Source organism: Pleuronectes platessa, chromosome 17, assembly GCF_947347685.1.
Source record: "Pleuronectes platessa chromosome 17, fPlePla1.1, whole genome shotgun sequence".
NCBI lineage: Eukaryota > Metazoa > Chordata > Actinopteri > Pleuronectiformes > Pleuronectidae > Pleuronectes > Pleuronectes platessa.
The window spans coordinates 11,394,635-11,669,820 of NC_070642.1; the positions used below are offsets into that span (position 1 = coordinate 11,394,635).

The following is a 275,186-nucleotide window of genomic DNA, read 5'->3' on the forward strand; positions in this document are numbered from 1 at the left end:
CTGCAGTCGCTCTCGCAGATGAATGGGGGGGGGGGGGGGGGGGGGTGAGGAAACAACCTCAAAACAAATAAGACACAAACTAATCAGCACTATTTAATCTGAACACAAGGAAACGGGTGGAAATGACTGAATTGATGTCATGAGTGGAGAATCCGGAAGCAGATCTGTGATTCCTAACTTATCTGTTTATGCCGAATGCGGAAGTCGCTCTGCATAACACGTTTGTCCCCGAAAAAGATTGTGATGCTTTAATCACGATCAAGAGAAGTGCTGTACAGCTCTGGCCCCCCGCGGGCTCCTTTAACAGCTGGAACATCTGCTCACTTGATTCAGAGTCTTATTTGTATAATTCATGATATTGAATATGAACACACAGTGTGTATGAGGCTGTTATCCAGTATTCAGAGACCCTGCCCTGCTCTGGCCTCGGAGTTGTCTTATTAATTAACACTAGATGTCAGTAAGAAACCCACATAAAGGAAATAACTAGATGCCGAAAATGAAAAACTCCAGACACACTCAAGTTCAAGTCTACAGCGACACGATTAAACAGCAGCATATAACTATATAACAGGAGTTGTCAACATGTTACATTTTCCAAATTCGTCCACTAGCTTGAGCATATGGGTAGTCTTTGTTAAGTCTAATGTCTTCGTGGACATTTCTCTTGTGTTGTTTGTTCACATAAATAAGTCTTAATGTCAAAGATAGGATATGTCAAACTATTCCAATGGGGTCACTCTTTAGAATATCCTCGACTGTGAAAAAAAGCAGAACCTCTGGTGTAAAACTAACCCATGTTAAGGTGAATTTAACTGTAAAACATAAAAACATGTTGCATATGACACGTAGTTGAAATGAAGTTGTTTTGCAGGATCTGTTTTTCGACCTGCCCCTCAAAAGAATGTAATAAAAAGAACAACCTCCACAGTCAGGGCTGCAGGGACATGTCTACAGTATGTATATATATATATAGTCCTTCCCCTCCCCCTCTAGCCACACAAAAATCTTGTTAGTCCGGATATACTCCATCTCTTTAAAGATGGAAAAACTAGCTATGGAAAAGTTATCAGCTCAGATTAAGATTTGAGTTTTGGATTAGTGGGTCTATTTTAAAATCAAAGACAAAAAGACAGGTGAGCATGTGATAAGTCCACTAGTCAAAACATCGCTGCAGTGCACTGGATTAGATTACAGGCCGTGCTGTCAGTGAAAGCCTTCTGCGGCTTGTGGTGAGAGCAGAGCTGAGGAGCAGGAGGAGCGGACAGACATGAAAGGCCACGGCGTGATAGGACGGGAGCTCTGGTCACGACACAGGCCCTGGTTCGTGTGGTGCGTTATATTCACGAAGAGCTGATACAGTTGTCTGCCCTCTTATCAAGGCAGGTAATGCCAGCTATTTATAGATAATCTATTTAATGAGCACAGATGATCCTCTACTATTATATCAGATCCACAAGGAGTGGTGGGCATTCCTGTATCAGGTCTGATGTCGTTGAGATCATGTTGGTGTGCGTGTTGTGTTTCCGATGTGGTCGACGCTCACTTTTAACACGTCTATTTTTCGGAGGATTTTGTTCAAAGTTCATTGGTTTTCAACACGTGGTCCAAAAGAGCTCAGAAACCCCTCCTGTCTCATTTGACCTGCAGCCAAAAGTCCTGATATAAAAATGTTGCGTCAGTATGAAAAACAAACATCCTCCACCTTTCACTGCTGCAGGTGGAACATTGCCGTGCCTCCCTTTCCCTATAACCAGTGAAAGAACTTGTTTGTCCAGATCTACATAACAACTTTCAAGTTTGAAAAAGTACCTAAGGAAATGAAAGGAAACGTTAACAACTAAGATTTTGGTTTAAGATTTAGTTTATACTTCAGATCTATCTATTTTACAGTAAAGACACACTTCTTTGTCAGCTTTTGTGATGAATAAACTTTGTAAAATGTACATATCTGATTAAAATGAAAACATTTATCCAATTATTTTCCAAATGGTGACAAGCGGACCCAGTCGTGAACCAGCTGATCACACATGACCTGTCAGGGTGACCCTGCTGGCTGGATCAAAGTGTCAACAAACAACCAAATTGTACTTTAATACATAGAGTACATTTGAAAAGAAAAATAAAAAACTTTCTTCAACATGTCTATTTCCCACGTTTCAGGGGGACTGACCTGAAGTGAGAAGAGGGATCCTCACTTGTTAACGTCTTGCCATTGGATCTTTGAGTGGTGGGGGGCTAGAGGTCAGTCCTCACATGCTCTGGCATCCATGTAGGGGCGGGGGGGGGGGGCAACTCCCCCACAGGTCAAATGTGAGGCCCTGTGTCAGGACAGACAGAAATACTTTATTAGAAATACGTGTTGTTCTATTTCAAAACAAATACATGTAGTTTATAGGTCTTGGCGTCATGGCGTGTGGATCTCAGACATATCTTAGTCCCATTTGTCGTCTAGATACATCTAACAGATATAAATAACACATGAATCTTATATATCATGCATAGAAGGTCATAGAAATAAATATGTCAGATTTGATATATATGTTAGAGGGGTAGAAAGCCTCGCTCCTGTTATGGCTTGTTTCCTGTGACTGGTCTGATGCAACGTCTGAGTGCGTAGCTGTTAATGCTGCGGCCCTGAAACGCTCAGGGAAGTTGCATCAGCCAGAGCGACTAGGACAGACACGTAAATCTATCCAAAGTGACGGGGCAGGCGGCCACTCACAAAACGACTCATTTTGACTGACGTCTTATTGGCCAATCACCTTAAAATGTCGGTGCGGCGCTCGAGTCCGATTAGACCAATAGAGTACCTAGTTTCACTAGAAACCCCGCCCAATTTGGCGCACAGAATTGCCATTGGGTGAAATGTGATCTGGGGCGGGTGCTGTTTAAATGTGATTGGCTGTAAGCGCTCCACTGGACTCGCCCGCCCGACCTTCACTGTATAAATACATGTACGCAGCTGCGCCATGTTGTGGAGGAAACATCGAGAGAGAGGCGGGAGCACAGAAGAGAGAGACACACACCAGGGTTAAGATCTAGAAACTGCGCCATCTCTAAACCACTTTGTTGTTAACTTGTATTCCTGAGCTTCTCCTCGACTCTCTCAGTAGCAGCCGGCGCAGAAGCTGGCTGCGGCGGTTCCCCAGCTTTCCTCCATCGTCGACCTGAAGGCCTCAGAGGCTGCCATGGATTTTTAAGGCATAATGCGGTGCATCTAAGGCAATGGCAATGCATCATGCAAGGCATCACCACCCGCGAAACTCCATCTTCGCAACTGCCAAGCAGTTGGGCTCGAATACCGTCCGCGGTATCCCAGCGAGCCAGCCGGTCCCCCTGCTCCTGGACAGGAGGAAGCTAACGCTAGCAAGCTAGTCACCCCCCGCCCATCGCTTCATCAACTATCGAAACAATGAAGCCTAAAGACATCGTCGCCGGGAAGAGCAGCAGCAGCCTGTGGATCTTCGGGTACGGGTCACTGGTGTGGAAGCCTGACTTCAAGTTCAGGAGGAGCGAGGTCGGTTACATTCAGGGCTACAAGAGGCGTTTCTGGCATGGAGACAACTTCCACCGCGGGAACGACGAGTTGGTGAGATGCTTAATGTTTTTATTTTATCACTATCATAAATGGTCGAAGTGTTTTAGCTGCTTCTTGTCAGTACAGACCGGAAACTAGGCGTTGTCCGTGACGTGACGCATTTCTCTTCCTCTCTCTCTTTCTCTGCAGCCCGGAAGAGTGGTGACGCTGATCGAAGATGATGACGTAAGTGGAACACTTGTTTCCTATTGGTTCGTGGTGTCTTAAACCCACAGGGACATTCCACCCTGAAGAATTCTCCTCCTCTCTGACTTGACTTAACATGTCTTCTGTCTGTTTCCACAGGAGAGCACATGGGGCATGGCGTTCGAGGTCACCGGCTCCCAAGTCGAGGAGTCCCTGAAGTACCTCACCGTGCGCGAGACCGTCTGCGGTGGCTACGTCACCAAGATGGTGGATTTCTTCCCTCAGGGGGAGAACCAGCCGCCGGTCCAGGCGCTGGTGTACATCGCCACCACCGAGAACGCCCTGTACCTGGGGCCGGCCAGTCCGGAGGAGATCGGCGCCCTAATCGCTGTGAGCCGTGGGAAGACAGGCCACAACCTGGAGTACCTGCTCCGGTTGGCCCAGTTCATGAGGAGCTGCTGCCCAGATGTGGAGGACCACCACCTGTTCTCCATCGAGGCGGCAGCGCTGGCAGTGGTGTCCTGTCTGATAGCAACCAGTAGCTCGTACCCTTTGTCTGAGTAGCTTAGAGTGGATGAGCCCCAACACACAACCGAGGCTTTTCATCAACATCCCAGCTAACCCCATGTATTGCATTGTGACGGTTCAGCTTAGAAACACCATCCAGTGTACTGACCTCCCATTACACACTACTGACATGATGTCAAAGGAACGCACATCAAGTTCTTTTTACATCATGTTCACATTGCACCTGCTCATTCACCTGCAAAGAGCACGATCACTGACTTGTTTACTGTAAACATCTGTTTTAAAGTCACCATACTGTTTTTATATATTTTATTTCACTTGCACAAACCTAAGTCCGTCCAGTACATTCAGACAGAACAGCAAATGAATGTGGTAGTTCATGCAATTCACCCAATGGCTGATGTACTGTGGTAAACACCTGCAAATGTCAAATAAAAAAAGTAAAGGTCACTCTTGTCGTTTGTGGTTTTTGAGCTTTACAGTAACTGCTGTGTAGCTGGTGGGCTGCGACTTCAACAGTTAACAACTATCTTTATAATCAACTTTATCTTAGGCTGATTGGTATTAAAAACACTATACAGTGTTAAATAGGTTTTGATCTTCAAGTGAACCTACATTGCTGGGTTGATTTGTTATGGTGAGAAGGTTACTGGCAGTGGGTCCTCACTTCCATATATGGAAATGCAAAGTAATCTAGAGCGCACGTGGCCTCAACCAGTAGCTAAGATCCCCTATAAGGTCAGACAGATCAGCACGGGATGATGACAAAGAACAAATCATTGGTCTCACTATATTTTCTGTGTATTTTTACATTAGTAGTAATATTTATTTTCTATTTTTTTTTAAATCCTCCAACTTAAAAGATACAAATTCCAACTTAAATTGAACAAATTCACACTTAAGTCAAAGCAGTCGAGCTGTTCCTTTCTTCAAGTGTTAGGAGAAACAAAGCAATCACATTTTTGCAGGAGTGTTACTCTTTGCTCAGCAGCGTCATCCAGACACCCTGGACTTGTGCACACACACACACACACACATACGTCGGACACTCCCAGACGTTGGCTGGAGCAGCTTGTACCTTGGACGTGAGTCAAGTCTGAAGAGTCTATCTAGGTGCAGTGGCTTATATAACCACTGGACCGGGAACGAGCCCCAGACCCGGAAGTCCTGTGTTTATGTCAGAGTGCAGGGGGGGGGGCAAGAACATGCTGCTGAGGCTGCTCATCCAGGTCCTGCACCAAGTCATGTGAACATAAACTGAACGGGGTTTCCGCTACACTTCAGAATATTCATTTCAGATATTTGTATGTTTTTGCTAAAGGATCAGTTCATTCAAATCACATGAGCTCAATCTGTTTCCATCTAAGTACCATCGAGGTGACTGGAGTTTGGCTTTTGCTGCTCAAAACACTTAAAATCTGAGAACAGCTTTCATAGGGACGATTTCTTTTAAAAGAAAGCAGTTCCAACACAAATCATCCACACTGAGGTGGGTTGATTGTCCTCAGGAGCAGGGACATTGCTTCATGAAACGCTGCAGTTGAAATCTGAACAGCGAGAGCAGGACAAATGAAAGATGAGATGTGACCCGTGGGTACATAAAGAAGTCTCATAAATGGAGGTTTTAGTTTTGAAACTCGTAGAGCCCCGTGTGCAGGGAAATTTGCCAAAGATGACAATATTATGTTTTTATAAAGCCACAGTCAATTCAATGCTTCTGAGATAGTCTCAACAGACCATTTGGAGACAATTCCAGCAGCAGCCAATGATTCAGGAGAAATAGAAGAAAGTAATATGACCTCACAAACTCTTTGTCACCTCTGTGCTGTATGAAGAACAGGGTATTTCAGTCACTGACTCCATATAACAGTTATATTACATGAAGCCTTGTTTAAGTACTGGCCTCATCAGTTATAATATATCATGACCGAATACATATTTTAAAGTGGCCTTGAAAATCTCCACTGAACCATCTTTATAAATAGTTTTCATTGACTTTATCTACAAATAGAGGGTTTCAGTTTCAAGCTCCAAAGGCAGCGGTCCGGATCCAGCCTGATGGACTCACGCCTCCATGAGGCACCAGTTATTAAAGAACTCTCCAGATTATACCTTTGACCTGTTCAGAGTGGATTTGCTCCCTATTTTAGTCTTTAAATAAAATGTGTTCATGTTCCCATTATTTTTTTCATTCATTGCTAACAGAGCTTATTAACCCACTGCCCTGTACTGTGCCGAACAAACTTGCAGATACTGTATAAACTAGAATACCACCCAACATAAAAACACATTTAAATTCCCCAGATCCAGACTTTTATTTGGATCTGCACCAAATTGCACACACACTCACAAATAGCAGTCTCATAGACGGGAATATTTTTTCATCAAGATCCATGAAATGTATTGACCAGTAGTTTTTGTGTAATCTTGCTAACAAATAATCCAACCAACAAACAAACAAACAGGGACAGGGGTGCATTATTTCCTGAGTAATTCACAACAATGCCCAATCTCACAATGTAAGTGAAACTAAATTCTGGATCCACACCAACTTTTTTTGAGATTTTCCAGACCCATGCCAAATCTTTCCACCAGGTAAGGTGGTAATCCGTCCTGTAGTTTTTGTGTAGTTCAGCTCACAAACAAACAAACGCAGACGAAACATGACCTCCTCCGCAGAGGCAATCAACAAAACCAGTCAAATAAAAACAGGAGACAATACAGATTTCGGCTGATTAAGCACTCCATTTATTTCCAGTTGGCTCCTCCTGTTAGTAAAATGGCAGATGCATTTCTTCATATGTACACATGACCTATAAAAATAGACAGGCGAATGAGGGACAAGCCAGAGGAAAAGTTGCTCTCATCATTATTTACATCAATATAGAACATCATATTTTAATCACACTATTAACACAAAAACAAACAATGGACAAACCTATAATATAACAGATGTAGTGCTCATCGTAGGACACTGCTGCAAACCTTTCTTTTTTTCTAAAACATCGATGACATCAAAGAGAACCACAGACGCCTCATCACAAACAAAGCAACTTCTGAAAAATAAAACATGGCTTCAGTACAATTTACACTGTTTACAGCTGAATATCCTCGTTCACCATAATCGTGAACTGCCCACTTAACAGAAATAACTTAAATATTAGAAAACCAATGATCTGAGTGAATTCATAAATTGACCATTAGCAGCGTTGCTGTATCAACCAGAACCCTTATTTTGGAATATCATTTTTTACATTATCCTTTCATTCATTTTTCTATCGGGCAAAAAATATATAACATCAATTCTTATTTGCATCTGCGCTGTGATACATTACTGTTTTTTTTCCAAAACGTTAAGACCTGTCATGTTGATTTGGGTACTTGCATGTTTTCTTACAAAAATAAGAGCTTTAGTAGAAAAGCTGTTGTTTGGTAGACTGGTCAGCTGTGGGTTCACTTTACGCTCTATAAAATGCAGAATCATTCACCAGTTTGCACTGAGCTTATCTACAGGACAATTAAATAACCTAATGTACATGTATGAGGGTCAATAACACCAAAAACAAAGAAAAGGAAAACGGAAGACGTGGCTCAGTGCATTTGACAGAAGCTCTGTTGCCTCACCATGCTGGCAAACACAAGGAATCCAAAGCCCTTTAAGCTACGCGTGTTGGTTCACGTCTCTGTCTGTATTGTTACTGCTCGGCGGCAAATTGAAAGAGCTTCCTGTCAAGAATAGAAAAGTTCAGTTTGTCTTCTCGAAGAAAAAAAAAGCACTTGGAAATACTGTTGTCACGATGCAAACCAAATAACTCAAGGCAGATTTCCGTCCACTGACCGGGACACATTAAAAATGAACCTGACACGAGACACGGGGAGGCTGGTGGGGACTGTACCTTCAAACGAATGAGTGTGTGTGTGTGTGTTGGTGAGAATGTGTGTGTAGAGGGTGGTTGAGCCAGCACACACAGCATGGTCCTCCAGGTAGTGAGCCTCAGTTACTATAAACACTGTTTTATTGTAAGTTGTAGGTTGTCTGTACGGATCACAGTGAGAGAAGGTCAGCTATCTCTGTGTGGTTATGTGTTTATTTTCTATAGTGAGACACTTGCAATAGTGTGTGTGTGTGTGTGTGAGTGTATCATCGCACCCCAGGACCACCGGGACCCTTGCCCTTCCTGACTGCACCGGGACTGCTGTGATGGTGGCTTTGGGCCAACTGTTTGTGGGGGCTCAGGGCGGTGGACGTGCCTCCTTTGGCCTGGGGGGACGAGCTCCTGCTGGGGTTGAAGGCCGGGCTGGTACCAGACCGGCCCAGTGAAGGCTGCAGGGGGCTGGAGGCAGCGAGGGCTGCTGGAAGGCAGGGAAGTGACAATGTCAACTTTATTTATAAGGCACATTTAAAACAACTCGGTGGACCAAAGTGCTTTACAAAGTAAAAGGTACAACAAGAAGATAGCAACACATCAAAATACCAACAATAAAAATGAAATATGATAAAAGAAAATAGAGAATAAAATAAAAGTCACAGGGCACAGTTACTCTCATAGAAAAAGAGGCTTGACATTCCTCCAGAATTTTAACATTAAAAGTCGTTTTTATTCTGAAAAACATGAGCATGTGTTGATTCAAGTTAAAGGTTCCTCATAGGGGTTAACGGATTCTGATGGTGAGACCGAACCTGCGATACAAATGTCAAAAATACAGGACTAGGACTGATGAAACGAAACTCATTAATTTCCCTATTAACTCCAAAACACATTTATATATGTTTAAGTATTAATACACCTATTTTGGTCCCATCTAGATCGAGTGGTCATGCCTGCAGTAAAAGTTAGGCCAGTTTAATTGGCTCAAGTCAGCAGTGTGGAAACACTGTGGTTCTCCCCACAATACCCAACCTCCAATGTTAATCAATACAACTAAATATTCACAAACCTCCGGAAACACTGTAGCCGTAAGCAGCATAAGCAGCAGCTGATGCAGCTGCCGCACCAGCCATCGCTCCGGCCATTGCTGCCGCGCTGCCTGCTGTCGATTTGCGGCCACGTCCTTTTCCTCCCGACTTGGTCCCGCTTCCCGATCCTTTGGGCCGTCCCCTACTCCGCCCGGATCGGCCCCCCCTGCCAGGACTGATGTTGTCCGAGGTTGAAACACCTAAAGACGGAAGGAAAACACATTAAATGACAATTGCCACAATGTCAATGGTTTTTAAGGGCCAACTGTCAAATTCCTACTCCCAGCAAATAGGGGGCAGCATTTTTTCCTGGAAGTTGAGAACTATTATCAGAAACAATGAAATGACCAAAGAAATCCAAAAAACGTAAATCCATTCCCCCCGAGAAACGTACATGATAAACAGCTTTGATTTTAACCAAACCTCTGAAATAAGAACCCTTTGTCAGAGAGTTAGTGGCATGGGGCCCCGTTAGGGAGGTCTTCGGTACATAGCCCATCATAGAATTCAAGGCTTTTTCACGAAATCTTGGTTTCTATGGATCAGCCTTTCCCGGGGCCCTCTCTCAGCTTGGGGCCCCAGTCACTTCCCTGCTCTGCCGACCCTGTTCCAGCTTCCCTGTGTACAACCATGTTCTAACCGTCACCCTCATGTTTAGCTACCGTTAGCTTGAATAACTCGGAACTCAGCATAGCATCAAACCTGCGTGGATTGGGGCGGTACAAGGTGGCATAACGAGACAGGCCAGGGCTCGCTGGTTAGCATTCGAACCTCAAAAGATATCTAAAAAACAGTAATCTTTCAGGCAACATCAAAACTTAATGTCTATGTTAAAAATCTTTAAACGTACACATTGCCCCTTTAATACTTTAAATACATTTTGAGTAATTGATCCGTTTCGAGTTCGTCCGGATGATGTTCTGTCTGCCCTGGCCTTACCCGAGTCCATTTTACTGTAATACAGAAGAATTATTACACGTTAAACTATTACTTATCATTACCACAAGTGCAGGCTCCAGCAAAAACAAGAACCATCCTCTCATTTTCCATACTGTTTGCACAACTGGGGCCAGCGTCTGCCTCACTGGTAATGTGCCTAATCCTGACCCTAGCGTCTCTCCACTCGTCTGCATGTTTTACTCCACAGGCTGCGGTTAGGAACCCCTCTATGGGGGGAGCTGAGTCCACCCTATCGCTAACACGCATAGATGGATGGGAAAAAAAGTCCACAAATCCCTCACTCTTCGTCTTGCCCTCCCTCCAGAGCCCTTAATCTCACTCTTCCTCTCTTTTCACGTTGTGGTCCAAGTTCACAGATCGCTCCCTGATTCTAACCGGTCACGCCGTTTTGCAAACCTTTCATTACGACATTATCGGCATCTTTGAAAGCACAGACTTTCTCCCAGCTCGTTGGGCCTGGTTAGCAAGGGCCATCAATAATCCTACTGGCAGCAGAACATGGGTTTCAGTGAGGCAGCATGTATTTAGGAGGGATTTAGCTTATTGCAAAGCGTCCAATACACAGACGTAGGAGGAAAAAAAACTATACATTCAGTGTTTATCTTGCTTTCATGGTACAGAACATCCTGACAAAATAACACCCTCATAAATCCAAATAATCAGCTGCAAAATACATATGAGATAACAGACTATTTGTCTCAGTGGACAGGAGCCTATGCATGTTTTCTTGTTATACCCTTGACTTTGTAAAGCCCTTTGGTCAACCAAGTCGTTTTTAAATCTGCAATATAAATAAAGTTGACATTGACGTATTAAAACACGGGTCCTGATAGTGAGGGGAACATAACAAGTCTGACTTCTGTGTGAGGCGATGACCTTCTTGTAAGTCGCTCCGATTTGCTCCTCCACCCTCGCTCTAACATGATAACACTATCTCATCGATAACACACAGGTTATGTTCTGTTTGGCAAAGTTGGAGCTTGTAGAATTAAGGGCAGCTGAAGAGATTACATGTGCCGAGATTATCTTTATTTCCACCATCAAATAGGACCATGTGGACAGTATGGGTTATACTATTTGTGACGGGGTATAGGAATGTCCCGAAGTCCACGTGACTTAGGATATGTTGACTTTTAGCTACCACTTTGTGTGGATTCAATGGTGGAAGAACTTTGTTCAAGTGAAAGTATAAATACCACAGTTTCTATAAGAAGCACACCACAGCAACAGTTGCAGTGGTAGTCAGCAAAATAATTTCAATTTAAAAGCTGTCAAGTACGACAGATATGAAGGAATATCAGAGTCCAACACTTATTTACACTTCGCCATAAATGCCAGTCCAGTGGATTCATACAAAAAATACTCCACCAAGAGAAATGACAAAAACCTTTCAATAGAATTGCGATAGAAGTAGTGTTAAATGAACTTGAAATTGTATGTAATAAATTAACATATTTAAAATTCAGACAATTAAATTTAAGACGATTTAAGACCCGTTGGAAAATCCCTAATTGATTGTGGATTTATTAGACACTTATAATTTGTTTAAACAAGTGATGATGTAGCTGTCAGATAAATGTAGTGGATTATAAGTATAGAATTGCAGAAACTAAAATTCAAAGGTCAAATTTAATTAATTTGTTCTCTCACCATTCATGTTGTCTGAGACTGATCCTGACACGGAGGAGGGGGAGTTGGTGGCGCGCGACTGCGGCGCAGAAGACACCGGGTCGTCCACGATGACCAGCATGTCGCTGCTGCTCTCGTCCGCGTCGGCGTCCGGCGGCAACGAGCCGGGCTGCAGCTCGCTGCTCAGGGAGATCTGGCCGTGCACAGGAGCACACACAGACACACACACAAGCTAGGGGTCAGCACCGGAGGGAACGCAGGAAATCAGGCCGGTACAGTAAAGGGAGGAGAGCCGAGGAACGTTGCAAGGAACAATAAGGAGATGGAGGATAAAGGATCATCAGGATGTCGGGGAAAGACGGAAGAAAAAAGGGAAAGCAGGAGTGATAGAAGAAAGTAGAAGGAAAGAAAGAGGCAACACGAGGAAGGAAAGGAATCAATAACAGATGTAAAGAGGAGAGAGGATAAGAAAAGAAAAAAGGGGTAAGAGAAATTAAAAGCACGAAATGCAGAATAAGAGAGAGTTCGTGGATATATCATTTAATAAACCATTGACAATCCCCTGTATCATCGATCACAGTCATATACAGCAGTTCCCTCCTCAGTCGGTTGGGATCCCCTCACCTCACTGAAGGGACTGGGCATGGCCGAGTCCATCTCCACGCTGATGAAGGAGTCGTCTCCGTCCGCAGAGAGGTTGGAGTTGTCGGCCGAGGGTGCGTGGGAGATGACCAGGTTCATCTCCTTCTTCCTCTTGATGTCCGACTCCTCGTTCTTCTTATGCTGGTTAGAATCAGAAGACGGGAGCAGGAGAGACCACCGAGGGCCGTGTTAGTTTTGAATTTGTTTTATTCCATTTCCTTCTTGCAGACACATCTCAAATCCCCTAGTCTTCTCTTCAAGGCCTGTATCGAGTGCTTGGCCTGTCCGTCTGTCCAACAAACTCAGCGGCCATGGGCCAGATTGCTGTGTAATCTGGTCCGGGTACGGTCCCCAGAGGCGGATCTCTAATGATTCCGTCGACCTCCTGACCTCACATCAAGCACTAATTTGGCCCGTGACAAGGAATCTCAAATGAACACTTGGATTTCTATCAAATTCACTGTGGATGACTGTGATCCCCCGAGAATAAATGCTTTTGGGGGCCACCTCCTCATCTTTCCATTAGGCCAAACTTAAAAACTTAAGACAAACGAAATAATAAAATCTAAGAGTCGGATGGCAAGTTTTAAAATAAGTCTTATTTAAATGAAGAAACCTTTTTTGAAGAGAGATGGAAGGAAGTTTCCTTTTCATCAATTTAGTTTCTTCTTTTTTATTCTCAACATTCTTCCTCAAGCTCACACACACATACCTTCTCAGCGTACTTCTCCCTCTTCCTCTTGCGCTCCTTCACCTTGCTGCACTCCTCCTGCTGCCTCTTCTCGTCCTGTCTCTGCCGCACTGCAGGAGGAGACACAACGCATTATTTTAGATTCTTCATTCCCCTGTAAGGTTTGGCTTTTGTGTAAAAAAGATATATATGTATGTGTTATGTAAGTGTGTGTGTGTGTCTTTAAAACTCACATTTCTTCTCCAGCTCGTCATCGTCCAGCAGCAGGCTCACCACCTCCTTGGGTTTGAGTGCGTCTGGTTTAAAGTTTCCTCCAGAAATCACCACCCTTTGGATCTTATCACACAAGAACAAACAGCCTTAATGAACTTGCATCATGATGTTCACTGTTTAAACACTGTCTTACTTATATGGGCGGCCTTTTTTAAACACTCAAATTCAAACTGTCATAGTGGTTTTGTGTTGTGTTGTGTTGGCTTGTGTTTCTGACCTCGCTCTTCTCCTTGGCTCGCTGCAGGATCCGCTCCTCGATGGTGCCCTGGCAGATGAGGCGGTAGACGGTCACCTGCTTGGTCTGACCCAGCCTGTGAGCCCTGTCCATGGCCTGTTGGTCCACTGTGGGGTTCCAGTCACTGTCGTAGAAGATAACCTGGAGGGGGGAAGGGAAACGTACATGTTCAATAAAAGACGTCAAGAAAACCACAACTTTGGTCCGGTTTCACATTTTTCTCTTTCAGATCGTTGTTGACTACGTGGTTCGATTTTGATTATTGCGATAATGCGAGGGAGCCACTCCCCTTTCGGTGACCTCTGAGCCTAATTACAGCAGCGTGTTACCCTATGTGAACTGGCCTTTAACAAGACAGATGTCCCGTGTTAACCATCACTTCAAACTCATTGTCAGGGAAAGCTAATCCCACTTGATCGGGGCTACAGGGACACAAAGGGACATTATGCTGAGAGATGTTGATGAGCGCAGAGATCATCATTTATGCATGCGTGTTCACCCCCCCCCCCCCTCGGTGCACACACATCCGCACTATATCCTCATCACTTCAACGTGGTATTACTTCCGCCATTTTCACCCCAGTCCATTTGTTTTCGGTTGGTTTATTTGTAAATTGCCAGGATTACACAACAAGAACAGAACGGATTACCACTTGGTGAAAGGCTGTGGTACGGCTCAGGGAAGAAACCATTAATATTGTTCCCCTTTCCTTAATTAACGTTGTGATATGGTGTTTTTCCACATATTTACTGTTGTCCCAGGGACTAATTCAGGGCTGTTGATGAAAACGGTAAAATCATAATAATCTATGAATAACATTTTTATAAATATATATATTTAGAGAACTGATATCTATGAGTGTCATAAATCTGCTGCAGCTCAATTTAATTTAAAGGCACTGTTGGGCCTAGGCGAAAGTATGTGCTCTAATGATTGCCATTCTAATTCAAACGTCCTGAAACACTCTATTTTCTGGCTCTGTTCATTCCAAGAAAAATACTTATGCTGTTATTTATGTGCTATATAAACTTCCTTGAGTGTGTCAGTGACTCACGGTGTCGGCGGCAGTCAAGTTGATGCCGAGCCCCCCGGCCCTCGTACTCAGGAGGAACACAAAGATATCCGTCCTGTGAGGTGGTGGTGGTGGGGGGAGGGGCGGAGGAGAGAAACAAAGAGGGAGGGAGGGAAAGGCAGAGACACACATTACTCAAAAGGATATCGTTTACAAGTGGGGTTAGAAAACAAATATCCATAAATAAAAAGGCATTAAATGAAGTTATAGGGGAATTTAAGAGCCGTCCTTGGGCATGAAATCCTATTAAAACTTATTGGAGTAGAGTGGCGTGGGAAACGGGACGTGCATTTGATACCAACAGTAGAGTTCTGCATCTACAACAAGAGTCAGGATAATGACATGCCTCAGCTGCGGGCTAATGTAAAACAGAACCTGTGGAATCGATAGAAAAATCCAAACGCACACACGCAAGACTAAACTGTTCTCTTATTGCTGCAATTTTCGAAAAAGGGAGATTTGCAGATAGTTTGTGAAAGAGGGAGTTTGGTTTCATGCACACGGTCGATTGCATCTACCCACCGACTCTGGAAGTCAGCCACCATGTCTCTGCGCTCGGAAATCTTGGAGGATCCGTCGAGGCGCATGTAGGTGTGCTTTCGATAAACCATGTACTCCTGGAGAAGAAAAGGACAAAATAATTAGGAAACCCGATGAGACAGATTTACAGCGTTGACCGTGCCAGCGTGTCCGCCGTTTGCCAGAACTCAGATCGAGCACAGTCCCGGCTCCGAGGACTGTCTCCAAAAAGTTAATATTGAAGAATGTTTGCAATAATAAAGTGGTCACATACAATCAGTGTGACGATTTACTGAAGCTGCAGTTGTTGCTTTTCAACCTTTTCTACTTTCCCCCTGCACAGAATTCACAACTAAAGCTTTTGAATTGTACCAATGAATTAGAAACCGACAAACCAAAGACTTGAGGAAACCGGAATCTCAAGCTGTTTCTGCTCAGGGTCATTAGAAACTGTATTGTGATTTTAATAAGTTCTAAAACATGCAATTCTCTTCAAGTCACTCTGAGGAGCAGATACATCCTGAAGGTCTACTTCTTAAGTTCCAAGGGAGAGATATGTGAATCCTTATTGTTAGAATTTGTATCCAACAACAGGATTTGTCTCCAAAATATAAAAATCCTACATTTCATATGTATATTTACTGGAGCTGAAACCTCACTACCAGCCCACAGAGACACTGAGAACTGCAGAAACGGATATTTTATCCCCCCCAAAGTCTGCTAAGCTGTGCTCTGTGTGCGTATTTGGGTGTGTATTTGTGCGTGGGTGTTGGGTCTAATGGGAAGAGGTTCTCCATCGAGGGGGTCAGGGCAGCAGCAGTGATGAGGTGCCGCGTTGATCTCTCTTTAACCGCTGCCCTGAACCCGCGACCTCCTGCCTTACACATGTCAGTGCCCCTTGACCGATGAGCCAGTCACAATTACTGCCGCACATCACAACGCACCTAACACAGTCATTACCGATGATGTCAATGATTTCAGCGACCTCCTCCAGCCGGAGTCACGGAACTCGGGACCCGCCCTCTCCCCTGTACGTGTGTCTGGCTCCGCTCCCGCCAGCCCCATCTGCTCCGAGTGAACGCTACATTAGGGACCACTAGCCGCAGAGCTCGCCAAAATGCTGCTACCCTTGTTGAATCAGGTTTTGATATCTCGCCAGCAGGATGCTGCTCAGCCCTCCTAATCTACATCCAAGTCATCGGAATCAAAGTTTTAAAGATCTCCCCTGTCATGTTTAAAATCTCGTTACAGCTTTGCGTCACTTCTGCTATACGCAATGAAATCTATACCTCAGCAGCTGGCTAGTTTCTCTTTCATGTTGTTTGAGTTGTTAGTTAATCACAAGTGACTCTGCTGTAGTGTACTTCTGCAGTTTGTAATGTGTTGCAAATGTTTTACATCAAGATGCGGGTCCACGTTAACCTTTAACAGACCAAAATGTTCCTCTTGTTCAACTAACTGTCAGCAGCCTATTATAATCCTATTAGCAGAAAAGATCGTTACGGGTGTGATATTTGACAAGCAACCTGAAGTGATGTATGGGAGGAGGAAGACGTGGGAATACAGACGTTTGTTTAAAAGTGCTAAGAAACGTCCTGTTTCGGTCTCTGTATTTCTACTCTAGGTCTTTGGGGTTGGAGCTTTAATGTGCATGAAAACCACCTCTGAGAATAAACAAAGAGTGGCAGCCAGGTTGAGCTCAACTTCCCAAACAATAACGAGACCCACACGTCCCAGAACTGTGTGGTCTCATTGCGTATTGATTGTAGTTATTAGGTCGGGAACACAGCGTGCGTGGCCGCGGTCTGTTCCCTTCCTCATAAATGGAATAACAATTGAAAGAAAAGAACGTCAAGGGCTGGCTCTATAAATAAATGACTCAACAGTTCAACAAACTGTTGCAACATATTCAACGAGCCAGATCTCTGGGCGTGTTGCATTGTGGGTAACATCTGTGGCAGATATTGCCACGGAGGAATGCGTAGAATTAAAAAAATTATATATTTTCTTCAGATATATTGATTATAGGAGTTAGATGCCAATACATTAAATCTTTTATGTACAGAAAATTGTTCCTAAAATGTCATGTCATGGCAAAAAATGTTTAATCGAGAGTTGATATTTAACAGTTTAACCTTAAATAAAAAGGAATACACAAATACAACCAAATATATAGATCTGAATTAATAAAATATATAATTTTTTAATGTAAACATAAATGTACCTCTTTTGTGCCTTGTTTATTCTTTAGGTATTGAATGAGAATGATGCTAAATTGGTCTTTAAAGTAATTGCAGATAAGCGAACAAGCACATAGTGGCCGGGGGGATAATATCGAGATAGGAATTTATGATACCACATAGAATTAAATGGTTCACCATTATTCTCATGGAATTATGGAGGGAAACCTTTGTCTATGCCTAATAGTATTCATCACTATATCACATGTTTAGTCTTTTTCAGTCAATGCACAGCCTCACAGTAATTACTAATCAGATAATTAATTACATCAATTTGTCCAGATCCTGGATAAGCAGCAGAATGGATGGATTGATTAGCCAATTAAAAATACAGAATTCTCTCGAGAGCTGCCAAAATTAGCCAATTGATTGATTAGATAATTTTTCAGTCGTTTCTCAAGGTCAAGTATCAAACATTTGCTGCTTTCAACATTTTTATTTTAAGATTTGGAGCCTTTTCCTTTTGCCAAATAATATTGTGAAACTGAACGTGTCTTGTAGACTTTTTGAAAACTGCCCAGTTCAGATTAGTGTGCGTCTCAAGGTTGACAGCCGCAAAACAAAAACCTCAATGACTCATGAACCCAATAACATAGCTTTTCATTCGCTGTCACAGATTACACATTATGTTTATACCCACAACAGGGCAGATATATATATGGTCAAATAATCACAATGTATTAGACTTAAATCCATGTTGCATAAGCATAATGAGTCACTGTATCCCACTTTGTTAGTTGATTGAATTCAATCAGAGCTGTAATCTAAGCTACAGACTTGTCGTACAGTAAAGTGCCTCCTACGCAGCCAGACACACAACTCAAGCGGGAGGGCAGTGACTTGGCGGTGCCGCTCTCCAGTCGACCGCTGCCAGAGCGAGCCAGCTATGTTATTTTTCCTCCGGGCCACCCGGATCCCGATGATCCATCACTTGACGACGTGATGTCACCAGAGGAACGGGCAGCCGACCGGCGACGAAAACAATGACGCTAATGACAGAGATTAGCATCGGCCTCTCCTCCGCTCGTTCACTCGGCCACAGTCTCGTGTTCGAGGAAATCAACTCCATCTGCAGAATTTGTTATCCCCCACGATGAGCGAGATGATATGTTCGGAAGACAAGTAAAACCAGATTGGACGAATTTAGCGTATGATTTCATTTGTGGGTTTATTTAACCCATTAGAGCAGGCGATGCTGTCACAGCCCCATTCACTGTATGAGGTCACTTATAAACACGGCGCTGCTGTATTGCCCCATTAGGACAGGAAATCGTAGCTCGGAGGGACGACTGAAGGTGGAAGTACGACGAACACCAACACTGAAAGTCCGGCCTGCTTTTTCGTCCTGAGCATTCTCACCACCGCTGTTTTCATTTAGCCTCAAATCACAAGGCATTGCCACTGTTTTCCAGACACACAGGAAGACGATCCTTAACCACCTGGGCTGGGTCCATCTGCCATCAAAAGATATGGCTGTGAAACCACGGTACAGTGCTGCACCACTGTGTGTGTCTGTGTGTAAGTGTGTGTGAATGGGGGAGGAATTCCCAATGACATCATGCCAGAGGCCCGTTGGCTCCATAGAGATGTTTGCAACAAATATGGAAGCAACAACGGAACCAGCACCAGGCTGTCGACCCCACCATCACCGGCAGAAGTAGTTTGCGCCATTGTTTTCGGACGGAAAACAGTGATGGAGATTTTAAGCTAAAATTTTGTCCCAGCTTAAATCAGATGAAAACAAACAGAGACGTGTAAAAAACAGAGAAAGTGTCTTTGAGTGTGGTGGAGTGGTTTCCTCCAACGTGAACTCAATAGATCTTGTTGATAAAAGACCTCAAATTACACCACTGCCTCTCTGAGCTTACATCACTTATCTGTGTAGATAAAAGTAACAAGTCTCGTAGCAAGAAAGAAAATCATTCTGTATTTATCTTTATTTTGTCCACATCTTCCGTCCCCTCATCTAGATTTGTCTTGGGTTTCCCTGCGTCATTTGCATCTCCTCAAGGCCCTTGCCACTCCCAGCTCCCCCCTCTCCTCCCCCCTTCCAGCCATCCCTCCCATCTGGCTGCCGTCCCTGCAGATATGAGCCCACTAATTTGCCCTGACCTGTTAATTAGCCGTCTAATGAGAGCACTGACGAGGGACAGGCAGGCTGATTAGAGGAGCCCGATAGCTCGCCAGCTAAACAACTTGCTTGACGGATAATATGCAAATGACACGTTCAAATGTGTGGATGAGGCAATTTGATCTTTTTTTTTTATTTATATGAATGCATTTTTGATGATTGCTATGTGTAAGTGTGCACTAGCAATTCGATTTTTTGTCTATTATGATAAAATAATAAATCAACCGAGAAGACCAATGAAGAGTTGAGGAGAAATAGAAAAAAATCACAACATTAAACCGTGCAGTGAGTGTTGTGATGTCAATATGATACCTACTTAAGTCTTTCAATATCAATACGGACACAAGATCACAGCAAAATCCAACAAACATGATGGAAAGTATTGGAATAATAAGCCTGCTCTCACTAGTTTGACTAGGCAGACCTCTGCCAACAAGATGTAATGAGTCATCTGTTTCCTAATCTATTCTAGTGCACTACAGTGATGTGCTGGCAAACAAACCATTGCCTCTGCTGATGAGTATAAATTAATCATTTGTAACTGTCTATGCAGGCTTCAAACATCTTTTACAGATGGGTTTTGTGGTGTCCATTGACCTTTCAGTGCAAAATAAAGTCAAATTTCACTATTAGCAGTCATGCTCCTTGTCTTGTGGATGCGATTGAAGCCAAAAAATGGTTGACACACCCACTATACCTGCAGAGAGTGGAAGCAGAGCACTGCACACACACACACATTGACCCAATTCATAGGAAATACAGTACTTGTTAAAACATCATCTTTCTTAAAATATTTTGTACTGGAGGTAATGACAGGATTTTGTGATTATCTTCTGGTATAGATATACTGTACAACACTTCCTGTGTGTGTGCGTATATGTGTGTGTGTGTGTGTGTGTGCGTGCGTGTGTACATACCTCCAGCAGGTCAATCATGCGCGTCATTTGGGAGTAGATGAGGACTCGGTGTCCATGCGCTTTTAGCCGACACAACAGGATATCCAAGGTGTGGAGCTTTCCACTTTCTGTGATCAGACTCTCCTTATCTGAAACAGAAAGAGACAAAGATGTGAATGCTCTGAACAACCTGAAGCCTGAGACTCTGGTGCCTGCAGCTTTATTTTTACAATGACAGAATGTCCGGCACAACATGGTTTGTTGTGGTGGTTGTGTCCAAATGTGTAAACTTGCACATCATTATATTTTTCTCATGTAAAGTAATCATCAACCAAACACATTTTCATGTTATTTTGTTATTCCTGATTGCATCTGTCACGTAGTCTTCAACATAACATAATGTTTTACATCTGCTTACTGGCACGATACATGAAAGCAGCCCACTCAATTCAGAGGTTATCAGGTCTTTCCTAATCAATACAAGTCTTCAATAAGACTGTATTCCCTTGGATACAGATCAGCCCGAGCACTGATCCCCCTAAATCTGCCCCTGATCGGCTGATTGTTTAAATAAGGCTTGTGCCCTTATTGATTGGACTGCTCTCTGAAAACGAGAGAGACCGAAAGAACATTTTGAGTAAAGTTGATTTACACTCTGTTCATCCTTTGTGCCGATGTGTGAAACAAACAGGCCTAGCAGTTGGTGTCGGTCACGTTACTTCCAACAACACGTCAGGTGCTGTGCAGCCTTCAAATGATTGACCATGGAGGACAAATGGGGAGCGATCTGACCCAGGGTCTGCTGTTGAAGTGGCGCCCTCCTTGTCGAGCTGATGAGGAATTAACGTCATCCGACACAATAGGAGAAAGAGAAAAGCACCAGGGCTGCCATCGACCCGGTGACAGGCACACTATGGTGTTTGACCGAGGGGTCGTGACCCTGAGTGGGGAGAACCTAAAGGCCAGGTCCAGGGTCAGGTGACAGGGTCGGGCCAGGGCAACTAGAGAGTCCCTATGGGAGAGTCGGGCTTGGCCGCCTTGCGCTCGACTCGGACACTCGTTCCCAAGCCCCCTTTTGTACAGAAAACACGGGTTTATAAATATTTCCATGTCTTATTTCCTTCCTTTGTCAGTGTGATGTAACCAACCACGTTGAAATCACGTTCCACTCATCCAAAACACAAGGTCGGATCATTTAAACTCGGAGGAGGCCGGAATAATATGAGCATGACAAGGTTCAACCACAACATCAGCGAACCACTGAAATAAAACAATTTCTCTAAGAAAATCGAGTTTGCACCATGATCCAGCAAAACCCACTGGATCTCACTTGACTTTAAACCGCTAACAGTCGATGCTAATGAGCACTTAGGCTGAACCCTGACCCATGACCCTTCAGTTCCCCCCCCCCAAAAAAAGGTCAGGCCCTGCCGAGGTGTTAAAGAGGAACTAATAGAAGAGACGAACACTCTGGGGAGGTATTGGGAGACCTCACCTCCAGGTCACTGTGGAGTGTTGTCATCCCTGAAAGACACACAGACCTGAAGCTCGTGAGAAAGTGTTGACACGAAGAGGTTTGATTCAAAATTGTATTTATATCTTTAATTTCGCTTTTTTTGGTTTCCGACCAGACAGCTAGTTCACTGCGGGCAAAGTAGATGTGCTTTTCATTATTGGGAAACTGAGATGAACTGGGGTATGATTCTGAAACTCCACAGAAAAAGCAGAAGTACAAGAAATTGGAGGGAGAAAGCGGAAGCGGGACAAAGTGAGATAATAAAATATGATAATAAAACCGTAATAGCAAGAGACAATAAACTAAAGATACAACTTTACTGCAGATCTATTGGAAGACACACAGTTGTTAAGACATTGCTGTGGCTCAATCTGGTGCGTACCAGGAGACCAGCACACCACAAGCCCAGAGATACAAAAACACTGGACCCCACCATCAAAGGCCTATAATTGTCGTTGGCGTCAAGGAAGTGGATCGGTTTTGAAAAGTAAAAGGAGGAAATAGTGATACATACAGGGGATTAGACGTGCGCATGAGAGGAAAAACGGTCCAGACAGAGGGGGGACAGACGGAGAGCGAAGGGGGTCTGTGGTGGCTCCGGCTCCGGTGAAGCGGTATTAGCGCGGTGGTGGCGGTAATGTCGCGGCTTCGACCAGACGGGGGCCCTCTCACCACAGGTGCCAGTCTAACCAGGGCCGCTGCTGAGTCAAGGGCACCGAGCAGCGCTGCGGGCCCACGCTGCCAACCACCCAGATGCAAACCGCCGCTTGGCAAAGGTGCAAATGCTCATATAAGCATCAATCTGTTTCTGTTTAGCAGATTTGATTTAAGCCTCCAGACTCGGGTGTTATGTTTGAAGATGGGTTAAAATAATAATCGGTGGATTTTTGTGGCCTGACGAGACTAAATGTTGCATTTATTTAAATTAATTCTAGAAGGGCATAAAGTTGAAATGTAAAAATCCTGCATTAAGCAGTTTGACAGTATTATTTTTGTATGATTACATGTCCCTCAGGCTCAGATAGGAGCAGCTCTAATGTTTGACCACACTGATCTGATGATATATCCAATGATTTGATCTGTGACGGCATCATCTGATCACCAACCCATTTGAATGTCAGTGGTATTCAACAAACATGGAAATGATGAGTATAAAAAATATGCTTAATAATCAAATGAAGATAGGGAAACAGATGTCCAAACGAAATGGGCAGATTGGTCCAAAAAAGAAATAAAAGAAATAAAAGAAAACAGAAAAATCCCACCCCTGCAACTCTCCAAACTCCCTAATGCCCGGCGATGTGGCTCACACAGCGAGGTGGCCGGGTTCAAAACATTTAGTGCCGCATACAGAAAATCCCTATTTCTAAATAGCGCTGCCATACCCTACAAAGCCAAGCCAAGAGAATGAATAATAGTGATTTAGGGAGGGCGGATTTTGGTGGTCTGTCTCATTCCAGCATAACACTTGTGGCTTACATTATAAGCTACATGTGGCTGCAGGGAAATGCACGGCCATTGGTCACAAATGAGAGCGAACTGGATGTAGTGACCACGCATGTAACGTGATTATGAATCTGAAGGGATTACAGTGGATGTGTCTATACATGTAACTTGTGATGCTTCAAAATACACTGGCCAGTTGAGATTCAGTAAAAAAAAAAAGAACCCTGTGATCTCACATGAGTGGGACATTTAAGATCACATATCTTTATATGAATTACTTATAGCGCAATAAAGTTTGGTAAGCTGACGAAAAAAAGCACCAAACAAGAGGGGGAATAAGAATTAATCATATCAACAGAGAAGTAAAAAACAGGGGGGGGGGAAGCAAAGGTAATAAAAAAGAAAGGGGGGTCATAGTGTTTGTCTTAGAGAGATATAGATATTATCTGACTGTTGTATGTGTATGTGTTTAGGCACGTGTACCTGTGTGTGGATGAGTGGAAGGGTGATTGGGTAGAAGGTAGGAGAAGTAAACATAAATGTAGAGGGTAAAGGCAGAAACCCGGAGAGAGAGAGAAAGAAAAGAAAGACAAAAGGAAAAACAGAGGTGGAGAAGAGAAAAGGTTTTCACTGTTCGGGCACCGGGGACAGAGGGGAGCCGGGGTGGATCCGGAGGTGAACGAGAACATAGATCTGTCTGAGTACATGTGCGGCAAACCTAAATGTGGGTTCAAATGCACTGAAATGGAAACACAACAACTTAATGATCACACACACCGACAAGGACAGCGTTAACACCACACCCCCCAAAAACATGAGCAAATCCCATGTGTTGTCACACCACTCTGTCGTTGCTATGGATACACGTATCAAGCTCTTCGCCACCTGCCCCGCTTTCACAGCCCCCCCCCCCCCCCAACCAGTCTGACTGCGGTATTCCCCCTGCCCGCCCGCCCTCCCCATCTCCTCCGATCCGTACCTCCTGCTGACAGATTAGTCTGCACTCCCCTGTCCTTCATCTCTCCCCCTTTCTACCACATCCACTATGCCTTCTCCATCCTCCTCTCTTCTACCACTACCACCCGGCTGTCCCCCATGCACGCCCTCTCCCCCTCCCCTCTACTGTCTGTCCCCCGGCAGTGTAATCCAATCCCTGTAGGGCCAGAGCCAGGGGCCTGACACGGTCCTGACCCAATTAGAGGCCTGCTGCCAGCTAATTAACCCCGGCCCAGCCCTGGTGCCTGGCGCCTGATACTCCCAAACCAACTACTGCGCTAATTTCATTAATACGCTGCTGCAATATTCTGTCCTGTCCTGTGCTCGCTCCCCTCTGCTGCGGCTGCCAGAGCAAAAGTCAAGAGCGGAGCAACCCATCGACAGGCTGGGGCGGGGGCCAGATGCCATCGAAAAAGAGGAGACAGGCAGAAGTGAGACCGAGAAGCAAAGGAAAAAAAAAAAAGAGTCATCAAGAGCTGATAAAGAAGATGGATGGATGGTTATGTGAGAAAGAGAGACAGATGGGGGGCCAATGAGCAGGTCGAATCAACGATCGGACTGAGCGCCGGCCCCTCACTGTATAATGATACATTACACTGCGCAATCAATAAGTCAATGAGCAACACTTGTTCAGCACCGCGGATGATGGAAATATTAGCCTGACACTACTTGGCTGCTTCTGCGCGTATTGACAAAAATCAGACTTAAACTTAATTTCCTCGCGGCGGCAGCATCAGGACTGCTAAGAGCCAGATGCCAGGAGGAGGCTTTGGAAACAGGCCGACAGAAAACAGGAGACTGTAGTTCCTTGTGAGGACTCGATGAAGTCTTCACAGGTGCGTCACCAAAATCTGAACAGTAGCTCCACTCTGAGGAGCCAAACAGACAGACATGCATTTCACAAAGCCACAGAAATGTGACCGCGTGCGGCGGAAAGTGAAGGATGGACTCTGTGTGTGTATATATATATATATATATATATATATATATATGGAACATATACATTATCCACATACATCCAAGTCTGCCCTCAAAAATGCCAGAGCAGCACTTCTCCTGCTTCTCTGAAAGCCGGGGAAGAGACAGACAGTCTGATGCGCACCGTGGAGTCTCGCGGGGGGGGGGGGGGGACTTGACCACACCACGCCACAGCGCCCCACTGTGAACTCTGTCATTAAGATAGATCACTGCTGGTCAGCCTTGCCCAGAAATGACTCGACACGCACCGCAGATGAAAGCGAGCTGGCTGAGAGACATGGATGAATTAGATATTACTTGGCTTCCATGTTAGAAGATCTCATCAGAGGAGCATAATGCAGCTAATGTCTCCCCCTTCAGTCGACTTTGGGACTTTCTTACACGCCAGCGAGCACTAGTTTTCCTTCTTGATGACATATTAGCAGCCATAAATTAGACTGGGGATATCAAAACATCTGCGTCCCTTTTCTTTTTCTTTCGCTGGGGGTGGGAGAAGGAAATAAAAGCTGCAGTCCGCAGACAGTGAGCAGTGCCAGTTTACTGCAGATTGAGGGAGGGGGGGGGGGGGGGGGGGGGGGGCAGAGTCAGGCGGTGGTGTGGTGAGGCTGCCTGTCTGTGTTGTTTTGCGCCTGTCTGTCAGAGGCCCGGGGAAGTTTCCTGCCATTTTGCTGGAGAGCAGGGTTTCTTTGAAGGGACAGGAAGGCAGGACTGCATTTCCCACAGCCTGATGTGGGCTGCAGGGCCAGACCTGACTGCCCTCCACCACCACCACCACCACCTCTCTCACACACACACACATGCATTCAAATAGTTTGCAAAAGAAGCACACATAAATACCAGGTTCTTTACCATCTCCGTCACACTCTCCACAGCGGCGGCAGTCAATTCCCGGCTCACAATAAAATGTGCTATAGTGAGAAGGCCGTCATTTTGTGGAACGGCTCCTTCTAATTATTCTAAGTGACACAGGGGCCACACAGACGGCGAGGAGGGTTATTTCTGTGGGACTGGACTGTTCTGCGAATAATCCTTCAGCCGAATCTATTCCCTTTCAAATAGATCCTCAACCTGACACAAAGTGACACAGTGTGAAGCGGCTCTCTGTTTCGAGCCGGCTGTACTTTCATGTGAAGTTTCCAGAGGGAGGCGGCCGCAGAAGTGCGGCAATCTAGCAAACAAACAGGAGCGTCTCTGTAATTACAGTGGAAACCTCTCTCTGCTGTCGCGTCCTGGCGGCTCAGACTGGGCGACTGCATGGGTACAAATCTTGGCTGACAGGACCCTGAATGCTTCTCGCTTTCTCAGGAGATCAACACGGATGGCGTCTCGGAAGAATATATGGCAGTATCACCTCATCTGTGTTAATATAAGTGATTCCATTCAACCTTTTTTTTTTTTTATTAACAATGGCTTTCCTTCAGTGAAGTCCTACCATCACAAAAACATCATGAATAAAAAACATATCTGAGGCTCAAGACGTTGCTGCTTCGATTGTTTTTTCCTCCTCTGTGGCCGAATTCCTAATAAGTCTTCTGATTAGATTCCTCCGTCGATATCAGCGGGCAGCCGTACTCACGCCATGGCGCTCAAAACAAACAGTCATTCAGCTCTGCCATTTGTTCTAAAGGTGTGGGGCTGGGAGTGCGGTGGAGAGGGAGGGTGGGAAACTTCAGCTGAGCTACTGTACATATCTGGGCCTTGATGTGGCAACAATGTGTTCGGCGGAGGACGGGTGCCGGAGTGTTGGGTCACTTCCTTCCTACTGAGGCTGAGAAAGAAGTGGGAGACCAGACGGACTGAGAGGCTGAGGCCAGATACTGATTCCAGATCAGTGCGTGGCCCTGTCTGTTTAAGGAGAGACGGAGGTGAGGCTTGTCCTCGGCCTGTGTGTGAGGGGAGGCAACGCCGCCGAGCGTGGGAGAGTGTGCGAGGGAAGAGGTGAGAGACACCTCGGGCCCCATGTGAGCACTGTCCAGTTCCCTGAATGGAGTCAATGGTACACAGACACACACACAAACACAAGCACACACACTCTCCCTCTCTCTCGCCCTCACACACACACACACACACACAAAAGTACGGACGGACGGGACCATCTATTAGTGTTACCTAACGAAGTACTTGAACAATGACCAGTAGCTAAACTTCCTCGCTTTGTCTGCCTCCGTGTAACTTCACAAGAGCTCAGACGGTTCTCACACAGACACACAAATACTTGTTTTGTTTGTCACTTTTGCACACAAACACTTTCACAAGCACATGCACACAGGCAGGCGGTAGAAAAGAAAAACCGACTATTAGAATATTGCAAACTGTGAGTGTGTATCCACAGGATTTAAAGGGTTCTCTATCATGTTTGGGTATTTAACTCTTTCAATATTATAAGAGGAAAGAAGCTGCAGGTAATGGGTCTTAAAGTAAGACAATCGACAACCGTTGTGCACTGCAGGCTTATCAAACAACGACGAAGAGGAAACACGTCACACGTGTTTTGTGCTGGGAACCAGTGTTACCACACAACACAAAAAGAGGGTCGTCATCAGAATCCCTGACAGAGACAGTTTATCAGAGGTGGAGAGGCTGAGCGGGTCAGTGAGAAGGGAAGTGTTGTCTGTAAAACTGAAATGGCCTCTCTCACCCTGGACATCCATCAGTCATCTGAATCCTGGCAGCGAGTCAGCCCCCACTCTGCTCCAACTGAACCTTAACTCAACAAGCCGAGCTCCTCTGATAAAGCGCTCGCAAGCACACACGTACGCCCACGTACACACACACACAATTATGTATTCACACCTTAATGGGAATCGCTGGTATGTGTTTATGCGAGTCCAGTGCTCTTTATCTGAGCCGTTCCATTAGACTGTAGGTTTTTTGGCTGCCTGGCAGACGGACAGACAGAGACAGAGGAGGGTGATGTACCCGGCTCTGCCCCGCTGACCCTGTGGACCGGCCTCTGTGGATTCTCCCACGGGCCATTACCTCTCCCTTCGCTCCAAAACATGGATATCCAGCGTTTGATAAAACTGGTCGTACAATCAGACGATAACAAACATGTTGACGGAATTTTAGAAATATTGACCTTTGCAGGCTTTTACTAGGGCAACACAGACTACAGCTGTGGACATACACTACACAATCAGTCACTATTGTTTCAAGGACACAAAGAAAGTCCTCACAGGTGCATAGAAACCCACAGCTAACTTGCAGTACGACGACATAGGCCAGAGTGCAGAGTGAACCGACCTTTAGTTATTTATGTTTGTCCTGATAGTCACTTACGAGTGGATGCTCATTTATTTGTTTCCCTTTAGAGAAAAATTGTTAAACAACACACACGCATACACAAGCACATGCACACACACACAGCTCCTACCAGGTATCTGAATGTAGGACCATCCGTGGCGAGGGTAAACTGCCATCGCGCCCCCAGGGCATTGTGGGTGGAAGGTATTGGCCCTCGCACGCCAGTCCGACGCGAGTTCCGGGGAGCCGTAGAGGAAGCAGTGTTTGAAGACCGTGCCCCCCCCCACCGCGTGTCACCAGCCACTCGTAACCAGCACTGCGGTCTGCACAATAACGCTCCATGGGAACTGCCGTCACCTAGGAAACCAGAGGGAAAAAGGTTTTCTACATTTGAAATAGATAAAAATAGATAATATCCTGCAGAGACGAGATAAGGAGGATGACATTTAGGACAACGTGTTACAAATATGTTGACATGGGAAGGTTTTGACAGGAAGGTAATCATATTTTGACGCATTCTGTCATTTCTAATCTTTCCTATTATTTCGCATTTGACATTTTTAATTATGTATGAAAACAAAAACTGGAAATCTTCCCATCTAAGGATTTGCATTGTAGACGGAGTGAAAGCTCCACATGAAGGCTTGTTTCGATGAATCAGCAGGTTCTGTGTATAAGTGTGTGCGTGTGTGTATAACAGGAGGGCAACAAGACGTTGAGCGACCTTAGCTAAAAGCCCCTGTTTGTCTAAATGCAGCTGGAGGTCCCTATGGTCACCCTCACCCACACACAATAAGAGCTAGCTTCTCATTGTTGAAAGCCTACAAAGGGAATGTGCACAGGGCTCCCCCTTTCCTTTTCCACGACCACCCAAATGCTCGTCCATCTCACATAGAACATCGCACACATTTACTCAAACTGTCCACACAAACACAGAGGACGTGCATTAGGGCCTTTCTCAAGCTCCTTGTCACTCAGACACACACACACACACACACGCGCGCGCGTACCCTGGGCGTAGCGGCGAGCAGGAACTTCGGTGGTGGTATGGGCCGGTGGGGCAGGATCTTGGAAGTGGTCGAATTTCTGTTAAGGATTTTCACGTCACCGTGTCCCACCATGCCGGGCGTGACTGCTGTGAACACCAGATCCTGAAACAAACAAACACAAAAAAGGAATTACGATCCTGCTACATACTCCTGAATCATTACAAACTTGATTGATTATATTGGTGTGAGAATTGATTTACAATGACAAGTGATGCCTGCGTTGATTTGTGTTAAATAAAAGAAACATCATAGTCAATACTCAATAGAAAATAAGACAAACAGCTAAACCAACAGAGGTTAGTGAGTGCAGCTCAGCATATTTAAGTTCCACTGGCTACCAGCTTTAAATGTGATGTAAAATTTCAGCTAAATGCTTAAAACATTATGTAAAATGTACGATTAAGCAGCTTATATGATTTAAGTTGCACGTGTCACAGTAGCACAGGATAAACATCTTCTATGGCGTAATCTCACATTTGGGCAGGACATGGTGTGATTTAAACATACATTTTTTCAGAAAAGGTTCATCCTGAACAAATAATGATGAATTTGTTATGTACTAAGCAGGGGTAGGTGCCAAAAAATGATATCCAAAGTTTAGGTTCACGTTACAACAGTGGTGGATACACAGTGCCACCTAATGGTAAAAGTTTGAAACAACATCTTCCATCTCTCACCCCCAACGCTTGTTAGCAAGAAATTCTTTATGTTTTTCAGAAAGTTTGAACAGCCGGGGGGAAAAAATGCAATGTTTCAGAAACCATTGATTTTTACTGAGATATGATACTTGGATGCTAAAAAGTTGGAACCCTCGAAAGTTTCAAAGTCATTGGAAAAACAGGAAGATGTTACAGAGCTTTCGAAATTGCCTTCTTTTCTCAGTATCTAAAAATGAGCAGCAGGAAAGCTGACAGCAATACTGAGCACACCGCGAAGAAGCAGCCAGAGAGAGATGCAGGGAAGAAAGAGGAGAGATGCACAGCATGCCAGCCACACAGCATCAGAATGAAAAGTGAGGAGTTGAAATAGAGTGGCAGAAACTCTGGGAGCGAGTGATTTCTAGGAACTCAGCTGGGAGCCTGGGGTCAGCGTGGCGACACAGGGAAACATTCAGAACCAGCTCTCCAGGTGTCTGCAAGTTTCTCTGTCTCTTTCTCCGTCTTGAACTTTCTTCTTATAGTTTTCTGCTCCTTCTTTCTTGCAGCCGCTCCGGGGGGGGGGGGGCAGCTGCCTGACTCAGTGGGATGAGGCCAGCAGAGGAAGAGGAGGATGAAATTACCCTGACGGCCTTTTCTCCTGAGTACTTTCCACCCAACAAGTTGAGTTAGAATCAGCGGAGGATGATAATGTTATACATGTCTGGTTTGCAGAGGGAAAGGTTCCATGAGACGATCCTTCACTGATCTGCTTTCAACCAGGCAGATGAGCCAAAACACGTTTGAAGCCGTGACCCAAAAGAATATCTGCAGGGTGCAGCTGCTTCTCTCTTTTTTTTGGGTAGTCTGTATATTTGTGTCCCTTTCCCACTAACAACTCCATTTCCACATTGCCAGGAAGTATATCTGCTGTCTCAACATAATCCTGTTGTTCTCGGCTGCACGATCCAAAACATACGAGTGCAATTGAAATCAACCGTGGCGTGCTCCATTTGATCCCGTGTGATACCACCCTGACTGCTAAACTACAAGAAGGCTATTGCCAGATTATCAGTGGCTCCCAAAACAATGGTGCTGCATAGGAGCCATTATTTCTCTAATCCACACCAACTTCAACTTCTCCTACAGTGTCAGTGTCCTCAGAACCCACTTCCCCTTACAGCGGCATTGTCTCCGAGGCCCTGAGGGAAGAGTGGTAAGCCAGACTGTTTAAATATTACACCATAACACAAACGAATGGAGGTGAGTTTCCACCACGAGAGGCTTCCCCTGAGAACAAGGATTGTAGAGGAACTCGGCTCCCCTACATGCTTTTCCAGTTCTAGGTAAAATATTTTACCCTCCAGAAACTCCCTGCTACGCGATGGTACATTCTGAACATCGCCGATCACTAGCATTGTTATACACCAGGTATTTCTGTACAAACTAATGTTGTTTGTCCTATAATTTGTGGCCAACAATTATCAGGTTGACTCAAAGCCAAATAAATTCTGCTCTTCCCAAGGCTTCATCCCTGTTGTGGAAACACAAATCACAATGAGCCGGAGGAAATTTTTTCCCCTGGAAATGGTCCTGGATATTAGTTCTTGAGAAATTAAAGTTCCTGGAACCGTGAGTGGAAAAGCACCTCCGGGGGATTGTTGTGATTTAAATAGCTGATTATTAAGCTTCGATATGTGTGAGAGATAAAAAGAAAGTGGATGAAAATAGCATCCAAAACAAAAGGGATTCCATATTGATGGGAAAGAGTTCGAGCGGCTTGACATATTTTGTTAAACTTGTCACAAGTGTTTTTTAAAGAATTGCTGTTAATGTATTTTGAATTTATCTTTTGGCCTTTGAAAGAGACAGTGAGGGAGGGACAGGAAACAGGGCGAGAGAATAGGGGAATGACATGCAGTCCATGTTCTAGCTGGGTGGGCAACCTGCTGCTCAATATGTCTGGTATTCACTCTAACCATTCGTTTATCAGGTTGTCCAAAAGACATTTGATTTTCCATCTATTTAAAATGTGTGTCCTGATTCCTGGAGCTTTCCCCTTCATGTCTGACAGCAGTCGCACAGACAGCCTCTGGCGTGCACACACCCGGGAGACATACAGAGCGAGGCAGGACAGTGTTACTGGGTCACGAGGCTACACAGGGATTAGGTTCCACACTGGATCCCAGCGGAGGGAGAGGAAGCGTGGGGCAAAGAGCACGCTGTGTGGCCCAACACAGCCTCAAACCCTGGGGGAAATGTCAGCACAGTCAGCGCCACATGCTGCTGTCACACGCCGATATGTACCGCAGATGGCTACGTGAGTTTCCCGTGTGTTGTTTGAGCGCATCTTGTGTGTTTCGTACCTGGAGGACGGGACTGTTGTGCATGTTGGGGAAGGCGGTGGGTCTGTTCAGCCACAGAATCAGGTCCTTGTGAGACAGACACATAATCCTGGACTTTCCACTGCCTCCGTCCCCCTCGCCAACGCTGACTTCCTCCTGCCTCTCTTCTTCGAGGCCGAACAGGCGTTGATGGTGGAGCCGGTACGCAGCTTTCAGGGACAGAAAAAGGGCTAACCATCTGTGGAGGGAGGGGCAGGAGGAGGAGAAATACAATCACAAAGAGAACTAGAGAGAAAATACTTTTTAAAGAAGCCATCGCTAAGATGTAAGGCTGGATCTTATTCGATCGAATGTAATAAATATATAAAACACAGTAGGATTGAATAATTATGAGAATCTGTACTTTAATCTCTCCTTCTATACAAGGAGATCAGAGTGTAGCCCCTCCAGGCTTGGTGGACAACAATCTGTGTATAAGGTTTGAAGTTGGAAACTTAAAGCCCACCTCGCTAAGGTGCCTTGCAGCATAAGGTTGCACATCTCAGAAGGTGACACGTCGATGAAGCGCAGGAAGGAAAAACAACTTCCTTTGTCATCACCTGGGAGAAATACAACACAGAATGAAGAAACACGGTTAAGATGAAATGTGGAAATACTGGAGGAAGGACGAAGCGTGACACTGGGGTTACATCAGTTCTACTGTGTTTTCAAACTAAAACACATCCGTTTTAATCCCCATCCGTGCTACCACATCTGAAAAGCATTTTTCAAACAAAAACATAGCAGTATTGATGCAGCCTGAGTTTTGAATCTTCAAATAAAAGAGATCATCCTGGTTCTATGAAGAGCCTCGTATGAGTCTGGGATCACAGCTGGATTTACGCTCACCTTTTCTGTGAAAGAGAGACTGCTGGATGTGGTTTGGAGAGAAGGGGGACAACAGCACTTGCAGTAATCTGAGGAGGACGAAGAGAGAAAGTCAAGGTCACACCGCTGAATATGAGGGGGGGAAATAAGAGACTACATTTGGGGCGATAATCTGATCCACGTCCAAAACATAACTGCGTGAAAGCTAACATTTGGATAATTGGGCCTTTTGCGAGGTCCCAAATCAGCAAAAGAATTTACTTTGGTGAGAAAACAAATACAGTGGATGTCTGTGAACGTGTGGGTCGGTGCTACAGTATCTGCGCTGTACAACTTACTTGTTCTTGGCCTGGTTGTGTGCGTGGAGGAGGCCGTGGCGGTAGAGGAACTTTGACATGATGTAGGGTTTGATGGACATGTGGAAAGGCGAGCGGGTCTCCTGGCGCTCAAACAAGTCCGGGTGATTACACACCTACAGAGAAACACACAGAGAGAGAAGTAAGTCACACGTGCAAAGGAGGAAGCCTTCTTCACGCTCCTGTTTATTCTGGGACAGCCAATTCATTTTTTAAGAGAAGAGTTACGTTTCCACAGACAGAATGTAGAGCCTTCATTACAAGTTCCCCTGTTGAAATCCACTACAGCTACAGATGTATCTAATAAAAGTGATCAATCATTGGGACAAAATAATCTCAACTTTATAGCGGTTCTCATTTTATTTATCGTGTTGTTTTTTTTTAGAACTGGTCACCGAAAGGACAACCCTACCTTCCTGAACTGCATGACCAGGTTCATGAGGGACGAGGTGGTGTTGTGAGACTGCTGGGCCGTGCCCATGGAGGACTGCAGCAGGTCCTCGATGGAGATCTTGTTCCTCAGAGCCTGGTAGAGGAGCCTCTGGCGAGACGTCACCTGGCAGTAGGTCAGGATCTCAATCTGCGTGAGAGGAGGGTTGGAGAGTGAGCCAACTGTGCTGCTATTGTCTTTGCTGTGTGGTGAACCAATGTATACTGCAGTAAATGTTTGTTTGGAGTTCAGATCTGCAGTCACTTCACATTTTCATAGAATGATTAGTTTGTTAAAAAAAAATCTGTATGTAAACGAGACAGATATTCCTGTTCCTGTTGAGGAAAAAGACGGATGCTTCAAATAAAAGTATTAAAACAAGTTTGCAGCGAGAGCAAAATATTCTGTTTTTTGATTCACTAGCACGATCATGTTGCGCCTCCTTGAAAAACACAAAACAGCATTTTCACATAAATGAATTTATGGCAGCTGCCTTCATGGTCACATTGACCCACATTCTTTAAACGCACATTGAAATCTCTGGTTTATTGTACTGTCATGTTTTATTAAAGGCAGTGAAACTGAGCAAAAACATGTCCTGTGAATCGTCAGTAAAGTCGAACGGTTCCTATTGGTTTCAAACGGGCCAGACAAAACACGAGAAACCAGCTAAGGCGCAGAGGAAAACTGAGGTGGCTGGCAAGGCTGCATGTGGGCGCGGAGCAGAGTGAAAGAGACAGATGTGGGGGTGTGGTGAACTCTGCCATTCCTCTGACTCTGCGTATCGAGACTCCCACAGCGCGTGAGTGAGTGTGTGTGTGTGCCGCATCTGACAGCAAGAGACCCCGAGTCCAGCATCTGTCATGAGGATCTGCCAGCACAAGCATCACTCAGGGGCGCATTACAACACGTCCTGTGTCAGGGAGGTGTAGAGGGAGACAGATGGAGGAAGGGCGCCGGGAAGAAGCGGGGCTACTTTGGTGCTGATAAAGTGCCATAGGGCATTTTTCAGAAAATTTTCTTCGTACCCTCCTTTTTGAACATCTAACATACTACGTTGTTTTTATTTGTTTGTTCTTGAAATATCAAATTTTCTTCTCTAGGACCTAATCTAGTGAATTTCCCCCTCAATTTATTTCAAAGAAAAACCTCTTTTAGTCTTGAAAAATACATCTGAAAACTGAGAATAATCGCTTTGGCTCCCGTTTCAAATGTTGTACCAGCAAAATGTGCACTTCTGGATCAGACGCTTGTTTTTCTGCGATTAGACAAACAACCATGTGCTCTTCTACCTTGTCCGAGAGCTCGTTTTCCACGTCCTTCTTGATCCTGCGCAGCATGAAAGGCTTGAGGATCATGTGCAGTCTGGAAAGTTGGTCTGAAAAACAGACATCAAACAACTCTGTTTAGCTACAAAACATATTACGCCCCAGTGAACAGGAAAAGAAAGAATCGGTGCTGGCACACCAATTGTCAAATTTCCGCTCAAATGAGGTGGAAAACATTCGGTGTCGTCAGCCGGAGAAGAAAGCAGCCAATGGTAACATTTCTTTTTCTCAGTGCTGAGAGTTGGACTCACTCTCGTCGATGGCCGACTTGTTCTCAGCGTGGCTCTCGATGTCCTTGGAGAACCACTCGTTAAACTCATCGTGGGAATCGAACAGCGTGGGCATGATGAAGTGAAGCAGCGCCCACAGCTGAGAGACAGTAAAAACACACCCTGGTCAAAAACAACAGCAGTTGTGTCTTGTGCAAATCAGCTCACAGCTACGCACACAAACACACCGCCCACCTCGGCCATGGTGTTCTGGATGGGCGTCCCGGTGAGCAGGAGTCGGTTTCGACACTGGAACTGCAGGAGGATTTTCCACCGAACGCTACAGACGGACAGAAACAGTGACTGGTGATCTGGTGCAACAACTACATGGGTTTATCATCATTGTACTGAACAGAGCTACAATCCCACACATCACTCAGAGTGCAGAAGATGGGTTGTATGTGTGGGAGTACGTTTCTCAAAACACTTTCTGTCTAGATTAGTCGATTCTGGCCGGCGTCCAGTCAAGTAAAAACTTTTGTATACATTTTTTTCCAGACATTCCAAAATGTTTCGAAAGAGGTTTTCTGAGTGTTCCGACCAATTTTATCGCAAATAGTACTCCTTTGAATTACTGATAATAATTCCTAAACAATACATTTCAACAGTTTTGAGGACGAACTAATGGGCTCTGTGCATTTTCAACATTTTCACTTTCAAGTGAGACTTGAAATTCATGTTTACATCAGTATTTTGTTATGCTAATGTTTTACCTGGTGCTGCTTTTCAGTGCCTGGGCCTCATCCAGGACCATGTACTGCCATTTGACCCTCTGGAAGTATTTGACGTCCTGGACCACCAGCTGGTAGCTCGTGATAACCACGTGGAATGGTGCATTTTGTGTGTAAAGGGTTTTCTGCACAAATACAAATGGAAGGAGAGACAGAGGTGTGAGAAGAAGAATATGAAAGAGCTAATTCCATAGTCCAAACAATCATAAATATATTTTTTAACTTCGTCCTCACCTGGCTCCAGAATTTCCGAATCACCTTGCGATCGTGAGGGTTTCCCCAGTATGGCAGCACCTGGTGGAAATATTGGTAACTTTAAAAACAAGTGGGTTCACTCTGTCAACAAATTCGGCTTTGCCAAAATCATCACTCATGTAAATCTTTTTCACCTAAACTATATTCAAACTAACATCTTCCCAAACCCCTTTAGTGTTACACTGAGCAGAGTAATACAAACAGAGCTCGGGTGATGTTCCCAGAGGAAACATTTAGGCATGGCTTTCACATATGAATCACTGCTTCACTTGTTGAGTTGTTGATGCAGAATGTGATGTGAAAAGATTTACACATCATTGCATCACTCAACACAAGCTGCCATTCCATTGTTTTCAATCAGTCCGGCTTCGAGAGTTCAGGAAGCTTATCTGCAGATTGTGTAATCGGGTCTTTTCACACTTCATTAGTGAAAAAGACGGGAATTGATTTACTTTCATGCTAGTGCACAAAGTGGGCCAAGTTGAGTGCTCTGCACAAAAAGGGGTCATTTGTTTGTGGGTACGTGTGTGTGTGTGTACAGCTGACATATTGATGTGTCTGATAAATAGTATTTAGTCTGGAAGAATGCTCAGAATGCAAAAGAAGGCAACAGCCACTCAAAGTATCAGCTCCTAAGTTAGGCGTCAACATGAGCAATGCTTCAAATGGGCTGATTCAACACTGCCCCCTAATGGTTAGTTATAGACATGTTTGCACCTGACGACTAAGTGTGTTGCTTTTAGAAGTTTGACAGCATTTCTCCCTGGAAGAAAAAAACACTGCGTTCATTGGAGGACTGCAAAAGAGCAGTGGGAATTATTATCCCAGGATTTCTTCCAGCATGTTTTTGCAGGTGTTTCCGTTGGCGTGCTGACTCAGCAGCGCCGCAGGTCCTCACCTTGAATTGGGGCACGAAGCGGGTGAACTCCTGATGCCAGTTGTTGAGCGTGGACGCAGGAGAGATGATAAGAAATGGGCCCCAGATGTTGTCTTTCTACACAGGAACAGAGGAGAGAATAAACCGTCAGCCGCCACAACAGCTGGTCTTTGTGTGCGCCGGTGTGAGCAGCACCCAATAACAGGAAACCCCGGAAGAACGCAGCAGGCATCTTCCTGTCAGTTAGAGCTCGACACTGAAAAAGCTCACAGTTCCAATGAATTCCAAGTTCTCTCCCTGTGGAGATTGGGGACCACAGGATCTAAAGAGCTTGCACATCAGCTGTTCACAACAATGGCCGAAGTCAACGGACTTACTCAGTGAAATATTCCAGCACCTGCAAAAAAGCTCAGCCAGAAAACTGGGGTCTCTTTAAAGGATGCAGGTGCACAGTAGAAGCAACCGGTCGCCAAATGTTGTATTAGTCAGCATCAAGAGAGCAGACAACTTAATATTCCACAGAGTTCTTTGGAAAACGAGGTGAATGAACCCATTTGACCCGGCGCTCTCTCACCTCTGCTAGGTGAGCCAAAAGGGCAATACTCTGGACCGTCTTCCCCAGCCCCATCTCGTCTGCCAGGATTCCATTGATTCCCTGCAGAGACAAAGAAAATGAGTACTTTTACATGTACAAATAGTACAAGTTATAAAAAAAAACATTTTAAAGCCAAAAAACACAACTAATAGATTCAGAAACTGAACTGAGCAGTAATGCAACAGGAACTGCAAAGACGGTATTAATGTTATATCATGTTTGCGGTTTCAGACTTGAACTCGCAAAATGTCTGGACAATTGGGTCCAAACTTTCTCATTCTCTGCAGAACTCAGCGGGAGATTGTTCGGGGCCGACAACTTCACAAAAACAAGAGAATCTCTGCAGAGTTCGGGTGAGGGGTGGCGCCTGGGTAGAGCGAGCAGGAGGCAGGATGTATAATTTCTGTCATTGTATTCAGTTCTTATCATCAAAAGATCTTATATCTCTTATGTATCATATATTCCTATAAGTAAAACACAGACCAGGGACAGACGGGAGTACCTGTTCATAGAGGTTTGCCAGCCAGTTCATGCCTTTGAGTTGGTAACCCTTGAGTTTGCCATCAAAAATAATGGGCTGAGGAACTTCTTCACCAGCAAGGATGGATGGGTTGGCAAGGCTGTAGCTCTCTCCAAAACCAGCGCCCGAGGACGGGCCAACGGCCGAATGCAGAGACGCACAGCGGCTGTCTTTGGCCTCATCATCAAACATTCGCGTCTACAGGGGGACATTTAGAAATAAGAACAGAATAGGAAAGGTAGTGGTAGCAGAATGTGTGTGTGTGTGTTTCAACCTACTTTCTTCTGATGAGCCTGGTAGGCTTCTTTGGCGTTCCTCAGGGCCTGAGCCTTGTAGTATTCACTATCTGAAATGACAAACAATCAACGTGTGTATAAAACTGTAGAATTCAAATTAATCTGACATTTCTTTCCAAAAAAACATAACCTGGAATTCTACAGCAAAGTATTAACATGTATTTCCTAACTATTCAGAAAAATTCTTGTATAACATCCGTGTTAGTAAAGTATATATTGTAGCTGCTAGTAGTCAGTGATTTGTTTGTTGACACCACCAACACAACGAAGGTTACAGAGCCGTGCCTACCATAATCTTCCTGTCCCATGTTGACCATTACGCCTCCTCCGATATCTATTTTCCTCTGACCCGCGCTGTCGTCCAGCTTTTGAAGAATTTCCTCCTGCGCCTTGTCTCCTCCTGGACCCGCCAGGCTGGCCTTACCGCTCATAAAGTGAGCGTACAGCTCCGTCTGGGTGATGAGGAAATTTAGTTTGCGCTGCTGACGCTTGGCCTGAAAAAAGGCAAAAGAAACATGGATGCAATTATTGAAACAAAATATCAGTTGGATAAAGAAAAAGACAAGAGACACCTCTGGAGAGAGAAACTGTCTCTCCACCTACCTCTTTCATCTCCTCGTCCAGCTTGCGTTGCTCCAGCGCCTCCTTCTCTGCCCTCTTCCTGTGCTCCTTCTCCACTTTCTCGTATTTCTTCCAGTAGAGCATCATCTCCTTGGTGAGGCGCCGGGCCCGGGGCAGCGTCTCCTTACAGTTCTTCTGAGCCTGGATGGCCGCACGCCGCACTTCCCGCATGCACTGATGAGCCAGCTGGTGCAAGCAAAACGGACACTAAGTACTCTGATGAAGCTACAGTTCAATCTTTCATATTCAAGAAAAGTTAACTGTCAGCTGAAACTGTTTTTATAGTTTTTCCGAATAAAGCCCTAAAAAGTTAGTTCCATCAACACAGCAGTGTGGTCGTTCGACTTACCTTTTTAGCATTGGTCAACACTAGGTTCTTAGCAGAAGTCTTCTGCTTGAAAGTCTGTAAATCAAGTACAAATAGGAGAATTCAGATTGTGATATAAATGTACCGAGCATTTCAGCACAACACAAACGTCTTGTGCATTCATGTTTGACCTCTGTGTTTCATTAGCCTCATGCACACTAACCTTGGGGATCTCCTTTTTGGCGATGGTGAGCCAGACCTTACGTCGTCGTGCATTCAGCTGCTCGATGGTCAGATGTTTCTTCTTCACCACGGGTAGCGGTGCATCATGGGAAAACTTGGCGAAGACTTTGGTTATGTAAGGTCGGCCCCCTTCATCCAGAAAGTCTCCCTCTCCTCGTTTCTTCTTCTTCTTCACTTTTTTCAGTTTGGCTGAAAGACCAACAGTGACATCAACAAAAAAACTCTAATTCCCAGAATACATTGCGGAGATTTTTTATTTATTTTTTTGTCCTTACCCTTAAATTTCTTCTCATCTTTGATTTTCTTCTTCTTGGGGCCCAGAAGGTGGCGCTGCTGCTCGTAGAAGGGGTCATGAGTAGAGAGGAGTCCAGTGCTGTAGTACTGATACTGGTGAAGCTGAATGCAGACAGGGAAAGAAAAACACAACGATGACACTTCAAAAACACACGTCGGTTGTTTTCTGGATATCTCTTAGCACTGTGTTAGATGTTCTGTGTACCTCCCGCTCCGTGTGGAACTTGCTCTGATGCTGCCTGGTGTGGCGATGCAGCCTCAGCATATCATGCAGCTCCTCCCGAGACAAACAGAAATCAGAGTCATCGGAGTCGGTGTCCGAGTCTGTGGTGTCGTCACTCAACAGGACGCTCTGTAGGAGGAAGAGGGTAGAGAGTAAGAAAAGGTGTAAACAGAAGAGGGAAATGTTCTAAACAAAATAGTACAGTGGGGAGAAAACGAAGAGTAGGGCTGTGATTTAAGCCATTTCAAGTTATTTGTTTAATCTGACTGAAAGCTTAAATCTGCAGAATGTTGTGTTTATAAAATACCTTGAGCCATTTCCTGTTTTTCTTCAGCTTGGAGAAGTTGTAGAGGCTCGTTTTATCAGCCTTTGGGTCTACGGGGGTTTCAGGAGGAGAAAAACACTTTGCGCTTATAATCTGAGTGAATAAAGACACATTAACCATATCTACCAGGCCAGGGTGAATGAGTGCAGTACGCACTGGCGTGTGTAGTAACATATTATAACATGTGTCTGCATGCGTCTTACCTTTACCTTGAAGCAGAACTCCATTGAGGGGCTTGCCCTCGGCCAACCCATCCCCCTGTTCACACGACTCACTCTTCACTGTCAAGGCTGCATGTTGAGCGGAGTGGTCCAGAGACAGCCCCGTCCCCAGTGCATCATCGCTGTCGTCACTGTCATCACTAGAACATGGGAAATATGTCACTGTAAGCCCACCATTTACATCCTGTTTCTACTATTTATTCTTTGGAGATGTAACTGTCAAGCATTCTAACAGGGGGATATACTGTGGTAGATAATTAGATACTACTTTCATGATGTAATATAAAACAGACAAGAGTGCCACTCAGGCTGAAATCCCATTTTCCTTCATTTATAAGTAAAAGTAAAAATAAGTAAAACAGATAGGATTTAAGATTACTAAATTGTTTTTTATCTATTTCGCTTTGCAATCCTGCAAAAGCAAAATTGCATTTACAGTTAAATTATAATTGAAACTGATCCCAGAATGTGTCCAGTGGTTCGGTGTGTAGGAGGCCCACCACAGACTCCCCTCCGCCTGTACCTGGTGATGTCTCTGTTGAAGATGGTTGCGGTCTGGCGCAGGAAACTGTCCAACCTCAGGGATCGTTCCAAGCGTTGCAGGTAGAGAGGTTTGGCCAGGCTAGAGCTCCCAGGCGCCCCAACCTCCAGCTGGCCATCCTGCTCTGACGCCATGCAACCCAGACACCACTGCCCAGCAGGGCAGCAACTTTTACTGAAGAGAAAGAGGAAGCAAGATAAGAATGAGATGCACAGGTCCCTGCTACCTACATGATGAGTAGTTGCTAGTAGCTTAAATTGATTTATGAAGGTTCATTAAGCTTAAAATAATTGGACATGGACCATGTGAAGCTCAGAAGCGAAAGCCATGTTTTGACAGATTTTCAAGAAAGTCATATCTGAGATATTAGAGATGTTCTTCTTCTAGCCTGGTTCCAAAACCCTCAAATCATCAGCGACAGCTCAGATGTTGTCAAAGTAATGAAACAGTCATTTATTCCAATTCACCCTCCTTCCTTGGCTGCACGTGCAAAGGCAGCAGCTCATGGTGTGTAAAAAACAAAATACAACACACACGGTGGACCCACCTTCTCAATACAGGATGTCATGGCTCCTCATTCCAAGATTAATTATCAGACAAAAGGTGAAAAAGCCTAAGAAACAAGACAACACACAGTCACACACTGAAACTGCAAATGTTTTTATTAAGGGCATTTGCTTTTTCACGTGTTACGTGCTTATAGGGAGCTTGGTTCATTGCTGCAATACTGACAGTATGTGTTCAGAATTTCCCATAAAAGAAGTTTCTATAAAACACATTTTGATGACCGAGGTTTAATAATATATAGTATACCACTCATATATAGTAATATATATACATATTATATTATGAAAGTGTACTTGGTTGTGCAAAATATTTATTTTTCCTTATTTACCAATCCCATACACGTAGTTATTGTACTAGAGTATTATAACTCAGCTCCATATTATTGTATATTCCTGTAATTTCTGAGTAATGATTGTATCGATGATTTTAACTCTCCTAACTGTGCTATATTCAGCTGTCTGTGCAATATCAATGGTTCATGTGCAACCCATTAACTGAACATATTGTCACGCTGCACAATTTTGTCCTTTTTTTACACAGTTTAATTCAAATCATATTTTTTATATTCCTTAGACTTCAGTATTGTTAATTATTAATTACTGATGACTAGTTTGCCTCTTGCGGCTGTGAAACTGCAAATGTCCCCATTGTGGGACTAATATAGAATATCAAATATAAATGTCTAATATAAGTGAACTGATGGTTGTTTCACTGACATGTGTTATGTTAACTTGTCCTCTGTAATTACTACTTTCTGAAACACGATCACGTGGAAGAATGACAACAACTGAGGCCCAGCAAGAGTTTAGTTTTTCGGGTTTAAATTTAACAAACGACCCCGACAGCTGCATCGCCCTAAATAACACTTTTGCTATCGTTATGTTATCATTAGCTTAGCCGCTAGCTAGCATTCGCCGGGCTTTGCTAGCTAACCTTGGATGGTGCAGTGGGGGGGACTGCAGCTGCCGGGCTAGCGACCGTTAGCCGCGTCGCTATGTGAGCTACATCGGCTCATTCAATGATAGTTAAGGGTCAAGGTGGCAGATCACTGGTAGAAGTCGACCACACTTTACACACCGGTGTTGTTTTCGCGCTAACGCGTTAGCCTTCGGTGCAGCACGGCTGCTACCTATGCTAACTCTAATGTGGCCGCTCATCACCGACGTTAGCTTATGAAATACTAACGCGTTTGACCTGGACCATTAATATGAAGTATTCAAATCGGCCCTGTCTCTTTAAGGCCACCGCCTCACTTCCTAAACCATGTATTAAGAAATGATATTTGTTTCACGGCGAATCTGTCGCTAAGTCGACGCGGCCAGCGCCAGGCCCGCCGCCCGCACCTCTCGTAGCCTCGCTGCGGACACGAGCAGGGGGGACTCCGGCTGCCTGGTGGAACGAGTGATCCCCGTGTTTTAATTCTTTCTCCCTCCCGGCCATCTTCCCCCCCCATCGCCACAACAACCGCGGCGGAGTGTCTCACCTCGGGCCCCGTGTTCCCCCCCTGGTCGCCTCTCTCGTCGCTGCTGCCGACTCTCGGTTCTCTCGCTCCAAAATGGCGGTTGGAGACGCCGGGCGAGTCCGCGAGCTTTGAGTCGGCAGCGGCAGCGGAGAGGCGGCCACTTTCTGTTACTGAGAGAGCAGAGACACGACGCCATGGCGAGGGGACAGCAACGAGCAGGCGTTTTAATCGATCCCCGAGACAGGGACGCTCGCTCGGCGGCGTCTCAAACGTCGCGACGGTGACAACAAACAAAAAAAACAACTTTTACTGATAGACACAAACACACGTCCGCCATGTGTGTTGTTTTGAGCTGCGTGTGCACATATATTACAGAGGCATCGATGAGTTTCCGATGTCGATTAGTCGCGTCTGCTCATTGCGAAGATTACCGAGCTACGTCTGACGTCACCAGAAGGGAACTCCGTTTAAGGCAGTTCGATTCCCACAGAATATGAATATTATAAATGTATCCCCCTGACTTCAGGCGATGTCAATAAAGTTAGTATATATATTTTTTTAAATGACACACTTTATTTTCTCTATTCATTTCATTAAAAGTTAGTAATATATCGCAGTAATGATAGTGTTGTAGATCAGAGAACAGATCTGAATCGAGCAGTGTTCCAAACTATTCCATCTGTAATCCCAAAGCACCAATTAACATGATCCACTTGTGTATATACAGGATGGCTCATATTCAGCTTCTTTTCCAGATGTTTTCTCTTCCTCCACTGAACAGGAAACGACCTTCTGAGGAACTGTGAGGAAGGTAACCTCTGAAGAGTCCTCCAGGTCATCTCTGGATGTTGTACAGAAAGAAATCTGAGAAGTCAGAATTTAACTTTAGCCTCAGCGTAAGCGTTTGGACTCCCTTCGTTGATTACAAGGCCGAAACACTTGATGACGCTACGGTGAACAACTCAAGTTATGTCCCTAACATCTGCTGGTGGTCACTAACACTTGCTTACATCTAATTATTGTTGGTAAACTGAATTGTGCAGAAGACCTTCAGACTTTCAAGGGGTATTCAACATCTTGTCCGATGTTTTCTCTTCCTCCACTGAACTGTAAACAGCCTTCTTGGGATCTGTGAGGAAGGGTGTCAGTGAAGAGTCATCCAGGTCACGGTATCTTCAGACATTCTAAAGTGAACATAGGCATTTGGGCTTGCTTATGATTCTTAAAGCCGTCAGAACTGAAGATGTAGTTTTGGACGAGAGGTGAATATTCTTTAAGCACAGTTGCCTATGTTCACTTGAATTGATTTTATTATACTTCAAACAATCAAAATAATGTACTCCATTAGTATTGACAAGCTTTAATGTGCCACAACGGAGCTGTAGCAGATATATGAAATAACAGTTCGTTAATTTATCGCACTGAATGCCACATGAACCCAGAGCTGGAGATCGGAGAGTGATGAACGCAGCTAAGACGACACAGAAAATGTCCAAGTGCATGTTATGTTTTAAATGGACCAAACAAGTGCATAAGCTAATGTAGTTAGTAGATGTATAGTGCAGTCATATCTGAATCTTTTTCTACCACGATATTCAGAGGTTCAGGCACATGTATGTAATGTACAGCCCTGGCGTTATTGTTTCACATAACATCATCATCTTGACTCATAGCCCACCGTTTCAATTCATGTCCACATTTCACTAAATGCTCCCATACAACGTGCAAAGGTCTTAAATTCGGCTTCAAAGACGACCAACAAAAAAGGTTTATTGTGTAGAGAAAGATTGAAGCGTGCAGTTGGCAACAGCAGGAATTCCCACTGTGCAGTAATTAGAACCCCCGAACGGGTCTGCCCTACGGATGATGCTGTTTCATTGACACAAAGATTCACTCGTTCATAGCCAGCTGGACTTTTCCTCCTCGAATTTAAGCGGGTCGATGAAAGGCTTGTCGATGGATTTGATCATCAGTTCGCCGCAGTACACGCACTCCGACGCAATGATGTCGTCAATGTCTGATTTGATCTGCTCCCGGCTCGTGCCCGCGTTGCCCTTTCCCAGGCTGGCAGTGTCACCTTCGTCCTTGGTCGCCGCCCGCTGGCGAGACTTGGACGTGAGCGTGGTCGCGGACAGCTTCTTCTGGAGCTCCTCCAGGCGACCCTGCTTGTAGGTCGACATATGAGGAGTCACTTCCTAGAAAGGGGGAAGGGGGAAAAAAGAAGCATATAGGGATTGTTATTACGCTGGGAGTGTTCAGAGAGGTTTGAGTGAAGTTGAGTGATTTTCTATGAGATGGTTACCTGGAAGAGGCAGTCATAGTGGAACATGTGTCCACACAAGAACAGGTAGAACTGCCTGTTGAGCAGCGGGAAGTCACAGGCAGCACATTTCTCTTGGGAATCCACCACACCGTATTTGTTCCTCATTTCTTGGATGTCTTCTCTTATTCGCTTGGCGCTCTCCGTAGCCTCCTCCATTTCCTGCTTCAGCTCCTCGATGTGCTGGTTGTACTCCTCCAGGGAGCTGCAGATGGCCTCCTGAGAAAACGAGGAATAGAACGACATGACGTACAGTGCTCACTGTCCTTACAACACATTAGGGTAACTACTCTGTTACAAACCTTAAAGTGGTCAATGGTGACAAAGTCCGGGAAGAAGGGCAGGATGTCCTCGATCTTCAGCAGGTCGCAGCTGGACAAACAGTTCATGGCCTTCTTCACGTCTTTCTCCTCCTGGACAACGTGCCGGGCGATCTTCAGCCAAAGCTTTTTCCTCAGTTCCTCGTCATCCTCCGGCAGGTCAGCGCATGACTTGGCCAGGTCTACATCAACCTATGGGTGAAAAAATACATAATTATCTAAGGTAGTGGCATTGAAAAAAAATTAATTTGCGTAATTTGTGATTATCTATTTAGATGCATTGATTACTCACCTGTAAAGCAAGATCCACTGCCTCCTCATACAGTTCCATAATCCTATAAACCAGGACACAGGCGCGGAGGTAGCCATGTTCAGCGCACAACCTGAGAGCATACTTCAGGTCATAGTGTATCTCTGAGGCGTGTTTACCTGCCTGCTCCAGATACGCCAGCAGAGAGTCCGGCTTGTACTTGGCATAGAGCGACAGCAGGTAGTTGTGGATCGCCTCCTCGGTCACATTGAGCTCGTACACGCAGAACTCCATGTAGCGGATGGTCTCACTGATCTGCTGAGTGCTGCCCATCTGGCTGTAGTTCATAAGGGCCGGGATGAGTTTCTTTGGCTCCAGCTTCTTGCCCATCTGGATCCACGCGTCCACCACCTTTTTGGGAATGTGCTGCATGAGGACGGGGGAGAACTTGTAAAAGAGCTTCTCGTCACAGTGCTTGGAGAGCACGTCCAGAGCGGCGCTGTAGTCGTCGTGTTGGCAGTAGTGGGAAATCACCCTCTCGTAGTCCTGCATGACGACGGAGAAGTAAACCATGTCGTCCACATTGCCGTGGCTGGCCAGCAGGTCGTAGATGGTGCTGCGGTTGTTGAAAAGGCACTCCTTGTGCTTGGAGCAGCTGAGGAAGTTGCGGAACTCATCACGGGTCTCCTGGAAGATGATGCTGTTACCGTCGCTCTCCAGCTGGCCGAGACTGTTCAGATAGAGCTCTGCTAACCAGGTGACCAGCAAGGTGATCTGCGTTCGCTCGCTCTGTTTCAAGTTATTCAGTTTCTTCAGTAAGAACTCCTTCAGGGCTTCCTCTTGTTTGGCTTCGATGAACTTAAGTGCTATTTCCTCAAAGTAGTTCTGTGTCAGCGCGTAGCACTTGGCGCTCTCCAGGTATCGCTTATTCTGGAAGCAGTGCTCAGCCTCCTTCGCCAGTACCATGTCCATGCACTCAGGTCGGTCCCGGCAGTACTCCTTGGCCAGATCAAATTTATTCATGCTCATGTACATCTGCCAGACGTCCCTGGCCTCGCGCTGGATGTGATAGCGGAAGACTGCCCGCTCGGTGTAGATCCACACCAACCCACCGACTGGGTCCTTAATCATCCTCTTGAGGGAGCCAAATTTATCTGGGAACACATCCTCATAAACCACCTGTCCATTCAGAGTGCAGATGGCCTTGACTCGGTCATGGAGCAACAGCAGGAAGTGGAACTGTGTCAGCACAATGGAGATGGGCTTCTTGAGAGTAATGTCAATGTCCGAGGTGTAGTCCCATACCTGAGTGATTGTGAGGGAGAAAATAAAGGAGAAATATGAGAAATGAGGGTAGAACTTAACATTATTGAAATATCTGAAGATTGTCCCACGCACACAGATATTTACCTGCACATCACTTAGCAGAGAATCAGGCCTCACATAGTCCAGCTGACCATAAAGAACCCCATTACCCATCATCCAGGCAAACGCCTTGGGGGAAGTGCGCAGCTTCGAGGTGTAGAACGTGATCTCGCTGTAGCCCATGTTGGCCGGGAACTCCTGGAAACTGGGCAGCAGGTCCTGGTTCTGGTTGAAGATGGAGCTGAAGCCCAGCTGCTCTGACCCCTCGGGTATCTTACCCACAAACTGGAACAGGCGTTTGCGCGTGGTGGCGATGATGAAGTACTTGTTCTCCAGGCCGCGCTCCACCTCCAGGCAGCAGATGGGTGCTGGCTTCCCATCCTCCTCCAGGGAGTGGACCTGTCTCAAGATAACAACGTGATATTGTTCAGGATAGGAAAAAATGCAGATCGGTATATTCTGCTGTTAACCAAACAGTATCACCAAACATAATGTCTTAATTTTAATGGTAAAATAGTGCTTTCTCAGATAATCAGCCATTCTCTGACCTGTCTGAAGTACTGGTCTGGATTGGTGTTGAACAGGCTGCCCTCGCTTGCGGAGATCTCAGCCTCAAAGATGATGCCTTGACCGGTGCCAACCAGGATGGGTCCCGTGCTGGTCTCGTTGCCCAGCAGCTTGTTCCAGCCAACGCTCTCGATGAGGTGGCCTCTCCAGCGGGACAGACTGCGCACCTTCTGCGTGTTCCTGTTGAGGTACAGACACTCGCTGGTGCTCAGGCTGATCAGCACATGGGCGCCTGCAGTGGGAAAGTATGGATGGTTGTTAATAAGTCATAAGCACGACACCATCAGAGTAATGTGATGAATAATGCAGTAGTAGCAGAGTAATACAATAACTAGTGGTCAGCACTAAGTTCTGGTCTGAATCTTCTTGAGATGTGTTCACTCAAACCCCATTCAGAGTTGATCTGGGGAACATTGGATCACATTGTTTTTGCTTTATGAAAGCAAATGCCTCTTTGGCCACATATGAGGGATCAGCTGACGTCTCTAAAACAAAACAGTTTCACTAGGAATCAAACATATTTTTAACGATTCTCTGTGTCCATAAGTTGATTTGTTGACTTCTCTCTCCCTGCTGCGCTCTCTTTCACTTGATCTGACACACATATTAACACATAGACAACAAATACGTCTGTTAACTCAGACTGGGTCAAAACAACAACATTTGATCTTGACAAAGAGAAATCAGACACTTGGTCATCTGCATATAGAGCAGGAGAGTGACATACGATCACAAGTGGTAACAGGAGACACATTCACTTGTAATAGGTCTTCTCAGCATGGATACTAGGTCTGAATAGGACCTGAGGCATTTTTGCTGGATCGGGTAGAGATTATATGCATATAATAATATAGCATTATCAAAGGCACAACTTTAATGGGTGGTAATATTCAAAATGGTGTGTATTTGAGTTCTAACTGAATACCCAGACATAGACAATATGTGGTTTTACTCCTCTAATTATAAGAGCAGTGTTTGAAATGAAAATCTGAATAAGCAAGGGTGGTCACCTGTGGGGTCCAGGAACAGTTTGTGCACTTTGCTGTCGTCTTTCCTTCCTAATTCGGTCTGATTAGGCTGATCTGGCTTGGCCAAATCAATCCTGCACAAGAGAGAACATGGAAAACATTAGTATCATCAATGGCAGGCTTCAACAAACAACGATGACTACAGAGGAGCACTAATCGCAGTGACGGGCAGTCAGAACCATGTTGTTTGAGAAGTGTTATTTGCCTCAGCAAGGTGTCCTTCCCCAGGCTCATGCACAGCTGATTGTTGCAGACTGCAAGATGGTTTATCTTCTCCGGGGGTGTGAAGTCGATCCTCTGCTTGTTGAATATCGGCTTCTCTTCCTCCAGTCTCACGTTCACAAAGCCTGGTGTCAGGGAACAAGCTGGTTATCAGTGTTATCGAGTCTTTCAACAAAATGGCGTCAGAGTTTTAAAGATTTATCAGCGTTAATGATCCGGAAATGGGTCCCTGTCTGTATTCGATGAGCCTGGAGCATCTCGACCCACCTGAGTGTGTTATCCCGATGTTGGCACTGGACAGGCGGCTGTGCTGCTGCGCACTCTGCCTCGTGTTCTGCGAGTCCTCGTACTCGTCGAGAATCGAAGCCATGGTTGAGTCTTCACCTTATTTCACCACCTTTACATAAAATCGTCTCCAGACGAGAAATCGGGGCAGAGTCTGTTCTAAGACGACATAGCTAAACTAGCTAGATAGCCTAGCACTGTTTACTTCCGTCCAGGGCTCACCAGCGCATTTCCTGTCGCCGCATCCGTCTGCAGTGACCAGGGAGATGTCGACTAGATGTTACACTGCAACATAAACAGGAGAATACTTCAGTTTTCACTCATTCAGTCCATCTTAACTGTTAGCTTAGCTTCCGACTGCACAGCACAGGGTGGACTCCAACAGTCAGGTGACACTAGGAATCATGTGATCACATTTGGTGTAGTGCCCGTCTGTGACACTGGGGGGCGACAGCCACCCAACTTTAGAGCAAGGACTGGAAACAATCATTTAAAATAATATTAATTATAATTATATTTTACTTGATATAGAACCTCTCAAAACAGAGTTACAAAGTGCTTCAGCAATACAACATTTAGTAAGTGAGGATACACGAAAATAACTAATGAAAATGGTCATAAAGAATAAATAAATAATAAAAAATGAAAATTCTAGAAAAGTAACTCAACTACATTCAATTCAATAAAAAAATTTAACAAAAAAATAAAAGGAAAATTGAAAACTTGACAGTTGAATTAACGTTCCCTTAAAAACACCAATCTCAAAATGAGAAAAGATGATTTATACCAGATTTAGCTATCATCTAACAGCCCTCGGGCAGGTACATACTAAATGTAAAAACACAGCAAACACAAAAACATTCAACAGCATCAACATATACACACAACACCATCACAGCAGTCTCTCACAAATGTTATTATAAGAACTTAAATTTAGTGCATGGTTCCTCCCCCCCTCCCTATCTATCTATCAATCTATCTATCTATCTATCTGTCCACCTTTTGGAAAGTCAAGGAACTTTGTGTGCGTGTGTGTGTGTGTGTGTGTGTGCGCGCGTGTGTGCGTGTGCGTGCGTGTGTGTGTGGGCGCGTCTATGTAAATCTGCACCTGTGTGAGCACCACCCCTCTCCTCTTCTCATCCCTCCCGGCTCATGTCTCCAGTCAGTCCCAGTAGAGCAGAGGCTCAGGCAGAGGGAATGTGAAGCACACCGAACGCACAGCTGATCTTCACACTGACACACTCATCTGAAACAGAAGGAGCAGGGAGTTTGAGGCCTGAAGTTGTTGGTTTCTTTCTGTTCGTGTGCTGCTCGACATGCCACCTCACATGGATTACTTCTACCACGAGTCCCGAGTCCCCTCCGCCTGCGGGCTGACCCGGGAGGACGGGCTGGAGCCCGGCGCCATCAGCTGCATGCTGATCGGGGACGGAGCCGTGGGCAAGACGAGCATGATCGTCAGCTACACCTCCAATGGTTACCCGACAGAGTACAAGCAGACTGGGTTCGACGTGTTCACCGGTGAGTGGTCTCAACTCTCACATCATCGATCACCAGATTGTACCAGTACAAGTTTATTATTATTACTTGGTAATACCAGTATGGAGCTGACATACCTGTATTATGAATTCATGAGCTGCGATGTGTGTGGCTGTTGAATACCAAGTAATGCAACATTTTAAATTACTAGTATTGTAAAGTATTTTATTATGAAAAGACGTTCTGATATTGATATTTGCTGTTCCCAGACTATCATATGATAACTTTTAGAATTCAAATAAGAATGTTATCCTAATCAAAGTGAACTAAATTTGAACTGTCCCTGGTTTCCAACAGGTCAGGTCCAAGTGGAAGGATCACCGGTCAAAGTGCAGCTTCTGGACACTGCTGGACAGGTAAGACAAATTAACCATCGTTATTATAAATAAGGTAAAACAATGTTTGTCATAGGCTGGGACCCAGCCATGAAGAGCCTTAAAAGTAATTAATTAAATTCAAAAATCAATTCTAAAACAAACTGGGAAAATATCAAATGTAAAAACAATGTAACAACCACATATCTCTTAGTTCTAGTTAATAACCCAAGAAGAATTTATGTAGACAGGTACCACCTTTTAAATTTAATTTTTTAAGAATGAGAATATCTCAAGTGGACATCTATTGGTTAAACATAAACTATAGCGTCAGCATTGTTAATTTTAAATACAGTTTCGTGCAATGTTAGATGAGATGAAACTACGAAGATGGAAATGGTGTCACATGGTTGCTTAATCCGGCATGTGACTCAGCAACCAGATTTCACCATCCATCAATATTAGAATGGATACTAATTTTTCTCTGAGGTTTTAATGAGTCAGCGACTCTTCCCATTTCTCGATTCTGTCTGTTCATGGTTCGCTTGACACTTACTCATATTCTCTGTTTTGATCCGTTCAGGAGGAGTTTGATGAGTTCAGAGCTCTTTCCTACGCCCACGCCGACGTCTTCCTCCTGTGCTTCAGCATGGTCAACCCCACCTCGTTTCACAACATCACCAAGAAATGGGTCCCGGTGATCCGGGCTCACAACCCATCTGCGTCCATCATCCTTGTCGGGACCCAGTCGGACCTCCTACTGGACGTGAACGTCCTCATCAACCTGGACAGATCTAACGTCAAGCCCGTCCTGAGCTCCAGGGCCAGAAGCATGGCGGAGAAGATCAGGGCCTCGGACTACATCGAGTGCTCGTCTCTCACGCAAAAGAACTTGAAGGAGGCCTTCGATGCGGCCATCTTTGCCGCCATTAAGAACAAAACTCGCAAGAGCAAGAAGAGGAGGTTTTCTGACAGGCGCACCAAAGCGTTCTCCAGTGGCAGCTGGAAGAAGTTCTTCTGCTTCATCTGAACTCTGTTACCTGTCAACCCTGTGGGTTATGGACTACAATTGAACTTATTTAAGTGTTTCACTTTCACTTGATGTTACAGGTACCACTTGTGGTAGTTTGACTTCTTGTCCTTGCAAGATATTTGGCTTCTTTCACACCGGGATGCCAAATGGAGCAAACCCCAACAAGTCATGGGCACAATGAGCATTGGAAACAAATATCAGCTGAGAGGGCAGAGAGGATTCTGGGTCTGGTTTCATCCTCCTATAAGTTTTCATGACAGCAGTAATATTTACATTATATTCATGTTATGTTCCAGAGCAACAGTAGAGCAGCATCTGCATATTAAATGACTGTATGTATGCTTCCATGTGTGTTAAAGAGAAAAGGGGCTGTGAAATGGGACTTGAGAGGAAGTGAATATATCAAGTGAACTCACTCCAGACCATCATGTAAACGCTATGAATTTGCATGATGAGCTTTGCTACCGACCCCGACCTTTTAATTCAAGCGAGAGAGAAACAGAAAGTGTCGTGTTTGAGCAGAAGGGCGTTAGCCGCCTCTGTTGTGTTCTTGCTGTCTGGCTGCTGCAGCTTATTTATATGCAGCAGCTGCAAGTTCAGGTTGCAGTGCGAGGTGACACATTCTTACCTGTGTGTGAAAGCTCTCCCGGCTGGTTTTGGGAGGGTGTTCTCTGGCTTGTGAGTCAAACAATTGACAATCCTGCCACCCCAATCGGAGTTTAATCAACTCTTGATGTGACAAATATATTTCCTCTGTGTGAATCCTCTGATGTGATCCCAGGAACTTGTTTGAAAATCCTCTTGTGTGCTGTGAAAGGTTTGCACGGGAGCAGTAACCTGTGGCTTTTTGTTCCCGGCTCTCATCAATCTGCATCTGTAAAAGCAAGCCCTGCAGGAGTCCACCCTGCAGATCCTCCCACCACCTCCACCAGCCTCTTTGTTTATATGCTCAATACACTCCTTATCTCCTGAATAGCCCAGTGTGTACCGAGTGTGAGGATGCTAAACAGCCCCTGTGTTAATGTAAGTGTAGGCCACGCACTTTTTTTTAAACAAAAGGCTTTGTGCTTGTGACAAATGTGCCAAAAGAAAATCTTATATTGCAATGTAGTGTAATGATATCTGGTGAATATACAAGTGTATATATGCGACAAGGTTTAAATACGCTTCTTGTGGAAGTCATTTTGATGTATATTATATTCTGTTTGTAAAAACGGTTAATTTTTCATGTTTATGTTTATGAAATATTCACAAATACATGGATTTTAAATGCATTTGTCTGCGCCATAAACTCTGTTTGTCAACTTTTGTATCACTGTCCATCTCCCTCTCTAAACCTGTTTGTCCTCTTTTTTTTTACATGTCGGAGTGATGCAAATAAATGAAGTGCAAATACAGCTCCTTGTTATGTATATTATTTTCAGAACAGCATGTGTTCAGCAGTCATAATCACCTCTCACATCTGATTGTAGCAGCTACTTTACATTCAGGGAAGAGCTTTCAAAAAGAGACACCAAACCTATTGGAAAAGCAACAAGCACCGTTCACCACAGGGAGTCAGAGTAATCCTCACCACCCCACCAGGTAGCTTTCCTGAAGCGGCTCCCGGTCCAAGGATATGATAAGTAGCCTCAGGCCTCCAGCCGGGCCGTGGGTCGACCAATTCTAATGCAATCCACATGACCTGCTGATTGGGTCTGGCAGTGCCATACTGCGACTGATTGCTGTGTCTGGTTCTGCCTCTTTTTCTTAAAAGGGCTTGGATTGAGTCAGATTCACTTCTTGAGAAAAAGCAGCTGCATGGTGCTGGTTTATAACACTAGCGGCGTAAAGGCACATTGCTCCATAATAAAGATACACAGCATCGGGGGCTTTTAAAAACTGATTTGGAGTCAGATGGATAAAAATGGATAGGGACGGAGGATTCTTAACAAGACAGCGAGACACATAATAACAGAGCATCGGGGGTTGCTGTGGACCCGGCAGCTCGGCAGTGCATTTGTTCTGGGAAGGGTGGATGAGTCACAGATGAGCGAGAGGCTTGAAAACACACCCCGATGCATCAGAAATCTGTTTGCCATTAGTCAGTGAGCCCTCCATCATGCTGTCATGTGTCAGGGCTCTGTTTGAACGGCTGTTATCAATGGGTTAAAGCAGGACATCCTGCGTCTCAGCACGGCGACCTTGTATGGAGAGGTCACGGAGAGGAGCTGGTGTTTTGTCATCCAACACTACCGAGACAAGTGGACTCGTGATGAACTTTGATTTGACTCCGAGGGATCGGTCATGGACGTTTGGAAAGCTCAGGGAGGAAGATCAAAGGTTGACAAGAATATAGAAGTTGCTCTGGTCAATATCTTTAACTTATTTTTAACAGTTGATCAAATGGTTGTGTCTACAAGAGCTCAAAGAGAGTTATCACCGGGCTCTGCAATTTCCCTCACTTTCACCAAATTGTTTTGGTTTTACGGCCAGTACCATAACTCAAAGCTCTAAAAACCCATTAATACCTTCTCAATACTAAATAACAGACAAAGTAAGCAGTTAGCTGGGGGACATACCAGAGCAGGTACTTGCTAAAGAGTGATGACGTTTCCCTCAGGAGTTGGTGGAGACCAAAGCAGAGACAAAATGCCCCCAAATGACAAGTAATGTATTCCCATGACTGTAGGATACACAAATAAGCCGATGTTTGCTCACGTGTTTTCCATAAAAGCTTAACAAGGTGACAAGTTCACTGTTGTGATTGCAGCTCCTTGCATTGCTCCCAAGTGGTCGAAAAAGGTCAAACTGAAAGATAGATAGATAGATAGATAGATAGATTACTTTATTCATCCCCGAAGGGAAATTAAGTCGTCATAGCAGCCGGTACATTTGAATACAATAAAATACAATACAATAGAATAAAATAAAAATATTGAGGTAGAAAGAATAAAAACAGAAACACAGGATAAATAGGTAGATAAGGTGCAGTGGCAAGATGATGGTAATAGTACACAAGTAGACACAAGGTTCTTAACACCAGGTTAGGCACGCAAACTTAAAATGTCCATTCAAGGTTTAGACAAACTTCCTGGTTCAGTGATGACTTCCTGGTTCAGTGATGACTTCCTGGTTCAGTGATGACTTCCTGGTTCAGTGATGACCACTTCTTGTGTCCTAACCTTTCCCTTTTACTTCCTTTTAAGTTGCTGAGCTAATCTGGACATAAACCATTGCTCTGTTTACATGGCTGATTGTCTAGCTGCTCCTGTTTCTAGCCCCAACATACTTTGCAACAAAGTCATTATTTTCCAATAATTTTGTAATTATTTACTGATTGACATTTTGGGCAGATTAAGACCAATAGTTATAAACTATGAATATCAAAGGAAGCCAAAGGACAGCTGTTTTGCTGATATATAATGGATGTTCAGTCTGTGTGAGGTGACATAGGCCAGGAGCACTATGGTTATTAACTTCTTGAAAGATAAAGCAGCTGAGGGTCAACACAGGTCATAACTCTCCTCGGACGAACACACTTCACGTCTTAATCATGAGTCCGCGGCACTCAAACAGTTTTTCTCTCCTTCATTCATTCGTAGATAAAACGTAGATGCTTTCCAAAGTTATTCTTTTTAATGCAGGAAAAAAAATTATATCTTGAAAAACGTTATTCAACAGTTTAGTATGGATGTGGTCACACACTCACACACATGATGCAAGCACAACACAGACGCTCACACAGGCTCTGCAGCCACAGTGCGCTCATTGAGCAATCGTGGAGTCCATGTCAGACAGGTTTTAGGTTCCCAGGAGTTCAATGAATTGTTTTTTCTTGTTGCATCGTTTCCTCCTCCTCCTCGGCTTCTCTTCCCAGGGTTAGTCATCTTATTATTCTCATCTCAACACTCTCGGCCGGTCCTCCTCCCAGGATCCCCTGCGTTGTAGCGATTGTGTCAGAAGTAGTCAACCTGCTCTTCCTCTGGCTCTCGGCCAGTTTCACTCTCGCTGGGTTTCACTGTAGTCACAGATTGGCAAGGAGGCCTGGGAATCAGCAGGTGCACCGACAGGTCTGCCTTGACAGGGGCGAAGCCGATTGGCTGACTGCTGCTGCTCCTGGGTCATCCAAATTGGCAGTTTGAACAGTTGGGCTGTTGGGGAGACTTGGCACCACGCACAATGTCCTTATTTTACACATTTTCACATTGTTGTTATGGTCGTTTTTCCACTTTCTCTGGTTAAAGGTGCGTTTCTGAGAAACATGACAGATGCGTGTGACATAACGATTGTGCAGCACTGGGCAAGATTTAGATGTAAGCAAAAAAAATGTTTATAAAACTGAAAATGTTTTTTGTTGTTGGGGTTTACAGATGAGTAACTTCATATTGTCACCAGCACACTATTGTTTTTTGTATTTGGTTTCATCCTGCATATCACTTACTATGTCATATGTAGTTATACGGTTCATTAGCATAAGAAAAGCCGACCTGTCACTCACAGTAGCAGTTCACATCCATTATATTTGTGAAAACATAAACTGTCAGTTTCGGTGTCAAGCTAAGCCAGTGAGAATCGTCCCAGTTCCTGACTGTGACTGTGCCTGGAGGCAACAAACGACTATTTCTGTCCCCACAGAGCTGTTGTTCTCCTACCTGAGTCTGCAGGGCTCGCCATTCATGCAGTTGAGTAATATAGACTGCACAGTGAGGCTGATATGCAAACAACTTCCAACATTTGCAAACTGAGTCGACATCTGCACATGGTCCAGATCCTTCCCCTCCCTTCTCAATAAAAGACCCTGTAATGTCTGTCTCTTTTAGAAATACATCTGAGCCCCTCGCAGCACTATCAGATGCAGCTCTATTACACATTGCGTCGTGAGTTTGAGCTTTAATCTATATCTTCAGTCGTCGGGGGGGACATAATGAGTTCACAGTGGCCATCAGTGAGCACACATGATCAAAGAAGTGCGAGGCGCTAAGGTACATGCAGCCTTTGAGACGGGACAGCCGAAGAGCACGTGCAGCTCTCGGGGGGGAAGGACCGTTGCATTAGCACTTCCATTAGGCCTGGTTTCAGGTCTCATTATGACCCGTAGACACGATGGACACTCCTCGAAGCTCGGGACACAAAGGACACTCAGGCTGTGAGAAAGTACTTCACTCAGCTGGTGTGTGTGTGTGCAGTTTCGAGGAGAAATTATGCCGTGACTCCTTTAGTTGACTGACTTGATCCCAGTAAAGGGATTGGCCATGTGACCATAACAAAGGACATACACGATAAAACATGTAATACAGTTGTAGCGAAAATGCCAACCTCACACATACTCATGTATAAGTATATATGTGTGTATTCACTTTTGTTACTTTTTTAGAACCTTTTCCAGCATAAACATGGACTTGACCATTAGACCCGGTGAACTTAACAAAACTTAAGTTCTAGGCTCAATAATTGCACTGAATAATTGTGACAAATAATGATCATACTGTAAAAACGCTCAAATTGTACATATTTAACGTCCATTGTGTACTTATATTTTTTGTGTTTATGATATTTATAAACTGTTGCCTATTTTTTATATTTTATATGAATGCTTTTGCAAAAACATACCACAGCGAACCCTGTATATGTGTTAACCTACTTGGCAATAAACCTGGATTCGGATCCCGATTGTGATTTTGTAATATCACCTCAATTGAATCCCATCGTAAAAACTTGACTACGCCCACCACTCGTTCACATGGCGCAGTTTGATGTGGTTGTTCACTGCGCTCAGCCCTCTGAATGTCCGAGTTCGCCTCTGTGATGAAAGACAGCCAGACTGAATTCTCTCTGAGTGGTGGTTTACTCACTGAAGGTGTCGCAATCTTATCAACACACTGTCCTCTCTGCAGGACACATCAGCCAAAGTATTGTCTCTCTGATCACCGGCAAACGGCGGCATTATCTGACCAGAACAGAGAGCGGGAGTGATCTGAACGACGCCTTCTCTCTGATTTGATATCAAAGGGCCAACGTCTATCTGTCCTGAATGGTTTAGTTCGAGGGGGGTGGGGGGGGAGTTGTACGGGCAGACACATCAGTCATCGTTATCAAGTGTGAGATACACATTGGTTGTGGATTAAAACAGCCCCCAAAAAAGTGTCTTTGATTATGTAACCAATAGTTTATCTTCCCAATCAACTCCCTCGTGACTGTCTTTTAGTTTATAGCATTTAGCAGCACATGGTGTGTGACCTGTTCACAAGATAGTGGGAGGAATTTCCAACGATTCGGATTGTTTGTTTATCTACCAAGACTTGAATGAGGGATCTTACCCAATAAAGATCCAATAAATAGTGATTAGAAAAAAAGTACTTTGGCCTAGAGAGCATTAAAAGAAAGATTCAATAACATATAATTACCTCTGCCACAAGGTTATAGTTTCAACCCTGTCTGTGTGTGTGTTTTAAAAAAAAACAAGATTACGCAAAACACACCAGACAGATTATGCAAAACCTTAGTAGGCGGATGTGGTTATTCTTCAATGAAGAACCCAGTACATTTCGGTGCAGATCCTGATCAGGGGCAGATCCAGAAAAAGTCTATCTCTGTTTTTAAATTTGAATTTTATTCATTTGTTTGTTGACATGATCAACATTTCCCCAGAGAATAATTCATGGATCTTGATGAAAACAATCAGGCATATTTAGGGGAATGATATCTATGAATGTGTGAGAGTTGGTGCAGCTTGATAGAATCTGAGGGTACTGTTGGGCCTTGGCAGACGCATGCTCTCCACTGAGTCCGATCCTATGCTGATCTTTCCAATGTTATTTCCAACTGTGCTGTAACAACAAAGGCAAAGTATTGTAGCACTGCAAGATTTAGTTTGGTTTCATGCTTTTTAATCAAGCTGCATCTTAATCCGTAGCTGAGCCGCAGAAGAGATGGCGCGATGGACCGCGGGGCCGTTTAAATATGAGTGAACGTGTTTGTGTTGAAAAATGACAGTTAACCATGTTTAGAAGGCAACACTGGCTCTCATTTGCATATGGGAAAAGGTGGGATTTGATTGGAGGCGAATCTGTGCATAGGGTGTGTTCACGTCTGGGAATCAAGGGGGTGAGGTTTTCTCACAGTGGCACTGAGGGATGAAGAGAGAGACAGGGGGGGGGGGGAGTGTTGTGACATCTGTACAACACACATTGGTGGCAATGAAGCAAGCGTGTGGTGCAAGTCAACACAACTCCTCATGTACTGTGTGCCGCTGGTGCACATGTACAGATATACGCACGCACGGTGTCCGCACACACACAGACACACAGCGGTGATGTGATAGAGACGACACAAAAACAATGCACATGAGTGTGCAGTCAGACACACAGATGACTATTTGCCAGCACACGATGGAAGGGTTAATGACACTACGTAGCGTTTGCTTCTCTCACGTTTACGAGGGAACTATAAGTTTTGTCTGAACACGTTCAGCAGAGAGTGACTGGTTGCTGTCCGGTTACTCACAACAGAGAAAATCGGCTTAGTCAGGCCTGTTTGTGTCACCAGCAGCCAAGGAGTGTGCCTCTGTGATGGGGGATCGCATTGTTCATAGGAATCGGGATTACTGAATATCAGTGTGAAAGGGATAGTTCACCCAACAATGAGAAGTCACTCATCATCTCCTCACCACTATGTCCATGGAGGGGTGGGTGTTAAAAAAAACATAACTTGCCTCCATATTGTGTCTGTAAGCCCCCCCGGAACTCAAACTACTCAATTTTAGGCTAAAAACATGTTCTGTGGATTCGAGTCAAATTTCAATGTCTAGGCTTATGGACACTTGGATGACACCACAGGAGAACTATGGAGGCTCTATGTGTTAATGTATATTAGTAAATGGTCACCATTTATTTTATATGTGATTTGTCTACAACACTATTTACCCCTGAAACTCCAAAAGTGTATTTGTGGACTCCAACACTTCACCCACCCCTCCATCGGTATAGTGGTGACTAGATAATGAGTGAATTCTAATTTTGGGTGAACTATCCCTTTAAAACATAATGAGCCAACATCACTGGGATAACACACAATACGCAGTAAGCAGCTTTTTTATTTTGTGTTAACCTTTAGTTCATTGAGAATGTTGTAAAACTGTTTTTAATTATTTGCTTAGAAAGGTTCTATAAATAACTAGTTGTGGTTTTAAAAGATGAAAGAATGAGGCTGGTTGCTGTGTCAGAGTTACAAATTATTACTTGAAATCATTTCTTGATTTTAAAAATTCTACTCCTGCAACAATGATTTTATTTTTCACTCTATAAAACTAAATTAAACCTGATGATAAGGTTTTTTCACCTAACGATTCATCAAAGTTGAGAAGCTTGTGTGTTTTGTAGCTACTAGATACACATAGCTACTAAATTATTATATTCAAGAAAATATACAAATATTTTTCTTGGAAAAGCGCTAAAGTCGTCGTGGCATCAAATTGAAATTATTCCAGTAAATGACTAAACACAGCACAGAGTACTTGGTGTACTGAGGAACCTTCCATCACTACTGTGTCATTAATCCATGATGCAACAGTAACTTGCCGCGGGGCTTCCCAAGAGTCAGATCATGAGACAACCTCCTCCTGCAGGATGCACTTACATTTTCACACATTCACATTCTATTACACTTTATTCATGTTTACAGAGAATTTGGCCGTCACCATTGATATGCAGTAAATCTAGGAATATATTTTTATATAGATTTAGTAATTTTGATGTCAAAGTAAGATTTTTGGGTGGAAATTTCTTTGAATCAAAGGCAAAGTTCTACAATTCAGTCTGCAAAATTTTGGTTGTGTGGCACAGGTTGCTGTGTTCTGTGAGAATTCAATATTTTAGCTGTTCTGGGGTCTAACTCTATTCTTTGCAATAAAGACAGGAGGGGAACCAAATTGATTTGCGGTGACTCCCCTTCCTTCAATCTTTCATAACCAATCACATTAAATCTACTGTTATAATTATATCAAACCCCTTCTGTTCGGGGCCATTATTAACTTCCTATTGCTAAATGATTTAGCCTAGGCTGTGATAATTGTCCATAGCTATGTTGTTCATTTCATTGCATCTCAATAAATACTTAAATTGGACCAGTCTGACTTTTCTCATATTTAGGATAAACCAACACGCCTGACAGTTCCCACCTTTCATTTGAAGTGTGATATACTCTTCTTATCCTCTTTCACTCGTCCTGTTCCTCATCTGTTCCATGTGACGTCATGTCACATGTAATTGGCATGTGCTAACCATGGGGGTATTTCCGAACAGGTGACATAGCAACACTAATATGTGCATCTCTTCAACATCAGATTACAGAGCAGGCCAACGTATGCATGACACACATAGAGTATCTGCACATACCTGTCTATTATCATGCAGGTAACAGCGCTGTCATTACGTCAGCAGCTGGGAGTCTAGGGGGAGTTTCTGTTGTTGGAATGATTCACAATCATAAGTAACACAAAATTATAGATGAGGATGACGACAAAAAAAACATTAAATGACATCAGCAGAGTCACAACAGTTGACGGGTTTGTTTGTGGTCGGCTTCTTCTTCATGATTTGACAATGACACAAACTCTCCATGAAATCAAAGAGCCTCTTTAAAGTGGGACTTGTTTGCAGAGGGCCCTTTTTCAATGTATTCCCTTTTATGAAAACAACATGATTTCTGACTCAGACACTGGTAATGAACACTGGTGAGTAACACACACATGCGCACACACACACACACACACACACACACACACACACACACACACACACAATCAGAGGGATAAACAAATATGATAAGTCCAGATCGATAAAAGCATCATTGTGTTAAAATAAAATATGGCCAAAATATTTGAATATGGCACTTTAGAGCAGTCTAGAGCGGCCTTCACACACACACAGAACGAGAGAGAGAGAGAGAGAGAGAGAGAGAGAGAGAGAGAGACACACACACAGGCTGGGCTCTTTTCTATCGAGGCACACATAGAAACGGATGTGTGTTTGCAGCTCTCTGCTGTCAGCTCCCTGACAGACCTGTAGAGCCGGCTCCCTGCTCTCTTATCTGCTGCCAGCTGGTCAGACGAGAAGTTCGTCTCACTTACCTCACATGTGCCAGGTGACGCTGCACGGGCGTGGCCTGAGAAGGCATTTTCATTTGTTCAATTCTACTGAAATCTGCATTCAAAGCAATTGGCAGATTTGAAAACTAAGAAGGAGGCAGCTCGGTCGTTACTCACAACAGTAACTCAAACTCTAAGTTTCAATGAGCACCATCAGTAGCCGGCAGTTAGCTGGATTAGGTGCTAAAAGCCTTGAGTAAATACATTTTGACAGCCTCGTCGCTTAGGCCCAACAGTGACTCCTGTCAGAGGACAGAAAGAAGTTCCTCCCCGAGAGGGAAACTGGTTTCTGAGCAAATAAGAGCAAGTCTTCCGCTGCCGAAAAAAGTGGTTGCAGAAGCAAAAGCAGTAAAAGGTCACTGCCTTCAGTTCAGAGGTTGACAGATCACCTAAGTAAAAAAGTCTTTGAACATATATTGATGTATTACCACCAAAAATGTAACTTCCTGTGGCTCAAAGACCGTCGATAGAACAAAGAGGGGTAAGGAGGGGAGTTAAAAATGACAAATGGTTTGATATCTTGGACTTTTTTTTATCTGTAAAGCAGCTGCAGTGCTCATTCAGTGGGTCATGTTACTACAAAGGTTCCGCGGAGGTTCATAACTGCTCCTTTGTGCCGAGACCGGTTCTGCAATGCCACCCAGCAGACCAGGCTTATCCTCCGACCTGCAGCTCAGTCTTATCCTTGTGTTGTATTCAAACATGCAACAGTCACTTTGTGGTACAACATCTGCTGTCATTTCACTATGTTGCTATTTTACTGTGAATGCTGCTGTTTTGATCATCCTGTGGATTACTTGTCACAACTGTATCTGCACATTGGCCATAACGTGTTTGCAGTGCTGAATCTATTTAGCATCTTTCCAGTTTGCACTACAATCATGCACTGCAGTTTATATCCTACCCACCCTGTGTCTTTTTGACTGAATACTTATATGTTGTGTACTTGTATGTTAACATATAAGTTCACACTGTTGAACTTCTGTTTTCTGTATAGTTGCAAAACCATTATACAATAGTTGAGATAGTGAAAAGGAACCGGCCTTTTTTATTATTTGGCTTTTCTTACACCCAAATCTTTTATATTTTATTGTCTTTTTCTATAGATGATTTTTTGTATAGTCTTCTTACCCTTGAATTGATAAGGCTGCACTGGTGGGTCCACGCTGGATTCAGATCATAAACAAAGAGACAGAAAGGTGGTCAGGTACATTTTGAGCGTTAGGAAGAGGAACAATAAGGTTCTGCAGTTAGAGTCCCCGAGGTAATCTCTAATGACAAGCCGCCAGGGTAAACCGATAGGGAACCACACATTATCGCTGGCCTCACATGTAAGAAATATATAGGTTTCCCCCACTAACTATGAAGAAAAATGTCTACCTGTCTCCAAGTCCTCAAAAGGAGGATATATCTTTCATGTGAATATGCAAATACAGGTGTCCTGTTCTGCATGAAAATACACTTCCATGAAAGACCACCCAACACTGTGTACATGTGCGTACACATTCACTGAGAGACAAAAAACGACAGGTAAAGAAAAAAACTGTGACGTGAGCAGAGAGGCAGGGAGATTCAAATCCAAACAGACATCGAGTTACACCTGCCTGTCGGGGCCGGTAGGTAGAGCGCATAGACAAACGATGTTGAAAACAATAAGCACAACGCTTTCTTCCTCCAACGCCTGTGAGCCAGGAACCATGTACACAAGAGCAACAGCACAAAGACACAACACTGCAAAAGATCTGGCCTGTATGAAAACAATTTTCTGCTTTAAAAGTTAATTTCTATAAACTTTAATGGTGTATTTACATATTTTCCAGACATCCAGAAGATACTGTCGCCCCCGATAAGAAATAATCCCTGTAGGAGCCATGAATGTAGTCACTTGGAATTTATATTTCTGGTAGTGTCGTTAGATTTGTTATGGTCTGGTATGATATTTGTTATTGTTTTTATATAACAATGTATATAATGTAATAATAATGTAAAATATAAAGATCCTTCATCTAGAGAGTGAATGGATCTCCGCTCCATTTTTTGTTGACCGCACCTCGTCGATCGCTGAGATTATTTTGCATATAATTTGTGCATGTTAAAAATGTTTGTTGCTGCGTTTATCGTTTATTTTTTTCATTGTTAAAATCCCATTTTTGATGTGCTCAGGATCTCGACAAATCTCTTTCATAGACAACTCAGGCCCGACTTCAACTGCTCAGTGACTTTTTGTGGGGTTTATTCCCTTAAATCCCCCTTTAAATCACCGAATTATGTTTTTATGCTTAGATTTGTCCACAGATTAAACAAAAATGATATTACATGATAATTAACAAGGTGCAGACAGGCTAGTTATATGTTATTTGCCCTATTCCGGGTTTGTGTGTGAATGTGTGAGAGTGCACTGCAGGTGGTAAAGGGGCAACTCCCTCTAATCCCTCCTCTCCCACTCAACCACGAGATTCTCACACCCTAAAAGCCATAAGCTGATTTTACACAGTCACCATTAAGATAATGGAGAAGTACGAGAAACAAGCCCGCATGTACTGGGCAATGAAAACCCGCAGTGACAAGAGGGTCAACATGTGTTTGGTCTATATTAGGTATCTTAAGTGAAAGACATCAGCAGATACAGTGGATATCCCAGTATAGGCGGACCAGAAAGGATAATGTGGAAATAACCCAATTTCTATAAAAAGGATAATTAACAGTCTGTCATTAATCTATACCTGAGGATAGTCTCAGTGTTTTTGCAGGACCAAACCTTCACCCTACCTATGATTTACACAGGGGGGATTTCTGCTGGTTTATGGGGCCTATTCAGAGGCCCTGAGGTGTCACCCCCTGGTCACTCCCAGGTCCCCCCCCCCCCTCTTGCCTGGATCCTGGCGATTTCGCACCTCCAGGAGGGACCATTATCCCGTCAGAGGGCCACTCTTCACAACAGAGTAAAGGCTTCGCCCCATTAAAATCACACCCCTCTGCTTGGTCTATCGTCCCGTGGAGCACGGAGTTCACACACAGGTTTGACCCGGAGCCGCAGATGGTCGCGAAGCATTAGAGTGGATGGAAAAAAACAAGGCCTGAACTTTGAACTGCAGGCAGTGGAAAGCCATTACACTCTCAGTCACACAGTTATGAGTTACGACCGCAAGTCAATTTTGTGAGGAACGCTTTCTCACCTCGGTGAAAAATACTGAACACATAATCAGTGTGAGTGGTTTACAGTGAAAGCTGTTTACACTTGTACTTCACTCAGCTCTGCTAAGCTTCTGCCTCTTTGCTTAGGTGCCATTCATTGAAATTTACATTAGTTTCAAGTTAAAACTAACTTTGTTCAAATCGTCACTAGGACAATTAAACAAGAAGGTTGCCAGACAAAATGTAGTGCCCAGTGTTTTATTGTCATCCCTGTGCAACCACACTTATTCTGAATCTGACCCTACACGTGCCGCCATTGTCATCTGGTCCGTGCGTTCGTCTCTAGTTTCATTTCTGAAAACAGGTTTGAAGATATCAAGTCACAAGGAAGGAAACGGACGACTGAGGTTAACGTGACCAATTGTATCCGTAAGATAAAGATAGAGTTATGAGGAAGTGAAATTATATCTGATGAGGAAGATGTCTCTAAAAATACACTGTGCACACAGCACGTCTGACATTATACATCTTATTCAATACATAAGCAGTATGTTTATGTAATTAATACTGATCAAGCAAAGACAAGGATTAACTAGCTGTTCAGCTTAAGTGCTTTGGTCAGAACTCAAACCCCCCAAAAATGTAACTTTGATAAATACTGTAATACAGTTTGATTTTGTTTTCTTTAGTCTCATTTACACAGTAAATGAGCTGGAGTAGGTCCGCTTCTGCCCCCTACTGTGAAAGGAAAGTACAGCTTGACCAGTATCATATTCTAAGCCCCCATTGGCTCCATATGATAATAATAATAATAAGCAGAACAGCTATTGGATGGATTATTCAAAAAGATTTTTATCAAAATATACAGTATGACAATGGTGTGACAAAGGACAATTGTTAAATACAATTTCTTTTAATACAGTGTACTTAAAAAGTTTGGCTCTTTAGGTAAAGTTAGACTAGTGCTATTTGTACACAAGTTATTCAAGTAACTACAGGATTAAGTACAATACAAAAAAGGTTAAGACAAAAAAAGGAGAAAATACATAGAAAAATTTAACTGTACATCAAATTAAACTAAACTAAATAATGCTCACACTCTCTGCTTTCGTCCACGGAAAATAAAATTACTAGAGTGAAGAAACACTGAAAGTATGTTGTGCAGCCAGAAACTCTGTTGTTATACAAGTTGGGTGTCATCAGCATTTGGAAAGAATTTCTTGACAGCTTCTGTAAACCTTCTCCAAGCAGTTCAGTCGAGGCTTCGAGCTCTGAAAGAGGAAGAGGCGATGGTCATTAGAAACAGGTTTCTCCGTCTATTAAATACGTCAACAGAGGAAGAAGAACTGAAATACTGAAAGTAACTCGCCGAAAGCAAGTTTCTGTACACTGCTCATTCATCCTCACCTGGAACAAAGGCACAACGCTGGACACTGCATTAGGTTCTGACGGGTCCTTCAACAGCACACAAAGGTAGTAGATGATCTGATGCTGAAATAAAAAAACATCAGACATCAATCCATCATTTAACAAACGCAGAAACTGAAATAACTTCAAGAATGACGAAACAATAAAGATGTGATTAATAAAATAAAATAAAAATGCCCTTATTCACCATGTAAATTGCTTCATTGATGACGATATCCTTGATCTTGCTCTTCTCGATGAAAGTGGTGGTTTCGCGGCCCGAGGCGTAGCTGGAGGTTACCTGAATCCCCAAGGACCCGATGACGAGCAGCGACTCGTGGTCCACCTTCACTAAGTGGATGTGAAGCATCATACCCACCAGGGTGATGATGATGGCACTGGACAGCACAGCAGTGTTCTGAAAGAGAGGGAATTTCACTTGTTACAGCAAGCAAAAGGTTAGAGTGAAGTACAATGTACAGATCATTTAGAGTATGTTATCCAACACCTTCTCATCTTGGTGTGGTTTATCACAATCAATATACCATACCAATGGGCACCTGAAGCTATTAAGAGTTTGATAATAAAAGGTAATAAACAAATAATAAACACCCAGCTGGTTGTCGGGGTGCTAAGCGGGCAGCAGCATCCCCTATTGGCAGTAAACTGTGACTGCAAGGCTAAAAACTTTTCCTTGATTATGAGCGTATTGAGACATCAATATATAGATTTTCTCTCAGCAACCCCCCTCCCAACTCTGACTTCCAGCACGGCAATTAAGCTAAAGTAATCAGAGCTGTATAATATGAACAATTAGAAGTAATAAAACATGAAAGCTGGTATAAAAAAAAGTTTAGAAAATTCTGAATTGTATAATTTGATCAAATGCTAGATGCATAGACGTTAAAAGTCCAGAGTGTGAAAGGGATCTATTGGCAGCAATTGAATATAAAATAATACTAGTGATGTTTTTACTAGTGCGTTTCATCTAAATTGTACCACTCGTTTTTTTATTTACCCTAGAATGGGCACATTATATTTAAATGCTGGATATTTACATCAGGAGCGGGTCCTCTCTATGGTGACGGCCATGTTGTTTACAGTAGCTAAGGTTTCCCCAAGTTCTCCGTCATGTTTGAAAGGGGAAAGTGAGGCTGCAACAGGCAACTCCATCCCTAGATGTCAGTAAACTCTACACACTGAACCTTTAAGATGTCAAAGCTTTGGTTCAAGTAACCCGATCACAGTGGTTATACTGAACAACAGGGGGTATCATGGGGGTTCTGAGTCTGACCTCTGTGAAGAAGAACACGATGTATGCGACCAGCCACACGGAGCAGGTGTACACCAGCACCTTCCCGATGGACACTTTGGGGGAGCTGACGGTGAACTCCCTGCAGAAGCTGGAGTGGGTCTGGCAGTCCAGGGAAATGGTCTTCCCACTGATGTCGGTGAAGGCATCATCTGCCATGGTGAACGCGACAGAAGCCCAGGAGGAGAGCAGGAGGAGAAACGCTGCTGGGAGGTCCGGGACACGGTCAGCTGGGCTAACAGGCTGGCGCTAAGCTAAACGTTAGCTCCCGGTTGAGAGGTCGGAGGCGAGGTGGGGTCACACGGCGGTGTTTCCTTAGCGACGGTGCAGGAGGCAGCGATGTGTCCTTCCGTGTCGAGGGTTCCTATGTTCCAAGCGCGTATCGGGGCTTGTGTTGATGACGTATGCGGTGACGTTAAAGCCCTTGCGAGCCGGCCGCACCATGTGACTGGAGTCAGGAAATGGTTCGTGTTTGGCTTGCGATTCGAAATAATAGGGGCAGCGAAACGCAATGGACCCCCCCCCCCATCACATTTTGTGGACCTTTTTTTGTTTGCAAAAAATAAGAAACCTCCTTAAATACAGCACTGTGGAAAAGTTGTGATTTTTAAATAGAAATGAATAAAATGTTCTTTCTACAATGTGTAACCCAAGCACATTCACATCACAACCCTCTGCCCAATTTGTTTCCACTTTCCCCTTTGACCCCGCCATTGTATCATAAAGACAGGCACCATATTAATAAGTTCATGATTTATGGATTAGCATCACAAACATCATTCATTCATTTATTCAATGCTCAGCCTCAATGCTTCATGAAGCTTCATGTCGCCACTAGCAAGAGGACACGTGTGTGTGTGTGAGCTGAATGTCCTGTCAAATACTGAATAACAACACAAGCCGCGTGTTAACTGCACAAGCACAAACACGTCGGTGAGAAAAAACAACACAAAACAACCTCCACGTTAGCTGCGCGTGTTTTAGCACACGGGGCTGCCCGGTTGAATACAGTTCAATCAAGTTGAATAAATAATAAGGTGCAGTTTTCCCCGGCAAACAAGTGAATTCCGGAAAAAAAGCAAATCTACAACCAAACAACATGTGAACAAGTAGTTTTTATTAATCCACTGTGTTGATATTACGTACTGTTTCCGCCCACCCGAGGAAATATCGGTGTAAGCCGGGATAAAAATTGAAACGTACCTCACAGCAGCTGGAAGGTGCAAAGGATTGTGGGTAGTCGTATCCTCTCCTAATATGCCTTTCAAATAATTAGAATAGCTTTTATAAAAGTACATTTTGAAACCACGTGAGGCGCGTTAGTTACTATGTGAAAAAAAACCGACGAGAATAGTTGATAGAAACAACTAACGCGTTCGTTTTGAGCACATCGCCTCCATTACCCAGAATGCAATGCGCATTCTGTGACTTTTGACCTCTGGATCAAAACAAGCCGATCAGCTGATGTAAAAGCAACAACATCTATAAGGTCTGAGGCAACAACAGCTCGGCTAGCTTACTTTATATGTGTGTGTGTGCGTGCGTGCGTGTGTGCGTGGGTGCGTGCGTGTGTACGTGTCCTGTTTTAGACCGTGCTGAGGCAGCGGTTCACTTCCGTCGGGCTCGTCACCGCTGCTGGGTCGGTCGCTTTCAAATGAAGGTTGCTCGTTCCTCCACAAGTGAGTGTATTTGTGTTGACAGCAGGAGCCAGCGACTGTTTATTGCGGAGTTTCACAGCGTATTTATAAGACAGTTGTGTCGATCACGACAAGCTAGTTTCAACTAGCGACTTGGCATCGGAGCACTGAGGGGAAAAACAAGGGATGGGATGCAGGGCAGCTACTGTTAGCTAACACACTGTTGTTGTGCCAAAACATAAAAGTAATCACCGGTCTGGACAAGTGTGTTGGAAGCTGTTTGCCTCACCACACACTGAATCATCCCCCCCAGTGAGCAGTGACAAGGTCAGTTCAACATCTTCTAGTGATTACAATCCTGTTACACTTGAGTGGATCAACTTTTTCGGGAATTTTAACATAAAATGCTCCATCACATCTGGGCGTAGATATTTGCTGAACCGTGCCATGACCTTGTGTCTTCCACCTGCACTGCTCTCACAATCCTAGACCCTCTCCGTGACACTTAAAGTCACCACCAAAAGCTTGTGTCTGGGTCCGTCAGGTTTGAGATGAGTGGTCAGGGTCCAGCTGTAGATAAAAGGATGAACCCGGTCCCGGTCTGCCAGGAGAGCTATGCCTGCGGGGGTTCAGATGAGGCTGCGTTTGAGTGCGATGAGTGTGGCAGCCTGCAATGCGCCCGCTGTGAACTGGAGCTCCACCGGCAGGAGCGCATGAGGAATCACGACAGGGTTCGAATTGCACCGGGACACGTCCCCTTCTGTGACTCCTGCAAAGGTGACAGCAGCTGCTCGGCGAGCGGCGGACGCCTCAGGGCCGTGGTTCGATGCCAGGGCTGCAAGATCAACCTGTGTCTGGACTGCCAGAAACGCACCCACAGCGGAATCAACAAGAGGAAGCATCCCCTGACGACCTATCACACAGTCAAATCTCCCCAGGAGAACAGCGAGGCCGCAGAGGAGTCGGAGATGGAGATCCTGAAGGCCAAGCTGGAGCAGGTGTGCAGCTTCCTTCTGGTGGACGACAACGAGGAGATGCAGGTGAGTGGGTGTTGTTATTATTGTTTTGTTCTCATCCTGCGCCTGTGACGTTCTGACAATGTGGCTGATCTTGTGTGGACTCTCAGGTGAAGGACGAGGAGGACTTTGTGAGTAGGTTGGGCTGCAGAGCGGATGAGCTCCTCAAGGTCGTCTCTGTCTTCGGGAACACTGGGGAGGGCAAGTCCCACACCCTGAACCACACGTTTTTCCTCGGGAGAGAGGTGTTCAAGACATCACCCACCCAGGAGTCCTGCACTGTGGGTGTGTGGGCTGCCATGGACCCTGTGCACTGGGTGGTAGTCATCGACACAGAGGGACTACTCGGGGCTGGTATGGAGCAAACAAATAATAGATTCTCAAAATCATGAAATAAGGGCCATAGACGTCTGTTTCCCACTGGTAACTGGCATTCATTACTCTCTCCACATTGGTCACCAGGAGCCAATCAGGGTCAGCGAACCCGGCTGCTCCTCAAGGTCCTGGCGATCTCGGATCTGGTCATCTACAGGACCCACGCTGACCGTCTCCATGACGACCTCTTCAAGTTCCTTGGCGATGCGTCCGATGCCTACTTGAAACATTTCACCAGGGACCTGAAGGCGACCACCAGCCGCTGTGGTCTGGACGTCCCGTTGTCCACCCTGGGCCCTGCGGTGATCATCTTCCATGAGACGGTCCACACCAAGCTGCTAGGATCAGGTACAAATATCCCTCACTTAGGATTTGGACTGTACTGGAAATTATAGATGATGCTCCAGTTACACTCCCCTTTGCTCTCTGTCTTCCCCTCCATCTCTAGACAAGCCGTCTGAGTCAGCTGACCGTCTCCTTCAGGAGCGTTTCAGGAAGCTGGGTCTGTTTCCAGAAGCCTTCAGCTCCATCCAGTACCGCGGAACTCGGACCCACAACCCCCCCACAGACTTCAGTGGCTTGCTGAGCATCCTGGAGCAACAGCTGGATAACAACACCACCCGGTCACCCCGTTCGGCCAGTGTCATCTATAAGGCTCTCCAGGTGGGGATGCTTGCTCATATAATGAGATGTGGTTTGTAGAGTCATGTATTTGAGCCAGAATCACTTTAAAGTGAGCATTGCTGACTCTGCCTGTCTCTCCATCTCCCCCTCGCTTCCCTCCTCAGGCCCTGAGTGAGCGCTTCAGCGGGGATATTTCAGATGAGCAGATGACCAGTAACTCCTTTTTCCCAGATGAGTACTTCACCTGCTCCAGCATCTGCCTCAGCTGCGGGTACGTGTCTCCCACTTATTTATCACACGTGTACTTCATGTAGCTAAAACAGAATATTATCATTAAATGTGATTAAGTATCACAGACTTTTGTCTCAGACCTGGTGTGCTCTCACGTTCAGTTCAGGCTGTAAGAGGAGCATGAATCACCTAAAGGAAGGGTCCGAGCACGAAGCTAAACAACGCTGCCGCTACTCTGCACAGTACGACAACCGCATTTACACCTGCAAGGCAAGTACAAACCCACAACGCCACACACGGGTGTGTTGAAGCTTGCGTGTGTCAAAATTCTGAGTGTCTGTGCTGAACTCTGCAGGCCTGCTATGAGGGAGGGAAGGAGGTAATAGTCGTTCCCAAAACGACGGCCTCGTCTGACTCACCGTGGTTTGGCCTGGCCATCTACGCCTGGTCCGGGTGAGTCCATCTGCCACGTGGAAAATGATTGTAAATGGTTTCTTTCCGCGCATTAGAGGGATTTAAATACATCCCTGTTCATAATGCTAAAATAAATTTAATTGTGGTCCGGCTATTTGATGAACTGGAACTATTTCTCCATTCACTGTTGGTTTTACTGAACTGTGTCCACATATTCTGTCCCCCTTTTTTTGTCTTCGTGTGTAGGTATGTAATCGAGTGCCCCAACTGCGCAGTAATCTACAGAAGCAGGCAGTACTGGTATGGAAACCAGGACCCAGTGGAAACAGTGGTCAGAACAGAGATCCAGCACATCTGGCCTGGGGTAAGGCCTCAGTGGAACAGCCTAAATGAGATTCTCCTTAAACCAATTAAACAAAGTTGCAAGCCAGGAACTGAAAGGTTTTTAGGTGGAACGAATCACACATCCACTGTCGGCTCTGTTTGTTTTAATTCATGCTAGTTGGTTGTGTTACCATTTCGAACTGGGCATATTAAATCAAAAGTGCAGATTAGTGAAAGATAAATGCCGGGAATAAATCCTTGCACATGTCAGCTGGTGTCTTCACGCTGTTGTCTCTCTCTCCGTGTGTTTCTCAGTCTGATGGTTTTTTGAAAGACAACAACAACGCGGCTCAGAGGTTGCTGGATGGAGTGAAATACATTTCTCAGTCAGTGACGGATCTCAGCTTCAAGCCTGCCAAGGCCGTCACCTCCTGGCTCACTGACCAGATCGCTCCCACCTACTGGACCCCCAACTCCCTTATCCTGGTACCTGACTGAAATAACACTAAAACGCTTTTTCATAAACAGTTTAAGTCAACAGTTCAGGCTCTTGTTATTTGGCCTTCTTACTAGTATTATGGCAATTTCCACCTGAAAGCCATGATTCAATATCTAAAACAATAGTGTGAACATGAGGAATATTTGTTGCTGAGATGCAGCAGAGGTTGAGGGGGAAGTTATGAAAGATGGTTTTAGGTGGTGGAGGCTTTACCCACATGCACGTGCAAGAGATACCCAGACTGCTAATTACACAACAGTTACATCCTGTGGCCCCTCAACAACCAGAACTTGGTGTACTGTCCATATCCTGAAGCCTGTCTTCTTTCTATCTTCCTGAACTGTATCTGCACCAGGACAACTGGCAAAAGACTCATGTGATTTTTTTCCCCCTGTGTGTTCTGTATAGAAATGCCATAAATGTGCAGAGGAGTTCCAAGCCAACGACACCAAGCACCACTGCCGGGCCTGTGGAGAGGGGTTCTGTGACGCCTGCTCCTCCCAAACCAGGCCGGTCCCGGAGAGGGGCTGGGGTCTGGCACCCGTCCGAGTCTGCGACGCATGTTTCCGCAACAGGGGAATCCCAACTGGTAGGCCGAGGAATCCAGTTTTTAAATGTGTGACGTGATGTTTCTCATTGTGAATGTGTCTGATTTGACGAGTGTGTATTTTCCTGTTGCAGAGTTGCTGGACGCTGCCCTGGAGGAGGAAGGAGGCACAATTGCCAGGAAGGTCGGAGAGGCCGTCCAGAACACTTTAGGAGCTGTGGTCGGTGCTATCGACATACCACTGGGTGAGAGTGAGACCTGTCTGTACTAAATAATCAACTGAGTGTAATCGATAATAAATAATTAAATAATAATTTTAGATTTTAATGTAACTTTTTATATATCAATTTAACAAAACTTTTTTCAAGTCATGGAAAAAATAATCTATCATGAGTTTCAGTGTTAGAAGACTCAGGGCTGTGAATATATAACCTACATAGATGTAAGCATTGATGGTGAAACAAAATAATCCCTAAAGTCATCCCTAATACAAATGTAGAATAACGGGGTCGTTTTTCAGAGAACTAGTAGCAAAGCAGAGATGTCGGGTATTTCCCAGATTAATAAATCACAAATTGCTCTTTTTTTATAACAAACCCTGCCTGCTCAGTTACATTAACAATCAGGTTCTCTTCTCTCACGTGTCCAGGCCTGGTGAAGGACGCTGCCCGCCCGGCCTACTGGGTCCCAGACCAGGACATCCACTCCTGCTGCGAGTGCCAGAAGGAGTTCGCCCCACGTCTCTCCATCCACCACTGTCGGTCATGCGGCCAGGGTGTGTGCGGCGACTGCTCTCAGGAGCGCCGCTCGGTGCCCTCGCGTGGCTGGGACCACCCCGTCAGGGTCTGCAACGGCTGCAACCAGAAACCTGGGGATCTCTAGCAGGACCAGAGCGGGGACCGTCTAGCGATGCTGACTTCTGCGAAAACTGGAACTGACACCGTGTAGACTCTGGCTAATTTAAGACTTCATATGTTTTCAGCGGCTTCTCTTGGCTGCCACCTGTTTGGACTGTGTTGATTGTTTTTGTTTTTGGTAACGCTGTCCTCGCGTCATTTCAGCTCCTCGATGTTATTTCACTTTAACATGCCTATATTTTACACTGTGAAGAAAGACAGAGTGAGACTTGAAAATCAAGCCTGCAGGAGAGGTAAAGAGATAATAAAGACAGTGAGTATCGTGCAGTACATGCTCCAACAATGGAGTTCAGGTAAAGTCCCATTGGCCCCTTTTAGACCCTTTCAACCCTAGACCTTAACCCCTTTGACAATCCCTTCTGGTGTGATTAAACTAGTACTGTCTGGGCCTGCATGTGTATATCATATAATAACAGGAGTACTAACTGATTCCAGTTAAGCACTTTGAGCCGAAGAACGTTTCTTCAGGAGACCTGGAACCGGCTTTGAAGGAAAAATGATCCACTTCAGATGATTCTGATCAAAGATCGACTGTAGTCTTCCTCTGCTCCGGCCCGACTAGCTTTTAGCTTCTCCTGCCTCTTTGGCTTCAGCAGGATGAAAACAATCAGAAGCCACCGATGTACTGTAGCACCGAGATGCATTCCAACTTATAGAATTACATAGTATAATAACTACTTGTATAACCCCTTCATCCTTTGTGATTGTTGGTAGATATAATGGACGAATGATATTAGAGCACCCTTATTGACGCTGTTGACTGTTTGGAAATTTTACATAGAATATACATATATGGGGAGAAGAGTTTTAAAATGGCCTTGTTTGTTTTTAAAATATCTGAACTTATCTGTTAACGAGACAAACCTGACTGCAGGGGGATTGCATGCAACAAAGATAAATGCTTTTCGTGCGTGGCTGGCTCACAGTAGCAATAAGATACAGAGGGGACTTCAAACTTCATCTGTTTTTGAGGCTGGCCCCTCGAAACGTTTATTAGAAGATAGTTAATCCTTTACTCTGTCAACTCAGGCTGTGTAGAAGGTCAAGGAGGAGCTTTTAATGAGCTGCATGGTGTGAGATCATATCTGAGGCGTTCGGCTGACGACCCGGGCATTGAAAAGTCTGTTTCAATTTTTTGAACCTGAATTTCTTTTTTCCCCCAGTACCTGACTTGAAGAATTTGTTTAAGCTGAGATAATAGACTTTATCTTGAATAGGTGAATACACTACAAATATCACATGGAACAAAGGCATTCATGTATTCTCATATGGTATGTATTAAACTGCAGAGACTCTTTTTGTGAGTTTGTGTGTCATTTACAGAACAGAAAATAATTCAATATTGTACTTGATGTAGTGTAAAGTACTGCGTTTAATGGTTTTTTGACAGCTTTCCGAAAAAGTTGCATCAATCTACAGTATAAACACGGCATATTATTTTTCAAATTCAGATCAGGAAATATCATATAAGTACACTTCTTATAAAAAGGTTACAGTGAGTAAGGTCTAACGGTAGAAATCGTGTACACTTCTATTTCCTTTTGGCACAAACACGTCTGTTAAAGTAAAATTCCCCTGAGACATAAATGCAACTTTTCTGAAGTCATCTTCAAATTCAAAAAGGTCACAACAACCTTGTAGAAATCCACTGCATACACGCCTTTCAGTTACACAGTAAGTATAAGCCTTGTATGAGAATATACCGTTTGTGCATTTGGCAAAATGCTAAGTTTGTTTTTAGAAATCATCTGTGAGAGGAAGCGTTTTCAGTGTTTTCATGAAAATCGTTGAGCTGCTCGCCTCCCTCCTGGTAGTCGGTGTTGTACGGGAAGTAGTACAGGTCGTGTTTGACGGCCATGAGCAGGCCGGGCAGCCCCCTGCAGCCGCCCAACTTGGAGGAGAAGACCACGCTCGGGATCAGGTCGTTTGCGGCCGGGTGGGGGGACGGGATGGTCCGGAGCAGGTGTCCGTCCTTCAGGCTCCATAACCTTGTATAGCAATCCTGACCCACTGTGGAGAGAGCAGTTTCAAGAGGAAAGCTTAATACTGGGTTTCCACCACATGAAACTTTGCACTCAGTTACACCTATTTGACCAAAGTAAACCTGGTGCCAGCGCTTGTTCTTACCACAGGGACCAGGGTGTAAATTAAGTCTTGTGGGAGCTTTGTTACCTTCAAATAGTGCTTGGTGGGTTGGTACATTAAAAATTACAGGAACTTATAGAGTGGGGCTTTCGGTGCTGAAAATGCGTGATTGGTCGGGTACCACAGCTCTTTATTTCAGCTGCACAATCTATGTTATGGCGCAGTTCATTACTTTGAGCCAACATTTCTGGAGTTTTAAATACACTTTGTGACTAGTACTCGTCTCATTTCCAATCAACAGCAGCACGATTTTAGTCTCCTCCATGTTTACTGGCATTTTAGTGTTCCTCGATTTATACAGAACATTTAAACCACCGACTTGTGGACTGGAGTTGAGCAGCTTGTCGCAGCATTAGGTGTTGGTACATCAGTAGGTGTTGGTACATCAGCAGCCATTTGCCTAACCACCCCTGGTCGTTAGACAGTGGTGGAATGCAGGAGCCATTTTAGTTCCTTGAAAAAATGTCTTAGACTTAAAGTTCCAGGTGGTTTTCTTGAAGAAAATAGTCCTTTCTTGATTCTTGTTGTCCTGGGTTTATACCCTCATGGTTGAATGCACTTATTGTAAGTGGTTTTGGATAAAAGCGTCAGCTAAATGAAATGTAATATAATGTTTTGATCAAATGGTGACTACAGTGGTGATCACATGGGCAGAAGATGTTTTGTGTTCCCTTACCTGCCAACAAAAGGCCCTCTGGTTCATTGACATGAATAGGAAGGTAGGCATGCTCATTATAATGCCCTTTGTACTCCTGCACTGGTTTTGTCACTCGCACATCCCACAGCTTGATCTGTACGTAAATGAGGAAAACAAAGTTAAAGCATGAAAAGTATCCATTTTGGGTTTACATGTTTATATCTTATTTTGGAGGGTCATGTTCTTGAGTTTGAATTTGGGAAAATGTTATAAACTTCCCCCTAAAAGGTTCCTTTCTGTCCTTTTATCACTTTGACAGGTCCCAAAACACAGAATAAACAGTGATGTGTATTATAACAACCACAACGTTATTACATGTCAACTTGTGTGGCAGGTGCCAAACCTTTCCTCTTGGGACATTATCCTCATTTCAAAACTAAAACATTTAACTATTATTCTAATAAATATAATTCGAATTTCACATGCTAGTCATTTGTGTAGTGTTTTTAGAATAGTTTTCAACCCTGACCTGGCCCAGCATGTCCGCAGCCAACAGGTAGTTCTCATCCTGCATGACGCGGACGGAGGTGATGGCCGACTCTTGGTGGAAGCGGCTGGCCTTCCAGCTCTGATCCCTGCGGCCGCGCTGCCGCAGGTCGATGCTGAAGATCTCCCCCGATCTGCAACCATTAAACAGCACGGGGACCTGAAGAAAAAGAGCAATCTTTTTGAATTCCTTGGTTCTCTCCTTCTGCCTGGGGTTATTCTTAGTCGTGTCAAAAAGAAATCTATTAGAAAACATTTCCAGTGAAGTGAAGCATAACTCTCGCTCACTTTGATGTTATAATTTACTCACCCTGAGGGCAAACTGCTGAGCCAAGACATCGCTGCCTACGCTGAACGTCTGTGTTCGTCCCGTCTCTGCATCTTTCACAATAACCCTACGAGACAGGCCTGGCAACACATGCGAGGAGACAGTGATTTAAGATTTAGAACTTTGTTTCTATGAAATCAGTGTAGCTGTCTTTTTTAAATCCTCTACCATAATAATCAGCTATTAGTTTACTCTCTACTCGACTTGAATACTGCTATCTATCTATCTATCTATCTATCTATCTATCTATAAGACAGTCTTTCAATCATGTCAGAAGCATATGTGATGTTAAAAGAACTCTGAGTTAGATTTTCTGTGCCTGTAGCCCGTGAAGAACTACTGATATATTCAAGGATTTGTTTAGTTTTTTTCCAAATAGAGTGAAATGATTTGGGAGATTAAAATTGTTCAATGACTACAGCCAACATCCTCCACAGGTTCCCGTCATTGTGGCCGAAGAATGACTGTTATTATTATATTTGATTATGCGTTGGGAGGACGGTGGCAGTGGAACTGACCAGTGCTGAAGGTCTTGTCAAACTGTGGGTTGAGACACCAAGCACAAGACCAGGCTGAGGAAATCTTAAAGCTGCACAGCATCCCGGGCTGGTCTGAGAAGAGAGGGGGAAGAATTAAAAGGAGGAGAAAGGTTAATGTGGGGTAAACCAAACAATACAAACATGAAATATGTCGGTTCTGATCACCTTCTGTCCACAAACATTACTGACACAGTTCACTGGGAAACCAGTAAGGAGTCACAGATGAAAAGGGACCATCATTATCCTAGTAAAACTATAATTTCCTAAACAATTCTATATGAAAACCATTGATTTGAAAGGTCTACACACAGCGACTCACTAGAGAACCTGTTTAATCTCACCTGGGTTGGAGTTGCTGAAGAGGGAAGCAGGAAGCAAACTGACACAGCCGGGGGTGTCTGCCACTCCGACCAAACACAGCCTGAGAGTCAGCTCAGTCAAGGGAAACAGAATCACAGGCCACTAAATACTGAGAAGATACTTGTGGACATAAGAGGACTAAAATGTTAAAAAAAAATGTGTGAGTTACAATATGGAATCTATTTTAACAAAGGTGTTTAATGTAGATCACACATAATGTCATAATAAATACAGATCCTCCCTTTGATCATACCAGCGCTTAAGTTTCAAGACATAAATGCATAAAGCTCTACTAAATCTGAAGGAGGATACAATACATGGGAGTCTGGGTAGTTCACTGAGGCCCAGCAGATGGAATTCACCTGAAACACATTTAGCCAATGCAAGTGTTAATATTCACTACAGCTGGGATTAAAAACACACATTTACAACATACATTTTTGTCAGAAACTGACAATACTGCCATTTACTAGATTCATTTATATACTTTGATGTTAAAAAAAAAAGTAATAAGCAGGGAACACCGAGCATACAGCTCTAATGCAGTGTCCCACCTTGCGATTGGTAAAGTAGAGGTTATCACACATCTCCACCGACAGAGAGCCCCGGCTACTGCTGCTGAAGTTCATGATGCCGTACTTACAGCCTCCGTGAGCGACATCGTTGACTGTAAACACTCGTTCACAAGCCGAGTCCCCCTGAGACAGACAAGGAACGCGAGGGAGGATTAAGCAAAAGTAAGTCATGGACACCTGCACGTGCATCAGGACAAACAAATAAAATGGTCTCCATATGAAGTTATGCATTAGCCCTGGGGTGTTCTGTTTGTGTCTGTGTGTGCGTGTTCTCACAACTATAATTCTGAAGTTGTCAGTGTTGGGGTTGCTGCTGTCTGAGCTCTTGATCTCTACTTTGTGGCGTCTCATTCCGCTGACCTTCACCTCATGGATCAACCTGCAGACACACAGTAACCATGGTAACTACTGCTGCCACTGTCTGCAGACAATCCGCAGAACAAGAATTATTGACTCGCTCCCCTTCAGTTATCTGACAAGTCAAAAGCTGCTATTTGCCAATAGGCTGAATATAAATCATTTTTGTTGCTGGTGCAACTGTTAGTGAAATATAAGCATATAACTCAAAGTGTCAGGCATCCAAATACTTTGATTATGATTCATCATGGCTTTGTTTCTATATGAAAGATTTGAAACCCACGTCAAAAATGATTAGTGTCATTATTAGTGGCCAGCAACTCTTGAAAGAAACCTATCGCTACACATACAGAACTGATTAGCATTGAAGTTAGTCTTTGTTTCACTGGGGTTGTTTTCTGTAATGCATCACAGCTGTGGATATTGAAACCTATGGGATACAAGGGGAACAGTTATACATCCTTGTGTGCACACAGCAGTGGGGAACAATACCTGCAATAAGAGTTCTCAGGTAAATAGCCGAGTTGTCTTTTCTGCAGGAGCAGTGACGAGTTCAGTCCTGCTCTTGGCGCTTTCTACAAAGAAGATTATATCATTAAACAGAGACAAACAACATGTCATGACCTATCTGTAATCATTTAACAGCAGAGAACATTCACTACTTCTCTTGAATTAAACCAGACGACAGGGAGTCCACTTGCTTGACTAAAATCAACCAACACTGAAATCTCACTAACCTTCTTCTGAACGTGTGTAATTGAGTAAACAAAGGATTCACACACAATTTGCAATATGGCAGTTTCTCACTGTTGAGGCCAACATGACCCAGCTCAGAAAACATCCTATATTTGTCCTCATATGACCAGCTTCTACATTGATGCGGATTCAAATATAGCTTTTTTAAGTTTATATAAATTGCTCCTCGCGAAGGTAACACTCACGGTAAGAGAGGGTGGGTTTTCAATATAAGAGAAAACATATAGAAAGATGGAGATTTTTCCCCCCTTTCAGCAGACTCACTTTTTTGGGCTTTTCATCCTCTGCGATCATCTTATTTCTCTGTTTCTCTCTTTCTTTCCCTTGCAACTGCTCTCTGGTCAGCGGGTTACAGTTGTTGTGTCCCGGCAGCAGGCGGAAGTAGCGGTTTTTCTCCGAGTCAAAGTAGAAACCAGGAAGCTCTTCAACAAAACAATCACACACACGTTTTGCCCCAAACCTCACAATTCCCATCACCCAGGAGTATTTCCCATTGAGATGTTGGTTCAAACACAAAGTGTGTGGTCCTATTTTTTCTGCTGATGCAGGTTTTGCCGATGATGCTTTCTCATGTGATATGGTTACCAGTGTTAATGAGCTTTTGTATTAGTTACTACATAAACTGTACTGTACAAACCTCTCATTGGTCCAATGTAAATGAGATAGTCTCCTATGTATGTGAGAAGGGAGAGGGCTGATGCACTGACCTGGGGCAGCACTGCTGGACTTGGAGGAGGAAGATGAAGATGATGAAGATGATGGAGATGAGGAGGAAGCAGACGACGAGGCAGCTTGGTTGTCACACCTCCTCTCTGACGCTCTATTTGAAGGCCCTGCATTTCTGTGATCATACCTGCGAAGTGAAAGGCAGAGAGGCTCGGGGATAAACAGTCGCAGCACTGACTTACACGTCTCACATTCTTCAAACCAGTGTCACACTCAACGCACCAGTCTTCGTCCTGTGTAGATCTTTGCCGGTTGTCTCTGCACCAGCCGCGGCGGTGACCGGCCCCCTGTCGCCGTCCCTCCCGCAAGGTCCACTTCCTCATCCCCGCTGTTTGTGCCCCGAGATCAGAGGTCGTCACACCGCGGTGTCTGTCATCCACGTCACCGTGTGTGACCGTATGACGATGTTTGAGGACGCGTGTTTACCTGTTAGCACACGTTAGCTGGCCCTTAGCATTAGCACTCGAGCTAATGTTAGCTAATAGCCACACACCATTCTCGACCCTGTTTTCTCGACACGTCAGGCGCAGCACATTTAACAGACGTGTTTATAAACAGGGTTTAAATATGTCAACAAATGCGCCTGGAATTAAGTGTTAACAACTTCTACTTCCTGTTCAACTGGGACAGGTTTACAGTTTTAGCCTCTCAACAGCTTACTACTGTATATGAAGTTCCGGCCATTTTGTCCCGCCTCCTCGCGTCATTCATTGGCTCACAGTAGCCTTTGACGTTGCACGCCTTCATTGGATGGTTGCTTAGTGAGCGATTCATATCCGCACAGGAATACAATAATAACATTGATTTAATTTAATTTAAGTGGAATATTATGATAGAAAAATCCGTTTTCTCTGGAGTCTGTACATTTTGTTTCGAACATGTATGACTTAAGAATAATCAAAAATAATGGCTGTAGAATCAAGTGGTTGAGTATTGTCAAAACAGCCGTCAAATCCATTATAATACACCAAAAGCTACCAAAATAACTCCATGAAGCTGCCCGCAGTGTGTGATCATGATGCTATTTCAATAGATCATAGCTAAATCAAGTTTATTTGGTGAGATCATTAGAATCTAAAGACGGGGGACATTGGTTTTGACAGATATCTGTTAAGCCACGCCCAACGTCTTGATGCTGGGGTTGTATTGGTGGGGGAGCACATTGCCCAGGACCGCATTGGCTCTGGTGTTTTTCTTTTTTTCCCGCAAGGGTCCCAAACTATACCGAGATTTGGAATATTACGTTACAGTCCTGCAGGAAAATGGCGACTGTCATTCAAAATCCTCTAAAATCGTAAGTAATTCTTTGGAAATATTTCACGCAATGGCTGCTCAGTTTGACTGCACGCGCGCGTAAGAGGAGTCTAGGGTTAAATCGGATGCACGTTAGTATCAGAAAATCAACACTCTTGCTCTGGACAGCCTTTGCGTGCGTGTATGCGTGTGTTGGTGTGTGTTGTGTACAAGTACTTGTTTACTGTGTCGGGTAAAAAAAAGCATGCACTCGGCTCCAGCTCGCGCGTAAACATCTCCATTCACTCTCGTGGACGTGGTTCCACTCAGACAGAAAGTTGCCATCGTGCACGTTTCTGCAGCACGAACGCAAAAGTTTGCACGCGGGGCTCTTTGTCCGCGCGAGACGTGCGAATTTGAATAAAACAATTTCACGCGATTAGCGTCACAATGCGCACGACGAGAGGAAGACGGTGGCGCAGCGCGCGGCTCGTGCTGTCAGACGGACGCACACAAAGCATAGAGCAGATTATTATCATGCAGCACTGACCTCCTTTCATGTATGGTAGACCTGCCTGTACCAGTGATGTAATGGGTCTGCAGTCTCCCTTCAGTTGATAGTGTAAATGAATGCACACGTTTGGATTTACTAGGAGCATCTACCTCAGAGCTGCATGCATTATATGCTCTGAAAACAACGTTATGTTGATTTCATGATGTCAAGGGGTTGCACTAAATACATGTATCTAAATCAAGATCAAGATTGTAGTATATTGTAGGCTGTTTTTTAGTATATGCTGGCTTCAATCACACATTAAAACCAGTTAAATAAACCAGACTGAAAGATGTAACGTTTACTAGTGCTGCTAATAGATGCACTGTATGTGTGTGTGTGAATGGATGAATGGTAAAACTGAACTGTGAAGCGCTTTGAGTGGTCATCAAGATGAGGAAAGCTCTATATAAATACAAACCATTTACCATTTACAATTGGTCAGAATCATGTTTTCACCGGCCTTGTGAGTATGAACAAATTGCCTTGTTTCACTATAAATTATTCATGTACTATAAAAGTAATAGAAGAGATTTATTCTAAACTTTCAGCTCAGTTTCTATGAACTAATGCGCGTTGGTCTCTTTGCTTGATCTGTTTGGTGGGTGTGTTAATATTAATGTTTTAAACAGAGCATGAATTGTCCAGACTTAAATTATTTAGTTGTATTTTCGAAATGTGAAGTGGTGTCAATGACTGCGACACCATCTATCTGCTTTCTCCCAAAGGCAGTTCCATATTGTTGTGCCATCATACAGGTTTTCCCTCCTGGAAATACTGTACAGCTCATTGTTTGCAGCGAAAACAAATCAGACAAAAACACCCTGTAATCTCCTGTATTCCATCGAACCGGATTAGGCTGCCGTAGAGACTGTCTGTAGGTGTGTATGTTTGTCTTTGTTTTTGTCTGCAGTTGTGCATGTAGAGCAGATTATAGATTACTGATGGACCCAGTATTCTCCTGGGTCCATCTGTTGACAGAGAGGTAAAGAAAGACAGTCTGATGCAGGGTCAGAGGTGGAGGGAGGGAGCGAAGGAGGGAGGGAGCCCCCCCCCCCCCCCCCATCTGCCCTTCATATAGGCTATTGCAGGACTTTCCCTTCCTTCCCATCCAATATCTGCACACACACACACACACACAAAAAGGGGAAAACATTGACTTCACACACCAGAACAGACAGACACGCATAAGCGCTTGTCCGAATCACAAGAGTCTGGGAGTGTACGAGGTAATATCAAGTAACACGCAGTGGGAAATGATGTTGCCGTCCACTTTTTTCCGGACCGAGCAGTTTGTGTGAGTTCACTGTCTCGTTGAAACAATGGGGCGTGCTTGTCATCGGTCCTCAGGATGTGGCCGGTAAATCATGTGCACTCAATAAGGACATGGTAGTGATCCGGCCCTCCTCTCCTGCCGCGCAGCGCTCAGCTCCGAAAAAGATGAATAGCAACCATCAGCAGCTGGCAGTAAACACGTCTGGCTTCCTCGACTCATTCAATCAGATTTAAACTCACATATTCACTTGATTCATTTAAAGCTCTGGTTTCTTTTTTCCCCTTTTTTTTTTAACTTCACAAAGACGTCTTTGTGATAAGAGGCCGTGTGTGATGGGACTTAATGAAGGGCTGACATGAGAAGTATTCAAATGAGCTCCGTAATTCATATGCAGGGGAGTATTTATGTGCATACTATTATATATCCTTTAAGCTATTTCTCTCCTCATTAACTTTGGATTTACAGTGAACCAAAGACCTCAGGTGGAAACTGGTCCGACCGCGTTTGCAAAAGGATTGAAATCAGCGGGGTTACACGGACAAGGGGAGGAGGGTCAGTGTGTTTGGGGTTGTGTGTTTTTATTGTGTATATTTGTTACATGCATGGCCGCTTGTGCAAAGGCGCGCCCCTCCCCCAGTGTGCGTGAGAGGGAGCGTGAGTGAGTGATGGAGGTTGGGGTGTGTGGGGCGTATGTGTGTGTGTGTGTGTGGGGGGTGTGTGGGGGTCTGCCTGGCTGAATTTACTGCATACATTTATACTACACCCTCAGCACAGGGGCAGAACCCTGGCCTTTGTCTATCTGAGGGAATGGGAATGTTGGGGAATGGTTTCCAGGCACGGGGAATTAAATGTCCAGGAACATGGTTTTTCTTTTTTTCATTAAGAAGGCAGCCACATGTCTCTCCCTATGTTTTTTGTATGTGTGTGGAGGTGAGGTGTGACTGCATGTTGTTCCAGTATAAATAAGTAATCTGGTGCATTGGAGACACATATTTCCTCCATGTTACCCCATGCTAAGTTGAATGTATCGTTCAGCCCCCGGCTCCCATCCCCTCCCCTCACCCTCTACAGTAACACAACAGCAGCATCTGAATCAGGGTTTCCCCTTTTGCACCACCCTTTCCTCTTCAGCTGCTCGCTCTACCTCTCCCCCCCCCCCCCCCCCCCCCCCTTCTCTGACTGCGCCCTGCACCTTTCCCTTTTATTCGCTTTGTGTGTCTGTTTGCACACGGACAAGGGCTCGTGCACAGGCCTACACACATCCGTGAGTCGGGGAGAAAATGAGTGTGACAGGGTTTGAAAGGGAACACGTGTGCCCCAGGATACATCGGACCCCTCCTCCCCGGCCTCCTTTGCTCCCCCCCCCCGTGTCTCCCTCATCTCTGCTTCAACCACTGCTTTGCCTACTAAATGTCACAAAGACGCCTATCAGTGCCCATATGCCGTTGCCCAACCCTGCACTTCCTCTGGGGCCCCTTACTTTTTCCTGGTCCAACTGACTGACCAAACTTTAACCACTCTCATTATCTTGTGCCCGTGCATTTTGTGATAAAAACAACACCATTCCCCGACACTATTAGTTGTGTTTCTAAAATGTTCCTGACAGGAAAAGGTGTGTCGGTGAAAAGTAGTGTGTGTCAGTTGAAGGGAAATCCAACATTACCAGAGGCTGTTGTAGTAATTCAACTTTATGTTCGGAAACATAAAAGTTTCTCATGTTGTGTTAAAACTTGAAGAGACTTTTTTTCCAATTGTATTATTCTGTCAAACCTTCCTCCTTATTTATGTATTAATTTATTTGACAGCCTCCTAAGGGCTTAAGATTGTCTTGCTGATGCTATAACCACAGCCATCGACTGAGATGTTGTTTCAAAGCAGAGAGCTCATTAAAACGATTGACAAAGGTGTGATATGTGTAACTGTGGGGAGCATGACTGACAAAACATCTCCTGCTTGTGGGCAAAATGGTGATGTGTTTTCTTTTCTAAATAAAATTGAAAGTGAAGCAGGGTTGCTCATTATTTTCTCAACTAACTGGATCGTCTAAAATGTCATACAGTTATAATTTATCACATCTCGCTATCAATCATATTTAAAAAAGAAAAGCATTAGATCTACAGGATTAGAATCATTTTTCCAGTGAAATTTTCTCTCAACTGACAAATCAAATAATCAAGCGTGAAAAAAAACTAGGGGGTATCCCATTAAACTTTTCGAAACTTGTTGAAGTAGGAGTGTAAAGAGATGCGCATGAATGTGGAGAGAAGTATGACTGATTTATCATACTTCTAAAAAGTTCTCAATGTGATTAATTATTGTATTTAGTCAGTTGTAACAGAACCTGTGGTAAAACAGTGACAGAGATATGTGGCAGTTGAGAGAGGAACGACAGCTGACAGGCAAACAAAAAGTGTGTGTGTGTTCATAAGCTCTTCTTTGCTACTAATCTGAGTCTTTGGAAGTTTGTGACCTCAATGGTTCACCTGAAGTTCAGTGCAAATTAAGCTTCATACCTCTCCCTCAAGTTGGGAATCCATTCTTATCTATAAGGCTACTGATAGGGGGGTTTCTTTCGGATTCAAGATTCCTCTCATGGAACGCCCCTCCTTGATCCATATCAGTCAGGCTACAAGTGGCCCCTCCACTGAAATGTCTTTGTTACCTGGAACAGGAGCTCCAAAAACCGCCAGAGCTACAGCTTAGTCGTCCGCCCTTATCTTGGAGGACCTGAAAGGGATAAGGATCCTTTGACATAGTGAACCACCACATCCTGCTATCGTTTCTCTACAAAAGGGGGCCCATTCTTGTTTTAAATCCGATCTAAATGCCCAGATATCCGCCAGCATAGCTTCTCGAATCACCACTATGCAGATGACACAACAACTCTTCCTGTCATTCTCGCCCAGATGACCTCACAGGCTGGACTCTAATCCGCATGGCTGAGGGAACGTCACCTCCAACCAAGCCTCTCTAAGACTGAACTCTGTCATCCCAACCAAGCAATTCCTCCTGCCTGACGTCAATGTCAAAATCACCTCTTCATCCCTCATCTCAACCAAGGCCACGAGAAACCTACATGTCATATTTTGCGACAGGCCTCTCGTCTCCACTACCGCAATGCCCTTGTGGTGAGCTTACCTTCATACGCAGTGAAACACGTACAAATGTTCCAGAATGCGGAGGCACGTCTGGTCTTCAGTCAGCCGAACAGGGCACATCCGTCACTCCGCTGCTCATCAAACTCCACCGGCTACCAAAGGCTTCCAGAATCAAATTCAACACAGATCGATGTCTGGGTCTGCACCCACCTACATGAACTCAATCCTACAGCATTAAGCTCCTTCAGGGCCAGTCCATTTCCTCCAAGGAATGTCGTCCAGCACTGCCATCTTTGTACACAAGGAAAACACAACTACCCCTTGAAGACTCATCTCTACTGAGAGCCCCATGTCACCTAACACCTTAGCCAGTACCTCGTGGAGCACTTCCTAACCTGATCCTTCATACTTTTTCTTACAACAGAGTCAGCACCTATTACTTAGTTCAAGGTCTCCTGCTGTACTGATGCTCAGTGTCCCTAAGTACCTCCCGATGTCCAAATAGCAAACAGAAGGTATGAAAAGCAGAAAGAGCTTTGTTCTCCTTTGTTCTCCTCTCCTTTTTACCTGGAAAAATGGACCCGTGAACCATTAGCATTAGGTGAGGAAATGGCCCATAATTGTTTAGTTAAGAGTGACCATCAACCACAGAGCCTTTCTCTTTGTTAGTATGTGAGCAGTTGAAAAAATCATGGTGGCGCAAACACACACACACACACACACACACACACACACACACACACACACACACACACACACACACACACACACACACACACACACACACACACACACACACAAACTCATTGCAACTGCAGATTCCATCAGTATCCAGGAAGCTGTTGACCAGGAGGAATGCATTCCCCGACATGCAAAACTCGACTTACATAAGCAAAATCACTACAAACAGCCATACAGCGGACTAATGGGTGCAAACAGGAGCACAGCACACTGTCCAACGGATGAGGCGAGTTCAGAGGGGGATGGGGTCAGGGGTTTAGGGTGGGATGTCCAAGGGCCGACATGTAACTCATAGACAGATGGTCATACACGCTCATGCATATGCCCACGCAGGCAGTGTGTCTGTGGTCTCTCTGACCCAAACACAGGAACATACCACAAAGACAAATTCGCAGCAGGCAAACAAGCAGACGCTAACATTTGCTTATGTAAGAGTTTATGAAGCTGCCGGAGGATGTTATACTCGCGCTTTGTAGCTGGAAATGGGACATACAGGCAGAATGGGATGGCACAGGGAGGAAAATAGGGAAAGACGGATGAAGACAGAGATGTTGTCGGTCCTCACACACACACACACACACACACACACACACAGGCACACATGCTTCAGTTCAGGGAACAAAGAGTGGCAGCAGGAATAACACTTTACCTCTGGGAATGTAAGTTATGTGACAAGCGGTCTCTTCTGGAGATTTGGATATGACTAAATCACGGTGACAGCCAGTTTGTCATACTTTAAAAAGATGTAGCACCAATAACACCAGCTGCACTTCTCGTTTCTTTAGAGTCTCCTGACAGAAAAAAAAGGCTCAGTATGCAACAGCCACGTGTTTGAGCCCAGACATTATACATACACTGTGGCACACAGAGCCAACAGAAGTTTTACTTTCCACCTTTACAAATGCAATATATCACTGCTGCGATAAATTGTCAGAATAAATACATCAGTGATTTGGATGATATCTGACCTCCATCACCACATTTCTCTTCTAATCCTGATTCATCTGCGAATCCGCTCAAAAACTAGATTTATACCCAAAGCAGTTGTTTTCTGGAATCATGCTTTTTGTTAACAGTAAGTTGAGAAGAATTTGTAGATACCACTGCATGAGCAGCATGATGCTAGGGCCAGGAGACAGTTGGTTTAGTTTAGTTTAAAGACTAGAAAAAGGGGGAAACAACTAACCTAGGTCCCTCCGATGTCAGCCCCAAACTATAAATAACAAACTTAACCCCTCTCTACCAATAATATGCCATGCAAGGTAGATGAACAGTCCTATTAAATCATACAGCCACGTGCTAGTCCCCTTTCCTCCAGCACATCTCATCGCCTATACCTCCAGCAACAAATCACCCATTCATCTCTGATCCTCGTCTAAATGTAGCAGCAGCTAAAGCAAAGGTGCAATTTACATTTTCAAGCGTGAAGCGGACCTTGAACCGTGCTGCATGTGCCCAAAGTTTCCATTTTCCCTCTTTTGTATTCACATTTTTTAAAAGTAAAGTACCTACAATGTCACCCTCTCTCCTTCATCTTTTGCATGCAACACCTGGTTCCCTCTGCCCTCTCACCCTTCTCCCTTCCCCCCATCCCTTTCCTCCAAGCTCGCCGCTATCCCTCCGCTCCCAAACACTGCACATCTTTGTGAGATTCAGTGTGACCAGAATGCTGGTCTTTGTCCAGCTTGGCATTCTTTACATATCTGTGCAGAGAATCCACAGAGCACCAATCTCTGCTCGGAGTCGTAGAGACAGGATGTTGGGCCGGCTGATGGACGTGTGTGCACATCAACAGAGAGAGTATCCCCAAGAGCAAGAGATCCAAGAGCCTTGCTCCCTTTTTTATTTAACCTTTTCAACCCCCCCATTGCCTTATCTGAGCTTAAACAAAGACAATCTGTTGAAACCACATACCAGGAATGAATCCTGGTTCATTATGTCTGTCTCTGATTATCTCAGCTGCAGAAAACTCGCCTGGACTGAGGAGGTTATTAATGGCTCACATCTTGGTCAATAGTAATGTTTCTGCTGTGTGGACAGACCATAACCTCTCATCAGTCACGTGTTATTGTTATTAAGTATCCAAAACATAATGCTAACATTTAGCTGATACATGACACAGAAAGCAGAACTCGAAGTTGCCTGCAGCATAAAGCTCCGATCATTAGGAAATATACTTTCGAGGGTAACTTGAGTTCCGCAAAGAAATTTATTTGACTTTACCTCAGATGTTGAATGAATGGGGGAGCTGTTGTAGTAAACTAGTAAACGATAATTAGCCTGACATGTTACATTAAAGGATTATCTTCTGTCTGAGAGTCTGTCTGCCACATAGTTAACCTGCTTCTTGTTTCTCTGTGTTCAGGCTCGGTGACCAGTTCTATAGGGAGGCCATTGAACACTGTCGCAGCTACAATGCCCGACTGTGTGCCGAGCGCAGTGTGCGCATGCCCTTCCTGGACTCGCAAACGGGCGTTGCACAGAACAACTGCTACATCTGGATGGAGAAGCGCCACCGCCAGCCAGGTGAGAAACACAGCAAGCGCTAAAGAGTTACTCCTACTTTTATTAAAGGTTCAGGGGGTCGGATTTAGTGGCATGTAGAGAGGAAAACATGAAAGAGGGAAAAGCCCCCACCCCCTCTAGAGCCAGTGTGTCTGTTCTGGGCCACTGTAGAAACATGGGTTTTATATAAAGCACTTTTTCTGTTACACATCATTCATACACTTTCCCATATTGCCCAAGGACACTTTGGAATGCAAACTGGAGTAACCAGAGATTGAACCCCCAACCTTCTGGTTCTCGGATCCTAACCTATGTAAAACACCTGACATGAGGGTAGTATCAATCCTCTGATGTTACTCTCAGACAGAAAGCGCATAAGCAATAGAAGACGGATTATTGACCTCCTTGGATTACACAAAAGCAAATCAACCCCTCTTGTGCTTTTGATGATTTATGACTATACCTACGTGCTGACTTATCCTGAGACACGCAGTCAGCATTCCATTTCTTCACATCTGGGTCGCCTGTAGGGCCGGAGGGAATGAATCTGCTCTTCACTGAGAGCCGGACACAAATAGCCTGCTCTCCATCTCATATGCAAAGCCCTTTAGGCCACACCCTATACTTTGTGGCAGACCTAACATTATATGCATGTATTATGGCTTTATGCCTCCCTTGCTTATCCTTGGCTTTGTTTCTTTGCTCATGGACTCATTAAATAAAACAGATTTTTTCAAGCTAATTGTAGATAAGGATTGAACACAAGGGCAGGCGCCAAACTATTCAATTAAAATAGAGGAAGCCTGGTTTGCTTCAATAGTGGCAATTATTACAATGGTTAATTGGAGTTGACATTTCTAGAATGATTCTATACATGTGATAGTTTCCTAAATGCTTGTGTTACACCATAAAAGTTGGACTTTTCTTAATATGTGAACCATCAGACTGACTTTTGGCCTGAGATCTGGACATATAAAATGTCCAAAAGAAACGGGATAGTTTCTGTGTGTGTATGTTTCTATGTGTATGGAGTTTCAGTGAAGGTTTTGTTAAAACTGGCTTGCCAATAGTAGTTAAAAGTCTTCCTGTGTACGTGTGTGTGCGTGTGTGTGTGTGTGTGTGTGTGGCCATCAAGGCCAAGCAGCGGGACAGATGTATACCTACCCCGCTCGATGCTGGAGAAAGAAGAGGCGACTCCACCCTCCTCTGGATCCCCAGCTCCGCCTGTGTGAGCTTCGACTAGGTAAGACAAACAACACACACACACACACACGCCACACACACAGCCCAGCAGCACATTGACATGCATACACAGTGAAAAGCCATGGCCTCAGCAGTGCTGACCATGAAACACGGTGCGCCCTCTCGTGTTTTGCATTCACGCTATGATCACTAAAACGCATATATATGTGTCACGTCTGTGCCCTCAGTGCTGGTGTACAGCTGCACAGATCTTTAGGCCGAGTGGCATTTATGCTCACTATCTGACCATCTGGCTCTGGTTAGCCCGTCTCTCTCGCCAGGTCTCTAGGTTCATTCTCTCCCCTGAATCAATGCCTCCTCTCACTGTTCTCTGGCAGCAGACACACACGCACACGCACACACGCACACACACATACACAGAAGTGCACATGCATAAGCACACAAACAGCCCCACACATGACTCTCGCTCTCCGTTATAAGCACAGAAGCACCCTAGCTGGGCCTCTATAATCATTTATCCATGCGCCATCAGAATGTAAGTGAGTCCTATGAGGTTGAAGTGTGTGTGTATCTGTGTGTCGTGTTTGTGCACACATGCATGCATACGTGTGTGTAACAGGGGATTTTAGCAAAGGAATCCCCAAGGAACCTGATATGGGGGGGACATATAGGCAGGTCTTTGTTTCTGCTTTGCCATACCATTGTCCCCCAACCCCCCCCCCCCCCGCCGTCTCCCAGACGCAATTTAATACTCCACAGCTTTAAGCAGAGGACAGAGTCAAATTCAGGAAACAAGAAGAAACTCTCCAGAGCTGCACCCAACCAGCAACCAAAGCACATTAAGAGAAAGAGAGAGAGAGAGAGAAACCTAGAGACATTATATATACTGGAAAGCCTTAAATGTAGAAGTCTACAGTTTTGTTTTTCTGAGATCCAATTCTGCCGTTTGGCTCAGATATCTATCATAACACGACAGAAGAATGTGAGTGCTCCTCTCTCTGGCTTTTTGGAAATGCTTTATGTTTATTTAATGCTTCCTGGGCAGAGCGGTCCCTCTGTGTGTGTGTGTGTCAGTGTGTCCGTGAAGATACGCAGAGACTCTGTCGTGAGGTAACTTTGAAAAGAGTTTGAAACCAAAACTCAACTCCTTGTTTTTGTAGATCCTCCTTTCTTTTTTTTCTTCTGCATGTCACAGCTCAAGTCAGGGGCCGTACCTCAGCAGCCATTTTGCTCTCCACTCGTCATTCATTGCAATCAGAGGCTCAAAAGGGTGCAGGCAAATGCATGAGGGTAGACGACACAGAGGGAAACTGTCTACACACATTTTTGTGACGTTGGCGAGGAGGGGTGCCAGTCGACTGATGTTTAGATTTAGAGGAAATTCAGATACATTGTGTGTGTGTGTGTGTGTGTGTGTGTGTGTGTGTGTGTGTGTGTGTGTGTGTGTGTGTGTGTGTGTGTGTGTGTGTGTGTGTGTGTGTGTGTGTGTGTGTGTGTGTGTGTGTGTGTGTGTGTGTGTGTGTGTGTGTGTGTGTTGTGTGTCTGGAGTGGAAGATGTTTTTCTTGCTTATTACTTGCAGAGCAGAACATTCAGCTCCACTTATTCTCTCCCCCGTTTTGCCCCAGAGAGTCAAAGGAGAGGTGAGGGGGGGTTTAAAGGGGAATAAGGATGGGTAGGAGGACGGCAAAGAAAACGGGGGAGAGGGAAAGCAAAGGAAAGAGGGCTTTAGTGTAAAAGAGGAGGGAGGAGGTGGGAGGATGTCAGATGAGAGCAGAGGTGAAGGAGGAGGCATGTAGTGTGTGTGGTGCAGAGAGGAGGGAGCAGAGGAGACAAAGCGGTACAGCAGCTCTGTATTCAATAAGAGTGTCTTACAGCCGCGGCTCATCCGCTCCCCACCCTCCTTGTCACATCCCTGCTTTCATTCTGTGTTTATCCGGGTATTAGGAGTTCAAAGACGAAGACAGAGACTCGTTGCTGCAGGAAGTTCATCTCGGAGGAAATGAAAAGAGGGAGGGAGAGAAAGAAAGATAAAGCAGAATGTAGGAGAGAGCGAGATATCATTCAGGCTTATGTGCGATGTTTTTTTTTTTATTTTGCTTCATTATTTCCTTTATTACTAAGCACCAGGTGCCCCTATTTTTTGATTGTATGTTGAACCTGGCAGGCTGCCTTGTCACTATTAATAAACTTTATTACCCTAAACAGAAGGAACAGTGACTCCCTGTCCACATTGATGCTCATACCTTTGTCTTGCTTTGGCCTTCACGCTAAATCTTGTTGACCCAAACCGGAGCTATTTGAAAGAGCTCTACGGTTAGGATAACTTTAAAAGTCCTCATCATGGGATTCTACAAGTGTTCTGTAGAGGAAGTGTATATATATGTACATATGTGGTATTTAACAAGCTGTTTTATATGCTCTGCAAACTAGAACAAATAAATGACACTAGATACGAGTGGTAAATTTGACTGCACATGCACAATATTGCACCCACACACGCACCTACCAAATCAAATTTTCTCGTCTTCCTCAGAAGCTGAGCTTGCCCCAAAGCGGGAGGTGCCCCCGGGGGAGGCCACAGCCTTGGAGGCCCTCCTCAGGGGGGACAGCCTGCTGGAGAAAAAGAACAGCATCTGTAAGGAGGAGGAGACGTTGCTGGAAATACAGGTATTTGATCTGATGTTTTTTTGTGTATCAGACATCACTAAGTTGAGCTTTGTGTTCTGTTTTAGTAGCTGAAGACAGTTAGTAAGTAACTGGAAAGCCAAAGTCACTCCTGGTTTTAAGTCTAGATTTTAGGAGACCAGAGGGATCTCACTTTGACCTTAAGTAGGTAAAGTATATTATGTATGACAGTAAGTCATTAAAATAATTCTAAAATAAATTTTGTATTCTGTGGATAACCAGGGCTTGTGTCAATTTTCCCACAATTGTGTGATGTTTGACATAAGTTGTGTAATAGTCTGGTTACTATGACGTTTGCACACTGATTGAAGAAGACAAAAAGATTTAAAAAAAAATCTAGATCTTAAAAGACTAGTATAGTTTTGATTTTCACAATGTTATGTTTTTGGAGGAAACAGTATTAGCACTTAATTTATCTCCCATTCAAAGTTCATATAAAGAATTTTTTTTTAAGGTAACATTTGCTGCTCTAAGGGCCTTTGATGAGGAGTTTCATTTAGTTATGGGTAAATTTGAGGAGATCATCCAATCCCCACCTCTTGATAGCTTGATAGTGAACAATGTCACATGGGTCCTTGAATTGATGAGTTTTGTGTAATGTCAACAGTAATTTAGTCAGATTGTGTCGTCCTGTCCTTGGACATTGATTCCTCTTTTAACCACTCGGCACAATTTCTGTCGAACTTGATCCTTAGTTTCTTTGCTGCTGTTGTTCATGACTGTCCCCACTTCCCTCAACAGGAGTCGGAAAGTCATTGATACCTCCATGTTGAACTCTACACCTCCTTTTCTAACCTGTTCATGCCTAACCCTGTCTGTCCTGTTCGTTTGCTCCCTGCAGAGAGTACTGGATGCGGACGAGAATGGGGACGGTTTCAATGATGAGGACGACTTCGAACTGGACACTCCAAAGAGAAAGAACAGAAACAGAGGCAAAGTGAGTTCCAGAGACAAAGGGACACATTTTATTCGGTGTGTGTGTGTGTGGCATAAAAGAGAACAGTAACATAATCTCATTAACACACATGAATTGAACTCCATGACAGCAAAGATTAGTATCCATGTGGCGTTCTACACTAATAACTGAGGTCAATACCGGTCGTTTTCTTCCGGAAGGGGTCAGGTGATAGGTGCCTGACTAATCAGTAAAGGCTCTGTCGAGACTACGTCATTTCAGTTCCTGCCCGTCCAGACTAAAACACAGCCCCGGAGATTTCAAATTAAAACAGGGCCAGCAGCTATTCCAAACTTCTCAGTTTAATCAGCTCGAACACTGTGGACGCCAGTTGTATCCGTATCAAAGTTGAAAACGCAGTTGTATAGATAGTAAATGGTAAATGGTAAATGATTTTGTATTTATATAGAGCTTTTCTAGTCTTGATGACCACTCAAAGCGCTTTACAGTACAGTTTTACATTCACCCATTCACACACAGCAGCTATTCCAAACTTCTCAGTTTAATCAGCTCGAACACTGTGGACGCCAGTTGTATCCGTATCAAAGTTGAAAACGCAGTTGTATAGATAGTAAATGGTAAATGATTTTGTATTTATATAGAGCTTTTCTAGTCTTGATGACCACTCAAAGCGCTTTACAGTACAGTTTTACATTCACCCATTCACACACACATTCATAGAGTGCATCTATTCGCAGCACTTTAATATTCTATGGGGGGGCCATTCAGGGTTCAGCATCTTGCCCAAGGACACTTCGGCATTCAGATGGGTCAGACTGGGGATCGAACCGCCGACCTTCAGGTTGGAGGACAACCACTCTATCCCTCAGCCATAGCCGCCCTATAGTAGCCTGCATTTGTTGATATTTGCTTTCAGCTAAATAACATCAGCTTTCTACAGTGTTTAAACATCGTAAATGAGAGTTTTAATGCTCAAACGTTGGAGGACTAAATATCCGATGTCTGTTGTTTCATTTCAGAACAGATCAAGTCGCAGGAGAACAGATCCCGTCAACACCGACGACCAGGACAAACCTTTCGTCTGTGACAGTAAGAGAAAAGAGAACTTGACCCTTTGTCCTTCATCTGCCATCATGTGTTCAGGTCATGAGTTTCTTTATGAGTCTACAATCACTGTCTCTCCTAATGCTCAAGGTAGTGGAGATACTCTCCTCAGGCTTCGGTCTTTATTATCTTAACCTTATTCCTTGATGGTGTATTTTCAGGAAATCTTTCTCTACATGCCTGCTCAGCATTGTTCAGCAAACCTATCAGACGAGTCATTTTCTCTCTCCTTCCAATGATAGCCCCTCTCCTCCTCTGTTTCTAAGAGCAGTCCTCTGCAGCATGAAGAAAGAGTCTGCTGTTAATCCAGACCTGACTAGCATGCCACTTACGTACTCGGATAAATCCCTCCGGGAAGGGATTGCCATGGGGATGCAGTCAGAGACAGCCACACTGACTGAGTCTCAACCAAATGAATCTCGTCCTCATTTTGTGTCTTGTTCTGTCTTTCCTTTATCGTTTGCTTTTGTGTCTTCTCTGTTCCAGATAGACACAAACAAAAGCATAACTCAAAAAAGGCTGAAGAAGGTATCTGACCCTGTCGCCATCTTGTCTCTCTAGGGGTCTCCATGAACTCTTTATGATTGCCGTTTTTGCTCATAGGTATTTGCTGTGGGAATGGCTTACTGAATGCTAACCCTTTACAGATATCTAATGCTTCTTAACTGCTTTATGCTAGAACAGGCATCCCCTACTACAATGCAAGCATTGCATGACACTAACGCTTCTCCATGTGCCTTAATGCTTGCTCATCGCAAGGCATGCACCAAATGATGCTTCAGCAGGAGCTCTGGCTAATTGCGCACTGAGGGATGCATGCTTCTTAGTTCACTCTATAGCTGTGATGTGATCCACATATGTAGCCATTGTAGAAGTGTTTTTAATGTTATCTTTTTATTCTTGTGAAATTGGGAAGGAGGAGGGCAGATGTCAAGTAATAAACATATGAACAGCTTTCCAGCCTCGTGATATTTGATCACTCTAACTCAAGATGACCCAGAAATGGCGGCATAGCACCACAATAATGCACCAGATGAATAATGACAAACTTCTACAATGGCTACAGCTCTTGTGTGCTCACCGTGAACAATCCTCAACAATTCTCAAATCTAGTTCAGTGTTTGACTAGATATATAGTCATATGTTTATTTTTAGCCAACAAGGTGCTTTCTTCTTTTATTTTTTTGTATAAATTATATTATAGTGAAGATACCGTAATGCAGTAACAACAGACTAAATTTAACCGACAGTAACATTAGCAGTGGAAACATCAAGCAAAACTAACCCAAAGAAGTCACTTAAAAGAGTCAAAGCTGATATTTTTCATACACCTTGTTGTAACACACAGTAAGTATTTATCTGACAAATCCCGGTGGTCTCCAGTTTTTGTTCATGTCCGCTGTTTGATTGTCTTACTGTGGATATATGTTTATGTTTACATGGACACCAATATTCCAACTATTGACCTTATTCAGAATACGGCATTATTTTTGATTATGGTGTTAACATGATTTGCTAAACGAATATTACATTGATATTCATGTTTAAATGTTACAGAGAATAGCCTGATGGACTCAAGCTATTAGGTCCACTATGCTCATTACATCCCACTTTATTCCACCAGTTTTAAAATCTCAACCTTAATGTTCGATGCTGCCATAAACCAGTTTTGGTGTTTTCTCTCCAGTTTTGGTAAATCCAAAAAAAAAATGTTTAACTCTTCTTTCTAATTTACACAAGTCAAGTCATATGTTCACAGCTGAGGGGGAAAGTACTTCTAACCTGTTAATATACCTGAATGGGGAAAACTAATAGCAGCTTGGCGTGGACACATTGTTGCAGTCACTATCCTATTGTGTTACTAGTGTGCACTAAGAGTGAGTTGAAGTCGCTGACTTTTTGTTCGACACCTTGCACAAAATCGCTTTTCATTAGCCATCCTTGGAAAGCTGATTCTGAGCAGACTCTGAAGTCCACTGTACTCGCTCCTCACAAGGCTTTGCACCTTTCTAATGGATCTGTGATGTCTTATCTTTAGTCTGTGGGAAGCGCTACAAGAACCGGCCCGGCCTGAGCTACCACTACACCCACACTCACCTGGCAGAGGAGGAGGGCGAGGAGGAGAAAGAACCAGAGATGAGCCCATCTCCTCCACGGAACGCAGACAACCACAAACGTAAGACGCTACACAGGGCCCCGGAGGCTTTCTATTCACGCTCGCTAGAATGTCCTCATGGTGTCCGAAAACTTTCAACAGCTAATATATCCTTGTCTGTTCTTGCCGACAGCTCAGAAGGCCGCAGACGGTTCCATCATCCCAAACGACTACTGCGACTTCTGCCTGGGAGACCAGGACTCCAACAGAAAGACGGGCCAGGCCGAGGAGCTGGTGTCCTGCTCTGACTGTGGACGCTCCGGTGAGTCCCAAACTTTTCCCATTGAAACTTCTGGCTCTTTGTTGACGTCGGCATTTCAACCACAGGTAATAACTTTGTTTTCCTGCCCACCAAATTTGTGAACTTAAAAGAATGCCTTACGAGTGACGATACCACTCTTAATTATAATAGTTCACTATGTTGTCAAATACACTAATATGATTTATTGCCAAGAGTTAGGTGGAAAAACTGATACTAATCCCATGGCTGGGGATAGTTGGCTTACTTTATCTTAGCATAAAGACTGGAAATGGGGAGACAGCTGGCCTGGCACTGTCCAAAGGCAACAAACACACCTAATATCAACTTTAAATCTCACTGTTTGAAGGTTCAGTGTGTAGAATTTAGCGACATCTAGTGGTTTCCCCCTGTTTCCAGTCTTTAGATAGGTTAAGATTGGGCTAAAATAATCTAAGCTAACCCTCACCTGGCGCAATATTTAGCATGCAAACATTAAAGTGACATCCATCTTTTCATCTCCCCTTTCCCTAGGGGGGGATAGGAAAGTTATTTACTTAGTTTCTTTTCGTTAATTTGTGTCTACTGCATTTCTCATTTTTATTTTCTCTTTACCTCCTTTTACCCACAATCTGTTGTTCATGTGTATTCTTCGCTTCCTTGCGATGTTTATCTTTGCTGCATGGACATATAAAGGTGTTTATCCGATGCAGTTTAAGTTGCGGCATCAATAAATGTACATATTTTGGTTATGCAGGCTAGCTCGACCTTTAGCGTTGCCACAGTGTCTTTTCAATGGGTTATCAATGAGCCTCCTAGACCCTGACAGTTGAGAGCCTACTCATGGAACTCTTTGAAACCTTCCATTTAGAATAGTTATCGATCCGTAGTCTCCGCTGCTTGCTTCCATCGTGCATGCTTCTCCATGTCAACCTCATCCATCAGCAAGGTCCTCTCCTTTTTGACGGCCTAGCTTCACTCTTTGGTTGCTCAGTTTTCATGCATCACCCCACATCGCACAGTTGGCTGCCTTTTTTTTTGGTTTCCTTTCCCCGTTTTTTTTTCTTCTCAGACTATGGTCAAAGCCACACTTGCTGGACATCTCAGCGAAGCATTTTTTTTTTTTCCAATCAGCTCGACCAAGAGCAGGGTACACAATTCAGCGAGTGCGATGTTGTTCTTGCTGCGGTAAGAGTGTGTGGACTTGTCTGTGTTGCTCTGACACTGATGTTTTCATGGTAGCTGGAAGAGGAGGAGCGAAGAAGGACGGGAGGAAGATGAGTGCTCTCGAAGAATTGTTCGGCACGGCGTCAGACAGCGAGGCCTCCACTTTTCATGGCTTTGAAGAAACAGAGCTGGAAGACATTTTGTTATCAGAAGATGATGATGATGATGAAGATGCTGTGGCTGACAGCTGATATCAGGACAGCTTGACTAGTTGGACCTCGTGGCGAAATTAAAATCATTTCCTGATTAAACCTTTTCTTTGGGGGAACGCTGACGGCTGAAGGCACAGACTGGACTACAAGACACAGGATTATTCTAAAATCTTTCGTTCATGCATAAAGCCCAACGCTTCTTGAAAACCTTTTCTCTCATGGATATAGTTACTTTTTTACCGCTTTTTAAAAAAGACATTTTCCATTTTTCATAAAAAAAGCTAACTTCTTACACTCGACTCAGATTATCAAGATCATAGGTTAAACTCCTCTGGCTACGTCCTCATAAATTCTGGACTTTAAAGTTTAGTAGCTGGCATGGTGGATTAAATTACATGACTGGCCACTAAGGGAGGGATGAACCTGGACTGTTGAGTCCCTCCAATGGCTAAAGAGGACAGGTTGCCGAGAGGTAAGAGCCAACTCTGCACCCAATTGCTCCTCTCTTGTTCAAGGACTTCGATGGTGAGTGGAAATACTTATTGTCAAATTGCCTGCAGCTAAGTGCTATCCAATAAGATCACCTCTATTAATCTATTGCTTCCCAGCTTTAATTCCCCCAGTTTGATTTTAGAGACCATTAAATTCTCCTAAGGTCACATTTATTCACTAATCGGAGGCTGATGGGGAGTGTTCATCGTTTCTGGCTGCTTTCCCAGTCTCGATTTAAATCATCTCATCCCGGATTGTGGCTCATTCACGGCTCATTGATATCCCATTGATACCGGGGCGGGGCAGATAACAGTGATCATAAGATGCTGACGGTACCGCAACTTGAGGGAGGCTATCAAAAGTGTTGACAATAGCTATAAATGATGAGGTTATAAAATGTATGTATTTACCTTTTAGGGAAGATGATAAAACACTCACACACTCACACCCACACACACACACACATATACACACACAACCACTTGTTTGTTTTCCCAGTCATACAGTATCATCACTTGTCTTTTGTGGCAAGATTGACTCTGATATTGAAAGCCATCCATCTCTATGGACTGTCAACACTCTGGGTTGATACTTGAGGCTGACAATACTTTGTGTTTTCTGAATCAACGGAGAAATTATGTTTTTCTGGGTCTCTCTGTTCATCTCAACCAGGAGAAAATATCGTTCCAATAACATACACATCTTTAAAAGATATTCCAAACTAATCATTAGCCTTAGAATCCAATGACAAACTCTTGGCATAGTAGAAAGACTATTTATTCCTGTTCATTAATCTAGAAAACCGAGTCCTGAAAGCCTGAAGCCAACAGATACAGCTGCAGATTATATAAATAAGCTTTTTATGTATAATTTAAATGTGTGTCCATCCAGTCGGACTTCTGGCACACATCTATAGATGCTTACATAAGAAAACACCACTGACTTTGCTTTGTAAACACTTTCATTCCTTCTCTCATCACTGTTCTCGCCCCCCCATTCCTTTTGTAGGTCACCCAACGTGCCTGCAGTTCACCGACAACATGATGACGGCGGTGAGGACGTACCAGTGGCAGTGCATCGAGTGCAAGTCGTGCAGCCTCTGTGGAACCTCAGAGAACGATGTATGTATAGCAGGGGGAAAGGCTTTGGATGGGATTCCAGTGTTGGGAGGGTTATTACTAGGTTTTCCTTTTGAATTTCATGTGATCTGGATTTAATTTGATGTGTTTTTCTTTTAATGCTGTGACCTTTCCACAGCCAGCGTTCAGCCTGTCACAGGCAATACAATACCGAATTTGTGCCAGGCTGATATTTTTTTAATATTTGAAGCGAAATGTTTTTTCTGTTTCATTCCATTTCTACGACTCGGTCACTGACTCGATAATGTATTTTCTTTTGGGTTAAAGCTGTATTTTCATTTATGATATTAAACATAGAGGCTACATAAGTTCCAGATTCATAAGACTGATTTACAGGGCGGTAAAAGTGATCAAACCATATTTGATTGATAATGGTGTAAATATTTATAAAAAGGATATTGCAAAAAAAGTCGGATAATGTTTGGTCCTATGCCAATAAACAAACTTTTCAGGTCTGTTTTAGTGTCCAGGTCGGGGTGTTTAAAGAGGCTTTGAGGGCAAAAGGGATCTGGGGGCCCTACACTGAACTAGAGCCATATGACTTTAGTGACATGGGGTCTGTTGGGGGGTTTCTGACCATTGTGTCATTGCAGTCTCTTGAAATAGCCAATCACAGAATTTAAGGGGGCTCTCATATTTCTCTAAAAAACCACATTGCTGTGGACTAATTCAATCAATCGTTCTCGGGGGGGGGCCCAACGCCCCCTTTCAGCTCGGGGCCCCGGGCAGTTTCCTGCTTCACCTACCCTGTTGCAACAGCCTCGTGCCCTGAAAAAGAATAACAGTAGGACTTGTTTTGCCCCCTGTGCACATTTCATATATTATTTATGGTTTTTGATTGTGTGCTGCCCGTGTAGGACCAGCTGCTGTTCTGCGATGACTGCGACAGAGGATACCACATGTACTGCCTGAAGCCTCCGATGCATCAGCCTCCGGAAGGTATAACAGGTTTTACTATACATAGGTGGACAACGACTGTAGATTTGAGAGAAGCTACAAACAGAGGCTATATATGGAAAAGATATTGGATCTCAGTCTCTCTCTCTCTCTCTCTCTCTCTCTCTCTCTCTCCCTCTCTCTCCACAGGGAGCTGGAGCTGTCACGTGTGTCTGGACCTGTTAAAGGACAAGGCCTCAGCCTATGGAGAAGCATAACACAACGTCCTCAACCATTTCTCGACACGCACATACACAAGACATATATTTGTCTGCACACATATAACTGCCCACACATAAGCAAAAGCTTTATCTCATATCAAACACAACACACACACACACATTGAAACACACACACACACATACACACACTCCAGTGCATTAGCAGGCTCAGGGCAGTTTCCTGTGTGAGGCGCAGGCATCCTCTACCTCTCATGAAGCCACAGCAACACGCCAGATGCGAGCGCCACGACACGACACGCGCTCTCGACCAGAAGTCAGCGCACATGCCATTCAGTCATCCCTCTACCTCCCCACTCGGCAATCAGCAGACAGCAAGAGTCCCAAGCAAGAGTAAAGAAAAGGTGGATGCACAAATCGGCCACAATGTTAGAAAACGGGGGGAAATGAAAGATGAGAAGCGAAAGTATTTTGTAAATCGCACAACTGATTCTTACCATCATCTGAACAAGTGCCCTGTTTCGATATTGTGGCTGAGCTGTGTTTATTCATTTAAAAGCAAACATCAGAATTCTCTGGATGCCCCCCCACCCCCCCCCCCACCCCCGATTTAAATGCATTGGAGTACAATTTAGATGACGTTTCTCTCAGAGTATTCAAGCTGTCTCACTTGCCTCCCTCGCTGCTCGGACTCTACAGCGGGGGAACCTGAGTGGGTTTTGACTGATTGTTTGTTTAAATCTCTCCTTCCAGCTCCGGCCCCTCTCTCGTGTTTAAACTTTACGGTGACATTCCTACAGTATATGTCCTTATATCTGGACAGACTCAGTGTTGGTCATGCCGTCTTTCACAGTATTTGTCAGGCCGGGCCGGAATTTACGTCCGATGCTGAGGGGAAACGCGGCGATAAAGCGGCCTCCACTGTCACTCCGTACGGATTGTGTTGACATTTTCAATCCGCGTCTGTTTTCTGTATCCTTGTAGTTACTAGGATACCACGGTGCTCACATGTAACACTTTACACAAGATTTAACATGTCTTTAAATAGAATGAAACATGTATTCATGCGTTGCTGGTAGTGCACCAATGTTTCTGTTATGAAGATCATGATTACTGTAAATCAGTGGTTCCCAGACTTTTACTGTCACGCACCCTATGGACAACACAAAGCTGTCATCTGGTAACCATACTGGTGACAAAATAAGAACTGTATTGAAATAACAATATGAAGATGAACTATATTTTATTGTGTTCAAATGAAAAAACAAGAGCCTTTTCACTGTTTGTCATATCATAAAACCTTGGCTCCAATAAAGTTAATGTTCCAGTGCTGAAATGGAGTTTTTGTAACCCGTAACACCACATCAAGTCGTTTGGAGGGTTGGAAGTAATTCGATTACAATTAGTTTATTTCATAGAAGAGCACATAGACATGCTAATTAATCCTTTCTTCTGACTCTTGTTTTTTTTTTGTGGTTTTTAGAAAGGTCACGAAAAAAAGTCTAGTTTTCCAGACTCTTTGTCTACCAAGGACTGTGAGTTCACCGTTTACACAGCTTCAGCATGAGGAACCAGAAGAACCCTCAGTAATGTGCATACCTCTGCGGAGGGCCAACACTAACCACATTTAAATTCACTAGATCTGGATTTTCATATGAATCTCCAAACAAACTGCACACAATCGTAGACATTAGCCCCCCTAAACATGCTTGTATTTCAAGATCTGTGAATTATTCTCAGAGAAATCAGGGAACATGTTGCAAAAACTCGCTATGTTAAAGGAAGTGACAACTCCACCAAGTTTTTAACTTTTTTTGACAGGGGTAAAAATCCAAAAGCTACAATTGGACTATTTATATTGTAAATTTCATGATTGGGGTCAATTAATGTTGTTAGTTAAACTTGTGTTGGGAAGATAAAATACTGTGCTGTGAAAAAAGGCTCTTCACCTTTGCACATTCCACCTGGGTCCTATTCGCCCCTCCAAAGGGCCCCATGCCACGGTTTGGGAACCACTGCTGTAAATTCATCAGTTCAACATGTGTTCATTCATTCAATCTCCATTCATCAGGGTTGGGAGGACAGCCTCCATGTCCTGAGGAGGCAGTATTTACTGGTGTGTTGTATCTGGAAGTCGGCACAGTTAATGTAATAATATTTTTACAGTTTTTTCCATTTTCATTCTGCCGTTTCTACCATAAAATAAAAATCTTCATCGATTCAATGTTTTGTTTTTGTAATGTGCAATTAATTTGGTAGCACTAACTCAAAACATCCCATAAAACATGTTTGCTCATAAACATCCGTATCGTACACATGGTGTGTAAGCCTTGACAGGATACCAAATTCTGCATTTGGGTGTTTTGCTATTGTGAATTTGTATTTGATCTTGCTTTTCCACCGACAATCATGAGCTTAGATATATGGTGTTCATAACATACAGAGGTTCTTTTTTTTTTTTGTATTGTGTTATTCCATTGCAGGCATAATGACCCTGTGTGTCTTCCTTCCTTCACTCTTATTTGATGCCATCACCAACAGTGATTCAAAATGTATGTTGTATTTTGTTAAAGTAAATGTTATGTTTTGTGCCGAATTAAAACACTTTTCAATCGTTTGCTTCCTCGCCTGGCCTCCATGGACTGGAACTTTCCACATCTCTTGCCTTTTCAGATATATTCACAGAAATACTGCACTATTTACAGTGCTTCTGTTCCTTTTCAATAATCCAGTACCAGGAAAGCTTAATGCTGTATAACTGAATGTGTGTGTATGGCTCTGGTCAAGATTTCTATTTCTATTTCTGATATGAATCATTCATAAGTGAATGGGCAGATAAGCCCTCATTTACCCCCAATGACATGGCTGCTGTGTCTTTGTCTGATCTACATTAACTACAACAGCAATACAAATGTGTTAAACCTTCAGATCACAAGCACATGACAGAAACACTGTTGAGCTAATCCAGTGGCTCAAGATATTTTCCACAACTTTATGACGAGAAAAGGCTTATTATAAGTATTCTTTAAAAAACACATCACTTAGCCTGAAAAGTTATGTTTGTTTTTACATCTTATGACCACTAGGGAGCGCTATTGGACTGTGGTAGATCTCTGGATAGTGTTAGATGAGGTCATGAATTGTATTGTCAAGTTGACTGTAATCATTGCCTAGACTCATAAACACATACATACATTTTTATAAATTAAATAGTTTGTATACATACCGTTGCTGTGACATCAAGTCTCTGTCAGACCTGACAGCAACAATTAATAACCTTTAAACCCATCTGCTGATGATGGATGGAATATTCAGAAGTAAAAGTTCACGTACTGCAGGGTAATTTTTTCCTGTGAGAATACGTTTATGTCCAATTAAATATTTGTACTAACTTAACCTGTATTGAGGTATTAGTATGTTTTTAATTTTATGTTTTGTATTATGTGCGGGTTGTTTTTCATGTGAGACATTACTTGTTGCTTCCACAGATAATATTTCGTCCATGTCTTTTGTATTTATGTTGTGTGTTCTAAACTGCACTGCACAACATTAAATTCTCCATTACAAACTAATTTCCTGAATTAAAGTATTGAATGTGATTTGTTAAACAACAAATAAATAAACGAAATTTTAATTTTAATTTTAATTTTATTCAAGTACTGCATTTTTGTACCACACACACAGTTTTCTATTGGTTGATTATAACATTTACCACAGACTAAAATGAAGTCAAAAGATATTAAAAAAAAAGTTTTATAATGACAGTAAAAGTATTAGGGATTGTTTATGATTTACTGGGACATCACAGGAATATGCAATACAGACTGAGGAATACCTGCTTTACAGCTTAATGCCAGTTGTGTCTTTTTGTATTACACGTCTCTGAGTTTTACAGTAATCAATGCAATCTTCCTATCTTTACATTTATTATAGCATGTCTATAACTTTCACATCGTGGGAAAGTATTGATTCATGATTGTAACTGGAGTTTTCTCTCTGTCTCTGTTGGTGTGTTGGCGTTTTTGTCTCAGCAACCGGTCGCCATCCCGGTGACGATGGACAGGAAGGAGGTGGTGGCGTAGCCGGGATTCAGGAGGACCTGCTCCAGCATCTCTTTGCCTTTCTCTCTTGTGTTCATCGAGCACATGGCCTTTCCCCACATGCGCACCAGTGAACCCCCTGCAAGACAACACCAGCATGAGCATCTTCAAAAGCTCACACAAAAGCCAATATAAAAAACACATGTTATGAAACGTGTGTGTGTTTGTGTGTGTGTGTGTGTGTCCACCCCACCGAGAAGATTGTTGATGTTCTGCATCCAGGAGAACACAGACAGGGTGTGGTTCTCCTCATCAGACAGATCGGGGATGTTAGGTGCAACGTCGGTGACCTACACACGCACAAACAGGACAGGGAACACAAACAAATAAATAAGAGTATACAAGCTGTAAGAAATGGCTTGAAAACCAATGGATGGAACATGTTGGAAGTTTGTACCTGTAGAATTCGACCTGGCAGAGGGTTCATGAACACGGCCGATCTTTCCAAATTGGACTGGAAATATGCCGCTGATACGTACTCTGCTGCGTTGAGCCAGCACTGAGCGAAATACACCTCCGTGGAGGAGTAGTGGCTCTGCCTGAAGGATGGAGAGAACAGGAGGTCAACATGAGAGATGTGAAGGAAATTATTCCTCCCCTTACTGAGGGATAGATGAGAAAATTCATACATTGTCTGTCATTGTCTGACTTAGAAACACTGGTTGTCGTGGTGAGAACACAAAGATGCCCAGAGTGATATAAGAGATTGAAATATTAAGATATGAACTTGAGTAAAAAAATGTAAGTGTTGACAGACCGATTGACAGATAGAGGGATCGTTGTATGGACGGACAGACGGACAAACGGATGGATGGATGAATGTACAAATGGACGGATGGATGGAAAGATCTGCTCGATTTACCTGGCATTACAAACTGCAGAGGCATGAGATGAAGCCATTTGGGCCGCCCAGTAGAGACCGAGCAGAGCGTCTTTCTTCTCAAGGTCGGGCAGAGGAGACTCGGACGCAGACTTGAGACCCTTCAAACACACAGAGAGTGAGTCACTATGGTGCACCAGTACAAATCCATCATAGCGTTTAGGGAAACAGATGAGACAGGTTGAAACAGAGAAAACCCGACTTTTAGACCCACTCTGCCTTATTAGATGCATTTGTAGCACATTGGTGTGAGTGTGTGTGTGTGTGTGTGTGTTTTATTTACTCTCAGTGAAACTAGATTAAATGGAGCTGAATCTGGATTTGTTGTATTGACTGAACTCATTGACATCAATATTGGTTGCCTGCTTGGAAATGGATTGAGTTGGTGGTCTATTTGCTTTTGCACTGCTGAGTTTGAGCGTTTGAGATACTGAGTCAAAGTTTGTTGCCTTCGAAATAAAAGACCACACGTGACACTAAAGCACCCCCCCTCCCTCATTTCAAAATCAAACCCCGCTGCAGTGCACTCCACATACCTGGAAAAAGGCATCCCACTTGGGCATGACCTCAGGGAAGCGAGCTGAGCAGTCGGCATAGGTGGTGCAAAGGTCCTCGACCCCCTCAGGCATCTGCATCTTGACCTAATGACCAGAGCTTATTCGTTAAAAAGAAATCATTCTCCTCGTCATAAAGCGTGTTCATATGCATGTGAGGACATAGAAATAACAGCAGATATCCCATGAGATGTGCACGAGTACCTGTAGTCCAGGTCCCATAAGGCCTTGCTGTGCAGCAGAGAGGAAGGGCAGTGCTGAGACAAAGTAGTTCTGACCTGGAGAGAAGCAAAAGGGCAGTTTGTGTTTCGCTCTCTCTGTGTGTGTGTATTAGTGATTGCGTTTGTGTGTGTGTGTGTTTGAGTGAGTGAATGTTACACTTACAGGCCCACCAGCTCTGAGTAGAGATGCACATGGTATCTCCTGTTTGCAGGCCGCAGGTTGAAGCGCCGGTCGGGTCTCCCAGACGCCCTACGGACACACGACATTACATCATCAGCTTGAGTCTGGATTCTTTGAGAGCTGGTGTCATGACATTACTTTCACTCCCTTTGGAGATCTGACATCTTGAGAGTTCTTAATAGCGCTCTTTATCCTGTGGTCATTTTGGAAAAGTAGACAAATTCTGAACCCAATTTTTTTTTTACTTTACAGGGAAGAATTATTTTAGTTTTCTTTTGGAGAAAGAACGTATCTTTCAGCATACCTGACGTGAGCATCCATCCAAGCTGCAATGGCAGTCCCCAAAAAGGGCTGTCGGTCGCGTTTGTCCCCATGCATCCCATAAACGGGTCTGTAGCAGCAATCAGCAGGCGATAAAGGCTCATACGGTGAAGAAAGTGCCAGGGGTCAGGGGTCAGGACGCCATTCTCTACCGGCAGGTCTGTGAGTTGGCCGGCAGTGTGCGACCACAGGATGGGCATGCCATTTTCCAAGATGACGGCGGAGCTGCCGAGGGACGCGGCGCACGCCAGGAGGAGGCCGAGGGCCGTCAGACGCTGCATGACTGAGGAAGGCACGGCGCAGAGAGGGATGGAGTCAAGAGCTAGTACTCTGTACTGAGGGTCGGCAAATAGATGCACAGCTTTTATACTCTGCGTTGGCTGTCAGATTATTTGACCCGTGCAAGACAACAAACACACACACACACACACAGACATCAGCCCATGTGACATGTGGTTCACTGGACCCTCACACTCAGATAAGACCTAAAGCTCAATACTTTTTGAACTTCTTGGAAACAGAGGGTCCCCATTGTGAACATAAAAATACAAAGAGAAAAGGATCAATATGAGGTGAAGGAAGACCTTTCACCAGGTCTTGATAAGTTGAGTGGGGGTTTTGTCACATCTAACGTTATCAACTCACAAATAAAAAATTATATTTAAATTGAGAGGTGATCAGCAAAAGGACCGAGGCTTTAATTGTGATTCCTGTTGTATAATCAAGATAACATCATTCGTCTCTTTAGCTTCTGTCTTACAATAAATACTGTTGATAATGTTCCTTTGTGCTGATTCGGTCAGTCAATTCGACACATTCTGCAGACTGTTAACAGGAGGCGAAGCCAAACCTGCGGAACACAGAGCTACATAGTGATCAGTGTGTTCTCCTCATCTCTCAAAGAGGTGAGCAGAATATTAGACTCCAAGACTTCATTAAGCTTAGATAACACAAGTTACCCTTGTCCTGATTTCACCACTCACTTACACCTGCAAACGTTCCACGTGACTTTTATCTAAGGTTACAGCACAGAAGCTCGTCTGTTCTGAGCCACACGAGCTCCCTCATCTGTGGTTGGTTAGCATTGGTTTGGCATTTTGTTTGAAAAAACTGTTTTTAACCAATTGTAGCTCTTGTTCGACTTTTGATCTGCAAACTAACGCCGGAGTCGACGAACCCACCTGAACCTCGGCATGACAAACACACATATCACACAGGTCACCGCAGGGGTGAAAGAAAGTCTCAATCGAATGCAGTATGCGTAGTATTCACAGTAATCTTGGTAAAAAATGTCTAAGTGTTGTTGAGTTACAGTATATCACTTTACGATATAGATCAGATCAGTGATCAGAGACAGAAGACATATAAGACATTTAATTTAATAATTTTTTTCAATTTATTTATTTATTTTTGTTTTTAAATTTACGCAGTGTAAGATATTGTGCAATTTATCATTATTGTTATTATTGTTTATTATTGTTGTTAGAGGACTACCAGTAGTTAACAAAATCGGCTTCTGACGCCTTACAAGAATCTCAGTGTGGGACACATTTAATTTAATATAATTCTGAAAATTCTGTGATCTAAATTAAATTACATATTATTCCAATCAACTAGCACAAGGAGTAAGGGTCACTCATTACTCATTTATCAAACCTCCGGCCTCCTGAACTTTTACTTTGAAGGTGAGCTGTCTCTCTGTCCCCCTCTAGATGTCCTGGTTCAAGTTTAGCTTCTCAGGTTGACTTCCACTTCATGCACAGACCAGGTGAGGCTTCACTACTGCACGAATCTACATCAACAACAAATCCCTGGATCTTTGCTGCTTAATTTCCAAGAAGTCTGCTGCTGCTTGTTTTCATGTGATGTCCTGAGGCTGCCCCCTGCTGGCTGCTGGGTTCCTCTGCTGCTCTAGCTTGCTTTTTGCAGCTTGTGATTAACTAAAGTTGTCCATAAAAGAACATCTTTATTATCGTTCAAGGGCAATTTGATGTACAACCAGCACGACAAAAATAAACCAATATATAAAATGTAAATAAAACACAATATAAAAACCCTTTAGACTAAGTAGCAGGGGAAAATTAGCTTTTATTTAATGTTGTAATCATATACTACTGATTTTATTGACTTTATAACAATGCATCATATTTTGTGTTGTATGTGTTTTCTAATTCTGAATTGGCAAAGTTCGCAGTGTCCTAACTGAAGCTATGAAATACATTTATAATAGAATATTTAGGTAAGTTTCTTGTTTTAAGTTATTTTTGTGTTTTGTAAATGTTTTAAAATAGTTTTCAGACAAAAAAAAACTAAAAATAAGAGTTTGATATCTTGTTTGAATGTCTCTTTAAATGATATGGTTCATTCTTGGCGTGACCTCATAGAGTGTCGATACAACAGTGTGATCTTCATGTGCTGCAGACGTCATGTGACCGTGGGAGTGGCAGAAAATCCGGAAACAAACAGCCCAGCGCAGCAGAAAGTCAAGAGAAAGGTAGAACGGCTAAAACTCTGAACTTCTACACACAGATCGACACATATGTTGACATTGATGCTGTCGCGCGTTACACAGGATCTCATGATACGGTTTCAGATCCAGGAACAGAGAGAGGAAAATAATGTGCGCTGACAGAAAACGTTGGAAACGAGCTGCGTCTTTGGTTGTGACCTGGCGGCTGATGCATGTTGGAGTCTGTCAGTGGAATCAATCCATGGAATGCGACTTTATCTCTGATCAACGTGACAAAGATCATTACTCTTGTCACTGTGTACTCTAGTGATTTCCGCATTGCCCTTTGCTTGTCTAGTAAAGGGACACATGTTTGCACACAGGGAGGCGATCGAGCTGGAAAGCATCGATAAATCATTGGTTTATATGTATATATTTGGAAATAATAATGATTATAACCCTCTTGTGCCATTGACACGTGTGTTTAGCCTCAGTCTGACAGATTCTTAGCAGAAAACTCCCCGTAGTTTCCAACCAGCTTCCGCTCGAATCTTTTGATGCGCGACTATTAGCGATGTTACGGTACGGGGGCCTGGCGCGGCCAAAAAACACAAAACTCGTATGTCAGGGAAGTCCAGTTGACCGTGTCGCAATCACATAAGTTCAAATTTGGTACATTTTGTATTTTTTTGTTAATCTTTGTGATTATTTAGTGTGTTAATGTCACTGAATATCATGTTTTTTTAATTGTTCTACTTCTTATGCTGCTGATTATCACAAAATAATCCACATATTTCATAACTTTAAAAAAACTGTTAGAAGAACATTAAACCTAACTAAACCTAATTAACTATTTCAATTATATTATACAAAATAAAAAAATGTCCATTCCTGCAGTTAGTCTAATGCACTCCTGTTTAAAATGACCCTGGTTATACCGTATTCAGCAGCTAAGGAAGTCTGCAAGACCCAACCCTGTTGACCTACATTTGACTCTTTGCATAATAAATGAGATGCAGCGCACCTTGAGACAATGGATCACAACTGTGGGTAACTTAACACGGCCAAACTCCGTGTTCAGCCTGTTTCACCAGAAGTCTGGTTGATATTTCGGCTTTCAGATCAAAAAATATGTTTACATTGGGGTCGTATTTTTGAATGGTTTGCTTTTAGGTAATAAGGTAAATCTTCTTTAACTGTTTCAAATACACTGTCCTATTGCCCTGCATTATACTGAATGGCCATGGCAGCAAATCACAGCATTCTGATCCCAAACTCTTGCCAGAAGAGTCAAGGCTGTTTTGAGAACCACATCCTTTTGGTGTTGAAAATTAAATAACAAACATACATGAACTACATCATTAGGACATTTATTTATATGTTGCTGCCTTATTGCCTCCTTTAAAGCCATCCATGGAAGCACAGCCACTAAAATGCTGAGGTAACAGCTGTTTCATGCAATTTATTCATTTTTATTTAATCAGGCAGCATCCTTGAGATTTTTAATACATTTTTTCAAGAGAGACTTCTTGTGTAAAATGGAACCGGTATAAAATGTTGGCCGTTCAAATTAATAAAAAAAAAAACCTCACACATGTTGCACTGGCTTAAATACAGTATGATGTCATTCCATCAAGTTTCTCTCAGCATCCTCAACCAGACCCCCAGCATCCCTGGTACCAGATACACCAGGAAGACACTGTTTCCGATGAAGCCATTGCAGTAACTTTGATAATCTACACAATCAGTGAATGAAGTTGTCAATGTGTCGTCATTGTGTCTCCACAGCTCTTCGTCATGGCCTACCAGGCGGGGACTCCGGAGGAGCTCAGCGCCTTAGTCAACGACATCAGCGCCAACATACAGAAGATCACACTGCTGAGTAATACTACACACACACACACACACGCATACATTAACACAAAAATTACACATGCTACACTGCTGCATTGCCTTAAATACTTAATAATAATTAAGTAATAATTTATTTATTTTAACTTTTGATATTTGTAATGTAACGTATGTTTTAAATGTTTGATATTGGTATTTAATGTTTGTTTTAAATGTTTGATATCTGAATGTATGTTTTAAATGTGGACCCCACTAAAAGTAGCTCTGTCTTAGGGTAGAGCTAGGGGGATCCTTCTAAATAAACAAATACACGCACACACAAACATGCACTTTGCTGACTCCAGATTGCAAATCATGGTATAAACATGGAGACACGTCAGTAGATAATCATGCTCTCTTTCCTCCTGACCAGCCTCCGAGCTGCAGAGGGCAGTGTCTCTCCTGGAAACGGAGCAGGACAGCGGTCAGCTACGACACACATTGTGAGTTACAGTGGCCGGGTTGTGGGTTATCTGTTATCGTGTAACCAGCACGAGGACTGTTGCAAAAACTGAGCATTTTGATTGTTGATGTTGATATTGGCGGTTCGAGCAGCCTAATATGAAAACTGCTGAACTCTTTCAACATCAGAAAAATCGGTCCTCCAAATACTCTCTGTAGTCTGTCGGTGTTTCGACTAAATTAAAATGACCCCCGACGTGATTTGTTCTCCCGTCACCAGGCAACAGAAACAACAGCAGGGCAACCACCTCGCCAAGGAGACCGACCGACTGATGAAAGTCTTCAGTGCACGTCCCATTGGCCCCGATCAAGTACGCAAATCGTCAATAACTTCTTTCTCAACAGCTGCTTAAAGTCATAATGTCCCTTTTTTTTCTTCTAGTTACTACCACACGAGATTCATTAAAGGACGCAGATGTTAACCCTGTGGTCACTCTGGTAATGTGTGTTTCTGTGTGTCTCTTAGCGGCAGAGAAAAATACAAAGAGAGCGCCTGTTGAACGACTTCTCCGCCGCCCTGAACAGCTTCCAAAAGACCCAGCGGCAGGCGGCTGACAAAGAACGGGAGTTTGTGGCCAGAGTCAGAGCCAGCTCCAGGGTGTCGGTGAGTAATCTGCTGCATCTGCAATGTCACAAGGGCACAGAACACAGAACACAGAAAACCCTGAAAACGGTCAGATCATAGAAACTATGCCAAAGACGGGTTTTATATCACAGTTTCAGGCCAAGGGATGACCTTTCTTTAAACTATGCATAAAAATCATGGCTGCCTCGCGTATCTGCGTCTCTTTTTGGATCTTCAAGTGTTTATGTCCTGAGAAATTAACAATACATGTCCGCAAGATGCAATAAGCACATGAACGGTAGGGGGCAGCGCGGAGGCAGCACGTAACCATTAGTGTCACCACGTTTTTTTTATTTACAGAACGCTAATCCAGAAGATCTATACGATGAGGTTTTTTCTTACTCAAGTGCCTTTCAGTTAGAGGGCATTACTTATTAATTCCACTTTCAGATTTTGCTCTGCTTGTGCTCCAACTGTGCGTTTGCGCTCTGAGATTCCCTTTGCTCCAGCTTCAGCTCTTCTCCTGCATCTGTGCAAGTGTGCTCTCAGATTTCTCCTCTGCTCTCGGATTTCTTTTATGCACCAAGTCTGTCAAAACTATTCCCCAACCAATAGAATCCCAGATGTAGGGATGATGATTCAAATTGATGAAACTGTCCTGCAAGTATATTTCTGGCTTGAGGTGGAATGTAAGAATCTGGCAAAAGAGGCTGGATATTGTGCAAATCCAATATATAATGGCTACACAACTAACATTGTGATATACTCAATGATGCAACACAAAAATAACTAATTGATCAAAGACAACAAAATGTGTCAGATCCTCTTTAACAGTACAGATTTGTGCATATTTACATTCTTGTAAATGTGTCAGAGAGTAGAAAGCGGGTGTTTCTCTCTAAAACTTTGTGACTCACTGCTACCTAGATTTTCCTCCTCGATGCAGCCAACCAATCATAGAAAAGAACTTATCATGACTCAGTGCAGATATCAGTGTCTGCATACCTGCCGGCAGATAAGAAAAATAAACAGTCTTTTATATAAGATTGCACAGGCTGTAATTTCAAACGTTTCTCATTTCATTTTCTAGAGGAGTGTACAGATCGAAATGTCCTGCGAGTTTATAATTTGTATCGTCTCATATCAGTTAATATGAATGAGTCATGCATTTCTAAATGTGTGCTCCGTCTCCCGATGTGCAGCGACACACTGGCTGACACCAGAAGCACCTCAAGTTAGTCAATAGAAAATCACGACTGGAGAAATCTACAAAATGGAGTTGGTAAATCACAGGATTAAAAACTTGAACTGCTTGATGAGCGATGGAAGAGGATGAAGGAAACAAATATTGTACAGAAATAAAAAGCAAAACAAAATGAACCACCCGTTACTTGAGGATTCTCCCTCAGCCAAAACTAATACACATTGGTATCTATTTATTCATCTCTCGTTCTACTTAGATTCGTTTTATATCCCTTTTCTCTCTTTTTGTTCCATTTTGGTTATTACTGTCTTGTAATTTAAATCTCTTACTTAAGCTGTATAATAGCAATAATGATGAATGGTTGTTATTATTATCATTATTATAATAATCATCAATCTTGGGTTAGAAGTAACTGCTGTAATGATTGGTTATGGTTTCATCATTTTTGAAAATCAGTAGTGCCATCTATTCTGAATTTAGGTGTAATGTTCTACAAAACACGAAACCCTTCAGTGTCCTTTTCTTTTGAAATCAATGTATTTCAGTGCAGGAAGTCCAAATAATACAGAATATCATATGTGAGGTGCTACTGATCTTGTGTATTTGTCAGACTCTTATTAATGTGTCAATTACTCTAATTACATTTCTGCCTTAAACAGGTGTCAGCAGGTTATATATTCAAATGTACTTGAACTGAAAAGTTTCTCAGCACAGTTCCACAAAAAGCTGTCGGCAGTTTTTATTTGTGACTGTTTTAGAAACCTGTTCCCTCAGGGGGGGGGGAGGCAGCTTGCTTGGCAACACTGTTCCGTTCCCTCACCAATTATCCCAGTGCACAGAAAAGTGTGTGTACCTGCTGCTTTCATACTGAGGAGCAGGAACAGTTCCGTACTGCTCTCCATGTTGCTGAGGAACATAGATGGGAGGAATAATGGTCATAATGAAAACATCCCTATAACACCCTGTACCTTCCTTCAACAGGGAGGCCAGCCTGACGACAGCTTTGGAAATGTGGCTGCGTTCACAAAGTCAGTCTGCCGATTCTGATTATTATTATTATCATTTATAAATATTCCTATTCTTATTGCATCTATATTTGTTCCCTGCAGCGAAACCCAGGTGCAGGCTCAGGCCGAGGCCATCACCGAAGACGACCTGAGGCTGATCCAAGAGAGAGAGACGTCCATCAGGCAGCTGGAGGTACAGACGAGAATTCAAATGTCTACAACTGCACTGCCGCGTAAAAAACTCTGATACATGAACACATGTCGGTTCACGTGAGCATTAACTGTCTCTATGCTCCCTGGTTTAGTCTGACATCACAGATATCAATGACATCTTCAAGGACCTGGGGATGATGGTGCATGAGCAGGGAGACATGATAGGTGAGCGTCCCTCCCCTGCACATACTGTACATTACCTGGTCTGTTTTTCCTATGATATCACTTTTACAATGAAAAGTCCACCTGCACATGGTGTGGCTCCATATTTTTGTTGTCCTATTTTCCTGTGCTTACATGTAGGTTTCAGTGTCTTTTTCTGGACCACTATTTGCATCTACCGTGTTTATAATGGCACTACCCCATGTATTCATTTCACATGCCGCCAGCTGCATGATAATCTGTGCATATCTCCTGTGCGCTCTGCAGACAGTATAGAGGCCAATGTGGAGAGTGCCGATGTGAATGTCCAGAGCGCCACCCAGCAGTTAGCACGGGCTGCACAATACCAGGTAAGTCATGTGAGGCCGGAGCCAGAACAGGAGAAATAATAGAAGAGAGTAAAGACGGATAGAAAAAAGACAGGATTGAAAGAAAAAAGGAGAAAAAGAGCAGACAGGCATTTAAGGCTTCATCCACATTACTACATTTGTTTGAAAAAGGTGTTTCCAACTAAAACGATCTCACTCCACACAAGCATTTTGGTGCCATGTCAGTTTTGATCCCCGGCCAATCTGACATATGGTCATATTATCCATGTTGTGTTCTACAGCTGGTAGCCGTGGCTAATGCTTGTTGTGTCCTTCCCGAAGAGGGTCAAGTGATAAGAGTCTGACCAATCAGCGAAGGCAACGTAGTGACAGCTAAGACCTAATCAGAAAGTGGTCGTGTCTACGTCATCATTGTCAAACATCTCAGTTTCTTCCCATCCAGACGAAGAATATGAAGCTATTATAGCCACGCTTCAATTTGTCTCGCCACAGGAAGCAAATGTTTTATTTGACCCCTCTCTCAAACACATTGGAATTGCATAGGAGGTGAAGTTTTGCAACTTAAACATATGATCGAGCCCTCAAACCTGGAATAAAACGGGGTCAGTAACATTTCCAAACTTCTTCGTTATAACGGCTCTAAGACTCCAGGCATATCCATAGCAGAGTTTTCAAAATAATACGTAGTGGTGTGGATGTAGCATAAATGTTTAAATGTCAGAGAAGTTAGTTTAGATCTATCTAAAGGAAGAAATTAAGTCTGAGGTCGCAGCGTGTGTGGATACATGAGTAACTGCAGCCTGCACGTGGACTCATTGTGTAACCAAGTTTTTATTTAGTCTGCTTATTAAAATAAGACTTGAATAAAGAGGCCATATAAAACGTCACGCTATGTTTGAGTCACTTCAAAATGTCAACTTGCTTGAGTGAAACTAAATTTATACACTTTTGTGCTTCACTCCCACAGAGGAGCTCACGGAAGAAGATCTGCATCCTGGTGGTAGTGTTGGCGGTAGTTGCCGTGATAGTAGGACTTATCATCTGGGGAGCCGTCGGGGGCAAATAAAAGGCTTCTTCTCCTCTTCAGTCGTCAGCCTGGACAAAGGAGGAAGTATCGTCCTTTCACTGCTGCGCCTCCCATATTTCTCCCCTCTTCTTTTTGTTAAATCTACCTGTCTTTATTTTTGGAATGCACATTCTCTTCACTTTAAAAAAAAAACTAGCGCTGGTAGCTTTATCGTTACAATTGGCTTTAATTGAATTTGTTTGTGTTTTGATTTTACCAATTATTTTCTGTAAATTTCAAGATTTTTATCCTCACCCGTTTGTCCCGTGAAACACAGAATTTTCATTATCTCCATTGAGCTACATGTTGAATAATGTACAGAATAGACAGAGCTTCTTGGTGCAGTGGAGCAGCACAGAGTGTCCGGAGGCAGGTACGAGGTATTTAACCTACAAGATCTGCTCCTATCAATATGCCACATTCCTGCAGCAATATGCCACATATCAAATGCTACGTGTTTCTCTGCAGTTTCACTGTGAATCAAGTGCACTATGTCAATTTCTTGCACAAACACAAACGTAAACTACATTTATCTTATCCTGACCCTGCGGCCTGGGACAAATCAGTTTTTTTTCCTTCTTTTTTAAAATCTTGTGTACTTGAGTTCATCATAAATGAAAATGTATTGTTATTTTCTGTTCAAATTCATGTTGTTTTCTAATGTTAAATGAAGAAATACTGTTCTTGTGATCATTACTTTAAGTTGCACTCCACCATCAGACTGCAAGAGTGGGTAAGTGGTGTGTTTCCTTTGGCTGCACCAACTGTAAGTGTGTAGCTCAGAGATGCAAAGCATAATATCAAGGAGAATGTTTTTTTTATAAATCAAATAACCTGTCGCAGATGACTACACTCAGCAGAGGGTGACAAGAGGGTCACTCAGATTTATTTAAAACCCCTGCGATACCTCACAGGCGTCCTTGTGCGGCTGTAGCTACAGCAATCAGGGGCGCTCCTGAGAAAACACCTCTGTTTGCATGCTCACAGAAAAGCTGGATAAACTATTTTATTATTTATACAAATAAATCAAAACCAATAAGTAAAAAGTGCCATCAGTTTGATCTAGAAGTAAAAAATGATCATCACATAATGTTTGTTTTAAATATTGACATTTAGTCTAATAAATAACCTGAATGTCCTGAATCGTAAATGAGAAGGGTGCTTTTTACCCAATTGTAATTTTTACATAATTATGATTCTTCAATAAAAGTATTTAGTTGTAAAGCTTGCTACTTCTTTGAGTTTAGGCTATTTTATGTTGTTCCTTTGGTACTGGCGTCATTTTTTGTTAAATTAATGACAGGCTGGCAGGTTGCTTACATGTTGCTTTACATATCATTTGGTTCTTATTTATTTAGGTCCATGTCATTTGAAAAAAAATGGTTGATTGGTTAAGCGGGAACATGAGGCCTGTTAGTTAAGTATAAAGCATCTGGGAACATTGTTGACCATCAAAAATTCCATTGAGCATCTAATTCAGCTTCTTTGGCACCAGGACAAGGTGTTCCCCAGGAGATAACACCAGAGGACCAACAACAGAGCCCTGTGGTACACCTCTGGAGACCTTGTCTGTAAATCGTTTTGAAAAGATCAAATCTGGTCTGAAAAGAGTTAACACTCACATCATGTGTCATCTCCTTGTTTACCCGTTAGACTGAAGGAAATAAATTCCAGGCAGCAATGAGAGGATGAGATCATGGGGGCAGTTCAGGCATATGTCGGCACAGACGCTGTTGGAGTTGGATGTGGAAGCAACAGACTGCCGTGACGCAGAAGGCAAAGCTTTCCTTGGCAGGGTGAGAGACGAGGAGGATTTGGCCAACGTGTTGCAAATGCATCACTCGGGCAGAGATCGGGTTGAACTGGGCGTCAGTAGGACAGGGACTATTTTCGGCTGGTTACACACACACACACAAAGTGGCAGGTTGCTGTAAAGAGCTGAGCAGGATTTTCCCTCCGAACAGATATGTTACAGCAAAGGAGGCAGAGGAAAGTTTGAACGGGTGAAAAGTTACTGCAGGGGAAGCTGGGTGTGTTTGGTTTGAAGTGGATAGACGCACAGTGAGTTATTAGGTTGTTTTTCAGTTGATGTAATTTTCCTCAACATTTATTTTACTGCCTTATTTAAGAAAAACGAAGGTCCCCGAATGATTCCAGCAAACAAGAATCAAGGCTGAGCGTGTTGATGACTCTCCTCCTTTATAAAAGCTCAACGTGTCCGAGGCACAGAGGCTCTTTTGCCTGGTGGTATGGAAAAATCACAAATAGTGACAGAATTTGGACTCACAGGTGAGGCTTTACACAGTCACTTCATTCTGCTAGGATGAGGATGAAATGGAAAAATAACTTATCTGGACAAACCAAGTGAAGTCAGGTCCTTTAGTTGGGTCACTATTGGGTTGGATGGGGAAACATAATGTTGTTTCTATTCCTCCTGAATGTGTAATTAGTGTCAAAGCAGAAGATGCAGAAGCCAAGATATCCTCACCGTTATTTCCTAAAAGCTACAAACACTGGATCCTAGATGGATGGATAGATGGATAGTTATTGGATACTCAAACCTCCTGAAATGTTTGCATCAATCATGATCATGTAAATTACCATTTAGCATTAAACCTAAAGACATATTTATTTCTGCCAACAGGGGGCAGTACAGAATCACTTACATAACCACCAAGTCCATTATAGTCCAATATAACACTGTGTAGTGCTACTCCTGTTTTTTTTTTTTTCTCTGATGGTTAGTCAGGACTATTTAATTGACATATTACGCAAAATTTAGGACGTTTTTGTAAAATATCCATTTAGATTTTCCATAATCCCCATTAAAAATATAAGCAAATTAATTAATTTTATATTATATAATAAAATCAGACTGCATCATACCTTTATCACAGCCAGTCAGGTCTTTGACCAATGTCCACACTTTTCTTCAAAGTTGCTGTTGCTCCGTTTCATGCCCTTCAGCAGCACATCCTGCAGAAGTGTCCTTGAGCCAGACAGTGAATCCTTTGTCTGCTCTGGGATCCAGATCAGTGATGATCCTCACCAGGTGGAGGGGTAATAGCTGTAAAGAGAACATTATTTTTTCAGCTGGGATCGAGATAGCAGTGACCTTGTCCTCATCATAAGTACATTTTAGGTTTTACTCTGCTCTGCCCCTCCCATTTTTGAGCTAGCCAAAACCCACAGGATTTTTCTAGTTAAACGAAAATGCATTTACCTTGGAGTATGTTAAATCCACATGTAATTTGAAGGACCACTGAACCTTGCAGAGTGATATATATTCAACACTGTAGAGGACATTATACTGACCATAGACTGTATGTAAAGATGGAGGACGCGTCTCCACTTCCTCCCACTATCACGAAATGAAGCCAAAATATCCCGGACACAAATGCTACCTACTTTAAAGCCAGAGTCTGCACAGTAGCGATCGGTGGATGGAGCAGCGCGGTTCTGCTGATTCAAGCACTCGACCAATCGTGAGCCAGATTATTTAAACGTGTACTTCGACTTTTTAGCTTGGTCCATGTCCCATCAGCTAACATGGGAGAGGCGGGATTTGCAGCGGGCCACCAGATAGCGATCGACGCGCTTTGGCTTCACTTTTGAGGGGAACAGTCATTTCATCCTTTAAAAAAAATACCTGTGTGAATGTTGTTCAGGTAAATAAATAAGCACAAACCTTTCTGTCTGTTAAATGTGTCCTTTCTTTTGACTTCTGCAGAATGAGCCTTTTCATAACCTTTTTTATTAAGATTTAATCAGACTGCATATGCAACTGAAAATCTACAAACCTAAGAATCTAAATAAACTTTATGCTGATGTTGGTTTAGTTCCTATCGGGGTTTTAACACCAGAGCCATAGTTCTTATGCAAGTGTGACAAAGAAACTTGAAATGAAAGCAATAGCATCACCTCCCTCTAAAAAAATCTAATCTGCAGATCAGATCAATGCACGTGGTGATATCATGAAAGTTTGCCTTGTTGACATCTTTAAACCTCGTAGAGTAAGTGAGCATCCCGGTCTCCATCCCTGGTCCTTGACTTGTAATCCGCAGGCCTGATCCAGGACCCCAGAGGGCAGCATACCTCCCGGCTACCCAGGAATGTCAACTTTATTTTGGAGTCCAGCTGCGGACCAGCAGGAGGAATGCAGCGTGTTTGCTGTTAAAACGTCGTCTCTGTGGTGTACTCTCTCCGAAAAGAAATATGCAGAGAGAGTCATAAATAAAGATGAGGTACAGCTGGCCCCGGTGGGATGACAACTGGCACCGGAACAGAAAAACATGTTGGCAGGTATAAGCAGGAGGGGTTTGTCAGATTTAGAGGTTTGTGTGTATTCTGGTAAATATTGATGTTTTTCTGAAGAGGAAGTAGCTCTCAGGTATGTGACAGGATGTTCCACGCTCAAGAGGAAACCGCAGCACCCACCTGCCATTTCAAAGTAAGAATTCAAACACCGAACCAACCTTGGGTGCACCTGTACGCAACTGTTTACTACCTCTGCACAGAAAAACAAACAAATAACTGACACGGGCTAAGTAAAGATGGTTCCTGGGGCCACTGCTGCATGTCCACGCCTCTCTTAAGCTCTCCCATCCTGCACATTCAATTATCAACTTTATGCAGTAAGTAGGTGTAATGTTGTTTTACTGTTTTATCTATTTAAAAGTATTTCCGCAGTGTTGATTTTAGTCAATCACCTTGACACCTACGTCTTGTCGATAACAGCGCCACCTGTTGCCTCTCTGCTGCAGATGCCACTGTCACCTTGCTAAACCCACCGATGAACAACATGTCCACAGCGATGACTTTTGATTGTGTATTAGTTGACTTATGGAGTCTGTGTAACCTGTTGTATGTTGGTGCTTATGAAATATAAAAAATTCAGTGCACACGCACACATAAAGCAACTATTCATATCTGTTGTCCAATGAGAAAAAGTCTCTACCAAAGCTCAAGCCACAGCTACGCCCATGATCACAGGGATACCACTATATTTTAATCCAACTGGGTGCGTTCCAGTGAAAAACCTCACCCACTTTGCATTAAAAAAAAATTATATCCTTGATCCCATCTCTCTTTAAACTGTTTACATTCTCCTACATAAACCATTTGTTCATAAATGTGTAGCCATATGGTTTAAAACCTGTAGTTGGATCTGTGAACTGACCTTTGGGGTCAGACATGTGATTTATTGGTCAAATAGGCAGTGCACTGATTTATTCCCTTGAAACAGCGAGAAAGGAAAGGAGGCTCCCACCAACATGTCTCCGCTCACCTTTTTTAATTTACGTCTTGTGTGAACAAGTTTAAATACCATTCTGGTTTGCTCACCTCAAATCATCTCCTATACATGTAGGAGATGATTTGTATAGGGCAACGTAACCAAGAGGAAAAATGCAGGAAGACAAACTACGGTGACCTTGTGCATCGCAACCGACGTCATAACCTCCAACCGCCTCGCCAATGGTGGGAATGGAGGATGGAGGGAGGCAGGGAGGTAATTGAGGAATGGAAGTGTGTCTCCTAGGTGGCCATGCTGTACTCTGGAAGGATGTGGGCATCGGTCAGACCACACACACATGCACACAAACAGACACACACACACACACACAACAGAGTGTGCACACTAGTAGCAAGGCCTTCCCAAGCTTCTGCTCTTGTTATTGTTATGCACTGGTGTGTGTTTAACTCTGAGGCCTCACCATGGTGGAACCAGAGGAATTAGACTCTGGGTAAGTGCAGGGCTCGGCATTTGATTCTCCGTTTCTGTAACGGTGGGTAATAAATTGTGGGCATTTGTCATCGTGGGGCTGAAGGAATTCGTCTCTGGGTTCCTGTTGAACTGCTCTCACATTTCGGATGAATTTGGACCAAGAGGGAAAAACATGCCTGCAGAGTTAGCAACACGATGTTCCGTCCAAACGACATCGTTTTAGGCAATTAGGGAAACAAATCAACTGGGTTTGTTTTCCTTCCCTGGTGCTAGCTGCGTGCAGTCGAACATGTTGGACTGAGCTGGCTGAGAGCAAACATTTAAATGGAGTAATGTAATGGAAAAAACTGAGAAAAAGATGACCTGCTTTGTGCTGCATGTATATTGAGTATACATGGCAATATAAGATATTATCTGGAAGTTATTGTTAGTTACACATTCAGACAAGTTAATGAATCATTGTAGAGCATTGAAATATTTCTGTCAAAAAGTCATGGGAGAATCTGACTACAGTGGCATCAGCCATCTTTTTGGAAGCAGCATCTCACCTGCTGACAGGAAGAGACTGGACATTGGGGGGCCAGATTGACCCTTTGACCCAGTGGAGTTGCTGGGAGAGGAGAACGAGGGCAAAGCTGTCATCTCTTATGAAAAACCAGTCCCATCCATGGTCAATCCCTCCTGCTGCTGTTAGACTGTACAATCAGCTCAGCTCCCAGTGCGACCATGTGCACTCTATATGTCTCACGCATACTTTCAAGATTTTCTATCTGTGCAATTTCCATTTAATTTCCATACAGTCTTAAGATTGTCTTTACATTGTACATATATCTATTTTGTTAGTTTATTTTGTGTAAAATGTACTTTTTTACTTATCACCTTTACCGAGTGTGTATTTATATATTCCCTCTTTGCTGCTATAGCACTGTAAATTTCTTGGGACATAAAGGATTATCTTGTTTTATCACAGTATTCCATGGCTGACGCAAATGTATAACAATCTCCCATATATGAATTACCCCAAATAGTTGGGAAAAACTGGTTAATGTAGGTTCCCATCAAAATCTAAACATTCACATCAGCAAACAGATTAGATTGATATAATTTATTTATTAGTGAGCAGCACCCAGTAAACCTTAACAAACAAGGCTATCTTATGAACCTTAATGATTGAGGCACAGTAAAGAGAGATCTTATCGACCTGAGCCTTTGTCCTGATGGTGTTGTGAAAAAGTAGCAGCTGAGTGGGACTGTGATGGTCTCACAGTTGAGATCAGAGAGGTTTGGTGTGGGGAGACTTAATATGTTTCCAGCAGTATGGGTTATATCACCTAAAAATGTGTTAGAAAGATGTTTTTGAAGTTGAGATTATTTTCAAAGTTATTTCTCTCAGTGTGTCGGACTTACCGGAACTGACCAGGATTGCAGACCCATTGTTTACAGATCCTGGCCCTGAGCAAATTCTACCTGTTAATCAGCTGCACTGAAAGGAGTTTGACGTCAGCAGCGGACAGAGCTAACAGAACGAGAGGTGCGAAGACCGTGTGGACGAGTATTTGAGGAGGCAGAGGGGGCAGTCCGGGTCAGAGGTTAAGAGGGGTTGATGGGTGGAGCGGCAGCGGTGGTCGGGGTGGAAGCCGCTTGGCAAACACAGCCTGCTGTCACAAACACATCACGTATATGAATAACCACACGTCTGTGAGAGACGCAGAGGACGGAGAAGTGTGTGAGCGAGGGAGAGGAAGGTGGAGAGGTGGACGGAGAGGTGGACGGAGAGCTCCCGGGAGGGAAAGGGTGAAGGAGGGAGGCCCTCAGTTTTCTCGCTGTTGTGTGATATGTTCGTCATGTTTTCACACCGGGGGGGTTCTCAGACTGCCCGTTTCCATTTCACTGTCTGGGATTTGTGTTCAAAATGTCCAGTGTTTGACGGATGGAACCAAACAACTGATCATAGATGCAGTGAATAATAAGGGTCAGATTGAACCGAGAGGAAATGACCATCACAATATATCCTTCATCTCATTTGCTACTTGAAATGTAGGCAACTCATTGAAGAAGTTGGCATCACACGGGTACACATTTTTATCTTTTTGTATAATTTCGTTCTTAAACTCATGTTTTTTATTTCAGTTTCTTAAATTGGTTTCTAGAATTGTGGACATTTTTAATCAATTTGACCTTTTTACTGTATTAAAAATCTGAAAAACTACAACAACAATAATAATTACAATAAAAATGAATAAAACAATTATCTGAATGAATAGGACAGTATTTAAAAATGAGAAATGATACGATATGAGAGAGATGATATCACTTTATATCCCGATGCATTCAACAAGATGAGATGAGATTGTCTGTCACTAATGATATGACATGATAAAAGGAAAATATGAAAATCAGACAAAACTGAGAGCTGTTGGTAATAACATGAGGCAACTAAGTGGAAAAATTAGATAATATAAAACAACATGACAGAAGTGTGAAGGTGTGAAGTTAAAGTCTGATTAGATGTGTTGAGGAAGTAAAATGAGACAAGATGACTACAGTTAGATTACACTTACTTTACATCACATTTAGTGATTAGAAAATAAATTACCTGAGTGTTTATAATGAGATGAAATAAGTCTTCATTAAGGATAAGATGAGACAATTGGATGAGGATATGTTCAATAAGAAATAATAAAGAAATAATTAATTGGATAAAAAGGTTATAAAAGATACGACATTTCTTGCCTTGACAAGAATAACTGTTTCAGTTTCGTCAAACTGTTTCACTTGTTTAGATTTTATTTGAAGGTTCAGACGGACTCTACTCAACCACAGATACACAACAAGCTAAACACGACTTCACCCAAATCCGTCCCTGTGTCACTGACCGGTTCAATCCGACCCTCAAAGGCACAAATCTGCCACCACATCAAATGTTTTCCTTTTAGATCTCAGTAAAGGCTTTTGCTCTTTGCCTTAATTTATCCTGGGAATATTTGCCAAGCACACACGCTCTCTTTTCATCAACAACCCAATTCACACACACACACACACACACAATTACACACATTCATACCTGGCTGCTGCCCCTTGCAACCACAGTCCTTTACTGTTGATCCAGGGGGCAGCTCCAGCGGACCAATTTGGACGTTACAAAAATGTGCTCAAGGGCATTTCCATGGCGTTAGCTGAAGCAGAGGAGAGCAGGTCACATTCTCCGCCACGGCCTCCAATTTTCGTTGCCGAATCTGGGATCTGAAATCTCACTTCTCGTCAGGCTTAACTTGTTAAGACTTAAGGCTTCTGCGTATTGGAACTAGACCCTTTGTGCAGCCTAATGAACATTTAAAAGAAAAATCCAGGAAATCATTAAAGACTTTAATCAGTCTCTCTCTGAACCCTTTCTATTGCCCCATATCCAGTTTGTCAAAGCAACTGACACCATCGCCACATGATGGCTTTTTAGTTCTTCACTATCAAATCATCAGTTCACTCATGATGAATGACACCGAGTTTATGTCAGTTATTTTATTCTCTTTTAGTCTTTTCCATTTAACTTGGCAGTTTCAACCCAAGTTAGATTCTTGGACACTGCATATCAAATATCTCAAAGATCGCTGCTGTTATTTTAGGGAGGTCTTATTCCTTTCATATTTACTTGGTCATTTTCCAGTTGGTTTGGTTTTAATAAATTATTTAATCATATAAAAACGGGGTGATTGAAACATGATACAAACTCAGGATTGGTTGAGCATGGCTCCATCCTCCTGTCATCTGTGCAAGATGGCAGCTTTCACATCTGGGAGGAAGGGCAGACACATCATCAATCTTTACATAAAGTCAATAGAGTCAGATTGAATCCTATGTCATAGCATTCCACAAATTCACTCAAAACGACAACTGTGTGATTCAATCTAAGACATTGAAATGAATGGCTAAAATTAGCCATATTCTCTGTTTGGGAATCAATCCACTAGTTATTACATTCTGACCAATAACACATGGAGGGACTGACAACCATACAAATGTGGCTGTACGCAGATGCACCGTGGAAAAAGAGATTTCTCTTTAAAAGTGTGAGCTTACCATCTAAAATGACATTTGTCATTAGGAGCGACATTATATAATTACTAAAGTAAGTGGCAGACATTATGGATGTTCATCCTCAATGGTTGGACTGTGGCTCAGTGTTCCAGGTGAGCAGTTGGTGCTCACCTCTTCATCAGAGCCCTCCCTTCATGCGACAGCATGTTGCTCTGCTCAGACCGGTCTGAACTGCCCCTCGCTGGGACACGGCCGCTTCAGCATCAAACGATATTTTTAATCAAGTGGTCAAAAGCTATTGCACAAACATTCTAAAGTAGCTTAGGTCAACAGTGTCCCAGAGCCTGTTCTGTTAGCTGGAATGCTCCTGTACACTGCGAACAGGCCTCTCTTTGTGCTGCAGTCCAGCAGTCTCACGCCACACCGCACCGCTCAGGAATCCTGTTTGTTTTCTTTCAAATTTCTCAACCTAGTTGAGTTAACCTGCGTTGCTCGAGTGTGTGTGTGTCCGTGTGTGTGTGTGTGTGTGTGCGTTTAAGTTTCAAGGTGTGCGCCAAGTGTGCATCTGTGTTGCACCAATGCAACATCAGAACAGGTCATTGAGCATTGGCTCATTCTAAGCTGGTGCCAAAGTTCACTCGCTTTCAAGTGGAACATACTGGTAAAGCATTTGAAAGGTTGAGTATATCACAGACTCTGTGAATCCGGCCAGCTGCAGAGTAGCTCGTTGATGTGAGGAGTTACAGATAGATGCCTATTTGACCAAACTCCGCTCTCTGCTGCCAACAGGCCTGGCTTTTAATTCACATTAAATTTAGTCACAGTATTTTCTTTAGCAGAGCTGCAGTGGTATTTTAATGAATATGTCTGATTGAAATCCCAGGATGTGAGGACTTGTATACGCTTAGTTTCCCCGTCATTCGGGGACAAGAATCTCTCTTGAATTTGTGGCTGTACATTTCTGGACTCCCCTGCACTCGCTTTCTAGTCAATCCACTTATCTAACCAGTAATCTGCAATTAGCCACAATACTGCAGGATTTTTAACACCCTCAGTGCTGACCGGACAAGGCTTCTCATTAGTCCTCCTCCCTTTTCTCCCCAGTTCTGCCGTTGGCTGAGCAAACCAGAGGAATTCATTATCCCGGAAACTTTCTACAGATCAGAGTAAGCCAAGCAGAGCAATGCTATTCGTCTTTCCTGTGCCTCCTCACAATAAAAGCTGCACACAGTCGGCCTATTATTTCTCCCACAACTGACGACCACTGTTCTTCTTGTCATTTAGTGCAGCTCTGGCTATCAGGAAGCCCCTGCTTTTTTAAACTGAATAGCCTGGCACTGTTTGTACCTGGATCGGATTCTTTCTCTGGAGGGAAAATGTCAAACACATCCCAGCTTTGTTCCGATGGTTAAAAGACAGGCTGAACTTTTCACCACCCATCCAGAGGCATGTAAATGGGTCAACCTGGCTGGGCCAATAGGCTTGCATATTGACTCGACCCATCCAATCAAATTAGTGCTTTGCTGTTTTGAAACCAATCCAGTTTAAAGTATTAGTTTGCGGTACTAATGTTAATGCAAAAATCAGAAAATGCTGACATCATACACTCGTCCTTTCCTTATCACTTTTAGCTATTTCATGGATAGCCCTATATGGTATTCTGAGTACTATCCACCCATTATCTATTATCCTTTAAGGGTCATGGGGGGAGCTGGAGCAAAGTACACAAGACATTGGGCAAAATACCTTTTTATAAACTTTTTATAACCCATTTGTTTGTGGGTGTTTCTTAATCATTCTTCTGTCAAAAGATAACAGCTAGTTTGTCCACGCGTCCGTCTGTTGTCTTACATGCCGTCCCCGCCCATCCCCCGGCCAGAACCAATCACAGCTCACACCGAGCGGGACGTGGACAGGTCACAAGTCCGTGACAGACAACTATTCACTCTCGAGTTCACACCTACAGGCAATTTAGAGGTGAAAGTTTTCCTCACCTCTGCGACTGTGGGAGGAAACTGTGCAGATGTTGACAAGAGCTCCACACAGATACGCCCCATGTACGCATTGGAGGAGATTTACATATTGTTGAAATTGGAGATGCGGTGTAATTTAAATTGAAAACAAATTGAGTTCAATGGAGCGACCAGATGTAAAACCACCGAAACACACCACATAGTTTGCTGAATTTATTTATTTTGCCTTGCTTTAAAGAAGAATAATGAATTGAGGTGGGGTCAGCTCAAACTGTGGTCCAACTGGCACAGGCTCGAGGCACAAGGGAACAGAAGGGTCAATGCACTTCTGTTAAAGTGTGGATCTTAAAGAGAGAGAATGAAACCCACCTTGACAAGTTCAGGTGTTGGAGGATGTGTCCTCTCTTCCAGGTCCACCGTTATCTCCACAGTCAATCCAGAGAGCCACTCGACTCATTATTGGAAAAAGGATAAAAACAAGAGGTCAAGGCCGCTCTGCTACTTTTATACTAGCAGCCACTAATCAGTTTACTCTGATTGCACATTGGAAGATACCTGACACCTGTGTTGCTCAAAGAGTCTTTAGCTCCGCCCTCCCCTGTAACAATGTCCTGATGCATTGCACTGCACACTGAACCGGATTCCACTCAAAGCAAAAAGAATGAAAACGTGCCAATCAGAATGCAGCACAGCAAACACAAGTCAGATTCAATAGTGCAGACACTGCCATGACATTACATATAAAAGCAAAATATGAGTTTTATAATGTAAAAAGACAGTTTGAACATTACTGTATATAGTGTAGTTTATATAATATTGCTTAGGAGTTTTCAAGATGGTACAACATTGACTCTCTCTACATTTTCAAATGTCTTTTTAAAGTCTGAGTTTTTCCTACATGTGTACAATGTTTTATTCACAATTCCCTTTATTGATCTTTTTGAAACATTGTTTTTTTGTTCTGTTTTTATCTCTGCCTCAAGGTGAAAGGCGCCTATAGGTAAACTGTATTTATATTATTTTTACTATTATTATTATTATTATTATTATTAAGGGGGATATAGCAAATACGTAGAAACATATTTTGGCAGGTGAAAGTTGAGGTCACGTGCTAGTTGATGATCCTCATTTCCGCTAAGGGCCATGTTTGATTTGGGACAACACCACCCTGTCAGAACACACACCACTGAACGCGTTGTGTGCACACCGTCATGTGACTGCACTGAGTGAAGGATCCAATTTGAGACACAGCCACAGTCTTTGTGCTCAGCTCCCCGTCTCCTGGCATCGGCCTCAGATCAGTTATGAGAGCCGTATAGATTTTCACTGCTCTCAGGTGACAGCAAACCTCAGATTGTTCAGATGTATCCAGAGTATGTTTTAGAAACCTTTTTTAAACTTACATTATTTTTAAATTAAAGATGATAAAGGGTTAAGAATATCTGGTGGATGATCTGATGCACATTGTTAGGATTTGTCGTTGTTGTTGTTGATGACGACGTATTTCCGAGCATCATTTTCTCGCCTGTCATTGAAGCAATTCGCCCTCTGATGTCTTTGACTCGCTTTCAAAAGCGTTTTACTGCCACATTTCCAGTAACCTGAGGAAATGCCATTTCTGGGCTGTCCCACCAAATGCCACATATAGGCGGCCCCTTCTTATACTGCAGTGTAGGCTGCTCTGAAAAGCCCCTCCAAAGGGCGGTGTGTCCTGAATGTCCCGCACCTGCATAAACACAGCGGGCCAGGAGAGCTGCCTGCCGCCCCGTCAGCCACACTAAACCACACGTCCAAAAGGCAGGAGAAAAACATACCTGAGAACAGTTGCCGTGAGAAGCGACGGTAAAGTTGAATACAGTCAACCACAAAAGGTTGCAGGGTAAGAGAGGTGCAATCTTACATTTACATGTGCTGAGTGAACGCCAGTATGCAAAGTGAGGCTTGGCTTTGCACGACAGTTAAAACATACCAGGTGGAACAGACACTATTATGTACGTGTGGAATAAAACCAACGGCCATTTTAGGATTTGTTGAGAGAAAAGATACGGAGCAGTTGGACGAATGAGACAACGAAAAGGAGAGAAATGTCAAAACAGAAATTAGATCGGGTGAATATAGAGAACGTTTTGGAAACTTAAGGGATAATTACACAAAAGAAAAAATGTGTTGCAACCAGAAGGAGTCTGACACGGGGCCCCTGAGACAAGCTGCGTATTGACGCGCCGTGACAGAACACCTACCTGTCAGACATGCCCTACATAGGTTCTCCTCACAGGGGACAAGGCTCCATATTCACACAGCATCACACAACACCTCGTCGTTACGTAACCGTCGCACCCTTCAATCATTGTGCCGTAAGTGAGACCTCACAAGGGGGCCCCCCCGGCTCTGCTGCTTTATAGTACAGGACGCTCCTTCTTAGCAAGTGGGGCCTCCGCGTTTTAATCCTGCTGGACTCTGAAATGCAGAAATGCCCTTAAGAAGTGGTTTAGTCCAACGTTTCCCAGATTTGGAAATAATACCCGGGTCTGTTGACCTCCTCCGGGCTTGCTGGAAAACAGCAATTTAACACTACAATGCTCTGGCAACAAAAACACTGTGTTCTTTGTGTTGTCACATCAATAAAATGTGTTGCATCAATTGTATAAACTCCCAGTTGGCTGCCACTGGTTTTGACACAAAAGTGATAATTCCTTCCTGCGTCATCGCCTCGTCCTCCTCTGCTGCCGATGGATTTATGCGCTGCCAGCGACTGGACACAGCTGGAAAAATGGCAGTGAGCTCACAGCTAATGCATGAGCCACATTACGGCGCAGCACACGTAGATGATGATACTTTCACTGGAATAAACTTCTGATAAAGTAGAACTGCTGAAGCAATATGCGGGTTCCTGTTGCTATGATGTTTTTTGGGCTATTTGTGAAAGTTTATTTCACAAGTGACAACCTCAAAGTATACGAAGCAGCTATTCAACACTTTGCAAATAATATTTTGTTTCTGTTGAATATCTGGCGGCTCATTGTAAATCAGTTACTTAATTAGCACGTCTGAAAGTAACTCAATCCACCCACACTTTACATCTTGTCCATTTCATTCATAGACTGTATATAAAGATAAAGAACATGACTAGTCCCCAAAAGTGAAGCCAAAGTGTCTTGATAGCCCCCTGGTGGCTTGCTGCAGTATATTTCATAAACCCTGCTTCCTTCATGTTAGTGAATGGGACATGGACCAAATTAAAACATCAAAGTGCACGTCAATTGAATTAAAATGTTCATGTTAGGTATTTCTTCATCACACTGATGTTTGTTCAAGTGCTCAAGTATTTTGTTAAGTTTGGTTTTAATTAATTATTTGAGGCTATAAAATGGGGTCAAACATCGTGATTGACAGCTGAGACTGACTCACGATTGGTCGAGCAGCCAATTTCTATTTCGCAAGATGGCAGCTTTAATGGGATATTTTGGCTTCGTTTCTGGATAGTGGGAGGAAGTGGAGACACATCGTCTGCCTTATAAAACTGTCTGTACAACCGACAACAGCTTTACAAGCGGGCAAGTGCTGGACTATTTCTTAGGACAATGACTTCACATCTCCTGGCTCTTTACACCTTCACATCTAGCACACAGACATGACGGCGGTATATCAGTCTGCTCATTTAATCCTATTGGCGAGGGGGCGGATGAACACATCAACTCAAATGTTAAGCTACTCCTTTAAGATTGTGGAAATTATGTAATACTTTGATTTTTAAAGAATGATGTGGTTCTTCGGAGGAAACTGTTGAATTGTAATCGCTCCCAATTTGACGTCACCGTTAATCCCCACTCATTTACAACCACACTGCTATTTTCAACCTCTTTTTTGCATCTTCTGCTCTGATTCACTCCTGCTGAGAGTGGAAAACATTTTTCTGTGGGCCCGCGCTGATGCGGTAGGAGAAGCATGTGAAACTCGGGTCATCCGCTGCTGGGGTTTGACAGCAAGCTGAGCGATGACACCTTCCTGCGTCATCACTTCCTCCTCACTCTGCTGTGGAATCCGCCGCCCGCTGTTCCAGCTGGGGAATATTCCATGTTGTTGTGAAGGGGAGGATGATGAGGGCAGAGTATTTTCCACTGTCAGCCGGTGGTGAACAGGTATGCTGCAAGGTAAAAGAAAAACTAAAAACACGCCCTGTCAGCAGAGGACACAATTGGATGTTTTTCTTCTCTCAGCGTTGAGATAGACCATTACTCTGTCCTCTTAGTTTGTGCATGAATAACACAGGCGTCATTGGAAAGTTTCACCTCTCTGAAGCCGGGTATTTCAGGAAAACAGTACCAGGCTCGAAATGAGCAGGGAGAGAGTCATACCTGCATGAATTCACCACCCACATCTGATAAATATGCTTTTTCTCCACAGGTTACACTTCTTTACTGTGCAAGGGTTAACAGCACAGTGTCTGCTGTTTAAATGAATACATTTGATGCATCACATTTTTGTTGTTGTGACATCCTTCTCTTCAATTGGAGGAGGGATACGGTAATGGTCGGAAAAGAGCCAATCAAGTTTGGATCAGTGTTCAGGACTTATTTTCTTTAACATTGAAAGATGAGCCGTTTTGCAACTTGGTGCAGATCTAAATAAAAAATTGGATCTGATGAATTCATGGGTGGTTTCTGTGTAGGGCATTGTCAGGTGGAGCGGTGAACTCTACTGTTCTAGTTTGAATCTGTTGTGAACCTCAAGTGTGCGCTTGAATCAGTGCAACAACACTATTGGCTTTACGGATTATTCTATTCAGGATTCTTGAGTGGTTTAAGTTATGCATAACCTGACCTTATTCTGACCCGTTCTTGTGTCTCCGCCAACAAATCTTCATTGTCCTGGGCCTCAATTTGACAAATTGCTGAACTAATCAAAAATGCATCGCTGCGTCTCTCATGGTCATCATTACCTTCACAAAACCTCCAGTCATTCTCCCCAGGATCCACAGAAAACACAATACTGTGGGAGATACTGTTAGCAAAAGAGAGTGTAAGCGGAGCCGGCCAACGGGCACATACATCAGCATGGAGGGGTCAGATTGCCACTAGATAGACAAACAGACATGGGGCGAGGGTGTGGGCTGCAGTCTGACCTTGCAGACAGATGGGGAAAGGCCTTTTCTTTCCAGACACACAGACAGACAGGGAGGGGTCCTGTTAGCCACTGTGCAGAAACTGCATATCTGGAAACAATTAGAGCAGATGGGAAACCTGGCCAAGCTGTTTCTCTAAGGCACAGCAACAACTCTCTCCCCAAATCAGTATGTGTTGACCAAACCAGCTCTCACAGATGCACAGCTCATTTGAATCCAACATATTATGAAGCGGCAAACAATATCTTTTTATTTAATCCTTGATATCGGTACAAACACATTTGTGTTAACACCTCAGCGAGAGGGAAAGCCTCGAAGACCAATATTTTCACAGCTGTTTGTGAAGGAACAGTCGTCCTCGCACTAATCTCTCACATTTTGCACATTGCCACGTCGGAAAACAGCTTTCCCCTTTCGCCGTGTTCAGCACTAACGACTTCATCAAAGGACAGATCCATTGTTGACCTCGAATGTGCTTTTGCTGGAGACACCACCCAGACGCTGGCATTCGTCTCCGCTGCCAGAGGGCCCGACCAGGTTTCACCGGTAACGCCAAAGCTCCAGCGGTGTTGAGAGGCCCTCATCGCACACTACCCTAATAAGAGCACTTGTGGCTTGAACATTGTTCTTTCAGATGATGACAGCATGTTTTTTTTTTCAACCTGTGCACTGATGTTAGTGCCAGGATGGGAAGCCTGTAAGCTCGGAGCTGGTTTTGTGTTTAAACCACACACACATCATACTTTTAAGTTAGAACTTAATGGGTCATACAGATACTTTAGTCATGCAATGCTACTGCTGTTGTTTGATTACATAAGAATAGTAGACAACTGGCAAACACACACCCACATATGTTATGAATTATAAAACATCTATTAGGTGTTCTCTAGCATAACAGCTTCTTATTTTATCGATCAAATAATCAACTCCTAATAAACAACACAATCTTTCCTTAAAATCCAACTATGCCAGATTTAAGTATATATCTAAGATGAATGTAAATTATCTATAATTTTACAATAAACAAACAGATACATTTAATGTGGTGCATACTTGTCAAAACAAAATGAACGAGATATATTTAATAGTACTAATAAATTGATTATTATGTTATATAAAGCTGGTTATTAGTATTTGACTCTCATTAGCTTTTACACATACAGGTAAGTGACGTTATAGGGATTACTCAGCCTGAGAGAACCCAGTACCCAGTGCTTCTCAGCAGGATTTGTATAACGTGTCAGGAGGAGTTTTGTCAAGTCTTAAAAAGTATAAGCCTGATGATGTCATCAGGGTTTTCTCAGCTTTGGGATGAGGAGTCAGAAAGATGTGGTCGCTGACCAGGCAGGGAGGGTCTCACAAAAAATACAAGATCAAGTTCCTTTGTGGGAAACGTATTCTGAAGCTTGACCCACACCTAAAAAAGGTTCAGTGATATCAAATGGTCTTCATCAGCAGTTTGCTGAGTTTTTATTTGATTTCTTGTCCACATTGGCTTAAACATTACAGTTCAGAGTTAATTTATAACCTAAGAAAACAATCAATCATCGGATTCCTGAAGCTTTTACTGACCTACATCAGCAAAGATGAATAGGTCCTCTAAAAGGGAAAAGTTTGGGACTACTGCTGGTCTCATTTCAGTTTGAAAACTCCAGGGCTGTGTCTTAGTCTGGATGAGCAAAAACTGACATGTTTAGAAACAATGATGTAGACAGTCACAACCGGTTGAGGATTGGGTCTTTTGGTTTTTCGCCAATGTTTATATGGACGGGGTATAAACTGATTTAACCAATTTAGTTTGAAACAGTATTTTCAAATTAAAAGTAGTATGGATGGGATGTAGCCTCAATGCGACAATAACTGCAAAAACTCTCTGAGGATAATGTGATTTGATCAAGGGCATCTGAACACTACTATAGGGACATTGAGGTTTCAGCGCTAAAATGAATTATCTTTGAACTTCATATGTATCTGTATCCATGATGGCTAAGAAAAAAAATCTTGCTATGTCTTAACACTTCCCTTTTCAGTCTAAAACAATACAGTTCTGTGTGAGCTATGTGCTGGTAAACAGCTCGTAAATACTCATGTTTGATTTAGGTGCCATAAATGGAGATTTGTGGCAAGCAGCTGCTAAAAAATTACTCATCACTCAGTTTCTGATTTTAAAGGAACAAGCCGTAAAAAGCCGCCCCTGAGTTTTATACGAGAGTGTATGAGGGCCCAGTTCTCCCGCTGACAGCCAAACCATCCAGTAAAACAGACAGTCAACACACACTCTCACGACCAGTTTGACATCTCAGGCAACCTCAAGCAGGCAGGAGAAAAACAGCACACAAATTGAATGAAAAGCCTTTAAAATGTCTAATGATAGAAAAACAGTGTGAGCTTATTTGATGTTGAGGAACGGTGAGGGGAAGTCTTGACCTGGATCGCGGCACATCACGGCTTGAAACACCTGTCGGGGAAGCGCACAAGCCACAAATGAAAATGTCTGTTTTTTTCCTGCGCTTGAAGTAACATTTACCTTGGCAGCGAATGAGACAAAGTGGCAGCGTGTGATTAAAGCCCATGTTTTCATTCAAGGCTTTTACAGGAAGCTAATTAGCCGAGGTATGCAGTCGTGTGCCAAGCTAATAGGGGGAAGCTGACATTCCATGCAGGGAAGCGGCGGCCTCACAGAACTACAGAATATGTATTTACACACAAGTCTTTCAATTCAGACTGTTCACATGGATTTCTTTTAATTCGAACCCCTGAAAAAAGCTAGGATGTGGTCGCACTCCCTCGACCACAAGTTGAGTATATTGAGAACATTGAAAGAAAAAAGACCCTGCTGAGGTTATTTGTCTTCTTGTAACCGGATGATAAAAGTGACTTTGAAAGGGAAAAAAATAACTATGTTCAAACAGTGACCGATTGTGGTGCTGTAGAAGCACATCTCCTGCAGGAATGGAAAGTCAGACCTCACTGGATTAAATGCAAAACATTTTGTAAGAAACCTTTGATAAAAAGATCTGTTCAAGGTTGTTGGGATCTTAAATCTAATTTGGCATGTTCAAATAGGCACAAATAAATAGAGACTATGGCTCAGGCACACACGTAAAGTGGCGGCTGAACTGCTGAATGAGACTGAACACCCTTGTTCACGTCCAATAATTGCACCTACAGCTGGTAAACAAGAATAAAGCTTTACAACAGAGTCCAACCTGAAACAAGCCCTGCGTTTGAGTTTAGTTACTCAACACATGTGCACTCATATGTGGTGGACTAGTGGCAGAAACTTGGACTATGGGCCGAAAAGGTCTCTGGTTCGTCTCTGGTTCGACTCCACGGAGAAAAAACAAAAAGACGAACCTGGATTGATCTGTCCAAAAATCTCCCTACCCTGTCTAGTGCCCCTGAGCAAGGCACCTTACTCTCCCAACATCTGCTCCCGGGCGCCGTACATGGTCGCTCACTGCTCTGTGTGTCCTGCACCAGATGGGTCAAAAGCAGAGGTTAAATTTCCCTACCTGCATGAGTGTGCCTGTGCATGTCTGTGCATGTGTTTGGAACAAATAAATGCATCTTAATCTTAATCAATTTGTCCATATCTCAGTTTTGGGCAAGACATTTCCATTTTCAGGACTATATCAGTAATAGCGTTAATTGTTATTGTCATAAAGTACTTGCAAGTCCTATAAGGAGAATGAATGTCCATTGTAAAGCTACCTGTTTGGAAAGGTCTTTGTTTGGCCTTAGGATGGTTGCAGCTGTCATACGTAAGTGTGAAAGTGACCTGCAGTGGTTGAGCCATGTTGAGTCCAAGCTGCTGCTCTTTATTCAAATTCAATCATAAACCCAAAATAAATCCAAATCGCACTGAATTCTGCTCTGCACTTCCTTGGGCCCTGTTGAGGAATCCTCACACATTACTGCATATGCCACTATATATTATGTATATAATATATATTAATAGTGCCTGTCTAATCCTACACTCACTCCCTTCTCTCTCCAAGCAGTACCAAGGTCAGATTATAGATAAAGGGCCGACCAACAGTGCATTGTAGTGTCTACGTTGAGGGACTTTCATATCTGACTCAGATGCCCCGAGACAGAGAGGCAGCAAATTCCACTCTCACCAACTGTTACTCTTTCGCGTATTTCATCGCTGGCAAGATGTGATGACACAATGTGATTTAGGAATACATACCTTAGGCTTAACTGTCAATAGGATGCGAACACCTCCATGTAGTGACAGCAATTCTAGCCAATCATGGATGTGCCGTTAGAATGGGTGACGCAAGTAGAGGGAGATATACTGGGATGCTGTGGGAGACATCTATAGGCTTGGAGGTGACAATTGCTCGTTACTCTGTTAGCGTTTGTTTATTGTTCCACCTTCTGGTCTCCTTGATGCATCAAGTCTACATTAGAACCATCTGCTTAGGACATCAGCTGCTGCCTGAGTTCTCCTTTCAACAGCTTCCAGAAGACTTTCATAACAGGCCCCAAGTCTAAAGCCGATAGGATGTTTCACAAAAAGAACAGACTTTCAACAACCTGCCGTTCTCAATTCCTCTAAATGAGCTCCAAATGTTCCTGTTGGGGTTGTAACTCTGTGTGTGGCAGGACCAAAACTATTTTTGGGAGCTATCACCGGGAAAGGGCCGGCCAACTTTAGGGTCATAGACGTCTTGTGACCCGAAGAGTTCACGGTGTGATTTAGCAGCAGGCATTTCAAACTTTTGAGAAAGACAGTGAATTTGTTTGATGACTTCATGCGGTTTAAGTGCTCCGACACAATGTCTAACTTTAGAAACCCTCACAACCTCTGGCCTTAAGGTCAGTGAAAACAGAGCAGAGGACATCCTGGACCCACATGGAGCTGTGACCACTCGACTGCCATATCTCTGTGTGTGGCAGCGAATCTACAGCTGAGATGAGTTTCAGCTGTTTGTTGAAAGAGTCCAACAGCCCAAATTCTCATCACTGTCTCCAGCCTAAACACTTTCCAGGACACGGGTTTTAAATAGGCAGTTTCCACTCTCTCTCTCACCCATCAGTCCCGCTTGTTATATCTGTTCAAATGTTCCCAGGCACACCAGTCTATTGTTGGATTCCACCTGCGGAGCATCGGCCAGTTAAAGGATTCTTTGTCCAAGTCAGATGAAAGCGAGATCTTTTCCCTTGTTAACACGGCCTGGCGAATACATTCCCCTAGATTTCCCTAACGAAATGATTTATACGAAGATTCGACCCAAAAATGTAATCCTCCTTCCAGCTATGCCCCTCTGGTATTAATCAATATATCATACCTTGGCCCCCATTATCCCGAGTAACCCTAAACCCCACTGTTTTGTTCAGGCCGAGCTCGAAACAGATTGGGTTCTCATGTGCGCCTCCAGGAACATTTTCCACCATTCTGGGCTTTAAATAGAAACAGTTCCCATCTTGACTGTTCCTCTGCCCACCAACCCCATTGTTAAATCTCAACAAATCATCCCAGGCTCCAGATCCATTATTAGTTTCCACTGGTCGTCTCTTCGCAGGCAGGCTTCAGAAACCTTTCCATCGGGTTCCAGCTCTTTCATCTCTCGGTAACCGACCTGTCCCTTCTTCATTGTTAAATGTCAACAGATCACCGTCCAATCCGTGTTAAAATCTTGCCAGTAAGTGTTTTTGCAGGCGGGCTGCAGACTGTAAAAGACGGCACCCAGTTACTTCCTCGGCCTGTTTACTTTGTTGATGCAGATGACACACTGTTTTACACTTACTCTACTGTCTTGGCAGCGCTCCCTTGTTTTGCATGCCTTATTATTGGCTGCGTGCGTTGTTGCTATTCAGTACAAAATAATAGTGCTCTCTCTCTCCTGTTTGGTAACATATTGTTTTCAACTTTTCCAGCCTCACGTCTCTCTGCAAGGCAGCCCGAGAGTTCAAAGAGGGAGAAAATATGCAGACAGGAAAATCGTTTTTGAGATTTGGGTTTCATGTTCAGTTTACGGAGTGGTATATGGATGGTTGGTTTGAAGGCTAGAGCCATGGAACATTCCTCAGATATCCTGCCAGCTACCGCTAAAGGAATTGAGTTTAATGGACAGCGGAGTGCCGATAACACAACCAAAACAACCAGCGCTTCAAAAAAGGGAAAAAATGGTAGAACACTATGTATGCGTATTTACATATATAGAAATACAAACGAACACACACACGCACACACACACACACACACACACACACACACACACACACACACACACACACACACACACACACACACACACACACACACACATTACAGTGACTTACATTTCCTGGATACTTACTCTAACTTTAACCATATAGTTACTACTTGCTTAACCCTTACTCTAACCTTAACCTAAACTTAACCTCAACCTTAAATAACCTTAAAATATGTCTTCTCCTTAAATCTTTATGATTTACGTCATGAGGATTTGCTTTTTGTCCCCATGAAGAGACAATTCCCCATTAATATGACTGTGTAAACATTTAAGGTCCCCACGACATGAGTAATACCTGTACCGCATTAACTCACACACACTCCAGTTTAAACTTCAGCCTGGACAATCAACAAAAATGAAAATGAGTTTCTATCGCAGGTCTGCTTTAGTTTAGTTTTAATAAGGTGTACTTTATAAAATGGCAACTGAGTGTAGAAATAGAGTCCACTAACTACTTCAGCATGGTTCGAATACGCATCCAACAAACCTCAAAGATATTTTTTCAAACTGGCATGAAATGGAAAGTACACAAAACCATTTAAAGACAGATGACTCGTGTCCTAAAAATGTCCACAGTGAAAGTAAAGTCAAATCTGGACCCAAAAAATGAGGTCTTAGTGCAGAGTTCTTATTTGTGACTGAGTGGCCTTTTAATATTTATCTACCTGTTTAGTGCTTGGAAGGTCTGACTGCATCATTACTGAATATGAGCAGTGTGTGGGAACCATGGAAACAGCCGGACGATGTCCCAGAGGACACAGAGGCCGCCTCTGTGACGTCAGACTCAGGTGTGACATCATTAACCAGGGTGTGATGGAACTGCACACACATGATGTGTCCAAGTAAACTGGGGTGGGGGGGGAATGTCCACTTTCCGTACCTGAACAAGGGACTGAATGAGGACAGTGTCGTCATCAGGGGGCAGATAGAAATGTTGCCTGGTCAGAGAATGTGAGTCGTCTCCGCTGATGCTAAAGTTGGAAACCTACCAGCTGGCAGAGTCATGCAGCCCTGTCATGTCACACAGTAACTATGAAATGCACGGTGAAGTAATGAGGCTGTAAATGAGGCAGGTGACTCAATGCGTAACTGCGGACTAGAATAGAAGGCAGGCCTTGACCTGGAATCCCTGTGTGGGTCACGTGACCTTAAATCGGCAAAGTTCAGAGCCAAATTGGGAGCATCTCTCCTTCAAGCATGAGGTAACTGCTGTTGCATTTACTGGGGTCAGCAGTATCAGAGATTCCAGTGTAACTATACACAGGATGTCAAGTCTTCTCCCCTTCCACCTCCCTTTATTAATGAGGGATGTTGATGTTCTTTCTCTTGAGACACAGTCTGTACCTGCAGGTGGGATTATTAATATGTGTAAGATATCTTTAAAGCAGCTATACTCAACATGTCCATGTTAACAATGACTCACCTGACTACTTGAATGAGAAAGCGGTCGCTCATGGTGACAAATCCACAAAGAGTTAAGACCCAACACTTCCACTATGTAGTGTGTTTCAAAACTTTACTGTTTTGGTTCAATTCACTGCGTTCGTCAGCGTTGGAGCTGCAGGCAGCTGCTGTCAGCAGAGCAAACACTAAAAGTTCACCTTCTTCAACTCCAAACAGAAGACCGACAAAGGGAGCTGCTGGACGAATGACGCATTAAGCTGCTAAAGAGACCGATTTTCACATCAGGAGGTGGTGGGGAACAAAGCAGAGCAAAGTGGAGACCCAGCTCCAAACAAATGTTGATGTAGTTCCTTATGTTTGTGCTGCTGGATATGTGAATAGGCCACTGTTAGCTAACAATTTTACCGTATGCTTGCACCGTAACCAAGTGACACTGGTCTGTGAACAATTTGTTTCTGTGTCCTCGTAATTGCAAAAAACACATTTAACTTCTGACAATGGGGTTTTATTTTGAAGAGGTCGAGTGTATGTTCATTTATCTCCCCTCCGACTTTGTTGTGCAAGAAAATGAAAGTTGCGTTTGTTTGGGCTTCTCACAGTTAACTCAATGTTTAAAATGGAAAACTGATTTTTTTATTCAACTGTGACGAATACAATCCAACCACATCTTCATTGACACATCACACAGAACAGTGCATTTTCACATGTGTTAAAGGGTTTAAGATGAAACATCTTGCACAGGTATGTTTTACAACCCATGATGCCAACAAGTACAAGAGTTGAACCGACTGCCCTGACATTGTTTCACCACCACTGTTCTGATGACTGATTTTTACCCCACAGCCACTCTCTCTTGGACAAATATCTCGGTCTATACTTAGCCTGGACATATCTGGGCCCGCCACACACAGAGCCATAAGTTTCCCTTGGCCACCGCATGTCAGCCCCTCCGCACATGTAGATCCGCAGGACAGTGAGTACGCAGGCTGCATGTGAAACCCAGAGACTGACAGGCTGAACTCAGTGAACACATGGCCCGAAACTGCCTGTGTCATGAAAAACATCCGGAAAAATAAGAGCTTCCTAGGTAACAGTGAGTTTCAAGGTGGCTCCTCAACAGGAGGCAAGCAGGCCTTGACCTTAAAATGATCCCGGACCTTTAATGTCCACGTTGTTTTTCAATAATAACTTGTATAACCTCACTTATCTATTACTTGGTGAGACTTGATGCGATCTGACAAATTGTATAATTTCCCCGTCTGTCAAAGGTATTAAAAGGTGAGATAAGATAAAACAGGATTGATGACTTTATCTTCAAGGGACTTTCTTTAAAAAAAACATTCAATAACTTTGCCTGCAATGTTGGATTCACTCACTTCATAAACAACCTGACAGACGCTAGATTACCCCTCACGCAAGATAACAGCGTCATGTTAGTGTGAGTGTTGTTGTGCAGTGTGGCCGGAGTGCGTTCCTCCATCAAGCTGCTTCCTTTAGATATCACAGAAGTGAAGCGTGGGTCCTGAGGCTATGATGACTGATAACACACACACACACTCAAGGTCACACACACACACTTTCTCTGGTTTGTTTTGAGAGACAAAATAGTCCACACAAACTGCACTTTCACTCACGCCAGTGTTTTTCCTCGGTCTAATAGGAGTCCCTACTGTACTGAGCCAGCATAGGGAGAGAACATATCCATATTAGGAAAAGAGCAGACGCCCTTATATGGCACGCTTCCTCCGTAGTAACGGCCCAGTCTGCTGGCTTCTTCCTCGCATTCCTCCAGCTCCAGGTTTCTCTGGGAGTTTTTCATTTCCGATTCGCTGGCTGGAGAAGGAGCAGGGCCGCCTTTCATAAGAGTCTGGCCTGGTGTGTGATCCCCCTTTTTCAAAAAAAAGAAGAAGAAAAAAAAAGAAATACAGAATACACAAACCTCCGTCTAGCCTCTTTCCTGCAATCCTCCACTCTGGGGTTTGATGTAGTAAAATAAGCCTGGCTAGGGACAGGGCACACCTGGCCTTTCAAGTCGCTCATAGACTAAACCTCATTAGGCCAGTGAGAATCAGGAGAACATGTAGTCTTTGTTCCTGTTGTATCTATGTCCACGCGAGCTGGGATGCACTTCCACCAAAACTCGACTCAGGATTTTTAATTCGTCCTCTAAGACCCAGTGGAGTCAAACGTTTATTGTCAAACATGAAACTAAATCCACAGCCTTTGTGTTCAGCAAAATCCATCGCCCTCGCACAAAGTCGGAGAAGCAGCCTAATAATGCCCGAATCAACAAACATCCAATTTCGGGAAATGCCATTAACTGAGAACATTAGTCTTCATCCCCCAAATTCCCCGTCCTGCATACCTTGGCAGGGCCGTGCATTTCGGCTCAGGTAACTCAGGAGACTGACCATCAGGATCATCTTGTAGTATTCAGTCACAGAAATAAATCACTGTAAGCATAAATAGCACATGTTACATTTATCATTCGCTGAGTCTGCCAGGATAGGTTTTCACTTGGATAATTTATTCCCTCACAAAGAGGGAAATCTAAATGAAGAGGAGTTTTTGGAAGCTCAAACTAACTTGCATTATTGTAATTTATGTTGGACCGGTGGGTTCCAGTTTGCACTGGGGATATTTTATGTGCAGCTATAAAAAATCTAAGTAGATGTACTTTGGCTATATCTATTTTGCAGTATTTTACACTTAGATTCTACTAAACTTCATAGGGACATTTCTGTTATTTATTTCCTCACAAAGTACCAAAGTAACCAAAGTAATTAAAAACTTTTCAAAATAAAGATTTCACATAAATATTTAAAGCTTGCAGGTTATAGTAGTGCGGGGCCACATTGTATACAATGTCTCACAAAAATACATATATGTGAATCTGTAACTTGTTTTTTTCTTGGCCTTTTTTACTCCATTATAATAATCCATTTTAACCTACCTGCAGAAGCTGTAAATTAAGTTCTATCCACCTTGAGCAGGTAAACAGTATAATACCACTTGTGCATTGATGTAATAGTATTAGCAATAATGCAATACATATACAAAATCACTCAGACAGGGTACTGATCCTGGTACATTTGCTGAAGTCAGTTATGTAATACCGCACTTTTACTTATCATAGAGTATTTTTAGATTGTGGTATTTTCTTATAATAATCCTTATTACCTGCATCCGCTTTATAACTTCAAAGTCACTGAAATAAGGTCATGACAAAATAACCTGATTATGATGCGTGTCACACATCTGGGATCACAATGCTTCATTCATTCGTGCTCGTGCGCTCACATGTGTTTAAAAGAGTAATACTCCGAGATGCGGCTCAGCCACTGATGTCAGGGGACAAAAATGCCTCTGCAGTGTCCCAGACGTAACCGCACATGTACGGAAGACAAAGCCGAACGGAAGCCCTCGCCAAGTGTCTGAGCTGCAACAAGCACCTTGATAGATAACCAGGCTCAAGTTACTGGCACGGATGGATTTCCTTTCCCCTGCGGCTCGCTGTTAATTTACCAAAGTGGAGACTGTCTTTGTGCCTTTGAAGGAAAACGCAGAGGAATGCTGTCCTGGGCTCAAAATCTTAACCACTCATTACACATAAATCCGTTTATACGCCAGTGCATGTGTACGCATTTTTATGAGTTTACCCCCGTTGTTTTTGACTCCTCTTCTTTCATGTGAAGCTCTTTGGTTTTTGAACCACCAACAAGTTTTTTTTTCTCATCTCTTCTTCTTCTTCCTCTTTTTTCTGAATTAATATTTATAGGTACCGGCTGTCTGTTTGTGAAGTCAGTCTGCAGGAATTCCCAGTGTGGGGTCCCTGGTCTCTAACCAGACTTAACCTCCCATTCCAGATGAAAGCTGCTCCGAGAGAGAGATGGTGTTGTTTGGCCGAGCAGCAGAGCCTTGCCTTCAGACGGCAGGAATGTGGGATGTCTGGAGTGGGGGTCAGGAAGCGAGGAAAGAATGCCAAGTATGTCCATGTTTGTCCAGGGCTGGCTCTCCATTCAGCCCCCAGTGACGTGCAACGAGGGCCAGCGAGTATAAAGGGAGCTCGCCTCTCCGGTCAGAACTCAGATCAACTCCTCTACCGAAGCTAAACTCTAGCTTTCACCAAGACAAGAAAGAACGAAAGGAAGACTACGACCGGAGCCACTAGACGAAACCAGACAAGAGATCAACTTGATCAGAAGCGGTTTCTCTAGCTCAAACTCAAAGACGAAAGGAAGACCTCCTCATCTCAAGACTTAAGGACAAACTAGCACCTATTTCTACACGGAAGAAAAGATGTCCACTGGAATGGAGAAAATGATTTTGCTGCCTTTCCTGTGCATCATGCTCTCGCACCTGGTAAGAGAAAAAAAGACATGACTTCATATTGTTGTTTGTAGATTAAGACAAGTGAGTCTTGGCCTCACACAAGCTCCAATCTTAACAGACATTGAGGTGTCAGTGTGCTGGATGTGTATCTGTAGCTCACCCGATGATTGTTTACCTCAGGCTGCAGGTCAGGAGTGCAGCGGCCAGTGCTTGTGCCCCTCGACTCCCCCTCAGTGCGCCCCTGGAGTGAGCCTGGTGCTGGACGGCTGCGGCTGCTGCAGGGTGTGCGCCAAACAGATGGGGGAGCTGTGCACAGAGAAAGACGTCTGTGACCCCCACAAGGGGCTCGACTGCGACTTCGGAGCCCCCATCAACAGGCGCATAGGAGTCTGCACAGGTGAGCCACTGTCACAAAAAATATAAAAGTTTAATCCTTTCTGTCCTTTCACCTCAAAATGTCCACATAGTGTCCAAACTGTATCGTGACCTTTCTCCCTTGTCCTTTCCCCCACAGCTCGAGAGGGCGCCACCTGTGTGTTCGGAGGAATGATTTACAAGAGCGGAGAGACTTTCCAGAGCAGCTGCAAGTACCAGTGTACCTGTCTGGATGGAGCGGTCGGCTGCGTTCCTCTGTGCGCCATGGACATCCGACTGCCCAGCCCTGACTGCCCCATGCCCAGACGGGTGAAGGTGCCAGGGAAGTGCTGCGAGGAGTGGGAGTGCGATTCTCCCTACAGACACAGTTTCATGGGCTCCGTTTTACCTGGTGAGTTAGTCTTCACACAGCAGTGTATTTGTATTTGTGCTGAAATGAGCTTTAGTCAGGATGGTCTTTCTAATCCCGTGTTTGCTCCTGTGCCCACAGCCTACAGAGAGGAGGAGACCTACGGCCCAGATCCCTCCTTGATGAGGGAGAACTGCCTGGTTCAGACTACTGAATGGAGCGCCTGCTCTAAGACCTGCGGCCTTGGCATCTCCACCAGGGTCACCAACGACAACCGCGATTGCCGCCTCGAGAAGCAGACCCGGCTGTGCATGGTGCGACCCTGCGAGTCCCAGCTGGAGCAGAGCATCAGGGTGAGTTGTTGTTCAACTGCGCTTCCCTCACAAGCTCATTAGATAAAAAAAAAATATGAGCATCCAAGTTAAAGGACACCTGCTGATGTTATTCTTATTGTCCTCCTGCAGAAAGGGAAAAAATGCATCCGCACTCCCAGACTCTCCAAGCCCATGAAGTTCGAGATCTCCGGCTGCACCACCACCAAGTCCTACAGGCCCAAGTTCTGCGGTGTGTGCCTTGACGGCCGCTGCTGCACCCCCCACAGGACCACCACCCTGCCCATGGAGTTCAAATGCCCCGATGGTCAGGTCATGAAGAAGCACATGATGTTCATCAAGTCCTGCGCCTGCCACCACAACTGCCCCGGGGAGAACGACATCTTCGAGTCCATGTATTACAAGAAGATGATGGGAGACATGGCCTGAGCCGCTGAGGGACGATCACAGCTTATGACTTGAAGAACAAACAAAGCAGAACTCCATCTCATTTTGCAGCTCAGTTTATATGTTTTTGTCATGTTTTATTTTGTCATTGTAAAAGTAGACCAGACACTTGTCTAAGTGGCTGTGTATTCTATGGCCGGTGCAAATCGGCCACATAGACTCAGACAGAGGGTTGCATAGCAACTCCGAGAGATTCCTGCACTATAACTTCTACTTTTGACAAACCTGCTGCCAGGTTTTCCGCCCATTCCCCTTGATTTATCCTTTACAATCCCATCCAATTTTTACAGTATGCATTTTTTTTTTACTTTATCTAAACCTTGACTCCTCTAAAAGTGAGGGGTCTGATAACTCCCCCCACCCCAGACCTGCAAACTCTAAGCAGCTGTAGAGGGAGCACGCAGACCACAGCAGGCCAGTGTTCCCCTGTCCAAACAGGTCTGAATGTGTCCTTGTGTGTGTGCGTGCGTGTGTGTGTGTTTGTGTTAGCCTGAATGTCAGCCTTGTCTGTACAGACGCTGTTCACTCTCCTCCCAGTGTGGAGGAAAGGTCAGAGTTTCCGCCCAGCATGTGGATGGGAAAGCAGCAGCGTGCTGAGTTTAGGGTTAGATATGGAACACAGTGGGCTTTGCCACAGCACTGAGGACAAAAAAAGACACATGTTGACTTTTATTATAAAAAAAAAAGATATGACTATTACTGATTCAGGTCAGAAGGAAGAAACCAAGTGTTTATAGAAACTATTTTGTAACAGAAATAGGAGAGAAGACTGGAAGAATTGCAATTTCATTCCTTTTTTATTGTTGATGTGTAAATGTTGTATATATTTGTACAGTTTAAGTTAATTTAAAGCCAAATTTGTCCTGTGCTTCGAAATGTATCGATAGTGTGTTTTGTGTCGACGGTGTTTTTCACTATTTTATTGAGAAGTGTGACAAAAATGTTACATGTTTTACTTTGTAGCTGGAAATAAAATGTTATATATTTTTATACAAATATCTTCTCCAGTTGTTGTCTCTAAGTTTGCACCCTATGCCAACATGACTACATCTTCAATACTGCTCTACACATCTGTTTGAAAGCACATGCACTGCTTATTCACATACAGGACTCACATGTTAGCAACATGTATGACAAGAGCATAATTTTCCACTTTTTTGATATTGCAATTAACAATTAATAATGAACATAGATATTGTTTTTACCAGAGTCACTCTGTCAGATCTGCAGCTGAGTGACTAAAATCTGGAAAATTGTTTTATAATGAATTAGTTTTCTTCTAATTAAACTCATTAAAATAATCTGTAATCCTTTAATATATTCTATGATTGATCCCCAATGTGTAATTGTGTGTGTGTGTGTGTGTGTGTGTGTGTGTGTGTGCATGTGCGGGTGTGTGTGTTGGTTACTTCTCTCTCTTGCATAATAAGGAAGTTCAGGAAATGTGTGTGAGTTGTTAAAACAGACACAACCTGAATAACACACATTAGACAAGGTAAAAAAGAAATAAAATAACTGAGTCTAAAAAATAAAAAGAGTCAGGTTGCAATGTGACTTTGCAGCATTTTCTGAAAACCTCCCTCTCAGACTGAGCTCAGAGAACTGAGGCAGAGTGATGTCGCCATCTGGTGTCCTTTTGATTTTCCTGAATAGTTTGTATTTTATAGTCTCCAGGTTGTGAAGCTCAGTCATCTCACAGCCCTAAATAAATATCTACTGAATTATTATCTCTGTAGTTGTAATAGTTGGTCAAACAGCATAATGCTGCACAAACCTAAAATGTAACGTTTATTGTAACCACTGTTGAGTTGGGCTCTCCACTATAGAGAACAAGTGTGTATCATAGTGTGTTTAATTTGCGGTTCATTAGGGCAATATGGCCAAAAACTACATCAAGATAGATTGGTAATGATTGATAATTATCGTGAAAAATGTCGGTAGTTGTTATTTCTGTAATGTTTACACACAGATTTTTAGCTTCTGTGTGAAGTTTGTAGTTTTTAAACTCTTCTTTATTGTCTTGTAGTTTTCTTCACTCTAGTCGGGGGCTATTGGCCGAAGAGGTCACACCTCGCTGAGCCCCATGAGGAAAATTGTGATTTGTGAATATGGGCCTTGCAAATAAAATTTGATTGATTGACAGATTGATTGATTCTTTATGATCAGAGACTGACATAAACTCGATGAACAGCAAAACATTTAAAATTTAAAGTTGTAAAGTTAATACATTTTGTGTTATACCTCCTCACTGTGCTTCCTCTATGCATAAGTTATATCCTGATACACATTGAACTTGCATTAATTACTGACAGGGGTGGACTGGGACAAAAATTCAGCTCTGGCATTGTCTGTCCAGACCAGCCCACTACATTATCAGCGGACACCACATAGAAGTCCACAAATCTCGCGGCGTCTTCTCTCATGCATACTACTGTTACCACCTAGCTCAAAGATGGCAACAAGAAGGGAGGCCACACACAAACCTCTCAAGCCAAAAGTAAATTTATTTAACTCCAAATCAAGATAGCTCTAACTACATAGTGGGATGTGTAAAATAAGTTACGCGTCAGTGGTGTTAACAGTGTTTGGATGTGTGAAAATAAGGTGTGATGTATGTTGTAAGGTGCAGAAGCAAAGAAAAACAAACGCTGAGGGCCCCATGCCCCTGGAAGCAGCCTTTAGATCTGCAGCTTAAACCCAGCCCAAAAGGGCAGGCCCAGGGTGACGCCCCTGTTAGCTCTACCTGTGTCTGGAAAACAACTCCTCAGGCTCTCACATGTCCAGTGGTCAACCTGAGAAGGACATGGATACATTATAATGTCTCTAATCATCACAAATTAAGTATGATTTCATAAAACATAAAAAATGATAAACTCACCAGACTAGAGGAGACTCAACAGACATGGTACAGTGAAGGCAGAGAGTGGAGGCAGACAGAGAGCAAGTCCTCGAACATGGACAGAGGGGGAACAACTCTTCAGGCTCTCACATGTCAAGTGGTCAACCTGAGAAGGACATGGATACATTATAATGTCTGAAAAATAAAGAAAATGTTTTCCTCTGTCCTGAACCTAGAGTTGAGAACTTTTTGGATGTGTGTTTCTTTTAAAACCTTTTGAAAATTATTATAATTATGAAGTATGAATTTATACATTAAAAAATACATGATAAACTTACCAAATTCTAACAGTGGTCCCAAATGTCCACATATAAAACAGAGGGAGAACGACTCCTCAAATATATCACTACAACCTGTAATGGAGAATAATTTATCATTTAGTGTACATGATCACACCATTAAGGATCAACATATAAGCACAATAAAACTTCTGAAAAGAATTAGCTTGATTCTGCATCTCTATTTACAGCTCAGAAAGTTTACTGTTGCTATGGCAACAGTAAACGACGTTAGCAGCTCTTAGCTAGCTTAGCTAAATCATCTGAACAATGATAACCCATAATATCACAAATCGGCATATTAAAACCAAATCAAAAACGTTTTCTACTTTGTTTTGGACATGTCTCAAAAATGTAGCCTAGCCAGCGCCAGTCCAACGTTACTTACCATGTCTGCCTCCACTCGCTCATCATTGTCGAGTCCTCCTCGCTCGTCTCCCGGCGCACCTGCTGCTGCTGGGCTGGTGAACCCGGCACCAAACAGGTCCGTCAGTTTGGCACATTTAGCAGCCTCCACCTCCAGGGACTTCAGCTTTTTTTCCCGATGCTTCTCAGCGCCACCCGGGCGTTTTATACTCTTATTATCCATTTTAAGTTTCTGTCTCAGCAGCAGCCCGTCCCGCGACTCCCCCCGCCAATGCCATGAGGTCCCGCCCCACCCTGGTTTGTGTTGTGATTGACAGCACTGTCAGGGCTCTCTGAGCCTGTCATCTCATGATTGATTTACAATGACAAACAATAGACCAATAATATGTGTCGATGCTGGCAACACACTGCTAGCCCTCTGTAGCCAATTGGCCGGCCCAATTGGAGGGAATTTAGAGAGGAAGAAGAGAAAAAAAAAAAAAAAAAAAAAGAAACATAGCGGACCAGACCGGCCCACATTGGGTCAACGGCCCACCGGGACGATGCCCGGTATGCCAGATGGCCAGTCCACCCCTGTATATATATATAAATATATTAATACTAAGACAAGAAGGTGATAAGACAGGAGCCATTACAAAATTAAAGATCAGATGCTGCAAGAATGACGCAATTAAAAATCCACCGAAATGAAACGTCCTGTTTTTATTTATCGAAATAAATGATCGCAAAACTTCATCATCAGTAGGTTGTTTTATCACCATAACAACCAGATGCTAAGATTTGAAATATTATTTTGATTGACAGGGACACTCTCCCAATACCTCCTTTGATGCTTTGATGAACAGCATCAAAGTTGTTATTTGGATTGGAGACCTCTGATTGGCTGTTGATTGCTTTAAATACTGTTCAAGTTTAAGACAGTTGCTGTTGCACTCTGACCTTGACTGAGGTAAGTCATGTCTCACTCTCTCTCTCTGTATTTACCCAGCATGCTAACCAATACATTGCTGGCTCATTATTCAAGTTTGAAATGAAACCACTGTGTAATATGAAGCTGCTGCTGTTACTTGTTGATAATGTGCTGTTTGCTGTTGCTTTTATGACAAATGTGAAAATATTGTTGCTGGCTTCTTTTGTGTTTTCTGCTGCTTATCTTAATGGGTGATATGTGTTAACGTGATGCTAAGTAGCGTTAGCTCGCCGAGGCCAGGCAGAGCGAGGCATTGTGGACAAAACACCTGTAGCACCAGGACATTTCCACATTTCACAGCTTATTCTACCAAACGATGTGTTTTTGTAACATTGGGAAGATTAACCTTGGTGTTTAACTTTAGTATTTAAGATAAAGTAAAAAAAACAACAACTGCCATCACTGCCAATCCAATTCAAATTCAAATCAAAGGGGCTGGGTGCCATGGTGATTGATTTAAAAAAAAACATTTACTGGTTATTTTTTGGTTAATGTGTAGTTTGAATGTGTTGAAGGACAAGTTGACGGGAGCGTAAGTTAATGCTAGGAGCACATGACATGAGGTGTGTAGCTCCTTTAAGGAAAAAAACAATCCCTCTCCATTGGGTCTAATGTTATTTCAGAGAAAACTTTTCTGCATCACCTCGCATAACTTGCTCCCACGGTCCCATTTTTTTACTCTCACAAATTTCAAATATATCGGTGTGTCCGGCAAAGTCTTGGAATTCTCACGATGTCTTTATTTCACCGATAGGACTTATAGTTTTTGAATTATAGTTGTTTGAGTGGTGCACTCAGAGTTTAGATTTCTCTCTTGTCCCAGTGAGGAGAGAACAGGTGCATTCAGTTGAGTTTCCATGGCAACCAGATACACGCACATAGCAGGAGGGGAGTCTCTCTCTCTCTCTCTCTCTCTCTCTCTCTCTCTCTCTCTCTCTCTCTCTCTCTCACGCTTAAACCAGCCAGTCTGTCTGTCTGTCTGTCTCTCTCCCTCTCTCTCCTTCTCTCTGTGTCTCTCTATCTGTGTCATTTGTTTTATATTGAATGTTTGATGGATCAAATTCACCCTAAATCTTACACATTATTTCATCCTGTCACCTGCAGACATAAAGCCTTTTGACTTCAAGTTCCAGACAAGAAAGGAAAATAGTGCATCAACTGTTCAAACAGCTTCTTCAAAAGATCGATCTACTCTCTGTGGTGAACCATGCAGAAACCAGACGTTGTGACGGCCCTCAATGCCGAACTCCTCACAGCCTACAGGAGGATTCTGGCTCTTAAGGAGGAGGTGTGGCAGCTGAAAAACCAGCTTCAAGACAGTGATGTCATAAAGATGGTTTTGGAGAAGGAGAAGGAGAAGGAGGAGAAGGAGAAGGAGAAGGAGAAGGAGCAGGAGAAAGAGAAAGAGAAAGAGAAGGAGAAGGAGCAGGAGAAAGAGAAAGAGAAAGAGAAGGAGCAGGAGAAGGAGAAGGAGAAGGAGAAGGAGAAGGAGAAGGAGAAGGAGAAGGAGAAGGAGAAGGAGACCCAGGCCTTGAAGGAGAAGGTGGAGCAGCAGGAAAACCAGCTGAAAGAAAAAGATTGTGTCATAAAGAAGGAGGTGAAGAAACGGCGCGCTCGCCTCAGGGCCTACCTTGACTGCCTTGCTGAGCTGACTGTCTCTCAGGCCAAGAATAAGATGATGGAAGCAAGTCTGCTCCAGGAGCCACCCCAGGAGGAGAAGGAGAAGGAGAAGGAGAAGGAGAAGGAGAAGGAGAAAGAGAAGGAGAAGGAGAAGGAGAAAGAGAAGGAGAAGGAGAAGGAGAAGGAGAAAGAGAAGGAGAAGGAGAAGGAGAAGGAGAAGGAGAAGGAGATCCAGGCCTTGAAGGAGCAGGTTGATCAACTGCACCTTCAGCTGAAAGACAAAGACTGTGTCATAAAGAAGGAGGTGAAGAAACGGCGTGCTCGCCTCAGGGCATATCTTGACTGCCTTGCTGAGCTGACTGTCTGTCAGGCCAAGAATGAGATGATGGAAGCAAGTTGGCACCAGGAGCCTGCGACAACAAGGAGCAGTGAGGTGGAGGTCAAGAAGGAGATGGAGAACGAGAAGGTGCTCGCTTCAAGGCCTAAAGGAGACGAAACTGCAGCAGGAGACAACACCAACTATGGGACTGAGCTGCAGAAAGGAGGAGGCTGAGCTGAGCTGGAGGAGAGAGAAGAGGTGGAGAAGCCCCCGCCCTCACCCTTTTCCTACTCTTAAAACAAACCCCTCCCCTGTCCCCCTTTCTATATATTTGAAATAATCTAATGATGTGTTGTAAATATGTTGAACTTTTTGAATAAATATGACTAGTACAGTAACATCTGCCTCTGTCTTTCTGAATATAGATACAGGATTCATTGATCAATTAACACAGTGTTGGAGTGAAACAAATCAGTGTGATTCATTTAGTTTGCTACTATTCATACAAACACAACACAGCAACAGAAGACAAACAATGTGTCTTAACTTTATTACATTTGGTCAAATCTATATATTAATTATGACAACAATACAATAATAATACTATCATCTCATCTGAGGGCCCACCCATCACACTGACCACGCCCATCTGACACGCACACACACTCACGCACACACACACATGCACACGCACACGCACACACACACACACACACACACACACACGTCATTATCATTTATATATTTAGTGTATATATATACATTTATTTCAATTAATTTATGGTTGAGGTCAATATCAGATCAGAAGACGTGTTCATGGCACTGAAGTCAATGTAAAATGATTTAATTTATATAATCAATTTGTAAATTAGTTATGTAAATTATATTACAGTATGGATGTGGTGGTCTAACTATAAATACATTTTATTTTCATTAAATCATATATATTTGTTGTAATTAGTGATTTTATTTTCAAATTGTTGATTTAACGATTAAGTCGTTTTCCAAATTGCACCTAAAGACTTTTTAGTTTTTCTGGTCATGATGAACCTGTGTATTGATTTTTGTGAAGATGGGTCAATGTGAAAACGTTCCGGGGGTCTCGGGGGGGAACCATTGAGACAAATTTCTGCAAATTTTGATAAGAATTTGAACGTGTTAAAGCCCTCAAAACGCCAATTCATTTGCCTGAATAATAATAATAATAATAATCCTTACAATTTCAATAGGGTCTCACCTGACCTCTGATCAGTGCTCGGGCCCTAACTAGAATGGCCACCAGTAGAGTCCATAAACCCAAACCTAACAGTTAAAGAACATGTTTGGTTTTCCAAAAACATTGAAACCACATTTAGATTCTTTAGACTTTTAATTGGATCTGCACCAAATTCTGAAGTGACATGTTTTTACTGGGATGAAATGTAAAATGTGACAAACTATACCAACACTGAGCTGAAAACAACAACAGTTACAAGTACAGTGTTTCTTCTATTCTGATTGAAGATTGAGGATCAACTCTTTACATGGGGGGTGATTAATATAGTCTGGTGTTTACACGGGCTGACACATTTAATCAGAACAGCAGCTGCATGTCGCCATCAGAAGTGATGAACATGTCATCCACTCGTCTTCTTTAATGGCGATCTCATCTCTCATCTGTATCTCATCCCTTTGTCACGTGTTTGATCAGCTCCAAGAAGACGGATCTATTTTCTGGCGTTACCATCCAGGACTTATTATCCAGTACTCTTCAGTTCCAGTGTGTACTAAAAAACAAACTCTCTGCAGAGAAACCAATTCATCTTTAAATAGGAGGAATGTTGATTAATTTGAATATTTATGGATGCACAAACACTAAATGAGACAAAGATGTAGAGTTAAATCTCAAGTACAGTTCAGGAAGGAATTTTCATTTGGGGAACAAATGCCCAAATATAATTTTTTTAGAAACAGATGAATATTTAGGTGTTTAATCAGAAGAAGGACGTTTCCCTCTGCAGCTAATGGATCTGTTTCAATCTTTTATGGCCTGTTTATTGTAACTGAGGTGTTAAAGCATTTAAAATTGTACTTGCTCTTTTATAATCAGAATATTAGGCTCCATTTAAAGATACCTTAAGTCCAGGGGTGGACTGGGACAAAAATTCAGCCCTGGCATTGTCTGTCCAGACCAGCCCACTACATTATCAGCGGACACCACATAGAAGTCCACAAATCTCGCGGCGTCTTCTCTCATGCATACTACTGTTACCACCTAGCTCAAAGATGGCAACAAGAAGGGAGGCCACACACAAACCTCTCAAGCCAAAAGTAAATTTATTTAACTCCAAATCAAGATAGCTCTAACTACATAGTGGGATGTGTAAAATATGTTACGCGTCAGTGGTGTTAACAGTGTTTGGATGTGTGAAAATAAGGTGTGATGTATGTTGTAAGGTGCAGAAGCAAAGAAAAACAAAGGCTGAGGGCCCCATGCCCCTGGAAGCAGCCTTTAGATCTGCAGCTGAAGCCCAGCCCAAAAGGGCAGGCCCAGGGTGACGCCCCTGCCAGCTCTACCTTTGTCTGGAAAACAACTCCTCAGGCTCTCACATGTCAAGTGGTCAACCTGAGAAGGACATGGATCAATTATAATGTCTCTAATCATCACAAATTAAGTATGATTTCATAAAACATAAAAAATGATAAACTCACCAGACTAGAGGAGACTCAATAGACATGGTACAGTGAAGGCAGAGAGTGGAGGCAGACAGAGAGCAAGTCCTCGAACATGGACAGAGGGGGAACAACTCCTCAGGCGCTCACATGTCAAGTGGTCAACCGGAGAAGGACATGGATACATTATAATGTCTGAAAAATAAAGAAAATGTTTTCCTCTGTCCTGCACCTAGAGTTGAGAACTTTTTGGATGTGTGTTTCTTTTAAAACCTTTTGAAAATTATTATAATTATGAAGTATGAATTTATACATTAAAAAATACATGATAAACTTACCAAATTCTAACAGTGGTCCCAAATGTCCACATATAAAACAGAGGGAGAACGACTCCTCAAATATATCACAACAACCTGTAATGGAGAATAATTGATAATTTAGTGTAAATGATCACACCATTAAGGATAAACACATAAAAACAATAAAACTTCTGAAAAGAATTATTAAAATGACAAATCATGAATTACTACATCCATAATGATTATAAATGATTAACAATGACAATGTGTGATAATAACTGGCAAATTTTTCAAATTAAACTAATTATTCCATATAGGTTTACTTGTATTCTGTTTTCAATACGGCTAAGAAAGTTTACTGTTGCTATGGCAACAGTAAACGATGTTAGCAGCTCTTAGCTAGCTTAGCTAAATCATCTGAACAATAATAGCCCATAATATCACAATTCGGCATATTAAAACAAAATCAAAAAATGTTCTACTTTGTTTTGGACATGTCTCAAAAATGTAGCCTAGCCAGCCCCAGGCCAACGTTACTTACCATGTCTGCCTCCACTCGCTCATCATTGTCGAGTCCTCCTCGCTCGTCTCCCGGCGCACCTGCTGCTGCTGGGCTGGTGAACCCGGCACCAAATAGGTCCGTCAGTTTGGCACATTTAGCAGCCTCCACCCACAGAGACTTCAGCTTTTTTTCCCGATGCTTCTCAGCGCCACCCGGGTGTTTTTAACTCTTATTATCCATTTTAAGTTTCTGTCTCAGCAGCAGCCCGTCCCGCGACTCCCCCCGCCAATGCCATGAGGTCCCGCCCCACCCTGGTTTGTGTTGTGATTGACAGCACTGTCAGGGCTCTCTGAGCCTGTCAGCCCATGATTGATTGACAATGACAAACAATAGACCAATAATATGTGTCGATGCTGGCAACACACTGCTAGCCCTCTGTAGCCAATTGGCCGGCCCAATTGGAGGGAATTTAGAGAGGAAGAAGAGAAAAAAAAACAAAAAAAAAAACATAGCGGACCAGACCGGCCCACATTGGGTCAACGGCCCACCGGGACGATGCCCGGTATGCCAGATGGCCAGTCCACCCCTGATTACTGATATTGTTTTATTGCCCAGTCATTGCCAACTTTTTATAATAAACATAAATACAAATTTTTTTTAATTCACAATTTCTTGCAGTTAAAAACTTGATTAGTCGCTTTTTTTTCTTTTCGTCTTCAGGTGTTTTTTAAACTCTGTATTTAGACCCAGACTTGAGAAGTCATGCTTTTCAGCCGTGTCTCCAGCTGATTTATTTATTGTTTTCTTTTCAATCCATTTCTTTATTTACCTCTGCTCCGGATAGAGAACATAGAGTTTCAACACTTCACATTGTGATTTAAATCTAAACACTGAGTGTTCCCTCTTATTATCCACGACTAAAAGGATAATGTCAACACAGAGGGTTAAAATGTAGTTATCTTAGAAATTAATACATGCACTGTATGAACAGCTTGTGTGTCTGAGTGATGATTCATGTTCTCGGCTCCATCGCCCACAGACACAAACAGGTTCAGACTGCGACTACAGTGTGAATGAATGTCTCTGTAGATTGAGAGGCTACATCCACTGTGGGCTGTGGGAGTAAAAAATACAGTATAGTTCATAGGAATGCACAAAGCATCGCTCTGAGTTCACGAAATTGCATTAATTCCATTATTCACGTATTGGATTTGAATTCAGACAAAAATAATTTTCCAAACAGATTTCCAGATACAATTTATTTTTTTCTTACATAAATCTCATAAAGTTTCAGATTCCAGCCATTTATCTGCTAAAAATGTTCACTTATTGCCTTGGCTTGATTAGATTCAACTGTATAATAATAATAATCATAATAATAATAATAAACAAGCATGTATTCTTCTTCAGTCAGTAAGCATCTCAGAAAGAGCTGGAATCTAATGCCATTACTGTAAAACCTCACCTGGGCGGTGTGTGTGTTTACCTGGATCTGCCTTAACCTTTCACATGAATCAGTGTGCAGAGTTAAAAGAATCGGAAAAGCAGGCGACGCACGATTTGCAGAAGGACAAAGATGATTGTCAGAGAAAATGAAAGGAAACGAGTTGTCGACCTTCACTGACAGAGAGGCTGCTGTTTTTTCCTTTGGGAGCCTTGCAGAGTATTCTAAATAATGTATGCGCGTTTCAACGCACAGAACGCGTGCATTCGTGTGCGTCAGTGTGCATGTCTAGTCGCGGTGTGCATCTACCGTGTGTTTGCTACTCTACGCGAGGGACAGAATGTCACGGGGCGGGGGGGGCTGCAGCGGTGCGGACATCCTCGAGAAAGACAGCGAAAGAGAAAAACTTGTCACATATTCACACGCTCTATCTGTGGGAGCCAGGCAGCTGGTGAGGCGGAGGAGGACGAGGAGGCAGAGGAGGTTGCGGTGTCAACTCTGTACCAGTCTCTCGCTCGCTCTCTCTCTCTCTCTCGCTCTCTCTCTCAGCCTCGACGCAGCTCGTGGAGTTTCTGGGCGACGTTCTCAAGCTCTGACTCGATGGCTGCCAGGCTTTCAATTTCAGGCTCCTGTACAGAGCAAGTAGGAAAAATATAGTGTTAAAAATCATAAATCATATGTGTATATATATATACAGCCTTAAATATATAGGAACCACAAACTATATATAAAGATGGATGACAATTATCCCCTTTCCTCCAGTTATGCAAAAATGAAGCCAGAAAATCCCAGATATGGGGACACTAGGGTTATTTAATATTCAATTTCTGCCAGTATATTCCTTTCACCTAAATCTTGCACACTGGACCTTTAAAACCAAACTTTAACTCTTGGATGCATCAGTTTATGAAGAACTACCTTAAATGACAGAAACCTATCTATAACCATAATAAACTATTTTTAGTTCGGACACTAAAATTGACTATGACCTATACTGCAACGGGCCACCAGGGGGAGATCGAGAGGAATTTGGCTTCATTTGTTGGGGGGAGCTTTTACATCGTCCATCTTTATATAAAGTCTATGATCAGAACTTAATCTGCTTCCACGTCAACTCTTACTCATTATGTATATAGCTCATAATGTTAAACTTTTCTTATTCTTCATCTCTGTCTCTTTTCATTGTTGGAAGATTAAAAGCAGTGGAGCGCTCACCTCTGACTTCCTGCTGGCGCTCCCCTCCTCCTCCAGACCCTTCTCCTCCGGCGCCCTCTTGGAGATCATCTGCAGCTCCTTCTCCTCTGGACTCTTCGGACCGCCTCTTTTCTTCTTCTTCTTCTGCCCCTCATCATCGTCGGGCACCTCCTTGGAATGATGCGGCACCTCCTGCTGACTGTTTCCCTCCTCCGCTTCCTCCTCTTCATGGGCCTTCTTCTTCAGCTGCAAGCCCTTGCCCCTCTTGCTCCATCGCTTCAGGTTCTCCCTGCTCCCTCTCTTCACGTCCTCCTCCTGCTCCTCCTTGCGTTTCTTGGCGAAATGTGAAGATCTCTTCTCTTTCTCCTCTTCGTCCTTCTCATCTAGCGTCTGCTCTTTTGATTTGTGTCTGTCTCTCTTCTCAGCAGACGCACCTGGGAATATGAAAAATACAAAAGATCTGGGTGCACTTTCCCACCTGTTTTCTGACTGAAACACCTTCAGAACACCACCAGCAGAATCCAGCCTCAGCAAGTTTCCACTTCTTGTAATGAAATGTTTCTTGCCAGCTGGCAGCTCGGCCTTACAGTCCTGCTAGCTATGCTTTAAGGGAATTAACAGCGTGGCGGGAGCAATCGGATGACTTGGCAGAGGCTCGCTTTTACAGAATAGGTGCATTGCATTTGCCATTTTAGCTCAGGAAATAATAATTTCTTTGTTAATCTGCGGAAAGATTCTACTGAGCCTGATTTTAAAGATTTTGCAGAATGCACGAGCTGTTCATTTAGATTCTAGGACATGGAGACGTTTAATCACTACTGTTGGAGTGCTGTCAGTGTGCCAGCAAAATTGGCCTCGCTCCCCTGTGGGGGGGCTGGGTTTCATCTGGTAGATGGAAGCACTTCCATCAATCACCCAGCCCTGTGGTGGCAGCGGGTTTCATCTACGAGCCACTTTGTGTGTTTTTTTGCACTCTGCATATCTTAAAATTCAGCGGCTGCCTTTGGTCAAATTCTATCTTATAATTTGCTTGGATGTAAAATAAGTAAAAAATATACCCGGCTTGACTGGACCCTTAAAACATCAAGCTCTAAATTTGAATATACACACGTTTCCACAAGTTTATTTTTTCACCCATTTTCCTTTTGGGTCTTTCAAATTGACCCAAACAGCTACGTGAAGAACAAAAGAGAGAAATTACCTTTCTCATTCATGGTCGTATTTTCCTCCTCTGAATTTCCTCTCTTCTCCTTACTTCCCTCCTCCACTTCCTCTTCCTCTTCTTCCTCCCTCTTTTCAGCCTTGCCCTCGCTCCGATCTTCCTCAGCTTCAGAGATGTGACTTCCCGGGCTCTCGTCCTCCTCCCTCTTCACTTGCACTTCATCGATGATGTCACCCTCCCCCAGAGACTCTCCATCTCTGGGGCTCTCACCTTTGTCTCCGTCCCTATTTCCTGTCCTCTTCTTCTGTGAGAGGATGGATCTTTCACCGGGGCCTCCTAAAGCCTCCAGCATGGATCGATCTGAACATGGAAAGGGAAGGGGGGGTTACTGGAGGATATTGATTTTACAGTGATGTTAAAGGATGATGCTTATACACAAAAGCACTTCAGCTTATTAGAGCAGACTTTACTGTCCGATCTGTGTGCTTCTGATTCATGAGGTGAGGCCATTGAGTCTGATTTCACATGGAAACTACACAATTACATGATTCTTACATATTCACATAAAACCTGGAGGACTGATCTGATTTATTCATAACAGCAACATGTCATGATGAGTCATATTCTTCTACCTTTGCCATTTCATTTGAGTTATTTGAGCTCACTCTATCAACACATCATTAAGTTAACTGATATATGATTTTGGACAATTCATTTGAATATAATTAACAGATGAATTAACTAAGCCACTAACTGTTGGTTAAAATCATAACTTAGTGTTAATTATCAATTACCCTTGTGGTACTGTGATGAATTAATGGAAAACATCCCATCAGCCAGAATGAATATGATGTTTCATTAAAGTTATAATGTTATTGTTGTATGTTGTAGTAATAACAGCACTATAAATCTATTACTATTATTATCATTATTATCATTATCATTATCATTATTATTATTATTATTAGTAGTAGTAGTAGTAGTAGTATTGGTAGTAGTAGAATATTAGTAGTAGTAGTGGTAGTGGTATTAGCATTAGTATTAGTATTAGTATTGGTAGTAGTAGTAGTAGTAGTATTACATTAATTGTCCTATACATTTCTATGTGTCTATGATGCCATTGACTGAACTCTTTCACAGAATAGTGTCTGCTCTCTGCAGAGTCAGCCTCTTCCTTACAAACATCTAATTTTACCTTGTTTGAATGAGTTGAAACAGACTTTATGGATGGAAATCATTTATAATGCATCCGTCATTAGACACTCACAGTAAAGGTCAGTATGGTGGGAAGTGGACTCATCATTAAGTAAACATTGCCATTTAATTTACCTCAACTGCATGTATTGATTATGCACATACTGCACTCTATAACTCAACACTGTACAAATAAGGCAATCAAGAAACGAAGATTCAGTCTGTTCAAATTGTTACATGTTTTCTACTGTGTGTGTTCATCTTGCCATCTACTCAGACGTTAGAGAAAACAGATATTTACACTTTGCAATAACGTCTAATCCACTGAATCTCTACTCGGACCCTTTTCTAACCATTTTATCATTCTTGCACTTCTCTTACAGCTCAGGGGCATCTAAACTTGGACGTTAGAGTTGGTAGAAATGCATAATTTTCAAAGGAATTTATATCTAAGAGGAGTTTGGTCAAGGGCAACTGGACACGTTGGTAGATTCCTGAAGACGTTTCACTTCTCAGGAAGCGTCTCTGAGGTGCTGATTCTGTCCACAGAAAGTTTAAATTCACCTCAACACTCTTACACTGCTTATCTGCCCTGTCTCACTGACTACACAAATAGGAAATAATGGGGGTGAAACAACATTTTAAGAACCTTATTGCTCAAAATGGAATCAATCCAGATAAACAAACATCAGAGCAAAGTTTGGCTCAACTAACTCTTTGTTCAGTGTCCCATGAATCAGTGCGACTGAGGAAACTCACCCGAAGCCTCTGTGGCCTGAGGGGTTGGTGTCGGGGGGTCAAGAGGTGAAGCAGCGTCGGTCTGCGGCTGAGTTCTCTCTTGGTCACCTGAAATGATACGTTTTATATTCGAGGTTCCTTTCTAAGTCACCAGTCTTCAATCAAATAAACAGGCTCAGCACAAAAACAGGCATGTGCGAGATCCGTGACTCACCTTGAACAGCGATCTCCTGCAGCTCCTTCAGGAAGTTGTGATGGCGAAGGATTGTAACAAGCCTGTCATCTGCAAACACACACACACACACACACACACACACACACACACACACACACACAGATATGTAAATATATGCTTAAACACCTCGTTTGAGAAAGATATGAACAGATAAAAGACCATAAACTGATCGCGTCGTGGATAAAACCCAGGTGACTGTATTTTCCCTTCCTTCTTTTTCATCCGACTCAGCAGCTTGCTTCAGTGGGTTTGTCAGAGTTAATTGCCCCCAAATTTACTGCATTCAAAGCAGCAGCACAATTAATCATTTGGCCAACAGAGACTCCCCCCACTTGAATTGCAGCTGCAGAGAGAGAGAGCCGGACTTTCTGCTGACCCACAAATGGCACCGCGTTCTGTACTGTACACGGCAAGCACAAAAAAACAACAAAAAAACAGACAACCTCTGGGCTGTATGTGCCGTGATACCAGTGTGTGATATTTCTTTTACAGCCCCTCGTATTTCTCTCTCTTCTCTCTCCATCCGTGTCCATGATCCCCCCCCCCCCCCCCCGTTCATCCCTCTGTTGGTTTACAGTTTCCCTCTAGACGAGCGAGAAGAGCTCTGATTGATTTTTTTTCTTTACAAGGACGGCATCAAGGTAATACAATGACTATGTAACTGAACCGTTTTTTACTGAGTGCTAGTGAGTGCCACTATGCAGCGGGTTTTTTACCCAGCAGCCACTGCATCAATCCATTAGCCTTATGATGTGGTCATCATGCATCATGATGCTGATGGAGAGGGGGAGTTAAGTAGGTCTCTAGTTATACAGTGGATCACATCTTAGGGAGGTGTTTAACACAAAATGAGCTGTAAGCAAACCAAGTGCCAAAAACCATAAGTAGTACAAACAGGATGAGGATAATGAAGATGAACTTACACATAACTCAAAGCCTCACAATGTCGTTCTATATAAATCTTGATCACACTCTCATCCAAATCCAAGTGCACAAATCATTATTGAAAAGGTGACTTCATTTAATTAATTGCATGCCTATAAATTATCAAATCTATGTCGGCTGGAATTTGAGTTTTATTCATTTTCATTTTAGCAGCCTTTATTAAATCAGATTAGTCCCCTTGAGAGACCTGACCAAGAATAACAGCAACACAGTTTCAACAGTAGAAAATTAACAAAGACAGATACATTCAAACTTAAACTGGATTTTACCAGAGCTTTCAACTTGCTAAACGTTATAGTTTATCAAACCCAAAATCTGTTTGCTAATGAATCCATGTTTTAGCTGCCGAAAAACCTAAAATCTTTCTTCCCCAATTCAGTCCAGAACTTTGGGAACAATAAATCACAAAATGCCCAAAGACGGAAGATTGGGAATTTAGATCTCTGAGGTATTTTCTCCAAAAAATTGTATATTGTAAGAATTGCATAACTGGTAATGGTGGTTATGCTATTGCAGGAATGGGGTTGACAAAAAGGGACACCCTGTATGGTGGTGACATACAATATAATGTATATGTAGGTATGTGTGTTTGAAGAAGAGAGTGAAAGCTATAAATAAAGGAAGAATTGCCCAGTGGCTCACCTGTCTTCAGAATGACCAGACACTCCTGGCTGACAGGTATGGGTTGGGGCCTTGATAGCACATCTGCCAACGCCTCCACAACACATTTCATCACCTGCAGGAAAAGACAGGGGCTCAAAAACGTTTCCTACAACATCTGGCACTGCCTATGAAAGAATTGGTTTCAATTGTCAGTGAAACCCTGTGAACCAGGGGCCTGGATGGGAACATGGATGCAAACGTGTCTACACTGTTTTATAGAGTAAAATTCATCTGCTTCCCTTTGAATGCTGCTCTTGTGCGAACTCGGCCACTAATTCAAAGAGCGAGGCTCTCTTAGATGACGGATCAGAATCATTTCAACTCCACTTGTGCGTCCAATGTCGAGCCAATCCCACATATCAGATCGTATCAGAAGGATTCTGCTTCCGTCTGCCAGATCTCTGAATGTCGCTGTAACATCGTCCTCATCTTCCCTTTGTATCCTCATCTCTCAAAAACCTCATTCTAGAAACTACACGCTCTGTCTTTCTCTCTCACACACACACACATGTTTACATATCCTTGTTGGGAAATTACATTGACTTCCATTCATCGTGGACAGCCTGACCCCAATTCACCTGTTACAGGAATACCTTACAAATTATGTTTGGCCTCATTTGGACCAGGGAGGGCTACTGTTCCGGACAAGGCACCGGAAAATATTCCAAAGAGGTAACAGAAAGTGGATTACTCTGTCTCCCTCTCTCTCCCATCACGGATCCAGCATCATACCAAACCACGAAGGTCAGGACTCTCTATTGCTCTCAAAATGGTATCTATCGATTTGAACAAGGTTATACACTAGACAGCTCCCAGTGGAGGAGGTAATGAAACGAATTGAACTGCTCGGACCAGGTCATTTGTAATCACTGCCACCACTTCAGAGTGTGGCCGGGCAGCTCAGCACACGCCCACATTACAATGAAGCAATGTAGATAATGTATATGGTACATTTGATCATATGCATAAAAAATAATTATTCTTGCAGTATAGATTTAACTACTGTAGGGCTACATCTATTACTACCAGGGGGCAGTATAATGCTCTTGCTACTACAGTACTGTAAGGATACTATCATTACAAATACATTATATTATAATATAATAATAATACAAAAAAATGATTGTTACCTTCACGTCCTCATTCTCCAGCTGACTTAAAGTCACCGGCAATGATAGAACTGGAAGAAAAACAAAGAAAGGTGAAACATGCATCATTACTTGTCATTTTAATAAAAACCCTATAGCTATAGTGTTTTAGCTTGTTTGTCATCCGAGTGACCGTATGAATATGAAAGCACTGTGTATTTCAGGGACTAAATGTGCCAGATGTGAATTCCCTGCGTCTCTCTCTCTCCCTCTGCAGTTACAGATGTGTCGGTCGCTGTCCTTGGTGCTGAACAGCAGCCTGCCACATCCCTTTACGCACAATTTACGCACATTTCTCCGAACAAACCCCAAGCACCAGTTAACTTCACTCAGGGTCGTTTTTTCCCTCGTTTCTTACCGCAGGTGGACAGTGCTGTCAGGATGAGCAGTCCTTTCCCGATCATGTTTGGACACAACGAGGCTCTCCAGGAATAGAAAAACAGCGGAGCTTTATTTCAGAAGGTTCGGTTGCTCGATTTTTTTGAAGTCCGGTGGATTTAAGGACGCATTCTGAACTAAACTTGGCCGCCTTTCGGTATTTCTGGAGATCTGAAAATCGCCAGCTGCGTCGCTGACCCGCAGATCCTCCGTCCTCTCCTCTCCGGTCTCTCCACCGACACCTCGCCGCGACAGAGCCCGGTTTTATAGGACGACGCGGGGAGAGGAAGTGACATCATCCTGGGACAAACTATTACCCCCGTGTACCTGATCGTACCTCGGTGGTTGTCAGGGCGTGGACAGGTTCACACCACGGAAGTGAACTGGCTCCTGTAGAGTAAATTATGACAATTTATCATATTAATAAATGGACGTTTTGGCACCAGCTTATAATACTAATAATACTATAATTATGATCGTCACAATGATAACCATCACAACCATCACATGAATAATTAAAAAATACGAATGAGGTACAGGGTGCTTTACAAAAAATGATATAAGTGCAAAGTCTGAAATCATAGAGAAGCCAGATCATGCGCGACAACGTAATAAAACAAATCATATAAATATAAGAACAAGATTAAAACAATAAAATGTAAATATTACAAAATAATAATTGATTCTAATGGTCATGCTCTTGCTTAATTGTTCTTTTCTTATTCATCTCTCTAATCACCTCTAGTTCTTCATTTAGATCTAGAGGGTCTAGGAGTGGGTCGATTTTCCTTTTTGAAATTACTTGATGTGCTATATGTACACATATATAAAAAAAAACGTTAAACCAGAAAATGCAATAAAGAAACCTATAAAATAGCCATTAGAAATAAAGATCGTTATAAACACCAGTCTGTACAGGTGAGTTTTTAATCACTTTTTTAATCTGGAGGCACTGATGCAGCGTAGGAGCCAAAGACGACTTAAAAGAATGAAACTACATCCTAATGACTGAAAGATGTTTTTATTAACAGGCAGCGTTTGTGAAGGAGAGCCCACACACACCACCCCGTGTCTCCATCACATCATGTTCTGCAGGACAAAGCTGCATCATCGAACCGTATTTGCTGATCTTGTCTCCTGACGACCCGAATGTGTTGCTAGGTGACGGTGTATTGAAAATGAATGCCGTCATTGTTGTTGCAGCGCCCACTTGGATCATGTGAGCAGGTGGACTGAATAGGAGTTCAAAAAACAAACAAAAGGGAGAACACATTTCTCTCATTTAATAAACCAGGACATTTACCCTTCTTATCAGCAGACTAATGAGAAGCACACATTAGGGTGGCTGTTAAATGACATGCAGTATATAATAGATGTTAATGAATTAATATAAATGCTGGTTCAAGTATAAAACACATGTTTAAATCATGCGTGATTATGAAAAGGGGCTGCTCAGCTTACGTCACCGTGAGAATGTGGGATTGCTCTTAAAGGATCTTTAGATGATTATTCATTTTAATTTGTGCAAGAGTTATCTGGAATTCAGCGTCATGTTAGGCTCCTGTATGAGTCCTGATCTGCATCTCTTAGAGTCCACCAGCCCCTGTGGTTACAGAAAACAGGTCCATCCATCCATCCATCCAGCCATCCATTATTTATACCACTTGTCCTTTGAGGGTCGTGGGGGAAGCTGGAGCTAATCCCAGCTGACACCAGTGCACCCTGGATAGGTCGCCAGCATATCACACCTCCGACATACAGCGATAAACAACCATTCACACTCCCATTCATACCTATGATCGATTTAATGTCTCCAAACAACCCAATCCCCAATCTGGATGTCTTCACACTGTGGGGGGAAGCCGGGGAACCGGGAGAAAACCCACATGGACATAGAGAGAACACAGGAACTCCAGGATCTTTCTTGCAATGGAGTGAAAAAGGTCAAACTGTGTCTTCATGTTGGACCAGAAATGTGATCGTGACCAATCAATATTACTTGGGATGAGTCACATACAAATAAAAATTCCCTCATTGGCTACTCACCACTATGCTGGTGGAGGGGTGGGTGAAGTGTTTGAGTCCACAAAATACTTTTTGAGTTTCAGGGGTAAACATTGCTGCAGCAGAATCCAATACAATTGAAGTAAAACACAACGAACTAAAACATAAATGCCTCCCTACTACCCCTGTGGCGACGTCCCAGTGTCCGTAAGCACCAACATTAAATTTGGACTCCAGGCATCATTTACACCATGTTTTAGTCTCAATGTATTCTGCTATCATCCTCCGGAGCCATGTTTGGACGCTGATCACAGCAAACATCAGGCTAAAAACATGGTGTAAATGACCTGGTTTCGAGGCTAATTTTATTGAACTAATCACCCACACACATATAGCAATGTGATCATTTCTTCGTGGGGAAGATCCTGAATGCATTATTTCATTATTCTGTGTTACATTACATTAAACTTTTTTAATCTCACCATAGAGGGTCACTAACTGTATTAAAACTAAACAAATACTGTGCTAACAAATGGAACATCCGTCAAATGTTTGCTCTCTTTCAATTCCCAAATGTACACAGGCTCATGAGTTCATTTTGTATGTTCAGTTGCTACTGACACATTCATTAAAAAACGCAACGACAACACAAAGGGCTTTCCAAGGTGTGGGCCGGACTCTTTGTGGTTTCAAATTTCCTGCGACGCCGTTTACCGAGATCCCAAAGATCTCATTATGCTTCCAGTGAGACAATAAAGGCCAATATGCGTCAGAGCCGGCTCCATATTTGCTCCTCATAAACCGGCAACGGCTTTGTTTAAACATGAAGAGGGATCTTCTTTGAATGTGGTAATAGGTTCATTATGAAATCCGACAGCGACGAGGACTGACTGGAATAAAGTCCGAGTGAGGAGATGGAAAATGGGGATAGGAAAGACAGAATACAAAATGTCTGTACTAAAGTGAAGGGTTAAATAAAATACTTACTGGATGAACTAGAAAAAATATATAAATTTGTTCATTTTCTTTACCCTTGAGATTGTTTTATTAAATAAAAACATTATAAAGGGGGCCTCTCCCATTCAGGGTCGGAGCCATAAAAGGTTTTACCTCCATTAGACATGTTTACCTGGAAAAGTCCTTTTCTGCTCCATGTGATTCAACCCTGCTCCGCTCAGTAAACACCGGCTCTCATTCTCCATTCAAGGGCTGAATTAACAATAAGCAAGAGAAGGAGAATAGCTGGAGATGAGCTTAATATAGCTTCCACCTGTCCACGGAGTTAGACTAATCCAACAGTCAACACATGATGCACTGTTCACTCTGTTTAACCAGACGAATAGATGATCATATATCACAGCTACTTATACAAATCAATAGTAAGGACTCCCATACTCGCCATTCGGTAGTATATGCACAATATTAAAAAGGTTATTTTTGTGCTGCCTGTGGTGTGGTACTCTGCCTCGTCCTGTGCTTGCTGCATAATAATGCCGGTCCTGCAGGACTGAGAAGTGAAAGTGGGCCAGCAGCAGCCTGAAGATCTGAGGAGCAGACGCGTGACTAAACCGTCTGCGGTTTGAAAAGTCTCAATCTGCGGAAAAAAGTCTGCAGACGACAAAACAATTTTTTTACATGTTGACGTCACGTTGCTGGAGCCGATCGTGCGCGTGTGAGGAGACAACATGTTATTGTAAATGAGGTGAGCTCACTCAGCCTCCAAGGTTAATGGATTTTAGTGTGGGGATTGATGCGATTCATAATATCTTTGTCTTTTCAGCGTGAGTGCAACAGAATGATTGGACTTAATGCACCTTGGCAACCCCACAAAATTTAAAGAGAGGAAGTGAGAGCCTGAGGGCTTCAGGATTGTGTCCAGGTACTGAGACAAGAAAACACTTTCATAGATTAAACAGACGTTCACCAATTAGTTTAATATTATATATGTGAAAGTCGAAATGTTACATGAACAATTCAAATATTAGCACCGTTTTTTTTCTATTTCATAATTACAACATCTGCAAATTGATATCAAGTATCTTTACCTCCACCAAGGAGGGTATGTTTCCAACCCAGTCTGTTATTTTGTTGGTAAGCTGTGCTCCTCGGATGTGGTGACCTCGGGTGCTCTTCAGTTTGAAGGGATCTGAGGCCCTGAAGGAGATGGTGATGAGATATTAAAGGGTTTTTAACTCACCACCTTCTTGAGTGCGTTAAATTCCTTCAACTTGGTTTGTGAGCAAGATCACCCAAAAACAACTGAACAGATTTCCATGAATATTAGTGGAAGGACAGGACATGAGCCAAGGAAGAAACCACTAATCTTTGGTGAGGATCTGGATCAGGGGAAGGATCCAGGAAGTGACTTCTTTTTTAACTTTGTGAGAGGAGTGTTTCAATTTTTTTTTACTAAATTCATTGAATTCTATGAAAAGAACACCCAGAGATTTTTAGGGGACTGATATTTAAGAGTGTGATCCAAATAAAAATGTGGATCTGGTGAATGTGTTTCCATGAGGGGACCGAACGGCCTTGGTGGAGGTATGCATCACATGAGCTCCCTTCTTGTTAAACCTGTACATGTTAAGACCTTTTCTAAAAAAATACACCACCAGTATATCATTACAATTCAAAGTGTGGGAATGAACTGATCAGCCATTTGCTGCAGGTCGTGATAAATGGAAATTTAAAAGCAGTAATAGAAAAAACTTTCTCCGGAGAGCAGCTCACCAACAACAACAAGTGAAACTCGTCACCACCTCCCACTCCAACTGCCTCTAAATATTAAATATTAAATAGTTACGTCGCATGATTCACATTACAGATCTTCAGACTGCAGTCACTTCTCTCACAGACATGCAGAGCTCCACAGAGGAGTTTGTAAAAACAGCTCAGCAAGGTGAAGGCTACACGAGACAGAGACTTCCCACAAGAAGCGAGAGCAGCAAGATGGCTGCTTTTGATGGAGCGTCGGACTGAAGAGGAGGCTGGTCTGACCTGGCTGCGATGGGGCGAGTGAAGATGTACGGGTGATCCTACAGATGGGACACAGAGGAGAGGACCTTTAGGGACAATTAAGTATTGATATCCATTCATCCATCCATCCACCTATCCACCATACCAACCCACTCCCATTACACCATCTTGTCTCTTGTTTGGTTTAGCTGCCATTTAAGTGCACAAAACCTTTCAGGTTGAAGACACAGGGGACAGATGCTGCCCTGATTCAGTGACACTAACACTTGTCTTACCATCGGTGGACAGATGAGCGTGATGGGGTCAGAGAAACTGTTCACAATCATCTTTCCTCCCTCCGGCTGAAACTGTCAACAGGGTGAGACAGAGGAAACGGTGAACTCTACTGAGAAAACAAAGGTTTTACTTTAGCTCTTTATTGTTTTTAAAATGTGCCCTTGATATTATCATATGGATCAACTGGGCAATATATTCTCTTCAGTCATTTCATATCCGTCCCCTGATGGCATGTCCTCATTCTGAGAGGCAGTAGGCCGCTTGTTGACCTTTAAAGCTCAACACAAGCAGTGGAAGTCCTTGTTCACCATGTTGTTCCACAGTCCCTTGGCCAGCTCCTCGTGTCCCTTGATGGTGAAGTGGAAGCAGTCGTGAGTGAAGAAGGTCATGTCGATCTTCCCGCTCTGTTCGGAGACACAAACACGCATTAGTGTAGGTTTACTGAGAGAGCTCAGTGAAGGAGTGAGAGAGTGAGAGAGAGAGACTGGGGAAACAGGACTTCTGTCTCATTCTCAGCAATGCGCTAACAGAGCGAAAAAGCCACAGCCTGTCACAATCTTGATCCTCAGTCATCAAGTGTGTCATCTCCTGAGAACAGGCACTCATATTGTACTTGAGGAGAGAGGCAGTTTACCGGGAGGCGCGGAGGGTCAGCGTGTTTGAGGAAAGGCTGATGGACGACAGCAAAGTTGTCCCTGAAGAAGCGGTCGCTGTGCAGAAGGGCCTCCAGTTTTTTCTGAGGGAAGAAACATGACAATACAATTATTACCTCCACCAAGATGCTTATGCTTTCAGCCATGTCAGTTTGTTTGTTGTTTCTTTTAGAATCCATTGTGTTTTGGGGCAGATGAGGAGGCAAATCCAGTCTTTTGTCTTCTCTTTTATTAAGATTGTGAGAATAATTCATGGTTCTGATCAAATTAACCAGGCAAGTCGAGGGGACTGATATTTATGGGCTATGCTATTTACTTCATATACTGTGAATATGTAAATTGTAGGGATGCACCGATATGGAAATTCTTGGCCGATACCGATACCGATATTTAAAATAACAATCTGGCCGATAGCCGATACCAATATTTGTTTATTTTCTTTTTGTTGTTATTCATTCACCCTTTTGTGCCAGAAAAATAATTAAAACATTATTTAAAAAGTAATATTTAAAAAATGTTCAGCCCTTCATCACTCTTATCTTTTAATGACACAAGTTGAATCAGATTTATGAAACAATCTTTGATTTAACTAAACTTTATTTAACAGAGACATATAATGACCATTTTTCCGCAAGTTGAAATGGTTCCTTGGGATCTTAATGAAATGTCTGTAACATATTTTGGTCAAAATACCACAAGGATTATTTAAAACAGCACCTTTTTACCCTGTCTAAAACAGCCCTGTTAAAGTATCATTATAGAGAATGCTCTTCTCATTGTTTTACGGTAGCAGTATTGCCCGTTTATTAGAGGTGTTACGGCTTCTGTGTGTATGACGTATGTTGTCAGTTCCCTTGTTACCTGTGCATGAGACGGATGAATAGAGCCGGTGCACATGAGAATAAAGTACTTTAACAGACACTACGCTCATACTTTTTACACCAAGTTACACTGCGTGAGTCAAGATAACTTAACAAGCCCTCCTCAGTTTGACCTGTTTTTAGTGTCGGGCAGAAATCACATCGCGTCAACACCCACCGTGGCCCTTCGCGATGCTTGTTTTAATTAAACAGTCGGATTCCCCTGGTCCGCACCAGTTCTCAGTCAGCTGCTAGGCGCCAGCCGGAGGGTTCCCCCAGCGGTCGCCGTAGCTGAGGTGATCCGCGAGAAGGGCCGACACGCGTCCAGAGTGGCCGCCGCTGACCGCGTTCCCGGTCCCCTCCCCGCCTTCCGCGCCGGCGATAGACACTGCCCCGCGGTCCAAGAGAAAGAAAGCCCCCCCACCAGTGACGCCGTGAGGTGCCACCGGATGAGGACCTCCCGGTGCCGCACACTGAGCCTCTGGCCGCGGAGAGGAGGGCGACGGAGCGACTGCTCCCCCAGCCGCGGCACGTGCCCAGCGGTTTTAAAACAAATATGAACATCGGCCAATGATATCGGTGAAAGTCAAGTTTATTACCGATAAGCCGATATCAGTAAACGAGGCGAATATCGGCCGCTACCGATGTTCGGCCGATAAATCGGTGCATCCCTAGTAAATTGTGATTTTGATTAGTAGGTGGATTTAATCAATGTGGGGGGATAAACTGTACCTGGAACTCCAGATTGACCTCCACCAGCTCCTGTAGTTCTGGAGACCCGGCTACTGGCTCTATCAGGCACGAACAGAACGACCTGAGTCAAGATGTCCAAAACAGAAGGAAGACATGTAAAGAAATGAAGGTTGGAATTCATATCATCCATCCATCCATCCATCCATCCATCCATCCTTCCATCCTTCCATCCATCCATTCATCCATTCATCCATCCGTCCATCCATCTAAGTTAAAGTAGACATAAGAGATAATCATGGTAGATGCGTCTACTGCAGAGTTTGATAACTTTAAAAATCCCCTCCAGACAAATTTCATATCCAGGCTGAACTCAGAATTTGTGTCGAATGTATCCATTTCAGCAAGTTAAAAATTCATGACAATATATCTAATTCCTCTTCATCAAAAAATTTGTTTTCCACATTTTTTCTCATAAGACTTTTATTACCATGTCTCCTACTTTGCTAAAAGCACATTCTGAGTGGTTGTGTTTGGAGGTTTCAGACATAAACCGAGATGTGAACTGAGACACTCGAGAACCATTCTACTGTCAAACTCTGCACATAGATCATCCTGCACATCATTTAAATGATGGGAAGAGTGAGATAAACGTAGAGGAGTGGTTTTAAATGTTCACATAAAGAAAGTGTGGCTCACCTTTGGAGCAGACACCCCGGGGTGGGCTTCTGCACCTCCCTCAGAGTTTGCATGGGCAGGATCTGAGCCACGTTGACGATCATACGAGGAACCTGAACGGAGGGAAGGGTGTGTGTGTAACATGTACATGAATTTAAAAACCAATCCAAATGTGTCTGTTTTTACCTCATTCATCAGCATTTCCAAGGAGACGGTCATATAGTGAATGAAGTTATCCGCTGAGAAAAGAGCCTGGAGAGAAACACTGCAGAGGTTAAACACAACTCTCCTGTTGAACTGACCTCAGGGAGGTGAAGAAGGAGACGGACACAGACCTTATCTTTGCAATAATCACAGATGTCATTCATTCCCATGAGAATGGTCACAAGCTTCCAGTCCTTCTCGAAGTTCAGACCCTGCAAAAATAAGACAATGTGACAGTGAACCACTTCCCCTCTCGTTAGTGGTTACGTTTAAAAAAACAAAACAGTAGAGTTGAAATTACAAATATTTGCTGATAAGTAGGGGAGTAAACCTGAAATGTAACTGAAACTAAGTAAATGTACTTTGTTACATCCCATTACAGCTTCAGGTACTGCAGAAGCATTACCTCATATCCTCTCAGCGTGTCAATCAAATGTCTCGTCTGGCTGGGGAGGTTGCTGCAAGGAAACAGAAGCAGAATCCTCGTGAGCATCACTGATAAATAAAACAGAAAGTTCACACACTTTTGCACGAGTATATCATTTCCTAGTGGAAACAGCCTGAAGCCCAAACACAGCAGCAGTCAGGATAAAAGGCTGTGATATGACGTTTTTCAGTTCAGGCTATGATAAGTGGAACGATCCCTCTGAACAAACATGGAGGATTCCATTAGCTGGTGATCCCTGCAGGTTGAAAGCAGAGCTGGGGGCCTTACAAAGTGTTGTGTCCGGTCACAGCCAGGTTGAAGCCCGTTTCACTGATGTGAGCCTGCATCCCGTGGACCGTCTTCCCGGGAGCTGCTCCGACCAGGTTGGGATTGAACAGCTTGAGGATATCTACAAGCACACGATGTGGAAAAATAAATATGTTTGATAGAGCAGATGCTTCGTCTTTGGTCGACCGAGCGGAAAATGTTGAGAGGCTGTGATCGAAAACATCTTACTTGCCAAAGTGATGACATCCTTAAAAGAGCCGTAGCCTCCGATACTGTAGGAGGCAGAAGAGGAGAAGAACATTTAATTCAAGAATAAGACACGTTTACATTTAATGACATTCGATGGTTAATTGAGGTCCTTCCATCAACATTTTGCAACAGTTTCAATTTAACACAACTACATATTGACTGAAAGGTTAAATAAGTCATGTGATGTGGTGTCATGTAGAACGTCCACAGAGTATCACAGGATATCCGTTACCTCCAGGACACGTGACGGAACTCGATGGGAATCCCGAGGACAGTGGTGGCGTTGGCCCCTATGGACGTCTGCAAAAGAGACACGTTAAAATAAAACAGATGATGTGATGATGATGCGGAAGAATGAATGATTGAATGAGCAGTCAAACAGCAGATGACACATACTGTGAGTGAATCCCCCAAGGCAGCGATGACTTTGATATCTGCCGCCTTCACAAATTCAACTGAACAAAAGCGTGGAAAGGAAAGATGGAGAGAAGAGAAGAGAAGAGAAGAGAAGAGAGAGAGAGAGAGAGAGAGAGAGAGAGAGAGAGAGAGAGAGATCAGTGGAATTGAATGCTGCAACATAGATGAGATTGATGTGTTGCTGATGAGGACGTGAGGAGGACAGAGACAGACCTGAGGAGGGCACAGAGGGAGAAGGACTCATGTCCGGACACTGGAACACAGGATGCTTGAAGCTCGCCGGTCGAGTTTTCTCTGGAAACTCCTTAATAAATAAATAAAGAGAGAGACAGAAAACGTATGTTTCAGATGTAATGAAGCACATTTACTTTGCTACTGTGCTTGACTACATTCTTTTATGCATATTTATTTTCAGGTACTTTTTATTTTTACTCCACTTTATATATCAGCAAATATCTGTACTTTCTACTCTACTACAGTTTTATAATACACTGTGTTACATGTTCACATTTTCAAAAAGCCGTCACAACAAGAGGGAATGGTCCATCGATCCAATCAGAGCGGGCAGGTTACATTAGACCCCGCCTCCTGCCGCTGCATCACTGACTCAGCCATTCATTAATATGACAATACAATGTTTTCAATAGTATCGTCTGCAGTATTCTTTAATAATATGATAGTCTGTACTATTTGTGTTACACAGACTATACACTAGACAATGTAGTAGACAAAGTACTTTAATACTTTATGTACGTTTACAAACAGTACACACTTAATTCAAAGTTATTGCGTTTGCTTTTATTCCTGTATATTTGGTCTATTTGTAGTTTTACTTCTGTGAAATGTTTGAGTACTTCCTCCATCACAGTTCTATCCTTTATCTTCATGTTTCGAAATAGTCCTGGAGGTTTATGTTGACCTGAGACTGCCACTGCTGCTGCTGCATGTGCTCGGCTCACTTTCACATCCATTTTGAAAGTAGGTTATCAACATGACATTGTTTTGTTGTTTTCCTGGTGTGACACAAATCTGTCACTCAAGGCCCTTTGGTCATAAATAGACGATCATTAAATAAAATGTCATAGGAATTCGATTGTTGATGTTTCCTATTGTTTAAAAGTAACATTTTGGGGTTCGGTGATAAAAGCAGGATTAGACAGTACCTTGTTGAGGGCCTCCTTGCTGTAGTGTCGTATCCCCTCCTCATACTCCCCCCACCAGTCGTTGCCTTAGAGAGAAGGGTTCATTCCAAAGTGTGGAATCAACAAATACGATGACATCACAGAAACAGGCCATCGGTCTTCACTTCCATTTAAATCCGACTCTTTATTTGAAACCTAATTCGTCTGTAATTGTGAGGCACAGCGTGAAATAGGGCCCAGTTTCCCTGTAACAATAAATGTAGGCCCACGTGTGCTCTGCTGGTTCCAGCACTTACCTTTGACAGAGTGGGGCACGAGCACACACGTTGCCACGGCGATCCAAAGCCACTCCATAGTAGCTCCACGTTCCAGTCAATAGGTCGCCCACACGGCCTGCACAAAGTGATGCTCTCTTTTTTTTTTTTACAGCCCTGTCACTTTGTGTCGCGCCCCTCCACAGCTGAGTGACACCCCGCGGCTTCAATCAGCGTCAGCACAATAACCAGAGTTATGTTTGAGTTTTGAGGCACTTTAGGAAACAATCGCTCGTTGTGCTAATGGAAACACAATCTCTCCTCATGTTCACCCAATTATTGAATTAAAGGGTTTGACATAAAAATACCGGTTGATGTAAACATTTCAAAGCTAATTTATTTACCTCAAAGTACCAGCTTTGAAACCTTTTGTTAGCGGGTCGCATCACCAGAGTCAGGCTCAGCAAAGGCAGATTGTAGATCAGTTGAAAATACTTACAACTAATTAAAAAACTGTTTATCTCCAATGTTCAGCGAGGACAGAGTTTGGTGTATTTGTTACACTGGCGGCTCTTCTGCTTCAGGACGCTGAGGATCATGGGTAATATCCTCCATTCACTTCTTTCAGTTCAGTGACCACAGAGATGGATGGGCTTTGTTTTTTTCTCTACATGAACACCACTTACCAACAGAGGTATTCCCCACATGTGGCAGCGGAGGGCGCTGTTGCTTAGTGGCAGTTATGTAGTGTTGCTTTAACAGTAGGGAGAAAATTGAAAATTGAAATTACAGTGACCACCACTAAATATCCATATCATTTATTAATTTCCATATAAACTTATTCAAGTATTTGTGATGGTAAAGATCCAGTCCTCTTGACTTTCTCCCATTTTAGACAAATTGTGAGTGTTGATATCGATGCATGAGCACAGGGACGTCAATTTCATTGGAACCATTTGGAATAATCGTTCAACCTGTCCTTGTTGAGTTTGTACGCTTCACGCAGACGTACTGGGAGGTAAAATCTTAATAATTCTTACAACAAACTGTGGAAGTGAACAGAAGGGCCTCACAGAATAAACTGCATGTGGCAAATTGAGGAGTTTCTATTCCCGTTTGTATAAACACATCACAGACGAACCAAAGCTACACTGGTTTTTCATTTCAGGCTCAGACTTCATCTGAGCTGCAAAGTGTGAGCAGAGCTCCGACTTGAGCAAATGTGAGGGGGTGGAAAGAGCTGAAGATTGGTATAAAAAAAAAAAAGTCCTTCCTCTAAAGTGGAAACAATCCAATAAGTGAGAGTTTAAAGCGTTCGAGTCTGTGAGGCCGTTCCAAATTCTGCCTCAGCTAACACACAGCTTAATAAGCTACAAGGAAGAAGGAAACGATTGAACCTTCATCCAAAACCCAAAATCACATCTTGCTGATGGAAACAGATCACACTGGTGATCTCTGCTTTCTTTCTCTGGACTGTGCGCATCTGTTTTTCACATTTGCTCTTTAAAATGAATTATCAAAAAGGCTGAGCACTCTGCTTTCACTGTACTCCGAGAGAGAAAGACGTCTGTGTAGATTCTCCAGCCGAATCTGCCTCAGAGATTTTGGTGGCAAGCCTTCTAGATGTTAAAAACATCAAACACCAAGTACTGTGCTTAAAATGAAATAATTTATCAAACAAGCATCCAGTCCAGCTTTTCTATCAATTAAAGTTAACTACTAACCACAATTCTTGTTCGTATACTGGTGACATGAAATGGCTTTAGTACATTTTAGCACCGTCACTGACAGTGAGGAAATACAAACTGTCTTTCTCTGTGAACTGCAGGTACTGACCTGACATTATGTCAATTAAAAAAAACAAGTAATGATGTTACAATGCAAAACCTGTTTACTCAATGGATGTATAAAATAAAAAGAAAAATGCCTAAAGTCTGCAAAACATGCACAACCATGACTTCTGTTAGCAAAAAGACTGGGGCTAGCAAATAAAATTCTTTGTTCACATTCTCCTGACTCAAATTATCTTCTCTGCACAAAATTAGGATTGAAGCAGTTCAACTGTGTAAAATTTTCTCAAAAAAAAAAAAAAAAAAGTGAAAAGAAACTAATGCACATATCAGATTTCAACTATGTAGACCAAAACACCTTCGATCTGGCAACTGCAGGACTATTTCCACGGTGAGGACACGGCTGCTTCTGACCTGAGTCACAGACTAACAAGTCCACAAGTCTGTGTTATTCATCCTCTCTGCAGCACTGTCCTGACACACCTCCGCTGTCTTGCTCTGAGCACAGGACCAGCATATTTAAAATGGAGAGAGGGAGTTGTGAGGCTGAGCAGTTCTGCAGTGATCTTAGTCTTTATTCAGCGTGTGGAGTGGAGCAGGCGGAGGGGGAGAGGCGCTCAAACAAGCAGCTATTCAGCTAGTAAGGAGCAGCGGCTCCATGCCTGGTACAGCTTCCGTCTGTCTATTCCTGCCCTCGCTCTGTCTGGCAACCTCTCACTGCTGCTCCTCCTCCTCCTCTTCCTCCTGGACCGGGCCCTGGCCTAGTGTTTCTTCCTGACCCTGGGAGTCGTCCTGGGCTTGTGGCTGCTCCTGAGCTGGCCTGGGAGGGGGCACCGGGGCGGGGGCGGGGGCAGGGGCGGGCGGACGAGGCAGCACTATGATTTGGTGTTGGCGCTGTCGGTAGGCGATGACTGTGCCCAGGAGCAGGGCGATGACGGTCATAAGGTAGAGGTCCCACTCCGGGCCCAGAATCTGGTCCAGGTCCAACTGAGAGACCAGCTCCTTCAGCTGATAAGCCAAATGAGAAGAGGATGAAGAGACGCATCTCATTAATTTCACTTCTGTCTAATGAAGAAGCTTTTAACTTGCTTGGGGGTACTTACGTTAAAATCCTGCAGGTACTGAAGTGTGTAAGTCAGACCCAGCTTGCACAGAGCCAGGAAGACCGGGACCTGGGCATCAGGACTGGCTTCAGCGGCCATGTCGTAGAAACGCTTGGCTAAATGAATGTCCTGCAGGAAACAAATGGAACAAATCTGAATTACAAATGAGTCTGTGCATATTTGGATTCCAGACCAACAACTACATTAAGTATATGCTGCATTTACAAAGCAATTTAACTAAGTGTAAATAAATATGATATTGAGGGGATGAGCTGATGTTTAAGAGTCACCAGTGAAAGTAATTGCCCACCTGTTTGATGCCCAGGCCTTTCTCGTGCATGTAGCCCAGGTTGAACATGGCCTGTGCGCTGTGCTGCTGCTCGGACGCCAGTCTGTAGTGGATGACAGCCGTCTCATAGTCCACATCCGTCCCGAAGCCATAGAAGTGATAGTCCCCGAGTTTTATCCTTGCCACAGTGTAACCTGGGAAAGACAAAAACATGCGTCAACTTTATTTCTAGGGAGTCTCACTCATGGATGGATTCCAGTGTGTGTGTGTGTGTGTGTGTGTGTGTGTGTGTGTGTGTGTGTGTGTGTGGACTCACCTTGTGCTGCAGCCCTTGTCCAGTGGAGCAAAGCCCGAGGGTAGGTCTCGTTCTCAGTGAAGATCCGTATCCCTTCTGTTGGAAACAATTCACGCATAGTAAAGGGTGAGAAAGTTACTTTCTTAAAGTTGTTATTATCAGTAATATGGAAAATGGTCATCTTTAAGACCCAGGAGCATTATGTTAAATCAGTTTTGCGTTTGTTTAACAAGAAGCTGACAACTGTGATTAAACTGTGATAAAGACCGACTTAATTAATGTGAATGTGTAAACTCTATATTGGAATATTAATTGTTGAATCATCAAATAGCCTCAAAGCATGAATAAGAAAACTACACATATATAAAGATTACTGTCCTCCACAGTCAGACTGGTGGAGTTTTTCAAATGTAAACTATCTGTTTTATGTTATTTGAACCTGATTTTACTTTACACTTCAACACTTTCTTCCTGTCAAGATGAAAATGTCATAGTTTCTCTTACTCTGATCCAGAATGAAGGCCACGTTGCTCTGGGCCACCTCATAGCCCTGCTCAGCCAGCAGCAGATACTGCACCAGCGCTGCATCCGACTCGCCCTCCTTGAAGCTGCCGTAGGCCGTCATCAGACGCTCTGACCAGCGGCCGCGCTCACACACGTTCTTGAAAAGCTGCAGCAAAGACACAGGCACATTCTGACCACTGAAACAACCAGGCATATTTAACAGTTGCACTCAACAGTGTTATTGTAGCTGCTTCTGAGGATTGTGACTTCAGATTTATTCATTCTCCAACTGGCGATACTGTAAGAGTGTAAACAATGACCACTGGAACAAGACTAGAATCAATGATAATTGTTCAGCTCAAATTAAGAGCTCAGTAATTGACAGGCTATGAACTTTAACTGATAAATAATTGCTGAATCACAGCAGAGACGCTCCCAACATCTCCCCATTTAAAAATAATAAAGAGAAAGGATCAGCGGCTGCAGGGTGGCTCACCTCCACAGCAGTGTGGCAGGAGCGCATCACACCTGTGCCAGTGGCGTGCATCTGGGCCAAATTGTAGAAGGCCAGGATGTGGCCTGCCTGCGAGGCCAAGTTGAAGAACTTGAGAGCCTGTTTGTAATCGCGCTTCACACCGATGCCGTCTGGGAAACAAAAGGGAGAAGAGAGAGAATAACAGTGAATCACATGGAAGAGAAAACAGGTATTCTTGTAAGCAGAAATAAAAGTTATGTGAAGGGAAGAGAGAAAAAGAGACCGAGGGCTCGTAAAAGAAATAGATCATTATGTTTTAACCATAGACAGAAAGTAAAGGTTTTCAACCCTGTCCATTGATTTGTTTGTTTGTGGAAACTTGGTGGAAGGATGGGACATGGGCCAAGAAAGAAACCAGTACATTTTGGCCGGAATCCAGACAAAGTAGAAAATACAGGATTTTTCTTTTCTCGTTTTTGCATGAGAGAATAATTCATGGATCATGATGAAAAAACAGGCATATTAAGAAGACATATTTATGAGTGTGTGCAATTTGGTGCAGATCCAAATAAAAATCAAGATCTAGCTAATTTAAATGTGGTTTCATAAGTGGACTGCTGGGCCTTGGCAGACGTGATGTCTACTCTAGATAAAATCTTCAGATGTAACATGATTTACCGGACCAACAAGAAAGAAAGATGATGTGTAGGATGATGTGCACAACAAGCAAAACAGATGCACATCCACACTAAGGCCTAAACACTCACTGTAATACATGGTGCCCAGCTGGAGTTGTCCATCAACCCAACCCTGCTCTGCTGCCTTCTGGAAGTATTTCAGCGCCAGCTCATAGTTCTGAAGACACAAACACACAACCTTCAAAAAGCTGCTCGTAGTTCAGCACTAGCGAGACAGAGTGAACATCTCACAAATCAAACTGCTGAGATTTATATTTCCCCAAATCTCTATTCTTAGTGCCAAGAACTGAAGCTGCCAAGATTTAAAAAGAAAAACAATCTGAAAAGTTAAATAAATCATAGTCAAGTCACCTTATGTTAATGTGGAGCTAATAAATGAAAACAAATGTAAGGCTCCTCACCACTTGGACACCTCTTCCATAAAGATAGGCCATGCCCAGGCCACTCTGTCCCACTGGATTACCCTGCAGGAAAAAAAGAAATGAAAAGCATGTCAAAGCAAACTCTGACTGAGTGACACATTATTGAGACATGTCATCTGAAAGGTGAAAGTGTGCAGTAACAGACACATGTTCCTCTCAGGATATATAAGGATAAAATTGATCCAAACACCAGAATGGAAGTTCCTCTGCTCAGATGCAGAATTTTTTTTTATTTCTCACCAGGTCTGAAGCCTTCTTGAAGTACTGCAGGGCCGTCTCGTTGTTCTGAGGCAGATACTCGCTGCCCTCCGAGTACATCTGAGTGACACAAGGAGTCACAGCAATGAGAAACTAAGGACCGGTATATAAATACCCCGCACCACCCACAACAGTACTGGCAAATCATTGGCTTTCTTTATTATTGAAGGAATTCTGTGCTGCTCTCCAACTATCTTACTGTTTCTCACACAGTGTGGGCCACGTATTCATAATATTTGCAAACATAGAAGTGGAACAGATGAGTTAAAAGTAACCTTATTAAAAACCCATCTCAATATTTACAGATGCAAATTGAAAAGGGGAAATTTTGAACAAAAAAAAGAGAGCCTTCAATAAAAGTGTATACTAACAGACAGATAGATTCAACCTCATATCACCCACCTTTCCCAGGAAAGCCATAGCATGCGTGTTCCCTGCATTAGCAGCCTGGTTGAAGTAGTCATACGCCCTCTGTTGGAGAGTTTTAGGAATAAATTCAGTGGTGAAACAACTACCTCAGAAATACATTTAAACTATCTTCTATCTTTTTTTTTTTTAAGTTACCTGGTGATTTTGTTCAACTCCACGTCCTCCGTGCAGATGAAGCTGACCCAGTCCTACCTGAAAAGAGAAAAAATAGCCTTGTTTACTTTGAGGCATGATACAAAAGTATATATATATAAAAAAAAAAAAAAACTCCTTTTAAAATTATAAATGGACTTTTTTAGCACTTTTCTGGTCCTTTTGATCACAAGTGCTTTACTGTACCAGTTTCATTCACACGACCAAATTCTATATACAGTGTTATTTTTTCCTTTTTTAAAACACACCATTCATACATTGCCTACAGAGCAGTCAGGGGAACATTATGGGTGAACTGAATATTTGTCGTAAACTAAGAAATATCAGTTATTAGATTACAGACAGCAACTATAAACGTAGTTTTCTACACTCAAATATTCAAACTATTACAGTGTATATTTGTATTACTTTTTCCCCAATGAACACAATTTGTATCCATGTGTTATAAGGCCACTCCCACATTATCAGGGTCTGAATATATTTGTCTGCTTGTTGTGTTGAACAAAGGACAATGCATTGGTTTTACCTGAGCTTGTACATCTCCTTTCTCAGCTAGGAACTGGTAGTACTGGATCAGGTCTTCCTCCAACATCCCACTGGTGGAGCCTGGGTTCTCCACCTCATCCAAGAGCCTGATCCTCTGCACAGCTGATCCCCCTGTCAGGGACACGTCACTGGCCACTGGTGCCAGAGGGCAGATTGGAGAGAAAGAAAAAGGAAAAGGGAAAACCCATAGTGAGGTTGTGCCTAAAACAATCACAGTATATCAGATTAGAAGGTTTAATAAGTGCTGCAAATTCTTACCCTGATTTGCCACAAGCTTGTAGTGTGTTAGTGCTGACTCACAGCTCTGGGGAACACCCACACCTCCCCAGTATCTGTATCCCTAATAAGACATAAAAGTAGGAAAATAATTTGTAATACCACATACAGAGAGTGATTCTGTCATTTATTCTCTGACAAACCAATGGACTCACCAGAATCATATGAGCTACCAAGTTTCCACCGAGTGCACCAAAGGTGTAGTAAACCAAGGCCTGATAAACAAGAGTGTCAGACATTAAATTCATTCAGAATTTGTCCAAAGCAACTTCAATCATCGCATTTAACCTCTTTAAGACAGAACTTAAGTCACAGTGATTAATAAAAAAAAGGGGTCACCTTAGCTTGACTCGAGTTAACTCCAAGTCCTGCAGCATATAGAAAACCAAGAGCCTATGGAAAAACAAACAAAGCAAATGGTCACATATTTGATTATCTGCACACTAATTATCATAATTTATCAAAACAAAATGTCAAAATGTATTTCTCATTTAAAATACAGTGGAAATTGGCTGTAATGATTACACCTGTCCATGTCAAAATTATCACTAAATATACGAACATATATTCATCTAACTGACAATTGTATATGTATTATGTGAATGTAAAGTAAGAGAACTTTCCCATTTACTGATCTATGGATGAAATTAGATAAACAGCTCCGAGGCTCTCTCCTGCTCCAGGTCTGTGTTACAGTCCACTTACATAACACAGCTGCTGCTGCTGAAGATAGAAATTTACTGTAAAAGCCCTAAACCGCCAGCAGAGCAGGAATGGGAGGGTGTGATTAGAGAAAGCTATCACATGGTGCAGGAGTGTGCACAGTAAGCACAGACACTCATACAAACACACAGTGAACTTATGTCAGGAGAGCAGGTAGGGGCGGTCCGAAAACCTTGTACAAATAAAGTTATTTTAACACAACCTTAGCACATGAAAGCTTGCAGTAGACGGCTACATGCATCTCTGTATGATGTCATGTATAATAAGACCCTAAATAATGACTGTAAGCAGATTACTTTATTACTATTAGAAAGCTATATAACAGCTTTTGTAGAAATAACTTTGCACCAAGCTTTTTGATCCATTTAAGTGGTTGATCCCTGTAACTGGGATCACTACAAGCGGTTTCCACTGTTTAAACATTTTGGAGTGGAACTGTACCATCTGAGCTTTGGGTGAGCCTTCCACAGCAAGCTTCTCAAACATTTCTTTGGCCTTGGAGACATTCTGGTTTATGTAGTCTCCAAACAGCATGGCGTACGCCACCTTCTCCATGGCTTTCTGGTGTCCCTTCTCTGCTACTTTCAACAGCTTTTCATATAACCTGAGAGAACGGTTGTATAAGCAGAGCTGGTGAGGACAGTGTGACACAGGTATAATACAAATTATGTGTACATAATAAACCGTGCTGTGACATCTAATGCAAATAGGGATGTGTCGACCAAAGTCACAAAGTAATAAAGCATACACAAAAGAAAAAAGTCACATGCAGGTAGAGATATATCCTGTAAGAAGAAAAAACAAGCTTGTTAAGGTTGATTAGAACCAAGGGAATAAATCAGACAGAAGAAACTCACTCTTTTTTCTGTGTTTTTCTGGTGGTGGAATTGAGCATGCGCAGGACGGTCTGATACAGCTCCTCAGTTTCCTCCTCCTGCATTCTCTGCTGTGCCTGCTCCTCAGCTTTGGAAAGAGGAGAGAAGTCGAAAAGAACATACAGATTCAAAACTTTGGCAACAGTACAGACCATGATCATTTGAAAATGATGCTCTAAACCAATTTGAGATGGCTCAGTTGGCTTCTTTGTAATAAATGAGACTACAACACTTCAAATGTTCAGGCAAACTTGAGACTTACTCTCACAAAATCCCCACTTCTTCTCCTGGTCATAGTCGTAGATTGTGGCACACCACAACCGTCCATCCCCCCGTCCATCAGTGGTACAGTCCATATACTCCTTCCGCTGGAAGAGGAATGGGAAGACACAGGGTTCTCCGTGGGCTGTACCTCCATTCACCACAGGAACTGTAGAAAAATGCACCATAGTATTATATATCTGGGTATAATGTTATGAAGTTCATTTACTATGTCTCTCTTCTATGAAACAACAGTAATGAATTTGAGATTCCATTAAAACATACATTTTTATTTAAATAAATGTAATCTACATATTATGCTTAATATTACACATATGCAAGGAGCCAGGAGGAGAATAGTTAAAAAATCCCCAAGTTAAATGATGTAACTGACTGCAAGAGGAGCCACAGGTGCAAAGTGCTGTTAATTTCTCATGGGGTTTAACCGTTGATCCGATCTGGCTCTGCCCTGAAACCACAAGCACTTTCACTACTGAAAACAGGCTAGACCCAGCAGAGCTTACAAAAAAAACACACCAGGGCAGATGTGTTTTCAGATACAGACCTGAGGGCACAGATAAACCTCCTGACTGTCACGGCTACATAACATTTAATACATACAAATGTACAATCAAACATGACTTAGGGATTGCGTGTGCATGCCCTGAGTAAACAGACAGCTCTGCTCTCATCCTGTGCTTCGTCTGTCTCCCTGCACCTTCATTATTTACCACTTTGTCTATATTTGAGTTCAGATTTGAGTCTTTACCCTCTTTGGGTTTCTCCTCAGCTGGAGGAGGCGGGTCAGGCAGGTCCTCCTTCTCTTCGCCCTCCAGTCCATCTGCAGGTGACTCCTTCTCCTCCTCCTGTTGGGACACTTCATGAACGGAGGTCACAGAGGCACCGGCCACGATGACTGACGCCAGACGGACGTCCTCGTCTTCATTGTCTGGGTCATGATAAGACTGGAAACATGGGGGGGGGAATCACATACACATTAAAACAGGCAGAATACAGCGCACAAGCCAAACAACTGTGGATTTGTGACATTGAGTATTTAGTGAATCCCATTAGCTTAAACACTATCATGAATTATCTGCAAACTATGACCGTTGTCAAATAGCTACAGTGTGACGTACCTTCAGCTCTGGGCCGTCATTTTCATGTTGCTCCTCATCTGTTGAGTATCAACATCACAGTAAGTAGGACAGTGGAAGGACGTGTTTGCTAAACACAAACAGCTGCTTGGTTTCAGACAGCTACCGTTAGCAGCTAGTCCTCAGTGTCAGACTCAAACTGACAGGACTCACCTGATGTTATTCCTCTGACGAAGACTATCAGCACAACGGTCAAAAAGCAAAGTCCTCTCGTCGTCTTAAAACACCTTTTCGACCCCATTGCTGCTGCTGCTGTCAAGCTAACACCGTGCTAGCTGTGGCTGCTGCTGTTCCTCTCGCCACACATTCAGGAGCAGCCGAGTCGCACGAGAAGCACCATGCATAAACACACACGGACACACGAATGAACCCGAATTTCGCTCCGGTTACTAACTCGGATAATTTTAGCTGCCGTGGCTGTCAAAAGAGCTAACGAATGCCACTGCAAAGCTAAGCTAGCTAGAGTGGTGCTTGACTGAGGCTAATAACACGCAGAAATACCACGAACACGGATCTTTTACAGGAGCGTCAACACCTCCGGTTTCCGGTCAGTGACCGAGCGACTCTCTGTGCGCGAGAACATCCGCGTTTCAATGCGAGATGCGAAAAACCTCCAGCGTTTACTTTAAATTGACCAGACACTGCTTAGCTTTCCATGTTAAGCCCCGTACTACCGACACTTCCTGTTCTCGAATTCTGACCAATCAGGGCGCCTTTCGCACGACACTAGCCAATGAGCGCGGGGTAGATAAGCTGAAGCCAATCAGGTGCGTACACAATTATGTTTCTTGGCGATGGGCTCGGCCACGACATCATAACAGAATGTGCAGGAGTGATCGTGTGTGTGTGTGTGTGTGTGTGTGTGTGTGTGTGTGTGTGTGTGTGTGTGTGTGTGTGTGTGTGTGTGTGTGTGTGTATGTGTGTGTGGGTGGGTGTGTGTGCGTGTGCGTGTGTGTTTGTTGCACTTTAAGACATAATCTGTACACTTGAATATATTTAAATAATGTAATTATTTGATTTGAAGACTGGACTCAGAAAGAGTCACATCGTCTAAATGCTTGATCTTATTATTATGATGTAAAACTGCCATATTCCTAAAAGTTATTATTTTTGTGCTGGTAGGAAACCATAAATTGAATTATCATTAGAAAGCTGAGATGACACATTGATTCAGTTTTACAGGCTAAAAAACAAAAAGCAATCAAAACTATCACAGCTTCTAACAATTATTTTTACTTTTAGTTACCCCCCTCTTGCATTAAACATTAACAAATATATTTGTTATACAGTTGCAGAGAGCTCAGCACATGTAAACGGGACTTGCTTGTACAAGAGTTTCTGTAATTACTGTTATTAGTGACACTCAGAGGTCCCAGTCACCAATCAAGGGATATAGAGTCACTACATGGGCGTGTGGATGACGCAAGTAAAAACCAACAACAAACCTGATTCCAAAGTTAACTAGGGTATGTGTTGTTTCCATATTGCTTAGGCGTGTTTAATCACTTGAGAAATCAAAGCTTACCCAACATTATATGCAGTCATTCAGAAAAAGGGGCCTAATATATAATATCAAATAACATAAGAACTGTAAGAATTAATGGTGAACCTTAGAAGAACAAATTATGTGCATTGACTCCTTTTTCCAACAATCAATCAAGAAACTCAGAAACAGCAGATGTCGTGTATTGATTAGTAAGTACATGTTTATTTACAGGTTTGTTTTAGTGGTCATTTCCAAGGCAGTAAGAAGACAAGGACAATATTATTTGAAAAAATTAAATAAAATTCACAGTTCAAAAGATAATGCAAGGCAGGGGGCAGTTAAAAAAAAACAAAAAAAAAAACAATGACACATGGTTTATCAGTTTGACGCTGTAGTGCAGATATGATCCTCTGCTGCAGAAACTGTGACAAGCACACAGGATCAGATCTGGCTTGTGTTGAAGGCTTTTATACTCCAGGCTAAATCTCAAAAATGGGGAAAGGTATTTTGGGCCACTGTCCAGATATTTTCTTCTGCTAAGAGTGCATCATTTCATAAGGCCATTTACGCAGTGAGAAGTTAATTTATTTAAAGTGATCTCATGGGAGTCCATCTTTATTATGATGGACAAGACGTGTACGACAATTGATTAATTCCATGAAAGCTTGAAGACGGTTCATATAAAAAAGATGAAATGTGTCTCGTCACATTCGCACGGCCATGTGAGGATGGATTTATACTCAGACACACTCGAACATCCACCATAATCACAGCAATAATAAGGTGACATAAAAACAGTGATGTCGTCATTGCGTGTCCTGGTTACCTGACACTTACAAATTCCTCATGAAAAAACTCTGCTCAGAAGGGACCTAACAGCAGTCCACCTCTGGACCCCGGACATATACCCATTCAATCCAATGTTCAATACTTCCTGGTTCCAGTGACATGCTTCCATACACTCACATTCAACATCATGACCATTCGCTTACTTTTTAGGGCTTTTAATAAAAAGATACAGATAAATAAAAGCCAATGTTTTCTAAATTGGTGAAACCGATTTAATAGAATTTCGATAACTTATTGCCGCAAACTATATTAACTCCGCTTATTATAGCAGGCACCACAATGTGATTAGAGGTAATGAACCACGGTATACAAGTGAAATACTTACAGTATCAAACAATATTAAGAATCACAATATTGTGACATAAGTGCTGAGACCAACTAGAGGAAATAACGTTTTTCCACCAGTGTCTGTGGTCTGGGAGGAGCATAGACAGCTGTTCTTAACTTCAGGTTCATGGTACCTGAGGTGCGTAATTCCAGTGAGCAGCATAAGGCAGGGTGGAAGGAAATTAAATGGTTGATTTTGCATGCACAGTGTCATTTTACTTCTTGTTTGGGATTTTTGTTCATGCAAAGAATTGGCATTTAAATGTATATCCACACATTTCACCTAATGGATATTCATGGGTTTTGGAATATTTGCATTTTGAGGGAGATTTCAGGGTCAACCATGCGTGCTAAACCGTGTTACACTCTCATATGTTAAAAAACTATCCGTGTCCATGTCCACACGTGTGTCTCGAATAGCGAAACCCACAGAGAACCAGGTGATGTCCCTTCTCAGCGGGACCCTGTTGTGAGAACAGGAAGATGTCCGGCATTCATGATTCATCCCAGTCTGATCGTAGGAAACCAGTTCATCGCTGTGCAGCTTTGATGACCCACTCTGCTGCAGGGTTCAGCTGGAAGAGGTCTTTCATGTATGTTTCCCCATCGAGACATCTCTCCTCTGTGCAGAGACGGACAGACACACAGATGAACATGATGTACTGTTGGATTACTATAATAACCGCCCCCAAGAAAGTTATGTTTTCATCAAGAACTACTTATTGGATTTCTATGACATTTGTGTGGGGTGGTGCATGACCTAGGGCAGAACCCAGTACATTTGGACTGGATAAAAATAAATGAGCAGATTCACTTTCACTAACATGGCGAGATAGGGCTTTGGACTTAGCGGAGGTAGGTACTTCTACTGTCTGTGACTTTTACAGCAACAACAGTTAATATCTTTTTTCACCCATTTGGCCTGTAGCTGGTTATCAGAAAAGAAAATCTTAACATTGCAATGAATAAACTTGAGCAGGAGCAGCACTTACTGATGTTCCCACCGATCTCATAGAGACACAGCTCTTCTCGTTTCACTGCCACTGAGCTGGAGGACAAAGAGAGAGGGAGAGAGAGTAAGAGAAAGCATTCAGGGGACACATGGAGGGGATCAGCACTATGAAGGCAACACTGCTGTTTGTACTGTACACATTACATTACCTGTCTTGGCTGAGGAAGCGTGTGAGAACATCAGCAGCCAGCAGCTTTTCAGTGAGCTCAACAGCCATAGAGATTTTGCTGAACTGGGGAGCCTGGACCCGAATAAATCCCTGTGAACTCTCCTGGTTGGACAAACACAGAGAGAAAGGTGAGTTACACATCACCCAATGAACACTTTACAAAAATCATCATCAACTGTCTCCATCAACACGGATACAAAATAATAATAATCATAAAATTAAAATCGCTGCACATGTATTTATGTGGTAATTACAAAATGATCCACTGTTCTGTATTTGGCTCTTGATAACCCACATGTTGCCCTGTAAACAATTACATCACAGGAGCAACACTCTTTAACAGCACCACTAGGTGTCACTATTATTCAACTTACTATAAACACAACCTGTTAAAGAGAAGCACTTTATGTTTATCAATCTATCCATTCATCCATATATCTATCTATCCATCCAACCACCTAACCATCCATATATCAATCCATCTATCCATCCGTCCCACTTATCTTTTGAGGGCCAAGAGGCAGGGTACTTTATATTTAGATATAGTTAAATAGATTGGTTCAGTTATCATCTGCAGAGAAGGTTGTGTTTGTTTGTTAGCAAGATTACACAAAAGCTACTGGACAGATATCCTTGAAGGATGAAGTATGGATCACGAAAGATCCTGTTAAATTCAGGTGTGGATCCGGATTCAGGGGGTGGATGCAAGAATGTATTTGATCCTTTTCTATAAAAGACAATCAGGCCTGTTTAGGGATGTGATATCTATGACTTTGTACAATTTCGTGCATCTTTACACGATTTACCAATACCAGGCTTAGTGCATTGTACATGTTTTACAAAAACATGGAAAATCCCTAAAATGTGTGGTAGATTTTGGGATGTTTAATCATCCATTATCTACAGATTGATTCAGAATTTCACTCCCTCATAAGCACATCTCTATGTGGGACTTACGGTGATTTCTATGTAAATGTTTACTAAAAAGACATAACCGGGAAAATAAACACCTCCTACCTCAGGGGCAGCTTTGTCAGGCGGTTTCTCAGTGGTGATCTTCTTCAGCAGCTTTCTCACAGCTCTCTCTTTATTTTGTTTCCGCTGACTTTCCATGTTCTGCTGTCTGACCTGGGTCATGATGAACTTGGGGATCTGGAGAGACACGTTGCACACATGAGAGTGAGACGTGTTACCGACAGTACAACACGTGCCATCATTCATGCTCCATGAAAAAATGTATCTCTGTTGTACACTTTGTCTATGTGGGTGTTTGAAATAGTAGAATATTTGAAGCCAGAGGGATCTTTCTGATCCTTACTGTCCAAAGAAGATTCTGGTATCTTATCAGCAGGCGGACAATGTTGGCTGTGCTCGTCGCCATGGAGAACTCCTGTTGTTCCGTAACCTTGGAGCGGATGCCTTTGAACATGAAGATGTTGGGTGCCATGACAACCGAGACGTTGTTGAGCGTCATTTTGTTCTTGACCTGGTGGTCGATCACACGCTGGAAGAACTCCATCAATGCCTGGGGATTGAAGAGAGAAAAAATTCAATCGATTTACAAAAGGAAACAGAGAGGAGACTCTCATAAAATAAATGTTCAATTTGCATATATATTTTTGCATGAGGCGTGTTTGAAACTGAGCGTGCACGGACCTTCAGAGTGTCCCGATTGGGCTCCGGCAACAAAAGGACAAGCAGGTTCAAAGCCTGCAGCTGCTGCTTCTTTGTGGGGAGCTCTGTATATAACACACACACACACACACACACACACACACACACACACACACACACACACACACACACACACACACACACACACACACACACACACACACACACACACACACACACACACACACACACACACACACACACACACACACACACACACACACACACACACACACGGTAAAATACTTGATTGGCACTTTTTCCAGTCCATTGTCTCATAATGGGGCTGTAAACTTCTCATGATCAAGCAGAATACTTCATGAACAGACGCTGTACATACTGTTGACGGCAATGAAAGTGCTGATGTACTCCACAGTCAGTAATGGATGGGGCAGCTCCCTGATGAACAGCTTCAGGAGGCTCGCAGCGTCGTGCTGCTTCAGCTGTTGCCACGGAAACATCCCATCGTAGAAGGAGGACTCGAGGTCCTGGCACAGGGACTGCAAGAACCAGTAAGGGTCAGTACTGTTAACAGCAGTGAGGACTGACTGGCAGAATAAACCTAACAACCTTTAGCATTTCACAGCATGTCTGCTGTGGTGAAATTTCAATTCAAACACTTTGACCGACCTTGACTCTAGTGGCTGCTCCAGGGATCCGTAGAAGCCCCTCAGTGTCTAATCCTTCATCCTCGATATGAGCAATAAACTAGAGATAAGAGTGAGATTATGTTTACATAAGACCAAGCAAGAAGACATAGTAATGACTATGACAATTGAAGTCTGACATTCTGATAAATATTAGTGTCAGTCTAACACTAAGTTGTACTGTGTGTAATATGAATTGTGAGATCAATATGGATCTGGGACGCAGGGATATATTACGTCCGTTTGATCGGTTACTACAGTCATTTCTGTTTATTGTCTTTGTCTCAGACTGTTGTGTGCTCACCCTCTGCAGTATGAATGGCACTTTGGTCCCAGGAACCCGCCTCTGGTCCTGCTCCAATAAAGTGGTGAGTGGAACACCATACAGACCGCTTTCTACATACACACGCACAAACGCACAAACACACACACAGACGTTCAGTAAAACATTTACATTAACTACTATGGACCTGCTAACTTAGACAATAGCTATTAATATGCATTTATTAGTCCCAAACACATGCACAGACCTGCAAAGGCACACTCATGCAAGTAGGGAAATTTAATCTCTGCTTTTGACCCATCTGGTGCAGGACACACAGAGCAGTGAGCGACCATGTACGGCGCTCGGGGAGCAGATGTTGGGGGAGTAAGGTGCCTTGCTCTGGGGCACTAGACAGGGTAGGGTGACTCTTGGATTTTTGGACAGATCAATCCAAGTTCGTCTTTTGTTGTCTCTCCGTGGAGTCGAACAAGAGACGAACCAGAGACCTTCTCTGCCCATAGTCCAAGTTTCTGCCACTAGATTATTATCGGAATTACATTAAGACTTCCAAACCAGTTTCCGGGACATGACCCAAGAAAGACCCCGTTGCATTGTTTTCCAAAGTGACAGAAATTATCCTCGATAAACTGTATTTGAAGAGGCAGGATTAATGTATAGTCTTTGGTTTGCATATGTAGCTGGTTGTGTGTTTGTTTTTGTGTGTGTGGATAATTCTCATATGTTGTTGTTTTCACTTTTATGTCTGTGTCTTTGCGTCACTGTTCATGTCTGAGTGTCTCTTTTTTTTTTATGAAAAAGCCTATTTACCCTGTTGTTTAGCTTTCAGGACATACTTGCATTAATACTGTGTGTGTGTGTCAATTTACCTTTAGTCTTAACTTTGACAGCTTTGTGCGCCTTCAGGTCTATCCCAGCAGTGTCAAACAGAGCAGTCATCTCCACAAGCACCACTCTACGCACCTAGAACGTTTAAAACAAGCAGAAATGGACATGGAAACAGAGCTTGAGGAAGGACATGCACACACATGCATCCACAGATTATTAAAATATTATGTCCTATACACCATATGAACACTTACCTTTTTCATATCCAGAGGAGACAGATCTCCTATTCTGGTTTGACCTGTTTTGTCTGGAAGCAGCTTAAAGTTCTGGAGAAGAAAAACAAAGAGAGCAAAGGACAGAGGGCTGTCAGTGACTGTGGAGGACAGAGTTAGAAAGCAAACAATGTGCCAAAATCATATTTGACTGTGACACTGAATGGTTCATGTGTACAGTGTTAGACTGAATAGACAGAATATTAAGAGAAGTAACTATAGAGCTTTATTTGAATCCATGGAAAAATGGAAATATTCGGATTTAGGAGCTTCAACCACCAGATGTCACTATAGACCAGTTCTCAAGCTGCTCTTGGCCACAAATGCTGCTTACTGCTGATATGCAACACAAACTCTGCCCACTTTAAGTCTAACAGTTCAGTTTGATGTTCTTTTATGCCATTCTTCTGTTTACATTCACTTTTTATTACATTACAAGGCTAAACTAAACTATACTTAACCACGCAATAAAAGATTATTGAACAAGACAAACAGATTTAATTGCAAGAAAGACAAACATTTTAAGAAAATCATTCCTGCGCAGTGAGGTCTTTAAATTGCTCTTGTCACATCTCATTGTTTCTATTATCTCTGATAATCATTGACGCAGAACAATGAGTAAACTGTCCGCACTAGCTCTAATATCCCCCTTCACTAAAGAATGATCACAAGTGGATTTGTATACGATTGTATAACAATGTAAGAAAAAAATCTGTGCATCCTGTTTATAAGTCTGGCGATTGAATGAGTACACACATGCTCAGTGTATCAGGGAAGGAAAAGACTACTGAGGAAGTGAATATACATGTAGCCTTAAGTGTGTGTGTGTGTGTGTGTGTGTGTGTGTGTGTATGTGTGTGTGTGTGTGTGTGTGTGTGTGTGTGTGTGTGTGTGTATAAAGGTATGTGGCTCACTGGTAGTTTGTCGTCAGGCGAGTTAGGGCTGGTGGCGACCTTTAGTCTTTGGTTGATATCCCTGTATGTGAGCGCTTGCTCTGAAAACGCCACTTCAACGTTCAGTTCTGTCTCCGTTTCTGTTGAGAGAGAGACACACACAAACATGCACACCAACGCACACACACACACACACACACACACACACACACACACACACACACACACACACACACACACACACACACACACACACACACACACACACACACACACACACACACACACACACACACACATTTAAGCACACAAGGAAATAGGACCGCACAAGCAGCCCATTTAAACAGTTGTTGTGCAGCAGTTTATACACAGGTGAACAACTAAGTGTTCTTTCATGTATTTAATCACAGTGTTTAAATCACTATGACTGAAAGAGGAAGAAAGAGAGTCCTGCTGCATTTCCTTTACCTTTAAATACACTTTAAAATGAGCTTTGCCTGATGTTTACACCATTTTACAGTGATGTACACTATCAAAACATCTAGGTTCTAATCTGAACTAAAAGCAAAAGTAAAGAAATAAAAGCAATGGACTGTGGTAGCAATATTTAGTATTCCACTTTACCGTAGCAGTACTTCTTTAAGTAACAGATGATCATTAGCTTAAAATAATGTGGTTTTCAATTCTAAAATATGTTATGGAGTTGCTAGGGAGATGTTTATTTGGGCCTCAGTTAGTCATTCTCCATACTGACTCATGTATGTGTGTGTGTGGGGGTCTGTAGGAGAATGTCACACATACCAGCTGAAGTGAGGTCTTTCTGTCCGTTCTCACTTCCCTCTTTGAGGGGACTTGGCAGCTCATCCTGCAGGCCACAGCACAACACAGAGACACATAAGTAGATAGCACAACGTGTAATGTTCAACAGGTCAACTCACACACACACACTGAGTGCATCCCGTCCCCAGGACAATTTTTTTCTTCATGTTACATATTATCTTATCTGTTAATTAGTGGACAAAGTTTGCAGGAAAGTGAAAAGACAGACTTGGTTGAAAACAGTTTCTTTTTGCTGACTGAAGTAGTTTGGACAAGCAGTAGTAAACTAAACTTCACTGAACTAATGAAATATACTTTATGTACGTATTAAGTACTATAGTACTTGGTATTACATGTATATGTGTATGTAAAATGTATTGAAGGTGGTTTTATCAGACAGCCTGCTAACCGGTTGCTGAATGGAGAAGCAACAGCAAAGTTGTGACCACATGCAGTCAAAGAGGGAAGAGATCCAGGAGGAAACACAGTGTAAAGGAAGCAGCTTCTTTTTTTTCATGTCACTAATCCAACAAGATTTTTAAAGGGATAATCCTATTCACTTCCTGCCTGGTCACTTGTATAACAGCTATAACTTGTCAGTTTAACACACTTTAACACCCTTTTATTTATGTAGATTTAATAGCCGAAATGTAACACGTTAAGTTATCTTTATGCTAAGCTGAGCTAACCTATATATTATATTTAGCCCACAGGCATCAGTGGTATCAATCTCTTTGACTTTTGGCAAGAAAGCAAATATAAATATTGGACTATTTATTTGAACTTTCTGACTTTACTATACATATATATTTAAATTTCATATAGCTCAGATTTAACATCGTTCATGCTGGTACAAATTAATCAGTTTGTGTCCTTGTGCACGTGTGTGTACGTCTTCGAACCTTTTCAGGAGGTCTGAATATATCCCTAACATCTGGAACGTGTTGTCGGTTGCGTCGCCGTAGCAACGTCTGCTGTAGCGATGCCACGCGGCGCTCTACAGCCGCCGCCTGCGTCCTGGTGAGCGTGGACAGGAACACTGCGTTGTCTTCCTCCTGTCAATCAATCAATTAGAATCACACCACAGTCAACCACCGTCTTATATGTACTTTGATCATTTGTCAAATGCACTCGGATTGATATAACAGGTTTGACGACACACTCAAATAGGAAACATGATAAACGATGACACAACGTGGACTCAGGTCTCACTAATTACAGATAGATGACCTATACCTGATCCTGGTCAGGTGCCAGTGTGTCATCGAAGAGTTGCGCTAGCCCCGCCTCGGCAAGCCACGCCTCCTCCTGCTCTCCTTCTGAAAGAGAAAATGAGACAGATTGAAAAGAAAAGTGAGGAGTTAAGATAAAACAACACTGGTGTAAACATTTTGACTCAAAGAGAAAGAAAGGTGGAGACGACTATTTAAAAAAACTAGACTATTGTTTTTAACCCTTTAAAAACACTTCACAGGTGCAGGAAAGGGAAAAGACCAACCGCGGGCAGAAGTGGACACACACATTACACAGGAAGAGTTTGTTTGCTCCACAGAACAATAGTCATCATAAACAGGCTAAATAAATACACATGAGGAAAGCAAATCCCCCGCGTACGAAACAACACCTCTCCAGTCTGCACATGCCTGAGCAGGCAGGGACTTTTTGATTAACAGCTGAAATGAATATTTCACATCGGAGTTGTTCTAGAGTCTTTAGGAGGCTCAGCGCTCTGGTTCAGCTGCTCAATGTGACAAAATGATTGTATAAAGATGCAAAATAACTTCAGAGGAACACAATGACCTCAATTAGATGCAAAACCAAAATAAGGAGATTTATAATAAAGATATGGAGATGCAAAACTATGTAAAGTAACAAACGCTGCACGACATTATCTTTACATCAGCAGAAATGGTCTGATTCGAGAATCAAAATGACTGTGACTCAATGTGCACTACATGAAAAGTCAGTGTATCCCCCTTTGAGGTCACAGTGGTCAGTGTATCTTACCCTCAGGAGTTTTATTCAGCTCCTCCTCTTGAACTTCTCCTTCTCCTCCACTGTCGCCTCTCCCTGCTCCTTGAGTGATATTCTCCACCTCCTTCCAGTAGTCGTCCATCTCCAGCTCATCCAGAGAGTCCTGTAGCACACAATGCCGTACACAATTTAATCATTTCAACCGCTTCAATTTTAATTTCCTGTTTCATATCTTCTTTCTGTCTAGAACTTTGGTTTTATGATGATAAAATAAAAAGTTAATTCTTCTCAAATTACAGCAGTTGCTCTCCCACACAGACTGAAACACACAAGCACATTCCTGAAGTTTAAACAGACCTTGGAGCTCGTCTCTGTCTCTCACTCTGTTTTTCCAAAAATGGAACTAAAGTCTGGGTAAAGTTTATTGAGTCTCCACACACATAAAAAAAACACACGCACACACACGAACATATTCTTATACAGAGACAGAGACAGCAGAGAAGGTTGTTGCCTGTGAATCTCACCAAGACAATAATCACAAAAAGACACAATATCATGCTGTTATAGGGGGCTACAATGTAAAGGAATTTAAAAGTTTTACAATGATTATTGAAGAAATACACCTTTAAATATGAATAGAATATCAGAGGATCCACAGATGTTGGAATTATGAATACTAAAGTTTAATTTGTCTACTTAATCCATCAAACTTTAACTAGCTGTAACCTTTAATACAGGTTAGTGCAGTATAAAGTGCTTCACCACTGACAAATTGTTTTACATTAAAGTTATAAAAACAAATACAAATGTACAAAATATAAAAGTAAGATAATAAAATGAGATAAAAACAACATACAACATTTTGAGAGACTTACAATTACAATATTATTGATATTCAATTGTGACTCCCACAAAAACCCAAGAAAACTGTTTCAGAAAAGAAAGCAAAGAGTGAGGAAAGGAAAACAACATCAGAGAAGTGTAAACTACACATCGACATGTGACCTGTGGAAAAGAGCCAATGACATCTTTAAACCAAAGACCCAGAGAGCTGAACTCAGCTTAGTGGGACTACATGTCGGCCCACCTGAGAGTTACAGCGCTGACACGTGGGTCGAGTTCTGGCCCGGACGTTGGGACTGTGTCTGGGGCTGGAGCGAGACTTTGGGCTGGAGTGAGAAATTGGGCTGGAGGAGGGCAGAGACCTGGAGCAGGCCACAAAGTTTGGATTGGGGAGCGATGGCGACGGGTCGGTGCCGCTGGTTTTGGTAACATTGGCGGCAGCGCCGGGCTCGACTCCGTCTCCATCTAGTGTGTTTTGGTTCTGTTGAACGGTGTAGTGGCCTGTTCTGCGGCTACAAGAGGAAAGACACATCTGGTTAACTGGCATCGTGCTTAATGACACACGTCGCAGCTTTGCACTTTTGTGTTTATCAATTACGTTATGGTCAATACCTGATAATAAAACATATCATAAAAATATTCCAGGATAGCAAACGATAGATTGACTGTGTTTGTCATGCTCTACATAATTAGAATTACTGCCCGCCACCGCCCAGTGCAGTTTCAGTCTACATATTTTTACTCCCAGTTTATATGAAGTCACTGTGACCTTTGATCACTGAAATCTAATCAGTTCGTTTCTGAGTCCAAGTTACAACTGGTCCAAATTTGAAGAAATTCCCAAAAGGGAGACTTGAGATATCACCTTCAAGAGGCCAATAAAAATGTGTTGTGAGGCCACCGTGATCTTAACCTTTGACCTTTGAATTCTAATCAGATCATCCTCAATTAAAAGTGAATGTTTATGTCAGAAGTAATGAAATTCCCTATTTGGCTGTTTCTGATATCACATTCACAAGAAAATTGGGTCACAGTGACAATGACATTTGACTGCTGAAATTCTAACGAGTTCATCCGTGAGTTCAAGTGAATCTTTGTGCAAAACTAAAAAAACATTTCCTCAGGACATTCCCGAGATATCAGGTTCACAAAAATGGAATGTGACGCACATCTTTGCTTTCATTTATATCCACATGTCAGCTCGGTGCCTGCAGTGCATGTTAGTTTGTTTTGATGGCAGCACAAGAGAGAGATAGCTTGGATGACACGAGGGGTCAGTGAGTCCAACAGAGAGAAGTCGACTAAAGTATCATCAGTGAGAACTAAGAATAGCAGCATGGACTTCACATGACTGACTCCACACAGTCAGCTCATCTCACGCCACAGCGCACTGGTCAAACTAAGACAGAGCCAACCATTAGAGCTCATTATAGTGGTTGAGACTTCATACAGGCTGTTTAACTATAATGAGTGTGCTGTCATACTAATCACATGGACAGTCGGGAATGTGAGGCAGCTGACCACATGACAATCAGTATAGTTAACACTTCACTAATGATACTCAGTAGAGTGAATACCCTCACCAAGGCCCAGTAGTCCTAAATTCAATCAAGCTGCACCAAAATTATTTAGATAACACTTTCTTAAATATGTCAAAAACATACTACATCTCCCAATGTTAAAGAAAGAGAATCAAAATCCTCAGTGCAACCCACAACATGTATTGGCTTCTTTCTTGGCCCATTTCCCATCTGTCAACCAAGTTTTGTGGAAACCTGTTCAGCAGTCTATGCGGGTTCACTCACAAATGTTTATCACTTGGGCAAAGTTACCACAGAACCCCGGGGCAGTTGGAGGAGTCCTATAAAAATAATCTCACCCATTTTTGAGGCTCATACCGATAAAGAATATTTCCTAGTTAAAAAAACATCCAATTACAGCAGATCAGCTGATTAGCCACACATAATTAATACATAAATAAATAAAGTCCTACCTGTATATGAAACCTTAAAAAGAAATCCGAATCAGTGTGGCTTCTCTTTCATCTTTTAATCGAGCATTAATGAATTAGCCCAGACCTTTTTTGTCATTATTGTGAATATTTATGACATAATCTTTCACCCTCAGTCCGTCACCAGTTCTGGTTTTTTGACAATGCAGCTGACTGACTCCACAGGGAGACACTTTGAATGATTACTGCAAAACTGGTCTTTGTGTCACTTTGCATTTGCCTACATCAACAACGAGGGATGGGGGCCTGAGTGTGAGCGTGTCGCACATCAGAGTGGAACAATGCAACACGCACAACAGCAGATAAGCTCAGACCGGGCATCATTAAAGAAACCTGAATGAATTACTCTGATGTCTTTAGCTGCGAATGTGGCTTGTGTTGCAGGACATGTATGAACAGATTATGGATTTAATTTACAGGGGAGGTGTTGGTACCTACAGGGTGCAGGTTTGCAAATTGCCCCTGTGCAGGACTCTGGGACAAACGTACAAACTGTGGTGTGATTTCTTGCTACTTATCAACCAACATTTACACAGATAACAATATATAGTAGAACAAGAGGATATGTCAGCCTGGCGGATTTAGTCAGTGAGTGAGGGTTGGCTCTTATTTTCATTGGTTTTGCTGATCTCCAACTGAATGTCCCCTTTGTCGTGACAGGAAGTGACACAGTACATTCTTTCTATCGGCTCTCTTCCCTCTTCTCTTCTCTGTCTCTCGTTCTTTTTTTCCGCCTTCAAGCTACAGCTTTTATTGACTGATGACAACAGACTGATGGTTCAGCTGCAGACAGCTGATCTGTCATTTCTGTGTCCTGTCCCAATCAAGATGAGAGGTTTCTGTCAACAGCTGCGGTGTCGTAACTTCATCAATCCTACTCACGAATCCTCAGTGTGAACACAAAATTATTTTACACCGATCTTACAAGCTGCTTCATTTGTGGGAATAAGTTCTTGCTCTAAATCTAAGGAATCAAACAGTAATTGCATTCAGTCCCGTGCATAACTCCACCAAGCCTCAACAGTCAAGATAATCAAGCTGCACCAATGTCAGTTAGATAATTGTGCTTGATCCATGAATTAGATAGATAGATAGATGATACTTTATGAATCCCGTGGGAAATTCAGATCCTGATATTCTGCGGAAATGAAAAAATCTGCATCAATGTGATAATAATGGGTTCTCTCCTGACCTGTATTACATCCTTCCACTACGTTTTGTGGTAATCTGTCCAATAGTTTTTAAGTCACCTTGCTTACATACAAAGAAACAAGCAAAGAAAGGAGGCGGGGGTAACTAAAGACAAGGCATTGTTTAAGAGGGGGTCAATGGACATGGGCGTATACGAATAACGCTGTTTCCAATATTTAGTCATGAAACACATCCCACATCAGTGAAGTGCAGAACAGGTTCGTTTGTGATACTAACTCTTTGAGTCAGAGGGAACAGCATGAAGTCGATGTGCTGCATTCATTAGTTTGGAATTATGAGTGAAGTATTTTACCGTGAGGATCCACGCTGAGGCAAGGCCACATACCACAGCAGACTTCCTGCCACACACACACACATGCACACACACACACACGCACACACACGCGCACATACACACACTCAAACACATACACGAGCGCACACACGCACGCACAATATTTGAAAAAATAAAGCTCTAGTAAATTTAGATACAACACTTTGATCTTGCTTTAACAACGAACATTGTTGGCTTTATACCGACATTCAACCTTCTCCTTCCTTCCAGTCTATTTTCTTTGCACCTCCTCTTCCTCCTCTCGTCACCCCCTTCCTCTCCTACACCTCGCCTGGGACTTGAGTCGTCTCCTTTTCCTTTTCTGTTTGGTACTTAATATCCCCTCCCTTCACGTCCCCCCACTTTCCAAAAAGCAAACTAAGCAGGTTGTTCAGCTGACGTGTGTCCAATCATGACCTGAAATATTTCCCTGGTTTTCAGATAAACCTGATAAGAAGAGATAATACGGTGTGACTAAATCATATATCAGCCATTAGTCATCATCAATAATCTGTTTTAGATGTTAGTCCAAATCTGTTTAATGTAGAGGAGACGATTAACGGCGACAATAATACGACTCTGATGCAACAGGTCGGGAATTATCTGATTGGCTCGGACACACGTGTCTGGTCTTCCATTCAACTACAATCCTGTGGTGCGAGAATATCTTTACGGGCTTGTTAACAATTAAGCTCTGAAGCTTTCATGGTCAGTTTTTCTTCACTGCTCTGGATGATTTGCTGATTTGTGAGAAGTACAGGTGTGACGATCAGTGCTGACATGTTACTGGAGCAGGTCCTTCCCAGGTCAGAGAATGTGAATGTCAAGACCACAACACACACACACACACGCCGATATAATGCAGACAATGCTTTACATGCAATCGTGCACGTGACTTTGGTCCATTGTGCGCACAGGTGGGCTGCCCTTGTGTGTAAAACAAACACATTCTCTCTCTCTGGCACACTTTCATACATACGTGCACAAATGACCTTTTAAAAGAAAAAACTGCTGGAGCTGCGTGTGCAATTGTTCAACTCTTTGTCCACAAACACACACACACCTTTTATCAGCTAGTTCGAGCTGCCAAAATAGAGTGTGAGGGATAGTGCATGTGTGTGTGTGTATAAGTAAACTGTGAGGTGTTAAAAGGAACAGCAGGAAACTATATCAGCCAGCAAAGAGCAAACTCTGCACCGCTGAGCTGAATATGAGTCAAGATCAGAGGTGACTATTTAAATCCACATGTGAGTGTGAGTCACTGAAGTGACACAGAGCTCCCAGCCCAAGAAGATTTATATTTAAAAATCCAAACAAGTATTTAAACATGTCTCCCTTGTGTCTTTCTTATGATAAAAGACATATTATGAGGGGTAATTTGCATGTCAGGGCCATGGCTGAGTATTTCCACCTTAACAGTGCAGTAAACAAATGCTAGTCTGGGAAAAAAAGGCAGGGTTTGTGATGTAACACACCTAAAGAACCAATCCTATCAATTTGTGGGTGGAGCTCAGCTGCAGGTGAGCTGTGAGGGTCAGGGGACAGCAAGTAGGGGAGGGGCCATGTTAGCATATCCATAAAGCCCAGTCATGAAATTGGAAAGAATGGTGCACATGCACTTTAAGGACACAAGGGGAATTTTTTCGATAGAAATAATTTCAAATTTTGAGGAACAAAGAAGAGTTTTAGGGGGGGGTAATAAACCGCTGGACAGGTGGAAAATACGACCATCAGTACATACCAGTCATATTTGAATGGAATAATAGGAATTACTCAAGGATCTGAGGAGATTTTCCTACACACATCCCATTATTATGATATGGCACCTACAAATAAATGATGAACAGGAAACAGATGAGGAAGCTATGTGTGTGTGTATGTGTGTGTGCTTCTTCCTGATCCTGTCAGAACCAGTAGACGTCACGTGGACCAAACCTGGTCCTAATGAGGCTAAACATCATTTCTGAGGTCCGAGTTAAAGTTAGAGGGTCAACTGTGAAGTGTTGTTTGGTTCAATGTGTGGGATAAGGTTTTTGGTTTGGCTTTCCGAGATAAACCGGATAATAATAAGGATAGCAGTGCAAACCTCTCTCTCTCTGTGTGTGTGTGTGTGTGTGTGTGTGTGTGTGTGTGTGGTATTCCCATTTACATCAACAGGTGCCAGCTGTCCTCTATAAAGACAGAGGCTGTCTATGTTCCCCCTTGGAAACTGGTGGTCTCCCCACTGACCCACTGGCTGAATAAATCAATTAATATCTAATACCGTTTCCCATTGTCAATCTGGCCGTCTCCCTCCCTGTATGCCACTGTGTCTTTTTCTACATGATGTGTTCTTATGTGTGTCTGTGAATTCCCCTGCTCACTGCAGTCGCCTGTTCTGACCTCGGTTCATCCTGACAGACACCAGCTATGACGACTTATCATAGCAGTCCAGCTCGTCTTCCTCTCTGCAGATGTCATTTCCTGTGCAGCGTAGTATTTCTGCCGGCTGACTGTTGCCTCACACAGTCAATTTATTAAAACCATGTGTGTTTACTGGACACTAAGCAATACTGAGGGAAGTACGCCCTCTCTCTCTTTCTCTCTCTCTCTCTCTCTCTCCTACAATACAGTGAAAAACCCAAGATCAACACGAAGCTCTTTGGCTAAACGAGGAGCTGAACCTCAAAAACATCTGTGTGACATACTCCAGCAGGCACGTAACCTAAGGCTTAGGTCAGATGTCTCTGGGTGGTACAAGGCCATCAGCTTTCTGTCTGTCTGTCCGTCCATCCGTCCGTTTGTCTGTGTCACTCTGTCTCCCATTTCCTGACCAGGGGAAACAATGACCACAAGACTAAACCCTCAAGTCAACCTAGACAGGACGCACACACACTCTGCTGTGGGAGGTGAGACAAAGGCAGGCTGTAATGTGATGCTGGGTTCTTTTCCCCGGTTAGCTGGAGAAGCCATCTGGAACACACACACAGACATATTCTGTACACACACACACGTACATGCAGAGGCAGGTGTGCCCATCTGAATACCAGCTGGACTGGGTTGTTTACCTTTACCACGCCACAGTTGGAGACAGCAGTTGTTTGCTGACCTGAGCAGCACTGGACACACACACACACACACACACACACACACACACACACACACACACACACACACACACACACACACACACACACACACACACACACACACACACACACACACACACACACACACACACACACACACACACAGGCCTTTTCGAGTAAATAGGTTATAAATAAGATTGTAACTGTGCAGTGTGTAGCACACTCAGAATGAGTCTTCTTGTCACAGACGGAGAGGTGAACGCTGTCACGCCATGATGACAACAAGCTGTAAACAAAGGATGTAAAGCCTCCTGTAGGTGGTGGGTGGGTCACACAGCGCCCTCCACCACCACTAAACATAAAAACACCAGATGTGGGAATGTGGGAAGGCTCATGACCTCACACCTTTTTAACATATGTTTGTTATATTTCTGTAGTTGAAATGATCTGTATACGTTGAAAAAAAAATGAGCTGATGTGTGGATCAATCAACATAAAATATAATCAGCAATTATTCTGCCCAACAATCATCTGTTTACTAGTTCAGTTATCAAGCAAAGGTACGAAAATGCTCCTTGTAACTTGGTCGCCCTTCAGCTATACAGTATGATGCTGTATCTTCACTTTCAATACCGATTGATCTGTTGATCATTTTTAGGAAATTAGTAAAAATGGCCACTGACAAACTTCGAAATGGTTATCAAGCAAATCCGACCAACATGAAACAACAAATTTTGTTATTTTAGCTTGTTAAACAGTTGAACCATTATCAACTATTAAACCATTACATTTAACAAATCAGGTTAATTCATTAGCTAAATAAAATAATCTCTACATAAACCAGAGTCTGACCTAATACCACTATTTGACTAAGGCTGGTTTCTGTTGCACAGTCTTTCAGGGGGGGAATACAGTATTTCATTATCTGTAGACCAACAGCTTTATCTCAGAGTTGCGAGTTAAGACTGTCAACCTTGTAAAAATCCGAGCTGTTATATCAGAGTCAGGGTGAACCTGCTGATAAAGAAAAATAAAAACATAACCCAGGGCTGCAGGGGGAGGAGCTGGACCCGTGCACGTACAAGAATAAAAAACCATCAACTAAGTTAGTGGCTGGGGGGGGTTAAACTATGACCAGCTGCAGGTTAGTGCTGGTTGGTCAACAACATCATTTATGCTTTGCTGCAAAATTCAAAACGAGGAAAACAACACAACCATGACCTTTACACTCTCACACACACACGCACACGCACACTCACACACGCACACTCACACACACACTCCAGTTAAAGAGCTGGATCTCGGGAGGTCTGTCCCACCTGGGCTCGGTGGGGGTCTCGGGGTCCCGGGCTGATTGACAGCTGGGGCCGCGCGGTGCAGTTTGGGGCAACAGTTCCGCGTTGCTGTGGTAACCCGTTAAAACCACTCCCTGGCTCTGCTGCTGCTGTCGACTCATGTTTCTCCTCCTCTTCCTCTTCTCGCCTCCTCTTCACACGCAACTCGCATCCACACACTGGCTCTCATCTGTTCGTTCTCTGTGTCTATCTGCCGTCCATCGCCGGCTTGTTGTGTTCTCTCCTCCCTCCTTCTCTCACTCCGTCACCCTCTTGTTCTCTCTATCTCTCTCTCTCTCTCTCTTGCTCCCTGGAACTTGTCAATGGGACACGGGCGGGACTACAGACGCAACGCAGCTCAGGGATTGGCTGAAACTGTGGTCAAAGTTTCCTGGATGAATGCGCCCCCTGCTGCTTTTAAATAGTTTCGTCACATGTGCCAATGTGTGCACTGTGGCAAAGCAAGGGAGTTCGAAGAGGAGCCATGTTTGTTATTTTGATTCACATGGGGCCATCAATGTGAAAAAAACTATGGACAAATGTGTGTCTCAATCAGAATCTCTGAATGTGTAATGATATTTGTTAACGTGTACATGGATCTGAAAATGTCTGTTTAGAATGCGTGCGTGTGTTTTATCGGATTTGTAAATATATTCAAATATATATTCAGATTAGAAAGGGTATTTATATCTGTAAATGTGTAGACAAATCTGTAAAATTATACATGGAAACTAATGGCTGAAAAGTATTTTTGCTTCAAGAGCTGAAAATAAAGAATAATAATAAAGAAATATTGGCAGTTTTTGATCCTTGATTTTACTACACTTCTACTGTGGTAGATCTGCAAATATGTGATATTTGTCTGTGTTTTCAGGAGCTGCAGCATTAATTTGCTTCTGATGTGTGTGTGTGTGTGTGTGTGGCTCTTACTTATTTCTTATGTCAATTCACTGACTGTGTATGACTATATATCCCCCTATCATATGCTCAAAAACATTAATATTGGCTTGTCTAGGTGCATCTTTATGTATGTGCATCCTGCCACTGTTGTGTATGTATTTTTTATGTGTTTGAACAAAAGTGGTACGAGAGTGCACTCACTGGCTTTTAAAAATATTGACTGACAGTTTCAGGAAGCTGTTTCTATAAATTATTAACACATGACATCATTTGCTGTGTGTTTTTTAATATAACGAAGTCCACACCTACATCATGAGCTGATGCTTTATTTGTTGTTTTCTGTACTCAAACACACTGGCTTTGTACAGTTTGGTGATCAACACACCGACATCACCAAACAAGAGGGGGAGCTTGATTCAAACACATCAACAACGAAGTTAAACAAATAGGATAATCAAAAAGGAAGGGGGGTCATTATGTTTGGCTTAGATTACCTTGTTGTTGTATGTGTGCATGTAGAAGATGGAAAGTACGGAGAAGATGGAAAGGGGAGACAGTATGACAATATTTGTCAGAGGGAGAAATAGAAGATAAAAAAAAAAAAATAACAAGAAAGAGAAGGTAGAGAGAAACAGATATGCAATTCTTCCAGAGGGCCTCACTGGTTGGACACTGAGGCAAGAGGATCTAAACTTTAAGATTATTTAGGTACATACACATTCTGCAATTTGTTTATAATTTTGATACACAACAAAGAATCTCAGGCCTGTTTAAACACACTTTCTCAATAAACACGGAGCCAAAACAAACACTGAGGTATTTTAAGGCCACACACTGGATTAGTCCTTGAATGTGCAGGTCAAGTCCAAATGAAAATCAGGTATTGTGATGTGAAAATCAAATACGAGGAAGAAATCCACCAAAACATGTACGGGCTCCTTAAATAGCCTATACTGGGATCAGTTTGCAGGTTTGAGAATAGTTTCTACATTATTTCCTCTCCTTGGCTAATTTTGTTCATCTAAAGTATTACATTTAGTGTTTATTACCATTCAACCCACTCTGACCATTTATAACAATTGTTCAACCTTTTGAAGGAATCGTATAAGAACTGAAGGTGGGGAAAAAAATAGTATTTTAGAGTCATTATATTAAAATATCATAATAATTTACTATTATGACAAAATGTTTACAGTTAAGTACAACTGTGTTCACCACAAACTTACAACAGGGAATGCTACAGCCAAGAACTAAAAGACACATCAATGCATTTACAATTTTATTTAATTTTACTAAATATTTTGAACACATATTCCTATATGAATTTTTTTAATCTGTGACGTAAAGGCCCTTTTTTCTGTTAGCCCCAAATCCTGATCACATCAACAAAAACATCAACATAAACGCGTCAAGGAGATGAGTTAATACACATGTCAACCGATTAACACTGAAAATCTTTATGGACACATGCTGTCTTTACCTGAGATGAAGGTAGTGTGCGAGTCTGGAGACCATCATGTCCGTCTGTGGCTCTGCGTTGTTCACTCAGTGTGTGCGTCTGGCCATGTGCTTGGAGATGACGGTGAAACACTCACACACTGTGACAATTGGATTAACCGCAGAGGTCAATCAGACTTTTCTGCTCCTCCATCTGCACCCCGACCTCCTACTCTGTGCTTCTGATCCTGTCATCCCCCCCTCTGTTCCCTCCCTCCGTCCTGCACTCAACACATTCGGCCTCGCTGCATCCCCATCATGGTCCCCTCCTCCTCCTCCCCTCCACCACCTTTACTGCAAAATACTTAGCCTGAGTAGGGCAATATGGCCGCCTGTTTCAGGAATGGGTTAAAGGAAACAGTGGACAGCAGATCGGACGCCTAAGCTGTTGCATAGGGAGAAAGAAATTGAATGGTCACTTAATGGTGGAAGTGGAATAAATACAAAAAAAGACCGAGAAATTTAAGGGAATATTATAAAGCAAAAAAAAAAATCATATCGGAAAGGTGTTCAAATGTTCATATTTTAAAATAATGCTTATTTCATTTGTTTATTTCCAATATGTTTTAAATACTTCATCAATATTTTATGACTTTTAATGTGTCTATTTTTATAAATCCAATTCTGTGAGTGAGTGGGGATTTCACATATGCTCACAAATGCCCCCTAGCGTTTCCTGCAACACATAACAACTAGTGTTCCTTAAAGTGGATTTTTAAGTACATCCTCAAGTACCCCGCCTCCTGCCCATCACCCTTAAAGAATAAGTGGTATAGATAATGAATGGAAGGACGGACCCTCTGTGAACGCTGAGCTGAAAGACTGCGACTGTATTCAAATATCCCCCCCCACCTTCCGACCCCATCTGCTGTTAATCAGATTAAACGACTGCTGTCTGTAGTATTCTGAACAACAACAGTCAATCTGCAGCTCTACCTTCACCTTGCCCACATTGCACATGGCCTCCTGCCCAGAATACACTTCTAACATTAAAAACCTTAATCTGCATCATATCAGCTCAAATACACCACCACATATCTGCCAGTACTTCCCACCAAAACAACTTTCTAAAATGTACACATTTCCAGGTTGCAGTTCAATCCACAGAGGCCTTTCATGAAAATTAAGAGTAGACAGTTCAGCAGGGTGTTTCCACCATAAACTCCATTTAAAAATACATCTGGTTTACATTTCAGCAAAAACAATGACAAGATGTATTAGAAGTGAATTGTTTTAATTTGTCATCTTAAGCAACTCAGAAGTGAGCAGAACCCAAGGAAACATTTGACACTCTTGTACAAACAGTATTGAGAAATACATGTGTGGCAGCTTCATAGAAAATACAGCCACTCAAGGTTGTTCATGGAAACGTTCTACCTGCCATAAGATTTAGGCTAATTCTGCCAAAACAACCTAACAGAAATAAACACTGCAGAGGCCAAACACTTTACTGAATTGTAAATAATAAATTCTTTCAACGAAATTACAAATTAATCTATACAATATTATTAGCTCCATAACATATGGAAAAACAGAAACGTTGGAACAGAATTATTTAAACCGGTGAGAAAGATGTGCGACTGAACCTTCAAGCCCTTTGTCATCTGCAACACACAATGATTTTAGACATTACAATTTGAGCAGCTCATTTATATATTTTAAGCAACACAAAACTCATTAGAGTGCACAACTCCACGAAGGGCAAACTGTCCCCTCATGACACCACATTTAAATTCAAAATTAAATTCAAATTTCATGGTAATTTCAGTAATTCTTGCATAATCCTTGATAATATATATAATCATTTAGAGACAAACAAATGGAGACAAAACATAACCTCTGTGGCGAAGGTTACAATTCCTGGTATCATGTAAGGTTTCCAACACAAGTCCAGTTTTCAGTTGCGTATCTAAACACTTTCAAGCGTGACACCATAATTTGTATTGTATGTATTCAAGTGGTCTATTGAGGCGGATTTCTCACCTTTTACATCTTCACTTGCACTCTCCCCTGAAGTCCCTGCACATCTTGGTGTACATGTCTTTCTGCTTGTCCAAGGTTTCTTTATAGCATCTACAAAATTCCAATGATTTACATATAACTTGTTAGCATGTGGGTAATAAGGCTAACTCAAAACATCACATATACCACTCACTTGAATATGCTCTTTATAGAATACATACAGATAGGTGGTGTATTAAACCCATGGCAACAAGTGGAACATTATTTTAGTGGACATATCATTTTCTGCCTTGTGTGCACGGAAAATATCAATTTTATTTTTGGCTGCAAACCAAAGCAGAAGTGCTCATTTTGAATGTACTGAAATGAAGTGGGTCTTACATTGTCACTTCCCTCAGGAGGTTGTTGATGTCACCGTCAAAGGGCTTCTTTGCCTGAGCACTTATGAGGCAACCCTGGGCGCTCTCGTACTCACCCAGCTCCAGGTACGCCTGAAAGACACAACAACAGTCTGAATGATGGACAGATCTTTATTTACATAGGGGGCATGTGACACAAGCTGCTTTCAGGCCTGCATGTTGGGGCTGTATGTGAGAACACAAAACTGTGATCAGTAGATTCGATTTGCTTGTTCTGTGGATTGATGATTTACAAATCAAGAAAGTGAATAAGGGCAGTTTACCCACATCGGAATATGACATTTCAGATCCAAGGCACATGATACAAGGACTGCTACTTTTGCCTTTGCCAAACCAAACTTTGAATCGTGTTCATGTGCGAGCCTGTGAGGAATTTTATCAGATGGTTTGGAAAACAAACAAAAAAGCCCCGACCAACCTTTCCACAGCGGTAAAGAGCCTTGGTGTTGGCTGAGTCGATCTCCAAGGCTTTGTTGCCGTACTTCAGCGCCTTGTGCGGGTTCTCCAGATGCAGCTGGGTGACAGAGAGGTTCAGATAGAGAGGAAGCAGGGCTGCGTTGATCTTCTCCTTTTCTGCATCGGTCTGTGATTCCCGGCTTACCAGCAGTGCCATGGCCTGTCAGCCAAGCACAAAAAAAGAGTTATTAACAGTATTCCTATATACAGAGGCACAGCACCATTTTAGCCCTTAAAATAAAATGCAACAACCAAACATAAATACGTAAAAAACAGAGAAAGGTTTATTTATCTTTCGCTGACTTGAAGATTTACCTCTTTGTAGCGATCTTTGGCGATATGGTAACGCCTCTGGTTGAAGCAGCGGTTGCCAAAGATTTGCACTGTGTTTACAACCTCAAGAAGTTTGGGAAGAGGAACGGCGTTCTGCTCCTCCTGAAGATAGACTTGCCATAAACCAACAAAACAAGACACAATGATCTGTGGTGGACCTCTTTTGGCCTTTTAAAAAACCGCATCATATAAATAAATGAAAATATAATTAAAGCTTTAGCTGGTAGCCTATCGTTAATGTGCATCTGCCTGTGTCAAGTGAGAAACTCCATCTTAGTTCTCAGTGACTGTGATAACAGTGACCTACCTGACTCAGTGCGACAAACTCGTCCACTTGTCCTGAGTCGAGGAAGTCAAGGATCTGAACCTCGTACAGAATCATGGCGGCAGCAGGAATGGTCGGGGGACAACCCATGTCCCCGTATGCGTACTTGGGTTGGAAGAGGAAACGAGAGAACTCTCCTTTCTTCATGGTGAGCAGACCCATCTCCAGTCCGGCCAGCGTCACATCTTTTTGGACGATAATGTTACAAACTGGTGTTCCTTTTCAATCAGTTGAGAAATATTTACTTGTAGGCCACAATTTTTATAGCCTCGGTTCTGACCTTTCCCTAATTTCATCATCGGCGGATGTTTTAAGTGTGTGCTGGTTTCAAAAGGTCGGTCGGAATATTCCAGGAAACCAGAATAATGCACTGTGGAAGAAAAAGATGGAAGGGGGGTGATGGCAGAACAACAAAGCATTTGGGAGATAACAACTGTCAGGAATTCATAGTCAGTGGTGTTGCAACATGGTAGGCAAAGCAGGCGATTGACCTCCCTTAAATTATTTGAGCGGCTATTTACTAGAGACTTCAATGCCACAATGTTGGGAAACCTCCTAACATTAGGAAACAAGGCCTCATGCCGTGAGCATTTTGCCCAAAGCTTCATCATTCTACAATTTTTTGTGTGTATAATGTGTCTGAGGTGCACCTAAACTTTAAGACTATTTATGTTACACACATTCTGCAATTTTGTTATACGAAACAAATCCTTTCAGGGATTGGAACGATGGGATTTGGTACCATGTGTTTTTTGAGGGTGTGGGGGCCCCCCCTATTTGCCGGGGCCCCCAAAGTCCCTTGAAACGCTCCTGTTTGAGAACCAGACAAATTGAACTTGTAAATTACTCAATACTGAAGCATTTTGGGATATGGGCGGGCCCTCTCCAGGCTGGACCACGCCTTTCAGGATCCCTCCATCTCCCAAGATGTCATCCATCTGCTGACTTAGCTGTTCAAAGGGACTCTGCAAAGGGAAAATAAAATCTGGAATGAGGACACACCAAAAGGCTAAAGTTGGATTTTAACTCATAAAGATAAATTAACTATTATATCAATTATTGGCTATATCAAGTGTGTGTGTGTGTCCTAATTTAACAGCATTTATTGTTTGATTATTATATCTGATATCATGTATGCAGAGACACGTGGTCAACTGTAGTATAAGCCTAGGTGTGTTTCCTAGCTGCCTTTCCTACCCCTTAGCATTTTAGCAGCTAGCCGCAGAAACAGCCACTTTAGCACGTTAGCTTACCGGGGTGCGGGTGCTCCTCCTCAGCCGCTCCTCCACGGCCATTAACCCCTGGATACTGGGCACTAACCCGTTCCTCGACATGTCAGCCGGTCAGTAGGCCACTGCAACTGCTACTGCTGTTTAGTATGATTCAATATGAGGCGGATCATCCACACTGAGCCTGCAGCAGCGGGGCTAACACAGGTGGGAGACAGGTGTTTTAGGGGAGGAGAGGGTTGCCAGGTCTGAGTGACCCAAAGTACCAGAACTGAAACTACACGCCTCTGTCGATGCACATGCACGTATTGTTAGAAGAGCTGCAGCATTAATATTATATTATTATTATATTAATAATTATATCATTGTCATTATCTCAATTAGCACATACCCCTTTACAGTGACAGCTTTGTAGTAGTTTTGGTGGCTAGACTTTCATCTCACTGCAGTCTATCTATCTATCTATCTATCTATCACTCTATCTATCTATCTATCTATCTATCTCTCTATCTCTCTTTCTCGCTATCTATCTATCTATCTATCTATCTTTCTAGAGCAGTTACAGTTCATTCATGTCCCAAAAACACTTGTGTACTCAAATACAGTATATTAATCGATAATTTAGCTCCTACTTGCTATTATATGCAATGCTATTTATTTAAAATGTATAATACGAATTATGAAACAATAGTGCAGGCAGCAGAGAGCTTTACAGCATTTGTTTGTTTGTGTTTAATGTGAATGTGCTGATCTGGAGTCAGTTTTTTGCAGGATGTGGTTTTAAATGAATTTTAAAAAAAATGGAATCTTATGTATGTATTATTCATGTAATTTGCATGCAAAGTAGGTCCAACCAATCAACAGAGAGACAACATTTGATGCCATGGCAACACTTCAGAAGTGGCCTTAGTTCCTGCAGGATAACTGCAGAGCTGTCAACCACAGGATGACCTGATAATATATAACCTATGATAACTCTATTTCCACACATACTGCTTCTCGGCTAAAAGGCAGAATTTGGTCTTTTAAGTGACGCAATACTCACATGAACTCTCTTAGATAGACAATGATGTGCCACAACTGTAAGCCGTACTGTCTGTAAGGCTACACACCAGCTGCCCTGGCCCAGAATTATCTTCTGAACACATCCCAGACGGCAGAGCCCCCTGGTGTTTCCTTATAAATTGAACATTGCACAAATGTATGCTGGGATACACAAATGTGAACACACAAATCAGTCCTTTTGCATTACGTTCTTTAATGTTAATCCAATAGATCTCAACCAATATATATATACAACCCACATTGAAGACATTATATATGATTACATATATTGATTTCTTCCTGCAAACACAACTTCTTAAACACATGTAGCACAGATCATATTTGCTTTGTGTCCAGGCAGGTATTTTATCTGTTGGACTCCTACACTGCAGATTCTACAAGACTGATGTGTAACATATTAAAAAAATGACCTGACATCACAATTAGAAAATAGCTGAGTCAATTCACCCCTGAGAAAATATTTAGTGGTAGTAGATATATTTCAGGTGTAATATCCAGGAGTTGACAGAATCCTACATGTGTCATTTCTGCCAATACTTTGTTACTGTATGACGTTTGTAAAGAAAAAATACAAAAGAATATTCAAACTGTACAGAATATGTTACAAAAACATTGTTAAAATGAGGATATTTGCTATTGGTACAATAAAATGATGAAATAATCTAGCACAAAATGTAGTTGTTCATACCAGTGTTAACATGAAACTAGCAGCACAGCCTTTGCAAAGTGAACCCATTGGTATTGATGCAGACCTGAGATTAACCAGTAAGCCAGTTAAAAGATTTCCTCATTGTGTTGATTAGAAGTTCTGCAGTTCAGCGGGATAAACAAAGTTGCTCCTGAAGAGTTTGTAGGCCAGGAGCTGTCCCCCAAATATCATCATGACCAGACCTGAACCTGTAGAGAGAGAGAAAGAGAGAGATTAAATAATAGAGAAAAAGGGATCAATCGGAGGAAAGGCTTGGATGCCAGCAGCAGCAGCAGCTGTCTTCCAGAAGCCTGAATCCAAGGGAACAGGAAAAGGGAATAACTAGGACAGATAGAGAGGAGCTGGAGAGACATACAGAGAGGAGTTTTCATGTTCTGCAAATAGGTCTGGTGACAGGTGAGGATACACACGGGCAGACAGACAGAAGGATCACCAAGAAGAATAAGAGAACTTACCCAGAGCTATCCACCAGTGCTCAGCTGAAGGGAAGTCTGACATCACTGCAAACACGCAACACAAAAAGGATATAAATATATGAGTGTGCATGTGTGCGTGCGTGTGTGTGTGTGTGTGTGTCTGCAAACTTTGAACGACATCCATCACATTGTTACGTAACCAGGCCTCCAATCCTATCAGCTGTCCCACGATATTGATCCACTTTGTGTGTGTGTGTGTGTGTGTGTGTGTGTGTGTGTGTGTGTGTGTGTGTGTGTGTGTGTGTGTGTGTGTGTGTGTGTGTGTGTGTGTGTGTGTGTGAGGGTGTGTTTGTTTACCTGCTACAGTCATGGCGACATGCAGCAATGTGACAGTTATGGCGTAATCCCAGACCCACTCCTCTACAATCCAGGCGAAGACCAGCCCTCCTAAAAGATACGTCACTTCGGTGGAAATCACACCAACTGGAAAGAGAGGAGGACAATCATTTATCATATAAGAGATGAAACTGTGTGAAGATTGTATTTCAATATTACAGTAAATTATCATGGTTATAATTGTCATCATAGTTGTTTTACATTTAAAATAAATATTTATTTATGTAGCACCAACACCATATCACATGTGCAACGTTAACAGTGAAGAATGAAGGCTGCAGTTTGCTGAAGAAGATTATGTCAGTGAATAGAGTTGAAATGAAACCTGAAATAATTCAATCAAAGGTGCATACAGATGTTGATGACAAAATATAACAACACAAAACAAGTGACGGAGAGATGGTTGACAAGTCCTTATGTTAAGTGCAGATGTCGACCCCAGCGATGAGTCATTGAGACAAGTACTTGTACGACTGGGCGTCAGAAATATTATCAGAAATCATTTCTATAGTAGATCATACTCATACTTATTTCTTTATGTAAAATAAAATATATATATCATTAGTTTCTTTTACGTCACTGTACTATTTTACAGCAGCTGGTGCAGTTGTGGCATTCTAGTTCTAGAGTTTTATCAGTGGAATGTGTTTCCCACGGCAGCCATTAAGTAGCATAAAATAAAAATATGCATGTAAACGTTAAGTATCTTAGAACACGTCATACTTGGTAAAATTCCACCAATTATACTCACCCATGTATTTGGGGTTCTGCCATGATGGTTGTGTTGTGTAGTCAAATGGTGCCAACAAGCTGTTGATCTCATGAACCCTAAACACAAAACAAGATTATAGAGGATCTGAACCAAGGATAAACCGGAGCAACATCTCCAGGCCCACTATGACTCCCTCTACAGGTTTCCTTTGTGTGTGTGTGTGTGTGTTAGTGTGTGTGTTAGTGTGTACCTGAGCAGTCCAATGCAGAGACTGACCACGATGTAGTAGAGGGAGTAGAAGCACACCATGCACATCAACAGGTTCTGCAGGACGACCTGGTGAGAGGAGAGGACACAAAACTAAATATCATTAGGGTTAGCAGCGTTGCCTCTAGGCAGGAAGGTTCCCTGTTTGAATCCCAGATCTATCTGTGTGTGTTTGCTCAGGGTACTCCGGCCTCCTCCCACAGACCAATGTCCAAAGACATGCTGATTGAGATTAGAATAATTAAAAAACTAAATTGGCCGTGGGTGTGAGATCTGTGAATGTTGGCCCTGTGATAGGCCGGTCAACCTGTTCGCCTCTCACCCAATGTCAGCTGGGATCGGCCTCAGACCCCCGTGAATGATAATTGGTCAAAGTAATGGATCCATGGAAAAAACTAATGTCCTGTAGTTGAGAGATTTTCATCCTGAGCCAGACTGTTCCTGTTCCTGCATTTATAATCAATCATATTGGATTTAAATGTCACTATAGTATATTGTATTTTAACTGCCGGAAGAACAAAGATGTCAAGTAAAAATCTGCTACATTCATGAGTTTTGCTTCTCAATTCAAGCAACTAACATCTTACATCAAATATCTGTTAAGGTGTACTTCAAATAAACAGAGCAATATGAGAAAACCGGAATCATAAGAAAACATTAAAGACATGAGCCTTATGTCAACGATTAGAATCTGAGTATAAACCGCTGTAGTCGGAGCAAGTTACTGGAGAGCCATTATTGTTATTTAATGCCTTGCGTGTTTACCAAAGCTGCTTCTCGTCTGCGTTCTCACATTTTCTTCCAGAGGCTCACAACAGGAGACAGCAGCCGACGGTCGGTGCTCGCTCGCCCGCTAAAGTCTCCTTTCATAGATGATTAACTGCAGCCTTCACAGGAACTGAGTTACACGACACCCTCGCTGGAGAGATAGCAGACCTTTTTCTCACAGCTGACATTTCAGCTTGTCAAACAGAGGTTTAACTAATCACATTAATAATGGGCCGCATTCCAGTCGTGTGTGCCGGTGCCAGGGCCCTGCACACTGGTGCGGTATGGGCTGACAGGCACATCTTAATGGAACACAGTCACTGTTAATCTTATTAGTTACTCCTGTGCTTTCTATGCCGAGACAGAAACCACAGTTAGAATGAAAAACAAAACAAAAAACTACTTTCACTGCCCTTTCCCTTCCAGAAATATACTTGTACAGTGTACTGGGTCTAGAAACCTGTTAATCTCTCTGTTATTTCTATGATTAATTGATCATTTGTTTAATCTTGAAAATGTATGAAAATAGTTAGTTTCCCTGAATAATGAATGATGGTGAGTCTTTAGTGTGGGTATTTTATCCACATATCTGTAACTACAAGTGTTAGTGAGGGCCAGCTTGTGGGTCTGCAATACTTTATGATGGCATGTGTATTTTATGATCACAATTCATCCCTTAGTTAATCAGCTTAAAATTCTTTTATAAGGGTTTTCTAAAATGCCAATGGAGTAAATGAATATGAAATTAACTTTTCACTGGTCAGTGATACTGTTCTATATCCCAAAACCTACAGGTTAGTTTCTCATGAAATGTTGGTGAGACTTTCATGGTCCTAAGAGGATGAATCCCCAAACTTAATTATTCTCTTTTTGATTTTCTTTGCAAAACGTCCTGACAATTACAGAATAATATGTGGAGAATTCCTGAAAAATATTGAACCTTAACTTTGGTGATCCGACTCAACATTTAAATTAGTCTAATACTTTACGGTTTCTGACGAGTGTCAGCCTCAGACATACTTTCTTGTTTAGAAAACACTAGAATGCCTTAATTGTCATTGTACAACAAAATGATCTAGTGCATATTTCGTTCATTGATAAACATAGCGGTGACTAAATATTAGCATGTTAGCCCTGTCATTGTGCACATGCTCACATTCACATTTACCTCACAAACATAGAGGATGACTCTTCATTAATGACTTAAACAAGTTAAAGCTTCCAGAAGAGAATAGCATTTAATTCAAAGGATATATATTGACATTAGTGGACAATTAATTTATGATGCTAATATATTTTCATCCTTCTGTGTTTCTGATTGAACAGTGGTTAGAAAAATACAACATGGGAATCCAGAGATTACAACTAATGATTTGATTTGAAACTAATGTTACTGTGGCCCACTTTTCAATATGTGGTGGCCTCTTCAGCAGATAAACCACAGGAGGGTGTGGGTGCATCTTAAAGCTGGGAAGTAGCTGATCTCATGCTAATACCCTCGGAGACAGCTAAACACCTTAACTAGTGTTTTTGTCAGCTTCAGACTAGACTGTACTTTGAAAGCGGCTCTAGAAACCGGCTTTGAGACTTCAAATCCCATCCTCTGACCGGTGAGGTCTGGTTGCTTAATGACAGGCAGACTTGGGATACAACAAAAATTCTAACTGTGACATTAGGGCAATAGAGACGTGATTCTAATGATAGTGAATAAATTTGATTTAATTCTCTTTTGTGCTCCATTAAACTCTACATAACAGATGAAGTTTTTCCTCAACAATGGCAGGTAATCAGTTAATATTCCACAATCTTCTAAAATGCAGTAGTTTATGTTGCTAATGTTTAAAACCAATGCAAACAGACAGTAGACTTGATTTTAAGAGAACTCGCTCTAACGGACATGTTGATAAACACACGTCACAGCACTGAGCCTCGGCTACACTACAGACCACAGCAACAGCAGGCTTCCACTCTCTAGGGCTACACGCCGTCCTTACCCAGGTATCACTGGGTGTGGTCTTGAGAGAGACGGCTCCATGGCGTTTTATGAGTGTGAATCCACAACAACGACAGCAGTAGTCCAACAACATGAATGGCCGCTGGTCCGAATGAGAGCATGTAGGGCTACATGTGTGCATTTGTGTGTATGAGTATGCGAGCGAGAGAGAGAGAGAGAGAGAGAGAGAGAGAGAGAGAGAGAGAGAGAGAGAGAGAGAGAGAGAGAGAGAGAGAGAGAGAGAGAGAGGGAGAGCATGTTAGGAGGTGGGGTGGGGATTAGAATAAATGGGATTACTACTTAGTTAGAACTGAGCAAATCCCAACTGGGATACAGTTGAACATAGTATAGATATAGTTCACTCATGCACAAAAGGTTTTAAGGTTAATAATTCAGGAAGCAACACAGACACAGATTAATGTTTGGACCAAACACTCTATATATATATTGCAAAGAGGACATCTTGACTACTCCCCAAAGTGAAGCCAAAGCATCTCAGTATAGGTCATAAACTCCGCCTCCTCCATGTTAGTGGATGGGACATGGGTCAAAAGTCAAATAAATGTTTCTCGAAGATGCTTTCTTCATCCCTCAATTACCTCCTACATCTCATTCCCTTCTTCCATGGTGCCCATCTTATATTCTCTCTTCCTGCCATCACATCCTGCGCTTCTCGTCTTCCTCCAATCCTTCCATCATTGCTTCTCCTCCTTCAAATAAATGTTTCAATCAAAAGCATGGTGCAGAAGATGAATGCGAGGGTGAAGCACTTTGAGCTGCAACAATTAGTTGATTGACTGATTCATGGATCAGTTAAATGTTAATCAGTAACTATTTTGATGATCAGTTGATCGTCAGATGAACTCGGGGGGGGGGGGGGGCAGTGATTCTTGTTTGTCATCATTTTAAAACCTTTCATAAAAAATCTGTGAATATTGAAGGTGTGATTGGATTATTCTCGTGAAAAGGGATGCAGTTAAGATTTGTCTAGCAGTTCTGAATATGACCACAAGATGGTGGCATAGCTTTATAATCAGAGCGAGAGCAGCTCCCACAGTGACAGCCAACACGAGAGCAGGAGATAAGAGCTACAGGCACAGGACTGGCCGCAACAGATAAGATGCTCCATTCATACACATCTGATATCAGTGTCGTAAATCATTTCCCACTGTGCTTATTCCTGCTCAAACACTCTGCAGGAAAACAGGAGAGAGAGAGAGGAAGAATCTAGGGGGGAGAGAGAGGGAGAGAGAGAGAGAGCGTTTACATGCTGAACATCCATCATCTGTTCATGAAAATTAAGATTAAGTGGGTAAAGTGAGGGAGAGGGTGAAGGAGACCGAGTAAAAGCCGGAGTGACGTCGGTTCAACCTTTCCGTCTGCCTCCATAAATAGCTTAAGAAACTCTTCGGCGTCACAGGCTGCATCCGTGCGCCTGGTGGAGAACAGGCACGTGCGCCTTCTGTATGTGAGAGTAACCTGCATCATTGTAACCATGGTGATTAAGAGGAGGGGAGTTGAAGGGCTGCACAACCAGATACACGTCACAACTATTCAGCTTCCTGTGTGTGTGTGTGTGTGTTTGTGTGTGTGTGTGTGCATGTGTTCTGGTACATTTCATCTCTATGCATGTGTCTTAGCTTTATACTTTAAAGCAGGACTGACAGAAAATGCAAGAATGAATCATGTTTGTTTTGCCTTTTAAGTATTTTGATTATGCTAAAGTGTTTATTAACTTTTTAGCATTTCAGTAAGATTCCTTCCTCCACGTACCTACAGTCATGAAAAATATATAGTTGTGTGTATCACAGGTACACACTGGGTGAGGGAGCTGTGCAATCGAGGTATCCGACTGGCACAAGCCCTCAGCCAATCATGAGTCAGTCCCAGCTGTCAATCATGACGTTTCACTCGTTTCATTTTGAGTTGGACCCATGTCCCATTCACTAACATGAGAGACTAGGTTTATGAGCCATAGTGCAGCCAGCCACCAGGGGGCCTATATGGCGAGTGAAACCAAAGCATCTGGCATTTTTGAAGATTTTTGTCTATTTCACTTTTTCTTATCGTACGTATGGATGCACGTGTGTTCCTTTTTCTTTTGAAATTAGTTTAAACTAATTTGCATGGACACAACGATGATGTGCATCAGATTCCTGTGCAGTGTCCTACAACAAATAATGTCACAGCACCTTTATAAGTCAAGTCAAAACAAAAGAGACGGTGTGAGTACATTCAGACTGAGGATCTGTCTGAAGCGCACCACTGCCAGCTCCAGGCCTAATATGAGTATGAGAAATGGGACGGTTAGAGACAACTGAACAGAGTGCTCCTGTATCCAGAGAGTGTTTACACCACCTGAGTGACTTGTAACCGTCTGTGTTGTATCCATAAAGGCAGAGAAATGAACACACTGTATCCGCACTGTTCTCCTGATCTGCTTATAAATCAGTTTGCCAGAGAGAGAGAGAGAGAGAGGAAGATAGAGGAAGAACGCTGAGGCTCATTGACCTACATGTCAGCATGGCATGTTGTAGGAGCAACAGGGCTGTAATTTCCATCCTGTGTGTGTGTTTGTGTGTGTGTGTGTGTTTGTGTGTGTGCGTGCATGTGTGTCTTTGGCACACAGTGTGATGCATCATAATTCATTCAAGATCCACTAAAATAGGCAACATCAACATTGGTAAGTAGGAGGGAGGAGAGGGATATCATGCAGGGATGAAAGGAAGATATTTAATTTATTCTGATACTTTACTTTCTGTTATTCTATAGAACAAATGATTAATATAATAATAAAAAAAAACAGTTGTTGCAACTAGGAAACACGTCTTCCTCACGTCTCTGGCCAATCCTCCAATCACTTATAGCCCCAAAAACAACATCTGAAATCCTCCCTGGATTTCACCAGTCCCCTTCCCTGTCAGTCATCTTCTGATCCATTGAGATATTCTCACCTCAGATAAGCAAAGAGCTTTCTTCCTCAACCTTCACACTTCTTTTTTCTACACCCTCTTCTATTACCTTCCTTCCCCCAGTCGTTCCCCTTGTTCCCCATGTCCCCCTTTCTCTTTCCAAATCTCTCCTCCTCTCAATTACAGCTCTATAGTTTAATTACCTTCTGACCACAGCTGCTTACAATAAGCGCAACACAACAAGTCCACACATTTCGAAAAATCCCATAATCCTAAATGGGCTTGTAAACAAGAAACGCAGCAGTCGACATTGTAAGGCTTTGTCTTTTAACTCTCCCTTTTTTTTTCTCCCACACTTTTTTCTGTCCACATCTCAGTTCTTGCTCTCTTCCTCCTCCTGTTAGGTCTCGCTCTCTCTTTCCCCTCGCTGCAGTATGTTTTCATTTCGATCCTTTACGGAATGTAAATACAGCTAAGCCAATGACCGCCGCTGCAGGGATGGGACTTCAGCATGAATCTCAACTGGCTGCTGATTCTCTCCAAAGGAGACAGAGCGTTCATTAGAATCTTTTTGAGATGCATGGGGACACCCACAGGGCTATTGTTTTTATTGTGTGTGTGGGGTACAGAGGGTGGGTTATAATTAGAGCCAAGGTTGCGGTTGAGGTCAGACGTGTCATGGTCAGTTGTGAGGTTGAGAATGTCACCAGAGGAGCGACAGGACATCACAACGATGTGTGTCCGAGTGTGTATTCTGTGTCGACTGTACTCCTCTGGCCTCAGGGTGTTTCATTTCTCACCAGCTTCATCTCAGCCAACTGAACAAACACTTGCCTCACTAACACACGCAGACGCACACACACACGCACACACGCACACACACACATTGCTCAGATTATGTCTAATATTGTCTTAACCTCGTCACATCATGTGTATTTTCTTTGAATCATGTCCAGCGTGCAATACAGGAAATGACATACTGCCAACATCTGCAACGTTTTTGCTGCCCTCTCTCTCTCTCTCTGTGTGTGTGTGTGTGTGTGTGTGTGTGTGTGTGTGTGTGTGTGTGTGTGTGTGTGTGTGTGTGTGTGTGTGTGTTCTGCATGTGCCTCCAACCTGTGGGAATATATGAAAACACAAGGAGTAACTCTCAGGCCAACACTGCAGCTATTAGACAATTATAGCTGAACCCACTTTTCCATCTTGGTTGTGTTGCTGCAGGAATGTTGCATTTGCACAACTTGTGTGTTTTTTATTGATACTATTCAAAATCCATGCCTTGTATTGCTCCCATAGAAATGCATTGAACATGACACGCTGATCCGTGTGTCTCCTCTCCACGCTGTGCATCATCATTTAGGCATCTCCTTTGCGCCCTACACACCCAAGAAAGAAAAGCGTGGCAGAGTGCCTTGTTTCCCAACATTAACACGCACACGCACAAATACATCTCTCTCTCACACACGCAAATACATCTCTCTCTCACACACGCACACGCAAACACACGCGCCCGCAGGCACACGCACGCACTCGGAGAGCTTCGCACATTCCCACAAGCGCAGAAGAAGCGCTTTGGAGGAATTGGATGGAGCCGCCGCGTCTTCTCTCCGGCTCACAGGAAGAGAAACACGCTTTTCTCGCTGGTGTACAGTACTCAACCGCTTGTTCTTAAAATACAACATCCTTTTTAACCTTTTATTTTTCCTCTTTTCTACGCGAAACCAAGTTTTCGGACGGGAAAAACACGGGGTAACGGAGAGTTTTACGCATTGAGCGGAACCAGGAACGAGCGTCTTTTTTGTTCTTCAGTCGAATACAGGATATTTCTCATCTCGGGGATTACAAACTGTGCATTACCACTTTAAATAGGCGGGATGCGTTAAAGGATTTCCCCTTCTATCGTAATTAGGAGGCTGTTTCACCCGCTTCTTTGTCCTGAGCGCACAGTATTGGCGTAAAACGGGCTCCGCGCAAAAAGAGAAGGATCTCGGATTTGAATTTGACCCAGACAGACTGTACCGATGCCAACACAGCGTCTCCACCAGAGACCTTGGATGTAGTAAAGAACTGCGCTGCTGCATGTCTCCTGTCATCCTCTTCCCCCCCCTGGTATGGCTTTTTACTGGAAGTAGTCTTCAAAGTAGGAGGATGGCTTCTTACTCCCCCCCAGGTTACAGCCTGATCCCCCTCCAAGCTTAATGGCACAGTGACAGTCCGACGCTTTTGTGAAGGTAAGAGCTGAGCTGTGTTTGACCTCCAACTCTTAAACACTCACTCATCGTGACACATGCCAAATTGACAGCTCCTCACTCCATCTTTTTTTACTTCCATCCATATTTAATCAGGATTTCATCCATATTTGATGAACAGGAGAGTTTAACCGCAATTACCAGCCTCTGATAGACTTACAGTCTTTTAGTGACTATTTGTCTTCTTTCTACTGTCAGTTTGCTGGACAGAATCATGTTTAATAGTTGGGACAGTTCAATATTGGCTGTTTTGTTGATGAATCCCATGATCCCTTCATCGTGCCAAGCTTGAAATTATCCCTCCTCCATGTCAGGAAGCTATCATTTTATCATCACTTAATCTAACAAGGCATGGTGCCAATATTTGCTCCATCTACAATGGGTCAAAGGTCATCGTTACAGGGTGAACTGTCATTTTCAGTATAACATCACATAGTGTACTATTGTGTAATAATACAAGGTGAGTAAAGTTCTTTTGAAGTCTGTATTGTTCACGAGCGTTTTTTAATCGGTAAAAAAAAACAACACAGAAACCTTGCACCCTGAGTATGTTTTATCATATTTGCATTAGGAGGTAAAATGGAGTCCAGCAGTGAGGATGATTTTGTGTTCCTCTACTTCTTGAAAAAGGAAAACATTGGGTCCATCCCATCGTAAGGAGAATTCCATGTTCTGATCCAGGAGTAGGGAAGTGATCAGGATTTCAGGATGTCAGTAGTTCTGGTTTGATATAGACAGCAGATTAAACAGAAGAAAAACAGATTTCTCAGATCCAATTGATCCTGAACATCTCAAGCAACTCTCTGGAGACGACTTTGACGGATGAGAAAATCACAGCAAATCGAACCTGTTTCTTTCGGAGTAAAGATAATTAATATGGACTTGGTGAGCAAGGATCTTAACTCTTAATGTAGGATGTCTTGTTATAAAATGGCATCAGCTCCTTCCTGCCTTGTTAAATAGCAGTTGTATTGATTGATTTCTCAATTGTGCGAAGCCTCCGATGATCACTCCTTCATGCCAGCATCTCATCATTAATGTAAGAAGTCATGGTGTCAATATCCTGCCTCATAAATAGGATCATCATTAAAGGGTGAACTGTCACTTTCGGTCATCATAACCCTCCCACACGTGTATTATTTAGTATATTAATCAGCTGTGGACTCTATAATCGATGCAAAGGTTAAACTAATTTGTACAAGTGTCCATCAGCCCATATCTGGACCGTGATTTGCTTCCAGAGGGGATTTCACAACCCGCTCTTTTAACACAGCTTAAAACAGCTTTCTAGTAACAAACTCCACACAGCGAAGGTCACACATCAAAGTAAAAGACACAAGGAGCAAAACACATTTTTCAGCGAAGGAGGACTTAACCACAAGGATGCTCTGCTGCTGGTTTCATTGTGCTTGTTGTGGCTGACCCAATGGTGGTTAATTAGGAGGAACACTCACCTTGAGAGCTGTTGAAAAGACCTGTGGAGCCAAATGGTGGATAGTGAGAAATGTTTTGACTTCACAGAAATGCATCCGAGTATAATACGAAGATCATTAAGAAGCCGTTTGACATTTCGATGAACCCTCCCTCACAGATATATCGCTATCTGGATAATTCTGTTTAAATGCCCCACTGGCAGCGGAGCAGCTGCTACACTTTGCCACTTAAAAAAAAAATGTTTTTTTGAGAAATGAGCAAGACTCCATATGAGGAAAAATACTCCAGTTGATCTGATTAATGACACTTGTTTGCAGCCACAGTAAATAAGGACTGTTATCCTAATTAATTCTTAAAATGGGGACAGGGGGCTTTTAGAATCCGGACATGGAACCCATAAAGGTCCCACGTCTCCAGTTTGGACACCACTGCTGCAGATCGGGGGGGGGGGGGGGGGGGGGGCTCATGATGAGTGTGGGTGACTAACTGACAATTGAGACTGCGAGGAAGACAGAATGAGTCATTTTGCTCAAATCAACAGGAGGCGAACTACGGTACATCAACACACAAACAGACACACACACACAAAAAACAGAAAAAATGAATCTCGTGTTTGGCTGGAGCGTCTGATGATTCAATTCCAAACCTAAATTCAATTCAGCAGTTTGATTTTATCAGAAGCAGGCGATGATGGTGAGTTGTCGTGAAGGATGCAAGGTTTTTCTTGTAATAGCAGTGCACATCATCACGAGCGTGAGGAAATAGACTGAGATGGTGAAGAGGCTGCTGATGGAGTGCTTGCATCAGGAAGTGTGCTGCAGAAAGGTCAGCGGGAAACACAGAGTGACATATTCTCCAGACAGATGACTCACCCTTGACCACGAGTCTGTAGGAGTAAAGCAATGCACACACACACACACACCTTCACTATCAGTTTATTGTTTGCTTCTTTTCTTTCCCCCTCTCACACAAATCCCTTCTCCGCTATATCTGAGATTCATTTTTTCTGTTGTTTTTTTTCCAACCCTGGTGTCTTTTCTAAATATGGCCCATTTCCCAAAGGATGAAACAGTTTTTATCCCATCAGCCATGTGGTTGTCTGTGTTTTGGGGTTTACAGCTCACCAGGGAAGCAGAGACTTCAGTTGGGATTTTTCTCAACTTGACTCGATTACCATAGAAAACAAGATGCTCATTTTGAACAGATTCAACCCGGGAAGACGTAATAACGACTGCCCAGGACTATGTGGGCGTGAACACACCAGTAACTAGATAAAGATGGATGACGCGTCTCTCCACTTCCTGATCCTGGAGTTTCACCACTTTCATAGCATAGAGACTATATCAACTACCCAAAATGACAGAATTTTTTTTTATCTGCACTCTGACTTTTTAGTTTGGTCCCTGTCCAATCCCATTGCATGGAGGAGGATGGGTTTTTACTGCAGTCAGCCACTAGGGGGCCATACATTGATTTTATACACTTTCCTGTTAGCTCTGTTGCACTTGTTGAGGAGAAACTTTGACTTTTATTCTTTGTGGACACATGGAGTTTGTTGACTTCCTGTAACAGACCTCCAGACTGAAAGGAAGCCTAATGTTGCTTTAAGTCATATCAAACCTATTGTTATTGCCAGTTTATAATAGTTAAATCATGTTGGAGTCAACAAGTTGTTATTCCGACCGGGAAGGTTACGTTTTTTGGCAAAGATGAAACCGCTGATACGACCATTCTGTGTGTCCATGTGCTCAGATACAGAACTCACTTATCGACCTCGTCTTTGAGTGCTCATAGTTGGCGTCAGACCACAGATCCCTCCCTCCCTTCACACTCCTGCCACTCGCTCTCCCTCAAGACGTGTGCGTCATGGGCAGACCCATACCAACGCACCAACACATCAATTCCTTTTTCTTGTCAGCATGGCACACAACCTGAACGCACATGGAGTGAAAGCCTTTCTTTTACATAAAAAAGTTGCTTGTTTTTAGATGGTGCCTGAAAGCTCACGAATACCATCGATGAAGCCAGAAATAGCAGGTGTCCCGCAGTTTCTGGGAAATCTCTCCCTGGTGTGCGTGGCCTCCTACTGGGAGGGTATGTAGACAAACATATTGGTGAGGGATCTTAAAGGAGCAGATTTACTTGTAGTATATCTTGGTGTGATGTTCAGCTTTATTGGGACTTTACTAAAAGATCCGACGGTGTAAAGTCAAAGAGAATCTCTGCAAGAAAACAAAATCTGTCAATAGGTTCTCTGGCTCCATTTACAGTATATCATGTAATTGGTGTTGCCTTTCACTATACTCTGTCACTGCTGAAAGCCTGCTGATTGGGTCGCTTGTTCAGTAGACGCATCATTTTCTGTGAAACCGTTTTTTTTTTTTTCATCTGTGAAACTAGTAGACTTGACAATTTGAGGCTGCTTTCACGGACAAAGGGAGACATATCTGTTTTAAATTATATAACCTTCATGGCTGTCATACTTCGAATGTAGCATTGTTTCCTGTAGACACCTGTAGTTTCTTATCAACTCGCGAGGTTTGGCCACAATGATGTCCACCATTGTTAAAATGTCTTTGTTGCGTCCTATGATCGTCTTGCTTGAACTATTGGCTACACTGCCCCCCATTTTTTCAAGTGGTACTGCATTATTTTGTCTGTTTCTTCCGTATCCATAAGCCTTTAGAAGATGCGCATAAATACGGACAAAAGAAACGCAGAATATGGACAGAAGGCTCTGTTTGTTTCTGTTAACAAATCTAAAGTTAAGCATAAATGAGCCTTTACATCGACCATTGACTAGGCTGCTATTTAGACTCTGGTACAAACTCTGCATTGGGCTTAGGCAAACTAGTCATACCACCGGGTTTGTGTCCAGATGGAGCAGCCAGCCCCTGTTATCCAATGAAATGACATCATAAACAAGTTGACCTTCCTCATTTCTACCATCCATCCCTTACGAAGTTAATGCTGCATAATCAACCGGAAAAACCTGAACGCATCTGTGTGCCTGTGCATATTAGCTTTCAACTTATGGTTCAGTGACCTGTGGCTCAAAAAGTACAAACGCTTGTGCACAGTTTTCAGTTTGGTGTATTAATAAGTTAAGGACACTGGTTTCCAAAATAGGACGTTAAAGGGACAAACATATCCTCTTTTGTTCTGTCTTGTTACCATGATCTTTCATTTAACAATAACAAGAATTCAGCTAGAGCCCCGCGCCAAACAAAATAAAACTATAAACTTAACTTGGGGGGGTGGATTGGCCGCTTCAACTGTTCTCAACTTTCTTCAGGCCAACAGCAGTGTCACATGTGACAAGGAATGCAGGGAAAAGGGGAATGAAACCAGGAAGATCAAATATCTCACACAAGGCCGACATCAGCTCGTAAATAGAAAATAAGCGGCATGGAGGAGGGATTTTGGGGACGGCAGGGGGATGGAGATTTCAGGGTGATAGAGATTGCCTTGTTTGAACAAGCAGCTGCGGGGGTGTTTCTCCGCAGCTGACTCCGACCTCTGCCCCTCCTGGAAAAAGCCGACACGGAATTCCACTTCAGGGGATAAACAAAGTAAACGGATGAAACGTGTGGCCGGGAGAAAGACATCTCCCTGCCGAGGGGCACATCACGCTTTGTAATCCATTTCACAGCTCGGTGTCATATGTGTGTTTCAACCCGTTATCACAGCTCCTGTTTATTGGAGCTTCCTGAGAGCAGTTTGTGAGGCAGTTTTAATTTGGCCTGTATTTAGCGGACACAGAAAACACAGTTTTCATACATACTTTATCATGGTGCAGAAATGTGGTTGCAGCAGTGACTGTTTTGAATACTCATCTGTCAGAGGATTTATTAAAGCTTTTTGGACGATCAGCACTTGACACTCTGCTGCCAAAAAGCAGCACATCTGTGAGCAATAACGCAGGAATGCAGAAAGCAAACATGGACACTGTGAAAAGGAGAATGTGACCTTCTTCCATTACAGGCTGATGGAAGTCACCAGCTATAAGAGGATTTGTGTTTCTGACTGTAACTGCATTTCCTCCCATCAGCCATTTGGTGAAGTGATTATCTCCTGATTAGTGTAATATGAACATAGTTTACTGGAGCAAAAATACCCGCTGATTCTAACAGAGATACTATACTTGAACAATTATACTACCTTATAGTGTACTGCAATATACCATGTATTATCCAACACAATACTATTAAACATAAATAATATATATTTAAAAAAAATAGAAAAATTATACACAATTTCTCTGCTACGTTATGCTATACTGTCATTACATATTTTATATTATATCAACTTATTTATATATATATGTGTACATTTATATTCACACTTCCAAACTACACTATATATTGTATTATACTATATATAGTATATACTAAATTCTGTACTATACCATATGTACTATACAATATAAATTATACTTTTCTATACTGCATTATTCTATATATATATGTATTATACCATACATTATACCACATTATATTCTACATATTTGTATTGTTGTACTTCAAAGTGTAGTATAGAATAGTATATATGGTATAGTGTACAGTACTAGTATACATAGTCTTTACTATTCAATAGTAAAGTATACTATCCTACACAATACTATATATACTTTGCTATACCATATACACTTCTACAATACACTACACTACACATTAGACATATAATGTATCACAGTACAGTATTGTAGAGTAAGATAGTGTAACAGTTCAGGTATGTTTTTAGATTTTAATGAATTCATTTTAAATTTTCAACGCAGGAAAATAAACATAAAATATAAACTCTAGTTTCCCGTTATGAGTGTTTTCTCCACCAGTTTGTACTGTGTGAGTAATATTGTGCTTGATTTTGGCCTGGGTGTACTTTAAAATGAAGTAGTTGCGTCTGACATTAACACTTGACACTGTCTTTATGTAGTTTTTTAAAGTTTAAAGTGGTGTCAGGAGCAGGTTGAACAAAATATGAATATTTTGTTCACAGCATTAGTCCACCGTTTCTGACGGAGACAGAAATAGTACTTGTTCTGAGGGCAGTCTTACGTGTTTCCATGATATAATGACAGGTGACCTTCACTGCAGCAGTGGGGTTTTGTCTGTCTCGCTAAAATCCAGCTGGGCCATTGATACTTCACATTTATTAGAGCAATTTGGTCTCAGTTAACCTTGATAGAGCAGTTTATGCCTCAGAAACAAAAGCATATGACCCACTATAACGATAATGGGAAACTTACTGTAATGGATGCCAGTTTTTCTTTCTCCACCAAGCTCCATTTTTATCTTCCTGCTCATTCCTCTCTCATTCCATCTCTCCGTACTGCTTTCCCTTCTCCATCTGTATCCATATTAGATTGTCTCCCTCTACGAGGCGTTCACACACAGATCATTCAAGTGGGTCATTTGAGACAAAGCTTTCTTTTATCAACGTGTTTCCAGAATCAAAATAAAGTCTCTGGAGTTTCTGACATGTAGATCAAGGTTGCTCTGCCTTTTACTCGTTCCCCTCCAGATTTGTCACAACTTTATCTCCACCTTCCTCACTTCTTTTCTCTTCCTGTACCACATGCTTTGTTCTCTTCCACTCTCTCAGTGCTCTGCTCACTATTGTGTGACTGCCGAGCTGCAGAGCTTTAGCACAAATCACACAAACAAGCAGTAATTAACACCCTGAAAGCAATGCTAGTGTGTACATGTGTGTAGAGTGCAAATAGTGCATTTTCTTTTCTTTTCTTTTGCAAGCACCTTTAATGCCAAAGTCTTTGTTGCTTTGTCTATGTTCCAACCATCTCTTTCAATCATGACACCGGGATTTGTTTTTGCTCAATATCTGCACAATTGAAATAGAGGCTCACAGTGATCCATGGAAAGCCCCCCCCCCCTTTGTTGATAGGATACAGTCCCGTTGACTGTACTTGTCATTCCGGTGCACACATCTGGTAGTTGCTATAGAAACCTGTCACCTAGCAGCAGCACATGTAGTTGCTATAGGGACAATACATCATGTGACATCTCCTATAGATTAGGTTTTTATCAAACGACCAAATGCATTCCCTTGCACGGAGACGCAGAGGATTCTCACCCAGGAAGCGGTGTGGCTCAGAATGTGTAATATCTGCCAGTGGGAATGTTTCTGTTCGTGTTACTCATGGAAGAGGAAATGATTAAATGTCTCCAGTGACAGAGTGAATCTGCTCCCTGAAGGATGTGGTGTCTCAAATTGTTTTAATAGTTTTCTTGCCACACTTTTTGAGAATGCACAGAAAAAACCCAGAAGCAGTTTAGTTCTCTATTAAATTATCCCTTGCAGGCTACTTCATTATTCATTTTACATTTGTTTAGAAAAATGTTAATTAAGGCAGTTAAATGGGAAATGGAGCAGTGGATTTCTCATTATTTTGAAGTGTTATCTGAAGAGAAGTAAAAAAAAAAAAAAAAACTAATTTTAAATATGATTATCATGGGTTAGTTCCAACCAAGTGGCAGAAAACATAACATATTCACACAAATTTTTTCACGACTGAAACATTGAAGGATTTCCTTTTGTATATTCAACATGCAAAACAATGTTTGTATACAATGCTGTGATTTATCTGTACATGTTTATATGTAGGTTTAATTTACTTTAACATTTTGTTTATTTATTTTATGCGATGGAGTAGTAAAGCACCCCTTAAGGGGCAACAAATCTGAGATTTCGAGAAAAAAGTCTGAATATAACGAGAATAAAGTTGTAATGTCAATTCTTCTGTCATTTTAAAGAGAAATATCAGAGGATCAACCTGTTACCATTTAAATGATTACCGTTGAGAATCTTATCTCTTATTTAATAGCATTTCTTACATTTCCATTGATCTCGCTGAAGAAAAATGTATGAATGATGATGAATAAAAAATCAATCATATTTAGAGGACTAATATCCATTAGCGTGTGCAATTTGGTGCAGCTTGATTGAATGTAAGGGGACTGTTTGGCCTTGGAGGTGGAGTGTACTCTTCTGAGAACCTCTCTGGTTTTACCTCTACTTTTAGGATTTATGTCTTTTTAAGGGCAGTTAGCCTGTCAGGACAAATTCCGATCAACCTTCTTGTTTTGGGGATAACATTTTATTCTTGAATCTCTTAAAACCAGTGCTGGGATTTTACCTCGTCATCTCATGCGGTCACTGCGCATCCCGGACTTTCTGTGCCACAGTTGTGTTAACTGGTTCCTCATTAGCCTGCTGGTGTGCCTGTTAGGACAGTGTGTCGTTAGCTCCGCTCCAATTGTTTCTTACAGCAGCCTTGTTAAAACTGAAGATGCAGCCGGCTCGGTCCTGTCCTCACCTCACTCTTCTCTCCTCTAATTTCAAGCCTCTCTCTCCTCTTCCCCTCCGCTCATCAAACCCACTTTGTCTCATCAAAACAGCTGCCATCCTCTTTTTGTGTACAGCTTTTGAAACGGGTTCTCAGTTTGTGGTTATGACTCAGAGTCGCTCCCAGGAACACAGTGTGTGCCTGTACATCTTTCTTTAAAGCCCCCCCTCCTGTTCCCTGACGTTCTGTTCTTTTACACTGGTTTTTCGTCCCCCCTGTCTCCTCTCCTCCGGTCCTCCCGAGCCATCCTTTTTCTCTCCTTTCAGTAAACGGAGGAAATCTCTCCCCCCCCCCCCCCGCTCTTGCCACACTATGTGGGTTCCCGTTTGACGCACACTAGAAGATAATCAAAAAGAGGCAGACAGAGGGAGAGCAGGAAATACAAAAATTGAAAACGGCTTGTTGTATTTGTCCTTGTGTTATTCACCATCTGTGGTAAAGCAACTTTCTACATCAGCATCACCCATAAGATGACTGACATGAACAAGACAAATGTGAGACGCAGACAACAGGGCAGGAGGAAAGAACTTCTGGTCTCATGTGTGATTCCCACTTAGTTCAGCTAACTACCCCTAGTTATCCTTGTCTGATTTAGATTTTTTTCTTTTTTTTTAAAGTGATAGCTTTGAGACATGTAGACTAAAGGAAGGAAGGGAGCGAAGGCGGAGGAGAGTGACCAAATAGAGGAAAATTATAATTAGAGACAGATTAAAAATAGATCCAAGGGGACATTGGGGGGAGGAGGAGAAAGACAAACAGAGAGCGCGGCGAGAGAGTGAAGGTTGGGCTGGAGAAAAGGAAGTGAAGGAAGGGGGGGGGGGGGAGGAAATTATTCAGGGTCACAACCAGAATGCATTATCAGATAGAGTGAGAATTGGAGAGAGAGGGGGGCATGGACATGTAAGGGAGATGTGGGAGCGAGGAAGACGAGAGAAATTAATAAATAGTCAAGCGAAGGTCATGGGTGTGTTCTCATTTCCATTCTTAATCCGCTTCAGCATCTCATGCACACTGACGTACACTGTGCAGAAAAGTAGCAACTATTTAATAAAAAAAATTAATTTAATATAATAAATGCATTTCAGCCACTTTCAAACTACAAACAGTGCATCACAACTAATTTCTAAGTCAGAGTTGGCATTTAAAGCAGTAATTCTATGAAGAAGCCTTTCCCTTGTGGGTTTGTACAGTAGCATCTAAACCGTAGACTGTCGATAAAGAGTGAAGACCCGTCTTCTCTTCCTTCCACTAGAAATCAAGCCTAAATAACCTGCGCTGCTACCTTCCGTCAAAGATGGAGTCAGTGCAATACAGATTGTAGGATGGAGCTGCAGGAACAAGGTCCCACCCACTCAACCAATCACGAGTCACGATTACATTTCCCCACATTTTGAATGCACATTGATTGGTCCGTAAGTGCACTCCATTAACCAATCAAATTCAAACTAAAAGTAATTTCTCTTAGTTAAATAAATATCATATTCCAATTGATATTAATGAGTCACAATTGTGTTCTGATTAATAATGATGCGTCACAGTCCTATTTGAACTTAAGGCTACCAACATGTGACACAAACGATGTCACAGCCGAAGGTAAAGCAGGAGTTCCAACGTGGCACACAACAAACAATGTTAATGAACCTGTAGCAATGAAGCAGGATACTTATATTTCCATTCCCGTTCAGTACCTTCGTTATTCAACATCTATTTAATCCTCTTGTGCTTCACAGGACAATGCTAATGCTCATGTGAGCCTAGATTAACAGGCATTTAAAAACAAATGAAGGCTGCTAAAATAAGCCTGTGTTTATTTTTAAGTCTCTAACTCTTAATTGTATCAACTATTAATAGACATCGGAGCAGCTGGCGAGCAGAAAGACTAGGATCCATTCGAACACGATCATTTGCAGCTTTCTCCACTTTTCCACGTTTCCGTTTCTTTTCACCAGCGACAATAGGGTGACAATAAAAATGAAAACACAATCCGAGATGGCATGTCGTGTTCCGAGCTCTCTGATCCTCCCGCTTCTTTAACGTCAGAGTTTCTCTCTCATGCACACAGGAAGAGCAGTAAACAAACATCCTGCAAAAATAAATACAAGTACGCACACACCCACCCACCCCTGTCCGTGTTGACTCCAAGGCTGACAGTCATCAGCTTAACATCAAGAGTGAACAGATAGGATCGGTGTACTGGGTGTGTTCTCCTTTGGGTGCACACTTCTTTGTCACTGCTCAACTGTGAATAGAATTCCTCTTACTCTGAAAGACGGCAAAAGTCTCGACGCACTTTCCATGTAAACTTGTGTCAAAAATATCCAAAGAATACAAATATAAGCAGGAAAGACGACAAATGGAGCTGCGATTCTTGGAACTGCTTCAACCTCCCTGGTTGTGGGCGAGTGTTTTACACCTCCTATATACAGAGCATCTGGCAGACTTTGGCTATATGCTGAAATGCATATGTGCATCCCTTGTTATTAAATATTCTCACTGGTTATGTTTTTTCTTCATATTAATGTGTGTTGATATTTATGTCTCTATCTAAATAATGTTTTCTTTTGTTCTTTTATTAAAGTTCAGTGTGTAGGATCTAGGTGAAAGGGATCTATTGGCAGAAACTGAATATGAAATAATCCTAGTGATGTTTTCACTATTGTGTGATGGTCTTAATTGTACAAATTGGTGTTTTCTTTAACTTAGAATGGTCCCTTTATATTTAAATACTTTATATTTACATCAACTTAACATCTTTTGAGTTTTTATGACAACTGAAGGCTACCACAGTTGGGGTGAGGGGTATTTATCTGCAACATGCAACTTTACCTCGAGCTGTCATTAAACCTTAAACACTGAACCTTTAATTTGCATAGTTTTATAAGATTAGAAATCATCAGCTCCAAGCGGGCACTGGATGAAACATGGCATAAACACGCCTGCACAACAGATGCTGGACGTCCAGTACTTGTTATTTTAAACTTGTGACTAATGTGTGTGTACATTGTGAACCTGCAGGTTAAGCATGACTGCGGCAGCCGGTGTGCTAACAGGCTTGGCCAAGCTAAAACGCCAGGACTCTGCCCGCTCTCAGCTTCGACCCGGACAGCCTTCATCCCCTGGTGTAGGGAACCCCGTCCCAGAGGCTGCTCCCAGGTGCTCGTCTCAAGCTTATATTCCCAGATTTAATGTTAAAGAAAAAGGTTTTCTAAGACCTGTGATTGCAAATTAACTAAAAAGTTATTTTGGACCAATTGTTACAGTTGACAGGCTTTACACTATATGTCACTAAATTTAAGTCTCCATGGTGTTTTCTTTCATTTCTATCCATTCAGAAAAAGAAAACGACGCACTGATGTTGTGGTGGTACGTGGCAGGCTCCGCCTCTACTCTGCCTCTGGGTTTTTCCTCCTCCTGGGACTGGTCATCTTAGGCATAGGGATCTGCATGGCGACGCTGGGTTACTGGCCGCACGGGGAAACCACACCCTTGGCCAAATCAGCGACTGGAGAGGGATCAAAGACAGCAGCAGCTGGAGGAGACAAGTCATCTTCCACAGGTGAAGGAGATGGAGCCAAGATGTCCGTCACAGAGAGGGGTGAGGGTATTTCCAGCAGGAGTCATGATGTGCAAGGGAAGGAAAGAACCATCAGATAATAATCGGCTTCGTACCTCATAGTATTAGGTCACCGAAAAATTAGAGTTCACTCACTCCCCAAATCCCATACAATTGAAGTAACTGGTGACTACTTCAGGGAAAAAACATAAAATGCCTCCATACTGCGTGTGTGTGGTGTCAAGTGTCCGGTAGCCCCGCATTCAAATTTGATTTGAGACAGAATCATTTACACCTCCTCCTCGGAGCCGCGTCCACGTTTGCACGCACACACCATTAAAGCACACACATCGCACAGGAGCTCTTGCCCAAAGGCTGCGTGTTAGCATTGTTATATCTAATTGTACACACTCTTGTTTCCTTTACCCTAGAATGGACCTTTTCTATTTAAATACATTATCTTTACGTCACAAGGGGGTCCTCTACGGAGGCAACCATGTTTTTTACAGTAGGCCAGACGGGACAAACTAAACACCTTTTGAGTTTTTATGACAACTGAAGGCTACCACAGGTTCTCTTTCATGTTTGGAAGGGGAGGGAGAGGTGAGGGTTACTCAGCTGCAACATGACGCTTCACCACTAGATGTCTCTAAACCCTACACACTGACCCTTTAATCTCTCTATGTTTTGTTCATGTAGGTACCGCCTCCAAGCAGACAGGGGGGGCTCTGACGAGGTTCCTGGAACAGCATCTTCACTCGGAGCGGATGAAGATGTTCGGGCCTTTCACCATGGGCATCGGGATTTTTATCTTTATTTGTGCTAATGCCATTCTTCATGAAAACAGAGACAGAGAAACAAAGGTACACACACACAGACACACAGACACACAGACACACACACACACACACACACACACACACACACACACACACACACACACACACACACACACACACACACACACACACACACACACACACACAAATATATCGATGTCTACTCATAGACTTCAAATACTAGAACTATGAATATATCTGTGGGTCTTATATTCATGTTATACAGACACTGGATCGAAAAAGCCCACATAGGGGATGACAACAGGACAAACTATAAATGTGGTGCCCTCCTTAAATTGCAATGTGAAACCATAACTGGATCAAATTTACAGCACTGTAATGTAATGAACCTCACATTTAGCATATTCTCATTTCTGTTCTTCATCCACTCTCTAAAAAGTGAGGGGCACGCTCACTGCACTCATCAATATTCATCAACTGTTCATAAGATGCAGATCAGATTTCTTCCAACCTCCACCATTGTTTCTGTTCTGTGCTCTCATGCACTCACCTTCCGCTCCTTGATTCAATTTATTCTCCCGTCCTCCCTTGCAGGTAATCCATGTGAGAATCAAACAAACTGACAGCAACATAATTGCACAATAATCTCAAACTGTCAAACAACAATTGGATTAGATGGGAAATTAAACATATTGCCAGGCAATCCACAGCCTAATGCTACTGCTGATAACAATATATTTATCTTCTGCTCTAGATCATCCATATGAGAGACATGTACTCCACAGTTATTGACATCCATCGCCTCAGGCAGAAGGAGCAAAAACAACAACACCGCAACAGCGCCTATGCAAGAGAAGGCTTCGGAGTTGATAACGCAGCTCGACGGGCCAGCAACTCTCTCCTGGCGTTCTCCTCTCGCGCTGGAGGAGGCTCTACAGAGGAGGAGGTGCTGTTGGGTGACGAGTTTTACAGACAGAGAGAGCAGGCTAGGTTGGATTGTAGCTTTGCGGGGCTGCTGGCGCCGCTCTACAAAGATCGGCCCATGTTTGGGCCCGGGCTGGGTCGCTCAGATTCCATGCACCATCAGTGGTCGGTGGACGGAGAAGGAGAGAAGGGAGGACACCATGCTCGCTCTATCGTCTCCTCCTCCATCTCTGCTTTTACTCTCCCTGTTATAAAGCTCAACAACTGCGTTATTGATGAGCCGGAGATGGAGGTGATCACTGAGGAGGACAGGGCAGGAGAGAGGAGAGACAGGGAGAGGGCGCAGCCCCTGAGCTCCATGGAGTCACTGGTGGTTCCCATAGCATCGGTTGCCAAGGCCTCCAAACCACCGAGTTTACACCGAAGTAACTCGGCCTCCTCCTCATCCCACTGCTCCTCTATGTCCTCGTCCTCCCTCTCCCCGGCTCCCTCCTCTACCTCAGGCTGCTGGCTCTCCCCGGGAGCAGCCAGGAGTGACTTTGGCTCCAACAACTCTCTGCACATGCTCAGCAGCCACTCCAAATCTCTGGACCTGGAGCGCGGGGCGTGCATGCTCAGCGTGCACCCGGAGCAGCGCAAGCACCCCAGCTGGCCCCGCCTCGACCGCAGCAACAGCAGCCGCAGCATCAGCGGCAACCGGAGCAACAGTAAAGGTTACATGCGGCTGGAGGACAGGGAGGAGCAAGGGGAGCGGCTGCTGGACGCGTCACCGGCCGCGACAGCGAGGCGCGACTACAGCAAGCGCGAGAAGCTGCTAATGATATCGAGGTCGCATAACAATCTGAGCTTTGAACACGAGGAGTTTCACAGCAACACACTGAAGAGAGGCAGCTCTGAGACTCGATTCTGAACTGAAGGTTGAGGACAGTTCTGTCCTGTTCTGTAAATTGCTCTCAAGACTGTGCGAGTGTTTGTTTGAGGGCGAGGAAACTCAAACGTGGGTTCACAACACTTTTTCTGAGCAGCAGGCTGAGGAACAGTGAGTAATGGACCATTTTGCTCAGCCAGACTCTGACCTGGTCTGGAGGTGCTGTTCTGTAGCCCTCCCCGACCTGTGACCTTGGTGGAATATCTCCCTTTAGGGATTAATATAAATAAATCACGTTACACCATCAGTCTGCTTTATACAAGATTAGTTTCAAGAAAGTTTGACACAAAGCTTTAGGATCAATGCCGCTTCAGCATAACAGTCTTTGAAAATTGCTTTTCTTCAAGTGTGACAGACTTTATCTCCAGTGGGGAAATCAAGGACATGATGGAAATGTGTGAGCAATTTATCTCAGTGACATACACTCAAATATTTTTATAACACAGTCAATGCCCAATAACCAGCAAAAGAGAAGAAGCTCTGAGATATTAAAAATAATAATGAGGATTTGAACCATAGCATCGTTGAAAACAAAGCTACAAAGTGCTAAATAGGGTGGTTACAATTTCAACTAATATACAACCATCTGACAACTAAATTAGACCGAATGACAACTTACTGCCTGGTGCAAACCCTGAGGAAGAACATGTATGAAGTAACAAGGGACTCAAGACATAGATATTAGTGGTGAGGAATATGTTTTCTAGGTGGTTCCTGTATGTTTGTGTTCGTCTGATGATTGTAGTAGATGTAGAAACTGGGCCACACAAACAGCAGTTAAGGCAAAAACAGCACAGATACAAGAGTCAAAGCTGCTGAGCTGCAAAATACAATAACAGAGTCCATGTTAGCCTGAGGTTACAATGACGCCGCCCCTTTCTCTAGAAATATAGTGTAAAAGGTTTTGTATGTCCACTACTGAAAACGATCTTGCTTGACTTCACTCAGGATAAGCAGTCTGTTATATATATATATATTGGTCACCTTGGTATGAACCAATATCCAGTATCAGGGAAAACCCGACTATGACCAGCAGTGTGAAATGTTTTATTTTGAACACATTCGCTAAAGCTCAAAGTGATGTGTAGAACTTGCTCACTTCAAATGAATATTCATGAGAGAAGTTATTTTCTTTATTAAATAAAAAGTCACATTTGTCTCTAGAATAATTGAGAGATCTGAAGACAAATATCAGAATAAACTAGAGATGTTCCAATTCCCTTTTTCCCTTCCCGATACTGATTCCGATACCTGGACTTGGCGTATTAATATTGGTAACCAATTGCTATCATCATTGTTGTACAGCCTACTGCTATTGTTGTTACAGGCATCACTTGTGCAACCCCAGAAAACTGAAATCGTGGTTTTAGTTGTGAGACTCTCCAGTGTGAAATATTGCCAAATTGCCAAATTTTAGCTTGCTCTAGCTAACGCTACACAAGCAAAACAAATCACTTCTATGCTGTCCTACTAGCCAGTGGCAGTATAGCACAACTGCTTTGGAGCAACTAGGAATGAGTGATTTCCAGGAAAAGAAAACGTAAGTTTTATCTGAGTGATACTAAAATACTTGAAAACATGGTATCGGACTGGAGGCTCTATTGGAGGCTTGTCGGATTATGGGTATTATCAGTGTTTTCAGTATTGGAACATCTCCAGTAAAATATCGTAAATCTAGGGATAATGGTGTAATATCAGCTCTGCCGTTATTATATTAAATCTGTCACAGATGACATTTTACAACATATCTTGTGGGGATGGTTCAATACTCGCAAAATAAAGAAGGTCCCATGATTGAGTTCTGGAATACAGCTTCTGAGCAAGATAGTATTAATGTCTCATCAAATTTGACATTACGCTAACACGTGTTGAAAAGGTTTATTATTAGTGCAGCCACTTCACTGGTCTTTATTTATGAGCCAATACATGTTGTAACACATAACTGTGTTTCAGGTACTGTTTGGTTCGTCGGCTATTCTACCTTATAAATTTATAAATTCTACCTTATTAAAGTCCAGAACGTCTCTAACTGTTCTCTCTGCTAATTTTAATTCAATTCACATCCTGTTATTTTGAAATCTATCCTGATGTGTGTGGAGAAAGACAGAGCCACTTTCCAGAGCTGTACCACAGAGCTTCACTAACTGGTTCCCTGCAGTTTATGGGTCAATGTCCCATTTTATCCTTTCTCAAAATAAACTGTATTTTCACTGAAACATGTTTTGTCCTAATGAGTGCATCTGACCACAGTCCTACACATGGATTCACACAAGCTCTTCTAATTCCGTTCTCACGGGTTGGTGGAAGGCAACAGCATCTCCTGGGCGCGTGCACACACACACACACACATCACCAACACATCCTCTGACCTGACATCTAAACACATCTTCCAAAATTCATCACTAATTCATTTTTCTGTCTCTTTCTTTCTCCTCTTCTCTATGTCTCCCGCATAGAAAATTATAAACAAAGGTATGGATGAGTCATCATCAATTATAACATGCTCTGCAGCTCTGTGGGATGACACACACACACACACACGTAAACTGACTTGCATGAGAGCATGAATACATATTACAACACAAATGCAAATATGGACACACACACACACACACACACACACACACACACACACACACACACACACACACACACACACACACAGACAGACACACACACTAAGTATCACGATGCTGCCTCATGTCTCTGTGACTGAGGGAACAGATGATAATCCTAACCCTTTGTGAAGGCAGAAAACCTATTTAGGCAGCAGAGATGGATGATGTCACATCAAATTAACATAAACCAACTACAAAAACCCCACTGCCTCCTTTCTAGACTTTACTTGAGTCTCCTTGTTGAGGATTTTAATCTTTAATATGAAATGAAAGGCTGTAATGTTGGATATGAAGGTGCAGGGAAACAACAGGATACAACCTTGACCTTTGCCATAGTCCAGAAATGAACTACGGTAAATGTCAGAGAAAGGATCACATGTGAAGAACGCAGCGGGAGATTATCCAGGTCCGACACGTTCACAGGATCAGGACAACGTGTGTGTCGTCTAATGATTCCATCAAAGTCAAACTAGCAGGAGCACACTGTGGTTGCCAAGCACATCTTCTCCTGTTAGGACAGATGGCTGACCAGTGACAGCAGCCGAATCAAATGATTCCAATGATTGACTGCGTGCACAGAGAGAGATCCAGCTCGTCTAGAACCATGTGTGTTTTCTCTGTGGGCCTTACTGCTTCAACAGGTGATGTATCCATTCTCCATTTCAATTTTCTGAGGTACCCCACAACCACACAGCGTGACACAAGCTCTTCATCATCTCAGTGTTTGTTCTGTCCCGAGCCGATGTGCCACGGGGAGACACCCCCCGTCCTCTCTCCTCCTCGGCTCTGACACACACTTCAGTTTGCTAGTGAAGAGACTCACAACCTAGCTCTTTGCGAGACATGTATTAATGTTACTAATATATTTATTATTTAAATATGTATTTAACTGTGTACATTGGTGCACATATTAACATAGAGCGCTGTTGATTTTCAAGTATTGAAAAAACGTGTGCCAGACAGTTACCATTGGGTTCATTAAGATGAACATGGGCACTGTAGAATATTCGGAGTCAATCACACATGTGTAATAATCTGCAGAGGACAATATTTCCCAACATATGCACTACTATCTCCGATTTAATAATGTTTGCTAAATACTAGAATGGAGAGTCTGTTTTATGAGATTTACGTCTTTATTTTCTAAATATTAAGTTAGTGGCGCTGGTTTGAAAGATTTACGTCTACAGCAAGAATAAATAAGCATGAGCCCGGTTGCCACAGACGAGGTAAACAAGTTATATCGGCTATGTGCCTTTTAGTATAATTTGTTGACAGTAAGCAAATTCATATTGAACCTATTCTAGAAGTACTGATCTAATATTGAAAGAAGACATTATGCTCATATTCAGGGTCATAACTTTAATCTGGGTTATTACTTGAAAAGGCTTACCTCCTCTAATGTTCTGAAAACACATCGCTCTCCTCACACTGCCCATTGCTGCTGCTCCTCCTTTCAGCCTCTGTCTGAAACTCTTGGTTTTAGCTGCTGGAGTTGGTAATGTGATCAAGTTCTAATCATGTTATGCAGAAAGTTGAAAGAGAAAACAGCTGGCTATCTTACTGGCCAAGTGGCTGGGAGTGTGTTTTTCCCTTGTTTGCCCTAAAGGTTAGAGCAGAGGCAGGCAAAGCGTATATGATGCAACTAAAAAGATACCGAGATCAAACGTCCTGGAATTTGGGACTTCTCTGAGTGGGAACATTGTCTCAAGTATTTCACACTTGGAATAAACAGAAGAACACTGAGCATTGAAAGCTACCAAGGATGCACCGATAACTGAAAGTGTGCCAGCTACAGTAAATCCCACCGCCTCACACTCTACACATAAAATCCTGTCAGCCTGGACTCTGGACAAATGCAGCACAGTGATCACGACGAACATAGAAGAAAATACTACACAATCGTTATGTTGTGTTGAAAAACGTGTGTAGAGAAGGATGCACAACCACATAGAGGTATGAGGATGAAAATGTCCATCACTATATCCCACCCGATTTCATATTTATAACCTTATGAAAAGAAAAAACATGACCCTGAAGAACTGAGGCACAAGTGAAATCCCTGGAGAGGAGAAGAGAGGAGAGAGAGAGAGGATTCATCTTTCCCCCGTATCTGTAATAACCGGGTTGTATTTTGTGCGTTTGTAATTCTATCTTTATTTGGTGCGTTTCGAGTTGCTGATTGCGAGTGCTGCCCATTACACCCCCTGTGTTTTTGCCAGTAACAACAGCAGTGATGTGGGCAGTTTACTGGCATAATCAGCAAATAAACAGGCTAATTAGAACCACACATCTGGAGGGGAGAGTGAATGGTTCGCGGATTAGCTGAGGAGCACGGGTGCCAGGAGGACAAAACTGCGTTAGTACAGCCGTCGCGGATAATAACAATGCACAGTGATTTGAGAGGGGCTGAATTAATAATGGAAGTGAGTCACCCAGTCGGTAACATACTGGTTTCCAGAGCCGGTAATGCTCCGTTATTAATATTTACTGATCGGGGGAAAGAGCACTAAATGTTTGTTTCTATCAAACCTTTTATTATTTTGTGACTTTCCACAATGTTGGCACTAGTCTTTCTTATTTAAATATAACTTATAGAGACACATTTGAAATGCCAGGAAGGAAGGAATTCTGGCTGCTTCAACGTGCTAAGAGATAAATCCCGGGTGTCTAAGGCCTCAGGTTCAGCTGACTCAAGGTGCCTGTCACGGTTCTCAAAATCACTTTGTTGCCATGTTGTCATTATGTCACGTTGACCCCTCTCCCTCTCCACTGCACAGAATCCTGTGTAATTAAGCAGAAAACAGAGCCCCCCCCTGCAGTGTGTGTCACTGACAGAGCCTTTTGGCAATAGCTCCAATGTGCAAGTGTGTGTGTGTGTGTACGTGCGCCTGTCCGTGTGTGTTTGTGCACTCGCCATGAGGCAACAGTGGGGGTGCCAGCCTTGTTGCCATAGCAGCCCGAGATGAGGTCTGGACCCCCGCCTGAGGAGCAAAGCAGATGCACGTTCACTCAACCCGAGCTTTTAAAAACAACGTAAGCGCTAACTGCCAGCCATTAATTGTAGTTGAAAGAGAAAATGATATAAACAGTAAAATGGAGCTCTAATCCTGGAGTTAATCCAACTGCCTGTGGCTCTGTCCCACAGCGATGATGGTCAGAGCAGGTAAGGTCACCACCATTTATCTGACGCATGTGGTCGTCTGAATGGGACTACTCTCTGCTGGAAGGGAATAAAGCCAATGGGGTATAACTGTATAAATATATTAAAAGAGTGCACTCTGTTCTAAATATAGATGAAGGAGGTCTAGATGTTTCTATACGTATACTCCACAGATGCTCTATATGCCAAAGTGCAGTTTGTAATAGAAGATGTAGACCTGGAGTCTTCCTTAACTGGCAACTTGGTAACATGGTAGTGGAAGAATTTAAAATAAATGTTTTCCTAGAAATACCCATTCCTAGTTTTATAGATGGGAGTTTATGGTGGAGTACTCCTGACCTTCCTTCCAATATGACCGAGACAGTCCTCATATGCACTTTATCGATCATCAATGGATCAGATAGCAATCCAGCAATACAGGGGCACATGCAAAAAGAAAGAGCACAAACAAACCGACTCACACTGTACTGGCAGTGGATGAAACACTGGAGCTGGAAGACCCATCTGCTACTTGTAAGAATTCAACAGGTGAGTGTTTGAGTTAAAAGATGTTTTATATGTTTTCAACAGAGCACCTATGTTCTTTTATCATCAGACTCGTGATTAATCATCCCAACAAAAATGTTGTTAAATCCCAAGCTGTGTGTGCGCGCATATGTGTGTGGTTGTGTGCGTGTGTGTATGTGTGTGTGTGGCAGCACAAAAGCTCTTTCATTTTATTTTCTTAAATGGAGCAAGGTATTTTTCTGATTCAGTAAAATGCCAAGAAAGGCATCATATACAGGATGTTTGGCCGCTTCAGTAAAAACATTAAAGTAGAGCCAGCCAGCCAGCCAGCCAGCCAGGCCCCCCCCCCCTCTACTTCAGGGGTAAAACATAATTCATCACCACTGAATGAAAGAGGAAACTGTTTGTTGGTCGTCATGTTTATGTTTTTTACAGTTATGGCCAAGTATCACATTCATTCGATAGTGATGTTGGGATGTCAAAAAGAGGCTTTAATCCTGCTTAGTAGAAAACACACACACACACACACACACACACACACACACACACACACACACACACACACACACACACACACACACACACACACACACACACACACACACACACACACACACACACACACACACACACACACACACACACACACACACACACACACAGCCAGTGCCAGGTGAGTCACCGGTGGGCTTTGCATCTGCTTCATATTCCTTTCAAACACACTCTCTGTCCGTCTATTTCTCCACCCATCTGTATCTCGTGTCTCTTGTGGTTTCCTCCTCATTTCCCCAACGCTCAGCCGCCACTTTCATCATCACCCCCCCCCCCTCCCCCCCTCTCTCCCGCTCTCTCTCCCTCTGCATGTGTCTTCTTCCATATTTATTTCCGGTTCGTATCTTGTCTGTCATTTGTGCATCTCTTTCACGACCGCCCTCCTTCTTCTCTGCGACACTGGAAACTCAAAGAGCGCACCGAGATGAACATTGAGCTGTTCACGGGTCACATGCTTCAGTTACTATTCCTACACACATGCTGCTGGTGAAAGAGCATTTTTGAATTTATAATGGTACCAATGAATCTGTCAGAGCAGCAGTGTCTCAGCTATCTGTTAGTGCTGCCTGCTGATTATCTACTGCAGCTCTATCTCTGTTCTGGTATTGAAGATCCCATTTGCACCAGCTAGCAACATGTGATCTGTATGTAGGCCTCTTAAGTGGATACGCCCCTAGAGATGTATAATATAGCACTTCCATATTGTTTATAGGGTATAATCAAAAATGGATTCAAAAGAGGTTGAGACATCATGGCTTGTTATCACCTGCCGTTGTTGTGAACCTGCTTTTGCTATGATCGATTTATTCAAATTGTATTAATATTGAACATACCACTTGTCCAAATTGCATCAAATTCAACTCAGCACTTCCTTTGTCCCTGAATAACACACATGCCAGTGTGAAGCCGACAAGATGAACAGTTCTAGAAATGTGCAGACCACGTACAGACAGATTTAGTTAGACAGATGGCTAAATTATTGATGTAATATTGACCGTGACATTACAACTTTTCATTCCAATTTAAGACGAGCAGCAGAAATATATTCAGTTCGATTTGTGTTAAGAAATGTTAAGGCACAGAGTTATGCTCTACAGATTTTTTCTGATTTGGTCTGATGGAAGCGGCTTCAGTTTAAGTTCTAATCAAGACACATTAGTATAAACATCCCATGGGTGAGGACGGATACCACATGTGTGAGAAATACACGTGGTCGGATTGGATGTGAGTGTAGACAGGAAATGAAAATGGAGGAAAGAAGGAGCAGAGAGAGAAAGAGAGACTTATGGGAAATTAAGAGGTTCCAGAGGTTGGTGGACAGATGCATGCATGGATCGAGACTAAGTGAGTGTGGGCAGACAAAGAGGTCACACAACTAGCTGTGGGTACGTGGGCTTATTTTTCTGTACTTGTGGGGTTTAAAAAAAAACAGGAGCCCACTGTATTTGCGGGAACAGCGTCATGGTGAACAAATGCTGGTTAATGGTTATCCGTTAGGTTAGGTCCAGGTAAAAGGATTGAAAGGGAAGTTGTGACACTAATGGTTAGGGTAGAGGGGTTAGAGAGCACAATACATCGATAATGGGTCCCCACAAAGATAGATATACAACGATGTGTGTTCTGTGCTTTATGTGAGAGACTCCGGTCTCCAAGTGGGACTTAGCTAACAGTCTAAAAGCTTTTTTAACAACACACACGCTGTTGTGTCTGCACTTCTTTACCGCACAATGCACACAAGTACCGCTCCCTGCAGCGTGCCGAAGGACACACAACATACCCTCGCAGCTGATGTTATAGTCTGTCCTCATTAATAAACTACAGTGCATGCATGAATGAGCTGATCTTTCTCTCTCTGTGTTTATGTGTGTGACTATTTTATGTTATTCTCTTGAATATATGTACTGTGTGTGTAGGGGGGAGATATTACGGAGTGGGGACATTTTTTGATTTTTTTGGCCTGTTTGAGGATTAAGACTTTTTAAGGCTTTTATGCTTTTTAAGGTTAGGGTTAGAATTAGATTTAGGTTAGGGTCAGTCGAAGTCAAATCTACTGTCAATTGTGCCATACCGGAAATAGACGGGATTGAACAGCGGTTTCTCTCTGATCCCCGGTGTAACCATGTAAGTATACAGAACAAAGTACACAGTACGGCATTGTATGCAGTCAGAAGGCACACAGGGGACAGGATGAGAGTATGCAAACAGAGTAGTGCAAAAAGAGTTTGGGTAAGGGGCTTGCAAATGCATAATTCCAATGAGTGTCTTGACTAAGATAGAATAGTACAAGAATATATGTGTGTGTGTGTGTGTGTGTGTGTTCGTGTTAAAAGTTTAACGCCCCCTCCTGTATTTCCTGTCTCTGTAGGCATCCTCTGCCTACTCAACCAATCAAGAGGAAGCATCCCACATCGCTCTTAACAAGCCAATTAAATTAGTGCTGCTGGAAGGAGCGACCTCAGGGCACCAACCCCTTCTCCTGCTGCTGCTCGTCTCTTTCTCTCCCTCTCCCTCTCATCTTCCCATCTGCATTGCTGTTTGTCTCTCCCTCCCTTCTCCTCCTCCTATAGTTTTTACCTTTTATTTTCTAGCCGTCTTTCTCCATCCAACCAAATATTTCCCTCAGTTCTTCTCTATGTTTTCCCATTGTGTGCTTTGTCCATTCTTACTTTGAGCTTCTTAATTGAGCTCATCAGTCATTTATCAAGTTCCGGAGCTGTTGCACAGATTGGCAACAGGAGATAAGACGCTCTTTCATATGATTAAACTGAGAGAACCAGTTGGTTGCACAGTGAGAATTAAAGCTTCAAAACTGCTTTAATAAATATTTAATATCAGCAACAGATCAGATGACTCTATGTGAAGACTCTCTGGCTCTGATGGAATCACGTGTTGTGTAGAACCCACAGAGAGTTATCACCACACACGGCAGTTAGCTCCGACCCTACAGAGCCTTTTTAGTGTCTTGCAGCTCATTGTTTTGGATGTAAAGTAACTTGACTGCTTTGTTTCAGTCTCAGTTCTCCCGTCACTGGCTTTTTCCTGCAACAAAAACACACTGCATATACTCGCCCAGCAACAAACAACACACAGACAAAGCTAGAGAACACAGCTAGGGATATATGAGTGGAGCATTTAGCAGCTAAGCACTCAAATATTTCCCTCACAGACAGTCGGGGTAAACAGACATTTAACACTGTAGCCATTAATGATGCATTTAGAACTTACTATGAAAGTTTGTATAAATCTGAACTACAAACTGATACAACTGAAAAAATGAACAATTTTTTCTCCTCTCTTAACCTTCCTAGCTTATCTGAGGACCAGAAAGCATCTCTTGAAACTCCTATATCTAAGAAGGAGGTACTCGATGCTATTAAAGGATTACAGTCTGGTAAAGCCCCAGGTCCAGATGGATTCGGTAGTGAATTCTACAAAGAGTTCTGTGATTTACTGATTGACCCACTTCTAAATATGTTTAATGACTCTTTTAAGAGGGGCGTTTTGCCGCAGTCTTTGAGAGAAGCGCACATCTCTCTAATTTTAAAAAAAGGTAAAATCCCCGAAGACTGTGCGTCATACAGGCCTATCTCCCTATTGAATACTGATCTGAAACTTCTCTCCAAAATACTAGCAACAAGACTAGAAGGCTTACTCCCTATTCTTATAAACGATGACCAAACTGGATTCATTAAAGGTCGTAATTCATACAATAATATGCGCAGATTATTAAACACAATTCAGGTTTTTCAACAGCAGTCCTTGAATGGTGTAGTGCTTTCTTTGGACGCTGAGAAGGCGTTCGATCGCGTAGAGATGCCATACCTGTTTTTTACACTACACAAATTTGGCTTGACTGAAAATTTTACAAACTGGATAAAGTTACTTTATACAAATCCCCTGTCTGCAGTGCTTACCAATGGGTTACAATCTTCTAACTTTCCAATTTTTAGAGGTACAAGGCAAGGGTGTCCTCTGTCACCCCTGCTCTTCGCCTTAGCAATTGAGCCACTTGCTGAGGCTATCAGGATAAATGATAACATACATGGTCTCACCTTGGCCACTAAACAACACAAGATTACTCTTTATGCTGACGACGTCCTGATTGTTTTGACTGAACCTGAGATATCTATTCCAACCCTTATTGAAACCATTAATATGTTCAGTACTTTTTCTGGTTACAGAATACATTTTAATAAATCGGAAGTGATGCCATTAGGCTGTCTGAAACAGATGCCTAAAACCCCATCTCCCTTCCCGTTTAAATGGTCGCCAGAAGGTTTTGTCTATTTGGGAATACGTGTAACACCCTTGTTTGAACAGCTATACAAAGCAAATTTCCCACCCATATTTGAGCGCATAAGGCTAGACCTGGAAAGATGGAATACCCTCCCGATTTCCTGGTTAGGCCGTGTCGCACTTCTAAAAATGAACGTTCTCCCTAGGCTACTTTACCCCATACAAATGATCCCAGTCATGTTCCTCCATAAGACTATCAAACAGTTAAATAGTTGGTTTAGCTCCTTTATATGGTCTAAGAAGAAAGCCCGCCTGAAAATAGCTACGCTATGTCTTCCATCCTCAGAGGGGGGTCTCGATCTCCCGGACATTAGAAAATTTCAGCTTAGTGTTCATTTGCGTACCATAGCTGACTGGGTGCATAATAAGTCCACGTCTCTCTGGTTGGATGTAGAAAGTTCAATGTCTAAACACCCTTTGGTTAATCTTCTGTTTATTAGGAAAAATAAATTTTTGAAGTCTGCTTGTACTAACCCTATTACAATCTCCACAGTTAAAGCATGGTATGCCATTAGAAAATTAGAGGGCAGATCTCGATTCACATCTGTATTCACTCCAATATGTGACAATCCTGAATTTCCCCCTGGACTAATGGACAATAACTTTCGGATTTGGGAAAATAAAAGAATATCTACTTTACACAAACTATTGGAAGGCTCTACCATGATGTCTTTTAGTCAGTTGAAAACGAAATATGATATTCCAAAACAGCATTTCTTTCGATATTTGCAAGTGAGAGATTTTGTCACGAGGGATACCTCAATCCTTCAGTGTCAGGATATCTCACGCCTAGAGAGACAGCTCTTTTTGCAAAAATCTGGCAGTTCTATTAGCCTATTCTATAATATCCTTAAGGAGTATAACATCACAAACACCTCCTCTTTGAAGGGCTTATGGGAAATGGAACTTAATGTTAGGATAACAGATAATGACTGGAATGATGCTTGGAAAAGTTCTAAAATACTGAATATCTGTAACCGAGTGAGAGCTATGCAACTGAAGCTCCTACACAGGGTTCATATCTCTCCCTCTCAGCGTAATAAATACAACCCTAATACATCTCCACTGTGCCCCAAGTGTAAGATAGAATCTGGGGGTCTGACACATTGTTTGTGGAATTGTAGAAAAATACAGCAGTTTTGGCAGGTCATAGGGCAGGAAATTAATAAGATTCTGTCTATTAACAGTAATAATAACCCTTTATACCTGCTACTTGGTATATCTGACATGTCCATCACTGACAAATTTAAAAGAAGACTTTATCAGACTCTTGCTTTTTGTGCTAGAAAGTGTATTCTTTTGAATTGGATCACAGATAAAGCTCCATCTAAGGCTCAGTGGCAAAGGGTTGTATTTGAATATGTTGTGTTAGACCATTTGACATGCAAACTTCACAACAATGATGATGCCTTCCGTAAAACATGGGAACCCTTTCTGTCATATGTTGGTCTGAATGTTTCCACCATTCTCACAAGAGGGTTTGTATCATAGATCAGAATGCTCTGCCTCAAAAGAGGCACTCTGTTTTACCATTTAATTGATTTACTTTTATTTCTGTATACTTCTATTTTACTCTGTTTTTAATTTTTTCTTACTTGTATAGGACGTGACCCCTGAATCTTCTGCCTGTATTGATTTGAATATGTGTGTGAGCCAAATGTTTGTCTTGTTTTTGTTTTGTTTTGTGTTGTATTACCTGTTGGAAAACTAATAAACATATATATAAAAAAAAAAAAAATATTTCCCTCAGAAGTTTGGTGGTTGCTAAAAAAGAAAAAAGAATACAAATTAAGTTTATCAGCCTTCTACAACCAGATAAAATCCTTTTTTCAGAATATGGTTTTCTGTGAGAGCTGACAGGAAACGTCAGCTGCACAAGGAACTCAAAAGCAGCCTAAAAGCATCTAAATGAGTTGAAGAGAAGTATTTAAGATGCAGTAAAGTAAATGTGGAAATGTGGAAATAACAACCAAACCGACAACAATCTATATTCTAATTCAGATTAATATTCTGCTCAAGTTAGCATTATTTATCATTTTCATAAGAATAAATTCGACTTTATTTCAGCCTCTGAATAAATTACACCTTCACATGCGAAACAATGGGTGGCAAATCAAATGGACCGAAGTTCTGGGTAAACTTTACTGTTGGTCAGGATGTTTTTTGTACTTTTCAGCAGAGTTAGAAAAGGTAGGCCGAGTGATGAATCATTCAAGTAGCTTAATATATATGTGCAGGTGGCAAGTGAAAGGGAAATTTCTGCCAAAACAGCTTCGTGGAGCCCTGACTGACCAAGACTCTGAGACCTGGAGGGATAAAACATACAGTATATTTCTAATAGTGGTGGTGTTTCTCAGTTTGGTTGAGATCTGATTGCTGTGATGGTCATGGCACATGATCCATCCATCCATCCATCTATCCATTCATCCGTTACCTATACAGCTTATCCTGTATGGTTTGTTGGGTGCATACACTGGACGGGTTGCTTGTGTCAACATATAGGGACAAACAACCACCCATCCTCACATACGACACATAATACATATCATTTTTTGTTTATCAAACCATTCACTGTCCAATAACATCTACATTTAGTATTTCCCTGTGCAACATATGATACACTCTGCATTGCTGGTATAATCCATTGGTTGAAGAATCTGGGAGACATTTGATCTGGAGTTATTTCTGAGTAAAATGCCTTGCGCTCCCCAACAACTGTGACAAGAGCCACAAACCAGCCAGTTAGCCGATACCATGTAATTAGGGGAGAGAGTGGGTGTTACTCCACCCAACAGGTGGAGACCAAGTCGAGCAGTGAGGTTGAGCAGAGCGTCTCAGAAAAAAACAAGTCTTCCATCTGTAGGAACACAGATGGACAACAGAAGAAGAGCGAGCCTGACAGATATGAAGAAGATAAGGAGAAAACAACCAACGCAACCACGTGATCCTCACAATCAGATGACTCTAACATGCTGATGGTGGGTTGAGAAATTGGCATCAATAACATAAATCTGCGACTCCAGCATGACTGTAATGTCATGGATGTGTAATGAACTTTTTCTGACAGAAGAGTGCGACCGATTTATTGCTTGGCCGAGACAAATTGACCGATATGACCTTTCACAGGCATTATTACATAATATTACACATTATCTGCATTTGCTGGTAGGAAAACTTTGATTTTGCTAACAATGCAGGAAACAAGTATAGGTTTTCTAGTTATTTCTAATAAAATGTATGGTTAAACTGTAAAATATCAAGCTCAATTATATTTATTTAAGTAATGGAATCATTGCAATGTTTGTAAATATACATATATATACATATTGGCTGATGTCAAGAATCAAGACTGTTTGTTGCTATAGCGCTGCGGGCCGTCAGACTCTACTTTACAGTTGCATCATGTTTCATATGATCACATGGAGGATCATGACAGGAGCTCAAGTGACTTTTCGCACTCTGACGTCCAAGCAGACCGTTTTTTAGACAGGAATGTGGATGTAATCTTTGAAGCGTGTTCGGCCAGTCATCCATGACTGAGCACATGGAGGATATGATGCTTAGTTTCATAGTTTCAATTATATCCAGTCAGGAAATCACGCGTTGTACATTTTGTGACCTTTATTACAGAAAACTTAAACCACACAGTGTCTTATGCGTCACTGGGTGTCTATAAATGTTGTGCTCCAAATCTGAGAGGAACCAATCGTAAAAAAATTAAAACAGGACCAGTCAAAGAGCCTCCGCAGGAACTTTGAGGTTGTGCTGGTGCTTTAAAGTGATTAAAACCACCAGAGCAAGCAAATGACCAACAGCGCTAAGACTTCAACTCAGTGTCATCACACTCCAACTGCTCAATGCATGATCAGCATTATAATACATATAGTGTTGATCATACAAAAATAGAAATGTAATTCTGTGTTTGAATGAGAGAAAATTGGGAAGCATTGCCATTTTACCAAGCGGTTACATTTCAAAGACTGTAAGGGAAAAAAATGAATGCTTAATATTTTGTCTTAAGTTGTTCAGCCGCCTCTTGTACATGATTTGAACTTGAGAGGCGAGCAAGCCCCCTGTGCCAAATACATAGAATAGTTATTTTCTCACAAAGATCAGAAGGAAGTTCAATGTGACTTGATCAAGCTGCGACAATAATGACTGTGTTCTGTGTAAAAAATATGAATAATGAATTTGTGATTTGATTTAGCGTGACAGGAGAGCTGAAGCTAGTCTGTCTCGTCACCGACTACAAGAGGCTGTAAGAGTTTGATTGAATTTATCGCAAAGAGTCATAGAGAGAGAGAGAGAGAGAGAGAGAGAGAGAGAGAGAGAGAGAGAGAGAGAGAGAGAGAGAGAGAGAGAGAGAACTTGTTCACTGCTACACAAACACACTTTACAATAAGTGCATCTAGATGTCCTGGGGTAAAACGCAAAATAATTTTTTTGGAGATGTCCCTCATATAAAATATATATATACAGACGCCCACAACACATATCAATACCAGCGTTTGCTCAATTCAGCCACATTAGTTACCACAGGAACAGAATCACCTGTTGATAAAAAACGATAACAAATTCTCGCAAGGACGTGCCACGTTTTTACAATAACAGATATTATCATGATAACAAAACAAACAACAACTGCATCAGAGCTTCAACAAAGCAGAGCCACATGGGAAACCAACAGAAATACCCCCCCCCCCCCCCCCCCCCCGCCCACACAGTCAAAGCTTATTATGACATAGTGATTGGACATTTCTGATTTCAACCGCCCAGTATCAGGCTTGGGTTTCCCACTTTGTGCTGCTGTGAACCTCCAGGTCACTAAACGAAATGAAAGAGAACATATTATGGCACGTTAACATCCCTGCACGCAAACAAACTCATATCAAAATCACCTTTTCCTTTGAGCTCCCTTTCTTTCTATTATCTGTCTACATCCCTTTATACATGCACACACACGCACACACACGCACACACACAAACACACCGTGAAAGTAATACATATTTGATTTGAAGTCAGTGAGTTATAAATTATACACAAAGCAGCCTACACAGAACTTAAAAGCTGCACTGTAGAGTGTGTGTGTGTGTGTGTGTGCATGTGTGATTGTGTAAGTGTGTAGTATGTTTGTGTGTTAGGGAGGGAGGACTACAAAAAGGAAAGCTGAGATACACTCAGCAGGCTAAAGTCTTTGATGTCCTGTTGGCTCATTCACTTCCAGTGAAACACATATAAGCACAATGTCCATGTTTAAATCACTCAATGTAATCCTCTACCTTCATTTTAAAATCAGTGAATGGTCAAATCAATAATCTTTACATCATTATAAACACTCGTCAGAATTTGAATATATGAGCTGTTGTTTATTTACTAGTAATAAAAACATCCCAAGGATAGCAAATTCAAATCAATTTAAAGAGATTCCCATATAAACCTCCCTTATTTTAAAACCCAGGCCTTAAGTATAATCCCCCCTTTAGCGGACTCTTGTACGCTGCTGCCTTCCCGGGGTCTGCTGCCTCCTCAGTGCAAAGCAATATCAAGAAAATTTAATGAAAATGACAGGAAACTCTGACAAAACCAGAATTTTTTTTATCAGGAAGCCATGAGCAAAACTATCTTCAATAACCTATGAAGCACAGCAGGGTTCGAGCGCTGAGTACAAACAGAATACGATTTCTGCAGGACACTGATGTTATTAACCATCGTGACGAAACATGGTACAGGAGCAAGTTTAGGAAATGAAGACAGAAGAGAAGAAGACATGTCATATTTCTATCTGAATGGAGGAGGGGAAACACACGTGAAGACAAACAACAACCTAATAACGCACCAGAAGTAATTTAGAATCTGTATTATGTTAGTACCAGTCTCAGGAGCAGCCCAGTATGAGGTTACCCCTCTGTGTTCATAAAAAACCAGGCAAATCATGGGTCGTAACTCATACATGTGCATTATATGATACCCAATCCTCCAGTATACACCTGTTTTGAGAATGACATTCGTGATACCTGGATATTTGGGGGTTTTGACAACGGGCCATGCTCACCAGCAGGTTGTCTGACATGTCATGGTAGGAAAAGAACATATGCCAGTAAGCTTTAACAGCTGTGGTCTAAAATGGAACTCGTGAGCTGGTGGTTATTAAATGGTAAGTCATGCATACCGTGCTTGGCATGTGCGTAAGTCCCCGGAAAAAAACTCATACAACTAAAATAACAATCATTTCTAAAAACACATCTCAACTCATGAACTCTGAGCTGTGTAAGAAAAAGAGAACAAAGACTTTTAAGGGTTAAAGTGTCAATACACAATCAACAAAACAGTAAATATGGCTTTCAATTATTTTTATGTGAGTATTCATCGCCATTTGCAGTAGCAGTAATGATGAATATTGCAGGTGGCAGTTGCAGTAAAATATGAATGCAGTAGTTGTAGTATTTGCATTCATAGTTAACAGGTTGTTTTGGGGCATGTTTTACTGTATTTATGAAACTGACCAAGCCACACAAGGTCCTTTTCAGATATCTGGGCTGCAAATCCCAGAAATGGTTTTTCAGCAACTTTCTTTCAGTGGCTCTGTCTGTACAAAACAGATCCTGGAAAATGACTCAAAATTCAGCAAATTGTGCATTGCGCTTGAAAGGGAAGCACTTCATCTCAAATTTTCTCTCTATCCTTTTCTCCCCAGCTTTCGCTTCAGCACTTTCATCCGTTAAAACATGTTTTTTTGCTTCGCTGTATTTCACTCACTTTATCTCCTCTCCTCTCCTCTCCTCTCCTCTCCGTCCTTCGTTTTCACTCTCATGTCTCTCCTCTTTAAAAGTCCTCTATCCCTGTAAATCCTCTTCCAAATTACGAATAAATTAATCAGAGGATTAGCGACACTGGGATCCTCTGCCTAATCCTTAAAGGGATGTCTTCATTAAGAGGATACCTTCATATCAAAACTAATTACATCAAAATAAATGCAAGCAAGCAAAAAACTGAAGGGCAAATACAGTGTTGTCGGTGTGTGTGTGTGTGTGTGTGTGTGTGTGTGTGTGTGTGTGTGTGTGTGTGTGTGTGTGTGTGTGTGTGTGTGTGTGATGGCTTAAATTCAAAGTACCCCCCCCCACTGAATTCCTTTGTCATTGGTCGGACACAAGTAACCATTTGAGATAAAACTACACAGAGACATTTTTCATACACACTGTGCCTTTGCAACAACAAATAACTGCTTGGAAAACAGCCTGGTCTGGGATGGTGATGAAAGGGATAAGAGATCTGTAACGACTTGGAGGCAACAAGATGAAGTAAAAAAATGCAAGTGCACTTTTCACGTGCGTGTGTGCGTGTGTGTGAGTGTGTGAGTGTGTGTGTGCGCCTGGCTGACATTCTATTATTTCATTTGGAGCCTTTTCAGCACGTCCCAGCTCTTAGAAGAATGTCAATGGGACATTTGGTCTTAACATTTGGTTTAAATCCAAATAAGGTTAAACAGGAATATACTCACACGTCTCTTTGTGGCGTTTTTTAAATGACAGAACAGATAATGTGTTTGCCTTCTGGATCAGGCTGATTGTATCAACTGTGTTTTTCACATGGATCTCTATGGATGACACTGTTGAATAGGTTCGATAGCTGGGTCCACCACTTTGGATTTCCATGATTTGAAAAAGACGTCGGTAATTGAATGACTTTCATGTCGTACAACAAGCAGGTCAAGATCTTTCACGTATCCAATCAAATATCTCAACATTTACTAATGAATCACAACAGAAGGTTACTCAGTGTCAGGATGATATGGAGCTGCTGAAGCTGTTCTCAGAACCAGAAAATTGGAACAGGACATTTTCCAGATTTCGCCTTTCAAGTATGAAGAGTGAGGCAGGAGATTGTTTGGATCAGATGCAGTCACAACAACAAGAAAATTGCCAGAAAGGCTCGAGTGTTGTTGTCTCCTCAAGTTTAAATCTTTGTTGGCGTCCTCTGCGTGTATGACTCCACTTTCTCTTCTTTCAGTTCAATCAGATTGTCAGGGCGGGCTTTATACGATGATTGACAGATGATCAACGGTAACGTAATCAACCACGTCATCAAAGTGCCCTTGGGTTGAATTCGTTTTCAACAAACTTGCCTGCCGCTGGCGAGCTGAGATGTGTAGATGCTGCCATTGAATCTGTTTTAGAAGACATCGACAGCGCATTCATTTTGAAAGAGGAACACAGAACGTGGAGGCGACGCCAGAGCACCGCGCTAATCCCTATCGCCCCGGCGCTTGGCTGTTCACACCGGACACTGAAGCGACGCTGAACCGCCGGGCAGCGCTAATAATATCACCCGTTGATCCAGTAGATCGCTGCACGGCTTTGTGCCGGTCACACCGGAGGCTGAAGCACCACGCTGCGGCAAGGCTGCCTCGCGGTGCTTCAGCCTCCGGTGTGACCGGCACAAAGTTTTAACATGGGAGTGGATGGGAGCCAGCTGTTATTTAAGGCTTGGCGCTGCGCTGAAGCGTCCGGTGTGAACCCGGCGTTAAGGCCGAATTATACTCGTGTTGCACGGACGCACGCATGCACGCAAGACACGCAACACGCCCCTTTCGTGCCCTCTGCGGGCTTGCGTGCGTCCGCCAATTTTTCTAACTACACGACAAAACGACGCGAGCCTCACGCAGCCCGCAAGGCTTGTGATAGGTCTGCTTACTACATCCCGTCCGGGGTCTAGTTTCCGGTTTCATGCCCCACAATATGCGGAAATCACGGAAGATTTAGAAGAACGAATATGGAACAAATAGAAGAGCACTTGGCAGAAGAGATCCGAAAGTATGACCACTTGTATAACCCGTCACTGACTGGCCGATTTGTCCGCCAGAAATAGGCTATTAGGAGCCGGAGTGGCGATGTAAATAAAGATTCGACGAAGAAGAAGACGTCTCTTCTTTGTGTGTTTTGTTTTCGAAACAAAACGTTACTCCGCCTAGTGTTCTGGCGGTGAATTGCGTTACAACATGCGCAACACGTGAGTGAAGCATAAACCAAAACGAGTTCGTCGATGCAGCTGCGTGGCCTTCCGCGGTTGCAGTCGCAGGAGTATAATTAGGCCTTTAGTAAATAACTCACAATGCGTTGCTTAGCATACGTCACATACTACGTTGCTCTGATTGGTTGTAGGTCTATCCAATTGAGCGAAGAGGAATTTTACTTCCTGGTCAGTTGAAACACGCCCCATAATTTTTTCCCAATGGAGCGACTCCAGACCGAACTGCCCGACCAAAATGTTGTGGGCGGGGCTAAATTCGTCTGGCATCCAGGCTAGGGCTCACCCTTTTTTCCGGACATTTGACTACGGGGTCTGGCAGAGAAACTTCCAGAGATAGTCTGGACTAGAGCAACAGACATTTGCATTCTCAGATACAGCCCCTCCGATTTCCCACTTTATTTGGGTCATCATCGTGTCAAAGTTTCAATGTGTCCACGACTTTGGTTGATTTGTTTTCCATGTGAATAACTGCAAAGCTAATTTTCTGATGAGTCTGAGTCGGATTATTTGTGTCAGAATTCTTGCTTCGAAGTTGATTCTCCATTCAATAAACCAAAAAGCAAGCAGGCAGTGGTGGCTCTTGCTCATTTCATTACATTAGTCGGGATGAAGGACGCTGTCTGACCAAAAAGAAAGGGGAAGCTGAGAGATGTGTGCGAGAGTACGATCTTAACCTGAAAAGAGCCAATACTTTAAAAGCATTTCAATCATAAAATAATTAAATGAAAGTGTAATTTATTTCTACCTCACTGGCGAAAGGCTTTTTGTGATACTGCAGCCAGTCTTTGTGTTTCAGAGTAAGTGACACTAAAACAGGAGAGTGCATTCCATGAGCACAGGTCATTTGAAATAAAAACACACTCAGGTTATTTTGTTTGCAGCATTGTTGTAGTGAGGATGTTAGCACAGAGCATAAATACTGTATAACCTCAGAGAGCTGCTAACAGGGGCTGTAAAGACTTTTTGTTAAAATCCTATTGTAGCTGTAACTAGACATTATGGCTTCAATAACAAGTCGGGGAGTGAACGCAACACTTTTTAAATATGTTTCCGAATTTGAGAAATGTGGTGCAATATGTAAAAAAACATGTAGGCGGGGGAGATGAAAGCACACGAAGAAGAGGACTCAGAAATTGGATAAGATTATAAAAGAGGAAGGATAAACGAAAGGGTAAAACTGAGAGGCAAGAACTAATCCTATTTTCACCATCTTCCTCTTCTTCACCCTTTTTATCTCTGCTCGCTTTCCCTGTAACCTCCTAAGCTCTGCTACCAACCCGTCCTCACTCTCCCCCGTCTCCCCCTCTCTCGCTTGCTTTTGTCTGGGGTTAAATGACCTCACTCAGTACAAGAGCAGTGTCGGGGGGGGCGAGATAACCTTTCAGTCCATCCTGTTAATCTCCCTCGCTCGCACATCCCCTCGTCCTCCCTCTCCTCTCCTCCATCCATCTATCCGGTCCCTTCCTGCCTGTGCGAGTGCGAATTTGCATACATGTGCCGAAGATTCAAATTTTCAAACCAACTCACAGAGGAGGCTTCAATTACAAGCCTCACATCCACACCTCCGCTCTCCCACCTCTCAGAGACAAATGGATGTTTGTGAAAATCACACTTGTTTCCTCTGCCTCCTCTCCCCGTGTTCTCTCGTAGCTGCTGGACACACAGGTGCCTCGGAAAATTACATGTGTCAGAAAAGTATTTCCGTTAGTGGGACCCTTGTAGGAGTTCATCGTGTTTGTCTCCGGGCAGTGGAACAAGGCACTGGACTGTTCAGATACATTTTATTAGTGTGAGCCGGTGCCACCCCCACCCCCCCCCCACCACCACATGCTGCCACAACTTAATAGGAATGCAATAGAACCCTGATTGACTGAATAACATCAAAAAGACTAAAAGCCTGAAGCCACCCAGTGAGCCTGTGAAGCTGCAGAGCTGTTATTCACCAGAGAACTGGATTGTTGGATGGATGGAAAGTGAACTGATAGCTCCGCACTTCTCAGGTTCAGATCGCTAGAAGGGTAAATGAGGTCAAAGTAAAAAGCCAAGACCGAATTTGAAGATGGACGACGTGAAGGCTCGCTCCAAAAGCCCTGCCTCCTCCCTGTTAGTGGATAGGACTGAAGTGTGAACATATATGTCAAATAATTCTTTCTGGTTTCTGTCACTTTCTTATCACAATGGCTTATATTCATGTTTCTGATTAGTCACTTAAAAATGGGGTGCAACCTGATAGCTAAGGCTGACTCGCGATTGGTCGAGTGAGTGTATCAGGACTTTGAAGGCGGGGACAGTGACTGATGCTCCCCTCCTTGGATTAGTCACTTTAAACACTCCAGTCCCCAGATCCATTCACGGTCACTGACGATGTTTCTGGAGCCATATGAGTAAAGCACCTGATAATAAAGGAAAGTTTGTAAACACTGGAGCTACGAACACTTTCTGTCCTGCATCACATCATCGACAGGCTTTTAGATATTTGTTTTTAATCAAATTCTTGTCTCTCAGTTCAGCCCATGTTGATCCGTTTAAGACAGCGGCTCAGCCACACCTCGGCTCCAATAATGTGTTTCTAAAGTTCCCGGCTGGAAAATAATAATAATGTTGATCTCCACCACGACGGTAATTAATGGCAGGATTTACAGAATCAGAGGCTGTGTCTACGACCTGGAGATTAACCAACGAAATCTGTTATGACATTTTATCCTCATCTCTGCTGTGAGGGAAGAGTGCGTGTGTGTGTGTGTGCAGTGTGTTTAAATGATGCCACTCACACACACGCACACGCAGACACACACACAGACACAGTGGTGGTGAGGGTCTGATAAGGACCCTCGCAGTGCTTGTGTATGCGTGTGACTAAAGGGATGGTGCTGGCCAATCTTACATAACAACCCTGTCGGCACTGATGCTAAATCGTTGCTGTAGCAACAGAATTAGCCCCCCTCTGCCTCGGTTTGTATTAGTCTCTCTCAGCCCCCCCCCCCCCCCCTCTCTCTCTCTCTATCTGCTTTATTATTCTCTGTCAGCACCTGTTCTCCTCTCGGTCCTCGCTCTCACTTGCTTTTAGTTCAATAGAAACCGGCTTCTGCATGCATGTGCCGCCTCTCCTTCGTTTCCTCCCCTCAAGTCTACTTCCTTGACTTTTACCTGCTCTCTTTACTCCTCTCATAGCTCACTCCCTCAGGTCTTTCTCTCTCTCTCTCTCTCTCTCGTCTGCCCACAAGGTCTACCACTCCAATTCCCTGTCCTCCCTGTCTACTCTTCTCTTTCCCCGTTCCTCATCTGTCTCCTCCACGTCAATCCACCAATAGATGAATTATCTGATTCCTGCCTCTTCTCCACTCTCTCTCTTTTCTTCCTCTGCCAATCTCTCCCTGACTGACAATGTGATAAATTAAATAAATAGGAGATCCAAGAGCCAAAAAATGTTCGGCCTGTTTTCCATTCCCTCCCTCTTCTTCCTTCCTCTCCCTCTGTCTCACACTTCCACCCACAAAGCCTGTTCCCTCACTCTTCGTTTCCCTGCAGCTCTAATCTTTATCAACACACTTTCTCATTCGACCCAACGATCAATCAGGGACAGATCCATATATTACAGATAATTTACCTATTCTCTCCGTTTTCCAGATTTCCATTCCTCTTTCCCTGACGCTCCGACGTGTCTAATCCCCATTTAATATTATTTTCTCATAATCTCCCTGTCGTTCGTCGCTCCCATTCACGCTGCCCAAGCCTTAGCATTCATTGTCAGAATCCCAGAGTGACGATGTGAGAGAAACAGATTTCCTTCCTCGCTATCACTCTCCCGTCACCTTCCTCTCTCTGCCTGTTGTTGCAATGTCCGTGTTTATGATGGTGTGAAATTTCCAGAGAGAACCCATTTGCATTCACTGGTGACTTTATTACAATCAGAGCTGTGCAGTGCAACAACTCTGGTGCATACTCTAACCCTATCTATACGATTATTATTATTATTATTATTATTAGCGTCATAAACTGTAGTGGTTCATCTCCTATTTTCCTCCCTGCTCCCGTTTGTAAAACAACGGTCATACAAATTATTATTTATATATTGGAAATGATTCCTAAGAGGTCTTTATCAAACCTTATGACAAAGTTATGTACTTCAGACTTGATATTTTACAGTTAAACCATGACCTTTATAATAAATATGTAAAAATACAGATACAACAGAATATATAGAACCTTTTTTTTAACGTAAAATGAACAACTTTTCTGAATTTTTTTTGAAAAAGAGAAATGTCAGCCCATTTCACGAGAAGAAAAGAAGTTATATTAAGATTTAAATGCTATGATTTCAAGTTTTTCCAACAGTTACAACTCCTGCTGCTTGGTTTAACGGTGGAGTTTCTTATCTTTATTCATGGGCGTTATCTTTCATTTTATGAAGATCATTTCTTCACTTTGTCATTATTTTCAAACGCTTTCTCTTAAAAAACGACCCTCTCTGCTCACAGGCATATTTTTGCTCTGCTCTTGCTCAAAACTGTTTGCCTGCACTCAGATATTCTGTCTTGGCTTCAGTCTGAGTTCCCTCTGCTCGTGCTGCTTCTGTGCTCTTACACTAGATCTGAGATGTGGGAATAAAAAAAGAACAAAGTAAGAGGAGTCTAAATTCAAGATCAAAGACTGAATGACTGTCTGCAGATTATCTAATCATGTAAAGAAGGGAACTCTTCATTTCTCTCAAGTGAGAGAAACGAGCCTGTGTCAATCTCTTACATAAAAAAGAGGTGTCCTATTACATGGCCTTCATCAGCAGCCAGGACGGAACAGCACCGACAAAACAACACAAGAGTAGCGTTTACAACTGCCTCAATTATGGTGGCTAACATTATCTGTAGAGGGAACATATCCCCATCTCTAAGTACTGAAGGAAAAAAAATCATGTTGCTTGACAACAAGAAGGAGAGACACCACACACATGCTGTAGTGTCCTGATGCAGAAGCAAGTCGAGGCTTCATGATGTTACACAAAATCCTGACGACACCACATGAAGACAACAGCAGCTGGGATTGGTGAGTGTGAGTGTGGGGAGGCTGCTGCTCTCGCTGGCGGGCGCCTGAAATACTCGTCAGTTAAACTAATCATTAACATTTTATTAAAGTAAAACACATTTTAACTGTTGCTTCCGAGATGTCACACAGCTGTGCACCACTTTGCAGGGCTGCAGCCCCAGCAGGGGGCTCTCTGTGCTGAGGCCTTCATGCTGTAAAAAAAAAAAATGAATAAGAGGTTTCATGTAGGTTTTGTCAGAATAACCTGACCTGTAATCACTGGACAGAAGAAAAGCAGAACCACATTTAGCACCAGAGATGTGGATGTTAACCTGCAAGGACCTGAGAGCTGCTGGTGCTATAATATGCAACTGTAAGCCACACTCAGAAAATAAAAACCTGAAAATATTTTTACACTTATATCGATGACAAAAAAAGATGTCTTATCAAGTTTTTTTGTAGCCTATCGTGTTTCAAATCAAGGCCATTAGTCAAACTGATGCAAACAATTTAAAATCTCACATATAGCATTTTAAAATATATATAGTAACTCCAATTACCACTGGTCTAGCAACCCTATAAAACTCAATAACATTTGGCTTTGTCTGCAATGGGTATGTAAACAGTTGGCACCCACTCCAAACAGCAGTGATGGAAACATGAAACCCGGGTGAATGCGAAAACATTTCTTCTAATTTTTTTATTTTGCCTGTCTAGATGTTGGCTGTGCACTTTTTCTGATCAACATTAAGATGCACATTGAACTTTCAGGCGTTGGCACATAAATACCCATGCACGTATGTGTACTTGTTTTTTTTTAAACTGAAAGGCAAACTGCTCTGCTGTCCTGGCAATGGCAAAGGAGTCATATGCTGGTATTTAATGGGTTTACCCACATTTGAAAAATCTATACCTGCTAACTTTGGTGCAAGAGAGGTGTTTACTCTGCCACAGGAAACAGGGGAGAGGTTCATTGATATGCTACATGCTTCCACAAAAGTGACAGTTTAACTCAACAATACATAAACACAATTGCTTGGGGTATACATTCAAACATAGTGATAATATACCACTCAACGGACAACAGCTGAATGATGGATTATGAACCAGATTCTCGAGGCTTCTACAGAGAAACCACTTTAACACCTTGATGCAAACACTGAATCCACCTGAAGTCCCCGAGGCGTTTACTGACAGCAGCGATACCGCGGGTATTTAGAGTCCCTGACGACTGGTGTGTTTTTTTTTCCTCTGCTGCTCTTTTTTTATGGGCCTCAATTCATCAATATCTGTGAATTCACACTCAGCAGAGTGTCTGTTAATCTAGGTAAATGTCACACATCTTGCATAATGCTGGAAGCACCGAATCTCATTAACAAAGTCCCGGTAACTATGGCGATGAATGTATCCTCGGCGACCCCGAATGTAACTTTACTAAAAAAGGCCAAGAGGTTGCTATGACAACTAGAAGGAAAACAAGAAACGGGAGAGAGTGAACACACACACACACACACACACACACACGCACACGCACGCACGCACGCACGCACGCACGCACGCACGCACGCACACACGCACACACACACGGTCCATCCCCAACATGAAACAACCGTCAGAATGAAAGGAGCTGTTCTCCTCTCGTGGAAACCTCTTCATTTCTAAATCATTGCTCTTCCACCCTCCATCTCTCACAATCTCCTCATCACTGATGTTTTCCTCGGAGCATTAGCACCCTGCAACACGTAACTGGACCTGTGTGCTCTGTGGAGGCCGCTCCTCACCAGTCTCCTGCTGTATGGATGTACAGACAGTGCAGGAGCCTGTGTATTCCCCCGCGGTCCGTCTGTTCCTGAACATCTGACAGCCTCCTGCCGACTTCGGGAGCTAATTAGAAGATAAAGTAGTGAGAGCAGCGTCTCCCCTTATCTTTAAATAACGGACTGTGATGGAGAAAGGTATTAGAAGTTAGGAACATGGACTCACTCTCTGTGGCGCATACTAATCAGCACTACATACTGCTGATACCTTGGGCAGCTCAAATGTGAATTCAAATATGTTCGATGGATCAAACAACTGAAGAGAACAACATATTTTAATGTCTCCACATAAACCAGGTACAGACCTGAACCCGGGAGGCTCCTCTGATGATAACAGATGATCTTCAGCTCAGAGATGTAAATGAATTAGGATAAGTGAGTTTAGAGAAGGGATGCTTGGATCCATTTGAATTAATTCTGTTTCAAATCATGGACTAAAGAGAGCTCATCTAGGTAAAATGTCACAGGTGTGTAGAACAGTGGATTTCCTCTTATATCTTTCTCCTGTGTTTGGCTGTATTGAATGACGCACTTCATTTAATCATCAGTAATTAATTCAACAAAATAGATGAAATTATCCAGTTTTATTCCCCAGAGCCCAAAGTGACATTTTCTGACAAACAGGCACATGAGAGAGAGAGAGAGAGAGAGAGAGAGAGAGAGAGAGAGAGAGAGAGAGAGAGAGAGAGAGAGAGAGAGAGAAAAGCAGCTTAAATTTCAGAAGCAGGGAGCAACGACTGTTTCGCATATTTTGATCTAAAAATGGCTGAAATTATGAATCACCTCTCAAAACACTTGCAATTATTTTTGCTTTGATCAATTAAACGCTGAGTCACCTAATAGAGGAGTCAGACAGACGGATGGAAAGACAAATAGACCGACTTCTAACGACACTGTCCTCCTGCCGCCTCACGATAGAGGGTGAGAAACGACTGCTCTATTTACTGAAACAACAGCCAGAGGCATGAAAGTCATTACTCAAGCTGCTTAACACGGAACTTATTTGCACTTTAAAGCTGAAATCTGAAGCTCCCCCTGCAGCGCATTGTCACCCTCTGCATAGTAATTACAGGAGCATGGAGTTTGAGGAGGGAAAATGAAACATTTTGTGATTTCCATCTCCTCAAACTGGCTTTTCATCAGGAACAGAGAGTCCAAGGAAAACTAGGCTGGTTTGGAAATGTTCTGCTTTGTCCTCGAAGTGATAAGCCGGAGATTCTGAAGAGATAACACTCATGCAATGTTTCTCTCATGATTAAACAGCATCTTAAACACATACTACAGATTCTGTTTATCGGCTGTTTTGGAGGCAACCGAAAAAGGAAATGCTCATCTTCTCACAGGGAATAAGTGAAATAACAGTGTTGTGACAGGGTTACAAACTGTGTTCTCTTATGAGAGTATAAACGAATATAAAGGACCTTTCTCTTCACTGCAAGACCACTCTTTTTCTGTTTCCCTACCAATTTGATAGCTGCAGAAATATCAGACCGAGTCAGGAGAGAGTTGAGCTGGTTTCATCACTCAGGATCTGTTATCACAGATATACACACAACCAACCACCCACACATCAGACGACACACACACACACACACACACACACACACACACACACACACACACACACACACACACACACACACACACACACACACACACACACACACACACACACACACACACACACACACACACACACACACACACACACACAGACAACACTTATAAAAGCGAATGCTGCCTCGTAACTGTAACGGCAGACAGACAGAAAGATGAGGCAGAATTTCAGATTCAGGCAACAAAAACACTAGCTGCTGGAAAGGAAATATACTGGAGGCTGAAATCAAAACATGATGGAGGTAAAAACCCAACACAAGACCCAGGGTGCTGAGTGGGAAAGGTCTTCACATGCTAGACATGTTTTTTTTTGTCCGTAAATTATTTATATTTTTATTTATTTATTCTGAACAAAGGTCGATTTTGCCAAGGTTTCACTTCCGACATGTACAAATCAAACCAGTCAGCATGTGTGTTGTTGACCACATCACAGTATGAAGCAGATCAGATCAGAAGTCGAACAGAAACGTCCTCCTCTATCCAGTCTGATGTAAAGTTATTCAATCTATTTAAATGTATTTGTCTTAAGCCATTGCTCACAGTTATTTGTCTATAGAGGATTCGATGTAGACGGACTCCTGTCAACGAAAATGAATGACTGCTCGCAAACAACCTGGACCTTTTAAAAACTAGGATCTTGGAGCCAGCTGTTGCAGCAGTTCTTCAAAGTGTCTGACAGACATCTTGAAATACATTCCGAAGCTGCGCTGGTTCAGTTTAAGCTCCTGAACCAAGCTCTGAAAAGTTGTTTCAGGTGAACTGATGCATTTCATCTTTTTTTTTAGCTTTTCATGGAGTAAAAACACCATCAGTTCATCATCGATTCATTTTGATTTCCTCTTTCTTTTCCTGAGTTGTGACTCTTATTTTCATCCTTGTAATTTAGTCGATACACCGCATCACACCCGGTGTGGTATACTAAAGATATGTCAAAATATATTTAGAATCTGAATAATTTATCCAGATTTCCGTTGATGGTCAAATGCCATATTATACTGAGAACATCACTATCCCCACGATGCTGATGTGGTCCCTCTCACCCCCTGATGAACATTTCTCAGGAAATAATTTAGACATATTCTCCAGATGTACATTTTCTGTAATTCTTACGATTTTCCATAGAGGTCACAGAGATAATGAGAGCCAACTGACCGAAGGGCCTGACCGAGCTGCTGGTGCTGTGCGGACATTTTTTTCTCTCATTCATATCAGCCTGGAGGAAGCTTGGAGGGAGCAGGCTAATCTGATCTGGAGGAAACGTTTAGCCATTAGAGGTTTTGGCTGCACAGAGATTTTCCAACAGATTTGAAATCTCACTTCCTGACTCTACAAGAGCCACGTCCATGTTTCAACAGTCATGTATAATACACAGTGAGATATTGTTTGTCTCTATTGTTTCTCTGGTTTATTGTGTCAAGGTACTGATGTAATTACATGTGCTTCTTTGGAATATATAAAGAAATGATAAACTGTGAACTGTTGACTTCAAAGAGGCTTCTGTCTTTCTCTAACAAGTCTCCACCAACAGCAGAAAATCCATCTAGTGATCAATATGAGAGTGGACACACGCACACAGACACACACACACACACAGACACAGACACAGACACGCACACGCACGATAATAGTGAACCCTAGCTAATTTTTTCTTTGAACATGAAACAGAACCCCACACACACACACGTACACACACATGTACACACACACACACACACACACACACACACACACACACACACACACACACACACACACACACACACACACACACACACACACACACACACACACACACACACACACACACACACACACAAACACACATTGACAAATACACCTACACACACTGTGCCCCAGTTAATTAATCAGAAAAACAGGCACTCAGGCACATGAACACACAAAAAGACCCAAAACGCACACACACTTCTTCCCAAATAAGCCCATTATCTCCGGATCAATTGGACAAACAACAAAGCTAATCAATTCCAGTGATCTTG

At 42.8% G+C, this 275,186-nt stretch overlaps 19 protein-coding genes and 1 long non-coding RNA gene across 31 annotated transcripts; 8 read left to right on the top strand and 12 right to left on the bottom strand.

Moving 5' to 3' along the window:
* Positions 1-2,953: 2,953 nt before the first annotated feature.
* Positions 2,954-4,703, top strand: chac1 (ChaC, cation transport regulator homolog 1 (E. coli)). Its single transcript, XM_053444635.1, has 3 exons — positions 2,954-3,592; positions 3,731-3,766; positions 3,887-4,703. The coding sequence occupies exons 1-3, from the start codon at positions 3,416-3,418 to the stop codon at positions 4,289-4,291; spliced, it is 618 nt and encodes a 205-aa protein (XP_053300610.1). The 5' UTR covers positions 2,954-3,415; the 3' UTR covers positions 4,292-4,703.
* A 2,273-nt stretch (positions 4,704-6,976) lies between these two features.
* On the bottom strand, positions 6,977-44,210 carry ino80 (INO80 complex ATPase subunit). The gene is given in 38 exon segments (XM_053444636.1): positions 6,977-8,608; positions 9,194-9,412; positions 11,823-11,994; positions 12,426-12,584; positions 13,156-13,244; positions 13,368-13,470; positions 13,625-13,783; positions 14,697-14,769; positions 15,237-15,331; positions 20,522-20,649; positions 28,810-28,966; positions 28,968-29,036; positions 29,690-29,830; positions 32,730-32,946; positions 33,214-33,307; positions 33,597-33,664; positions 33,914-34,047; positions 34,344-34,511; positions 35,654-35,739; positions 35,941-36,058; positions 36,154-36,238; positions 36,672-36,814; positions 36,924-36,983; positions 37,843-37,938; positions 38,396-38,476; positions 38,919-39,134; positions 39,215-39,282; positions 39,522-39,726; positions 39,836-40,039; positions 40,203-40,256; positions 40,384-40,592; positions 40,679-40,799; positions 40,903-41,049; positions 41,228-41,295; positions 41,455-41,606; positions 41,990-42,181; positions 42,555-42,620; positions 44,058-44,210. Coding segments are annotated over 36 exon segments (4,722 nt in total). The 5' UTR covers positions 42,142-42,181; positions 42,555-42,620; positions 44,058-44,210; the 3' UTR covers positions 6,977-8,396.
* Positions 44,211-45,380: 1,170 nt separating this feature from the next.
* vps18 (VPS18 core subunit of CORVET and HOPS complexes) lies at positions 45,381-50,811 on the bottom strand. The gene is made up of 9 exons (XM_053445174.1): positions 50,376-50,811; positions 50,092-50,233; positions 49,869-49,960; positions 48,840-49,090; positions 48,337-48,690; positions 46,969-48,231; positions 46,659-46,868; positions 46,339-46,575; positions 45,381-46,231 (listed from the first exon to the last, which is right to left on the bottom strand). Exons 1-9 carry the CDS (start codon positions 50,476-50,478, stop codon positions 45,935-45,937), a joined length of 2,949 nt encoding a protein of 982 aa, XP_053301149.1. The 5' UTR covers positions 50,479-50,811; the 3' UTR covers positions 45,381-45,934.
* A 712-nt stretch (positions 50,812-51,523) lies between these two features.
* On the top strand, positions 51,524-54,676 carry rhov (ras homolog family member V). Its single transcript, XM_053445175.1, has 3 exons — positions 51,524-51,914; positions 52,230-52,288; positions 52,830-54,676. Exons 1-3 carry the CDS (start codon positions 51,710-51,712, stop codon positions 53,274-53,276), a joined length of 711 nt encoding a protein of 236 aa, XP_053301150.1. The 5' UTR covers positions 51,524-51,709; the 3' UTR covers positions 53,277-54,676.
* Positions 54,677-67,374: 12,698 nt separating this feature from the next.
* Positions 67,375-69,648, bottom strand: pigh (phosphatidylinositol glycan anchor biosynthesis, class H). Its single transcript, XM_053445052.1, has 4 exons — positions 69,242-69,648; positions 68,156-68,365; positions 67,948-68,031; positions 67,375-67,811 (listed from the first exon to the last, which is right to left on the bottom strand). Exons 1-4 carry the CDS (start codon positions 69,416-69,418, stop codon positions 67,740-67,742), a joined length of 543 nt encoding a protein of 180 aa, XP_053301027.1. The 5' UTR covers positions 69,419-69,648; the 3' UTR covers positions 67,375-67,739.
* Positions 69,649-70,487: 839 nt separating this feature from the next.
* On the top strand, positions 70,488-77,140 carry zfyve1 (zinc finger, FYVE domain containing 1). 3 transcript variants are annotated; one of them, XM_053445050.1, is made up of 13 exons: positions 70,488-70,938; positions 71,441-71,936; positions 72,023-72,266; positions 72,375-72,635; positions 72,736-72,950; positions 73,076-73,182; positions 73,304-73,412; positions 73,498-73,595; positions 73,803-73,920; positions 74,196-74,366; positions 74,788-74,968; positions 75,061-75,171; positions 75,576-77,140. In XM_053445050.1, exons 2-13 carry the CDS (start codon positions 71,448-71,450, stop codon positions 75,806-75,808), a joined length of 2,337 nt encoding a protein of 778 aa, XP_053301025.1. In that variant the 5' UTR covers positions 70,488-70,938; positions 71,441-71,447; the 3' UTR covers positions 75,809-77,140. The 3 variants fall into 3 exon arrangements, with proteins under 3 accessions (XP_053301025.1, XP_053301023.1, XP_053301022.1); XM_053445048.1 differs by having other exon boundaries at positions 70,491-71,223; XM_053445047.1 differs by having other exon boundaries at positions 70,492-71,223; positions 71,386-71,936.
* A 57-nt stretch (positions 77,141-77,197) lies between these two features.
* Positions 77,198-83,516, bottom strand: wdr21 (WD repeat domain 21). Its single transcript, XM_053445051.1, has 13 exons — positions 83,035-83,516; positions 82,794-82,939; positions 82,351-82,508; positions 81,823-81,905; positions 81,250-81,352; positions 80,953-81,096; positions 80,711-80,760; positions 80,380-80,459; positions 80,018-80,110; positions 79,482-79,579; positions 79,155-79,331; positions 78,665-78,779; positions 77,198-77,853 (listed from the first exon to the last, which is right to left on the bottom strand). The coding sequence occupies exons 1-13, from the start codon at positions 83,133-83,135 to the stop codon at positions 77,588-77,590; spliced, it is 1,614 nt and encodes a 537-aa protein (XP_053301026.1). The 5' UTR covers positions 83,136-83,516; the 3' UTR covers positions 77,198-77,587.
* Positions 83,517-83,941: 425 nt separating this feature from the next.
* dpf3 (double PHD fingers 3) lies at positions 83,942-105,244 on the top strand. Of its 4 annotated transcripts, XM_053444932.1 has the most exons (12): positions 83,942-84,106; positions 92,079-92,239; positions 93,354-93,461; positions 95,956-96,089; positions 96,949-97,044; positions 98,043-98,112; positions 98,614-98,655; positions 100,166-100,303; positions 100,416-100,544; positions 103,400-103,512; positions 104,388-104,469; positions 104,617-105,244. In XM_053444932.1, the coding sequence occupies exons 1-12, from the start codon at positions 84,075-84,077 to the stop codon at positions 104,682-104,684; spliced, it is 1,173 nt and encodes a 390-aa protein (XP_053300907.1). In that variant the 5' UTR covers positions 83,942-84,074; the 3' UTR covers positions 104,685-105,244. The 4 variants fall into 4 exon arrangements, with proteins under 4 accessions (XP_053300907.1, XP_053300910.1, XP_053300911.1 ...); XM_053444935.1 differs by lacking the exon at positions 98,614-98,655; XM_053444936.1 differs by lacking the exons at positions 103,400-103,512; positions 104,388-104,469; positions 104,617-105,244 and adding an exon at positions 101,763-103,342.
* A 3,029-nt stretch (positions 105,245-108,273) lies between these two features.
* Positions 108,274-132,363, bottom strand: LOC128459962 (protein LEG1 homolog). Of its 2 annotated transcripts, XM_053444939.1 has the most exons (10): positions 132,349-132,363; positions 123,136-123,316; positions 110,886-111,237; positions 110,564-110,650; positions 110,384-110,457; positions 110,162-110,266; positions 109,608-109,726; positions 109,143-109,284; positions 108,939-109,035; positions 108,274-108,824 (listed from the first exon to the last, which is right to left on the bottom strand). In XM_053444939.1, the coding sequence occupies exons 3-10, from the start codon at positions 111,181-111,183 to the stop codon at positions 108,673-108,675; spliced, it is 1,074 nt and encodes a 357-aa protein (XP_053300914.1). In that variant the 5' UTR covers positions 111,184-111,237; positions 123,136-123,316; positions 132,349-132,363; the 3' UTR covers positions 108,274-108,672. The 2 variants fall into 2 exon arrangements, with proteins under 2 accessions (XP_053300914.1, XP_053300913.1); XM_053444938.1 differs by lacking the exon at positions 132,349-132,363 and having other exon boundaries at positions 123,136-123,842.
* Positions 113,287-121,473, top strand: stx7l (syntaxin 7-like). The gene is made up of 10 exons (XM_053444940.1): positions 113,287-113,396; positions 115,140-115,233; positions 115,615-115,684; positions 115,924-116,014; positions 116,170-116,307; positions 118,454-118,500; positions 118,582-118,672; positions 118,785-118,857; positions 119,122-119,204; positions 120,151-121,473. Exons 1-10 carry the CDS (start codon positions 113,313-113,315, stop codon positions 120,247-120,249), a joined length of 870 nt encoding a protein of 289 aa, XP_053300915.1. The 5' UTR covers positions 113,287-113,312; the 3' UTR covers positions 120,250-121,473.
* A 12,979-nt stretch (positions 132,364-145,342) lies between the features above and the next one.
* On the bottom strand, positions 145,343-149,335 carry LOC128460415 (uncharacterized). Of its 3 annotated transcripts, none has more exons than XR_008342204.1 (3): positions 149,225-149,335; positions 147,098-147,185; positions 145,343-146,620 (listed from the first exon to the last, which is right to left on the bottom strand). It is a non-coding gene; the product is annotated as an uncharacterized LOC128460415 (long non-coding RNA). The 3 variants fall into 3 exon arrangements; XR_008342205.1 differs by having other exon boundaries at positions 149,240-149,325; XR_008342203.1 differs by lacking the exon at positions 149,225-149,335 and adding an exon at positions 148,392-149,191.
* On the top strand, positions 148,530-151,563 carry ccn2a (cellular communication network factor 2a). Of its 2 annotated transcripts, XM_053445597.1 has the most exons (5): positions 148,535-149,094; positions 149,245-149,461; positions 149,579-149,830; positions 149,930-150,141; positions 150,253-151,563. In XM_053445597.1, the coding sequence occupies exons 1-5, from the start codon at positions 149,032-149,034 to the stop codon at positions 150,547-150,549; spliced, it is 1,041 nt and encodes a 346-aa protein (XP_053301572.1). In that variant the 5' UTR covers positions 148,535-149,031; the 3' UTR covers positions 150,550-151,563. The 2 variants fall into 2 exon arrangements, with proteins under 2 accessions (XP_053301571.1, XP_053301572.1); XM_053445596.1 differs by having other exon boundaries at positions 148,530-149,094; positions 149,579-150,141.
* A 3,094-nt stretch (positions 151,564-154,657) lies between these two features.
* LOC128460358 (histone-lysine N-methyltransferase, H3 lysine-79 specific-like) lies at positions 154,658-157,417 on the top strand. The gene is made up of 2 exons (XM_053445526.1): positions 154,658-155,059; positions 156,185-157,417. The coding sequence occupies exon 2, from the start codon at positions 156,288-156,290 to the stop codon at positions 157,251-157,253; it is 966 nt and encodes a 321-aa protein (XP_053301501.1). The 5' UTR covers positions 154,658-155,059; positions 156,185-156,287; the 3' UTR covers positions 157,254-157,417.
* A 4,295-nt stretch (positions 157,418-161,712) lies between these two features.
* Positions 161,713-169,807, bottom strand: chga (chromogranin A). Its single transcript, XM_053445257.1, has 8 exons — positions 169,554-169,807; positions 169,178-169,227; positions 168,027-168,120; positions 166,419-166,487; positions 166,226-166,312; positions 164,312-164,632; positions 163,132-163,544; positions 161,713-162,545 (listed from the first exon to the last, which is right to left on the bottom strand). The coding sequence occupies exons 1-8, from the start codon at positions 169,597-169,599 to the stop codon at positions 162,462-162,464; spliced, it is 1,164 nt and encodes a 387-aa protein (XP_053301232.1). The 5' UTR covers positions 169,600-169,807; the 3' UTR covers positions 161,713-162,461.
* A 3,724-nt stretch (positions 169,808-173,531) lies between these two features.
* On the bottom strand, positions 173,532-180,791 carry si:dkey-177p2.18 (phospholipase B1, membrane-associated). Its single transcript, XM_053445875.1, has 16 exons — positions 180,734-180,791; positions 180,459-180,523; positions 179,509-179,599; positions 179,275-179,333; positions 179,111-179,178; positions 178,858-178,901; positions 178,630-178,750; positions 178,321-178,372; positions 178,046-178,126; positions 177,897-177,962; positions 177,732-177,823; positions 177,075-177,156; positions 175,464-175,565; positions 175,138-175,233; positions 174,829-174,900; positions 173,532-174,612 (listed from the first exon to the last, which is right to left on the bottom strand). The coding sequence occupies exons 1-16, from the start codon at positions 180,789-180,791 to the stop codon at positions 174,484-174,486; spliced, it is 1,278 nt and encodes a 425-aa protein (XP_053301850.1). The 3' UTR covers positions 173,532-174,483.
* A 702-nt stretch (positions 180,792-181,493) lies between these two features.
* On the bottom strand, positions 181,494-191,646 carry sel1l (SEL1L adaptor subunit of ERAD E3 ubiquitin ligase). The gene is made up of 21 exons (XM_053445125.1): positions 191,099-191,646; positions 190,928-190,965; positions 190,558-190,753; positions 189,790-189,957; positions 189,510-189,615; positions 189,094-189,256; positions 188,269-188,322; positions 188,085-188,144; positions 187,912-187,993; positions 187,634-187,788; positions 187,090-187,146; positions 186,928-186,996; positions 186,508-186,585; positions 186,247-186,309; positions 185,915-186,002; positions 185,169-185,317; positions 184,673-184,838; positions 184,190-184,264; positions 183,895-184,067; positions 183,585-183,713; positions 181,494-183,489 (listed from the first exon to the last, which is right to left on the bottom strand). The coding sequence occupies exons 1-21, from the start codon at positions 191,184-191,186 to the stop codon at positions 183,196-183,198; spliced, it is 2,451 nt and encodes an 816-aa protein (XP_053301100.1). The 5' UTR covers positions 191,187-191,646; the 3' UTR covers positions 181,494-183,195.
* Positions 191,647-193,433: 1,787 nt separating this feature from the next.
* Positions 193,434-211,281, bottom strand: arhgap18 (Rho GTPase activating protein 18). The gene is made up of 18 exons (XM_053444949.1): positions 210,945-211,281; positions 203,266-203,533; positions 202,212-202,341; positions 201,441-201,523; positions 201,107-201,259; positions 200,187-200,250; positions 199,407-199,525; positions 198,475-198,546; positions 198,262-198,355; positions 197,414-197,505; positions 197,093-197,170; positions 196,803-196,962; positions 196,445-196,527; positions 196,107-196,313; positions 195,806-195,940; positions 194,769-194,890; positions 194,600-194,655; positions 193,434-194,229 (listed from the first exon to the last, which is right to left on the bottom strand). The coding sequence occupies exons 1-18, from the start codon at positions 211,079-211,081 to the stop codon at positions 194,138-194,140; spliced, it is 2,145 nt and encodes a 714-aa protein (XP_053300924.1). The 5' UTR covers positions 211,082-211,281; the 3' UTR covers positions 193,434-194,137.
* A 3,292-nt stretch (positions 211,282-214,573) lies between these two features.
* fkbp6 (FKBP prolyl isomerase 6) lies at positions 214,574-217,214 on the bottom strand. Its single transcript, XM_053444950.1, has 7 exons — positions 217,132-217,214; positions 216,834-217,036; positions 216,509-216,628; positions 216,156-216,353; positions 215,700-215,809; positions 215,340-215,429; positions 214,574-214,960 (listed from the first exon to the last, which is right to left on the bottom strand). Exons 1-6 carry the CDS (start codon positions 217,148-217,150, stop codon positions 215,351-215,353), a joined length of 729 nt encoding a protein of 242 aa, XP_053300925.1. The 5' UTR covers positions 217,151-217,214; the 3' UTR covers positions 214,574-214,960; positions 215,340-215,350.
* Positions 217,215-219,341: 2,127 nt separating this feature from the next.
* On the bottom strand, positions 219,342-231,166 carry tmem244 (transmembrane protein 244). Of its 2 annotated transcripts, none has more exons than XM_053444954.1 (6): positions 231,022-231,166; positions 221,629-221,714; positions 221,418-221,494; positions 220,628-220,753; positions 220,310-220,354; positions 219,342-220,042 (listed from the first exon to the last, which is right to left on the bottom strand). In XM_053444954.1, exons 1-6 carry the CDS (start codon positions 231,094-231,096, stop codon positions 219,945-219,947), a joined length of 507 nt encoding a protein of 168 aa, XP_053300929.1. In that variant the 5' UTR covers positions 231,097-231,166; the 3' UTR covers positions 219,342-219,944. The 2 variants fall into 2 exon arrangements, with proteins under 2 accessions (XP_053300929.1, XP_053300928.1); XM_053444953.1 differs by lacking the exon at positions 231,022-231,166 and adding an exon at positions 224,408-224,551.
* Positions 228,807-244,623, top strand: tmem200a (transmembrane protein 200A). Of its 2 annotated transcripts, none has more exons than XM_053444952.1 (5): positions 228,807-229,549; positions 241,383-241,520; positions 241,700-241,923; positions 242,620-242,783; positions 243,475-244,623. In XM_053444952.1, exons 2-5 carry the CDS (start codon positions 241,390-241,392, stop codon positions 244,552-244,554), a joined length of 1,599 nt encoding a protein of 532 aa, XP_053300927.1. In that variant the 5' UTR covers positions 228,807-229,549; positions 241,383-241,389; the 3' UTR covers positions 244,555-244,623. The 2 variants fall into 2 exon arrangements, with proteins under 2 accessions (XP_053300927.1, XP_053300926.1); XM_053444951.1 differs by having other exon boundaries at positions 228,808-229,549; positions 241,700-241,962.
* Positions 244,624-275,186: the final 30,563 nt, after the last annotated feature.

Coding starts and splice junctions, on each gene's coding strand:
- rhov (XM_053445175.1), top strand. CDS start 51,710: ATGCCACCTCACATGGATTACTTCTACCACGAGTCCCGAGTCCCCTCC. Junction 51,915..52,229: donor TGGGTTCGACGTGTTCACCG/GTGAGTGGTCTC, acceptor GGTTTCCAACAG/GTCAGGTCCAAGTGGAAGGA. Junction 52,289..52,829: donor TTCTGGACACTGCTGGACAG/GTAAGACAAATT, acceptor TGATCCGTTCAG/GAGGAGTTTGATGAGTTCAG.
- dpf3 (XM_053444932.1), top strand. CDS start 84,075: ATGGCGACTGTCATTCAAAATCCTCTAAAATC. Junction 98,113..98,613: donor CAAACCTTTCGTCTGTGACA/GTAAGAGAAAAG, acceptor TCTCTGTTCCAG/ATAGACACAAACAAAAGCAT. Junction 100,545..103,399: donor CTCTGACTGTGGACGCTCCG/GTGAGTCCCAAA, acceptor TTCCTTTTGTAG/GTCACCCAACGTGCCTGCAG.
- ccn2a (XM_053445596.1), top strand. CDS start 149,032: ATGTCCACTGGAATGGAGAAAATGATTTTGCTGCCTTTCCTGTGCATC. Junction 149,095..149,244: donor GCATCATGCTCTCGCACCTG/GTAAGAGAAAAA, acceptor TGTTTACCTCAG/GCTGCAGGTCAGGAGTGCAG. Junction 149,462..149,578: donor GCGCATAGGAGTCTGCACAG/GTGAGCCACTGT, acceptor TTTCCCCCACAG/CTCGAGAGGGCGCCACCTGT.
- si:dkey-177p2.18 (XM_053445875.1), bottom strand. CDS start 180,791: ATGGAGTGGCTTTGGATCGCCGTGGCAACGTGTGTGCTCGTGCCCCAC. Junction 178,751..178,857: donor GGATGTCATCACTTTGGCAA/GTAAGATGTTTT, acceptor GTGTGCTTGTAG/ATATCCTCAAGCTGTTCAAT. Junction 178,373..178,629: donor GTGACCGGACACAACACTTT/GTAAGGCCCCCA, acceptor GTTTCCTTGCAG/CAACCTCCCCAGCCAGACGA.
- zfyve1 (XM_053445050.1), top strand. CDS start 71,448: ATGAGTGGTCAGGGTCCAGCTGTAGATAAAAGGATGAACCCGGTCCCG. Junction 73,183..73,303: donor AGCATCTGCCTCAGCTGCGG/GTACGTGTCTCC, acceptor TCTCACGTTCAG/TTCAGGCTGTAAGAGGAGCA. Junction 75,172..75,575: donor TGCTATCGACATACCACTGG/GTGAGAGTGAGA, acceptor TCACGTGTCCAG/GCCTGGTGAAGGACGCTGCC.
- tmem244 (XM_053444953.1), bottom strand. CDS start 224,548: ATGCACACATGTAGCCCTACATGCTCTCATTCGGACCAGCGGCCATTC. Junction 221,715..224,407: donor CCACACCCAGTGATACCTGG/GTAAGGACGGCG, acceptor TCCTCTCACCAG/GTCGTCCTGCAGAACCTGTT. Junction 220,754..221,417: donor GCAGAACCCCAAATACATGG/GTGAGTATAATT, acceptor CTCTCTTTCCAG/TTGGTGTGATTTCCACCGAA.
- arhgap18 (XM_053444949.1), bottom strand. CDS start 211,081: ATGAGTCGACAGCAGCAGCAGAGCCAGGGAGTGGTTTTAACGGGTTAC. Junction 198,356..198,474: donor CTCCTCTGGATATGAAAAAG/GTAAGTGTTCAT, acceptor TAAACGTTCTAG/GTGCGTAGAGTGGTGCTTGT. Junction 197,171..197,413: donor TGCCATTCATACTGCAGAGG/GTGAGCACACAA, acceptor TCTTATCTCTAG/TTTATTGCTCATATCGAGGA.
- LOC128460358 (XM_053445526.1), top strand. CDS start 156,288: ATGCAGAAACCAGACGTTGTGACGGCCCTCAATGCCGAACTCCTCACA.
- chga (XM_053445257.1), bottom strand. CDS start 169,599: ATGATCGGGAAAGGACTGCTCATCCTGACAGCACTGTCCACCTGCG. Junction 168,121..169,177: donor TGGAGAATGAGGACGTGAAG/GTAACAATCATT, acceptor CTTTTCCTGCAG/GTGATGAAATGTGTTGTGGA. Junction 163,545..164,311: donor TACGACCATGAATGAGAAAG/GTAATTTCTCTC, acceptor TCATATTCCCAG/GTGCGTCTGCTGAGAAGAGA.
- tmem200a (XM_053444951.1), top strand. CDS start 241,390: ATGACTGCGGCAGCCGGTGTGCTAACAGGCTTGGCCAAGCTAAAACGC. Junction 241,521..241,699: donor GTCCCAGAGGCTGCTCCCAG/GTGCTCGTCTCA, acceptor CTATCCATTCAG/AAAAAGAAAACGACGCACTG. Junction 241,963..242,619: donor GATGTCCGTCACAGAGAGGG/GTGAGGGTATTT, acceptor TTGTTCATGTAG/GTACCGCCTCCAAGCAGACA.
- wdr21 (XM_053445051.1), bottom strand. CDS start 83,135: ATGAGGAAGTGGACCTTGCGGGAGGGACGGCGACAGGGGGCCGGTCAC. Junction 81,906..82,350: donor AGGATGAAAAGCCCAAAAAA/GTGAGTCTGCTG, acceptor TCTTCTTTGTAG/AAAGCGCCAAGAGCAGGACT. Junction 79,332..79,481: donor CTCAGCAGTTTGCCCTCAGG/GTGAGTAAATTA, acceptor CTTTTTCTTCAG/GTCCCCGTGCTGTTTAATGG.
- pigh (XM_053445052.1), bottom strand. CDS start 69,418: ATGGCAGATGATGCCTTCACCGACATCAGTGGGAAGACCATTTCCCTG. Junction 68,366..69,241: donor TCGTGTTCTTCTTCACAGAG/GTCAGACTCAGA, acceptor CCTCTCTTTCAG/AACACTGCTGTGCTGTCCAG. Junction 67,812..67,947: donor GCGTTGTGCCTTTGTTCCAG/GTGAGGATGAAT, acceptor TTCCTCTTTCAG/AGCTCGAAGCCTCGACTGAA.
- chac1 (XM_053444635.1), top strand. CDS start 3,416: ATGAAGCCTAAAGACATCGTCGCCGGGAAGAGCAGCAGCAGCCTGTGG. Junction 3,593..3,730: donor ACCGCGGGAACGACGAGTTG/GTGAGATGCTTA, acceptor CTTTCTCTGCAG/CCCGGAAGAGTGGTGACGCT. Junction 3,767..3,886: donor CGCTGATCGAAGATGATGAC/GTAAGTGGAACA, acceptor CTGTTTCCACAG/GAGAGCACATGGGGCATGGC.
- vps18 (XM_053445174.1), bottom strand. CDS start 50,478: ATGGCTTCGATTCTCGACGAGTACGAGGACTCGCAGAACACGAGGCAG. Junction 49,091..49,868: donor ACTGTTCCTGGACCCCACAG/GTGACCACCCTT, acceptor TTCCCACTGCAG/GCGCCCATGTGCTGATCAGC. Junction 46,576..46,658: donor TCACCATTGACCACTTTAAG/GTTTGTAACAGA, acceptor TCGTTTTCTCAG/GAGGCCATCTGCAGCTCCCT.
- fkbp6 (XM_053444950.1), bottom strand. Junction 216,354..216,508: donor CCAAAGATCGCTACAAAGAG/GTAAATCTTCAA, acceptor CTTGGCTGACAG/GCCATGGCACTGCTGGTAAG. Junction 215,810..216,155: donor CTCTTTACCGCTGTGGAAAG/GTTGGTCGGGGC, acceptor TGTGTCTTTCAG/GCGTACCTGGAGCTGGGTGA.
- LOC128459962 (XM_053444939.1), bottom strand. CDS start 111,183: ATGCAGCGTCTGACGGCCCTCGGCCTCCTCCTGGCGTGCGCCGCGTCC. Junction 110,458..110,563: donor TACTCAGAGCTGGTGGGCCT/GTAAGTGTAACA, acceptor GCTTCTCTCCAG/GTCAGAACTACTTTGTCTCA. Junction 109,036..109,142: donor TGCCAGGTCGAATTCTACAG/GTACAAACTTCC, acceptor GTGCGTGTGTAG/GTCACCGACGTTGCACCTAA.
- stx7l (XM_053444940.1), top strand. CDS start 113,313: ATGTGCTGCAGACGTCATGTGACCGTGGGAGTGGCAGAAAATCCGGAA. Junction 115,234..115,614: donor ACAGAAGATCACACTGCTGA/GTAATACTACAC, acceptor CCTCCTGACCAG/CCTCCGAGCTGCAGAGGGCA. Junction 116,015..116,169: donor GTCCCATTGGCCCCGATCAA/GTACGCAAATCG, acceptor TGTGTCTCTTAG/CGGCAGAGAAAAATACAAAG.
- sel1l (XM_053445125.1), bottom strand. CDS start 191,186: ATGGGGTCGAAAAGGTGTTTTAAGACGACGAGAGGACTTTGCTTTTTG. Junction 190,966..191,098: donor CGTCAGAGGAATAACATCAG/GTGAGTCCTGTC, acceptor GATACTCAACAG/ATGAGGAGCAACATGAAAAT. Junction 189,616..189,789: donor GAAGTGGGGATTTTGTGAGA/GTAAGTCTCAAG, acceptor CTCTTTCCAAAG/CTGAGGAGCAGGCACAGCAG.